At 52.3% G+C, this 226,603-nt stretch overlaps 10 protein-coding genes and 1 non-coding gene across 22 annotated transcripts; 6 read left to right on the top strand and 5 right to left on the bottom strand.

Annotated features, from left to right (window-relative positions):
* The first annotated feature begins 37,084 nt into the window (after positions 1–37,084).
* EEF2K (eukaryotic elongation factor 2 kinase) lies at positions 37,085–77,934 on the top strand. 3 transcript variants are annotated; one of them, XM_078867171.1, is made up of 21 exons: positions 37,085–37,331; positions 46,238–46,402; positions 46,690–46,816; positions 49,535–49,570; positions 52,534–52,634; positions 52,882–52,942; positions 54,178–54,215; positions 55,410–55,581; positions 63,292–63,441; positions 63,698–63,830; positions 64,424–64,551; positions 64,846–65,056; positions 66,237–66,301; positions 66,739–66,813; positions 67,251–67,307; positions 69,697–69,837; positions 70,443–70,631; positions 71,136–71,260; positions 71,516–71,694; positions 72,003–72,113; positions 73,185–77,934. In XM_078867171.1, exons 2-20 carry the CDS (start codon positions 46,278–46,280, stop codon positions 72,110–72,112), a joined length of 2,223 nt encoding a protein of 740 aa, XP_078723297.1. In that variant the 5' UTR covers positions 37,085–37,331; positions 46,238–46,277; the 3' UTR covers position 72,113; positions 73,185–77,934. The 3 variants fall into 3 exon arrangements, with proteins under 3 accessions (XP_078723297.1, XP_078723299.1, XP_078723298.1); XM_078867172.1 differs by lacking the exon at positions 37,085–37,331 and adding an exon at positions 45,008–45,084; XM_078867173.1 differs by lacking the exon at positions 49,535–49,570.
* Positions 77,935–80,654: 2,720 nt separating this feature from the next.
* TRNAL-AAG (transfer RNA leucine (anticodon AAG)) lies at positions 80,655–80,736 on the top strand. The gene has a single exon. It is a non-coding gene; the product is annotated as a tRNA-Leu (tRNA).
* A 192-nt stretch (positions 80,737–80,928) lies between these two features.
* POLR3E (RNA polymerase III subunit E) lies at positions 80,929–104,120 on the top strand. The gene is made up of 22 exons (XM_078867170.1): positions 80,929–81,020; positions 83,225–83,585; positions 83,975–84,025; positions 84,638–84,715; positions 85,186–85,310; positions 85,990–86,072; positions 86,499–86,606; positions 88,880–88,926; positions 89,464–89,583; positions 89,812–89,894; positions 90,073–90,117; positions 90,259–90,350; positions 90,786–90,906; positions 91,748–91,829; positions 92,449–92,508; positions 92,930–93,087; positions 93,783–93,850; positions 94,011–94,198; positions 94,777–95,073; positions 95,998–96,075; positions 96,466–96,591; positions 102,731–104,120. Exons 2-22 carry the CDS (start codon positions 83,541–83,543, stop codon positions 102,785–102,787), a joined length of 2,112 nt encoding a protein of 703 aa, XP_078723296.1. The 5' UTR covers positions 80,929–81,020; positions 83,225–83,540; the 3' UTR covers positions 102,788–104,120.
* Positions 104,121–110,822: 6,702 nt separating this feature from the next.
* On the top strand, positions 110,823–123,788 carry WIPI2 (WD repeat domain, phosphoinositide interacting 2). Of its 2 annotated transcripts, none has more exons than XM_078867167.1 (12): positions 110,823–111,002; positions 114,127–114,209; positions 114,690–114,859; positions 115,538–115,634; positions 116,556–116,653; positions 117,241–117,333; positions 117,873–117,943; positions 118,938–119,045; positions 119,998–120,162; positions 120,621–120,728; positions 121,609–121,733; positions 122,062–123,788. In XM_078867167.1, exons 1-12 carry the CDS (start codon positions 110,932–110,934, stop codon positions 122,238–122,240), a joined length of 1,368 nt encoding a protein of 455 aa, XP_078723293.1. In that variant the 5' UTR covers positions 110,823–110,931; the 3' UTR covers positions 122,241–123,788. The 2 variants fall into 2 exon arrangements, with proteins under 2 accessions (XP_078723293.1, XP_078723291.1); XM_078867165.1 differs by having other exon boundaries at positions 118,938–119,051.
* An 865-nt stretch (positions 123,789–124,653) lies between these two features.
* On the bottom strand, positions 124,654–131,677 carry LOC144940768 (actin-related protein 2/3 complex subunit 1A-like). 2 transcript variants are annotated; one of them, XM_078867168.1, is made up of 10 exons: positions 131,513–131,677; positions 129,300–129,399; positions 128,404–128,508; positions 127,608–127,830; positions 127,216–127,323; positions 126,587–126,796; positions 126,234–126,309; positions 125,716–125,906; positions 125,201–125,291; positions 124,654–124,959 (listed from the first exon to the last, which is right to left on the bottom strand). In XM_078867168.1, exons 2-10 carry the CDS (start codon positions 129,361–129,363, stop codon positions 124,921–124,923), a joined length of 1,107 nt encoding a protein of 368 aa, XP_078723294.1. In that variant the 5' UTR covers positions 129,364–129,399; positions 131,513–131,677; the 3' UTR covers positions 124,654–124,920. The 2 variants fall into 2 exon arrangements, with proteins under 2 accessions (XP_078723294.1, XP_078723295.1); XM_078867169.1 differs by having other exon boundaries at positions 129,300–129,396.
* Positions 131,678–133,523: 1,846 nt separating this feature from the next.
* SMCR8 (SMCR8-C9orf72 complex subunit) lies at positions 133,524–142,851 on the top strand. Its single transcript, XM_078867164.1, has 5 exons — positions 133,524–133,632; positions 134,716–136,969; positions 137,530–138,097; positions 139,670–140,042; positions 140,487–142,851. Exons 2-5 carry the CDS (start codon positions 135,338–135,340, stop codon positions 140,971–140,973), a joined length of 3,060 nt encoding a protein of 1,019 aa, XP_078723290.1. The 5' UTR covers positions 133,524–133,632; positions 134,716–135,337; the 3' UTR covers positions 140,974–142,851.
* A 498-nt stretch (positions 142,852–143,349) lies between these two features.
* On the bottom strand, positions 143,350–159,534 carry SHMT1 (serine hydroxymethyltransferase 1). Of its 3 annotated transcripts, none has more exons than XM_078867431.1 (13): positions 159,367–159,534; positions 157,508–157,622; positions 155,284–155,449; positions 153,539–153,684; positions 153,064–153,179; positions 152,472–152,632; positions 151,579–151,660; positions 150,443–150,655; positions 147,251–147,367; positions 146,299–146,421; positions 146,039–146,155; positions 145,207–145,317; positions 143,350–144,662 (listed from the first exon to the last, which is right to left on the bottom strand). In XM_078867431.1, exons 3-13 carry the CDS (start codon positions 155,404–155,406, stop codon positions 144,490–144,492), a joined length of 1,482 nt encoding a protein of 493 aa, XP_078723557.1. In that variant the 5' UTR covers positions 155,407–155,449; positions 157,508–157,622; positions 159,367–159,534; the 3' UTR covers positions 143,350–144,489. The 3 variants fall into 3 exon arrangements, with proteins under 3 accessions (XP_078723557.1, XP_078723558.1, XP_078723559.1); XM_078867432.1 differs by having other exon boundaries at positions 157,587–157,622; XM_078867433.1 differs by lacking the exon at positions 157,508–157,622.
* A 1,873-nt stretch (positions 159,535–161,407) lies between these two features.
* Positions 161,408–167,435, top strand: WHR1 (winged helix repair factor 1). Of its 2 annotated transcripts, none has more exons than XM_078867161.1 (7): positions 161,408–161,588; positions 162,559–162,690; positions 164,006–164,151; positions 164,596–164,831; positions 165,409–165,506; positions 165,840–165,987; positions 166,337–167,435. In XM_078867161.1, exons 2-7 carry the CDS (start codon positions 162,570–162,572, stop codon positions 166,380–166,382), a joined length of 795 nt encoding a protein of 264 aa, XP_078723287.1. In that variant the 5' UTR covers positions 161,408–161,588; positions 162,559–162,569; the 3' UTR covers positions 166,383–167,435. The 2 variants fall into 2 exon arrangements, with proteins under 2 accessions (XP_078723287.1, XP_078723288.1); XM_078867162.1 differs by lacking the exon at positions 161,408–161,588 and adding an exon at positions 161,610–161,690.
* XRCC6 (X-ray repair cross complementing 6) lies at positions 167,416–179,861 on the bottom strand. 5 transcript variants are annotated; one of them, XM_078867157.1, is made up of 14 exons: positions 179,770–179,861; positions 178,435–178,559; positions 177,529–177,644; positions 176,986–177,101; positions 176,059–176,194; positions 175,431–175,685; positions 174,562–174,751; positions 173,639–173,825; positions 172,450–172,618; positions 171,391–171,552; positions 170,225–170,357; positions 169,475–169,575; positions 168,605–168,721; positions 167,416–167,761 (listed from the first exon to the last, which is right to left on the bottom strand). In XM_078867157.1, the coding sequence occupies exons 3-14, from the start codon at positions 177,608–177,610 to the stop codon at positions 167,553–167,555; spliced, it is 1,857 nt and encodes a 618-aa protein (XP_078723283.1). In that variant the 5' UTR covers positions 177,611–177,644; positions 178,435–178,559; positions 179,770–179,861; the 3' UTR covers positions 167,416–167,552. The 5 variants fall into 5 exon arrangements, with proteins under 5 accessions (XP_078723283.1, XP_078723284.1, XP_078723285.1 ...); XM_078867158.1 differs by having other exon boundaries at positions 178,443–178,559; XM_078867159.1 differs by having other exon boundaries at positions 177,529–177,641; positions 178,443–178,559.
* Positions 179,862–182,712: 2,851 nt separating this feature from the next.
* Positions 182,713–195,209, bottom strand: JPT2 (Jupiter microtubule associated homolog 2). The gene is made up of 5 exons (XM_078867163.1): positions 195,054–195,209; positions 189,258–189,418; positions 187,515–187,639; positions 186,981–187,029; positions 182,713–184,166 (listed from the first exon to the last, which is right to left on the bottom strand). Exons 1-5 carry the CDS (start codon positions 195,104–195,106, stop codon positions 183,934–183,936), a joined length of 621 nt encoding a protein of 206 aa, XP_078723289.1. The 5' UTR covers positions 195,107–195,209; the 3' UTR covers positions 182,713–183,933.
* A 3,562-nt stretch (positions 195,210–198,771) lies between these two features.
* On the bottom strand, positions 198,772–224,451 carry CRAMP1 (cramped chromatin regulator 1). The gene is made up of 23 exons (XM_078867155.1): positions 224,087–224,451; positions 222,335–222,615; positions 221,732–221,937; positions 221,432–221,588; positions 218,723–218,806; positions 218,104–218,152; positions 217,498–217,583; positions 216,717–216,840; positions 216,183–216,264; positions 215,429–215,965; positions 214,822–215,026; positions 213,273–214,387; positions 211,190–211,352; positions 210,558–210,751; positions 210,021–210,092; positions 209,621–209,702; positions 208,543–208,614; positions 207,625–207,797; positions 206,668–206,760; positions 205,630–205,843; positions 204,507–204,647; positions 203,587–203,726; positions 198,772–202,449 (listed from the first exon to the last, which is right to left on the bottom strand). The coding sequence occupies exons 1-23, from the start codon at positions 224,116–224,118 to the stop codon at positions 202,333–202,335; spliced, it is 4,419 nt and encodes a 1,472-aa protein (XP_078723281.1). The 5' UTR covers positions 224,119–224,451; the 3' UTR covers positions 198,772–202,332.
* Between the last annotated feature and the right edge of the window lie 2,152 nt (positions 224,452–226,603).

Genomic DNA, 226,603 nt, shown 5'->3' with positions numbered 1-226,603 from the left:
ATGTGTATATTTGGTGTGTATTGTGTATGTGGTATGTATGTATGTATGGTGTGTATGGTGTATGTGGTGTGTATGTATGGTGTGTGTGTATGGTATATATATGTGTATGTATGGCGTGTATGGTGTGTGTGGTGTGTATGTATGGTGTGTGTGGTGAATGTGGAGTGTGTTTGCATGGGGAGCGGAAGTATAGCGGTTCGCGCGGGTTCGATTCCCGCACACGGCCAACACCCAGTGACGATTATCTGAACTGGTCCTGGGCCTTCTCTAGGTCGACTCAGCCTCAAATGAGTACCTGGTGCGATGTGTAAACATCACCAGGTAAGGTCCAACGGCGGCCACAAATGGAACTCAACGAAGTGGCTTATCACGTGGAAATGTGTCGCAGGCAAATGCTGCAAGCGAGTGTTGCCAAGATGTGGACGGACGACCCCGGAGGGCCCGGAGAAAAATCCACGCGACCACCACGGGGTGAGAGAGAGACACGCAAACTCCAAATATACAGCAGCAGGCGCCAGGGTCGGGATCGAACTCACGACCTCCTGTAGACCAGGCGAGGTAGTTAACATCTCCTAGCCACCGTGATGATGATGAGAGAGAGAGACACGCAAACTACAAATATACAGCAGCAGGCGCCAGGGTCGGGATCGAACTCAAGGCCTCCTGTATACCAGGCGAGGTAGTTAACATCTCCTAGCCACCGTGATGATGATGAGAGAGAGAGACACGCAAACTACAAATATACAGCAGCAGGCGCCAGGGTCGGGATCGAACTCAAGGCCTCCTGTATACCAGGCGAGGTAGTTAACATCTCCTAGCCACCGTGATGATGATGAGAGAAAGAGACACGCAAACTACAAATATACAGCAGCAGGCGCCAGGGTCGGGATCGAACTCACGACCTCCTGTAGACCAGGCGAGGTAGTTAACATCTCCTAGTCACCGTGATGATGATGAGAGAGAGACGCAAACTCCAAATATACAGCAACAGGCGTACGCGTCGGGATCGAACCCACGATAGTGATGGTATGTGAGTCTCGTGTTGACCGGTTGCGATTAATATTTGATATCTCAGCAAACACCGCGATGTCAGCTCTCGCATCACAACGGTGACAATGCGTGTGCGCTCTCCCCATCACCACCACCACCATCATCATCCCATCGTGCATCCTCACTCCCTCATCAGCATCATCATCATCCCATCGTACATCCTTACTCTCCCATCAACCCACCACTATTACCCATCACATAACCTCACACCCCATCACACATCCCCCCACCCCCAACATCATCATCATCACCCCATCCACACGTCCTCATTCCCAATCACCCCCCGCCGCAGTCCCTCGCCCCCGCCTTCCCTGGAATTCATCAAACGAACTTGTCCACAACAATTAAATTCACCATTATCGAGTGAATGGCCATCAGGGAGAATCACGTCACTGGCGCGGGGAGTGGTGGGAAGGGGGGAGTTGGGGAGAGGGGGGGGAGTGGTGGGAAGGGGGGAGTTGGGGGGGAGGGGTGAGTTGAGGGGGGAGTGGTGGGGGGGGGGAATGGAGAGGGGGGAGAGGTGGGTGGGGGAGTAGGGGGGGGGGAGTGGTGGGTGGGGACGTGGGGGGGGGGGAGTGGTGGGGGGGGGAGTTGGGGGGGGAGTGGGGGGAGGGGGGAGCGGAAGGCGACTCTCCCTGCGGTTTTACGGATCACGCAAAGATTCGACGTTCCGAGACGTAGTGGTGCTCAGGAGTTGACTGAGATGGCTGGCAGATGCCACTCCACCTTGTGCTCTCTTGGCTGGGGGTTGTTTTTTTATCGACCAGACGCTTCTGCTCGTTGTTGTGAACGTTCGCGCACGCCCCTTGTTTTACCCTCGATTCTTTCCGGATTCTAAAACAAACTTTTCGCCACCCCTGTAACTAAAACCAAAGGTTTAGGGTGCGTCTTATAATCCGGTGACTATGTGTGTGTTTGCGTGTCTCTGCGTGTATCATGAGACTAGATTTATTTACACTATGAGATCTCTTTTACCAGTGGCAAAATATAATGGTAGGTTTTTACCCTTTTAACTGGTACAAAACTGACACCTTTATTCAAGGCATCATGTTTGCAATGACCACAACACAAGTAGTCAATAAAGCAAACAAAAAGAAGCAACTCTGATAAGGATAATAATATGCACTGTCATTGAAGTTGATTGGCCCACACCCGAGACGGCTTTCTTTAGAGCCTAGTCCCCATTGGTGTAGGGCCAGATGACACCAGAAGGCGTACAACTCAAAAACAGTGCAATATCAGAGTATTGAGAGTTCGGGGTAAACATTTACACTATGAGATCTCTTTTACCAGTGGCAAAATATAATGGTAGGTTTTTACCCTTTTAACTGGTACAAAAAATGTTTACCCCGAACTCTCAATACTCTGATATTGCACTGTTTTTGAGTTGTACGCCTTCTGGTGTCATCTGGCCCTACACCAATGGGGACTAGGCTCTAAAGAAAGCCGTCTCGGGTGTGGGCCAATCAACTTCAATGACAGTGCATATTATTATCCTTATCAGAGTTGCTTCTTTTTGTTTGCTTTATTGACTACTTGTGTTGTGGTCATTGCAAACATGATGCCTTGAATAAAGGTGTCAGTTTTGTACCAGTTAAAAGGGTAAAAACCTACCATTACATTAGATTTATTTAATTAGATTGACACCAGGCACTAAGTTACGAGGCTGCGTCTTACTCCAGAGATTACGAAATTACATCATCATTAATAAACTCTGTTTATCCTGGGAGAATCCGATGAGCTATGAAGCTCCTTATTCACGGATGCCTAGTTGGTGATAGGGGTTGTGATATCATCATTAGCCGCGATCGACCCAGTGCTGGACGAGGGCGTTCCCAAGCCGTCGTATTATCATCGTGGCTCGTACACCACCGCCAGTATTAATCAGGGCGGGCCGCTGGATTCGAACCGTGAACATCTGCTGCAGCAGGAGACGCGGGTTAGAAGTGGTTGCAGTGTCGACCAGTGCATCTCAAGCTCCGGAGTTAGCCTCAGCCCGACGTGCGTGTGATATATTCGGAAGGTTGTTGTCATCTTCTTGGTTCTTTCGGTAAAGTCACTCCAAGCCTGGAGTGTGTCATTCAGACTCTGTCTTCTCGACAGACTTGTTATTTACCTGAGGACGGCTGCTTGCGTTGTGGCCGAAACGTCGTGAGAATTATTTTATTATGTTTTATTTTTATTATTTTATTATTTCCATTCTACGTGACTTTACCGAATGAACCAAGAAGATGAATTCCTGCAGTCATGAAAACTTTAAATCGAAATTTAAGGTTGTTGTCGTTCAAACGGCGGTCTTGCTCGTCGCAAGCGAACTCGCAGCGATCCAACAGAGCAACCACTTAAGATGACGAAGGACGGCTGACTCCCGATGCAAGAGAAGTCATCGTCCTTGGGGACGGACTGCACAACGATGATGATGGTGGTGGTGATGAGTAGACCCACGCAGACAGCCAGATGCTCGCGTAAGAGTCGGACAACACAGAGCGCGTCGATTCGTCTTGTGTATGAGCATCGGATTTCACGACCGATACTGTGCTGCTGCTGTTGTTGTTGTTATTAGTATGATTCGTAATTATGATTCGTAGTTAGTTTAAGGGGCTTCAGGATCAGGAAGCTCGTCCTCGTGAGAGCAGCGGGCTGCGTGGATTTCTTCTCCGAGTCCTCCGCATTTAGAATCAACATCGCGCGAGTCTTTGTCTGCTGCTGTCAATGTGCACGTGACGATGATGATGACGATGATGATGACGACGACGATGATGATGATGACGACGATGATGATGATGACGATGATGATGACGATGACGACGGTGATGATGATGACGATGATGATGACGACGATGATGACGATGACAATGATGATGATGATGATAATGACGACGATGATGATGACGATGATGATGACGATGATGACGATGATGATGACGACGACGATGATGACGATGATGATGACGATGATGATGACGATGATGATGATGATGTCGACGATGATGACGATGATGATGACGACGATGATGATGACGATGATGACGATGATGATGACGACGATGATGACGATGATGATGACGATGATGATGATGACGATGACGACAATGAGCCACTTCGTTGGGCTATCATTTGTGATGACCAGGTCGCTTCTTAAAAAAAATATCTACACAGTTCAGCGGGGCCTTACAGATGTCAAATTAAACCGCTCGTGTCGCGATCGAAACGTCGTAGTTTTTTTGTCATTTTCGTTGAACCTATCTACGTGACTTTACCGAAAGACCCAATAAATATTTGTTTTATAAATAGTTATAACGTCTGACGATCCTAGGGGTAACCTGCAGCGAAACAACGTGGCTCATGGAACATTGTCAAAATATCGCTTGGGCTTCAGAACATTGTTCCTTCTTTCTCGTCATCCTCATCATCATCCTCATCATCATCATCCCCCTTTCTGGCTTTGCTTGAGATGAACCAACATTCAATTGTCATATCTTTGCCCACGCACGCGACAAACGGATTCGATTGGAACCTTGTCGGCTTGGCGGAGGGTACAACCCATCTAATTGTGAGACACGGCGGCTGTGGACCAGGGGAGGGAGACCTGAAGCCATAATAATGAAGATGGTGGTTATGGCGGTGGTGGTGATGGCGGTGATGGAGGCCACGCATCAACGTTTGTTTGCAACCAATCAGTGGCGGCGCTCAGGCAAAAGCGAACCGAGCAAAGGTTCAGGAGACCCAAGTGACTGAAGGGGCCCCGACGTCATAAATCATCGGGGTGCATCCTTATGATGATGTAGCAAGCTAATCCCCATGGCAACGGTGGATGAAGCGTGATCATCTCTTGTCTAACCTCACACCTTCTCAATGTTACGTGTCTGCATCTCCGTCTCGCCAAGATGTCTCGCCTCTCGTCCCCGTTACAACTCTGTCATGTATCAACATCTTCCGCTCATCTCGCTATCGCTCTCTCTATCTCTCTTGCCGGCTACATCTCTAGCGTCACCTCAATGGGATTTTATTCGTGGGGGGGGGGGGGGCGAGGGAGGGGGGAGGCGGGGGGAGGTCTATTTTCTTCCACTTAGTGCCCAGAGTAATTCCGAACACGATTGTCGCGGCAGGAATGGAAGCGATGGCGAGGGGGTAAGCGCTGACCACTGGGGTGTCCCCACGGTGAGCCCCTTGAGCGCGAGACAGACAGACAAGGCAGGCAGGCCAGTCAAAGGTTCAACTCAGATCATGGAATCTCAAAGTCCCCCCCCCCCTCGCCATCTCCGCGTGTACGCGGTTTACACGATGGCCTACAGATTTTCTGAGCATCGCTCCTCTCTAATCGTTCTCTGGGGGGCGGGCGGGGAGGCTCCCTGGGTGAGAGAACAAAGCCCCCCCTTTGTTGTCGCCGACCCATCCCCCCTGCTCCTCTCTCTCCCCCTCCTGGCCCCAATTTTCTCCCCCCCCCCCCACACCCACCACCACCCCCACAACTCGCTCATTTATTAGCGTCCATTCACTAGCGGTGGTCACGTGACCACGGACACCACCATCCTGGGTTCACGTGAACGTTGACTGCACGTTCACGGCAGTGCTTCTCACGCGATCTCTCCCCTCGCTCTCTCCCTCTCTCCTACTTCTCTCTCTTTTTTTTACGCACTCCATTTTTCCATCGTAATTTTTCTTCATCTCTCCTATCGACGAGACCTCACCGAAAGAAGCAACAATTTCTAACAAACTAACGCCACTTTACACAATTGGAACCTCATTTGCCAGCAAAATAAATATGAGTTGTGCGCCTTTTGGCGTCATCTGGTCCAACACCATGTGAGACTAGGCTCTAAGGAAAGCTGTCTCGGGTGTGGATCAATCAACTTAAAGGACAGTGCATACATTATCAGAGTTATGTTTTTTGTTTGCATTATGGCTGCAGGTATTGTGGTCTATGCAAACATGACTCCTTGTAAAAAAGGTGTCAGTTTTGTTGCCAGATAGAAGGGTAAAAAACCAATTATCATAACGCCACTTTCTCGCCCCACTTCTCTCTCTCTCCTACTTATCTCTCTCTCGCCTCTCTCCCTGCCGCTCTCCCTCTGGGCTGTATCTCTCCCCTCCTTCACCACTCCCACCCCACCTCTCTGTGTCCTTTTTTTTTACGATCAGTGGAAACAAGAAGATGCTCGGTGTAGTCTGCACTTTGCTTCGTTCATCATCTCCCTGCCGCTCTCCCTCTGGGCTGTATCTCTCCCCTCCTTCACCACTCCCACCCCACCTCTCTGTGTCCTTTTTTTTTACGATCAGTGGAAACAAGAAGATGCTCGGTGTAGTCTGCACTTTGCTTCGTTCATCATTTCGTAATTTTTTTTTATAACTTTGCTTTATGTAAACCCCCACCTCTCGCTCACTCTCTCGCTCGCTCACTCTCTCTGTGTCCTATCTAAGTGTCTCTTTGGCTGCTTTATCTGCGTAATTGTGTTTTTTTTTTATCGAAATCATCATTTATTCATCGATTGTCTTTTGCGAGGTGTATTAGTGTCGTTCTCTACTCTAAACTCCTATCGGGTTTGTTTATTTTTGTTTGGTTCGCCTCGTTTGTTGTTGTAACTCTCTGGGCATCTGTGACAACAAGCGCTTCATAGCTCATCGGATTCCTCCCGGATAAATAAAGATTTCGATTCTGTTCCAGGTATCCCCTTTGAATGAAGACTTCTCTTCTCGATGCGCTCTTGATAATTTTTTACTGATGGGGCGTGGGGGTAGTGGGGGGCAACACCGGCTCAGATATTTTAACTCAACAATTAAAGTGTTTTTATTTTTGTTAGCAGGTAAGGCCCATTGAGCGAGCGATGTGGCTCTTTTTCAGAAGTGACCTGGCCACACCGCAAATTATATCTCAAACGAAGTGGCTCATCGCCACGTGGACGTCTGCGGCAAAGCAAGTGAGTCCAAGCGCACGCTGATTCCGCACCTTGGAGGGCAGGACGGGAGGGCCCCCCGAGGACGAATTCCACTCACGACTCACTTCAGCCGTCGCCGGGAAATGAAACTTCGGCTTCGTGTAGCGACGTGCACAATGCCGACCGCTTGCAAACTATCGCCGCTACAGCCTCCTGCGCCCCAGGAATCTGTTGGTTTTTTGAAATACTTTATATTAAGTTCACTTGCTTGCTTGCTTGCGCGCTTACGACCGTGCAAATCTTTCGGTCGTTTTTTAACCCACTTCTCGTGATCCAATCGAGCTGACATTTTGCACACAGACTCGTTGTGCGTGACAATTTATTTTCCACTTTTTAGGAAATAAAATTTCACTAACACAATCATATATTTTTCCTAAACACAGAAAATTATTCTGGATGTGTGTCAACACACTATAAAAATGAAACTCTTACTCAAGAAAAACAGAAATGAATAAAAAAAATAAAACCGATGCCACGCATATAAAGGATTTATAGTGAAAAACTTTGTTTTTACGGGTTAATTTTTTCTCTCTTTTTTTTCAGACGCGTCACGCGGTCTCGTCGCGTCACAATGAAAGAAAGCCACGTGGTGGGCGAGGCTAAAGGCGCAGCACTGCAATGTCTGGCTCGAGCCACGAGAGGGAGCTCCAGAAAGTCCCTTCACTGGGGGATTATTCGTAATCATTTTTTTTTGGCTGGGGGGGCTAGATAGAGCCGAATTGTGTCGTACACTCTCCTCCACCCGACACAGCCAAACCAATCGAGTTGCCGCGTGAGCAAAATCAAATTAAACTTAACGATTAATATCGGTTACAGGAAACCGGTTTGGGGAAAAGGCAATCTACGCGAAAATCTGACGACTGAATTACATTAATGCTCGACACGGCCACCGTGTAAATGTTTTCAACGACAATGCAGCATTGGAAGTGATACAGATTATTCTTTGTTCCCGTTAATAAACGTAATGCAACGGAATGAAACGTCATTTGCTTTGAACGACAGTAACTCCGTCTCTGGGACGTTTATCTCGTTAGACATTTGCGTCAATTATATCGCAAAACGGAAACGCTCGCGCAGCTGCAGTGGATGAATTCTCTTAGGTTTTTTCGGTAAAGTCACGTAGGTTTAAAAATATATAATAAAATAAAATTATTATAATAATAAATTAAAATAACTCAATTAGATCACGACGTTTCGGAGGCAACACAAGTCTCTGAAATTACTGTATCAAGTAAATCTAGCTGTGACGGTCCCACCTGAAGACGGAGACGTGTGTTGCCTCCGAAACGTCGTGATTTAATTGAGTTATTTCAATTTAATATTATTTTATTATTATAATTATTTTTACCTACGTGACTTTACCGAAAAAACCTAAGAGTATGAATCCTTGCAGTCACGAAAACTTCAAATCTAGAGTGGCTGCATTTTGCACAGGCGGAGAGAGCGCCTCCCTGCAGCGTTAAATGTTCGAGACCGTGAGCGTAACGACGACATTGATTAGGACAAGAGGAGCCCGCGATATTAGAATGGCCCCTAGCTGCGAACGTGTGAGACAAAATCTAATATTGGGGGCCACACGTGACCGATTGCCGCACCCCTTGAACTTATTATTTTAATGCATAATTATTATTTTTTTATCGAGGGACTGTGGGATGTCTTGGTGTGGTCTGGGACTATCTTCTTAGGTTTTTTCGGTAAAGTCACGTAGAAAGTAAAATAAAATAAAAACAAAAATCACGACGTTTCGGAGGCAACACAAGTCTCCGTCATCAGGTGGGACCGTCACAGCTAATCTGGCTGTGACGGTCCCACCTGATGACGGAGACTTGTGTTGCCTCCGAAACGTCGTGATTTTTGTTTTTATTTTATTTTACTTTCTACGTGACTTTACCGAAAAAACCTAAGAAGATGATTCCTTGCAGTCACGAAAGCTTCAAATCTAGAAGTGGTCTGGGACTGTTTTTATTTGTTTTTGCTGTCGTTTTACTGCCTTTACGAAACTTGGTAATTGATGATGCAATTTGAACTTGCATGTTATCTTCCGCGTCTGGTATCCAGGGTCGGGATCGAACCCCCGACCCTGACACCTGTACATTTGGAGTTTGCACGTCTCCCTCTCCCCGTTGGTCGCGTGGATCTTTTTTGGTTAACATCCGGGTCCTCCGGATTTCCCCTCCACATTTAGAAACACGCGTTGAGACGATTTCCATCATTTTGGTGCTGTGAATGGCCAAATGATGGGCCACTTTAAAGCGGTGTCATTTGTGGCCAGGTCGCTACTGAAAAATAAGTTAACATCTCAGTGGGCTGTGGGTGGTTTAGTTTTATGTTTATGCGTTTGAGTGATTTGTTAACTTTCCTGAACTTTGCACTACCGTCATGTTTCTGTGCTGTTTGTTGTTGTCACGTTCTTACCCCCTGCCCCTACTGGACGTATGTGAAAAAGAGCTGCATAGCTCATCGGATTCCTCCTGCAGTATCAACAAATATTCGGATTATGTGGTTACTACGCCCACTGTCACGACAGCACGGTATAAATCAACCACACAGGTATGTTGGTCCTGAATAAGGCTCGTATTCTGAAACGTCTATATATCCCCCCCCCCCACACACACACCTGATTGACGGCAAAACACACCGTGCCTGACTTGCACCGCGACTACATTGGTTGCCCCCCTGTTTCATTGAGGGAGAGGCTGTCGATTCGTGAAATGTGTCAATAATTTTCGATTTAAAGCTTTCGTGACTGCAGGGATTCATCTTCTTGGTTCTTTCGGTAAAGTCACGTAGAATGGAAATAATACAATAATACAAATAAAACATAATAAAATAATTCTCACGACGTTTCGGCCACAACGCAAGCAGCCGTCCTCAGGTGAAGAACAGGTCTGTCGAGAAGACAGAGTCTGAATGACTCTCTCATTCTACTACGCCCACTGTCACTACAGCACTCTCTCATTCAGACGCTGTCTTCTCGACAGACCTGTTCTTCACCTGAGGAAGGCTTCTTGCGTTGTGGCCGAAACGTCGTGAGAATTATTTTATCATGTTTTATTTTTATTATTTTATTATTTCCATTCTACGTGACTTTACCGAAAGAACTAAGAAGATGTGTCAATAATATTCCTTCGGTGACATCGCAGCGTGATTGGTTCCCCCCCCCCCACCACCAATTGGTGCTCGCTACGAGTAATCCGAGCAGCAGCAACAACAACAACAACAAAAAGACGTGGGGCCACAAGTTGCCCACGGAGCCCAGGAATTCATGAAACTCATTACGGGTGAACCTAACCGAATCAGCTCGCATTGAGACCCGAATGAACGCAACAATCCCGATTCGCATGCACAATCTCATGAATCTCTCTCCTTCTAGATTTGAAGCTTTCGTGACTGCAAGGATTCATACTCTTAGGATTTTCGGTAAAGTCACGTAGGTAAAAAATTAAAAATAATAGAAATAATATAATAAATCACGACGTTTCGGAGGCAACACAAGTCTCCGTCATCAGGTGGGACCGTCACAACCAGATTTACTTGAGACAGTAAATGTAGCTGTGACGGTCCCGCCTGATGACGGAGACTTGTGTTGCCTCCGAAACGTCGTGATTTATTATTTTATTTCTATTATTATTCATATTATTTTTTACCTACGTGACTTTACCGAAAAACCTAAAAGTATGAATCTCTCTCCTCCTGTCCCCACGTTGCCCCCCTATCTCCTCTCATCTCACGACATCTCCGTCTCTTGTCTGCATCTATTCTGCCATCTCACTCGGAGTTTAAATACAACAACAAAAATGCAACGGAATGAAACGTCATTTGCTTTGAACGACAGTAACTCCGTCTCTGGGACGTTTATCTCGTTAGACATTTGCGTCAATTATATCGCAAAACGGAAACGCTCGCGCAGCTGCAGTGGATGAATTCTCTTAGGTTTTTTCGGTAAAGTCACGTAGGTTTAAAAATATATAATAAAATAAAATTATTATAATAATAAATTAAAATAACTCAATTAGATCACGACGTTTCGGAGGCAACACAAGTCTCTGTCTTCAGGTGGGAAAGTCACAGCTAATTTTACTGTATCAACTAAAAAAATTACTGTATCAAGTAAATCTAGCTGTGACGGTCCCACCTGAAGACGGAGACTTGTGTTGCCTCCGAAACGTCGTGATTTAATTGAGTTATTTTAATTTATTATTTTATTATTATTATTATTATTATTATTATTTTTTACCTACGTGACTTTACCGAAAAACCTAAAAGTATGAATCTCTCTCCTCCTGTCCCCACGTTGCCCCCCTATCTCCTCTCATCTCACGACATCTCCGTCTCTTGTCTGCATCTATTCTGCCATCTCACTCGGAGTTTAAATACAACAACAACAACAAAACACGGAAATAGAGGGCCCCCAAGAATATCGGAATATTTACATATACTGGAGAAATCCGATGAGCTACAAAGCTCTTATTTCAGAGATGTGCACGGGTCAGAACGTTCCAGCAACAAACAGCACAAACACACGACATGAGCGCCAAGTATATGAAAGGTAAAAAAATTCACGTAAAAAAATTCAACAAATTAAACTGAACTATTTGGGGGTATTTTTGTAATCTTTTCCCGGGTAAAGCCCGCTTACGGTATCAAAGTCTTTGTTTTGCAGGAGCCACCTGGCCACAAATGGCAGCTCGACAGAGTGGCCCATCGTGTCCAAATTGAATAGCGACAAAACAATCGACAGACACCCCTCCACGCGTGTTTGTCGATGTGGACGGGAGAAGAAACCCACCACCCCCCCCTCGCCCCTCCCCCTTCTCCCACCAATGGGTCAGCGGCACCCCCCGGACACGGTGACCCCCCCCTCCTCCCCAGCGGTGGTGAGGGCAGCCGGGCCCGTCCGAAGGGCGAGCTGAGACGGAGCGGGGGCAGCGGCTATCACGGAGCGGGTCGCGCTTTTAGAGATTCCCTATCTCATCTCGCACCCCTCCCCCCCCCCCCCCGTGTTCGCCCGGGGGGGTCAACTCCCATTGCGGGGGATCAACCCCCGGTCGCCTCCCTTTACACCATCATCCTCGATCATAATCTTAATCTTAATACGACGACGGCGATGGTGGTGGTCATGGTGATATCGATAGTTACGTTATAATGTGCGATTTTATTGAAGGGACTCTGTTGTTGTTGTCTTGATGTGGTCTGGGCTGTTGTTGTTGTCTTGGTGCTGGTAGCGCAGCAGCAGAGGATCTGGTGATGGGTTTTTGAGGGTGATTTGTGTTTCTTGTTGGTGTCTATGAACACAGTAACACACAATGGGACTAATGTCACACGGGAAACCCGCGTTATATCTTTGATTAAAAAAGGGAGCACATAAGCATACCAAAAAAAACAACATGATGAACGAAGTAAAGTGCCGAAAGACCGAGCATCTTTCTCGTCTTATCGTTATAAAAAAATATTTAAAAAAAGGAGGGAAAGGAGGGGAGGGATGGAGGGAGGAGGGGAGGGGAAGGAGGGGAAGGAGGGAGGGGAGGGATGGAGGAGAGGGAGGGGACGGAGGGAAAGTCGCCCTTGAAGGCTGCACACGGAGTGGGCCAGCTGACCTCATAGACAATCCCCTCTCACCCCCCGGCAAGCGCGAGGACGAGGGGGGAGCATCGTGGGACATCCGATACGCGCGGGGCTGGGAATTCCGTGGCGAGGGCGGGGAAGTCGCGCGCCTCAAAGTGCCGAGGGGAGGGGAGCGGGGGGCTGTGAGAGAGCTTCCTGACGGAGCGGGTTCCCCCCACCCCCCACCCCGGTGACCAGAGGTGGGGGGGGGAGAACTCGGGGGCAGGCGGTGGGAGATACTGTGGGAGCAGGTCTACGTGTCTCTGAGGGTTTCTACGTGTGACTCTGTGGGTCTCTGTGTCAGTCTATGATTCTCTTTCTAAGTTTATGGCTCTCTCAGTGAACATGTGGGTCTGTGGATCTCTGTAGGAGTCTATGAGTCTCCGTGTGAGTCTGTGGGTCTCTATGTGAGTCTGTGGGTCTCTATGTGAGTATGTGGATCTCTGCGCGAGTCTATGAGTCTCCGTGTGAGCCTGTGGCGATCTCTGTGAGCATGTGACTCTCTCTGTGAGTCTGTGGATCTCTGCGCGAGTCTATGAGTCTCCGTGTGAGCCTGTGGCGACCTCTGTGAGCATGTGACTCTCTCTGTGAGTCTGTGGATCTCTGTGTGGTTCTATGAGTCTCCGTGTGAGTTTGTGGCCCTCTATGTGAGTCTCTATGTGAGTCTGTGGCCCTCTATGTGAGTCTGTGGGTCTCTATGTGAGTCTGTGGATCTCCGTGTGAGCCTATGAGTCTCCGTGTGATTTTTTGGCCCTCTCTGTGAGCCTGTGCAGTCTCTATGCGAGTCGGTGAGTGAATGCATGAATGAATGAGTGAATGGCCGCGTGCGTTCGTGCGTGCGGGTGAGTGCGTGGGTGAACGGATGAAGAGTCCGACCGAAGTGAATGAGCGTGCGAATGAAAGCGCGCAATGCGAACGACGAAATGAATGAGTCGGTTACACGGCCAGTTGTCAGGCCAGGGGGCGAGGCGAGTCTCGGCATGGGAGGGCCCCCCACTTTGGGTTACATAATGGGCCTCTCTTTAGCGCTGGGGCGGGTGGTGCGCGTTGCGGCAGATGCCAAAGTGGGGGTCACGGGGGTGGATGGGGGACCGGGGGGGGGGGGAGTGGAAACTCGACTTGCCAAAGCCGTGCGGCCGTGATCTTTGTACCTGGGCTGCAGGTGAGTGCAGGTGTGCGAGCGAGCCCTCTTACTCAGCCCGTGCCCAAGTCGTATAACCAGACGAGAGGAGGAGGGGGGGGACAAGACCCCCATTGTGATTGCTCTCTCAAGGGCCCCAATTGCACCACAAACCACCCCTCCGATATAGCCTTTAACAGACTGATGGGGCAATTGCTGCTTTACGCCCGACGCGACACGAGAGGGGGGGAGAGGGGGGGGAGTTGGGGGGTGTGTGGGGGGGGTGTGGGGGGGTGTGGGGGGGTGTGGGGGGGTGTGGGGGGGGTGTTTTGGGGTGGGGGGGAGGTGGGGGTTGGGAGGGGGGGGTCCCTGTTTATATGAAGACTGCCACGCTAATGGTGATTAACACCTTGTTTGCTGCAGGTGTCTCTCATTTTCAATCACCCGCCTTGCCTATTACGGGTGGACCCCATTGTATTCCCCTTCGCCACTTATTGGTGCCATGTGACAGACGTCATCACCACTTAGTGGCGAACGGCGGTTGTTGTTGTTGTTGTTGGTTGGAGGTGGTTGAGTGGATGGTCGTATTTCAGGTGTTGGTGGTTGAGTGTGATTGTTGTGGTGGTGGTGGTTGTGGTGGAACTGAGTCAGGGTTCTTTGGGGCGCCACAGTGGCTAAGAGATGTTTACTACCTCGCCTGGTATACAGGAGGTCATTGGTTCGATCTCTAACCGTGACGCCTGCTATATATTTAGAGTTTGCGTGTCTCTTTCTCATCATCATCATCACAGTGGCTAAGAGATGTTAACTACCTCACGTGGTATACAGGAGATCATTGGTTCGATCTCTAACCGTGACGCCTGCTGTATATTTTGAGTTTGCGTGTCTCTCTCTCATCATCACGGTGGCTAAGAGATGTTAACTACCTCGCCTGGTATACAGGAGATCATTAGTTTGATCTCTAACCGTGACGCGTGCTGTATATTTGGAGTTTGCGTGTCTCTCTCATCATCATCATCACGGTGGCTAAGAGATGTTAACTACCTCGCCTGGTATACAGGAGATCATTGGCTCGATCTCTAACCATGACGCCTGCTGCTGTATATTTGGAGTTTGCGTGTCTCTCTCTCTCTCTCCCCGTGGTCGCGTGGATTTGTCTCCGGGTCCTGCGGTTGTTTCCCTCCACATTTCGACTCAACGTCGCGCGGTACAGAACATTTGGCCGCTGTAACTTTCCACGCGACGATGTACAGCCACTCAGCTGAGCTATCATTCGCGGCCGGGTTGCTTCTGGAATAAAACAAAAAAAGAAGCTTTTAGCTCAGCGGAGCCTTTCCCGGTGAATTAAAACGCACGGTGCAGTTTTTAATTTTCGTCCGTGCGTCGTTACGAAAATTTTCCTAACGGCGCAAAGGCATCGCCTCCACTCACCACGCGTGGAGCCTTTGGCCGATACCATCAGAGCCCTCGGGGCAACGGGAACCTCGGCCGTGACGAGGAGGGGGGTTGTGGGGGGTGAGGGCTGGAGAAGGGGGGGCGGTGTGCGCGCCACGTGCGACACGGGCGGTGTGGGACGCGTGGGTGGGTGTGTGGGACGCGTGGGTGGGTGTGTGGGACGCGTGGGTGGGTGTGTGGGACGCGTGGGTGGGTGTGTGGGACGCGTGGGTGGGTGGGTGTGTGGGACGCGTGGGTGGGTGGGTGGGACGCGTGGGTGGGTGTGTGGGACGCGTGGGTGGGTGTGTGGGACGCGTGGGTGGGTGGGTGGGTGTGTGGGACGCGTGGGTGGGTGGGTGGGCATAAGGGCTGGTGGGTGGGTGGTTGGATACGTGGGTGGGTAGGCTGGGAGGTAAGTGAGTGGGTTGGGATGTGTGTGGTTAGGCGGATGGGTAGGGGACTGGATGGGTAGGTAGGTAGGGAGGTGAGTGTGTGGTTAGATTAGTGGGTGGGTAAGTGGGTGAGTGGGTTGGGAGGTAAGTGAGTGGGTGGGGAGGTGTGTGGTGAGGCGGATGGGTAGGGGACTGGATGGGTAGGTAGGTTGGGAGGTGAGTGTGTGGTTAGATGCGTGGGTAGGTAAGTGTGTGGGTAGGTGAATTGGGTGGGTAAGTGCGTGGGTAGGTAAGTTGGGAGGTGAATGTATGGTTAGGTGAGTGGCTAGGTAGGTAAGTGTGTGTGTGTGTGGATAGGTAAGTGCGTGGGCGTGTGTGTGGGTGGGAAGCCGACACACGTACAGGTGATTGTGCAGCCAGACGGCATAGCCACACACAAAGACAAAAGATCACCCCGTATAGCCTCGAACAAGCTATTGGGGCAAATGCCGTTAGCGGGCTACCAGCACCTATGAAGGCCGGCACGGCACACGAGGGGGTGGGTGGGTGTGTGGGGTGGCCAGCGCAACGCCCGTCCGCCTTTGTCTCCCTCGCGGCGATGTTTACACAGGCAGGCCGGCTCGCAGAGTGGCATTATGTAATCGTTGTTGGGCGGCTCCGGCGAGCGAGAAGCTGCTTCTGTCGGAGACTCCGTTGTGGGTCTCTGTTGCACGCGCTTCGAGGGTGTGGGACCACGGGTGGCTGGGATTAAGGGATTAGCTGAATGTGTCCTCCCTACCAGACTGCATGTTTGCTGTTGTTGTTCTTGCTGCTGCTGCTGCTGGTTTGCGTGGTGGTGTTTTTGTTGTTGTTTTTTTAATCGCTCGTCGTTCCGTCCCCCACCTCTCCCATTTATCCAGGAAACTTACCCCCCGAATCACTCGCCCCGTCACTCGCAGGTGCGTCTCACCCGTAGCTCGCACATCCACTCACGCGTCGCTGGGAATCAGGATATTTGTTTTATGCCGGAGAAATCCGATGAGCTGTAAAGCTCTCACGAAACCATCCCCATCCCAGCAGGCAAAGCCCACGGAGGAACGGTATTAGGTTGTTTTTCAGAAGCGACCTGGCCACAAATGGATAGCTCAACGAAGTGGCTCACCTTCGTGTGGACATTTACAGCAGTCAAATACTCTGAACGCGTGTTCCTAAACGTGGAGGGGAAAACCGGAGGACCCGGACAAGAAATCCACGCGACCACGGGGAGAGAGAGAGAGAGACACGCAAACTCCAATTACACAGCAGGCGTCAGGGTCGGAATCGAACCCCCCACCTCCTGGATACCAGGCGAGGTAGTTAACATCTCCTAGCCACCGTGATGATGAGAGCGAGAGACACGCAAACTCCAAATACACAGCAGGCGTCAGGGTCGGGATCGAACCCACGACCTCCTGTGAACCAGGCGAGGTAGTTAGGCTAGCCTACCACTCACCCATCACCCAAGCCATCACGAACCCATCACTCACACGTACATCTCACCCACAACTCACTCATCACTTACCCATCACCCAAGCCATCACTAACCCATCACTCACACGTACATATCACCCATAACTCACTCATCACTCACACGTACATCTCCCACCGCTCACCCGTCTGGAATATAAGTCGCTCTGGAAAGTCAGAGCGACTTATTACCCAGTGTCTTCCAAGCGGGTGTTGCTGTTCCTTCTTTTCTCGCGGCCAAAATCAAGATCCACGACAGATCGATGCGTTGGGCCGCGTAATTGATCGGTCCAAAAACGTTGTGTCGTTAAGACCCTCCACCATCCGACACGGCCAAACACAATTGAAGTGCCACGTGTGAAAGCGTTTATCGGGCCAATTTTGTATTGTATCAGCTCACTCGCTGGTGAGTTAAACAACGATTTTCACAGCCGTATTTAGCAATTATGCACTCTAATATGCACTTTTAAAGGACTGTATCTAATTGCTAAATTTGATGATTGTTCTTCATCGCTACCGCCGAGTGAGCTGATACAATCAGGAGCTGACGCGTCGTTAAAACGCCTGCCGACGTGACAGTCCCATTTGTTTGGCTGTGGTGGAGGGTATTGACGACACAAATTTGGTGAGATCACCCCTCCTATCACACCGATCTCACCACCCGTCCCACCCCTCGGCCATACCAACCTCACCACCCATCCCACCCATCCGGCTACACCAGCCTCACCACCCATCCCACCCATCCCACCCCTCCGGCCACACCAACCTCACCACCCATCCCACCCCTCCGGTCACACCAACCTCACCACCCATCCCACCCATCCCACCCCTCCGCCACACCAACCTCACCACCCATCCCACCCATCCCACCCCTCGGCCACACCAACCTCACCACCCATCCCACCCATCCGCCACACCAACCTCACCACCCATCCCACCTCTCCAGCTACACCAACCTCACCACCCATCCCACTCCTCCGACCACACCAACCTCACCACCCATCCCACCCATCCCACCCCTCCAGCTACACCAACCTCACCACCCATCCCACCCATCCCACCCCTCGGCCACACCAACCTCACCACCCATCCCACCCATCCCACCCCTCGGCCACACCAACCTTACCACCCATCCCACCCCTCCAGCCACACCGACCTCACCACCCATCCCACCCCTCGGCCACACCAACCTCACCACCCATCCCACCCCTCCGCCACACCAACCTCACCACCCATCCCACCCCTCCAGCTACACCAACTTCACCACCCATCCCACCCATCCCACCCATCCGGCCACACCGACCTCACCATCCATCCCACACATCCGGCCACACCAACCTCACCACCCATCCCACCCCTCCAGCCACACCAACCTCACCACCCATCCCACCCCTCCGACCACACCAACCTCACCACCCATCCCACCCATCCCACCCCTCCGCCACACCAACCTCACCACCCATCCCACCGCTCGGCCACGCAATCGTAAACGATTCGCATAAACGGCGGCGTCTACCGCACGCGACCGTCACGTATTCACGCCTCACGCGGCATTCGCCCGGCTTCACGCCCCTCTGTATTGGCGAGTAAAGTCAACGTTACGAGGCACTCGGGGAAGGCCACTTGTACACTCGGCGGGCAGTAAAGGGCTCGCGCGTCGGGGCCGACGTTAAGTTTGGGGCTATTTCGTGACCCTCGATGGCTGCTCGGGGTCGTTAAAAACGCCTCTTGGGTGTCGGGGTGAGTGTGCTGGGCGGTGGAAATGGAGCAGGAATGGAACGCCGTGGGGAGAGTGAAGATTTTTTATTTCGATTTAGAATTAATTTAAAATTCATCTTTGTTTTTTGTTGTTGTTGTTGTTCCATTAATTTATCTTATTCTTCTTAGATTTTTTTAATTTCGATTTAGAATTAATTTAAAATTAATCTTTGTTTTTTGTTGTTGTTCCATTAATTTATCTTATTCTTCTTAGATTTTTTTTATTTCGATTTAGAATTAATTAAAAATTCATCTTTGTTTTGTGTTGTTGTTGTTGTTGTTCCATTAATTTATCTTCTTCTCGGTAACTTTCCGCTATCTTGGAAGTTTCCATACGCGAGCGTGAACTCTGCCGTGTTTTGACACGAACTGCACTGGCCACGCCTCTGTATCAGCAAGGCAATACAAGAGCCAGCCAGACATTAGTATCATCACTGCACATTATGTGCATACACATAACTCAACGTCTACTTTTTTTGGGGGGTAAATTATTAAAAGGCCATAAAGCAATCACCTCCAAAACGTGGCTTTTCTCTGTACGTGCCCTATAAAACGATTTTGGGGGTCACTGGACCGCGTTCCCCGAGTGATATCGCCCCACGTCCACCCAAGGGTGTTCATGGCTTGGTGGGGTTTTGTTTTTCTGCCCATTATCGGCCACGGTCAATCCACCGCTGGATGTAGGACCTTCCCTCAAGCCGCCGCCGATTCGCGCGATTGCAACGATCCAGCTGGCACCTTGCCTCGAGCTAATCACGAGCTGAATTCGTGGCTCCAATATTTTTTGTGCAAGGAATCATGTACCGCGATTAACCACACGCAGTACTTATCGTGAACGTGCAAACGAACACGGCTCCGATAAACACATTCCTTGCGGAGGGAGCTGGTAGGAACGTTTGGTTGCTCGGTCAATTGCCAGGGTCAACGGCGGCGTGGTGAGGGCGAGCACAAGCCGGCGCGAGTAGGTTAAACGTTGAGTTTTATAAGGACACCACGGGGTGACCAGCCCCTCCACACCCAGCCCCTCCCCACCCTCCCCACCCAGCCCCTCCCCACCCTCCCCTCTCTACCCAGCCCCACCCCTCCCATTTTTGGATGCACGACGGACGGACGGACACAATAATCCCCTGTGGGCTGGTGTAACCAGGAGGTTCCTACCAGTATAATGATATAAGATGCATTGTCTTTGAAACTGATTGGCCGACGCCCTCTTTAGGGCCCCAGTCTCACCTGTGTCGGATGGGAGAACGCCAAAAGGTGAACAGCACACGGCATTTACAGCTCCGTGCTGAGCAGCAAACAGCGCGGCACCATTTGTGTTGTTGTTGCCAGCATCAAAGGTCCCATTGTCGTGTACAATCTGTGCGCGTGCCTCCTTTGCGAATTTCTTTTCGGGTTTTGTTCCAACATTTGTTCTCCCAGGACCCCACCGGGTCTGTGCACCGTTACGTCACCGACAGTAAGCAGGCAGTACTCGTCGATTGGAAACTTTGTTCACAGCGTAATAATAGCAGCAGCAGCAGCAGCATCATCATTCACTATGTAACACGATTTTTGTTCCTGGGTAGTAAGTGTTATTTTCTAATTGATCATGCCTCAAAAGTATAGAAAATGGCTCTTAATTCCCCACAAACGTTGCTTTTGTGACCAGGACTTTATGTGGACGAAAGACACAAATGCACACCACGTTTGCTCATTGAAAATAGTTACATTTCAAAATATCACTGTCCTGGTCACAAAAGCAAAGTTTGTGTGGAATAAGAGCCATTTTCTGTACTTTTGAGGCATACGCAATTAGGAAATAATACGTACTACCCAGGAACAAAAAAAAATATTTTGTTACACAGTGATTATATTATTATAATAATAATAAAACGAATCCTAAAACCAGGGAAGCCTCGTTGAGATCTCAAGACTCTTTACTCCAGAGGGAGGGTCCTGCTACAATGGGATGATTGACCAATTCCGTTCGTGGAGTTTTTTTGGGCTACGTATGTGGAGAGAACCGCTTCACTCTGAAGAGCCCCCATCGCACAAGACTTTGAGGAGGGGGGGGGTGAGGGGAGAGGAAACACTTTTGGGTTAAATCGCGTCAATATAAATGTGTCGTTAAACCCCCCAACCACTCGACGCAGCTAATTAATACGGTGTGTCACGTAAATTTTAAAAAATGCCGATGCGTTACTAGTACAGCACACCGGTTGTGTTGTTGGAGAGTGAACCACCATCGAGTGAACCTCCAACACCCACAACAAACCTCGATTCTACCATCGAACCTAAACAGACTGTTGGGGCAAGTGCTGTTAGCGAGCACCTATGAAGGCCGGCACGGCACACGAGTGGGTAGGTGGCCAACACCACGCCCGGTCGCCTTTGTCTCCCCACACCGGGCCAGGAACTCATTTGAGGCTGAGTGGACTTAGGGGAGGCCCATGACCGGTTCAGATCATCGTCACCGGGTGTTGGCCGTGAGCGGGAATCGAACTCGGGTGGCCGGGTTCGTAGCGTAGCGTAGCGCGCTAACCGCTACGCCACCGCTCCCCACACACTCACTCCCACGTACACTCCCACGCGCCCTCTCACACCCTCACACCCCCCACTCGCTCTCTCTCTCCCCGCGTCGCTCCGGTTATGCTCCTGCAATGCCCCACCTCGTAACCGTGTGCCCATCTCTCTTGACGTCAGAAGGGGGCCGTTAAAGCAGCTTTAGCGCTACTTCAGTACCCCGTGATGATGGTTATCGCCGAGTGGATGGAGCGATACGGGCTCCGAACCGTCACCCACAACGTCAACGCCCACGCCTCTGCGCGCACGCCTCTGTGCGCGCGCATAACGATTTGTGTCGACGTCCAAAAACGATCTCTGTTCACGTCAACATGCTTCACGTGCAGCCCAGGTGTCACGGCTAGGACTCGTGCGAATCGATGCAATCAAAGGCAAAAGAGATGTTAACTACCTCGCCCGGTGTGCAGGAGGTTCGTGGGTTCGATCCCGACCCCTGACAACGTCTGTTGCCTCCCCCCCCCCCCCCCCTCTCTCTCTTACCTATGTAACCTCTTGCCACGGCAGGTCTCCCGCGACTTCAGAATGTTCTTGCTGTGGTTATCCCCCCTGATGAAGTTCGCTTGTGTTGCGATCGAAACGTCGTGATGTGTTTTATTTCTACCTACGTGACTTTACCGAAAGAAAGAGTATGGATTGCTGCAGTCACGAAAGCTTCGAATCAATATTGTTATATTTGAAGTTTGCGTGTCTCTCTCTCCCCGCGGTCGCGTGGATTTTGTCTCTTCAGTTCCTCCGGTTGTTTCCCCTCCACGTTCAGAATCAACAGGTCGCTTCTGATGAAGAGCGACAGAGCTCAGTGGGGTCTGAACTGGTTAACATAAAATATAATAACCCGGCCACCCGAATTCGATTCCCGCCCACGACCAATATCTTTAACGAATATCTGAACCCGGGTCCTGAGCCTCCAGGAGGTGTACCCAGCCTTGTGCGGTGTTGAGTAAACATCGCCACGAGAGAGACAAAGACGGCCGAACGTGGTGCTGGTTACCCACCACAATGTGTTGCTGTACCATGCCGGGCTTCATGGGTGCTCGCGAAACTAAACTTATTATCTTCTTGGTTCTTTCGGTAAAGTCACGTAGAATGGAAATAATAAAATAATTCTCACGACGTTTCGGCCACAACGCAAGCAGCCGTCCTCAGGTGAAGAACAGGTCTGTCGATAAGACAAGAATTGTATTTTATTATGTTTTATTTTTATTTTTTTATTATTTCCTTCTACGTGACTTTACCGAAAGAACCAAGAAGATGAATCCCTGCAGTTACGAAAGCTTTAAATCGAAATTTAATAGTATTATTTTATTTAACTTTTATTAATTTTAATTTTTTACCTACGTGACTTTACCGAAAAAACCTAAGAATATGAATCCTTGCAGTCACGAAAGCTTCAAATCTATAATTAAACTCCTTACAAATAGTTTTTTTTTAAACAACGATTTTATAAACAACTTCGTTGAGCTCACGGTCGAGAAGTACGCTAATGGTGCGGTGCCTGCTCCCACATCAACGCTTACTTGATTAATTACGTCATAAATTAATCTTCAATGTACAACTTTTGTTTGTGTGGAGTGAGGGTGCCCGTAACTCGTTCACGCGGAGCGGGCGCGCCTGAGACACGCCGCGCCTGCTTCTTGGGCGAGGCGATTGGAGAATTTAGAGGTCGCGGCGTTTTTTGACCTCCACAAATACATCTATAAATAAAAAGGCGTCCATGTCAATTGCTTAAAAGTAGCGAATTAGTTGATTAAATGATGCCGATTTTGATACAGGCACGCATTGTCACCGGCTCTCAGTACTTGTGCAACATGTGGAATTGATTGGAAAACATGAAGGAGACAAAAATTGTGTTACAAGATTTGACCACGACAAACATGGGAGTCAAGTTCAGTAAAACCGTTGGAAGAAAAAATGGCTGATGATGCTGTCTGAGACTCGAGTGACAATCTTGAATTGGGCTATCATCTGGCCTTGCAGCGGCCGCGAGAAACCCCCGATGCGGACAACATCGCTGGCAAGCCACACGGTTTAACCCCGCATTCTCGTGACGGGGAAATTGAGATTTCAGTTCCATGTGGCTTTTGAGGGGCTCAAAAGCCAAAAACGCGTGTGTCTATTTGTTTGTGTTTCTCTCTTGTGATGATGGGACTTTGTAGGACGAACATTGAGATTTGTAAGGTGCAAAGGGTGGCCAGTAAGGTCTGAATCGGTCTGCAATAAGGTAGGGCACTGATAAGGGGGTTGACAGGTGTGGGTCAAGGTGATTAGTGCTTCAAAAGTGCCGCTAACCGTACGCATGGACCTGCACTCTACTTGCTGCGCTGCATTTAAGAAAGCAACCCTTACCCCCCCCTTACCCCCCCCCCCCAATGGCTTGGCCCGTGCTGCAACCCGAGTTCGACCCCCCCCCCCCCCCATCGCTGCCCCCACCGCCTAGAACCCGCCACCTCCAAATCCCGAAGTCCACGACTTCAAAATCCACGACCCCCCTTCACCCCCCACACTCATAACCTATCCCTCCCCTCCCCTCCCTCCACCCGAAGCGTTGTCTTCTTTCCCAGGTCATAAAGACCTCGCGTACACGGGGGGGGGGGCAGCAGGGGGGGGGGGGGCACGTGCTCACCGCCTCTGACCCACACCCCGACTCTGAGCGTGACCCTGGCTCCAGCCCGAAGCCTCACTATCACACGTGACTATCACACGTGACAATAACACCGTGACCCGAACACCAACTATGTTGTTAACGATGAGCTTCAGACCAGGCCACATTTCTTACCGCGCCTCCAATAACGGGAATTACTTTAACAATGACCCTAGCAATGAGCTTAAGACGAGCCATATTTCTTACCGCGCCTCCAATAACCAAAATTACTTTAACCATGACCCTAACAATGAGCTTAAGACCAGCCCTATTTCTTACCGCGCCTCCAATAACCGGAATTACTTTAACCACGACCCTAAAATGACCCTTAGACCAGCCCTATTTCTTACCGCGCCTCCAATAACCGGAATTACTTTAACCACGACCCTAAAAATGACCCTTAGACCAGCCCTATCTCTATGCCCCCAACACTCGTTCTATCCACGACCCTAACGTCGTCAGCTTTACCTGAACAATGCCCCTATAACCGTGCTAGTACTGGACATCTGTTTTTAAAAAAAAACGCTTCGTAGCTCATCGGATTCCTCCAGTACAAATAGATGTTTCAAATTCTGAGTACGTGTGTGTAGGCCTAGGTGTGCGTCCCAAGTACTTTCAGCCGAGTCGGGGCCAGTCGACCCTGTAGGGAAACTAGGCAAGGCGTAGGCTCCGCCAAATTGACGTCCCCTGTTGGTCGACTCCAAAGCGAGTGGAGCTGGGGCCTCGGATGAGTGGGATCTGCAGGACGCGGGGGGTCCATCAGCTTCAAATTGTTCTTCTCAAATTGCTCCGATGTTTCGTACGATCCGAACCTTTTTTTTCGATTCGAAATTGATGAGGAAACTTTAAAAAAATGGGTGGGGGGGGGGGGCGGGTGACGTCACGAACGTTCCATCACTTCCACGCTTTTCCCGCCAAAAAGCGGTGTTGCCTAGCGACGGTCGACGTCACAATCGACAGCACGTGTTGGTTTTTTTTACCCTCAACGGTCGTTAATAACAATGTGTGACCTTGAAAGAAAAACACATTTATATAATTGACGACGTTTCAGGCAATGGTCCTTTTTCATAGCACATATATGATAGTACGAAGACATTTTACATGAGCGCAACATGTAATTGTAAAAGATCCGATAAGGTATTCCAAAACACTTTAAATCTGAAACTTAACCCTAAAACTTACCGATCATCCCCGTGTCTCTTTAAAATTATCATTATCGATGTATTATGACGTGAAAGGCAGTGGAAATCGCGTGGTGGGCGATACGCAGGGGTGGCTACGAAAGTTATGTTTCACGGTATCATGTGCGGCAATATAACATCACATTTCACATCTGAAATGTGTCCCTTGAACCTTGTGAGTTGCGATGTGCATTTCATCGTTTTATTGTCGAGTTTTTTCGCGATTTTATGCACTACAATGTTACGGGTAAAGATCACACACGGGTTATTGCACCTTGGCCTACTGCACACATTTTAATCATTACACCTTTACAATCCGAGACGCTTATAACAACTAGGGCAGCTTAACCGGTAAATGACTTTCATATTGTTTTTCCGGTTGCAAAAGTGGGGAGAGATTTAGAGATTTTTCCAGCGAAACTTTAGTAATGAATGTGTCTCAGAAGTCGCTCGCTACAAATGCACCGATCGAGACGCGCAAAGCTACAGACGACAGTTTAACACGTAACCAATATCATCCATAATCATATATCATCCATAATACAGGTTTTTTTGGGGGGGTTAGATCGTTTTTTTTTGCGCGATCCAACTAAGAAAAAAACCTGCGGTACAAACCAAATTACTCGCTGCTAGCGGAAGGGCCTCCGTCAGAGCGACCTCTATGAAGGGTTGGGTTGTTTTTGGCCTACTCTTCCATGCAGACCGGGACCGCCTTGGAAGTGATCGGGAGTCGTTGCGGTGAACCCATTTCAAACCGCTGTCTAGACAGAGGCGCCACGAGGCGGCTCGAATTCGGTCACCTTGCCATGTTCGTTTGTTGTAGTACAGAGTTAGCCCGATAACTTTAATCTACATTGTCTTATGGTTGTTATTGTTTGACTTGCATTCCACTGGGATTTTTGCACACAGCGTTGATGTACGGTGCTATTTTCTGGAAGACTTTACTGTTTTTTCCTGGATTTTTCTGTTGCGCGTGTAGTCACTTTTAGATGTTTCTCGTGTTCTTGTTTGTTGCGGTTGCACCCGAGTCAAGAGCCGCGTGGCTCACAGGGTTATACCTCATCAATGAAACTGAAAACTGAAACTGAACCGATGCTTCGGACTGTCGGCACGCCGGTGGAGATGGAATCGAACCGGAGCCCTGTGGATCGCAAGCCCCGGTAGTGTGCCGCTCACGGTTACGGCGTAGCAGCTGCTGCCCTTTGTCTCTCAGCTGCAAGGGGTCACAATCAAAGACTGTACTTAATTGGCCAGACATTTCTGTATGCGCGTGAAACCGCTAACCCGGCTTTTACCGGCGTTTCACGCAGTTACCGGTAATTCGGCGGTGTCTGCTGCCTTCTTTTTTCGTGCTGTCATTTCACCGCACGTGCGTCGAAAGGTTGTCGTGTTTATCTCGAAGTAAAAATAAGCCTTCTTAATCTGACCTATTGGCGCTTATCCCAGACTCGAAGGTCTCAAGGTCTCTGGCGTGAAGGACCCCTGACGGTGCGGACCGGACTGCCAAGGGGAGTCGCAGTCGCCGCGTGATGACAGTGCCACGATAAAGACGGGGAGAGAGAGAGAAAAAAAAAACCCCCCGACACATTTCCACGTGCGGGAGGGCAGGGTTGGTGGGTCACGCGGAGATGGGCGCGCCGTGGTGGCTAGGAGATGTTAACTACCTCGCCTGGTATACAGGAGGCGGTGGGTTCGATCCCGACCCTGACGCCTGCTGCTGTATATTTGGAGTTTGCGTGTCTCTCTCTCTCTCATCATCATCATCACGGTGGCTAGGAGATGTTAACTACCTCGCCTGGTACGCAGGAGGTCGTGGGTTCGATCCCGACCCTGACGCCTGCTGCTGTATATTTGGAGTTTGCGTGTCTCTCTCTCTCTCATCATCATCATCACGGTGGCTAGGAGATGTTAACTACCTCGCCTGGTATACAGGAGTGTGTGGGTTCGATCCCGACCCTGACGCCTGCTGTATATTTGGAGTTTGCGTGTCTCTCTCTCTCTCTCTCATCATCATCATCATCACGGTGGCTAGGAGATATTAACTACCTTGCCTGGTATACAGGAGGAGGTGGGTTCGATCCTGACCCTAACGCCTGCTGCTGTATATTTGGAGTTTGCGTGCGTTCGTGTGTGTCTCTCTCACCCCGTGATCACGTGGATTTTTCTCCAGGTCCTCCGAATTCCCCCCCCCCCTCCACATTTAGACGAAAAAAGCACGCGTGGTAGAGCATTCGGCTGCCATACATTTCCACGTGGTTAGCCGCTTCGTCGAGGTACCATGTTGTGATAGCCAGGTCGCTTCTGAAAAAAAGAGCGAAACAGCTCAGTGGGCCTTACCTGGTAAGGTAAAGTAAAAAAACACACACACAATACGTAGTTTAGCATTTGTGAAGTGGCCACGCAAAAAACGAAATTCTTGCGCGAACCGCACGGCACGGCAGCTTGTCGGAGGTGGAACCACCAGCGCCAGTCGTGGTTCACGTTGCGACAACCCGCACGTGTTGTTGGGATTTTTTTTGTTTTGTTTTCATCAGTCGCAGCGATTTCACGACTACTCCGCGTTGCGCGGACGACTCCACACGTCCCCCTCCCCCTCCACCCCATCACCCACACCACCACCACCACCCTAAGTCGCTTGCGGCGGCGCGGGCTTTCACTTGCGCCATCAGAGCGCGCGCCTCGCCAGCGAATTCCACAAGCGGCAGGCTCTCACGGGGATGAGGGATGAAGCGGGCGCCGATTATGAGCGAACCCTCCTCCTCCTCCTCGTCGTTGCCGTCGTCATCGTCGTCGTCATCGTGGTCATCGTCGTCGTGATCGGCGTCGTCGTGGTCGCTGCGGTGCTGATGCTGCTGATGGTGGTGGTGTAACCCTCCACCCCCTCCCCCCCCCTCCCCCCCTTCGATGTTGCATCACGTTTATTTCCAAAGCCAGGCCGAGTCTAGAGACGTTTTACAGCCGGTTTCATTGAAGCGATTATCTGCAAGGGGGGGGGGGGGGGTTGGAGGGGGGTAGGGGCCCTTCCCTCTGCGCTCGGGGTCCTAAGCGACACCGACTCGACCTTTCGCATTTGTCACGCGCTGTCGCCAGCGTGGCTCAGATTAAACGCGCGCGCAGATAACGCGGGCGGAGATGAACCGCGCGTCCACCTGGACTCCCCCCCCCCCCCCCCCAGTCTATACTTCTATACTTGGCCAGAGGTGAGAGAGAGAGAGATAAGGGATGGTTCTCTCCGGGGAGAGGGGGGGGCACACGCGGTGCTAAATAAAGGACACGCGTGAACTTTTTTTGATGAGTCAGTCATTCACTGCGTAAAACAAACAAAAAACGAATTGATAAGAGGACACTGCTTCGCGCTTATCCGCCACATCCTCCTCCTCCTCGATGACACGGATGGAACCAGCAAACCGCGCGCGAGAACACCGACAAGCCAATGGCCCACGACTCCTTCGCTTGTGGGCAATTAAAGACGCGAACCATTGTCTCGGTGCTCATTCGATGGGGGGGGGGGGGGAGGGATTTGTCGCGTTGAATCGCAACGCCGAGCGAGGCGGACGAGACAGCGGCACCGTGCGGGACGCCGAGAGTTGAGGGGACGACGTCAGAGGTCGCAACCGGGTACCCGATACCCGTACCCTACCCGATGCCCGGCTACCCGTACCCGGCCGGGTACGGGTACGGGTACCCGTTTGCGACCCTGGTGCGGCCGGGTACGGGTAGGCCGTGAGTCACTGGTGAGTAACTGTTTGTCACTCATTTCTCAACGTCTTGTCTCTTCTCACAATTCAAGTTCCTAGAATCAACCCACCCGCGCCTGCAACATGGCTTCATCCCAGAGGTTGCAATCAGGTACCCGATACCCGTACCCTACCCGTACCCGGCCGGGTACGGGTAGGGTACTGGTACAGCCGGGTACGGGTACCCGTTTGCGGCCCTGGTGCGGCCGGGTACGGGTACCCGTTTGCGACCCTGGTGCGGCCGGGTACGGGTAAGGAATCAAACCCCGTTTGCGACCTCTGGGCGACGTTGCCAAGTTTCCAGTCGGGGTTTTGTTTGAAGGCGCAGGCGGGTGAGACCCTCGAGATGGCCACGCAGGAGAGAGTCTCGTTCACAAGAGTGACACGGGGTCGTCAGGCTGCCGGTAGAGGGGGTGGCGGCGGGGGAGAGGGGGGGGAGGATGAGGGCGATACTTTTCGCAGTTTTCATCCCAATTGAGTAATTCGCGCGGGGCAATTTGGCAATTTTCTTGGGGTACTGACGCCGTTTGGCGCACAATGGCCATGCAACGGCGAACGACGTCAAGGCTATAGGTGTAGTGTTATTGTCGTCCGTCGTGGTGGTTTAGTGACACCGCCACAATAATAATAATAAGCAGGGGCAGGCGATTGGAAGCTACTGGAGCTTTAGGAAGCCACTGGATGGGCTTTGGCACTTTTAAAATCTCGATTGAAGAACTCGTTTCTTTAGAGCCGCTTTTTGCGTCGAGTTTGTTGTCTTTCCACCCCCCTCTGGCCGCACCTCCGATGTTGGTACGGTGCGAAAGAAGTTCAATGTGCGTACGTCCACACACGAGAGGGTTGAACGATTAATCGATTTAAAATCGAAATCTCAATTTGAAACAATGCGACTAGCAAGTCGCTAAGGTTGCGATTTTTTGCGATTTGGAATTGTTTCATTTTTTTAATAACTTTATTTATTTAACTTAACAATTGTTCTATGTTCGATTGTTCTATTTCAATTAAGAATGTTAATAAATACATGTTGGAAGCAATCCATATCTTTTAAGTTCTCATCCTTGCATTAGAATATATGGATCAGTTCATATTTTGATGGTATCATATGCTAATGCTCTATATATTACACAGTGAATATTGAACTGAGGCTCTTACAAAAAAATGTAATCGCAATTAGACATTTTCCCAAAATCGTTCAGCCGTGAGCGTCTGCGACAAGCGGCGAGCGCTCTGAATCGCTCGCCGGGACGTTACGACGAGCCTGTGGCTCTCTGCTATCTCTCTCTCGAACGTCGCTCAGGCCACACGCAACAGGGAGAGCCGCTCCAGCTCTTCGCTCTTCGCCAGCTGTTTGCTGTTGAAGGGTATTTTTTGCGTGCTCATTTGATGGTGAGGAGGAGGCCAATTAAGGCGGCGGTAATCGCGTCTGGTTGTTGCCCAAAACCTCTCGCGATTGAGAGTCAATTGCATCGCGCCAATTACGCCAATTGAGACCGGGTTACGCCGCCGAGGGATATACCTATGGCACACACGCACTTATACACTTGAGTATGTGCACACACACAAGCAAGATAGAGACACCCCCCCCCCCCCCCCCGTTGACCTAGGAAGACTGTTAGGGCAAAGTTGTTAGCGCCAGTGCCGGATTATCCTCGTAGCACAAGTAGCTACATATGTAGCTATACTACATATGTAGCTACTACACATGTAGTATAGCTATGGGCCCCGCACTTTCAAGGGCCCCGCGCTAAATGCTTTCAAGCTATCAATCCCGTACTCTTTGGTTCTTTCGGTAAAGTCACGTAGGTATAAAATAAAATAAATCACGACGTTTCGGGCGCAACACAAGCGTCCGTCATTCGGTTCAGTAATTCTGCACTTGCTCTATTACTATAGTACCATACCGCCTTCAACTTTTACGAACGACTGGGTGTTTAGGGTGATCGATTTGTCGTCTTATCTGGCTGTATAGCAAACGAAAAAATACAATTACTTTACTATGCTGTTTTAAAAAAGAAAAAAATGTGTGTTGAAATATTTACGTGTCGCTGTTTAGGGCCCCTTTATAGCATCATATGCTACAGGCCCCGCACGGAGCTTCATCCGGCACTGGTTAGCGAGCACCACTCACGAATGGGCGCTTCTGTGCGGGCAGCAGTAGTGTAGCTGTCAACGCACTGCACTATTCAGCCGGCCACTCGAGTTTGACAACAGCGAGGAATGTTTGAACCGGTTCTGGGCCTCCCCTAGGGCGACTCGGCCTTAAAAGAGTACCCGGGGCGGTGAGAAAAAGGCGTGCGGGCGTGTGTGTGTGTTGTCCACCCTTCCACCTCGTGTGACGTTCCAGCCTTCGTAGGTGCTCCCTAACAGCGCTTGCTTGGCCCAACGTTCTGTGAATGGCCACGTGGCTGAATCTTTGTCTTTGTCTCCGAGTCTGCAAGGACCATCTGCTGGATCGTGGGGGGCAGCGCTCAAATCCTCGACAGAAGGCGATCTGCAGCATCAAGCCGGTGTTGCTAGTGATGGTGTTGCTAGTGGCGGTGTTGCTAGTGGCGGTGTTGCTAGTGATGGTGTTGCTAGTGGCGGTGTTGCTAGTGGCGGTGTTGCTAGTGGCGGTGTTGCTAGTGGCGGTGTTGCTAGTGATGGTGTTGCTAGTGGCGGTGTTGCTAGTGGCGGTGTTGCTAGTGGCGGTGTTGCTAGTGGCGGTGTTGCTAGTGGCGGTGTTGCTAGTGATGGTGTTGCTAGTGGCGGTGTTGCTAGTGGCGGTGTTGCTAGTGGCGGTGTTGCTAGTGGCGGTGTTGCTAGTGACGGTGCTGCTAGTGTCGGTGTTGCTAGTGATGGTGTTGCTAGTGGCGGTGTTGCTCGTGGCTGTTTTTCAGGATCCCTGCCAATCTTATCTCAGTAGGGGGGGAGGGCGATGCTGCTGCTCTATGTAAATATTAACTGATGTGATCTCACTTGAGTACACTGTTTCTGTTGCAGCAGCTAAATTATCAGCGTTGGGATGTTTTGTCCAATGCGAGTCACATTTTATGGGGGTGGGGGGGTGGGGTGCTATGGGAGTCGCGTACGGCTTAGAGAGGACGCGATCACATAGCTCGGCAATCAGTGCCTGATTAAGGTAGTGCGGGGCCTGTGGCAGATGTTATAAATGGGCCCTAAATATAAAAAAAACACATACATATTTTTTGAAAAATTTAACTTGCACAGTAAAGTAATTGTATTTTTGTATTTGCTATACAGGCCAGATAATACGACAAATCGCTAACCTTAAACACCCAGTCGTTCTTAAAAGCTAAAGGCGGTATAGTACTATAGTAATAGAGCAAGTGCAGAACCAATGAACCGGAATTGATAGCTTCAAAGCGTTTAGCGCGGGGCCCTTGAAAGTGCGGGGCCCGTAGCTCTTACTTATGTAGCTACTACATTTGTAGTAGCGACTACTTACGTAGTAGCTACTACATTTGTAGCTACTCGTGCTTCTACGATAATCCGGCATAGCTCTGCGATTACGCGCAAACTGAATGAAAACAAGCTATGGGATCAGACCGGAGTGCGTTCAAACTTCACTCGGCAAGCTGCTCGCGAGTAGCTTGCCGAGCGGCGAGGCGGCAAACACGCGGCCTCAGCGGCGCACGGTTCGAATCCAGCGGCCGCCTTGATCAATCGTGCGGCTGCAGCGACCGTGCGTCGCGGTGCGCGGACGTTAAAGATTTCCCATTGCGCGAATTCGCAACAAAAAAATTAACCCGTAAAAACAAAGTTTTTCACTATAAATCCTTTATATGCGTGGCATCGGTTTTATTTTATCATTCAATTCTGTTTTTCTTGAGTAAGAGTTTCATTTTTATCACATTGGTATTTGAAATTAAATATGAAATTTTTTTTCGAAAATCATTTTTTTTTTCTAAAATAAATTGTCACGCACAACGAGTCTGTGTGCAAAATGTCAGCTCGATTGGATCACGGGAAGTGGGTTAAAAAACGACCGAAAGATTTGCACGGTCGTAAGCGCGCAAGCAAGTGAACTTAATATAAAGGATTTTTAAAAAGTAGGTCGCCCGTGTGCCCCCCGCGTCACGCTCCAAATTTGTAAAATTATACAAAAAAAATTACCCCAGCAATTTACTCGAATTGAAATCGTACAACAACGGCAATCATCGCCCCCCCCCCACACACACCTAAGTGCGACTAATTGGCGGCAGGACACTCCTGAACAATCTTCATGGATATTCAGTTGAGGCTCTACCGGGTAAACAAAAGCGTGATTGTCACGATGTTGGCGGTGGTTTCTGGTAGTGATGTTGATGGGGGCGAATTAAGAATGCGCCACTGAGCACGGTGGTGGCGATGGCGATGACAGCGATATTGATACGAGTAGCAGTGATGATGATGATAATACTAATGAAGATGATGCTGACTCGGACAACGAATAGGGATCTCGAATTAATCGCCACGTGAAGGTGTGGGGGTAGAATAAAAAGTGATGGTGGTTGTGGTTGGGGGAGGGTTGAGAGGCAGAGCCCTCCCAGGCATACGGCGAATCGGGGCGAATGCCCCGGGCCCCGCGCTTTGGGGGACCCGGCGCTTCGACGTCACGGTGTCCGATGTAATGCTTTGAAGGTGTCGGAGGACGCCCCCCCCCTCGCCCTATCGACGGCCCTGGAGAAGAGAGTGAGTGAGGAGTTGTGGGGGTTGAGAGAGGTGAGCGAAGTGAGTGGAGTGAGTGGGCGCTGACGGTGTGGAACGGGGGAGTTGTGGATGTCGTTGAGTCCTTTTCTCTTCCCGCGCTGACACGAACGCCTCGAACGGGAGTTGCCCCACGGGAGGGCATCGTGTGGACACGGGGAGCAGAACGGAGCGAGACGAGACTCGGAGGGACTTTTGAGCGCTGGGGTAGCGTCATGGGCCCAAGCAACCCAAGCTGAACGCGTAAGGGCCCCAAGTGTGTGTGTTGAACTTCTTTCGCGCCGTACGTAGCCAACCGCGCTAATCGGAGATGGAGGCGGGCGGGGGGGAGGACAACAACACTAAAGCACAAAAAGGAGTTCTCAAGAATTTAGATTTCAACGCAGATTTTAAAGTTGCGTAGCTCCAAGCGGCTTCCTAATTAATATCGGATGGAAGAGCGTTCCAGACGGCCGCAGAAGCAGCACATCTGAAAGCGCGCGATGCAGGTGACCGTTTTTGTTGGGGGGGGGGCCGGGTTCATGAGTATATGGATGCATTAAATATCAGCTCAGATTCAGATCCTAATAAAAAAAATGTTCTGTACATTAGTGGGCGCTGTTGCGTTGCCGATTGCGCATACATCACAAATAACAAACACCCTTGCCTAACATCGTCCCATCGCACACACACACAACACAGCTCCATATCTTGTCCGCACAATTCTCTTGTCTCGCTACATTATCTGTCTCTTGTCCAGATCTCTTCTGCCATCTCACGGGAAGTTCACGAATTGAAAGGGGTGGTTGGGGTGGGTGGGTCTCGGGTGAACGGGTGGGCGGGTGGATCCCCCCCACCCCCCACCACCCACCCTCACCCCCCACCCACTCCCAAAACATATTTTCTGCCTACGGCCCTAGGTAATGAAGCCCTGGGCGGGTGGGGCAAGTAGCGCCATTGGCCGAGATGGGAAGAAATTTCTCTCTGCAGACGCCAGACGGCGCGCTCTCGCCACGGTCCAGCACCGCACCCACGTGCTGAACGGAACCATTCCGCGCCCCAATACTGATGAACGTGCGTGTGTTGAACTTATTTATCATCGTCCGCTGTTTAATATATTGCCGGACCAAGGTCTAGCAAAACCCTCGCCCGCATCTGACAATCTTACGACGTAATAATCCACCCAGCACCAGCACTCGGTAAACTGTGGGTCACAGGCAAACTCTTCTTGCAAGCGGTCTAAGCCAGGGTGGAAGATCAGGCCAACTTTCCCCTCTTAGAGGGTCCTCCCTACGTGTGGAAGGAGGCCCTTTCGCCAGCAGAGTAGCATCATGAGCACGTGGCACCGCAGGGCAGCAGCTTCACCTTCACTTGTCCAGGTCATCTTCTTGGTTCTTTCGGTAAAGTCACGTAGAAGGGAAGTAATCAAATAATACAAATAAAACATAATAAAATATTTAATTACGTTTTGTTTTTATTATTTTATTATAATAATAACATAATAATTATAATAATATAATAATAAAAATTACACTAATAAAATTATAAAAATAAAACATAATAAAATATTTTATTATGTTTTTTTTTATTTTATTACTTCCCTTCTACGTGACTTTACCGAAAGAACCAAGAAGATGAATCCCTGCAGTCACGAAAGCGTTAAATCGAAAAATTGTCCAGGTCAACCACGCAGAGTTTCGAGGCTTCGTCTCAAGGAAGGGTTTGCTGCACGTTTGGCCAATCGCATTCATGGGGAGTTTGGCTTCGTGTGGCAAAGATACCGGGGAACCAGGAGAAACCCCACCTCGTCACTAACAAGGGGGTAACAGCAAGGGCTTACAGAGACGAGTTCACGAACCCACTTGCCGTATTGCCATCTGTGTGTATGTTTAACTTCTTTCGCACCGTACGTAGCCAAACGTGCTAATCGGAGGGGGGGAAACTAACGATTCCCTTTATCCAGCAAAACTTCACTGACCCTTTTTCAGAAGGTGCTTCCACCTCTGCGTACAATGGGATGTTTGGCCTCACTCGCACTCAAAGTAAAATGATTAAATCTATATTCTTTGGGTGTTTCAGTAAAGAAAATAACAAAGAAAATAACAAAAAAACTGCGTTTCGATCACAACACAAGCGATCGTCATTAGGATGACATCAGGAGGATGACGACCGCTTGTGTTTGCGATCGTAACGTCGTAGTTTTTTGTCATTTTCTTTGAACCATCCACGTGATTTTACCGAAAGACCCAACGAATACGAATTCCTGCAGCCACGACAGCTTTTAAGTCAAGTCACATTCAAACCGCTAAGCAAAGTGGGTTTTTGGCGGAGCATTGCCTTTGGCAGAACATTCCTCGACCGCCACTCCAATAACGGCGTGGCAGCAAAGGAATGGAAGGCGCGTCGTCAGGACGGCGGCCGAGGGAGGAGACGGGAGCGATCAAATTGGCTCGCGTCGAAGGGCTGCTCGGAGTGGGGCCTTCGGGGCCCCCGGGGCAACGCGGCACGGCTCGGTGGATTGTTCACGTGGCAAGAGCGTCGAGAGATGGAGAGTTTGCCTGGGGAACAGTGCCGGATTAAGCTAAGTGCGAGGCCTGTAGCATATGATGTTATAAAGGGGTCATAAATTACACACAACAACAAAAACACGTAAATATTAAAAACGCATTTTTTTACTTGCATAGTAAATGAAATTGTATTTTTTCATTTCCTATACAGCCAGATAATACGACAAATCGCTAACCTTAAACACCCATATTCTTGGTTATTTCGGTAAAGTCACGTAGAAGGGAAATAATAAAATATTTGTAATATATTTAATTATTGTATTATTTCCCTTCTACGTGACATTACCGAAATAACCAAGAATATGTATCCCTGCAGTCACGAAAGCTTTAAATCAAAACTTAAACACCCAGTCGTTCGTAAAAGTTGAAGGCGGTATAGTACTATAGTAATAGAGCAAGTACAGAATCACTGAACCGGAATTGATAGCTTGAAAGCGTTTAGCGCGGGGCCCTTGAAAGTGCGGGGCCCGTAGCTACTCCATATGTAGCTGCTTGTGCTACTGGGATGATCCGGCACTGCTGGCGGGAGGGAGGGATGGATGCCTTCATGCAGCGGCGGATTGTCCACGGCTGGGATGTTGCTGGATTTAATCATCACGCGTGTCAATCACCGCCGAAACTTTCGACGCGACAAGCGGATTGATAAACGAGCGAGCGAGAAAGAACGTGTCCATCGCTCCTCCATCATCAACCACCATCATATTCTTGGTTCTTTCGGTAAATTACGTAAATGGAAAATAAAAATAAAATAAAAAAATTCATTAAACATCATCATCCACGTTGCGTGGCATTCACAGAGGGTCACGTGGGTCGGTGCGTGTGGAGGGGGGGGGTTGCTTGTGACGTCCCCACCAAAACAACCCGCTCGCGGCCCCCACCCCACATCCCCTGTGACGTCACCACCAGCTTTACGCGCATGCGCGGTGGAGGCTTCCGCGACCGCCTCAACCCCCTCTTTGGGTGGTTTGCAGGCGCTTTAAACTATAAAAATTTAAATCCCTTAAAACAACATTGCTTTTTAATACATAAACAGTTATTTACAGATCAGTTCCTCGTCGAAATCGCGCATGCACCGCGCGATCCGGAGTAAAAACATCGTCAAGATTTTATTTGCACTTTTCTGAGGCGCTTCGCTGGCGGCGGAAGAGGCCGATTCCGTCGGATGGAACGGCGCCTCCGCGGAGCCCCGAGCAATTAAGGTGAGACGGTAATTTGCCAAAGCTAATTGGTGGCTAATTGTTGTCATTTATGCTTCTCATCGCTCGCCTTCTTCCCCCCCCCTCTCCTCCACCCCGTCGTGGTGACCTGAGCGGTGAAGTATGGTCGATGGCCTTCCGTGGTGCAGCGAATTCGCTGCGTTCGCAGATTCTTCTATGAATGTTCGCGCGCGCTAATTAAGGTGAAGTTATGCACACAGTTAAGTAGCTTGATGAGCGAATGCATTCGCCGTCGTCGTCGTTAAGCTTCACCCAACCACCGTCTTGGTGTCACCTGAGCGGTGAAGTATGATCGATGGCCTTCCGTGGTGGAGCTGATTCGGCGCGCTTTTAAGATTCCGTTTAAAAAATTCGCGCGTGAAAATTGAGGTGACGCGTGAAATTAATTGGCTTTTAATTAGCGAATTCACCGTCAGTTTCCGCCCCCCGCCCACCCAGCGATGACCGGCGTGGCGAAGTATGGTCAGAACCATCGGGAGAGATTTCGCTCCGCTGTAGATTACGCAAACAAGAAACTTAAGTTTTTTTTTCAGGAGCAATTATTAATTTTGCCGGCGTGCAGTTGATGAGCTTCGCTATCTCAACGAGTCAATGTCATCGGCTTCACCCAATCCGCGGTGACCAGCGTGATGGTTGTTGCCCTTATCCGCTGTCAATTGTCTAGATTTGGGGTTACGGAAACGTGCACCGATGGAGATGGAGCGATGAAAAGCAGTGTTGTGTGTGTGTGTTGGAAGCTTGCTGTGTGGATCGTTAACATTTGCGGGATCGCGAGATGATGATCAGAATCAGGATTGTTATTTATCCTGGAGGAAAACCGATTAACCGTGAAGCTCTTTTTCACACGTGTCCAATCCACGACGACGATGATGTGGGTTTTGCAGATTGACACCCATGTCAATATTACAGCAGCACGGCACTTCAGCGAGGTGAAGTAGTATTGGTCGCGTTAATCTCACTGCCTCCAGCAGTGGAGTGGCCTCGTGTCTTTCGATTCAATGCGCGACAGAGCCGGGGGGAGCGGTGGCGCAGTGGTTAGTAACACGCGGCCTGGGGACCCGAGTTTAAAATAAAAAAAATCTCGCTCACGGTCAACGTTCGGTGGCGAATAATCAAACCGGTCCTGGGCCCCAAGTTCAGAATCAACCCCTGGTGCGGTGTGTAATGAATGCATCGGCACTGGGAAATCAAAGGCGATCATCGGCGTGGTGTTGGGCCCAACTCTTCCCCCCCCCCCCCGTGCCTTTCACTCCACCCCAAACGTCCGCTAAAGATATTTTTTTGTCTTTGATTAACGCATGCCCACTGTACGTCTGGAAATTGCCTCTTCGAATCGTATCGATTCCCTAGCGATTCCGCTTAGGTTGGGTTGTATTGATACGGTGATAATTGATTGGGAATCGATTCTGGAAGGGGAGGTAGATCCTGGATTTGAGAATCGATTCTTGTTTTGGCATGGCGCACGTGGTATACGAGTCGGCAGTCGCATCAATCGGCAATCGGTCTGCAGTGCGGCACGCGGGGTGAGCTCTTGTCAGTCCACTGCTGGATGAACGCATTTCGTGAATGTTGAATGGCCATACTTCACCACGCTGGTCCGTGCGCGTCGGTGAATGGTTGAATGGTGCGCCTGGGTTTGTGTGGTGTAAATCTTGTATTGCCCGGTGTTGAATCGATCGAATCTACGGTGGGAGAGCGAATCCGTAACGCAGTACTGTAGCCACGCTTATATCGGAGACGGAGTGCATTGTTGCTATGCAGTACATTACAAGCAATGCAGCAAATGCTCTGATAAGCATTGTCTTTGTACTCAACATTTACAACAAAAAATTAAAATGTTGTGGATTCACTCTTCAACACACCGGTGGGCTCAAGTAGTTAACTATTTGTCTTTTGTCAACGTGACACTTTTTTACTGATTGGCCGTGTCGGGTGGTGGAGGGTTACGACACATTTATAAATAACGCGATCTAACCCAAAAACGTTTATTATGTCTTTGTACTGTTCGCCTTTTGGTGTTCTCTGGTCTAAAACTGTTTGAGACTAGGCTCAAAGAGAGCTGTCTCTGATGTGGACCAATCAGTTCCAAAGACAATGCAATACATTACCAGATAATGTTTGCGTGTTCACACGTACTGCGTGTGGTTAATGCAGTACTTGATGCCTTGAAAAAGGTTTATTTGGTGTTTGAAAATCTTAATACAACTGTTTTATTGTCAGAAAGGGTAAAACCTATTCTTATTTTTTTCAAACAATCAACGCTGTAGTCACGTGGCATGCAAGAAAATAACATGGGTGCTTTGCTGATGTTTGGATGTACCGTTTGTTTAGCTTCTTTCGCACCAAATGTATTGGACAGTATTTCAAATCATTCATGCGTTGCCTGCGTCATTGGATACTTGAGAGGTTTCAATGACCAGCACTTGGCATGAAATGACTCTATAAACTATTAAAAACTATTTTTTATTTTACCAGTTAAGGCCCACTGAGCTAAACAGTTCTTTTTCAGAAGCGACCTGGCCACAAATGAGAGCCAAATGAAGTGGCTTATCACGTGGAAATTTATAACAGCCCATTGTGGAGGGAAACACCGGAGGACCCGGAGAAAAATCCACGCATCCACTGGGAGAACATGCACGGGATGGAACCCACGACCTCCTGTATACCAGGCGAGGTAGTTAACATATCCTAGCCACCGTGATGATGATGATGAGAGAGAGAGACACGCAAACTCCAAATACACAGCAGGCGTCAGGGTCGGGATCGAAGCCCACGGACGAACGGTATTAACTTATTTTTCAGAAGCGACCTGGCCACAAATAGATAGCTCAATGAAGTGGCTCGTCTTCGTGTGGACATTTACAGCAGTTAAATACTCTGAACGTGTGTTCCTAAACGAGGAGGGTAAAACTGGAAGACCCGGTCAAGAAATCCACGCGACCACGGGGAGAGAGAGAGACACGCAAACTCCAAATATACAGCAAGCGGCAGGGTCGGGATCTAACCCACGACCTCCTGCATACCAGGCGAGGTAGTTAACATCTCCAAGCCACCTTGACTCGGCTTGCTGAGCAAGCGGCTCGCAGTCGGTAGGTTTGCGAGTTCAAATCCTGTTTGGGGCGGTTGACTCTGCAGCCACTTTGTGGGGAGGTCAACACTGTCCTTTGAAAGAGACTTGCCCCTGCTATAGGAATGTGGATTTTACATCTCGGGGCTGTAAACAGGAGATTAGCGCCACCTCAATGCTCATCTGAGCAAGGCTCTTGACGTTTTGACTCCAGTGTTGAAGAGTGACGCCGCTGGGCTTTAACGTGCGTTTCGAACTGTATGGCAATTGTAACATAGCATAATTACACGCCAAGTAAGGTAATCTAATGCTGTCATAGCACCCCTGGCAATTAATTGCGTGAACACATCTCAAGAGTTAACATGCCTAATATTTTAATGCAAGAAGACAAATGGGTAAATAGCAGGTATATATACCTACGTGACTTTACCGAAAGAACCAAAGAGTATGGATTCGTGCAGTCACGAAAGATTCAAATCAAGATTTCAACGCATCTCACAATATAGCAACACAATTGTGTAATATCTCAAAATGACAATGGCAACAACAACAACATCAGGCATGGGAAATCTACTGCTGGATGAAGACCTCCCCAAGCAGCCATCACTTGCGATGTAACAATCGACAAGAGCGGATTTCATCACTCCGTCTCCTCCGTGGACGTTTCTCGTGGACGCGTTTCCCTGCCCAAGAAGTTTTAATTTCATTCATCAACCGTTTGAGGCGTGTCGTTAATCTGCGTTATGCGCTTTGCATGCCCTCTTTTCTGCAATCCGTGTGTTCATTCCAAGCGTGCGTCTCTGCAGAGGCGGTATTCGGTGTGTTCCATTGGTTTGGTAGGAGAGGGCAGTACAGCAAAGATGTGGACTCCACCTGTTCTGTCTATGGGATAGAACGGTTCCGCCACGCGTGGTTTCTCCTGGTGCTCCATTTTCCTCCACACGTGCAAAAACACGCATTCATTGGCCTGTAACGCCTTAACATATAGAGGACCGCAGAACTTAGCCAGTTATTGGTGCTGGCTCATTCGTGTGGCTGCCTTTCAGCTTGTCTGTGGTTACTCTCGTGCCTCTTGAGTGATTCTCTCCTAACGAGAGTGAGTGAATGGAATGGTGTACGCGTTGCAAGTTGAAATTATTATTGCAGAACCATGTCATAACAGTTGGCGTGGACTGATTGAAAATGTGACTCATTAAAGCAGATTGGTGCGTTCCTATTTAAGTTAAGCTTTACCAAAGCACTCCAACCTGCTCTCGGCACGCCTATTTACTTCATCATGTGTTACTCTGGTCTAACTTCGGTGGCTATCCGAGGTAAACCCGTCGCCTCCTAGTTTTCCTCTTCCTGCTTCAGCCGCCCGGCACTGCTCGGCATTTAAATGTCTCCCTCCCTTCGGCTCTTTGCCCATGTCATATAGCCTTGCTCGATTAAAAAAACACACACACGTTCAGTCTTATCACAGCTTTAATAGTGCTGCGGATTTGATCGTCTATCTCGCGTCCTGGTCCCTTGGCCCCGTGCTCGGTAACAGACAATAAATTGTTGCTGAGCTTAAGAGGACCCACGAAGTCAGACACGCCCTCAGAACGATTGTTTAAGGGCGCTTTATAAATTAAAATTGAATTGTTGTCGTCATACTTCTACCCGGCGTCGATAAAGTTACAAATGAGGTCACACACATACTGTACACACACACACACATATCTTTTATAAGCTGCAATACTAACGTTTGCTTTATATTTTACGATGATCAAGAGACTATTGTAATGTTGATACGGCCTCCACCCCCCCACTGTGTCGAGAGTCAAAACTGTTCAAATGAACTATTCAAACAATGTTTTACTTTACCAGGTAAGGCCCACTAAGCGTTTCATTTATCAGAAGCAACCTGGCCACAAATGAAAGCTCAACTAAGTGGCATATGTGGACATTTAGACCAACTAAATACTCATAAAAGTGTGTTTCTAAATGTGGCGGGGGGAAAAAACGGAGGAACGCGGAGAAAAATCCACGCGACCACAACGGGGAGAACACGCAAATGTAAGCTCAACTAAGTGGCATATGTGGACATTTAGACCAACTAAATACTCTTCAAAGCGTGTTTCTAAATGTGGCGGGGAAAAAAAACGGAGGAACGCGGAGAAAAATCCACGCGACCACCACGGGGAGAATACGCAAACTCCAAATATACAGCAGGCGCCAGGGTCGGGATCGAACCCACGACCTCCTGTGTATAGCAGGCGAGGTAGTTAACATCTCCTAGCCACCCGTGGCAGCAACTGGCCGAGCGGTGACCCCTAGGAGCACGCAGCTGCCCCTGAGCCGGTTGTAATTGGACCTGAGCCACAACTTGTAGACTTGTGTCTCTAAGGGTTAAGACGCTGCTGCTGCTGCTGGGACCTCGATCGATCAAGGGTATTCGTGAGGCCTTTCTCTGCCCCAACAGGTGGCTGTGTGTGTGATGTGTTTGGGCGTGGTGTGTGTGGGAAGTGTGAGCGTGCACAGCGCAGTGTGTGGGATGTGTGTCGTGTGTGTGTGTGGTGCAGACCTGAGGTCAATTGCATTGTAAACTGAAATGACGTTTACAATTTTATTGTTCTAGCAATTCGTATGTGTGTGTATGCATTGTTTGAGTTGTCTGCGGGATTTGTCTGTGTGTATGTGTATGTTTTTTTGTATGGGGAGTTGAGCTACGAACCTTGCTGTATGAGTTTGATTCCAGGTAAACATTAGTTGACCTGGAATCAAAAAGGTAAACCTTAGTTTACCTGGAATCTATCTATGTCGACGCAGCCTCAAATGAGAACTGCACCTGGTATCGTGGGTAAAGACAATTGGGCGTGGTTCTGGCAATGTCTAGTAGTTTTCCGTGTTGACCTTAAAATAGGTGCTCACGAACACCACTTGCCACAACAGTTCGGTAATGGCTATATGGGTGCTCTTTGGTGTTTGTGTGGATTGGCCTGACCTTCGCATGGCTTCCAAGTGCACCTAGTCTGGCACGAGTGCCCTGGTGACATCTCTTGTCACTTGGCAGCGAATGGCAGCGAATGGCAGCTGTTGTTATTGATGCACAGGGTGTGTGTGTGCGCTTGTGTGTCTGGTCGCACAAGTTTGTATTAGTCAATGTGTGCTCGTGTCTTTCAGTATGTCTGTGTACGTATACACGCGCGTTTCTCTGCTGTATCTCTATGTGGGTGGGTCAATATGTCCACGTGTACCTCTGTGTGTCAGTACGTCTGTGTTGTTGTACCACTGTGTGCGTGGGAGCGGTGGTGTCGCGGTTAGCACGCTGCGCTACGAACCCGGCAACCCGAGTTTGATTCCCGCTCACGGCCCACACCGGTGTCGATTATCTGAACCGGTCCTGGTCCTCTAGGTCGCCTCGGCCTTAAATTAATACCCGGTGCGGTGCATCAACATCGCTACTGGGGAGACAAAGTTGGCTGGGAGTGGTCCTGGCCACACCACCCCCCACATACTCTACCAGCACTTGCCCCCGACAGTGCTATATGGGGGATCCTTGTCTTTGGGGAGGGGTTCAGTTCTTTGACTTGCAGTGCGTGGGCTGCACCTCTGCCAAGATAAGGCCTCGCTTGCACGGAACACACCCCACTCTCATCGTCACCCTTTTGTATTTGTCTTCACTGTTTGCGTGCAAATAGACCTCCTTTGCAGGAGCACACTTGTAAGTGATGATTTGGCAGTTTGCTGCCAATGGAACAAACATGTTTACATACCCCTGCTTACTTAAGCTGGGCACGTTGGCGGTTTCGAAGCAATCTCCGGTGTCTTATCGATAATCATCAGGCACGGTGCGATAATGATCAGGCACTCTTGATACACGCATCGTATTATACATGTGAGAAACTGTAATTTATGCTCTATGCATTTGATATGCGGATGTTACTGACGTGACGATTCAGGCGAATGGAGCGAACAAAATTGCAAAATCGAGCTGATACGAACAACAGACAATACAAACGAAATGATGCTCGGTCCTCGGATTGAATCGCAACCCTCGAATGAGTCCCGACGATTACTGGAATCGCTGTGACGAGGGATTAAAATAATTCCATCCCATCGAAAATTCCCGTGACACATCTAATGACGACAATGATCGCCGATGACCTCGCAGGTGCAAACCCGGCTGTCGGTGGAGGAGTGCGACGACGATGGCGGTCGTGGTGAGCCCTGGCCCGCCGCTCAGTGAGCGGCTATATTTAGTCGACTCTTTCAGTGGAACTTGGCCTGTGCCAACGTCGCCTCGGAGTTCACCGACTGGAAGCGGCCGTGGAGCTCGCAATATTTATTTATTTTTCCCCACAAACTTGCCGCGTTGGCATTTCAGCGCTGGCATAAATAGACGGGGGGGGGGGGTAGTCTTTTTAAACGTCCCTCTAAGCCAAATACCGAACGACCCAGCGCACCATTCATCGACGCCGGGCTCTGCAAAAGTGCCTTTGGCTGCCAGCGACAGTTAGACCCCCGACGACGCGTCAGGGCGCGGCGTTTCTCGTTCTGTCCCGTGCATCTCCCAAACGTCTCGCGAGCGCCGTGGGATTCATCGGGAGGTTTGAGCTCTGCTCCAGTTTCTACGCCGAGCTCCGCTGAGCCGATCTCTCGCTGTGGAGGGCACGAGCGTTCGAGGGGGCGCGGCGTGCACAGGTGCGTGGTGCAGGGTGGCACGGCGCACGCCCAGATATAAAAACACCCGGCACTCGGCACCGTCCGGCACATGCACTCGATGAGTGAGTTGAGCATTTACCGTATTGTTCAGATTAGAAGACGCTCCGGAAATGTAAGACGCACCTCAAAACGTAATGTTTTTGGGCGGTCGTTTTGAATGAAGTTAGTTATATAATCGGCGGGAGAAGACGGCCCTACAGAGAGCCAACTTCCAGAGCAAAATGGGTGGAGAGAGAGAGATGTTTCTATAGGTGGATTTATGTTGAATGGCCGGTGGTTTCTCCTGTTGTGTCTGGGTGATTGTGTATTTGCTTTGGAGAACTGTCTTCTGGAAGTTGATTTCCGAACAACTATATTTGAACGCATCTTTTTTCAGATGAAAACGTTGTCTTTTTCCGGATTATAAGACGCATCCGAAACTTGTGTTTTAAAACGGACGGAGAAGAAGGTGCGGAGAATATGGTGATGTCGCCGACCTTTGGCCAGTTGCGCTCTCCGTCGTAGTTGCAGCTGTCTGCTGTTGTCGATGACTGCTCCACTTGACGTCGACTCTTCAGACGCCACTTAATTGATTGGACAGTTCACCGTTAAGGGAGCAAGGGGCATGGGGGGGTGTGTGTGTGGGTGTTAGGAATGTAATGGTTCCACCCCCTACCTCTTTCTTCCCAGTGATTCAATGAATCTTCACGATTAGATTTTTGCTTATTTATAGTCTCGTTCATATTGTCTGGTATGTTCCGCCTCGTCGGTATTGTCTGTCTCATCTATTTCGGCTCGCGTGCATTGTCTGTCCCGTATGTTACGTTCCGTTAGCCGACAGGTAACGTGCGTATTCTTGGCGTACATTTCGGATAAATCGTGCAGTCGATTCTGAAGCCGGGTCCGTCCACAGCTGACCGACTGGTTGCATGCAGCTGAATCTCTCCTATTTGGACGTCTCTGGGTGCACGTAAACAACCAATTAGGTTGCGCAAATTTGTAAAGAGATTTGTTTGTGCAACTGACGGCCCGGCTGTGGACTCGCCCCCCCCCCACGTGCACCACTTGATGCGTGCGTCAGAAACGTTAGAGTGGATTTTAATCGACGGACTCGTCGCCTCACCCCAACCCCCATGCCCTCACGACGGCACAGGCCCTTGCTGCTCGCGAAGACCCTGTAAACTCGAGCGAACATGTGTGACGAGGAGCTCATCTTCCACTTTGACGAGAAGGAGGGCTCGCTGAGGAAGCCGCGCGATCGCCCGCCGCAGAAACCCGCCGGGGAGAGCGATGACGAAGATGGGGACGAGTACTTCCGGTGAGTCTGCGCACTTCTGGCGAGATATCAATGTTTCAAACCCTCCTGGAGTAAAAAAAATTCCGTTTTGAGCAAGGCGAGATGAACGCAACTCCCGTTGTTGTCTGTCGCGAAGCGAGCCATCGCAGTTGATGCGCTTCGTAAAATGCATTGTTATTAAATCTAAGGAAGAATACTAGTTTGTGCCCGTGCAGTGATGATCCAAATTACCCGCTGCCATATGCGAGACCGCGTCAAATCGGTTACTCCCATCGCCCCCCCCCCCCTCCCGACGTGACCCCCTGCAGGATTTGCCCGATCACCGAGATCCAGGTCGTGGACAAGAGCTCCCCGCAGCACGTGAAGCCGGCGGCCCAGGTCTCCGCTGGCCCGGCCGCCAACTCCCCCCGGCCCAAGGTCTCCCCCCGCGTGCGGGTGAGTGCACGCGCGGGTCATCGCGTCACCAACGCCCCATCGCTTAAACACCCGCGAACGCGGGGAGAACGGCGCGACGCAGGGAGACCGTTTGTGTGTCCGCTACTGTATGAAGGCCGCCCCCCCCACCCCCCCCATCCCCATGCCTGTGCCATTAGGACTGAACTCGGTTGATTTAGGACCGGTTCAGATATCGCTCGCCGCTGATGTCGGCCACCCACCACTGGTGATATCATTCACCGGGAATAAAACTCATTTTGTTGGCTTCTGAGAGCGGTGTGCGAACCACTTTGCCACCTCGCCACCAAAATGAATGAAGCAAATCATAATGGTAACAACAAATGATTTAATTGCGGAATCGATTAGTTGTTGCACACCAAACGTCGGCTCGCTTGAGGCCCACACGGCCGAGGCGCTGGGTTCAAACCCCGGGCAGCGATCTGTTGCAACAAGACGCGTCCGTTATACGGCCACGTGCGTGGACATCCACACAGCTGCGACAGCCACATTTACAGCTGGGAAGAGTAGCGTCTGCAGCAGCCGCATCGTTTAATCTCCGAGTGCATGAGGCAATCACTTGGTTCGTCAAGACAGTTGGCGACACACGGAACGCAGTCTCGCACTCGGTCCGTCAGCCGTGCTGATCTATCGTTCGTGTACACGTCCAATCTGCTTTGTCAGTCCACTGCTTGATGAGGGCGCCTACCCACGCCTTGCGAGCCGTGAGGAATATTTGACCATACTTCACCACGCTGGTCAGTGTTGGTTGGTGAAGATGGGTGCAGAGCAACAGTCGATTTGCTGCACTGCTTCACCGCTACGCCTATCACTGCACCGGTCTTTTTTCACACGGTGGCGGTCGCCCATCCACACACTTTCCAAGCTCAACTCTTTTTGGCTCCCGTGACCTAACGAGAATCGGGTGCGTTACGGGTAAATTGGTAACAGGCGCTTAGTTATTACATTCATAAAAATCTCCGCTTCTCCTGCACTTTATGACTTTACTGCTTTTGCGTTTATTTCCCCGAGTAAAGCCCATTGACCAGCACAGCTTTTCTTCAAGGGCGACTTTGTTGTTGTTTTCATATGACCCAATCTATCGAAATATGTGCTATCACGCATTTTGCCATGGTGTTTTTTTTTAAACGAGAATATATCTCTCTCTTTTCGTTCCCTTAAATAAAGAAATAACCGTTATTAATATCCGCAACACAATCCGACCCCACCGAGCGTTCAGCCGTCGAGCTGTTCAACCGTCCCTGCCAAAGCCGCAGTTAATCAAATGAGATTGTGTGTTAACAAAACAACAAAAAAAACAATCACTCTGGAAACCTGGCTGCCTTGAGTGGCAACCGCAGCCAAGTTGATTACCTAGGGGCAGACTTCCTTCCTCAACGAGGTCTGCATCTCTGTTCCCATGGGAATTTTTTTAAAAGTTTTATTTTGTTTCAATGAATCGAAGGAAGCGCTTGATTTGAATACAATATAGATTCTTGTTGGGTGGAGCGGTGGTCCCCCGTGGTTAGCAGCCTGCGCCACGAACGAAGCCGGCTATGGTCGGAGTAAACTGTCGCGATGGATACGTGGGGTGGAGCCCCCAGTTCCTGTCTCACTCGTCTCGATAGAAGCCAAGTAAATTTTATTTTTGCTTCGATGCGTGGTGCCTACATGTGACAAATTTGCCACCCAAAAGGGGGCCATCACGTTAGTCACTTAAATTAGTCGGGGCTGATAATTGTTTTTTTACCCTTTTATCTGGCAACAAAACTGACACCTTTTTTACAAGGAGTCATGTTTGCATTGACCACAATACCTGCGGTCGGAATGCAAACAAAACACACAACTCTGATAATGTATGCACTTTCCTTGAAAGTGATTGGTCCACACCCGAGACAGCTTTTCTTAGAGCCTAGTCTCACATGGTGTTGGACCAGATGACGCCGAAAGGTGTCAGTTTTTTTTCCAGATAAAAGGGTAAAAAAAACAATTATCATACTTTGCTACTGGCAAAGGAGGTTCCAATGGTAGTCGGGGCTGATTGATGATCCAGCCACTCGCCCATTCACTCCAGTCACTCGCTCGCTCACCCAGCGGTCAATCGCCTCCTTGTGTCCTCTTCTATTGCTATAACCACGGTTACTCTTCCCGTGAGCCTCAATAATTCCTCCGCCCGTGTTGACGATTCGGCTTACCATACCGACTTGTTCCGCCTCATCCACAGTGTGTTCAACCGCCCACATTGCTGGTCACGACAATTTACGTTTGTTAACTCTCGCAAAACTTCGACCGTGACGCAGGAACACGTGTGGCGTACTGCTTTTTAAAAAAATTACTTCACTCAATCTTTGAGGACCACCATGAAGCGGACGAAGTGTTTTATTGATTGTTAATGCTCCCGGAGGTGTTCACCAGCACGGTCGTGGATCTTGAACGGCAAACCTCTGCAACGTGCGGCAAACCGTGCTGCGGCGTCACCACCACCCGCATCCTTGCCCCCCCCCCCGCCCCTCCTCCCCTCGCCCTCAACCCCCTTCTCAGCCTCCCTTGCTTCATCGCCTCGTTCCTTTCCCCAGCGTCTGGCTAATCATGTTGTTTGTGTTTATTTTTGTTTTGTGTTTTATGTCTTGCCCGATTTTGCGCGTGTCGCCTGAATGCTGCTTGTGCGTGGGGGCGCATCCCGTGTCTTGCCTGGCGTGCGGTGCGATGCTGGGTGTCAAGGATGGCATGAGAAAATCTGGTTTGCAGCAGGGCCGGGTATGTTCGTTCTCTTCTAATCAAAACTCACTCCCGGTCGCCCTCCCCCTGAAGGAAAGACGTCGCTCATAAAAACACACAAACAACTCGCGTCTCCTTGAGATGCGTTTTTATTTTATTTTAGACGCTATGCGTTTAGATGGACGGCGTGTCTGTGCGACCGTACGACATGAGTCTACGTACTCTGTGAATGCGCGAAACAAAACAGACGTTGAAGTCAGAGCAGCGTGTTCTCGCGATGTCGCTGCACTCGCCCTGTGGGATGTACGGCTGTGTGATCGCAGGTGACATCACTCGGAGGTGCTGTAATTAAATGTTCGAGAATAACTTTACATTCTTTTTTCCATTAACGAAGCTTCGAGCACGTGTAAGACAGCGCAGGCAAACCGCACGGGGTGGGTAGTTCTCTAGAACATATAATAGCTGTGAGTTTTTTTTGAGCGGCGTCTTTTTCTTTAGATCATTGTTGCTTTGTGTTTGCTTTACATTCACCAATACGTTTTTTTGTCACTGCTACAACCGAGCCACGCCGGGGGCCGTGCCGAGCCAGCCCCAACAAAGGGTTCAGCCGGAGCCAGTGTTTTTTTTGTCACTTCGTTCCCCCACTGCCGAACGCAAGCCATGCCGCTCGCTGTGCACGCAGCGAGTCGCGTCGTAACCTATAAAAAACAATAACGCCGCCCCCTGGCCCTGCTTGGCCCCCCACTCCAAGCCAAATTGAGATGTCTCGCGAGGCCAGAATTTCACGGTTTGGTTCTGGCTCGGCTCGGCAAATCGCCAGTGGGAAAACCAACCCATATCGTGAGGGCCCTCCCCCCGGTACTGGTGTGGCTCGGATGTGGCAGTGGCAAAAAGGGGGTAAGACGATCCGATCGTCATGTAGGAATGGCTGTGATTCATGACCTTTTCTGGGGGGCTGCTGTTCACCGTGACCCCCGCCGAACCATAAAGGCACGATACCGCACAATGGCTAGAGTTGCAAAACACTTAACAGGCCTCCTCGGTAGAAGCAGTTGGAAAATATTTGAGTCCCTCTCGCTCTTGTCAGTTTCGTTCAGAATTGCGCCATTGGAGTCGCGTCATAAGACGACCAATCCACGGGGCACTCTTGCAAAACAGTGCACCAGCACTTGGTAAAGAACGGTCCACAGAAGGAGATATGACAGAACTAAGTCTTTAATCTCAGCTGACCTCTTGTCCCTGCTGTATTTTCTATGTACCATGCTTTAGAGAGGTTCATTGGCATCACAAAATCATATAAAAAAAATTGTTTCTAAATTGTCAGGCGCTAGATTATTTACGACATTAATTGAATACCCACATTTTAATACGATGGATTTTTTTTCACGTGCAGTCATTTCTGTGAAAAAGAGCTTCATGGCTCATCGGATTCCTCCATTGTAATTCACTATTCTAATTTATGACCGGGCCGAAGCCATCGACCAGCTCCGTGCTCAGACCTCTGAGCCACCCCGGCCACCTCTTATGGAATATTTGATTTGTATCGAGAGAAAAAAATAATAAAATCCCAATCTGTCCTCACGGACGCTGTGAGGTGCGATGGTGGACGCCGCAGGGAGTCACGGTCAGCAACATCCCCGAGGCTTTGCCATCCGCGTGAAACATTCCATTGCCTCTCCCGTGAGCCTTGCGTCCTACCCTCCCATCTTGCCCGCACATGTGGGTCTCGCCACCGCCCTTGCAAATGAGACGGGGAGGAGGAGCGGCGTCCCTCGCCTCGCAAGTTCTCACACCTGGTTAAACTGGAACCGTGACTCCGGCTGAAGCACGTGTACAGCGTGAACATAACGCTGGTGCTCTGATCTCGAGAAATAAAATTGACCTGAGAACTTAATAGGACCTAAAGTGAAGTGATGTTACTTCTGAGAACTGCCCCGTCAGTACGGTTTACACTGTATATATTTAAAATCCGGCTCATTTGTGGAACTGGCTTTTCCACTTTTGCTCTTAATTTCAACATATATGTAGACAAAAGGGTGCAAGCCTGCCAGGATTGCTGGGTGGGCCGTGTTTGTAGAAGCGTTGAGGTCTGTGTGCTTAACTCACACGCGCTGCTGACTGCGATGAAAACACACTGTGCCTCTACCGGCGCCTGCTGGGGCTGGAGAATGGTCGGTGTTGGGTTGGCCTGAGGACAAAGTTCCCCCGTGTAGGCTACACAGGCTGTCAGGCCAAACTCTGTTCACACAGGCAGCGATGAGGGAGGCTGGTGTATGTCACGAGGGGATGTTGTGGGCCAGCGCCACGCTTGCCCGGCCGATGTTTACACACGGGGTGCTCGTTGAATGCTGAAGTCCAACCTCGGGGAAGGCCTGACCAGTCGAAATATTTTTACAGATGTGTTAACCGAATAATTGAGTTTGGGTCACCGGGATTGCAGCGCAACGCACGAGGAACCTGCAGTGTTTACGTTCGCTTGCTTACAGTTAGATTGCCGGCATGTCCTCGATTAGCCCGGGTCTTGTTTATTTGATACCTAGTAGGGTCCTCAGTCGTAGGCTGGCATAGCGTGATTGCCATGGGCTCTGCATCGACGGGTCCATGATCCCACTTGCTCATCGCGGTCTAAATGGGTTTTTGTGCAACTAATTCACGAGTGCAGTTGAAGCGGCGGTTAGCACTGCGACTGGTAGTGGTGGCGGTTGCAGTGGATGGTGATGATGACAGTGGTGCTGTTGGAAATGATGAATGTGGTGGTGCTGGTGATGACAGTGGTGGTGTTCTTTTGTGGTGGTGTTGAGTATAGCGGTGATGGTTTTGATAATGGTGGTTTGTTGTGATAACTGCTAATGGAGATGGTAGTGTTGGCGGTGATGACAGTAGACATAGGAATGAAGGTGGTGTTGTTGTTGGTGGTGTTTGTTGATGGTGTTGTTGGTGATGTTGTTCCTGATGTTGTTGGTGATGATGTTATTGGTGGTGGTGGTGGTGTGGCGGTGCAGGAGGCATGGCGGCACGCTGTGGAAAAGGCCAAGCACATGCCGGATCCCTGGGCAGAGTTCCACCTGGAGGAGATTGAGACGGAGGTGGCAACGCGATTCAGGTGGGGCGGTGCCCTTGTTGGGCTCACCTTGCACCTGCAATTAAAACAGTTAAGGTTAGAGAATAACAAACTTAAACAAACTCGTTCCGCGAGGTTCCGGGGGTGGGGGGGGGGCCCACAAATTGAACTTAAAATGGCATCGAGAGGCTGCCTGGGAGAATAAATGAAAGAGGTGATTTGAAAGTTAATTCCGCACGACCGGAGCCGTCGTGACCGTGTGTTTGTGTGTGTGTGGCGTGCAACACAGGTACAACGCGCTGACATCCAAGTGGGTGGAGGATGAAGTTTTCATGAAAATGGCAAAGCAGGTGCACGTTTATTTATATTTTTTTTTAAACAAATGCTGTTTTTCTTCTTTTGCTTTGCACTATTCCTGTGTCTTGACACACCATGGGTTCCAAAACTATTTGCACATTTCTTTTTTGCTCTTTGCTATTTAATTTTTGCTCTTTACTATTTTATTTACCAGGTAGATCCCATTGCGCTGTTCAATATTTTTCAGAGGCGACATGGCCATGATGATAGCTCGTCGAAGTGGCTTATATCATCATCACGCGTGGGAATTTATAGTCGCAGCCAAATAATCTGAACGCAGGTTTCTCAATATGGAGGGCAATACCAGAGAAACCCAGAGAAGAACATCCGACACGACCACGTTAGAGAGAGGGATCACGGGAACTCCAAATATACAAAAGGCATCGTCAGGGTCTAGGATCCAACCCATGGCCTCCTGCACACCAGGCGAAGGAGATAATATCTCTCCACAGTGGCGCCCGATTATAAATGTAGATAGAATAAGTAATAAGTAACTAGTCAACAATACCCCTGCTGGGTGAAGGCCTTCCCACGCCACGTCAGATGTGGGGGGGAGGTTTATTTGACCATACTTCACCATGCTGGTCACTGTGGGTTCATTTAAGCAATGCCGATGACTGGTACTAGCGGTGTCAAGATCGGCCTCAGTGGAGGAGGCTCGTGAAGGACGCTACTGGGCAGTTAGAGGCAGTTGCCCTCCAACAACAACGGAGGGCGGAGGAGCGACGCTCACAACAACGAGCGGAGTGCCGGGTGGCTAAAGCACAACAAGTTGGCACAGTAGGGGGCACAGGTGGTGCATCAGCCACTCATGTCAGTTATCTCAGTCAATCGACCCGTGGCACCTGTGTCTGCCCCGTGACCTCCTGCCAGCGGGCGTTCGACACTTCACGTGGCCTCAAGGTGCACATGGCCTGGCACAAGCGTCGTGGTGACGTCACCGCCACTTAGTGGCGAATGGCAGTTGTTGTTATTTAAGCAAAGGAGCAAAGGACCGGTTCAGCTTTGACTCGCCGCTGATGTTAGCCGTGTCTGGAAATCAAAACTCGGATGACTGGGGTGGTCAGAGAAGAACAGTGAATGTGCTAACCACTGCACCAGCACTCCGCCTGTGTTATGTAAACATACGCAATGTGAAATAAGTTATTGTTGTTGTTTGCTTTTGTGTGGTCACGTCGCGATGGCTCCGCACTGACACGCTCGTTTTTTCCTTTCGTGTTCCCAACAGCCATTTGGTCGCGGCGCGATGAGGGAGTGCTTTCGGACGTAAGTTCAAAACGAAACCGTATCCTCGTTTAGAATGCACAGGCTATGGTTACGAGGAGCGCAGGCTTTTTTTAGTTTGTCAGTCGTGGATTTTGACTAAGCCTCATCTTACCCTTCCACTTTAAAGCGCTAAACAATTCAAAATAAACAGTGGGGCCCTTTTTGCCAGTATCAAAATGATGAAAATACTAAGAATAGGATTTATACTCTTTGTTTTTTTTCGGTAAAGTCACGTAGGTAAAAAAGAGACTTTATCGAAAAACCCAAAGGGTATGGGCCCTTTCAGTCACGAAAACTTAAAATCTAGAATAAGCTTTACCCATTATGGCAATAAAACAGGGGGTGTAAAGATGTTCAAACACCAAAGAGATACTTATTGCAAGGCATCAAGTCTGCATCAGCCACACGTACTTGTGGCAAAACGTGCAAACAAACTTACTCTGATAATTATATAAGATGCATTGTCTTTGAAACTGATTGGCCTACACCAGAGACGGCCTTCTTTTATGACATTGTCTCATGAGTGTTAAACCAGAGAATGCTCGCAGTGGATAGACCATAGGCCCATAGTGATATGGGCCTGGTGTGTATCCATAGCCAGGTCGTTTATAGCGCCGCGACTCCTGCAGGGCCGACACAGACCGGTGGATGTTCAACGGGCCGTGTCTCACCGGAGTCGCTGGAGTAGCCCCACTTCCTCATGTTCACTTGTAAAGTATTGCAGATGTAAGACTTGCAGCAGTTCAAGAATGTGACTGACTCAGATTAGGAAGTGCGGCTTGCAATCCAAGTCAGGTGGGGAGGGAGACTTTGAGAGACGAAACGATCAAGCGTGATTGTGACATGGGGAGAAGGGTACAGAGAGCAAGGGGAGAGCTTACTGTGATCGAGATGGACCAGTAGAGAGAGAGGAGAGAGTGTCTGGGAGAGTGAGGAGTGATCGAGAGAGGAAAATAGCAATAAAGGACAACAATTGCAAGATTGAGGGAGTGAAGGAGAGAGAGAGCGATGGAGTACATGAGAGAGTGCAGCAGAGAGAGGTGGAATGAATGATGTCTTGTAATGAAAGATGAGTGAATGCATACTGAGGAAGAGTGCCGGAGAGAGATCTGTGCAAGCGAGACCTGTGCAAGCGATGCCTGAGTCGTGGCCGACCTCTGACCCTTCACTCGCTGCTGCTGTTGCGATGCACAGCAAGAAGCTGTCCAACTTCGCGCGTCACCAGCAGTGGAAGTCGGCGTCGAACTACGTGGTCAAGCGCTACATGGAGCCAGTGACGCGCGACGTCTACTTCGAGGACGTGCGGCTGCAGATGGACGCCAAGCTGTGGGGCGAGGAGTACAACCGCCACAACCCGCCCAAGAAGGTGGACCCGCGCGGGCACGCGTGTCTCGTACACGCGCACGTTTGCGTACACGTGCACGCACGCTCACATACGCTCGCATACGCACGTACGTTCACACACGCTCACGCACGCACGCTGTCGCGAGCTTGCGTGCACACGCTCGCACACGCACGCGTACGTACGCACGCTCACACATGCGCACGCTCGTGACGTTTAGGGCTACGGCCCTTCGTCGTAGCGCATGTGCAATGTTCACGAGTGTGAGTTTTTTTTTTATTGATCAATCAATGCGGCCTTGAGAAACGCACCACCTGCGGTAATGTTACCACCTGTGCTTTTTGAATGGGTCCCCATCTCCTTTGAGCCAGATTACAAGAAGACATGACCCCATAACAACATATGGCTCTTATCTTATTCTTTGAGTCTTTCGGTTTTCCTTGAATTCCTGCAATCACGAAAGCTTTAAGTCAAGGCTTGTAGATGCACACCCGTGGCTGAACTGTTCCATCTTTGCAATTCAGAAAAATGACATTAAACTTTACTTCCTTGTCTTCGGCTTACGTAGGGCAACTGTTAGAGATTCTCCTGTATGTGATTTAGCCGTTCAATCACCTTGTCTGAGAGTTGCTGACTTGACGATAAACCCACCCATTCACCTACCCACTCGCCCCACCCACCTACCCACTCGCCCCACCCACCTACGCACTCGCCCCACCCACCTACCCACTCGCCCCACCCACCTACCCACTGACCCCACCCACCTACCCACTCGCCCCACCCACCTACCCACTCGCCCCACCCACCTACCCACTCACCCCACCCACCTACCCACTCGCCCCACCCACCTACCCACTCACCCCACCCACCTACCCACTCGCCCCACCCACCTACCCACTCGCCCCACCCACCTACCCACTCACCCCACCTACCTACCCACTCGCCCCACCCACCTACCCACTCACCCCACCCACCTACCCACTGACCCCACCCACCTACCCACTCGCCCCACCCACCTACCCACTCGCCCCACCCACCTACCCACTGACCCCACCCACCTACCCACTCGCCCCACCCACCTACCCACTCACCCCACCCACCTACCCACTGACCCCACCCACCTACCCACTCACCCCACCCACCTACCCACTCGCCCCACCCACCTACCCACTCGCCCCACCCACCTACCCACTCGCCCCATCCACCTACCCACTCACCCCACCCACCTACCCACTCGCCCCACCCACCTACCCACTCGCCCCACCCACCTACCCACTCGCCCCACCCACCTACCCACTCACCCCACCCACCTACCCACTCGCCCCACCCACCTACCCACTGACCCCACCCACCTACCCACTCACCCCACCCACCTACCCACTCACCCCACCCACCTACCCACTCGCCCCACCCACCTACCCACTCGCCCCACCCACCTACCCACTCGCCCCACCCACCTACCCACTCGCCCCACCCACCTACCCACTCACCCCACCTACCTACCCACTCGCCCCACCCACCTACCCACTCACCCCACCCACCTACCCACTCGCCCCACCCACCTACCCACTCGCCCCACCCACCTACCCACTCGCCCCACCCACCTACCCACTCACCCCACCTACCTACCCACTCGCCCCACCCACCTACCCACTCACCCCACCCACCTACCCACTGACCCCACCCACCTACCCACTCGCCCCACCCACCTACCCACTCGCCCCACCCACCTACCCACTGACCCCACCCACCTACCCACTCGCCCCACCCACCTACCCACTGACCCCACCCACCTACCCACTCGCCCCACCCACCTACCCACTCACCCCACCCACCTACCCACTGACCCCACCCACCTACCCACTCACCCCACCCACCTACCCACTCGCCCCACCCACCTACCCACTCGCCCCACCCACCTACCCACTCGCCCCATCCACCTACCCACTCACCCCACCCACCTACCCACTCGCCCCACCCACCTACCCACTCGCCCCACCCACCTACCCACTCGCCCCACCCACCTACCCACTCGCCCCACCCACCTACCCACTGACCCCACCCACCTACCCACTCACCCCACCCACCTACCCACTCACCCCACCCACCTACCCACTCGCCCCACCCACCTACCCACTCGCCCCACCCACCTACCCACTCGCCCCACCCACCTACCCACTCGCCCCATCCACCTACCCACTGACCCCACCCACCTACCCACTCGCCCCACCCACCTACCCACTCACCCCACCCACCTACCCACTCGCCCCACCCACCTACCCACTCGCCCCACCCACCTACCCACTCGCCCCACCCACCTACCCACTGACCCCACCCACCTACCCACTCACCCCACCCACCTACCCACTCACCCCACCCACCTACCCACTCACCCCACCCACCTACCCACTCGCCCCACCCACCTACCCACTCGCCCCACCCACCTACCCACTCACCCCACCCACCTACCCACTCGCCCCACCCACCTACCCACTGACCCCACCCACCTACCCACTCGCCCCACCCACCTACCCACTCGCCCTACCCACCTACCCACTCGCCCCACCCACCTACCCACTGACCCCACCCACCTACCCACTCACCCCACCCACCTACCCACTCACCCCACCCACCTACCCACTCACCCCACCCACCTACCCACTCGCCCCACCCACCTACCCACTCGCCCCACCCACCTACCCACTCGCCCTACCCACTGACCCATCCACGTACTCCTCGCCGACCTCCTCACTCATCCGCTCACCCACTCACTGATCCACTCGCCACCCACCCACTGCTATCACACATAGTTACGTGGCCCATTGTTTGGAGTTCTCTGTCGCACTTGTGAGAATGTTTGAGTGTCCGCTTCTGCATTCGGTCCGTGGTTTGTTTTAAATTCACGAAGGGCCGCATCATTACAGCTTGAATCGATGCTGGTGAACTGCCAGATGATATAGGCAAGGACTCTTTCTTTAAGCTGTGGCTCCGAGGGTCAATGGGTGGTGTACAGGAGCCTGACGATACTGGCGACAGCAATCCTCTGACTTCTGCTGATGAGACACTATGTCGAAAAGCAGTCCAGAATCTGCTCATACTCAATCAATGCTGCTGAAAAGAATGATTATTCTTTTCCAGACTTCCTTTGGGGGCCAATGGGTGGTATAAAAACGACTTACATTTTTTTTACGTAGAGACAGATCTATAAATAAGACGTGTTATTATCTGCGTGTCTATTCTGTTATTTATATTCTCCATGACAACGCTCATGGTTATTTTTTGTTATCGACGGGTGGGTAATGATTACACTCACTCGCGAAGTACACACCTACATGATAGGACCTGTTCGTTTATTGGTTTTTCGTTTTATGTTCATTGGTTTACTTCACGGTGGTACCGTGGACGTGGGTGGTGCCACAGCGGGCTGCCGCCGCCCGTCATTGACAAGCGCCCCAACAGGAGATGACCGCCCGTCTGGTGACCCTGCCCTCAAGAGTAATCTCACGGTGCTGGCTCCGACACTACTGAACGATCAGGCTCTCCGATAGTTACCGGGAGAGGCACAGGGTGGAGGGGTGGGTGTTTGTGAGAGGCAGAGGGTGGAGGCGGGTGCTGGTGAGAGGGACAGGGTGGAGGGGTGGGTGTTTGTGAGAGGCAGAGGGTGGAGGTGGGTGGTGGTGAGAGGTACAGGGTGGTACAAGGTGGCACGGGGTGGTGATGATGGGTCGAGGTGGACTGTGGTTAATGACACAGTGGGAGAATGCTGCTGCTGCCAGACAGAGAAATTGTCTTGGCCTTGGCAAACATTTACTTTCATGAATAAATCACATCAGCGGCTCCTTGCGCCATTTGTAATATGTAATCTCATCTTGGAAATATTAACTGGCTACCTCATTTTACATTTTACCGTGCAATACAATAGCGCTGCAGTAAAGCAACTTGCGGGAGGAGCTGTGTGGTCAGGGGTTGGCGCGCACTGCAACCCGAGTTTGATTTCCGAGCAGGGCTGACATCAGCGGTGAGTGAAATCTAAACAAACGCCTGGAGACATACAATGACCGTGGCAGAGTGATTAGTGAACTCCGTTATGGACCCAAAGCAGCGACCTGAGTTTGAATCCTTGGCCATGGCTAATATCAGTGGCGAGCGATAGCTAAACATATTCTGGGCCCAGACACCACCCACCCCCGCCCCTCTCCAACTCCCCTTCACCAACCCGCACTAGCCAGAATGGTGAAGTATGGTCAAACAACCCGTGTGGTCGAAACGGCATTGTGAGACATTCATCCAGCAGTGGAAAGACACGGGCCGTAAATGAGCATTGTTACGATTATAACTCGCGTCCATATCTATTGTCCATATCCAGCCAACTGAACATAGCCAACTGAACATTTCCATCTGTACGGCCAACATTGCTTTGGCACGTGACTGGACCAATGTTGGTCCAGTATGCTGGCAAAACGACAGAGTGTGGTGTGGTACGTGTGCGCGTGTACGCTTGTTTTGTGTGACGTGTGGCTTAGCGGTTATTGCTGGTGCTGCATCTGTGATACCAGCGCTTGCTTTGTGACTGCCCGACATTGTGTGCTTATGCCTGCGCATGATCGCTGGTGTTTGCGTACGGTACTTGTTTGTTCACGTGTTCGTGTCTCGGTGTATGAAGACATTGTGCGCATGCTTATTTGTGCGCGCACGAGTGTGTCTGCGTGTGTGGAAGTGTGTTCAGTACCAGTACCTGCATGCATGCGTGTGTCGTTTCATTTGTGTGTGTGTGCAATGCATGTGTGCGAACACTACAATGCACGTATGTTTACGCTGCATGTGTGAGAATACCACATTGTGTATCTACACATGCACGCAAAGCCCCTTTTTATCAATCCGCCGCTGCATGCGCACGGCTCCCCGTGTCTTCTAAGTCCTTGATGGTGTTTTTTGACCGTACTTCACGTGCTGCGCGTGCACTATGTGCTGAATTTAAAGCCCCTCGTGTGACGGTCTTGGCTGTGACGACGGCCTGCACCTGTCCCGCACGCGCGCGCGTGCTGCACGTGCACGCGTCTTCGTTTGCACGCGCGCGTTTGCAGCGCGCGTGTCTGCGCATGCGCGTGCGTTGCTGTGTCTACGTGACTGCGGTCAGACTCTGGCCAGCCGCCCCCGTCTAGGGAGCGGTGTCGTGTGAGTTCACGTGGCCCTGTTTTGAATTAGCGCTGACGCACACAGCTCTTGGCAGGCCATGTGGGCGCTGCATGCATGTGCGCGAGTGTACATGATGCGTCTGTGTGTTTGTTGTTTGTTATTATTAGTCGCGGCAACGATAATATTTTCACGATCCCATAGCTCGAGAGCGGCTGTGTTGTGTGCGCTTCCACGCTCCCGTGCGCCCGTACGGCGGCTGCCCTTGGGTTGCCGGATAAGGGCTCATGGTGACCTCTGCGGCGGGTAATGCCACGGGGCCGTCGCGGTGCCTGTAAACAGCTCGAGCGCATCGGCCCAAACGCAAACAATCGCGCAGGCTGTGGCCCCGATGGGCGATCCAAAGTTTATTGTTTTTGTCCGAGTTTATAATGAGGGGGATTTGGATTATTTATTTAGGGTTGGCTCTGTGTCTACTTTTTTGTTCTGTTTACATCGGCACATTTCCTGCCTCGGTCTCAGAGCCGAATCCAGTCTGGGTGATTCCGATTATGCTTGTGTAGCAGGGTGTGGTACACAAAAGGGCAGAGAGTTTTGCCTCCCTTTGTTTGGTTGTTACGGAAAGCCGGACTGGATTGACAACTCTTGTTTTAGACAGGCGCCTCAACCTTGTCACATCCTGAAGTTTGCGATTTGATTTGTTGAATTTTTCCAGCAAGTTCCATTTGTTCGGATAAAAGCTCTTTGGATAATCAATAGGTTTTATATACATCCTTGCAAACAAATAATCCAGCCAGTGAACAGGATTAAAATGTTTACTTCCTTTCCAATATTTTTTCTGGACGCAATTAACAAATGTTTACGTGAAGTAAGGCGCATGTGACAAAGTCTGTCCAGTCACGGACCGTCTTAATCAGCTGGTCTCGGGGTTGCGTGTGGTTATCGCACCTCTTCTAAGAGGTTCCGGCCAGCGTGGAAGAGTAGGCCAAATACCTCCTAGAGGCGCTCTCTCGAGCAAATAATTGCAGATTGGCGCTCTCACCCTTTACCCTGACTTTGTGCCTCTCCCATCAAGCGCTTCTCTTTCTGCATCTCCCCGTGCATTGCTTCACTTTGGGAATTTCCTCCTCCCACCAACATCATCATCATCACCTTGTTCAGTCCAAAAACAACTTGTCAACTCTTTATCAGTTACAACCTTTGGCAGTGCTGTTTGCTGCTGCCCGATTGATATTCCGGGCCTTTTAGGGGGGGTGCCTAGGCTCAGCAACGGTGTTTTTGAAAAGAAAGTTCCTACTCATTCCTTGTACTCAAAAAGAAACACGAACTCCACCATCGTACACAGTCTTGGGGGTTCGCTCGCCTTGGGACGGCCGAATTGTGCCGTGTCTTGTTTAAGCGAAGTCGGCAAGTGAAAGGCGACCTTTAGACCGGTTGCCAATCAACGTGCCCTCCCGAACGACGGCCTTCTCCAAAACACAAACAAGTGCCGGGGCTCAAAATAGAAAACGTCAGGATGGGCACGGTTGGCTACGTACGGTGCGAAAAAAGTTTCAACACACATGCAAGATTCTGGTCGGTGACAGCTTCTGCCGCGTTAACTCAACACCCTCCCCCCCCTCCCGACACGGTCTGAAGAAACGCACAGCGTCTCTGGAACCCGCACCAATCGGACGGGAAGGAAACGGCAGTTGTTAATTTAACAAGAATGCAAATGGAAAGCCGTTATCGTTCAATAGCCGGGTGCGTTAGGCAATCACTTGGTTGGGTTAAGACAGTTGGCGAAACTTACACTAGTGGAGGAGGGGGGGGTGGAGGCAAAGCGCAGCTTCTGATACAAGTACACTGCTTTGGATATGAGCACAGTTGTCCTGAGCACAGCAAACCCTCTCATAGGGTTTGCTCATCCACAGCTTTTGCTTTCTACGGCCAACTCCATTTTAGGGAGTGTTTTGCTTCGTGTGGGAGGAAGCTGCGAGTACCTAGAGAAAGCCCACGCACATGGAAGTTCACAAAACTATTTGCTGTACTGCCATCTTCTGGCCACCTGCTTGCGGTGCAGGGGGTTTGGGAGTTTGAGGATTTCGGCGGAACTTCCCTTCTGTTTAATCGAGTTGTGCTGTCGCCGTCACATGATCACAAGACGCAGGATCCTTTCAGATGTCTTGAAGAGCAGTGCGAGCCTTCGTGTTAGAGAACGGAAGCGGATGTCACAGAGCTACCTCTGAGATTCCTTCTTCAAGTGAACTGTGGCCGACATGCGGCAGAGGGCAGCACGTCACACTCGCTGTGCGTACGAGAGTGAGGTTCATCGCGTAAACCTTTGCTTCTTAAGCACTCTCTTGCAGGTGTGCGCCGCCACACCTGATAATTAATAATCATGGAGTTTCCACCACCGGCCCAACGCCGACGTTGGAGATGAGCGCCGACTGAAAGTTGTCATAATGTGAGGAGACTTTCGACGGCAAATTGTGCAGCACGGTCTCTCGCAAGGCACACACACACACAAAAGAAAACACGTCCCTTAAGAAACACACGGTGTGGTGCTCACCTTAGTCTGGCCTACCTCCTGCCTGTGCCCCCCCCCCCGTCCCCCCTCAGGTGGACATCATGCAGGTGTGCATCCTGGAGCTGAAGAACCGAGCGGAAAAGCCGCTGTTCCACCTGGAGCACTACATCGAGGGCAAGTACCTCAAGTACAACTCCAACTCGGGCTTCGTGCGCGACGAGAACATGCGCTGCACGCCGCAGGTGACGCCCGCAGCCTTCGCACGCGCGCGCCCACATTGCCCCCACACACACGCGCGCGCGTGTGTACCCGCTCAACCGCACACGCCAAGACAGAGATCCCCCCCATGTAGCATTTACAGATATTCTTAGTTTTTTTCGGTAAAGTCACGTAGGTAAAAAATTTAAATATATTACAGACTTCGATGGTCGTGGCGTCACGTGGTGTTGACGCTGTCCCCGTGCGTGCGCGCGCTTCTGCCGTGCGCGCTCCACCCAGGCCTTCAGCCACTTCTCGTTCGAGCGTTCGGGTCATCAGCTGATCGTGGTGGATGTGCAGGGCGTGGGCGACCTTTACACCGACCCCCAGATCCACACCTACCAGGGCACCGATTACGGCGACGGCAACCTGGGTGAGCCTTCCACCTTCCACCTCTCGCCTTCGCACTCCGCCAGTCTCGCACGACAAATACTTACGTGACCAGGTCCCTCTGCTCAATCCGCGGCTGGATGAGAGTGCCTCCCGACGCCTGTGCGTGTCGTGAGGGTTGTTCGACCGGACCTCACCACGCTGGTCAGTGCATGCTGCTGTAATGTTGGTGTCAATCTGTAAAGTTTATCATCATCATCATTCACTGGACGACTGTAAGAAAGGGCTTCATAGCTCATCGGTTTCCTCCAGGATAAATAAAATATTCTGATTCTGATCAGCCTCTCGCGGTCCTGCAATGTAGCGATCCACACCAGCGCCCGCGGAGCAGGTCGCTTGCGTGACGAATTTCCCAAATGTTGACATTCGTGAGTGGCCAACAAGTTATAATCGGTCTGCGGAATGAAACTTTGACGGAGGTGGTGGTGGCGATGACAAGGGGAGCGCATCTGCGCACAGCCTGTATGTATGTACGTTGAACTGCTTCCGCACCGTACATAGCCAACCGTGCTGATCGGAGATGCCGCGCACCCCTAACCCTGGACCCCCCGTGTCTCCCTCCGCGTTCCCGTCCAGGCGTGCGTGGGATGGCCCTCTTCTTCCACTCGCACGTGTGCAACCGCATCTGCAAGAGCATGGGGCTCACCCCCTTCGACCTCTCGTCCCACGAGCGCAGCGCGCTGGAGCAGTCACTCAAGCTGCTGGTGAGCGTCGCCGCGTCGCTGCCCTTGTGCCAGAGGTCGCAACCGGGTACCCGATACCCGGCTACCCGTACCCGGCCGGGTACGGGTAGCCGTTTGCGATCCTGGTGCGGCCGGGTACGGGTAGGCCGTGAGTCACTGGTGAGTAACCGTTTGTCACTCATTTCGGGTAGGGTACGGGTACGGGTAGCGTACGGGTACCCGTACCCGGCCGGGTACGGGTACCCGTTTGCGACCCTGGTGCGGCCGGGTACGGGTAAGGAATCAAAACGCGCGCATCTACATCTGTGTCCCCAGCAATCGTCGAAGACGGTGCTGCGTGGCTGCGAGGAGGTGTGCGGGAGCCCCCGCATGCGCTCGCTGTCGGACGGGCGACCCCCGCGCCTGCCCCGCCTCTCCGAGTCGTCCATGACGCCCGAGGAATCGCCGCGCTCCTCACTGTCCTCGCTGCACGGCATGCACATGTCGTTCAGCCCCCCCGAGCACCTGCTGGGCCGCTCGCCCATGGGTGAGGCCGCCACCGCCACGAAATCGCCCATCTCACCTGCATTTAGAATGAACGTGCGTTTTAAAATTTTTAGCTGATATAAAAATGGCGATGTTAACTCCCTCGCCTGGTACGCAGGAGGTCGTGGGTTTGATCCCGACCCTGACACTTGCTGTATATTTGGAGTTTGCATGTTCTCTCTCTCCCCATGGTCATGTGGAGTTTTCTCCGGGTTCTTCGGTTTTCCTTCCACATTTAGAATCAACAACAGGCGTTTAGAGTTGAGCTTTAATTTGTGATCGCCAGGTCGCTCCGGAAAAAGAGCTAGATGGCTCAGTGGGCCTTAACTGGTTAAAATAAAAAAAAACTGTTGTTTATAGTTTCATAATAATAATAGTTATCTCTTTTATATAGCTCATTTAATATTGAAATATCTCAAAGCACTGTACGTAAAAATAATTTTACACTCGCAAGTATCGATACAATTTAAGCGAAATAGAAAGTTGATAAAAAATAATGTCAGTGACTACTTTCGAAATTCCAATTAAATGAAGAACTATGATAAAAGCGAGTAATAATAATTGTTTCGGAGGCATCCAATCTGACAAGAAAAATAGTTTTTTTAATATTAAGCCGCAGGCAAAGCCTGTACAAATCTAGGTGAGTTTTAAGACGTGATTTAAAAAGTTAGCACCCCCCCCACCCCTCCCGCAGCGAAAGGAGGGCTGCTTCGGCGCTGGTCGCTGCGATTGTCGTCGGTTTACTTGGTTTAGTTTCGTTGAACCAAGGAGGGGAGTGGAACTCAAGAGACGGAGATAGTCTCGCTTGGAGTTACTCGGCTGTAATGGACTTACACCGCGTTTGGGTCGTTGACCGGTGTCGATGATCGGTGTTATTGAAATAACGTTGAACAACGCTGATCGTTATGTAATAGTAGTTACTCACCCCCACAATAGGAATATATGGAATTTCCACGTCTGGTGAGCGTGGAAACGAGCACGACTTTTTGAGTTTGACCGTGAGTCCTGGTCAACGCCATCACCGTGATGATTGGGCAGCACGGATCCAGTTGAATAGTTGACCCAGTCCTGCCAATCGGTCCCGCGTTCATTCAGCCGGCGTGCGTCCGTGGCCTCCGCCCTCTGCTCCGGGCCCCCGCCGTACGCTTTCGTTTTTGAGTTTGGTTTTGCGTTTCGCGCAGGGTGGACCTCGGTGTTTGACGAAATCGACAACAGCCCCGATCAAGATGGAGACCGCGAGAGAAAGGTGCGGCGGCGGCGGCGCACGCAGCCCGGCCAGAGACACCACACCTGGGTTGCAAAGCGATAAATCTGCGTGAGCGGACATGTCGGAGTGTGCATTGTCGCGAGCGGTAGTGCGGCGCTTGGCGCTACGCTGCGCTACGAACCCGGCGTCCCGAGTTCGATTCCCGCTCACGGCCAACACCGGTGACGATTATCGTAACCGGTCCCGGGCCTCCCCTAGGTCGACTCAGCCTCAAATGAGTGCAGTGTGCAAACATCGCCACTCGGGAGATAAAGGCGGCCGGGCGTGGTGTTGGCCACCTTACCCCCTGGTGCGCCGTGCCGGCATTTGTAGGTGCTCACTAACAGCACTTGCCCAAACAGTCTGTTAAAAGCTATGTGGAGGGGGGGGGGGGGGTCTTTGTCTTGTTTTCACGAGCCCCAACGTCGTGTATGCAGGTGTCCGAGAACAACGGCGACAGCGGCTGCCCCAGCGAGAGGAAGAGCGAGTCGGAAGGAGACATGCACGACCAGGTGTGTGTCCCTCCGCGCATCTGCACCCACGCGCTGCACTATCAACACCTTGCGCCGGCGGTTCTCAACCCTGGTTGGGTCGTGGGGGTGGAGTGTGATGGGGCTGGGCTGGCGAAGGCTGCGGGCACGGTTGCCTTGCAGGACGAATGCACAAAGCGTCTGCGCAAAACGTCGGCGCTGTCACGGGGCGACAAAACCGCGTCGATTCACAGAGCGTGGGACTTTGATTGCCCTGCGATGTGTTTTCGCGGTTGTCCTGCCGAGCAACACGCGGCCCCATCACGTTGTCCCGTGTGAGATATTTTTATATATATATTTTTCCATTTCATAAATAAGTAATTTTTCGAAGAGGCGCCCTCGAAACTAGCAGCATCGTGGAGGTGTTCCGTAGCTGGGACTGGCTTTACTTATTTCCCCCCCCCCCCGTCTTTGCGCAGAAACCGGTGAACAGGATGAAGAGACAGAGCGAGTCGGATGAGGATTCTGTTCGGCGGGTGAGTCCCGCTCGCCGCTGCTTGCGCCCACAAATCTTCGACGTTGATTTTATTTACCTTACCATACGTAGCCAGACCAAGTTTACAGGTTGTGGTTGGGGTGGACGGACGTTTACAACTGCCCTGTGTTTTGTTAGCAGACAATCGTGTTGTGCCTTACTCATCACTCATAAAATGTATAAGCAGACGATGACACACCTCCTTCCAATACACATACACACGTGTATGTCCCTCCACATTATTTATAAAAGTGTAGATATTTTTTTACACATCCCATCTTCTACATTCAAAGTTTAAAATAATGCATTGCGTTGTGCATCTCTGAGTAAACTACTATTGACATTAATATTACACTTAACTTTGTAGTCGATGCAATCATCCCTATTTGTTTTGTGGGGTTAGGCCACGTGGTGGCTGTTTTATGCCAACATTCTGATGGGGGAGGGCTAATGACACGTGGCGAAAATATTGATTAGCAGTGCACTCGTTTACGTCGGATATAGATTCACCCACGTCTCCAGACTTTCAGGATTGTCCCCTACTGAGCGCTTCACAGCATTACGCGCAAGTACGGATCTGGACTGTAACCAGCGAGGCAGTCGATGCAGGACAAACGAGCCGGTTGAGATTACACAAAAGATAACGGATTCAGAGAATCGGTTCGAGACTTCCGACTCTTTAACGCGGGCCGCGAATTCTCCCCGCGTGCGTTGTAGCGCTGCCCTCGCTCGCGACGCCGCCGCCGCGTGGCCTTGCCGTTCTCTAAAGAGAACGCCGCTGCACGGCGAGCGATCCGCCGAGTGTGCGCGTTGGCCGCCGTGATTCACGCGATGCCCTGCGCGCGCATCTGTGTGAGCAGGAGGATAACAGCCCCTTGCCGGCCCCTCGCCACCGTGTGCCCCTCCCCACGCAGGTGGCAGTGTCGCGCGCGTCGTCCATCGCTCGTGCATGCCCCCCCCCGACTCCTCCAGTCCACCCCCCACCGCCCCCCCCCCTCCTCCACCTTGGGGCGCACTCCCCACAACCACTCCCGGCCCAGACCGGTACCCACCCATTGTGTCAGTCTTGCGCAAATATTAAATGTTAATATCGACCCAAATCGCGTTGCTGCGGGTGGCACGTTTGATCGATTCCAATGTCGACGTTCGGTCGTGCGCGATCAACCACACAGGCCCTCCCCGTCCGCGACTGATCCTCGCTCTCCTTGGGTGGGTGGCGGGGGTGGGCGGGTTTAGGAAGAGGAGTGCGCCCCACCCCCGGGTGTTGACGGATCCTCGATCGGCCTTGCGCCGGGGATGCAGGCGATCGCCGCGGGTCGCGCCGCGTGTCGCCTTCCGGCGCCTGTGCCTGACCGCAACGCACGACTGCATCTCGTCCGAGGGTGTTCCTCGACCCGTTTTTAGACGAAGGAAACGCTTAACCGACGCCGTCTTGTTCGGTCGAACGATAACATCGTGTGTGCACTGTTTTGACAAATCATCGAGGAGCTGACGATGCATCCTCCCATGCGGTGTGGTTTTTACTGCACGGTTCCCCCGTGTGATTGTTACGCCTCGGGAATTAACAAACGTTATTTTAGCTGCTCGGAGACTTGGAGTGGGTCCGCGTGCTTTGTGTTCTTCGGCAAGCCCTAGTTGGTTGCGCAGTTGCCGTCGTACGTGCGGCGTGTTGCTTGCAATCGTGTTTGTCGTGCGAGTTTTTTTGCCTGAACCGTGACTGCTCGACCCTCGCGACTCGTTCTCAGGAGCATCCTGCTCGGCATGTTTTGCGAAGTTTCCTTTGTTGCTGCGTTGACGATTGGGTTCGTTAAAACGAGTACAGGCGCAAAAAGCGCGAATTTAAATCATACATGCGGAGGTACAACAGCCTGTAGAGAACACTGATCGTACGAAGGTGACCATTTCTCGAGAATAGTTGAAGGCTCCTTGTGCCACGTTGCTCAGCGCGTTTACAGTGCGCGGGCCTACCAACGTGTCAAAGCCTTAACCAATACTAACTTAACAGATGTGGAAGTGGAGGGACACGAACATTTGCGCTGTTTTATCAGCTGACGATCGTTTTGTGGCATTCTCTCATCATTTATCAAATATGTATACACATGTCCCTCCACGTAAAAAATGACACGTCGCATCGACTACGCTGCCTTCTGGGAGTCATTTTCCATTTTGTTTTTGCAGCATTGGTTCGACACAAGCATAACTCTGGACCGGTTTCGACATCCAATGTCCCATGAGTCGAGCTTGCTTCAACCGATGCTAGAGAACTGCCAGACCTTCATGGGCAAGGGGAGGGGGGGGTGGGAAGAGGGGGGACCCCCTTTTTGGTGATCGACGTTCGTTTGACGCGTCGTCGTAAAGCCGCGTGCTGTTGCGTTGCCCGTGCCCTGCAGGACTTCCGCTGCAGCATCAAGTGGGACAACTTCCACGCGTCGCGCGCCCACTGCCACCGCCCGTCCAGCGTCTCCATGGAGGTGAACCGCCTGCAGAACCTGGAGATGCAGGGCAAGATCGGCAAGTCCGTCCTCGGCAAGGTGCGTCGTCCGGGAGCGCCGCTGCCGGGTATCCACCAGTTAGACAAATTATCGTGCGGTGAGAATGATAATAACGACGGTGGCTTCAACTGTTGGCACTGGTGGTGACACTAGTTTTGGTGCTGGTGTTGGTAGCGCTGGTGTTGGTGGTGGTTACGCTGCTGGCGGCCGTGGTTGTGGAGGCGGTTGTGGAGGTGGTTACACCAGTGGTAGTGGTGGTGCTGGCGATGGTGATGGTGGTAGCAGTGGTGCCGACTCCAGTCGTGCTGGTGGTAGTTACATTGTGGTGGCGGTGCTTGTGGCGGTGGCAGCGCCGGTGTTGGCTGATGCTGGTGGTTGTAATATTGATGCTGGCTGTAGTGCTGCTGGTGATAGTTACATTGGTGGTGGTGGTGGTGGCACAAGCGCTGTGGTTACGTCACCGCCACTTAGTGGCGAACGGCGGTTGTTGTTGTTTGTTTGTTGCTAGTGTTAGCTACGATAGTGTCGCTGGCGGTTGTAATAGTGGCAGCTGACTCTTAGCGAGTGCTGCTGCTGCTGCTCGTGGTGGTTGCGGCGGCGCCGGTGGTGCTCGTTTTGACGACGCCCCCCGTGGCGACGCCCAGGTGCACCTGGAGATGGCCAAGTGCCACGAGGCGGGGCGCTTTGGCGAGAAGGAGGCGCCGTGGGACCGTGAGGCGGCGCTCTTCCACCTGCGCCACGCGGGGCTGTGCGGCGAGATGGAGGCCATCCTGGCTCTCGCTCGCATCCACCTGCAGCTGCCGCACGACGTGCTCGTCGAGTTCACCATGGAGGTCGGTCGGCCGGGCGGTCCGCACGCTCACCTGCTCACCTGCTCGCTCGCCTGCCAGCCACCCGCGCTCACCTGCCTGCTCGCCAATCTAATCGCGTCCCCACTCACCATCCCGCTCACCTGCCTCCTCATGTGTCTTCTCACTTGCCTGCTCGCCAGTCTCAACACCGACCTGCCAGACCCCCTGTCTTGTCTGGTAGCATGCTCACCTATCCAGCTAATCGGCTCCATCACCTGTCAGCCCGCCACCTCATTCGCCTGTTCACTTGTCCACGTGCCATGAGACCCACCCGTCCATCTACCAACCACACCGACTCGGCCGCCCACCCGCTCGCTGGTCCCCTCACCCATCCGCCAGCGCCTACACTGCTGCACGGTTGGCTACGTACGGTGCGGGAGAAGTTCAACGTACCTACTTGCATGCGTACACGCACGTGCCCAGGTTGCCTCGCCAAGTCCGGCGAACGGCGTGCGTGCGTACGCGTTCCGCTTTTTCCGCGTGCAGGAGTCTGAGGAGAACACCACGCTCGGCTTCGCCTTCATGCTGGAGGCGGCCGAGGCGGGCGACCGCCACTCCATGCTGTTCGTGGCACGCGCCTACGACACCGGCACCAACCTGGGCCGCGGCAGGTAGGTAGCCGCCCCGGCGACGTGGCAAACCGACTTTCATTTATTTTTTATTATTACTATTATTATTACCATACATTGTGCGGTAGTCGTAGTTGGCGGAGCGTATTGTTGTCAGTGAAGGTAACCTGCTGCGGTATTAACCGGGGCAAGCTGCTTGGCTCGACAAATGCGCTACAAGCCCGCGGGGTGAACGCGGGTGCGATGGCCGAGCGAGGGGCCGTCCGTCATCCGTGCCGTCCGTGCGTGCGCACGCAGGAAGCAGGACTGGCACGAGGCGCTGCGCTGGTACGAGGCGGCGCTCAACATGACGGAGTACGACGAGGGCGGCGAGTACGATGGCACGAGCGACGACCCCAGCTACATTCTGCTGGCGCGCCAGGCCGAGATCTACATGGCGGGCGGGCACGGCGTCGCCTGCGACCCCCAGAAGTCGGGTGAGGGGCTCCCGCGCGCGCTGCCGGCTGCTGCCCGTGATTGATGGGACGCGCGGAGGGCGCGCTACGAAACCCGGCGGCCAGAGTTCGATTCCCGCTCGCGGCCAATACCACCGACGATTATCTGAACCGATCCCGGGCCTTCCCTTGGTTGACTCGGACTCAAATGAGCACCTGCCGCTGCATAAGGAGATAACGGCGACCGAGTGCGGTGCTGGCCACCCACCGTCTCGTGTGCCGTTCTGGCCTTTATAGGTGTTACTTGCTAAAACCACTTTGTCTGTGTCTGCCGTGGTGTGCGCGTGCAGGGGATCTGTTCACCAGCGCGGCCGAGGCAGCCATGGAGGCGATGAAGGGGCGGCTCGCGAACCGCTACTACGAGCTGGCGGAGGAGGCGTGGGCCGGCGTCGAGGAGTGACGTGAGACTCGCACTGATCAACTTCGATGTGGTTTGTGCGGTGATGCAACTGGCGGGGGAGTGGTGGCACAGCGGTCGGTGCGCACTTTTCTGCGAACCCGTCGAACTGAAATCTATTCCCAGCCTCGGCTCACGTCGTCGGTGGCGAGTGGTATCTGAACCAGTCCTGGGCCCCCCCCCCACCTCCTTCACCAACCTGCCCTGATGTGTGGTCAAGTATGGTGATCAAGTAGCCCCCCACGATTGACACGGTGGGGGTGGGGGGGGGGAGACCTTCTAGAAGTGGATTGGCAAAGAGGTGTTATCATTATCATCGTAATACTCTCCATTAAAGTTTATTTTGGTTAACCAGGTGAGACAACATGACGTCAGGATGAGCCATTACAAGAGTTACACGGGGGTGGGGGGGGGGCATTAAGTCTGCCAGTGGGGGGCAATGATTGCTGCTTTGTGTACGACGTCAGGGGGGGATCTTTAACGTCCACTGTAACGCAAACGGCGCGTAGTGTACCGTCATGGTTGTTGCACCAGCAGGAACGATCAACGCTTCCGCCCATAGTGTCGTGCTACACGGCACTGTAAACCAGTATTCGTAGTCGTTGGCTTAAGGGTTTTGTAGCTTTTATTTTTACTTGCGAGGACAGACAACATTTTTTTGTTTTTGGTTTGGCCATGTTTGTTTGTTTTAGTACGGAGTTAGAATGATGGCTTTAATCTAAGTTGTATTGTGGTTGTTGTTGTTTGACTTGCATCCCACTGGGATTTTTGCACACAGCGTTGATGTACGGTGCTTTTTCTGGAAGATTTTTTTTGCTGTTTTTTCCTGGATTTTTCTGTTTGCGCATAGTCACTTTAAGATGTTTTCTTGTTCATGTATTTGATTTTTGTTTGTTGCGGTTGCACCCGATTCAAGAGCCGAATGGCTCACAGGGATATACCAAATAAATGAAACTGAAACTGAAGACAGGCGGACGTAATATTTCACATGCGCCATGGTGAAGGTGGCGTGGGGGAGATCCATGCTGCAGACTCTGTCCATCTCATTGTTCCTCTGGTCGTGTGTCCCGTGCAGGAGTCGGAGGACGGATTTCATCCAGGGTTGACGCTGGTGCTGGCAGGCCAGCGCGACCGCTGCAGCCGGGTGGTCTGTGTGCATGTTGGGTGGTGGTGCGGTGAGCGTGTGTGTGCATGGTGAGTGGGCGGTGTGTGTGGTGAGCGGGCGGTGTGTGGTGAACGGGCGTTGTGTGTAGATGATTCGTGCGTGTGTGGTGAGCGGGTACTGTGTGTATTCAGCGGGTGGTTTGCGTGCGTGTGTTGAGTGGTGAGCAGGTGATATGTGTGTGATGAGTAGGCTGTGTGGGAGCGGATCCACGTGACTTCCCGCCCTTGACTTCACCTCTCCCCGGGACAGTTCCATGGCTGCGGGAGGATGGGCGGGCGTCGTTAATTATTTGTGAATTCCTGCTCTTGACCTTCAACGGATGGGATTTAACTTTGTCTGATGTCGACATTTTGCCTCTTTTTGATTTCGTAGCACTTACCAGAAAATGTAAATGAGGGTTTACGGTACTAATTGGCGAACGCATTTCAACCTTTCATTTGTTCAACCGCAGCATCAGCTCCGATGTTACGTTGCCGTTGACCTTGCGGCATTTGCTTTTGCTGTCGCGCCGTGATTCATCGGCATTCGGCAGGATGACTGGTTGTATTTCTTGGCGCTTAAATGAGGGTTCGACGCAGAACCGTAAACATTGCACAGTAAATTTGAAAGCACTCGTGAGTACGGTACGGTCATAATGTCGATATCACACGACGCGAAAGCCCCCCCCCCCCCCCGCGCGTTTATAAGACGCGAGAATGAGCCGCCATCCGACGCTATCGAACGTCTCAAGACCCCGTCAACGGCTTAGTTTACAAGAGCAAACGAGGACTTGGGAGGCTGAGAGAAGAGAAAAAAAATAATAATAAAATAATAGCACATTGAGAAACCCGCCAGCTTCTCAAACGTAGCCCTCCCCAGGCGTATAGGCCGCTAACTTTGACAAGGTGACCTCGACTTGTTCCACACCAGCGTCCGCCGGATGTGTGGATTCCGGTGGACTTTTTTTTTATCGAGAGAAGATTATCCGGGGTAAAAGATATACAGTGTGTACCAAATACTAAACGCATTGATGAGCTGCGATGAAAGCAGATTGGGAGAATTCCGTTTTCGGTTTCTCGTCGCGTCTGCTGTCATTAACGAAATCGCCGAATACCTGGAGAATTTGATCTGATAGTGATTTTAATGTGTTGCTGTTTGTCACGGAAGTTGTTACGTTACGTCATCGTACCGTACTTCCCGACGGCGAGAGGCCCACAGCAATCGTTTTGCTGATTGTTTTTTTTATTGGAGAAAATGGTTTACTTATCGGTCGCGACTCCTCGTAGCCGACGGCCCTCGAGAAAGTGAACCCTGGCGTCAATAACCCGAACTCGGCACGGCGGCACCCGCGGGCCGTCGTGAAATATGCAAGACTTGCCGACAATCCGAGGCGCCGAAACGTCCCCCACGCAGCGGCGAAATGGCGCCGCCCTTTGCGAGGCGTCGCTCTCGCGCCTGGGAGGAGGCGAGAGACCTCCCGCTCTCAATCGGCGTTCGCCGTCGGCCTCCCACCGAATCCCCTTCTGTCCTGCGTCTTGGAGCACCGCACGCCTCTCACCGCCGTCGCTGGCTGAGAGCGTTGGCTCGGCCGTTTCGTGACGAAAAATGTTGGTGTTTTTATTTTTTAATGGCCTGGGATTTTGGGTCGAAGTCGAGGTGATACGGAGACGAGCTAGGGCCCCACAAACGTTAACCAGTCCATTGGTTCGAATGAGGTCCGTCTAATTCGAATTTTAATGTCGTACGGTATAATGACAGCTTGCTTAACTCTGGTGGCGGTTTGTGGAGTAGGAAGGGGGTAAAGCCCCAGCGTGTGATTTTTGGCTGCTCTTTGTTGCCGATGTTGGGTTAGGTCTCACGGAGGAATGGAATATATTAGAAGTTAAACGGCGCCCTCCCTAGAGAGACTGAACGCGCTGAAACGCAATGGTGCAAACTTCTTCCGTGGGCTTTCTGATCGCAGGCCTGAGCCCTCGCTCTGTATCGCGAGTTAATAACGCAACCTCTGACTTCGTAAGTTCAAGTTTATTTTGTTTAAACAGGTGAGGAACTCAAGAGTCCAAGAGAGTATCATTTGCATGAGTGACCTGGGGCAATTAGTCTGCCAGTAGGGGGCGATGATTGCTATGTATAATCCCAATTGGAATTATCCGTGTAAACTTTCATACAAAACTAGAACTCGTTTCAGTAATTAGCCAGAAATATTCGAATTTGACAAATTTGGACCCTGATGCCGGCACACAATGGCCTTGCGAATTATTTCAGAGGAACTTTTAACGCCCACTGATTATCACCACCGCAGCGATAATCAGGGCGGCCGCTGGATTTTAACCTTGAATCTCTCCGCAACGAGCGTGCGAACACGCTACCGCTGGGCCAAGCCACCACCGCGAAATGTGATGTGTAGCAGTGCTGCTTCTCTGGGTCTGTGCGGTGGTGAAGTTATAATTATGAATGCACATGCCAACTCTGAAATATCGGCAAAAAGAAAAATTCCCCCTCAAAAAATGGAAAGGCCAAATGGAAGGAATGTTGGTTTGTGGCAGAGCATATTCGCCAACCATTGGTGTCCCTAACCAACGAGTCGACCAGTTATCACCACTGGCCATCCCACTGACCATAGCCATAACCAAATAGCCAATGAACCATTGGTACCAGCCCTGCCCCTCACCCCACCACCAGCATTCGCCAAGATCCCGTCTGACTTTTTAGTCGCTTGTCAGTGTTGGGTGTTCGCAAAGCTAAAAAGCCACCACCATGTTGGTGGGCACAGGGTGCTGTAGACCTCCCAGATGGCCGCATCGGGAGTGCGTCGTTTCTCACCGTGCACCCATTCGGTTACCATGTTGGGGTGGGGGGGGGTCAGAGTTAATTCTGCTGCCTTTGTAATTCATGCCCCCCAAGGCCCGACTCCAGCTCCTCTCAGATCGTGGGGTGTGGGTGGCGGCGGCGGGGGTGGCAGCAGCAGCAGCTCGGCTGTTGTCTGGGCCACCATGTCGGTGATAGTCCGCTCAGGAGGGTGAATCTGGGTGGGCCACGGGGACCTGTGCACCCCCCTGCTACAGGGCCTAATGCCACCCCCCCCCCCCCCACTTTCTGTCCTTCTGGTGGGCTTCGTTGTTTCTGCTGGCGTTAGAGTAGTTAGTTTTGTGTACTGTTTGTGGTTATTTTTGTTTCACCAAGGTGCTTTGCTTTGTGATTTTTTGTTTCCGCTCAAGTATGAATCCTGTGTTTGATTCTGAGCCACGGCTGACATCAGTGGCGAGTGATATCTTCCACCCATTCACCCCTCCACCCCAAACGCGTGGCGGGGGGAGTGTGTGTGTAATATCATTGTAATTAACATTGTTTTCCACGAAACTGTCAAAAGGCGTCTGCCTGGCGAGCGTAGAAGAGGCCGCCACAATCCGTGACCCTGAACAGGGGGGAACTCCCTCTCGTGGAGGGAGAAAGACGTTGCAGGGCTGCACCTTTGTTTCCCCCCCCCCCTCCTTTTCCGTGAATACTGTTGAACGTAAACACGCCTTAAGCTTCTTTTGTGCAAAACGTAAACAAATGGAAATGCCCATATACACAAAACGTGCAGACTGTTCACTGATTTTGCGTACTCGTAGTTTTAACGACTCCCCACATCCTGTGCATTTGTAGGGGTTTGTTTTTTGTTGTGCGCGCACGGTATGTTCCGAAGTGTTCATGATTCTCCAGGCCGCTATGATGTGTGCGTTTACAAACCTTACGAAGGTTTCTGTTCGTACGGCTGACCGGTATTGCCATCTCCGTGGTGGTTGGCCGCTACGAATCTCGTATCGATCTTTATTCGAGTTTTGCATGTGTGTGCACGTGTATTAGCCCATAATGATATATATAGAGAGAATATATAGAGCAATTGAATTGTTATCAAATATACAGGGTGATCCATCTATCGGATACTCCCCGTTAACATAATGTGATTTCAAATCCTCTACGACGCCTCCCACCTCAACGTGTCGTCCATCTCCACGTGTCTTCCACATCAACATGTCTTCCATCTCCACGTGTAACCTACTCTCATCTCCACGTGTCTCCCACCACGTGGCTGTCTCAGACCTCCACGTGTGTCCCACATCAGCGTATCACCCACCTCATCATGCCTCATAACCTCCACCAACCTCGACACACTTATTGAATCAATGAACAACACTTATCTTGTTCACGTAGTCAAACATCGTTTTTACAACATTCAATGGTCAGTTGAGATGAACGCCAGAGGATCATTCGTATAAATCATCATGACATATATAAACGAAAGAAAAAAATCACCCTGTATATAGCAAAATAATAACGATGATTGAAAACCAATGGACGGCAATACCAACTCACGCGTCGTTTGTGATTAGAGGGGTGACAGAACTGGGAATTTTCGTTTGTGCTGTGAACGAGTTGCAGCATCGCAGACGGCGCGCGCCTTTGCACGGTGTGAGTCGCGTGGAAGTAGTTTTCTTTTTTTACCCTCCAGCTTGTCATAAAAAATAAACAATTGACAACAGCAATTGCCCGGCATGTTGGTGAAACTTACCGTAACCTTCGATGAGCACGGTTGGGCTACGTGCGGTGCGAAAGAAGTTCAACAAAGAGTTGCAGTGCACACACACACACAGCTTCCGCGCTCTGTATATGTTACGTCGTAATAAAGTTTCACAACGTGTGGCTGGGTTTGAAACGAACGACTCCCAACGTCTCTGCTCTGCACAGAATGATTCTTGTGTGCGATTGCAATTTTTTTTAAACAAAAACATTAACGCAGCATATCCCAGAGCCCGTGACGAGCACTTTCACACGGGAACCCGTGGGGGATGTTGTCCACACTTCACCACGCTAGTGAGTGAAGGTTGGAGTGCAGAACAACGGATATGTTGCACTGCTACCCCCATACGACCGGTGTACACGGTGGTCGCCCATACGAGAAGGTAGGTAGGCTCGACGCCTGCTGACCTTCCGAGGTCTTGAGGAAGTGGGCGGGGGCATTCCGAGTGATTTTGGTCACAGGTTCTTTCAATGATGACGTTTTAATAAACATTTAGTGGTGGGGGACCGCGTGTATTTCAGAATCGGAACATTTATCCTGGAGGAATCTGATGAGCTATAAAGCGCTGTATTTGTTCCACATGTCCAGTAGTTTTCACAGATATAGAGAACGTAACCGCAGCAGGTTCATGGCATTGTTCGATCACCCTTCGGTTAGGGGTGGGGCGCTTGAGGTCAGCGCGAGGCAGAAAGGGTTCGTATCACCATGCGCCCGATGGTGAAGCACCATCACGGAGTGGCGGGCAAGGAACGCGTCCACAGAGGGAGACCGAGAACGTTATTGACCCGGACGGTGGAGATGGAGCGATGGAATTGTAGAAATAAAATGAAAATAACTCACGACGTTTCGAACGCAACACAAGCGCTCATCATCAGGTGGAAATTGGGCAAAACACAGCGAGGGAACACACAGAGGGACATCGCACACAGGGAACGGCAAACTGCACGGAGGCAAATATAACAATAAGATGGGAGACGCGAACGCAACAAACATTAGAAACATAACACGATGAAAACCAGTAGGCCAACAACACAGACACTAACCTGGTCGACGACGTATTTCAAAAGACTGCTAAATTTTGTGTTCATCTTCTGGGCTGAGCACACCAACGTGAACAGAGGACAACGATCCATACTCTACAGTAATTTTGTTTCTTGCTGTGGTTGTCCCACCTGATGACGGAAGCTTGTGTTGCTTCCGAAACGTCGTGATTTAATTGAGTTATTTCTATTTTTAATTCTTTTTTTTTATTTTCACCTACATGACTTTACCGAAATAACCAAAGATCCTTGCAGTCACGAAAACGTTAAATCTAGAATGAAGACAGACACGAGGTACAAGGTAGCAGAGATACATACACAGAGAAGACACGCAGGGAAAGTAAGTACAGGTAGTCCCCGACTTACGAGATTTTCGACTTACGATGGGGTCGTCGTAACGCATCTCCGTCGTAAGTCGGGGACTGCCTGTAATTGTTTTCATAGAAAAGCGCGGAGTTTGCGCAGGGCTCTCTGCGCGTATCCACGCGCACTTTGGCCGTGACTTTTGATACAAAAACATCACCGCATCGATTTGGTAGCCTCGATCATGATTCTGATCATAAATATAAAATGAGTTCCACTTTGCGGAAATCAACAGCGACCCCAGTAAAGATGCAACATTACATTTTTCTTATCTCAGTTAAAACTTAATTTCTATTTTTTACTCTAATTTTTACCAGGTAAGGCCCCACCCACTGAGTTATGATAGCTCTTTTTCAGAAGCGACGACCTGGCTATATCACAAATGATGACTCAACCAAGTGGGCTTATCGTCCTGTAGAAATGTACAGCAGCCAAACGCTCTGAACTCGTGACGCTGATTCTTAACGTGGACCACGGGGAGAGAGAGAAAGTCACGCAAACTCCACATCGGTAACGTTTTAGACCGCTTCAGGGTGGCGCGGTTGTTTAACTGCGCGTTCCATACAGAGAGAGACATGGGTTCGATTCCCGACTCGGCCGCCTTTCTGCGTGGAGTTTGAATTCTTCCCGCCTCCGTTCTGCGCAGCGCCGGATTAAGTGCGTAGCCTGTAGCATATGCAGCAGATACTTTTGCTACGAGGTTATAATCCGGCACCGGTTCTGCGTGGTCTTCCTCCGGGTTCCTCGGCTTCCTCCCACACTTCAAATAAAACTCAAACCTATGAACCAGGTGAGGCCCACCGAGTTATCTAGCTGTTTTTGTTTTTTTAAAGAAGCGACTTGGCCACAGATGAGAGCCCGACAAAGTTGTTTATCGTGTGGACATTTATCGCTGCCAACTACAGTAGCCCAAACGCGTGATTCTAAATGTGGAGGGGGGAAAACTGGAAGACCCGAAGAAAAATCCACACGATCACGGGGAGATAGAGAGAGACGCAAACTCCAAATATACAGTTTAACACGGAGGATTTCGCGACCAATATCATCCATAATGTGCAGGGTGCTTCAAAAAAATGTTTAACACTTCTGAGAATTTGCAACGAGGCCACAATAAATGTGCCTCCTGGGCTCTGAGACCACCTGGTGAAGATTCCAGGCACATTGTTGACAATGATGACGAACACGACTTTAAGAAGCTATTAACAGACATTTGTTATTATGTTACAGTGTATTATCCGTTGTTTTTTCATTAAAAACGATAGTCCCGTACAAGTGTTAACATTTTTTTGAAGCACCCTGTACATAAAACGTCTATGAATGAAGGAGGTTCATGGATGTCCACAATTGGCACGTGGTCGTGGTACGTGGTCGTGCCACGTGGGCTCATCCGCGGTGAGAACTTAAAGTGGCAGCGGGCGCAGGGCCTCTCCATGTGGTAGCGTGGCCGAGCGGTCTAAGGCGCTGGATTAAGGCTCCAGTCTCTTCGGAGGCGTGGGTTCAAATCCCACCGCTGCCAACTGGAATATTTTTTTAAACAAAATTTATATTCACTTTTGTATCATATATATTCTTTGGGATGATTACAGCTACATTTGTACCAACAACAAGAAATACATTAACAATCGTGCTGGTGGTTTTTTTATTTTCATTGCTGTTATTATATACACGCGCATAATATTATTTGTGTTTTAATTGCGGCGTGGTCGCGTTTAGCCACGCGGTGTCACATGGAGGCCGCGATCCGCCGCCGCCGCCGCTGCTGCTGCCCCCTCACATGGTTCAATGCAAACCCCGCACAGAGTAAGTTTCCCTTCCTGGCGCTTAGCTTTTGAACAGAAGCGCCGCCGTCGACGCTTGCCGCGTTTATTGTTGAAGTTTCGTTTACGAATTTAACCGCCTTAGCGCGACAACGCCTCGCGTCGCCGAGACTTAGGCCGCGGCGAAGCCTCGCGCTCACCTGGATGTGCTACCGGTGGAAGCGGGAGGCTCCGGGCAGGACCGGGCGACGCCCCCGGCCTGGCCGGCCTCGCAGTCACCATTCGTTACGCTTTGGTTTACATCTTTAAAACGTAGCGCCAATGCTAACGCGTTGTACGTGCGTGTTGGTGTGCGCTTGTTTTGAGTAATTGACGGTGATTTGTTTTGTAACGACGTGGGGACACGCTGAGATTCGCTTCTTGTGACTGACCAGCTGAGTTTAACCACGTGAGTTGTTTAACTCGCAAGTCGTTAGGACTTTCCCCGCCAATATCCATAATAAATGTTCTTTCTGTAAAGCCACGGAGATAAAAACAAATAAACATAATAATCTAGTAATATTATAATAATTATATTTGATCTATCTATGTGTTTTTACCGAAAGACCCAAATAATATGAATTGCTGCAGTCACGAAAGCTTTAAGTCAAGATTTAATCTATAATGTTTTTTTTTGTTTAGATCGCGTAAATATAAAAAAAGCCCTCCACCACCCGACACGGCCAATCAGTAAGGGTTGGTCACCGACACAAAACGTGCCACATTCGTTACTCGCTCTCCAACACATCGCTTGTGTGTTGTAGAGCATTTCAATTCGAGTACGACGTTTCGCCGGTAATTGCGACCAGCATCATCAGGCGGACATCCAATTGAGATTTGTTTTTCTCTCTGTTTAATCTGTCCCTCTATATTTAACCAGACAAGAACATCGCATTGAGTCTTATTCTGTTCCGGATGAGACGTCAGCCTGCATTGTTGCTATCATTATTATTATTTTGCAATCCGTGTTTTCTCTTTACAGATTGTACATTTGAGTTCACAGTGTGCACGTGCTCACGTTTCCTGCAACAGTTGTCCCCACACACACACTAGCCCCACATCACACCAGGATCCCAGCTCCAGCCTTGCTCTAGCCTTGAACCTTAACCCTGACGTGGCATCAGCTGTGTTGGCTAGCAGATGTTAACTTCCTCGCCTGGTATACAGGAGGTCGTGGGTTCAATCCCGACCCTGACGCCTGCTGCTGTATATTTGGAGTTTGCGTGTCCCTCTCTCATCATCATCACGGTGGCTAGGAGATGTTAACTTCCTCGCCTGGTATACGGGAGGTCGTGGGTTCAATCCCGACCTGATGCCTGCTGTGTATTTGGAGTTAGAATTTTCTCACCGTGGTTTGTGTGGATTTTTCTCCGGGTTTAGATTATTTGGCTGCTATTAATTTGCACATGATAAGCCACTTTGTTGAGATATCATTTATGGCCAGGTTGCTTCTGAATAATAGCTATGCGGCCACCGAATGGATGTTCCCTGTCTTCCAAGCGATGCCCGATAGCACCCATCGATTGAACCCGGCGACCAGAGTTCGATTCTCATTCACGACCAATAAACTGTGGCGAATATATGAGCCGGTCTTGCCTTAAATGAACAAAGTAGTACCTAGTGCAGTGTGTAAACATCAGCACTGGGGAGTCAAAGGCAGCCGGGCGTGGTGTTGGCCACCTACATCCTACGTGTGACGTGTCGCTAACAGCACTTGTCCCGACTGTCTGTTAAAGACGATGCAGGGGATCACCTGTATCGTCGTTTTCTCGAAGTCCGAGGTCGTAATCGTTAATCTGGTAGTACAGATTGAAGTGGAGTCTTGCCCAAAGCCTGGACGTTAACAACTTATCCGAATGCCAACGACTTATCTTGAACCCTAGCGCTTGCGTCAAACACCCGTCGGTAACCACCAGTTCCTTAACCCAACTCCGTAACGCGTACACCAGCACCGAATCTGAAGAGTGATGGATGATATACGCAAAAGGCACAATTGTGACTGGAAGATCAGTTCTCCCATCACGCCTTGTATGTCACTGACATGGCCGTGCCTTCGATTCGAAATTGTGGAGATTTAATTTAATAAATGAGCATGGCAATGAGACATCTGTATCATAGCAGTTTCATCCTTGTTAGGAATCTTCAGTACAGTAATATCCACCATCCTTAACCCTTAATCGGTGAATCTGTACGTCATCGCGTGCACAGGGGTGAAGACTCGTGACGGCGGTGAGGACCTCTGGTGAGGGTACAGCGGTGAGGGTGTGCCAGCATCGTCCACCCGGTGCCAGAAGTGGTGTCCCGCCAACGCCCACGTGGATGCTGTGACACGGACCCTGTGACGGGTGGACGCTGTGATGAGTGGGTGGCGTGACGGGTGGCTGGTATGACGTTTGGACGGTGTGGCATTTGGGCGGTGTGACGGGTGGACGGTGGTGAAATGCGGCTGGTGTGACGGGGGAACGACAGTGTGACGCGCGTCCGTTTTGACACGGGAGCGAAGGGAGCGGCAGACTGCATCACCATGGCGACCGCCACAGACGACGAGGACGACCCTATCGTCGAGGAGGTGAGGAGCGAGGACGCACGGCGCTGCTCACACACCAGAGGCTCGCGTGCACGTACAGGCAGGCGTACATGCAGCTGGCGTACAGGCAGCAGGTACCGAGCGTGTAGTAGACACGGTGCCTGCATACTCGACGCCTCTGTGCATCACGTTTCTACACCCGCTGTCTGTGTTGTCTGCTCGCCGTAATCCTTGTGCGTGTACGGCCTGGTGCCTGTACATTTGCTTGCAGCTTGTCTGCTGACTGTACACCTACTGCCTGTATGTCTGCTGCCTGTACACTCGGTGTCTTCGCCTGACACCTGTGGAGTAGCGTCTTGTGACACCGATGTGCGTGATGTATTCGAGTGTAACGGCAATGGCCTTGTTGGATGCTGTTGTGCGTGTGACAGATCGACGTGTACCTGGCGAAGGGACTCGCTGACAAGCTCTACCTCTTCCAGGTAGTTGGCAAACCTGACCCTGGGGTGGGGGGTGGTATAACGAAGTGACCGGAAAATTCCAGCTTTTCACCAACTCGCACTGATCAGCCGGGTGAAGTATGGTACGACGCTTGCCAACTAAAGTTAAAAGCAGCGTTAATTACACGAGTTATGTCCGTCTGCCTGCCTGTAACACGGGGGGCGCGGGGGGCAATAACTCTCGTCAAGTTGATCCCGTAATAAACAATATTTTTATTATAAATTTCTGTTGCTGTTCGAGGACATGCCCTGTAGAAAAACTGGCCACATTGATCAAACGGTTGCCGGACATTTGGCGGTAAAAACCAGCGCTAAATAAAATAGACTTTTCGGCCATGGCGATGACGTCGCACGCCACGCGTGTGGTGCCATCACCATGACATCACTACACGTGACGTCACCTCACGACATCGCGCGCCGTGTGACGTCGCGTGCCGCGCGCTCGGAAGGTCGCGTTATCATCGCGTTATTAAACACATTCCGGGGACAAATGAGCACGTTGGAGAGCGTTGCGGAATACGCACGCATGCACGCACGTCTTCTTTCTTGGGTTGCTTGCGGCTCTTGAGTCGGCCGTCGCGTCTCGTTTGGCAGTACCCGGTGCGGCCCGCGGGCATGACGTACGAGGGCACGCCACACCTCGCCACGCGCATCAAGCCCAAGCTGCATAAGGTGAGCGTCGAGGATTAAAGGTGGTGGTGGTGGTGGGGGTGGCGGGGCAGGGCACGGAGAGACCCTCCTCTGGCCACGGGGGGCATGGTGCAGGGAAGAGAGGCTTGGTGGTTTGGTGGCGGCACCTGCCTTGGACACTAGCCTGCCTGTGGCCGGACGCCCTTCGTGTGTGTGCGTGTGAACGAACGAGCGAACGTCCGTACATCGCAACGCAGGGAGCGCACCGCAGCCTCCGATTACGTGACCAGGTCACCTGAGTCCGTGTCGTAATTTTCAAACTCCTTGGCATCGCCTCGTCGCAGTCGGTCGCGCGCTTTGGCCTCCGGTGGGCAGCAGTCGTAGTCATCGTCACGCCCTCGATGGCATCAATCCGCTCGTCGTCACCTTTGGGCAAGCTGAAAAATAACAAACGGCCCCGTCGACGAATCGTTTTGTTGGCGATTGCGTTCTTCCCCGAACGAACGCTGCAGGTGGAGCTGGAGCTGGGCATCAACGTGACGAGTCCCAACTACTCGCGCAGCAAGGGGGAGCAGATCGCGCTCAACGTGGACGGGGCCCACGGGGACGACGGCAGCGGCTCTTGCACCTACTCCACGTAAACGCTCACCTCCACTCCCCCTCCACTCACCGTGACTCACCGTGACTCACCGTGACTCACCACTCACCATGACTCACCTCCACTCATCGTCGCTCACCTTGACTCACTTCCACTCTTCCTCCACTCACCGTCACTCACCTCCACTCACCTCCACTCACCGTCGCTCACCGTGACTCACCGTCACTCACCTTCACTCACCGTGACTCACCACTCACCGTGACTCACCTCCACTCATCGTCGATCACCTTGACTCACTTCCACTCTCCCTCCACTCCCCCTCCACTCACCGTCACTCACCTCCACTCACCGTCGCTCACCGTGACTCACCGTCACTCACCTCCACTCACCGTCGCTCACCTCCACTCACCTCCACTCACCTCCACTGACCGTCACTCACCGCGACTCACTTCCACTCTCCCTTCACTCGCCCTCCACTCACCGTCACTCGGCTCCACTCTCTTCCACTCACGGTAACTCACCGTCACTCACCTCCACTTGCCCACACTCGCTGTCACTCACCGTCACACTCATCGCCACTCACCATAACGAACTGTTACTCCCCTCCACTCACCCTCACTCACCGCCGCTCGCCTCCACTCACCTCCAGTAGAGTGACCGGGGGCTTTGCGGTGCCGCGTGAGCCGTGACTCGGGTTTCCCTTGCGCTCGCCGCGTAGGAAGCTGATGGACAAGCAGCTGCTGTGCTCCAGTCAGACGCCGGGCAGCGCGTCGCGCTACGCCATCGCCCTCTACCGCAGGGGTACGTGAACGGGGAGGGGGGGACGTGGTCTATCGCGGCCTTCTTCGTCGCAAGGCCCGACGGCCACTGGCGGCCCCTGCTGGCCTTTAATGCGGACCCTGACGTGCGGCCCCCGACAATGCACAACACGTGACAACACCACGTCGTCGTGAAACCCCGGTGGTTTAAAATGTGTGACGGCCGCCACACTGATGTCTTATCGGTGATAGTGGCCCCCCTCTGAAAATGAGTGATGCACCCCAGCCGCAACAACACGTCGTGAACGTGGCGCGGGCAAGGACGGCGCGGGCCCGAATGTGTGTCCGCGTGTGCACGCGTCTCTGAAACCCGCGCGTTCGAAAACTCGTGCGTCCTAAACCAGCGTGTCCTAAACCCGCGTGCCTGGTCCCCTTTACCCCCCACCCCCTCTCCCCCATGTGCCGGCAGGCGAGCTGCATGTGACGCCGCTCCAAGGCGTCTTGCAGCTGCGTCCCAGCTTCTCGTACCTCGACAAGGCCGACTCCAAGCACAAGGACAAGGACGCCGCCCAAGACGGTGAGCCGGGATGCCTGCCCCTCACCCCCGCCACCCCCGCCACCGTTCTCTCTCTCTCTCGCGGGGAGAGAGGCCCGTCCGTGCCGGTTAAAGTCGCGCGGTTTTCCCGCGTTGCTCCGGGCTGTCCGGTTCCGGGTGAGCTGCCCCGATGTTTGTAGGCAAGGACCCGTTCTTGTAAGACGCGGGTGACAGGAAGCGAAATTAAAGGTTTTATTCTTTCTGGCAATAAAACAGTTGCGTTGTTCGAACACCAAATAGAAACCCTTTTCAAGGAACGAAGTACTGCATTGACCACTCGCAGTACTTGTGGTGAACATGCAAACAAACATTATCTGATAATATGATTGGCCTACACCAGAGAGAGCCTTCTTTACGCAGACTTGATTCCTTGCAAAAGGTTCTCTATTTGGTGTTTGAACATCTTAACACAACAGTTTTATTGCCAGAAAGGGTAAAACCTCTCATTATTTTTAATTCTTTGATACTGGAAAAAAAGGTCCCGTGAAAGAAAGCAAGCCTGAGCCCGCTGGCGAGACGCTGGATGTCAACACAGACCCTGAGTTTTCTTGTAGCGAAGCAGTAATGCAGTGCTGCAGTGCTGCCGTGCTGCCGTGCTGCAGTGCTGCAGTGCTGCCGTGCTGCCGTGCTGCCGTGCTGCCGTGCTGCCGTGCTGCCGTGCTGCCGTGCTGCCGTGCTGCCGTGCTGCAGTGCTGCCGTGCTGCCGTGCTGCCGTGCTGCCGTGCTGCCGTGCTGCAGTGCTGCAGTGCTGCAGTGCTGCCGTGCTGCCGTGCTGCCGTGCTGCCGTGCTGCAGTGCTGCCGTGCTGCAGTGCTGCCGTGCTGCCGTGCTGCCGTGCTGCCGTGCTGCAGTGCTGCAGTGCTGCAGTGCTGCAGTGCTGCCGTGCTGCCGTGCTGCAGTGCTGCAGTGCTGCAGTGCTGCAGTGCTACCGTGCTGCAGTGCTGCCGTGCTGCCGTGCTGCAGTGCTACCGTGCTGCAGTGCTGCCGTGCTGCCGTGCTGCAGTGCTACCGTGCTGCAGTGCTGCCGTGCTGCCGTGCTGCAGTGCTGCAGTGCTGCCGTGCTGCCGTGCTGCAGTGCTGCAGTGCTGCAGTGCTGCAGTGCTGCCGTGCTGCCGTGCTGCAGTGCTGCCGTGCTGCAGTGCTGCAGTGCTGCCGTGCTGCAGTGCTGCAGTGCTGCAGTGCTGCAGTGCTGCAGTGCTGCCGTGCTGCAGTGCTGCCGTGCTGCAGTGCTGCAGTGCTGCAGTGCTGCCGTGCTGCAGTGCTGCAGTGCTGCCGTGCTGCAGTGCTGCAGTGCTGCAGTGCTGCAGTGCTGCAGTGCTGCAGTGCTGCAGTGCTGCCGTGCTGCAGTGCTGCAGTGCTGCAGTGCTGCAGTGCTGCAGTGCTGCCGTGCTGCAGTGCTGCAGTGCTGCCGTGCTGCAGTGCTGCCGTGCTGCCGTGCTGCAGTGCTGCCGTGCTGCAGTGCTGCAGTGCTGCAGTGCTGCAGTGCTGCCGTGCTGCAGTGCTGCCGTGCTGCAGTGCTGCAGTGCTGCCGTGCTGCCGTGCTGCAGTGCTGCAGTGCTGCCGTGCTGCCGTGCTGCAGTGCTGCCGTGCTGCAGTGCTGCAGTGCTGCCGTGCTGCAGTGCTGCAGTGCTGCCGTGCTGCAGTGCTGCAGTGCTGCAGTGCTGCCGTGCTGCAGTGCTGCAGTGCTGCAGTGCTGCCGTGCTGCAGTGCTGCAGTGCTGCAGTGCTGCCGTGCTGCAGTGCTGCAGTGCTGCCGTGCTGCAGTGCTGCAGTGCTGCAGTGCTGCCGTGCTGCTGGTAAAGGCCGTGGCGACCCATTGGTTGCGTGAAATATACTTGTAATATTTTATGCAGAGAGACAAGGTAGGTGTGTTTTTTATTTAGTGATTAACGTTCTCTGCAACGACACCCGCTGTTCATTTTCCGTTGTAGATTTAAGTATTAAATTATCGGTTGGATGACAAATCGGACGACACGGGAAGTGATTGGCGGGACTTGGTGACATCATCGGCATCATTGGCAGCCGTGTCGTGCTGGGCGTGGCTTGCGGGGGGGTTTCCCGCCTTCGGGAGGCAGGGGTGGCGGTGGGGGACGTGCGGCATGATCTCACGATGCCGCTTGACACGTGAAGTTACTGTCGATTGAACGCACCCCCGAGGACAAACGCACGTCGGGAACGCTTAGAGAATCCACGCGCGTGTGTGCGCGGCTTTCCTTCCTCCATGCCCTAATTGGTGCTCGTGTTGTGGAGCGCACAGGCGACTCGTCGCAGGAGGAGGCCGAGGACGATGTCAAGCAAGTGACGGTGAGCGCCGACGAGATCGCTCGCGATCACTAACTCGGGGGTCGAGTTTTACGCGCATTTCGGATTGCTCGCGTGACAGTGGTCGGTCGCAGAGGGGTTTCGCCATATACATTTTTTCAAATGATTTGACGTAATTGTGCAATCGGGGGGAAAATAAAGCAAATCTATACAAACGAGACGAAGAATCGAATTGACAGTTGAATCAAATCGCGATTCCCGAATCGTAGCAATAATCATCATCGTCATAGTAATTGGGTAGGGACGGGGCGAGTCGCTCAGTGCCGCATGACGACGCTCGCCACCATCGATGTTACGGTGGTGCACAGCGTGGCGCGGTGGTGCACAGCGTGGCGCGGTGGTGCACAGCGTGGCGCGGTGGTGCACAGCGTGGCGCAGTAACACAGCGTGGCACGCAGTGTGGTGCACAGCGTGGCGCAGTGGCGCGCAGTGTGTTACACAGCGTGACGCGGTCGTGCACAGCGTGGTGCACAGCGTGACGCAGCAATCGCTAAGAATCGGGTTGCGGCGTTGCACCAGGTGCGGTTCGCGCGACCGGAGAGCGACCGCGCCAAGCAGCGGCGGATGCAGTCGTACGAGTACATGCAGCAGAAGCAGGCGGAGGAGCCGTGGTTCAACCTCCGCCACCACGGACTCAAGGTGAGCGCCGTGCACTTCAGGGCTCTCACGCTCGCTCACAAAGACAAGGATCCCCCGTATAGCCTCAACAGACCGTTGGGGCGAGTGCTGTTAGCGAGCTCACCCACACGCACCCACACGCACCCACACGCACCCACACGCACCCACACGCACCCACGGCCACAGACGCCGGCAGCAGGGCAAGGCGGTGCACGCCAAGGTGGCGCGTCTCTCCCGTGGTGCGCGCAGGACGGGCGCGCGGACCACGAGCGACAGTACCTGCTGGCGCAGAGCGGCATGATGGAGGCGTGCGAGCTCATGAAGACGCCCAAGTGAGCGAGCCCCTAGCAACCCCGCTCCGCTCGTTAACGCGTCGGCTCGCTCTCGCGCTCGGAGAGCGTTCGTTTCGGGGGACCCGGGTCACTCTTGTAAACGAGACTCACCCTCCTCGTGAGACGAAGCCTCCGTGATCTTAACCCATCCATCGTCCCCCGTGCGCTTCGTTCGCAGGGAGTACCTCTCCATGCTGATGCCTCCCGCGAAAGAGGAGACAATGTGAGTGTGCTCCGCAACTGGCCCACCCGTGATCCTGCACCTGTTTATCCGATGCCCGCCAGTCCCCACCCCCCGCCACCACCAGCACGCACGCACGCACGCGGCATTGACGCGGGCGCGGCGCTGCCACTGTGTTCACAGCAAGGTGACGGTGGCGCCCAGCAACGTCATGTCCATGGCTCAGCTGCGCACGTTGCCGCTCGGAGACCAGGTGAAGACGCTCATGAAGAACGGTGAGCACCTTGAGGGGGGTGTGCTTGTGTGTGCGTGTGTGTGCGTGTGTGTCTGTGTGTATGTCCGTCTGGCCGTTTGTGCGTGTGTGCGCGTCTGTGTGCGTGTTTGCGTGTGTGTTTGTATACGTGTGTGTGGGTGTGTGTGGGGAGCGGTAGTGCAGCGGTTAGCGCGCTGCCTTATGAACCCGGCGACCCGGGTTCAATTCCCGCTCATGGCCAACACCAGTGACGATAATCTGAACCGGTCCTGGGCCTCCCCGAGTTCGACTCAGCCTCAAATGAGTACCTGGTGCGGTGTGTGAACATCGCCACTGGGGAGACAAAGGCGGTCAGGCGTGGTGCTGGTCACCCACCCCCTCGTGTACCGTTCTGGCCTTCATAGGTGCTCAGTGAAGGCTGTGTGTGCGTGCGCGTGCCCCCGTCCGCGCGTTGCAGTGAAAGTGCTTCAGTTCTCGCAGCTGATGTCGCTGCTGAGCCCCGGGCTCGACTCGGTGTCTGTGCTGCGCAGCGTGCAGCAGGTGGCCCTGCTGGTGCAGGGCTGCTGGGTCGTCAAGAGGTGGGTGCGCTACCAGCCTGCCCCCACATCCCATCGCACGCAGACGCACGGACTTGCACACAGAGCCATGAACATGCGTATAGACTCACGTGCAGATGCGTGGAGTTACACAGAGGGGCCCATGGGTTAATCCAGGACCCGATGGCTATCGAGTGCACAGACGGTGCGACTGCACTGCGGCCCACGGTCTGGAGGAGCCAAAGAGAATCAACTGGCTCCGCTCGAGAGCTCCATCTAACCATGGGGGGGGGGGGTGGAGGGACGCGGCTGAGTCCCGGATTCAAACCCAGGATCTTGGAGGGTGCCGGCTCCTCGCTCCGACTTCCGAGCCGCCCGACTTCTTGAGTTCTTTACTCTTTGGTTCTTTCGGTAAAGTCACGTAGGTATAAAATAAAATAGATCACGACGTTGCGGGCGCAACACAAGCGTCCGAAACATCGTGATCTATTTTATTTTATTTTTCTACCCACGTGATTTTACCGAAACAACCAAAGAGTATGGATTCCTGCAATCACGAAAGCTTCAAATCAAGATTCTTGAGTTCTATTTTGATGGCCGTTGATCCCTTGTGTGCACCCCCCCTTCCCCCCCCCCCACCGTTGGTTGTTTGACTTGCATCCCACTGGGATTTTTGCACACAGCATTGGTGTACGGTGTTTTTTTCTGCAATATTTTCTTGGATTTTCTGTTTGCACTCAGTCACATATTCACGTTAAGATGTTTTTTGTTCATGTTTTAGTTTTTTGTTTGTTGCGGTTGCACCCGATTCAAGAGCCGAATGGCTCACAGGGCTATACCTAATAAATGAACTTGAACTCCCCCCACTCCCCCCCCCCCACAGCGAGGTGCTCTACCCCAAGGACTCGCTGAGCCCTCACAGCGGGATCCCCGGCGAGCTGCTTTGCCGTGCCCGAGACTTCGTCGTGAGTCTCCCGAGCCGCGTGACGCCGCTTCCCGTTTGCGCCCCGCGGCCCTTTCGCCGTTCCGCGCCGGGGCACCGCGGCGGCGGCCGCGGCGGGGGTCGTTCTTGAGCGGAATTAACCTCTCTGGCGCCGCGCCGGTTGGCGAAAATGATCGATTCTCGCGGGGCGCGCCCGACCGCCCGCCGACGCGTGCGTCGTTGATCGCCGGGCTTGAGGATCGATACGAACGGCCGCGTCCCAACGGTGTCGGGTGCAGACACAGGAGGTAGCGGGTGTAGTCGTAGTACGGGCAGCGGGTTGTCCGCCGGGCAGCGGATGGATAGGGGGAGACCCAGGACTGGTTCAGTTGTCGCTCACCGCTCATGTCTGGCATGGCTGGGAGCGGAACTTGTGTCGTGGTGTTTGGACTTTAAACCCGACCCTACTTTTTTTTTTACATATTCCTTCTCCGTTGTCGTTTCGTTGAGCCAGGCCACCCTCTTACACATGAGACGAATCCCGGTCTCCTTGAGGTCTCGCCTGGTTGAGCAAAATCAACTCGAAACCGTTAAGTAACCCTGAGGTGTGTGTGCGTGTGTGTGCGTGTGTGTGTGTGTGCGTACGTGCGGCCGCCCGGCAGATGTGGAGGTTCACGCAGGAGAGGATGCTCCTGCGCAAGGACGTCGCCGGAATCGTCAAGGTGGGGTGCGACGCACGCAACACGCGCACGTCAACGCACACGTCACGCACGCGTCAACGCTGCTCGAGCTGCGCCGGCTGCTCAACCATCACCATCCACCACCTTTGTCGTCCGACCACCACCACCCACCGCCACCCGTCACCCACAATCACAGTCAACGATATCCCACCCACCACCATCAACTCAACCACCACTGCCACTAACAACTCCGCCACCACACTCCGCCACCACCAACTGCCACCACCAACCGCCACCACCAACCGCCACCACCAACCGCCGCCAGCCACAGCCCACACGTGCACGTGCCTGTGTGCGAGCGTCTACACCAGAGCGTGCCAGCACGCGTGCGGGATCTGCGTGAACGCGTGTGTTTCTGCGGTCTTAACCCCCCACCCCCCACCCTCTCCTCCGCTGCACGCAGCTGCCCCCCGACGACGTGCGCGAGATCTTCCAGCAGGTGGCCGTGTCGCGCATCGGCCTGGGCTGGGAGTTCATGCAGCCGCGCGACGACGACTTTGTGCGGAGGCACGCCGACGTGGTGCAGCGGCAGACCATGCTGTGGGCGGGCGTCCAGGCGCGGTGAGCTTCCAACGCCGCCGCCACTACCGAACCACGCCGCCACCCACCCGTCCACCCATCCACCCATCCACCTCCACCCCCACCCACCCCCCCAAACAATCCCGTTGCCAATGAACGCCGTGTTGTGAGCTGCGGGCGGACGGGATAAGGGTTCAGTGTTTCGAAGGAAATCATGAACGGTGATGATTTCGGCTTGTAACGCGCTGCTGCTTGCTACTACTACTACCGCCGCCGACGACGCACGGTGGAAATCGACGACGGAATTTTGTATCGACCGGATCTGGTAACGGCAAATGTTAAATGACGTTGCCCGTCGACCACCGACAAACCGGTCGTCGGCATCGCTCGTTACGCAGCCCGAATCGCCACTGCCGATCTCGTGCGAGTTGAGTATCGGCCGTGTGCGTGACGTGCGCTCATGCGTGTGTGTGTGGAGTGGTAGTGCAGTGTTACGAACCCGGCGTCCCGAGTTCGATTCCCGCTCACGGCCAACACCGGTGACGATTATCTGAACCGGTCCTGGGCTTCCCCGAGGTCGACAAATGAGTACCTGGTGCGGCGTGTAAACATCACCGGGCGTGACCACCCCCCCCCCTCCACCATGTGCCGTGCCGGCCTTCATAGGTGCTCGCTAACAGCACTTGCCCTAACAGTCTGTTAAGGCTACGTGGGGGATCTTTGTGTGTGACCGCCAGGCTGGAGAAGGCGTACGGTCTGAAGAAGGAGGACATGCTGCCCAAGAAGCCAGAGGCACCGCCACTGGGTACGCTCCGTGACAAATAATCGCGCCTCTCTGTATTTTTGCTCTCATCGTCGATGGAATGTATTCCGTAGTCGGTGACGAATGAGCAAATGAACGAACGTGCGTACGTACTTACGTATGCATGTAATTACGTATGTACGTACGTACGGACGCACTGCAGGTGCCGTGGTGACGGGGGAGGAGCGGCTCAGGCTGGCCAGGTCAAAGATCATGGAACACAAGGAGGATCTGGAACAGACCTACAAACAGCGGCATTCCCAGAATCCCACGAGGCAGACCCACAATGCCGTGCAGGAGAGCGGCGGCGTGCGCATCAAGGAGGAGCGCGCCAGCGATGCCGAGGATACGGTGAGATTTCACGCGGCTGCGTTTTTTGCCGATCCGCTGCTGGATGAAGTCCTTCTCAGGCCGCTGCTGCCGCCACAACCACCATCTCTCACAGTCCCGTCATGTTATAATCCATCGAGCGTGTGCGCTTGACCTGAATTAATCGCTCCATCTCACAGGAGGACGTCCTCTCCGACACATTCCGTTCCTCGAGTCTTTACCTTTACCGCCTTGCATTTTATCGTTATGATTAATAATAATATGATTGTTTAGAGAATAAGTTTCGCTGAGTCACGTGCCAAGTATTTGCAGGAGGGGCCGTCGATTGCAATGCATAATCCGATTGAGCAAATTTGGGGGTACATTTTCAAATTTGGACAATGACGCCGGCTCACAATGGGCCTCCTCTGGCGAATGACGTCGACCTGTAACCAACCGGGAACTCAAGAGACCGGCACGAGTCTTATTTGTGAGCTTGACTTGGATCAACCAAGTTGCCAAGAGCAACAACATAGAAAACAAAAAATAGCACCACGGTTATCGAACCCAGCTCTAACCGCGACGCCGCGATTCCGTCCCTCCCCTCCCTCCGGGCGCAGGAACCGATGGACGTGGACAGCTCCAACGGAGCGCCGGCGCTCGCCAACGGAGAGCACGGCGCCCCGGGGGAGTCGGAGTCGGAGGCGGCGGGAGCCGAGACCCAGCGGCGCGAGCTCCTGGCGTTTGTGCGAGCGCGCCTCGCCGAGCACACGGTGCTGCCGCTGCGCGAGCTGCGCCGGCTGCTCGACCGCCACCTGGCGGCGCTGGCCCCGGGCCACGTGCTCGGCGCCGGCATCTCCCCGCTCATGCTGCAGGAGGCGGCGCTGCAGAGCGGCGGCCGGCAGATACACGTGCAGGTGCGCGCGTGACTGCGTGTGTGTGACTGCGAGCGTGACTGCGCGCGTGACTGTGCGCGTGTGACTGCGCGCGTGACTGCGCGCGTGACTGCGCGCGTGTGACTGCGTGTGTGTGACTGCGCGCGTGTGACTGCGCGCGTGACTGCGCGCGTGACTGCGCGCGTGACTGCGCGCGTGACTGCGCGCGTGCGTCTAACAACACTCGCCCCCTGCAGTCTGTTAAGGCTGTACGGTGATCTTTGTAATTTTTTTTGTCTTTGCGCGCTGCGCAACGAACCCAGCGACCCGAGTTCGATTCCCGCTCACGGCCAACACCGGTGACGATTATCTGAACCGCTCCTGGGCCTCCCCTAGGTCAGGTCAGCCTAAAATGAGTACCCGGTGCGATGTGTAAACCTCGCCACTGGGCAGACAAAGGCAGTCCGGCGTGGTGCTGGCCACCCACTGACTGGTGTACCGTGCCGGCCTTCATAAAGGTGCTCGCTAACAGCACTTGCCCCAAAGGTCTGTTGAGGCTAATACGGGGGATCTTTGTCTCTGTAACTGCGTGCCTGTGTGCGACTCCATGTGTGTGACCCGTGCGTGTTTGCGCGCGGGTACGACTGCAGGCGCATGCGTGCGTACAGCCCTAATGGGTTCTCACTGTAACGGCACTTACCTCGATAATCTGCAAGGCTAAATGGGGGGGGGGGATCTTTGTTACCAAATGCAAAGATCTCTCGTTCTGTCGTAAAGTACCAGAGGCTCGAAATCCCATCAGACGGGATGCCCCACTGCGGGGACGCGAACCTGGCTCGATACTGTGGTTTCAACGGTCAGACCGTGACTCACGGTACCTATCGATCCCTTCCGGAACACCAACCGCACCGGATTGCTTTTGCCGCTGGCGCTTCACGTCACCGTCGCACTCCCTGCCGCCGCCAGATTCCGCCGCAGTTCCTCTCGGACGCCAACAACGACAAGGTGTTCGCAAACTGGAGCGTGGGGGACGCTCACGAGAAGGTTCGTTCGAATCACTGCCCCCCACCCAGCCCCCCATTCACCGCCCCCTCCCACCCAAACCCTTATTCACCACCCCCCCCACCCACCCCCCCCACTCACCACCTCCAAAACCCAGCCCCTCATTCACCCCCCCCCACCCAACCCTCCCATTCACCCCGCCCACCCCCCCATTCACCGGGCGAACGTGGATATATCCGGCCGAGATTGTGTCAATCCGCAGTGAGTTTCGTGTCCGCGCCGGTACTTGTTGCGCGGTGAAGGCGTAGGGTGCATCCCGGCGGGTGGGTTACGTCTCGGCTCGCTCCGCGTGGTTGGTGGTGGTGATGGTGGTTGATGGTGGTGATCGGGGGGTGGAGTGTCCTTCCTGACTGGCGCCTCCTCGCTGTGCAGCCCCGGCAGGTTCTCCTGGAGATGTTCAATGAGAACTACCGGCTGAAGCGCCCGGCCATCCAGTCGCGGCTCGCACTCGCCGGAGGACCCGAGCCGGACAAACCGACGCTTGACAAGCTGCTGAAGGTCGCTCACACCACCACCACCACCACCAGTGTCTCCTACTCCTCCACCGCCACCACCACCGCCACCACCAGTGTCTCCTACTCCTCCACCACCACCACCACCAGTGTCTCCTACTCCACCACCACCACCACCAGTGTCTCCTACTCCACCACCACCGCCACCACCAGTGTCTCCTACTCCACCACCACCGCCAACACCAGTGTCTCCTACTCCTCCACCACCACCACCACCACCAGTGTCTCCTACTCCACCACCACCACCACCAGTGTCTCCTACTCCTCCACCACCACCACCACCACCAGTGTCTCCTACTCCACCACCACCACCACCAGTGTCTCCTACTCCACCACCACCACCACCAGTGTCTCCTACTCCACCACCACCACCACCAGTGTCTCCTACTCCACCACCACCACCACCAGTGTCTCCTACTCCTCCACCGCCACCACCACCACCACCACCAGTGTCTCCTACTCCTCCACCACCACCACCACCAGTGTCTCCTACTCCACCACCACCACCACCAGTGTCTCCTACTCCTCCACCACCACCACCACCACCAGTGTCTCCTCCTCCACCACCACCACCACCACCAGTGTCTCCTCCTCCACCACCACCACCACCAGTGTCTCCTACTCCACCACCACCACCAGTGTCTCCTACTCCACCACCACCACCACCAGTGTCTCCTACTCCACCACCACCACCAGTGTCTCCTACTCCACCACCACCACCACCAGTGTCTCCTCCTCCACCACCACCACCACCACCAGTGTCTCCTCCTCCACCACCACCACCACCAGTGTCTCCTACTCCACCACCACCACCACCAGTGTCTCCTACTCCACCACCACCACCAGTGTCTCCTACTCCTCCACCACCACCACCAGTGTCTCCTCCTCCACCACCACCACCACCACCAGTGTCTCCTCCTCCACCACCACCACCACCAGTGTCTCCTACTCCACCACCACCACCACCACCAGTGTCTCCTACTCCACCACCACCACCACCAGTGTCTCCTACTCCACCACCACCACCACCAGTGTCTCCTACTCCACCACCACCACCAGTGTCTCCTCCTCCACCACCACCACCACCACCAGTGTCTCCTCCTCCACCACCACCACCACCAGTGTCTCCTACTCCACCACCACCACCACCACCAGTGTCTCCTACTCCACCACCACCACCACCAGTGTCTCCTACTCCACCACCACCACCACCAGTGTCTCCTCCTCCACCACCACCACCACCAGTGTCTCCTCCTCCACCACCACCACCACCACCAGTGTCTCCTACTCCACCACCACCACCACCACCACCAGTGTCTCCTCCTCCACCACCACCACCACCACCAGTGTCTCCTACTCCTCCACCACCACCACCAGTGTCTCCTACTCCACCACCACCACCACCAGTGTCTCCTACTCCACCACCACCACCACCAGTGTCTCCTACTCCTCCACCGCCACCACCACCACCACCACCAGTGTCTCCTACTCCACCACCACCACCACCACCAGTGTCTCCTACTCCACCACCACCACCACCAGTGTCTCCTACTCCACCACCACCACCACCAGTGTCTCCTACTCCTCCACCGCCACCACCACCACCACCACCAGTGTCTCCTACTCCTCCGCCACCACCACCACCACCACCACCAGTGTCTCCTACTCCACCACCACCACCACCAGTGTCTCCTACTCCACCACCACCACCACCACCACCAGTGTCTCCTACTCCACCACCACCACCACCACCAGTGTCTCCTACTCCTCCACCGCCACCACCACCACCACCACCAGTGTCTCCTACTCCTCCACCACCACCACCAGTGTCTCCTACTCCACCACCACCACCACCACCAGTGTCTCCTACTCCACCACCACCACCACCAGTGTCTCCTACTCCACCACCACCACCACCAGTGTCTCCTACTCCTCCACCACCACCACCAGTGTCTCCTACTCCACCACCACCACCACCAGTGTCTCCTACTCCACCACCGCCACCACCAGTGTCTCCTACTCCACCACCGCCACCACCAGTGTCTCCTACTCCTCCACCACCACCACCAGTGTCTCCTACTCCACCACCGCCACCACCAGTGTCTCCTACTCCACCACCGCCACCACCAGTGTCTCCTACTCCACCACCACCACCACCAGTGTCTCCTACTCCACCACCACCACCACCAGTGTCTCCTACTCCACCACCGCCACCACCAGTGTCTCCTACTCCACCACCACCACCAGTGTCTCCTACTCCACCACCACCACCACCAGTGTCTCCTACTCCACCACCACCACCACCAGTGTCTCCTACTCCACCACCGCCACCACCAGTGTCTCCTACTCCACCACCACCACCACCAGTGTCTCCTACTCCTCCACCGCCACCACCACCGCCACCACCAGTGTCTCCTACTCCACCACCACCACCACCAGTGTCTCCTACTCCACCACCGCCACCACCAGTGTCTCCTACTCCACCACCACCACCACCACCAGTGTCTCCTACTCCTCCACCACCACCACCAGTGTCTCCTACTCCACCACCACCACCACCAGTGTCTCCTACTCCACCACCACCACCACCACCAGTGTCTCCTACTCCTCCACCACCACCACCAGTGTCTCCTACTCCACCACCACCACCACCAGTGTCTCCTACTCCTCCACCACCACCACCACCAGTGTCTCCTACTCCACCACCACCGCCACCACCAGTGTCTCCTACTCCACCACCGCCACCACCAGTGTCTCCTACTCCACCACCACCACCAGTGTCTCCTACTCCTCCACCACCGCCAGTGTCTCCTCCACCACCACCACCAGTGTCTCCTACTCCACCACCACCGCCAGTGTCTCCTCCACCACCACCACCACCGCCACCACCAGTGTCTCCTACTCCACCACCGCCACCACCAGTGTCTCCTACTCCACCACCACCGCCAGTGTCTCCTCCACCACCACCACCACCACCACCACCAGTGTCTCCTACTCCACCACCACCACCAGTGTCTCCTACTCCACCACCACCGCCAGTGTCTCCTCCACCACCACCACCACCGCCACCACCAGTGTCTCCTACTCCACCACCACCACCAGTGTCTCCTCCTCCACCACCACCACCACCACCAGTGTCTCCTACTCCACCACCACCACCACCAGTGTCTCCTCCTCCACCACCACCACCACCACCAGTGTCTCCTACTCCACCACCACCACCACCACCAGTGTCTCCTACTCCTCCACCACCACCACCAGTGTCTCCTACTCCACCACCACCACCACCAGTGTCTCCTACTCCACCACCACCACCACCACCACCACCAGTGTCTCCTACTCCACCACCACCACCACCAGTGTCTCCTACTCCACCACCACCACCACCACCAGTGTCTCCTACTCCACCACCACCACCACCACCAGTGTCTCCTACTCCACCACCACCACCACCAGTGTCTCCTACTCCACCACCACCACCAGTGTCTCCTCCTCCACCACCACCACCACCACCAGTGTCTCCTACTCCACCACCACCACCACCAGTGTCTCCTACTCCACCACCACCACCACCACCAGTGTCTCCTACTCCTCCACCACCACCACCAGTGTCTCCTACTCCACCACCACCACCACCACCAGTGTCTCCTACTCCACCACCACCACCAGTGTCTCCTACTCCACCACCACCACCACCAGTGTCTCCTACTCCACCACCACCACCACCACCAGTGTCTCCTACTCCACCACCACCACCACCAGTGTCTCCTACTCCACCACCACCACCACCACCAGTGTCTCCTACTCCTCCACCACCACCACCAGTGTCTCCTACTCCACCACCACCACCACCACCAGTGTCTCCTACTCCACCACCACCACCACCAGTGTCTCCTACTCCACCACCACCACCACCAGTGTCTCCTACTCCACCACCACCACCACCACCAGTGTCTCCTACTCCACCACCACCACCAGTGTCTCCTACTCCACCACCACCACCACCACCAGTGTCTCCTACTCCACCACCACCACCACCACCAGTGTCTCCTACTCCACCACCACCACCAGTGTCTCCTACTCCTCCACCGCCACCACCACCACCACCACCACCACCAGTGTCTCCTACTCCTCCACCGCCACCACCACCACCACCACCAGTGTCTCCTACTCCACCACCACCACCACCACCAGTGTCTCCTACTCCACCACCACCACCAGTGTCTCCTACTCCACCACCACCACCACCAGTGTCTCCTACTCCACCACCGCCACCACCAGTGTCTCCTACTCCACCACCACCGCCAGTGTCTCCTCCACCACCACCACCACCACCACCAGTGTCTCCTACTCCACCACCACCACCACCACCAGTGTCTCCTACTCCTCCACCACCACCACCACCAGTGTCTCCTACTCCACCACCACCACCACCACCAGTGTCTCCTACTCCACCACCACCACCACCAGTGTCTCCTACTCCACCACCACCGCCAGTGTCTCCTCCACCACCACCACCACCACCAGTGTCTCCTACTCCACCACCACCACCACCACCAGTGTCTCCTACTCCTCCACCACCACCACCACCAGTGTCTCCTACTCCACCACCACCACCACCAGTGTCTCCTACTCCACCACCACCACCGCCACCACCAGTGTCTCCTACTCCACCACCACCACCACCACCAGTGTCTCCTACTCCACCACCACCACCACCACCAGTGTCTCCTACTCCACCACCACCGCCAGTGTCTCCTCCACCACCACCACCACCAGTGTCTCCTACTCCACCACCACCACCACCACCAGTGTCTCCTACTCCACCACCACCACCACCACCAGTGTCTCCTACTCCACCACCACCACCAGTGTCTCCTACTCCACCACCACCGCCACCACCACCGCCACCACCAGTGTCTCCTACTCCTCCACCACCACCACCACCGCCACCACCAGTGTCTCCTACTCCACCACCACCACCACCACCAGTGTCTCCTACTCCACCACCACCACCACCAGTGTCTCCTACTCCACCACCGCCACCACCAGTGTCTCCTACTCCACCACCACCGCCACCACCAGTGTCTCCTACTCCACCACCACCGCCAGTGTCTCCTCCACCACCACCACCACCACCACCACCAGTGTCTCCTACTCCACCACCACCACCACCAGTGTCTCCTACTCCACCACCACCACCACCACCAGTGTCTCCTACTCCACCACCACCACCACCAGTGTCTCCTCCACCACCACCACCACCACCACCACCACCACCACCACCACCACCACCAGTGTCTCCTACTCCACCACCACCACCACCAGTGTCTCCTACTCCACCACCACCACCACCACCAGTGTCTCCTACTCCTCCACCACCGCCACCACCAGTGTCTCCTACTCCACCACCACCACCACCAGTGTCTCCTACGCCTCCACCACCACCACCACCACCACCAGTGTCTCCTACGCCTCCACCACCACCACCACCACCAGTGTCTCCTACTCCTCCACCACCACCACCAGTGTCTCCTACGCCTCCACCACCACCACCACCAGTGTCTCCTACGCCTCCACCACCACCACCACCACCAGTGTCTCCTACGCCTCCACCACCACCACCACCACCAGTGTCTCCTACTCCACCACCACCACCACCACCACCAGTGTCTCCTACGCCTCTACCACCACCGCCACCACCAGTGTCTCCTACTCCACCACCGCCACCACCAGTGTCTCCTACTCCACCACCACCACCACCAGTGTCTCCTACTCCTCTACCACCACCGCCACCACCAGTGTCTCCTACTCCACCACCACCACCACCAGTGTCTCCTACTCCACCACCACCACCACCACCAGTGTCTCCTACTCCACCACCACCACCACCACCAGTGTCTCCTACTCCACCACCACCACCACCAGTGTCTCCTACGCCTCCACCACCACCACCACCAGTGTCTCCTACTCCACCACCACCAGTGTCTCCTACACCACCACCACCACCAGTGTCTCCTACACCACCACCACCAGTGTCTCCTACTCATCCACCACCACCACCGTGACGTTCGTCCCTGTGCGTGTCCTCACCGCTGCAATTCCCCGTTCCCCGCCGTGTGCAGGAGTGCTGCGTGAGCCGCAATGGGATGTGGTACCTGAAGGGAACGACTCCGTCGTGACAGCAGCCGTCGCCTCGGGGTGCGAGGAGGGGGCGGGGGGGGGGGAGGAGCGTGGGTGAGGAGTGCAGGTGAGTGAAGTGGTGTGGCCGTGAAACCCGGGGATTGGCCTCAGCCCAAGGCTCCGTGGTCAGGTTGCCACTTGGACATGTCCTGGTTGAAGAGAAGAATATTTCACAAGACTGGAATAGTGGAGAACTGCATGCGTATGCACTGTCTCGATGGCTGTGTTGTTATTATTATTGTTGTTGCACAGTCAACAAAATGCGCTGTGACCTTTACGGACCCGGGAAGACTTACAGATTTGCCTGGACGGCCACATCAAAAATAAAAAAGAACGATTCTGGCAAATCCAGGACAGGTGCCAACCTTACCACATGGCCTCCCTGGATTCCCAACGGCCATCGTCATCCCCGCCGCCACCTTCCTTTCTACACGAGAGGAAATGAGGCGACCTTCGAGGCCGACGGCTGAGAGGGCAGAGAGATGCCAAGGTGGGGGGGGCGGGAGGGCAGGACAGCCGGGGTCTTCTCGGCGGCCTCGCTGCTGCCCCCCCCCCACACAAGCAGTTTCAAGTGCTGCCCCCCCCCTCCCCCCTTACTACGGGGCAACCTCGCTGCCTCCGCTGCCTCCGCTTCCACCGCAAAGTCTCGCGCTGCCACGGAACGGCAGCCCTGGAGACTCAAATCACGCGGCCCTCTGCTGGGCCAAGAAAAGAAGGCGATCAATTTTTTTTTTCTCCGAAGTTTACGACTGATGTGTTTTTTTTCTCTCTCCGGCTTAAGTTTCACGTTTCTTTTTTGCCCTCCCGCCGCCCCCCCCCCCCCCCCGCTTCTCCTCACCTCTGTGATTGATGTGAGAAGGTTACGCGAGCTGTGCATATACTGTACATCTGTTGGTTATGTCCAAGTATTTTCATCGTGTGGATCGGGCTGCAAAACGGTAACGCAAACCTGTCAAGCCCTTATCAGTGCCCCACCTTATTACGGACCAATTCAGACCTTATTGGTCACCCCCGTACCCTTATCAACCTCAACGTTCATCCTACAAACTCCCATCACAAGGGAGAAACAAACAAACAGACAATTGCCCGTATTGAAATGGCTGTACGCCGTATGGACCTCAAAGCTCAACTTCCCTCTTGATTTGAATCTAAATTTGAAGCTTTCGAGACTGCAGGAATCCATACTCTTTGGTTCTTTCGGTAAAGTCACGTAGGTAGAAAAAAACCCAACTTCCCTGTACAAGAATACGGGGTAATCCGTATGGCTTGACACGGTATGGTAACGGAATCGTTTCGTTCACGGCGTGGATTGGCTCTCAAGTCCGGCAGTCAAGTGACGTGGGTGGGTGGGCGGGTGGGGTGGGTGGTCCGGGTTGTGCACGCGGATTTTCTGTCGAGGACACAGGTTGAGGCACGCACTGCGCTGAGTTTTGTAATGAGATGCTGCTTGCGGTCTTACACTTCATGAATTGCAGGTTACGTTTGCTGCCTGTCGGTCGTAATGCCAAACCCAATTGCGATAAACATTGATGCGCGTTAAAACAAATAAATACCCGTCGTGAATTTCTACCGACGACGGAGCCTGCATGTGATGCCAGGGAACGACACTGGCTGGAGGAGTCGGTACAGAGCTGCTGCTCTCCTCTCTCACAATGTCACGGTTTCCCCGTCTGTGCAGTGTTTGTTGACACTCAGTGGGTTTTTTAACGCTTGCGTATCCCATTGCTACTGGCACATCTGAGCTGCACCAGAGTTGGGGCCATCATGGTACAGGTGTTTTTTTTTTCCACTGGCTTCTTGCCAAGCCGAGCCAGAACAATACCGTGAAATTCTGGCCTTGTAGTAATTGTGAATGTGACGGGTAGCCCAGTCGGACCAGGATCAGGGGTTCGTTTACTGACGGTCGGCAGCATGGCTCTGGTCTTGCAGTGGAAAAAACCAACCTGGTGCCTCCTGAGCCGCGCTGGGCTGGGGGCGGGGGGGGATTACGTTTAATGCCATATTTTAAAGATTGCGTTTCGGTGCAGATAACGGTCACCGGCAACACTTGAAAGCGGGGTTTAGTCTCCGGTGTAGAAGTACAAAATCGAAACTTTTTACAGCGGTGAACACGCTTCATTTGAACGCTGAATTGTTGACAAGAATTCAACAAAAGAATGTTCTATTGCGATAGCTGCATTGGGAGTAATGAACAGGAACAAACGGCAAAAACAAACCCATTCACATTTGTCAACAGCACTGCCCAAAGAGGAATAATATAAAATACCGTAGACCGATAACGCCACCCCCCCCCCCCCCCGTTCACGACAGTGGTGTAAATTGACGAACGTATGTGATGTTTTATTTTTTTCTCCCCCCCCCCCCATCCTCGATGTCGCAGAGCAAGGACCGACGTGTTATTACCAGAACCGAGGTCAATTAAAATTCCAGTTGCGCAATTTGTAATGAAATGGAATCGCAATGTCAAATATAATGACTGTTTTGGCAAACAATGCTGCTGCTGCTGTATTTGAAATTATAATTGACCGGAGGTCTCGTTTTTATCATCCCTTTATTTAAAGATTCGAGTTGAATGGATTTGCTGAAGTTGTCGAGACGAAAGATATCGGAAGCTCCGTGCAGTACAACGGACATGTGCATTGTGTCGAAAGTAAACATTAAAAGGCGCAGCCCCTGCAATTCCTCTTGTCACGCCACTGCTTGCAAAGGGGCCCTCTGCAAGAGGGAGCTCCAAAAGATCATCTCGAAGATACTTGGCCTACTTTTGCAGACCGCACAGGCAGTGGCCCAGACGCCTTGGACGAGATGGGGAGTTGCCCCACGCCTTACCCCACCACACACCACAATGACTGGTGGTGGTGGTGGAGCCGTCGGCAGCGTGGGGAGCGGTGGTGCAGCGGTTAGCGCGCTGCGCTGTGAACCCGGCCGCACGGGTTCGATTCCCGCTGCGCTGTGAACCCGGCGGCACGGGTTCGATTCCCGCTCACGGCCAACACCAGTGATGATTATCTGAACCGATCCTGGGCCTCCCCTAGGTCGACTCAGCCTCAAATGAGTACCTGGTGCAATGTGTAAACATCGCCACTGGGGAGACAAAGGCGGTAGGGCGTGGTGCTGGCCACCCACCCCCTCGTGTACCGTTCTGGCCTTCATAAGTGCTCGCTAACAGCACTTGCCCCTACAGTCTGTTAAGGCTACACGGGGGATCTTTGTCTGCTGGTGTCGCCATGCATAAGCAGCGATCTTCGCTAACTCGTTTCTGCTCCTCGCTCAATACTCACCTTTTATTTCCCCCCTTAGCTCACCCCACGACCCCTTCGTAACCACGTCTACCGTTCCTCCTCCGTCTTCATAATCTCCACGGCTATCATTCATTCCCCATCCATCCAATCCATTCATCATCATTTAGTCTCATCAATTTGAGCTTTTACCAAATTCACGCATCACAGATTCGCCCAATTGCCGCCTCTCGTGTATTATGTCCACCTCATCACCACCATTACATTCATACCTACCGATCTTGATTCTCCGTAAAGCGCCTTAGTCAAGGCGCTTTATGGAGAATTGGTCAAGGCGCGGCGCTATATCAAGGTGCCACGGTGGCTAGGAGATGTTAACTACCTCGCCTGGTATGCAGGAAGCCGTGGGTTCGATACCTAAAACTGACGCTGCTGCTGCTGTATATGTGGAGTTTGCGTGTCTCTCTCTCTCCCCGTGGTCGCGTAGATTTTTCTCCGGGTCCTCCGGTTTTTCCCTGCACATTTCGAATCAACATCACCGCGCGTCTATCGAGTTATATTTGGGCTGCTCGAGGCGGCGGTGGCTTGGGAAGGCCTTAAACCAGCAGTTGATTGACCACGGCTGATGATGATGACGATGGGTTTAGGCTCTAGAACTTGAATTACAAGGTGACACCGATGAGCTACAAAATAACGGAGGCCCCATCGTGTGTACATGGAACGCCCTTCTCAACGCCGGTGACAGTTGTATAACAAGCCTGACTGCTGATGACACCCAGAGAGTCGGAGCCGATCCAGACTTTGCTTGCTGAAACAAGCGTACGTAGGCTGACGGAATAACGTTATCTCGTTAGGGGCCGTCCATAAATGACGTCACGCACCTAGGGGATGGGGGTGAGAAATGTGACGTCACATAAAAATGCGCAACTTTAAATATAGACAACACGTTCTACTTAATTAGACTTTTTAATAAATGTTTTCTCCTACAACATCAGAGTGCAGCGCCACATTAAATACGCACTACAATGACAATAGTTTAAAGCGATTTGAAGCATGTTTTATTTGGGGGGGGGGGGAGCAGATCTCTGTGACGTCATGTTTGAGGGGGGGGGGTCAAAAAATCGTCCAAAATCACGTGACGTCATTTATGGACGGCCCCTTAACTCGTGGAGACAGGATGGAGTGTCGGCGTCTTTCCAGTGCTGTGTGAACGCTTTCCCAATGTCCAGCAAGCAGCACACGTGGTTTGGCCCAATCTAAGAGGTAGAACCTCTGAGCTGACAACAACGGCGTTGAATCTCGGCCGAGAGGCGAAACCCTCTGAACTGGCATGAACCCTGGGAGGAGCCCCCCCCCGCACCCCCTCGCGTTCGTAAACACAAAACGCCACGCAACCACAGCCTTGACCAAGCCTAGCCCCGCCCTCACCCCTCAGACCACGCCCTCCTGCACCAAACCACGCCCCCTTCTCCCAGACCACGCCCATCCCCCCAGACCACACCCCTCCCCCAGACCCACGGCCCCCAAATCACGCCCCCTTCTCCCAGACCACGCCCCCCCCCCAGACCACGCCCCGCCATTCATTCTCTTAGTTCAGGGGTCGGCAACCTGCGGCTCCGGAGCCGCATGCGGCTCTTTTGAACCTTGACCGCGGCTCCGGGGCGGATGCTAGCGAGGGGAGGAGGCGCACTGTGACACCTGCTCTGGCGTTGCCGCTGCTGACAGGTCGCCGCTCCGCTCCACACTGCCCGCCCGGTGACAGGCAATAACGTTGCCGTTGCTTTGTCACATGTTTGGAAGAAGTAAAAACCTTCCTGGGCAGCAAAGAGCTCACCTTTGCTGAGCTGGAACAGCCAGAGTGGCTGGAAAAATTACATTTTATGGTAGACATGACAGCACATCTAAACACGCTAAATACAACCCTTCAGGGGAAAGGAGGCACATCCCTGCACATGCTGGAGGAGGTTTTGGCATTCGAGCGCAAGTTGACAGTGTTTGTCAAAGATTTACAGAGAGGTACACTGTCTCACTTTCCCTCTTTGAGAGAGTTCAAACAAAGTCATGATACGATAAATTTGGAATATTTCAAGTCTGCAATCACCACAATGCAAAGTTCGTTTGGGAAACGATTCTGTGAGTTCAGAGAGGAAAAAACGACATTATCCTTCCCTGTCACTCCCCTGGCGATCGATCCATCCCTATTGAATATGACTGCATTTGCAGGTGTAAGTCAACCTGATCTTGAGATGGAACTGGCCGATATAGCCGACAAAGATATATGGGTGTCCAAGTTCAAATGCTTGACCGCTACTCTTGAGGATGTTGCCCGTCAGAAGGCCATTCTGGCTCAGAATCATAAATGGAGTGATATTGAAAACCTTCCCAAACAGGACAAACTTGTATTCGAAACATGGAATGCCATCCCCAACACTTATATAAATATGAAAAAGTATGCATTTGGAGTCCTGTCGATCTTCGGCTCCACATATGTATGTGAGCAGGTCTTCTCCAACATGAACTATATTAAAAACAAACATCGATCACGCCTCACAGATGACAGCTTGCAAGCCTGTGTGAAAATGAAGGTGACGTCTTACAGCCCTGATGTGCAGACACTGTGCACTGAGGTTCAGGAGCAAAAATCCCATTAACCAGGTAATTTAGCTATTAATTTGCAAAAATATATTTTACATTGTTAAGTGAAAAAGTCCTTTTTTTATTCATATTGACAGCTGACTGCACGATCCTGTATATAGCAATAAGGTAAGAAACAATATATGCAGTGTTATATTTGTTTTAAATGTTGCAATGGTTTTGCGGCTCCCAGTTTATTTTTTCCTTCGGAAACGGGTCCAAGTGGCTCTTTATGTCTTAAAGGTTGCAGACCCCTGTCTTAGTTCTTTCGGTAAAGTCACCATGTAGGTAAAAAATGAAATTCAAATTAAAAAAAATAAAAACAATAAAATCACGACGTTTCGGAGGCAACACAAGCTTCCGTCTTCAACGTGAAACTGTCACAGCAAAAAATCTGTATCAAGTGGAGAGAAGTCCCAAGAGGTACGACCTTATATACTGGTTAAGTGGGGAGGAGTTGTGAGATGGTCAGTACTGCTGCTGGAACTGAGCCTTTGTAATGTAGATGCATATGTAGATAAGCCAGCTAGGATTAAGTCGCCTTTTGTTATGCTGCTGGGTGGGTAAATTAATTAAATACGAAAAAGGCGAGTACTGTTAAACGCTGGGGATGTTAACACTCGGTAGAGTAAAATAGTGCCTGTCAGATAAGATGGTCCAAAAATGTGTAGTTAAATCTTTTTTGCATGGTTGATAACCATGCAAAAAAGATTTTTGCTGTGACAGTTTCACCTGAAGACGGAAGCTTGTGTTGCCTCCGAAACGTCGTGATTTTTTTTTATTAATTATAATTTCATTTTTTACCTACGTGACTTTACCGAAAGAACTTAAAGAGTATATGAATCCTTGCAGTCACGAAAGCTTCAAATCTAGGAATTTGCATAGACCACGCCCCCTGTGAGACCACGCCTCCTCTGTGGCACCGCCTCTTCTCTCGGCTCCACCCCTCCACGTCCTCCCCATCTCCGTGGTCTGAACGCTAATAACCATTTGTTTTGACCACGGCAATAAGAGCATATTTTCGATGGTTATCTGGCTAATAATGATGAGAATGCATTTTATTTGTACAGTGCTTTTCCCACGCTCAAAGCACTGAACAGTTAAAAGTATTCAATATTATAAAAAAACGATTACATGCAAAAAAACAATGGCATAGTACATTAAACATAACAGCAGCATCGAGATGTTTTTTCAAGGGACGGAATATACGAAATGGGAAAGTGCAGGAGGGAAATTAAAGCCAGATTATAAGACTTCTTGTACGGATGAGTTTTTAATTGAGAGTTGAACGTGCAGATTGACTGGGCAGATGTGATGGGCAGTGTTGTTCCATAGCCTCAACACTACAGCAGCAACAACATAACACGCGATAACACGATTTAATTGTGTGCTATGAATAAGGGCAATTGCCCGAAACGTCACCGATTATATATATATTTAATGCCACGATGTTATACTGGCAAAAGTGTTGAGTTTTGTTATTTGATTACACTGATGTGGTGAACAGGCACACGTAATAACACACATAGGCGACGTTTCGGGCAATGCCCCTTGTTCACAGCACACACACAGAGAGGCCCAGAGAGACGGCGTAGATAAGCCGACGTGTGTGTGAGCAGCCAACACAGTATCACCCAACTGTTGTTCATACTAAAGGGTTGTTTTGGGGTGATGTCGCGTAAATGTGTCGTTAAACCCGCCACCACCCGACACAGCCAATCAGCAAGGGTTGTCACGTCAACAGCACGTGGCAATTCGTGACTCGTACAGCAACACCGGTGTGTTGGATGGGTGGGGGGCCCGGTGGGGGGGCCCGGTGGGTGGAGCTCCCATTGGGGGGGGGGGAGTCGGTTGGTGAGTGGGGGGGCCCGGTGGGGGGCTCCCGGTGGGGGGGGCAGGTGGGTGGGGGGCGGTGTGGGGGGGGGCGGTGGGGGGGGGCGATGGGTGGAGGGGGGGCGATGGGGGAGGGGCCTCGGTGGGTGGGGCCGGTTGGTGGGGGCCCCGGTGGGTGGGGCCGGTTGGTTGAGGGCCCCGGTGGGGGGGGGCTTGTGGGTGGGGCCGGTTGGTGGGGGGCCCCGGTGGGGGGGGGGGCGGTGGGTGGGCCCCGGTGGGTGGGGCCTGGTGGGTGGGTGGGGGAGGCCCGGCCCTCGCTCGCGTCCCCTCCCCACAGTCCCCGCCCCGCTCTTTGTCGCCGCTCGGCCTCCTGCTCCCCGCTCCCCGCGCCTGCCCACCCGGTGTCGATGTCGATGGTTTGAGTCCGGGCGGGCGCCATGAACCTCGCGAGCCAGAGCGGGGAGACGTCCTCGGGATTACTCTTCGCCAACTTCAACCAGGACTACACGTAAGGGCGTGCGGGTGACGAGGGTTACTCCTCAACCACCTCGGCTCCAGCAAACTCCGACCCCCCCCCCCCTGACATACCCCACCCCCGGGGCTTGGCCCGGCTCTCCCCGCCGACCAGGGCGCGCCTCCAGCGGGCGGGCGCATCTATCCGAGCGCCCGTCCACCCCGTGGATTTCGGTGCGGCCTAGCAGCTGCTACTGCTGCTGCTGTTGTTGTTGTGTGTGGATCTCTGTGAGCGGAGAGGCGCGGCGGTTGTTGTTGTTGTTGTTATCTCCCACACCTCGGTGAGGAGGAGGAGGACGAGAGAGGGGAAAGTTTGAGTCGGTATCCCCGTGCTAAACAATGGCGCAGCTGCTCGTTGCCTTGCGCCGCCGGGCGCCGAGATCGCGACGGAGGGGGCAGGAGGAGAGGGAATGGTGGTGGTGGATTTCGTTAAATCGTCAATTAACAAACTGCGTGAGGTAATTAACAACGATTGTCACGGCCACTTAACGGTGTAAGGATTAAGGCGGAGGCGGCGGGAGGTGAGGAAGGAGGAGGTTTGGCGGGTGGGGTGTGTGGGGGAAGTCCCGTTAGTCCAGATACATGGCGAGCACATCGCGGATCTCGGCATAACAAGTCCATCACCATCACCACCATCATCACCATCCTCCTCCTCACAATAACATCGTCCACGTAACACCGTCGGTTATGATCGCGTCACTCTCGTAACGTCGTCGCCGTGCCCGTCACCGTAATAGCATCTTCATTGTATCGGATTTGTAAATCGTGTTGTCATCAATGTCGTCATACCCCACCCACCCACCATAGTCAACAACACGGGGAGGGATGGGGAGGGATGGAGGCTGGGTTGGCTGGCCTGCCTGGGTTGGCTGGCCTGCCTGGGCTGGCTGGCCTGCCTGGGCTGGCTGGCCTGCCTGGGCTGGCTGACCTGTATGGGCTGAGTGCCTGTCTGGGCTGGCTGGCCTGCCTGGGCTGGCCTGTCTGGGCTGACTGACCTGTCTGGGCTGGCTGGCCTGTCTGGGCTGGCTGGCCTGTCTGGGCTGGCTGGCCTGCCTGCCTGGGCTGGCTGGCCTGTCTGGGCTGACTGACCTGTCTGGGCTGGCTGGCCTGTCTGGGCTGGCTGGCCTGCCTGCCTGGGCTGGGAACCTGCCTGGGCTGGCTGGCCTGTCTGGGCTGACTGACCTGTCTGGGCTGACTGGCCTGCCTGGGCTGACTGGCTGGGCCTGGCTGGCTGGGCCTGGCTGGCTCCATGCCTCTGGCATGTGACCGAGTCTGATGGACATTATTCCGCCGCAACTGTTATTGGTAGAATCGGCACCGCTGTTGCGTTGCGTAAGTGCCCCCGCGTTCGGTAACGGGTCAGAGCGGCGTCTTCGTGCCCGGCACAACGAAGCTCGTTGTGTCGCGCCGTGTTGTGTTCTACGGACACGCTGTTCCGTCCCATCATAGGAATGTGTAATTGCCGCCACCACCACCGCCGCCGCTCGCTTATTACACGTGGCCTGATGTTTTTCTCATCTTTTTCGTCGCCCGCTTTGGTTTTGTGCCTAGCCGGGCGTCTTGCGATGTTTGTCCGCTGTGCCCCCCATGGCTCTTCCACGCTGCCTCCTGCTGGGCACCCCTTTCTCGGAGGAGCTCTGTGTGCGTTTGCTTTATCTCGGGATGTGCCGCGGGTGTTTCTCATCATCCCCCCCCTCTCTCTCGCTCTCGCTCTGTTCCTTGACCTGACCTCCTCCACGCCACCCACATTCGCGTCCTGATGTTTAAGAAATCAACATCACGCGTTTTGTCAATTATTTGGCTGTTGTAAATGGCCACGTGATGCTTACGCCTCACTTTGTTTTGCGATTTCGTCTGTGATGGCCGAGTCACTGCTGAAAAAGAGCTACATAGAGCTGAGTGGGGCTTTCCTCGTGAAATACAAAATAGTTTACAGTTTAGAAACAGAATAAATAAGCAAGACGATATGCCTCCTTCCCATACGTGTTGTGTTATTGTATGATATAATTAGGCGTCGAACATGTAACAGGGAGCAGTCCTTGCCAAATAAATCTGGCAGTTCACCAGCATTAGATGAGGCAAGCCGATCTCGGCTCATGAGACACCTAATGTTAAAAACGGTCTCGTGTTTGCTTGTGTTGAGCCCAAAATGCTTTTTTGACCGATGCGACGTGCACAATATATCAACGAAAATACTTTTATTTTGGTTGTGGACAGACGTGTGAATGGGATGGCGTATTTCCAAGTCTTATCCCACTGTGGTCAATTTGTAAATCGCCTTTCAGATGCACGTGCATTTAGACGGCAAATCATTTAAACTTACCCTAATATCAGTTTCTGTCAGTGGCTTCATTAACGCAGAAGAAGACTTGTAAACCTCAGCCACCACACCTGGTTTGGGTGACCACACTGCCCCCCCCCCCCCACGGGTCCCCCCCAACTATGTAGTGTGCCAGCATTTAGTGGTGATGCGCTAGCGACGCAGTCGTGGTGTAAACAAGCGACAGGTGTCGTGGCGCGAGATGAGATCGGTTTGATGATGGGGCGGCAGGCGGCAGCGGCGTTCGTGTTGACGCACGGGGGGGGGAGGGGACTGAGACTCTGACCCATCGCTTGCTTCCTCTTTTTGCTCGTCTCAGCCCAGCCGATGCTCAACGCGGAATGGCTTAGCGGTAAGCGCCGAGATTAGAGTCAGAACTGGCTTCATGGGTGTGGTTGCTGTTAGGATGAGGGTCGGGAACGGTGTTCGAGTCGGGGTTGGTGATAGGGTCAGAGTTGGTGTCAAGATTAGGATCGGAACTGGCGTTTGGGGTTAGGTTTATAGCCAGGGTTGGTTTTAAGGTTACGGTCGGCTAGTGGTGGTGTTAGGGTCAGGGTTAGTGTTGGGTCTGGGGTTGGTGTTAGGGTTAGTGTTAGGATTAGGATTAGGGCTACGTGTTAGAGTGCGGGTCGGTATTACGGTTATGGTCAGGACCAGGGTAGGTTTAAGATCCATAGCTTCGTCACCACCGAACCTGATTCTAACTCAGTTCGTCCGCTTGTCGCGATCATTTCGCCTTCTCTGTTAAACTCGGTCAAATATTGATCTAACTCGACCTCGCCTTCGGCTGCGTGTGCAGGTCCCTGGCCGTGGGCTCCAAGTCAGGTTACAAGCTCTTCTCTCTCAACTCCGTGGACAAGCTCGAGCAGATTTACGAGAGCAGTAAGTAGTGGAGGTCGTGGTGCGGGTGTGTGTGGTGTGGTGGATGGGGAGCGGTGGTGTAGCGGTTAGCGCTACACCGCGCTATGAACCCGGCGACCCGAGTTCCCGCTCACGGCCAACACTGGTGACGGTTATCTGAACCGGTCCTGGGCCTCCACTAGGTCTACTCGGCCTGAAATGAGTACCTGGTACGGCGTGGTGTTGGCCACCCACCCCCTTCGTGTGGTGTGCCGGCCTCCATAGGTGCTCGCTAACAGCACTTGCCCCAACAGTCTGTTACAGGCTGTGCGGGGCGTCTTTGTCTTCGTGGTGGATGATAGTTGGATCGGGAGTGCGGGAGAGAGGTTTTTTTTTGGGGGGGGGGACTCGGCGGTGAGAGCGATAGAATGTTCGGTTCCCCGCCCCGCTCGTCTGTCGGCGTGCGGCCGTTCGCATGTCGACGCGCTCGTGCGTGCGTGCGTGCGTTGTCCCGCCGTGCAGCCGACACGGAGGATGTGTGCATCGTGGAGCGCCTCTTCTCCAGCAGCCTTGTGGCCATCGTGAGCCTGTCGGCGCCGCGCAAGCTCAAGGTGTGCCACTTCAAGAAGGGCACGGAGATCTGCAACTACAGCTACTCCAACACCATCCTCGCCGTGAAGCTCAACCGGCAGGTGTGGCGCGCGGACGGGGGGGGAGACGGGGGTGGGGGGCACACACGTGTGCATGTGTATGTACGGGAAGGACAACAAGCTAAACGCAAGAAGCAGTTCTAGAGAAATGAGTTTCCAATCTAGATTTACAAGTGCATAGCTCACACTGACACAGAACAGTGCTCACGCGCACACACACTAACAAACATGTCCTCAAAAAGACAACAATCCCCCATATAGCCTTTAACAGACTGTTGGGGCAAGTGCTTTTAGTGAGTATCTATGAAGGCCGGCACAGCACACGAGGGGGTTGTTCACCAACACCAAGCCTGGCCGCCCTTGTCTTCCATCGCTGATGTTTACACCCTGCACCAGGTCCTCGTTTAAGGCTGAGTCGACTTAGGGCAGGCCCAGTGCCAGTCCAGATAATCGTCACTTGTGTTGGCCGTGGGCGGAAATCAAGCTCGCGATGCCGAGTTCGTAGCGCGACACGCTAACCGCTACACTACCGCTCCCCACACGGAGACAAACACACAAACACGCGCACACACGCACACACGCGCTCCTTGGTGTAAGCAACAGTGGCCCCGAGACATGTGGTGGAGAAGCTGATGGGATGCTCCCCCCCCCCCCACCTTGTGTGTGCGTGCGTGTTCATGTGCCTTTGCACGTGCGCACGCGTCTGCGTGTGTGAAACAGCGACTCATCGTGTGCCTGGAGGAAAGCCTCTACATCCACAATATCCGTGACATGAAGGTGTTGCACACGATCCGCGACACGCCAGCAAACCCCGCTGGTGAGCCCCCCCCCTCCCCGCCTGTCTCATCCCGACCTTTACCCTTACACCAGCCCCCGGGCGTCGCTCCTTGACGATTGCCCCACTGTGACCTCCGACCCCCACCTCCCCCTGCATCTCGCTCCTCTCTACTTCTCGACTCACGACTTAAGACGTTCACCGAAATTGATACGTCTAATTTCGCATGAATATTAATAAGTACTGCATTCGGAAGTTGCTGCTTCAGCCGCGATGCTCGTAGGACGGTATTGCTCCTTCCTTACGCTCAAAGAAACCATCGCTCCCTTTCTCAGTTTTTATTTGGCTACTAGATTCCCTGTGATGGGGAGCGGTGGCACAGTGGTTAGCACACTCCACTATGAACCTGACAGCTTGAGGTTGACTCTCAATGAGGTTGACCTCTCAAGTGTTTTTGAGCTCACCCTCCCTCTCGTACGGTTGTTAGTCATTCATCGTTTTTCATTGCAATCTTCTTTCTCCACCCTGTGTTGCCACGTTGCTATGGGGTCGTTTCCACAGGTTTTCCTCCTCCACTCATGTCAAAGGCCCCCCCCCCCACGTCCCCCCTGCCCTCCCCCCTCGTCACCCCAGCCACATCCATCTTCCCTGTGCGTGTTATCCTTCCTTCTTATCTTCGCTTTCCCTCTTAGCTCTCATCTAAAAAAGCTGTTTGCCTCCTCGCAACCTCACCACACGGCCATGCCATCTCGGTCTTGCTGCCCTTGTCAATCCCATTCGGGTGACTTTAGTTTAAGTTGTTGGTGATGCCCGTGTGACGTCCGTACCCTCTGCTACCGTTCTTTTCACGCTTGGGTTTCCCCTTGTAAAGAACAAGAGGCTCTAGCTCTCAATGGGCTCTCACCCGGTATTCAAATGAACGATTCCTACAGAAAAAACTCTCCGCTTCCGCTTGTCGGCCAGGTCTGTGCGCCCTGTCCATCAGCAACGACAACTGCTACCTGGCCTACCCTGGCAGCGCCACCATCGGCGAGGCCCAAGTCTTCGACACGATTAACCTGGTCAGCGGGGCCTCTCTGCGGTCATGGTTTGATTGATTTGCACTGTGCATACGTGCGTGCGTGCACGTGTGTGCGCGTGTGTCCGCATGTGTGTAATTAAGTTTTGGGGAGAAAGAGTGGTGGCGCAGTGGTTGGAACATTTGCATGTGTTTATGTTCGTGCGTGTGTATCTGCATGTACTTGTGTGTGTGTGTATATATATCTGTAGTGGGAGCGGTGGCGTAGTGGTTAGCGTGCTGCACTACAAATCTGGCGATCCGAGTTCGATTCCCGCTCACGGCCAACAGCAGTAACGATTATTTGAACCAGTCCTGGCCCTCCCCTAGGTCTACTCCGCTTAAAATGAGTACCTGGTGCGGTGTGTAAACATCGCCACTTGGGAGACAAATGCGGCCGGGCGTGGTGCTGGCCACCCACCCCCTCGTGTGCAGTGATGGCCTTCATAGGTGCTGCTCGCTAACAGCACTAGCCCCAACAATCTGTTAAGGCTGTACGTGGGGGGGGGGGGGATCTGTCTTTGTTGTTGCATCTGCATGTGTGTGTGTGTGTATATCTGTTGCGTGCGTGCGTGTGTCGCGGGCAAGCAGCGCGCCGTCACGATGATCCCCGCGCACGACAGCCCGCTCGCCGCCATGGCCTTCGACTGCACGGGCACCAAACTCGCGACCGCCTCCGAGAAGGTGGCGGCCAGCACAGCGCAGAGACACTGCGCACACTCACACACGCACGTGGACACAATCACACGTACACACGTACACACACACGTGCTAAACAAAGACAAGACAATGCTGTGAGTGAGCACCTATGAAGGCTGGCACGGCACACCAGCACCACGCCAGGCTGCCTTTATCTCCCTACCGGTGATATTAACTCATCGCACCAGGTACTCATTTGAGACTGCGTCGACCTAAGGGAAGCCCATAACCGGTTCAGATGAACGTCACTGGTGTCGGCCATGAGCGGGAATCGAACTCGGGCCGCCGGGGTTCGTAGCGCAGCGCGCAAAACTGCTACACCGCCACATGCACAGACAATTGAACGTGCAGATAATAATACACAAAGGAGTCGCACACACAAAATCGCGCGCACATACAACAGCAACAACAGCTGCCATTGGTCAGCCGCTCGGTGATGGTGACGTCGCCCACAGCGCTTGCACTGCGTGGCACACGCCACACGCGCAGTGATGTCATGGCAGCCGCCACTCGCTTGTCCCCAGGGCACGGTGATCCGAGTCTTCAACATCCCCGACGGGCAGAAGATATTCGAGTTCCGCCGGGGAGTGAAACGGTACGGTGCTCCCCCCTCCCTCCCCTCCCTCCTCCCAGCTGTCGGCCCTCCCTTCGTTGCAAACGCTTAACTCCAAACCATTGTTCCTGCTGCACTCCATGATAATGTCACATAAGGATGGCAACTCCACACATTTCTTCCCATCATACTTGTTCAATTATATTCTTTGCCACGATGGTGAGATGTTAACTACTTCGCCCGGTGTGCAGGAGTTCGTGGGTTCGATCCCGACCCTGACGTCTGTATATTTGGAGTTTGGATGTTCTCCCCGTGGTCGCGTGGATTTTTCTCTGGGTCCTTTGGTTTTTGCCTCCACATTCGAAGAAGCTTGGTTTCCATTCCTGTGCAAAAGCCCTTTGTCTTTAACTCGGAGCAATGATTACAAAAATATAAAAATCCTAATTCGGCGGAAGGTGGAGGAGTAACACTCGCCATGACCTCGATCGGGGGGGGAAGCACTCGGTTCCTAACCTCACTGTGCTCGACAACGTTAACGCGATGCAGCCGGGGTGGTCGCTGGTCCGGCACTCGCCCATTCACTCCCGTCACCCCACCCGGCGATCAGTCGTCCCCTTGTCGCACGGCTATCGCTGCCAACCGTGTTTTTTTTTGCCATGAATATCACTCGTTGATTCTTCCACCGGTTGCTGAACACTCGCTCTGCCATCAGACCGACTCTCTCAGCTCATCCATTCGGCGTTCAACCACTAAAACACCTCGCTTTATGCGGCTTCCCATGCACTGCTCGACTTGGGAAATTCCCTGCCCCCATCATCTCTTCTCCACCCCCCCACAAGTTCTCATAACCTTTGTCAATCCAAGAACAACCTAACTCTCTCTTACCTATTACACCTTGAAGAACTGCTGCTTTTTACCGGCCGTTTGGCATTTTGGGCCTGTGCTCCCGCCACCTTGATATAAAATGCTTCGTAAACGATTATGAGAGACCTGATTGACGGTACCACCCTCCACGTGGTGTTGCACCCCCCCCCAGGTGCGTCACGATCTGCTCACTCGCCTTCTCGACGGACTCCGTCTTCCTGTCGGCGTCGAGCAACACGGAGACGGTGCACATCTTCAAGCTGGAGAGCCCCAAGGAGAAGTCCGGGTCACGCACGCACGCACCCACACACACACCCACCCACACACACATGCACCCACACACACACACACGCACCCACACACGCACCCACACACATGCACCCACACACACACACACGCACCCACACACACACGCACCCACACACACATGCACCCACACATGCACGCACACATGCACCCACACACCCACACACACACGCACCCACACACACACCCACACACACGCACCCACACACACACGCACACACACACGCACACACACACACGCACCCACATACGCACGCACCCACATACGCACGCACCCACACACGCACCCACACACAAATGCACCCACACACAAATGCACCCACACAAACACGCACCCACACAAACACGCACCCACACACACATGCACCCACACACAAATGCACGCACACACAAATACAAAGTTTCCCATGCTTAGCGTTGACAGACGGTTGGGGCAAGTGCTCTTTGCGAGCGCCTGCTGCCGATGTGGCCGGCAGCACACCCGGCCACCTTTGGTCTCCTCATTCCCGACGTTTGAACTCAATTAAGGACGAATCGACCTTGGGGGGGGGGAGGCGCAGGAGCGGTTCAGACATCAGGCGCTGCCGTCGATGGCCACGGCCGGGAGTCGAGCGTGGGCGGCCGCGTTCGTAGCGTGGGCGGCCGCGTTCGTAGCGTAGGCGGCCGCGTTCGTAGCGCGGCGCGCTCAACCAGCAGTGGCGACGGTTCTCCACGCGCGCGAGCGGGAAAACCGGCGATAGAAACTTTCAGCTGCCTGATCCGTAGCTCGTACAACAGGCTCTCCGAATCGGACAAATACAGTCTTTCCCTTGTGCAAGATCTCATCAACGTGAAAACCGCATCGTCGGTCGGAGAGTGAAGTGGTGGTGGTGGGAGGGTTGGAGGGAGGGAGGGAAATGCTTTGTCGTGCGCCCGCCCACCCACAGGCCGCCCGAAGAGCCGACAACGTGGTCTGGCTACCTGGGCAAGGTGCTCATGGCCTCCACGACGTACCTGCCGGCCCAGGTGTCCGAGATGTTCAACCAGGGCCGCGCCTTCGCCACTGTACGGCTGCCCTTCTCGGGACACAAGAACGTCTGCTCGCTCGCCACGTAAATACCGCTCTCCACCTCACGCACACACCGCACGCACCGCACGCGAGTACACTCACGTGCACACAAAGACCCCCGATGGCCCGTAACAGACTGTTGCGACAAGTGGGATTAGCGAGCGCCTATGAATTCTGACGCGGCACACGAGGGGGTGGGTGGCCAGCACCTCCCCGGTGCTGATGTTTACACAGCACCGCACCAGGTACTCACCTCGGGGAGGCCTGCGACGGATTCACATATTTGCCAATAATTGTTGGTGAGCTGAATCGGGTTGCCCGGTTCATCGTGCGGTGCGCGAACCACTGCACTGCAGCACAAAGCCTTCTCCACCCGCACCCTAAATTGGTAGTTCTCAACCTGTTTGGTCTGTACCTCGTGTGTCACACGTGCCACGTGCCACGTGCCCGCGCGTGTTTGACCGTGTGCGTTGGGGCGTCCCCCACGCGCGCCGGTCGCAGGGTGCAGAAGCTGCCGCGGCTGCTGGTGGCGTCATCGGACGGCTACCTCTACATCTACAACGTTGACCCGCAGGACGGCGGCGAGTGCACGCTCATGAAGCAGCACAAGTAAGCGCGCACGCACGCGCGCCCATGCCTACTCGTGTTTGTGTGCGTATGTGCGCGTGTGTTTAGTGTGCGCTGCGCTACGAACCCGGCCACCCGAGTTCGAATCCCGCTCACAGCCAACACCGGTGACGTTTATCTGAACCGGTCCTGGGCCTCGCCTAGGTCGACTCGGCCTCAAACGAGTACCTGGTGCGGCGTGTGGTAAACATCGCCACTCGGGAGACAACGGCGACCAGGCGTGGTGTTGGCCACCCACCCCCTTCGTGTGCCGTGCCGGCCTCCATAGGTGCTCGCTAACAGCACTTGCCCCAACAGTCTGTTACAGGCTCTGCGGGGCGTCTTTGTCTTCGTGGTGGATGATGGGCCTCTCCTGGGAGCACTCGGCGTGAAACGAGTGCCCGGTGCGGTGTTTAAACGCCACCAAGAGGGAGATACACGCTGCTCGGAATAATGCTGGCCACCCATGCCCTTGTCTGCCGTGCCAGCCAGCACTTGCCCCAAATGTCTGTTCAAGTTATACGGGGGATCTTTGTCTTTGCAAGTCCACGTGTGCATGTATGTGAATGCATCCGCTTGCATATGCTTGTGCTCTGTGCTTGGTGTCATGTGCTCATATACAGCTGTGAGGGTACATGCCTGCCTGTACGTGCGTATGCTGACTTGTGTGTGTACGCGTGTTTGTCGCAAATGCCTTGTCTATCCTTAATCCAACTGCATCGTCTTTCTCTCTCTCGCTGTGGCACTCTGCGCGTTCACGCATCTCCTTCTCGTCTCTCCCCGCCTCTCTCCACTTGTAACGCGTCTCTCTGTGTCTCCCCCCCCCCCCACGTGTCTCCCCCCCCCCCCCTTCACTTGCGCGTGGCGCCGTGGTCCCCCCTAGGCTGGACGGCGGCGTCGAGGGCTCTGGGAGCGACATCCTGGAGCCCCCGGACAAGGCGACGACGCCGCAGTCGTACGCGGCCACCGTGTCCAAGCCGTCCTCCTCCAGCTCGCCCGCGCGCCAAGGTGCGTCTCCCCTGCGCCCACCGAGTGAGTCGCTCCCTCGTAGGTGCGAGCGCGGAGTCGCTGAACGATGCCGCGTCGCCCAGGAACGTGCGTCCCCCCGGGGCTGCCCGACACGAACGAGCTGCAGAGCTCCGTGAATGAGAAGAACGTAGAGCAACTACACGCCTGTCTGGACTCGTCGCACGTCGTGGTGTCTTGTTAGGAGGCGAGGCTTGTGCGTGGCGTGCGACATCGCCTTGGCCCAGAGAGCGTTTGACGCCAATTTATTCTCACCGCCTAAATTTTGGGCAAACTTTGGTGATCGATGTGGCCGGTTTGCCGTGCGCAGGCTCCGCCGGTTCCACCGGTTCGGGTGGCTTTGGCGGCGGTGCCGGCGCCGGCATCTACGTGGAGGAGCACGGGGCGGTGGGCGGCTCGTGCACCATGCCGGAGGAGGAGCTGGCGCACGACAACCTCAATCTGGACGACGACAGCGAGTTCCCGCCCATCGTGCAGCAGAGCGACTGAGGGCCGTGACCCGCGCTACTACTCGCTCACGGCCACCGCCGCCGCCGCCCGGCACAGGCGGTTGTGGCACCGACGCACCACCCCCTCACTCCCTCGATCCCTACCCCCCCACCCCCTCGATCCCTACCCCCCCGCCCCCTCCGTGTTTACCGCCCGCCGCCGTCGTCGGTTTGAAGGTCTCGCCGACCCTCGGCGAGGCCACAAGTTACGGCGGCGAGCAGCGTTGAGGATGTTTTGAACGCAGGTGGTGGCCACGTGCTGCGTGCTTACGCCACGTGGCGCGTGTTTGCACGCCACGTGGCAGTGGTGAACCCCGTCAAGCTGTGGCGGTCGCGTGGGAAGAGAGGGAGGGGGGAGGGGGGCGAAGGCTGTTCGAACCCCACATTTCTCTTCCAGCCCATCTAAGTTCAGGACGACTGCTGTAGGGCAGTGGGATTACGGCTTCCACTGCAGTGGCCACCGGGGGGACGTACACTACAGCCGCCACCGCCACGCACGACTTCGATATAGAGGAGTGTGTATATTACTATAATACGTCAGTCGTATCCTGTGTTGTGCGTTACCTCCTCACTCTGTGCACGTGATCGAGTCCCCTTTTGTTGCTCTCTCCCCTGCTGCTCTCGTTGCTCTAATTGAGCCGGGGGGGGGGGGGGGGGTGTTGGTGGTCATTGGGGTCGGGCGGTCCGGTCCTGGTTTTCCAGGTGCCGCACGCTTTCTTACGTAGCACAATCCCGCTCGGTGTCGGGAAAACGGTAGCACACCTACCCCCCCCTTCCCCACGTGGTGTGGCTGTCCAGAATACCCGGGCTGGACAAGTGTACAGATACTGTCGGTTGTAAGGCGACCGCCACAGACGATGTCACCCCTCGAATTGGAGGTGTATTTGTGCGGATTTAAACAATAACACAAAAAACTAAAACTGGTCGCATCCTCTCGCAGGAGGGGTTCTTTTAGGGGATGACGCGTCGCTCGTTGGCGTCGAGAAGGGTCCACGGCGTCGATCTTCTGAGAATCAAGCGGAGTGAGACTCTTCCCCCGCCCCTCCCCCCCCCTTAGTTCGCGCACGTGCTCTGCCCCCCCCCATCTCCGCTGCCGTGCATGTTCGTGTTGTAATTTTACTCTCGCGTTTCCCTGCAGGAACCGGCAGGGAAAGATCAGGTTGCGTTCGGTAACAGCCTTTGGTGGGGGGGAGGATGTGGTTTGTTACAGTTACAGGCAGTCCACATCTCTACTCCGCAGACATTGGCTGTCGGCGGAATAGAAGCAATCATAATTTTGCTGTGTTTTAAAAATAGAAATTTTACAACGACAAAAAGTATCAAATAGTTTCGAGAGTATCCTCGTTTTTTTTTTTTACGGCTCAGGCCGTTACTCGTGTAAAGCCCCCGCGCGCGCGTGTTTTTTTGTGTACATTTGTGTATGATGTACCGCATTTCGTTTGCCAAATTATGAAAAAGGAGGCATCTTTCTGTTTCTTGATGGGGGAGGGGGGGGGGGTTGGAATGTCTGCGTTTGTACGGCTGCGAAATAAATATATATACATATGAAGAATAAAAACTAGACACAAACTGACGTAGCCTGAGCTTTGTGAACACACTGCAGGCAGTCGTGGTAGTGGGGGGGGGAGATGGGATTGCGTGTGAGTGTGGTGTTCAGTGACAGGCCGTGGACCTTGCTTGACAAACCTCAAACATTGTCGAAGAGATTCTACAGAGGTCCCGAATATATACAAAATCATTTTACAGGTAGGAACAAGTTCCACACTGCCCACCAGGGATTATTTGTCTGTCGTGTATAGCCATGCCCTCGATTTGTATTTCATAGAGCGCTTTGGGCGGGCTCAGCACCACGTGACGCGCCACCCCACGCAGCTTGTGGCACGGATCGCACGAATGCGCTGTCCAACCAAGTTCCTACCTGCCCACTCTGAAGGAACGTGTTTTGATGGAGTAGCAGCACCGCACTTATTTGCCAAGCTACCAACACATCTGGGGAACTTAAATCTGCAAGTGTAAGCTTTCTGATCAATATTGCCAGGAGTTTAAGGCAGCCTGGTCTCATTTGTACTCTGTTTCTTTTGGTAAAATCGCGTAGGTAGAAAGATAAAATAAAAAAAATATTTTTGACGAAATGCATATTCAAATAAAAAATAATCTTTATTTAATTTTTCTACCTACTTGACTTTACCGAAAGAGCCAAAGAGTATGGATTCTAGAGTCATGAAAGCTTAAAATTAAGATCGGTCTCAATAGCTTCAATTACACGGCTCCATGAGGCCGAGTCCTCAGTGGTCAAGCCCCAGCAGCGTTACCCCAGGGCCCAGGGCCCAGCGCCTCTTCTTCGTCTGGACAATGACTACTGCTGCCCACTCTCACCCCCCCCCCCCGTCCCAATTACACCACGGATCACCAGAAGCTGTAAAAATGCGTTTTAATTTGGCACAGGTTACATTTACACGGGAGGGTTCACGTACGCAGGATTTTCTCACTTGGACCCTGTGGCGTTCGTTACTCTCCGATGTTTTATACGTTTAAGCTGGGGGGGGGGGGGGGCTTGATTTTCATTTTTTTTGTTACATTAAAAAAATGTCGATTATTAAGCGTGGCAGCATGCGTGCGCCGGAATGACTTAAGAAAAGGGAATTTCATTCCGTTTCTCCTCCGAGAGCGACGGACGCTCTTCAGGCGATGCGGAGCCCTTGAATGGACGACTCCAGGCTCTGAAAAACAACAAAGACACCCTCGGTGTCATCAAAAACCGCTCGGTTTGGGAAAGACGATCAAGCCCACCCCCCCGCCCGAGCCGAGCCAGCGCGGGGGGCCCCCGTGGTAACGGCCGGTGAATTCCAATCGCAGCGTTCTCAACGTCGGTCCTCTCCGTTGTGATGCGCGGCGGGTGAAACTGAATCGGCAATCACGATGACCAAAGTTTTGCGCCGCACCACGCCGCCCCTCGCTCACCTTGCACTCCCAGATGGTCATGGCCCCGTCCATGCCGGTGCTGCAGAACTTGCTGCAGCTCTTCTTGTCGCCCGCAACGATGGACAGCTGCCTGCTCGCACAGAGACAAAGACCCCGCCGCCCGTATAGACTTAGCAGAGGTTTGGGGCAAGAGCACCTATGAAGGCTGGCACGGCACACGAGGGGGGTAGGTGACCAACACCACGCCTGGCTGCCTTCGTCTCCCCAGTGGCGATGTTTAGACACCACACCGTGTACTCATTTGAGGCCGACTCGACCTAGGGGAGAGGCCCATTACCGGTTCAGATAATCGTCACCGTTGTGGGCCGTGAGCGGGAATCCGACATCGGGTCGCCGGGTTCGAAGCGCAGCGGCGCTAACCGCTACACCACCGGTCCCCGCACGCACACACGCACGCACACACACACGTACAAAGTGCATAGGCGCAAACACGTCCACACAGGTGCGGTGCCGGTGGGGATGGGGAGGCGGGGGTGGTGGGTGCGGGACGCTACGTGATGCTGTTCTGGTGCAGCGTGTCCAGCGCCGCTTTGCCCTCGTCGGCCGCTGCGCGCTTGTCCATGTTGCGGAAGCGCTCCATGGCCGAGAGGCTGCGCTGGGAGCTCTGCTTGGGCACGTCCAGGCGGCCGCCCTGCGCCAGCGCGCTGCCGTTGTACGTGAAGAGCAGCGGGCAGCAGTCGTGGCCCTGCCGGGGCGGTGCACAAAGACAAAGATCCCCCGTATAGCCTCAAGACTGTTGTGGCAAGTGCTGTTCGCACCGCTGAAGTCCGGAACGGCACACGAGGGGGGATGGGTGGGCCAGCACCAGGCCCAACCGCCTTGCCGCAGTGCTGTCCGTGCTGTCCGTGCTGTCCGTGCTTGCGTGTATGTGGAGCTGCTGGTGATGGTGGTAGCAATGCTGATGGTGCTCATGGTGGTGGTGCTGGTGGTAGCGCTGATGGTGGTGGTGGTGCTGATGGTGGTGATGCCGGTGACTGCAAGTGCTCAGCAGGGGATGATGCGAGAGACTCACAGCAGCCACCAGGCTGTTCTCGGTGATGAACATCAGCGCCAGCAGCGGCAGATACTCCGTCTTCAGCTCAGTCACGCTGCACAAACGCACAGGGGCACACAGACACGCATACAGGGTCGTACTGTACACTGTTGAGCATGATGTCCAACGTTTCGCTTCACGAGCTGGGAGCTTCAGTTCAGTCTCCAGTACGACCTGAACGCACGTCGCTTAGAGCTACAGCCGCCACAGGGCAGCGAATTTCATTTAGGAATCGCAAACCGGCCACACGGCGGTGAGACGTGACAGGTAGGCTGGGTGGGTGGGTGAGAGGGTGGTGGGTTGGGGGGGGGGGGATGGGGGGCGGCACTCACGCCATGTTCTTTGCCGCGTCGGACACGAAGACGGTGCTGTCGTGGCTGACCCAGGCCAGCCGCTCCCCACTGGCCGAGAAGTTCACGCTGTGAACCCAGCCGCCAGCGCCAGAGCCAAACTCTGCCATCACCTGGCCGAAGGTCATCTTGGTGCCCCAGGACGTGGGCGAGGGCTTAGCGTCCACCTCCTTGATGTACCCCGAGAAGATGCTGCCCACCCCGGATGCATACGAGGGGCGGACGCACAGGAAGAGAGACCAGGTCATCGTCGCCGTCGCAACCGATCTCGTCAAGAAGCAGAAACCATTGCGCAAACTCAGGGCATCCTCGCAGCGGCAGCTTTAGGCTTTCAGATCCGCTTGTGCGGCCGTCTGGAACGCTCTTCCTTCCCATCTAAGGAAGCCACTGGGACCAGAGCAACCAAAATCAAAGCGTGTTTAGGCATCGTGGCTTCAAAACACAAACGCAATGCACTTTCATTAATCTGAACAGCACTAACTGCACTTGCCCCGACACCTTAAAGAGTCTACTACATACAAGGGGAGAGGGAGCTTTGTCTGTGTGTGTGCTCGTGCGCGTGCGTGCGCCCGTGTGTGCGTGCGTGCGTGCGTATGTGCGCGCCCCCTCACCGACACTTGAAGTCACAGGAGCCGGCCGCCAGCAGCACGTTGTTGGGGTGCCAATCCAGGCTGAGCACGGTGGAGCGGATGGGCTTCTTGATGTGCTTGCTCACCCACCTTCGCACACCCGCACACACACACACACCGACAATTAGCACGGTTGGTTACCATATTCCTAACCCTTATCCACCACGTTCTCCCACCAACGCTCACGTCGTGCCCCCCGCCGTTCGCGCGTCGCAAACCCGCGGCGGCCGCGAGCCTCCCCCAAACAAACTTTTCCGATTGGCCGTCGCGGCAGGGCCAGGGCGACGGGCGGCAGCAACGGCAACGGAACATTTAAAATAAAAACAGGCGGCAACTTCGCTGGGTCGGCCGGCGGCCTTCCCCGCCCTCCTCACCAGTCGTTCTCCTCCTCGAAGTAGCAGATGGAGATGAGGCGGGCGCCGCTGCCCACGGCGAACTTGTTCTCCTGCGGCGACCACTTGACGGCGGTGGCGGCTCGGTTGATGCGCAGGATCACCAGCGTCGGCTTCCAGGCGCCGTCCTTGAGCGTCCACACGTACGCGTTGCGGTCGGCGCCGCACGTCACAATGCGGTTGCTCTGCGCCGCCCAGTCGATGCCTGAGGCGGGGAGGGTGGAGGCAGGAGGAGGTGGGAGGGCGGAAGGAGGTGGAGGTGGGGGGGAAGGAGGTCGGGGTTCATGGGTGGAGGCAGGAGGAGGTGGGAGGGCGGGGGGGTTGGGGGGGTCAAGGTAGGAGCAGGTGGGAGACGGGAGGAGGTGGGGGTGGGGGGGGAAGGAGAGAGGTCGGAGTTCATGGGTGGAGGAAGGAGGAGGTGGGAGGGCGGGGGGGTTGGGGGGGTCAAGGTAGGAGCAGGTGGGAGACGGGAGGGGGTGGAGGTGGGGGGGAAGGAGAGAGGTCGGGGTTCATGGGTGGAGGGTGGAGGAGGTGGTGCACAAAAGGGAACAGGAAGTCGGGTACGTGGGAGAGGTTTAGAGCTCGCGCTTGGTTAGCAATAAGGTAAGGGCTAAGGTAAGGCATAGGGGTTAGGGTAACACTTTGGGATAGATGTTGGGATATATGTTGGGGCAGAATTACGGCGAGTGCAGGCTAGAGTTACGGTTATGGCTGTCGTTATGCCGAGGGCTGGAGAGTGATGGCGAGGGCTGGGGCTATGCCGAGGGCTGGTACTGACCGGTGATGCGCCCATTGTGCTCCTTGAGCTCGTGCAGCTTGTTCCACTGGGTACCACTCTTCTGGTAGATGTGCACCTCGTGGTTGTTGGGGCTCAGCGCCAACTCTGCGACCGAGCGGCAGAGAGAAGCATGACAGAGGAGGAAGGTTCGGGTGCGGAGAGGGACATGGACGGAGATGCAACCGGAGAGATTAAAACGCGCGGTCAGGTCGGATCACGTCGCGGCTGGAACCCCGAGTCACATGTTCGCTTCTCTCATTTCAGCTCGAGTAGCGACGCCTGCGGACACGCTGGCGCACACGGCGATGAGTGGAGCGATTCGCAAGGTTCACGAGATTTCAGGGTCTCGTTCGACCAATCAATTATGTTTTTGTCTTGTTTGTGCCACCTCCATTGATACTGTTGGTCTCGCTGCTCTTGCACCGTCCACCTCGTTAGTTCCGCAGACTTAAGTTAAACATCTTCACTTCGTGCGAGTAAGTCGCAGGGGATTCTGAAGCGCACAATTCAAGTCCTGCGAGTATTAGAACAACGCGAATCTATTGATTGTTATGCACCTACAACAAACCCACCATCGGCGATTCCGCAAAACACACAAAATAACAACCATGCCGTCTCGCCAAGCCGCGCACAATTTCGTGAACTCGTTAATTGTGACGCTGGAGTCGGAATTTCCCGCTCCTTTTGAGCGGCACGGGTTCAGCGACAAATGTGCGTTTGGAACTCATCATCAACTGCTTTTGCAATAAGATGCCACGTGATCTGCAAACGGTGTTGTCGGCGCGGGAGGCTACGCACGCCGGGCGGCGGTTTCCGAACGGAGCGGCAGCGGCGGTGCCGAGCGGTGGGTGGCGCTGGCCGCGGCGAGCTGGCGCCGAGGCCGTGAGCCGACTCACGTGTGCGGTCTTTATTCCACGAGTGGCAGGAGATGGGCTCCAGCAGGAAGCTGTACTGAGACATGGTGCACGTTGGACGGAGTCGGGTTTCCACTCGCTGCTGTGCACGACACAAAGGCACAGACAAAGGGAATGGGAGAGGAGGGCAGGGCGACAGCGGTGGTCACGGTGGGCCCAGCTCACGTAACAGGCGAGTGACGGCGATACGTCGATTCGAAGGCGGCCGGGTGCACAATGGGGCGGTAAGTCGTGCAACTTAGTTGCGCGCAACTGCTGACGTCGCTTCAACGCGCAACCAGTTGCTTCTACGCGCAACCAGTTGCACGCAACTGACGTCGCATCTACGTGCAACCAGTTGCGCGCAACCAGTTGCACGACAACAAGACCAAAGAAACAAAGACAACACAGACTGCTTGGGGCAAGTGCCGTTAGCGAGCACCTATGAAGGCCGGCACGGCACACGAGGGGGTGGGGTGGCCAACACCACGCCCGGCCGCCTTTGTCTTCCCCAGTGGCGATGTTTACACAAACCCGCACCAGGTACTCATTTGAGGCCGAGTCGACCTTGGGGAGGGCCAGAAACCGGTTCAGATAATAATCGTCACTGGTGTTGGCCGTGAGCGGGAATCGGTGTAGTGGTTAGCGCTACATGGGGGAGCGGTGGTGTAGTGGTTAGCGCTACATGGGGAGCGGTGGTGTAGTGGTTAGCGCTACATGGGGAGCGGTGGTGTAGTGGTTAGCGCTACATGGGGAGCGGTGGTGTAGTGGTTAGCGCTACATGGGGGGGAGCGGTGGTGTAGTGGTTAGCGCTACATGGGGGGGAGCGGTGGTGTAGTGGTTAGCGCTACACGGGGGAGCGGTGGTGTAGTGGTTAGCGCTACATGGGGGAGCGGTGGTGTAGTGGTTAGCGCTACGCCACCGCTACTCCCCCACAGCACCGTAGCGACATTCACAACGTCGGATCGAATGAATCGAATCTTGAATCGGAAAGCTGGCGCTAACTCGCGACGAGGAATCGAATCGAACGGGCCACTTCCCCTATCGTCGTATTAGCCGCCTAAAAGTTTATTACTTTTTTTATATTTAAGCCGCGCTCGGAGACAAACACATACCCATGTAACCCCTTACCAGTGCCCTACCTTAGCACAGACCAATTCAGACCTTATTGGTCACCCCGTGCCCCCCTATAAATCTCCACGTTTATCCCACAAAGTATGATGACATGGGAGAAACACAAACAAATAGACAATCATAATGTTTTGCCCGCATTGAAACGGCTTGTACGCCCCGTATGGACCTGCAAATCAAAATTCTCTGCTACAACAACACGGGGGGGCTACGCCTCGTGGGTTTACAACGGGAGTGCAAACACCACGCAAGAAGAGGTGCACCACGGCCTGCGGCTCAATCCCAAAAACAATCATTGATTATGATGATGACGGCAGATGACCATCGCCGTCTTCACGACCACCACCACCACCACCCGTTGTATCCGCCATGACCCAGCAACTGCTGGCCGTACGTGAGGGCCGGCACGATGATCCGCCATCTCCCCGCGACGTAACGACGATGCAAAGACAAAAGGTCTCAACCCTGTGGGGCAAAGTGCTGTGGGGCGATCAGAACCCACGAAGGCCGAGGTGGGGTGGGTGAGTGGGGTGGCCGACACCCACGAAGGCCGAGGTGGGTGGGGTGGCCAGTACCCACGAAGGCCGAGGTGGGGTGGGTGGGGTGGCCGACACCCACGAAGGCCGAGGTGGGTGGGGTGGCCGACACCCACGAAGGCCGAGGTGGGTGGGGTGGGGTGGGTGGGGTGGCCGACACCCACGAAGGCCGAGGTCGGTGGGGTGTGGTGGGGTGACCAGGACCCATGAAGGCCGGGTGAGTGGGGTGGGTGGGGTGACCAGAATCCACGGCGGGGTACGGGTAACCGTTTGCGACCCTGGTGCGGCCGGGTACGGACGGGTAAGGAAACAAAACCCGTTTGCGACCTCTGGTCTCTGGTCTCGGGCGCCAAGAGGGATAATTGTGTTTCTCGCAATGATACAAAGGTGGCTGTGGTGGGGGGTTAAATCGACGGCGGCGGCGGCCCGGGCCAACGCCCCCCCCCCCCCCCTAGACAGTCGACGCCGTTTCCGCGTTCGACTTCAATAACGAAGCCGTCGTCGTTGGCTCCTGAATTGGAGGGCCCAACACGTTTAAAGACCTCTTACCGGGAACGCTTCGAGCTTGTTTGTTGTTGATGGTGGTGATGTTGTTGATGCTGCTGTTGTTGTTGTTGGTGGTGAATTGCGAGCGATTCGCGGACTCTGGGCAGTCGACGCGAACCCCGCCCGGCAATGGCTGTGGAAGTGGCGGTAAGTGGCGGAAGGCGGCGAACTGTCAATCTCGTGACGTCACCGCGGCCGGCAGCCAATCACGAAGAGGCCGCGGGGAGGGGGGCGTGGCGTAAAGTCCCGCCCTCTAATCTACCGACGTGTCAATCAACCGCACCGCCATACGATAATTAGGCGTTATACTCTATGGAAACAGAACAAGGAGGTATTTAGGTGTTGAAACACCAAAGAGAAACCTTTTGCAAGGAATCATGTCTGCATTAAGCACGCATTACTTTGTGGTGAACATGCTAACAAAAAAACATGCTCTGGTAATTTTATCACAATATATTACCATCTTTGGTGTTTTAACATCTCAAAATCTCCTGTTTAATTGCCAGAAAAGGTAAAACCTGTTCTTATATTTTGATACTGGCAAGAACCCCCCCCCCCCACCGCAGGTAACACAGAGCTTGAAGTGTCTAGAAGTAATTTGACATCTCTGTGCTGTTAAGGCGGCTCATTGCCCGAAACGTCGCCTCGTATAATTTTAATTGTAAGGCAGTTTTATTGGCACATGTGTGGGGTGTTGCTGTGTTTTTTTTAACAAGGCTATTAAGAACAAGGCTGTCTATCTGGTGTAGGTCAATCAGTGTCAAAGGCAATGCATCATCACACTTCATCAGAGCCACGTCTGTTTGCATGTTCACCACAACGACTCTGTGTGGTTAATTCAGGACTTCACTCCTTGCAAAAAGATGCCATTTGGTGTTTGAACATCGTAACACGACTCCAGTTTTATTGGCAGAACGGGTAAACTTTACCGAAAGAACCAAAGAGTAATTTTTCATATTTTGATATTGGCCAAAAAGTTCCCATTACGCCTTTTGGCGTTGTCCTCTGCTCTGACACTGGCGGTGAGACTGGGCCCTAAAGAATGCTGCTGGAGTAGGACAATCACTCGCAAAGGCAATGCATCATTCTAGATTTGAAGCTTTCGTGACTGCAAGGATTCATACTCTTATGTTTTTTCGGTAAAGTCACGTAGGTAAAAAATAAAAGAAAACATTTAATAAAAGTAACAATAGAAATAAAATAATAAATCACGACGTTTCGGAGGCAACACAAGTCTCCGTCATCAGGTGGGACCGTCACAGCCAGATTTACTGTATCACGTGAGGCAAAATTCCAAGATACGTATCTTGGAATCTTGTGTTGCCTCCGAAACGTCGTGATTTATTATTTTATTTTAATTATTACTTTTATTAATTTTTAATAAAAAAAATTTCCTACGTGACTTTACCGAAAAAACCTAAGAGTAGCAATGCATCATACTTCATCAGAGCCGTGTTTGTTTGCATATTCACCACAAGTGCTGTGCGTGTGGTTAATGGCAGTACTAGATTACTTGCAAAAAAACGTATCTATTTGATGTTTGAACATCTTAACACGATTCCTGTTTTAATGGCAACAGAAAGTGTATAAACCAGCTTATTTTTCCTCTTTGTTTTTTTCGGTAAAGTCACGTAGGTAGAAAAAATAATAGATCGCGACGTTTAGATCGCCGCACAAGCAATCGTCTTCTATTATTTTATTTCTACCTACGGGACTTTACCGAAAAAAACAAAGAGTGTGAATCCCTGCAGTCACGAAAGCTTCAAATCGAGATTCAGCTTTTTCCTATTTTGCATACGGACGGGATCTTGTGACGTCACGGCAAAGAGCCACACCCCCCTCCCCCGCAGCTGATTTGTCAACGTCACTGCATCGCGGTAGACGTCGGCCATCTTACGTAGGGGCGACGGGGTGGTTGCGTAACTCGCGGTCAATGAGAATCCCGCGTCGCAATTTGATGACGTATACGATCACAGCCCTCCCCTCCCCCACGCCGAGGTCACGTGGAGAGAGGGGGGAGTCTCCCTACGTAAGATGGCGGCGGCGGGCGTCTTCCTCACCTCTCTCGTCTAGCGGCGCGCTCGGCAGTGAGAGACGCGGTGAGGGAGGATGATGGTGATGAGGTGATGGTGGCGTGTTCTCTGTTCAACGGCAACATCATCAACATCACCACCAACATTATCATTACTAACATCGCCACCATCACTACTTCTAGCATCATCACCATCGGCAACCATCAATCACTACTGTTTACAGCAACATCACCACTACTAACATCACAATCAACAATCACTACTGTTTACATCACCATCACCACTACTAACATCACAATCAACAATCACTACTGCTTACGCAATCATCACGACTACGAACATCATAACCATCAACAACCATCGTCACTACTGCTTACACCATCATCGCCACCATCACTACTACTAACATCATCACAGCCATCATCACTACTACTTACATTATCATCACCACCACCACCACTGCGAACACGATCATCATCACGACTAACATTACGACCGAACACCACCATCACGGATTAGTATCATCAACATCACCGCTCACGTCGCTACCAACATCATCACCATCGCCAAAATCAACATCTCCTATTACAAGGACGCTCATCAACGCCATTCACATCAACATCGCTGACCTGTTTTTTTATTGTCCTTCGACCGCACCTCCGATTGGCACAGTTTGCTTCGTACGGTGCGAAAGAAGTTCAACATACGAACATCACGAACATCGTCATTAACACAATCATCAACATAACAAACATCAACAACCGCCGCTGACGACAACACCATCATCAAACATCATCACCATTACCCACATCCATCGTGATCGTCATACACCATCAACGCTTGTTACTAATCATAAGCAGCAGTTAAAGCGAGTGGATCTTTCTCTTAAACTAATTATGAGATTTCGGGCCAAGGATGTGTGTGTGTGTATTTGTCGCTTTATTAAATGCCCCCCCCCCAACATCTCAAAGCTGCTTGCTTGTATCGCTCTCAATCATCTCAATCATTGCCGTAGTTTTGTTTACTATTTAAGTATCTGCTGTACATAAGCATTACTTTATCCGGGCGTGTTTTCGCAAACAGCTGAACGAATCTTCCCACCCCTCTCGGTGGCGACCGCGCTTCATTAAGAATCCTCTGCCCCCCGGTGGCTTTTCTCTCTTTCGTCTTCAGAGTGGAGGAGGGGAGATCGGCGACCATGCTCGCCCCAGCCCCGGGAGCAGACGGAGGTCACCGCCGCCTCCACGCCGGTAAGACGAGCCGCTCCGATCGGACCTGCCGCCGCTGGTGACGACGACGACGAGGACGGTGATGGAGGAGATGATGAGGATGATGAGGATGGCGGCGACGGTGATGGAGGACGTAACGATGGAGACGACAGAGGGCACCCCCGTGTTCACGAAGCCCATCTGGGTGGCGCACGTATCCACGCGTGGTCTCCACGAATAAGAGGCTATTTCTTTTGTTTGTTATTTTCTGTCGTTCTACACGTTGCCAGCCGACGCGGTTCCCGTGGTGGATCTAAGACCGTTTTATTGCAAGAAAAACGCAAAGCGCCCGCGGCCACATCGCGTAAAGAGCCCGGTCTGGTCGTCCGTTCAACAAATCGCGATTAAACTTCGAGGTCAAATTTCCGATAAAGCCCCGCGGGCGCCACGTGTGGCATCAGACAAAGGAGAGAGAAGAACCGCGTCTCGTGTTTCCCGCTTCGGAGATTTATTTTTAAACCAAAAAACAAACAGTTAACCCCGTCTCCCCCCTCCCGGCTGCACGGTGCTGCAATGAATTGACGACAATGTTCGCTGCTCCAGAGGTCACCGCCCACATCTTCGGAGACGGCGTCGGCCCCTTCGGCGACGATGGCCTCGGCATGGACCGGTGCAGGGGAGAGGACTTCGGCGGCTACTACTACGATGACGGTTACGGCGACTACTACGACGACGACGACGATGACGGCGCCAGTCGCTACCAGGAGCGCGTGGCCTCGGCCTCCCTGGAGTCGTCGCTGCCGGGTTGCTTCGCCAGCCTCCCCGTGCCCGTCCTCGACTCGCTCTGGGAGGCCCCCGGCAGTTTCAACGGCGACTTCGTGCTGGTCACCGAATTCTGCGAGGTGGTGGGACCCAAGCCCGTGCTCACTGTGCCCGACGGCGCTGGCGGGGACTTCGACCAGAACCACTTCGCTCTGCGGGTCATGTCCGTGGACTACCAGCTCGGCAGCAGCATCTCCGTGAGCGTCGGTGCCGATTGCGACTCCCCGGACGGCGGCGGTGGCGGCGGTGCTCCCCCGCTCAATATGGCGCGCGACAGCAAGCACCTGCTGCGCGACTTCAAGCAAGGTGCCTCGGCATACGTCCACCACTTCACCTTCTACGACCTGGAGGCGCGCGGCTTCGTGCGGCCCTACTGCATGTCGTACGTGACGGCCGACGAGCACAAGCTGCTGCCCGCCTACGAGCGCCTTGCCGCCGACTTCGAGCGCGCCTCCGAGTGCTTCAAGCAGGGGAACCGCCGCGAGTTCTCGCGCTCCGTCTCCGAGCTCCTGGAGGATCTCGAGTTCACCAAGGCCGAGCTGCTGCGCAGGGATGACCCGAAGCAGCAGCAGCAGCAGCAACAACAGCAGCAACAGCAGCAGCAACAACAGCAGCAGCAACAACAGCAGCGACGTGGAGGAGCTGCGAACGCGGCGACCGCAACGGCAGCAGCGATGGGGCCACCGGCCCAGCGCCTGCCCGTGTGCACCGCGGCCGCCGTGGAGCAGTCCAACGAGCTGGGCAACGTGGAGCGGCTGCTCTTTGACCACAGGCAGCTGCTGAACCGGGTGCGTGGCGCCTCGTGTGCGGTGGGCGACGCGGCGCCGACGGCCAACGGTGGCGCTGCGTACACACCCAAGTACTACCGCCAGAGGAGCTGCAAGGGCGCGGAGAAGACGCTGAAGAGCATGCGCGAGCTGTGCGGCAGCCTGCACTTCGAGCGGGGCGTGGAGCTGCTGAGCGAGCTGCAGCGGCGCTACCGGGCTGACACGGCCCAGCTGGCCTTTGTCCACTCCGACCTGTGGCTTCACGCCTTCGCGGCAAGCGACTGCGAGCGCCTGTTCCCCGAATTGGGTGCAGGGAGCCCCGGGGAAGAGGAGCCAGATGAAGATGATGGCGCCGACGGTAACGACGACGGTGACGTGGCGAAGGGGTGCGTCGACAGTTGGCACCACCGGCGCACGTCGGCAGTCGCGGCGTGCAGCCTGGAGTCGTACGCGTCGTGCGTGGAGAGCGTGCCCATCAGCGTCACGCGGGGGGGGACCTCCACCGCGCTTGGGCCTCCTCCGTCGCCGACGCCGCCTCCGCCGCTGCTGCCCCAGAACGAGGGTGTGGGCAGTGCGGGCAGCGGCGACAGCATCGAGGTGCTGAGGACGGAGTGGCCGCAGGACGCAGGGGTACGAACCCACGGCCACGCTGACCAACACCAGGCCACGTCGTTACAGTGCACAAGAATGATTAAACTCGAGTAATCAAGCGGAGTGAGTTGGTGTCAGCCCAATGATCGCAAAAAAACACTTACATTTGGTTTTAACTTAATTCGGCACATTCTAGCTCTGAGAATTACACATCAGATTAGCTCGTGGTGAACATGTCTTGCAGGGAATATAAGGTGTGTGTCCCTGGTTTGATGAGGGGCTCGGGGAAGGAGCTCCAGAATTAGTTGTGATTCCATATACTGGGGCCCTTCAACAAGGCGATGCGCCGCTCACATCGTGAGCTCCGAATCACAAGTTGGTTGCGATAGCACAAGTGTAATGTACTGTCATTTTAAATTTACTAACCCCCATGATCAGGGTGAAAATTTGTTTCAACAATGCGTGTTACAATCTGCAGACTGTAACACGCATCGCATTCAACACCTCACCACTACACTGACAGCAGTCACAGAAGGCAGGAACAAAACACCAAGTATGCGAGTCTGTACATTGTACGTGCGTGCGTCTCTGATGCGTAGGTGGTGGCAGCAGCCACAGAGGAGGAGCAGGACGAAGAGGGTGAAGAGGACCGGGATGAGGGGCGTGAGCAGGAGGTAGCGGCGGAGGAGGAGGCGGTGGAGGCATTGGTACCGGTGTCGGGCCCCAGCGGTCCCGATTGGGCCCCTCGGCTGTACGAGCTACGGCGCTCGCACTCCGTGCACAGGAATGTGAGCGAGGACAGCATCGAGGTGCTCGGCTCCACCGCGTTTGCGCTGTCACCGGCGCCGTCCTACGTCATGGAGGCGCCGCCCGACTCCATCGCAGAGGAGACGGTGGGCGAGGCGGGGGTCTGCAGCGTCGAGGGTGACGAACCCTCCTCCCTCATCTTCTACTCGTGCGACGGCTACATGGATAACGACGGTGGCTGCGGTGATGACGACGGAAGAAACAACGGCAACATCGTCATCGGTACCCTCGCTGAGGAGGCGGAGAACGTGGAGCTGGGCTGGTGCCCAGACGCTGGTGCGAACGAAGGCGGCGGGAAAGAACTGCGGGTGCACGAGCGGGAGCCGCCGAACGGGGAGGAGCTCTCGCTCTCCCTGCAGGGTGAGTCCGCAGCTCGCGTTTTAAACCTCCGGAAGGGCGGCTCCATGATTTGGAGACGCCTGCAAAATGCGGGAGATCGTGAAAGTGGCCTTCGACTTTGGCCTTTGCACAGTGGTCAGCAACCTGCGGCCACAGAGCCGCATGCGGCTGTTTACAGACTGCTTCGTGACGTAATGTATGCGTGTATTCACATCCATTGCGGCTCTTGAAATACTGAGCTTTGTGCCGAATTAGGAAAAAAAAATGGCCCTTCTTATGTTTGTTGCTGACCCCTGGCCTAGCATGTAAATCAATTAGACCAGAAATTCGGATGGAGGTCAGTTGACCAGATTTCTTTCAGTGGAAATTATTGGAGAATACCACAGTGTTCGATGTACTCGGACCCACTGACTTTTTCATTCATGCTGGGATGGTGCTGGTGCATGCTTCTTCACTTTGTGTCAAACCACATTTTCTAAAACCTTCAAAATTACACCCCATGTGTCGTATTAAGATGCGTTTTTTAAATATTGACTGAAGTTGCTGGATACATGGAACTGCCCATACACAGGAAAGGGCACATTCAAATTACTAGTCTGTCATGGGAGACTTATCATACAAAAGTTTATACCGAAGCACAGAATTATCAAAGCATGTACAGGAACAGTAAAAACGTTATAAAAATTTATAACTGCCATAAAAAAACTTTAAATTGAGATAGCAGTTAAGTGCTTTACAACAGAAACTTAACCAAACTTTTATTGAAGCAAAACATACTAAGTGTCGAAATAGATGGCAATGAAAAACTAAAAAAACATTGCATTAATAACTTTAAAGTAACTATTTGATCGATCATAGAAGCTGTGAGGAAACAGTTGTTAAATGTTGTTTGCTGTTGTAACTCCCCCGCCCCTACTGGGCATTTGTGAAAAAGATCTTCATAGCTCATCGGATTTCTCCAGGATAAATAAAGATTCTGAGTTGTTTAGAGAGATAGATTGGATCAGAAACATGTACACTTGAGGATGAAACAAAAGCTTTCAAGGGTGTTAACAAGCAGGGAAAGATGCATGCTGGAAATTACACTGAAAAAGAAAGACAAGCGAATGGATTGGGGAACATATCAAGCAGACTTGGGCATGACATGTCACAAGATAAACAAAAAAATGTATCCGTAAAAACAAAGTTTTTCACTATAAATCCTTTATATGCGTGGCGGCTAGAGTCCTCTCGTCCTCTGGCTTGAGATGGCTGCCACCTATGGGTCAGATGATTGCCTGCCACCATTAAGCAATTGGTAATTAAATATAATTTATTTTTTCCTAAAAAGTGTAACATTTTGGAGAAAAAAAAATTCACGAAAATACATTGTCACGCACAACGAGTCTGTGTGCAAAATGTCAGCTCGATTGGATCACGGGAAGTGGGTTAAAAAACGACCGAAAGATTTGCACGGTCGTAAGCGCGCAAGCAAGCAAGTGAACTTAATATAAAGGATTTAAAAATCGTTACGTGCTCAAATAACCAGCATGTTGACTTGTTCCGTTTGTCCACTCTCCCTCTCTGTCGGTCCGCCGCTGCTGGCGCATTCAGACACATTCTCGGACAGCAGCAGCAGTCACTTGAGCCGCGGGCTAGAGACCCCGGCACCTGCGGCCGACGGCTTCGACGCGCTGCAGCTGGCCAGGCGGCTCGGCAAGCCCGTGACGCACGTGCTGTTCGCGCTGCTCAGCGGGCGCACGCTGGCCGTGCTGGCCGAGGGGGAGGCGCAGGCGCGCCGCACCGTCGACGCGCTGCTTCCCTTCGTGCCGGCCGGTGGGAGAGGGCACGGGCGTGGTGGCGGTGGTGGCGGTGGTGGCGGTGGTGGGCACGGCCATCGTCGCAGTCGTCCCGCCGTAGAGCCGTGGCGCACGGATGCCCTGCGCATCAGCGACATCGCCGCCGTCAAACTCGTCGGCATGAAGAGGTGACCACTTGCGACTTGGAACTGATGTTTAAATCTCCACCCGTTGTTTGACTTGTGTGAAACGTCGGTCATGTTGTTATAGAAACAGGGGAGTTTGGTGGCAATGACCAGTTTTTTCGTGATGGCAGGACACTTGATGTTAGTGAAAGTGAAATAATGCATAGGGATTAGAAGTTTTAAACTGTATATGGGGCTCAGGTCGAGCGCTGCAATGCAGTTTTGGTAGCGAGGGGCTCCTGTAAACGTGACAATCTGAGCGGTGTCCCACTTAAGACCTGGGGTCAATTATAATTAGATCTACAGCAGTATTGTCAGCTAAAATTACAATTGCCCTGCGAATGTAATTCATTACAAGTGACAATTACAGCTGTAATTGACCTCGGGTCTGGCTCCACTTGTGTATCACAAAGCCTCACCAAACCCTCCCTCCCCCCCCCCCCCCAGCTCGCAGGCGGTGCATGACGCCCTCCTGCGCTACCGCCGTTACGTGTCGGTGCTGGACACGGCGAGCGGCACGCTCACGACTCCGCTGTACCAGGGCACCGCGCTCGCCAACCTCTCCGGCCTGCACGGACGTTCCCTCGCCGGTAACCGGGCGTACCTGGCGCGTGCGGGCGCCATCGTCGCCGAGCTCTCGTCCAAGGCCTTTGTGCTGCGCTCGCACCTGTGGGGTTGCTGCCGCCCCGCGGGCAGCGGGGCCGCCGATGAAGCGGAGGCCCTGCCGCGCGGCGCCATCGCCGAGTGGTGCGGCTCCCGCCTGGGTCTCCTCCCGGACGACGCGCACATCGTGAGACACTTGGCCGAGCTGATGGCCGAGCGGGGGGCGATGGGGCGGCCCGCATGCCCGCCCGCCCTGAGGGTCGACTACGTGAGCAGCTCCACCTTCCGGTTCCAGCCTTTCAGGGCCACGGACATGGTGGTGGACAGCTAACGCCCTGACGGGCACACGTGTCCTCCGTTTAAGAGGATCGCCATGGCTGGCTGGCTCGCTTGCTGCTGCCTCCGTTTTTTAAAGGGGAACCGATACGTAACCATTTCCTTCAAATTCAGTGTTTTTTTTATTCATTTAAAAATTTAAAGTGAAGCACCAGGGGCCTGCACATGTTGATCAAAAAACTAAAATGTTGCAGTGTGTTAAAATGCATGTCGTAATTTTAAAAGTTAGTGGAAGGATACATGTGCTCGAAATACTGCGCTACTCTCAGCTTCCCCACAGCTGCAGGGCTGAACGGTTAGCGAGAGCCATGCAGATTAAAACTGCACATTATCATTGCTGCATGGATAAACATGTGCAGTGCTCCGTAATTTTGAGTTGAGGTGCACAGGCCTGTCAAAGCTTGGTGCTAGGATACTTGTGTTGAAGGCAGTCAGCATGTTAAACAGCCGGAGTGAATGTGTGCCAATTTCTTTTTCTGGAGACAATGGCAATTTTCTGCATGCTAGTGAGTTGATGGTGCTGCTAAACAAACCCCGAATACTGCGTGCCAAACCCCGTCTTCCCTCCCGAGCATGCCTTGCCTGAAACGCGCCTTTGCCTGCAATGTTAGCCGTCGTGTTTTTTTGTATTCTGTACAGAGCGGCACCTTGCTGAGTTTTTAAAACTTGATTTTGAGTTGTAAACTGTCATGCCATACGCTAACCGCAGCGTTTCCACGGGTTTGTTTTTAAATCTTGAAGGTTACCCGCAGTGCACTAATTTTAAAGGAGAGTATTTTTTCAAGAATATCTATTTACTGCCGGCGGCTTCTAATGTTACATTAATGTTACCGTGAACCTACATGCTAACAAAAAAAGAAAACGGTTTTATTTTCAAATGTCACGGTTTGTATGTTGTTATGAATGTTCTGGATAGTTATCGTGGGAATGTTTTAAACGATACCATTTGCAGAAGTGTTAAGGAGAGGCGGAGGAAGTAACCAATGTTACTCATGCCTACATGCCGTTTTACCACGTGGGCCGACCTGATTACAGCAACGACAGGACAAGCCAACCATGCCCTTTAGCCTCTGTTGGATTCGTCCACAGCGTTTGCACACGATGGGACATGGATAATGGATGCAGATGTCCACTGCCAGTACTCGCCCATGCTAATCCACTGGTCCCCTCCAATCCTTGAGGACAGTGTCTTGGCTTAAGGGGAATAAAACAAAATAAGGATGCGAAACCAAATGTAGTTTGGATCCACTTTAGGTCTGTCATTCTCATACTTTGAACTTCTCTTGCAAGTGGGGAGCCGATCTTAAGTTCCTCAGTTTACACATGGTGCCCGTCAATAAGTTACCCCTTACTAAAATTCACAATTGTCGTTGTAACCCAGAAAACGTCCCAAATGGGGAAAACATGCAGAGCTGTGTCGCACAAAATACTGAGGACCAAAGTTGTTGCAAATCTTAACGTTATAGGAACCGTAAAAAGACCCTGCCCCTCCATCTTCAATGTCAGTACACTCTCGTGCTTCAGATTAAGGCGAGAAAAATAATGCATTAACATGAATACATGTTTTAAACCGGCAATTCACGTTGCGAAAAGCAAATCAGATAAGTGAACATTAATGCCTTGCACAATGCTACATGCAGAAATGTCCTCACTAACTTTAACAGCATGGTTGGAAACATTTGGGTCTCTGTAAAAGTACAACACTGCATTAAATTGGGCAGACTGCAGAGCCGGCCAAGATTTTGTGGTCGGGGTTGTTTACGTGCTCGAATGTGGTGTCTGGAAGAATGGTTGGTTATGAAGGGACAAAGGAGCCACCACCAGTGGGCTGATGCGTCTGGCTCAAATAAAGCTTTACGGGTATCGTATCACAGCTGTGTTGCTTGATTCTGTTGGAGGGTGGGGGATTGCCTTTAAACCTGAATCCAAGTTTAGTACGAGAAAGCAGAGTTGGGTGGGCATTATTCTCTTCAGGACCCCCAATTATGCACCCTCGTGGAGTTTCATTTCCTTTCGGTGTCTACAGCACCATCTACAGTTAGAGGTTACACATGCCTTTGCTCACCCAGCACTGCCACCTTCCCAGGAAACTCACCGCTCCCCAGTAGCACACCCTCACCAGGAGGTGGTGATGCATTGGAGGCGAGGGTTGATGGATGGCACAGGAAAAAAGGTTGCAAGACTCCCTTCCCATAGGCAGGGAGGTGCAATACCCTGGCTTCCCAGCAGAATGCAGTACAGAAAAGTGCAGACTGATGCATAGGTATTTTACAATAGATCCTTTCCTCCCACATGTACAAACACTAAATTGGCCGATACTTTAATGTAGAGAACTGCAGAGCAATTGTTGGCAACAGCACACCACCCGGGCAGCCTTTCACAGCTTGTCTTGATTGTGAGATACAATATTCATGAACGCTACATAAAATTAACTGTCAGATTAACTAGATTTCTTATGCACAAACCGTCATTTTAATCCTTTAAACATCTACATTGGTAACAGGAAGGGGAATAAATGATTTCTTTAAAAAGGGCTGTGTTGTAAGGCACTTGTTTATTTGGCAAAGCCACGTGTCAGTTTTCAGGTCCCCAAGACATGGGTGGTTCAGTGGTCCGCAAAAGTTATTCTCATTGACCATGGGCTCGCTGCCACACTGGACAAAGCTTCCATTTTACGATTAATTGCCTCTTAAAATTCTTGAAATAAAGTGGATGAATAACCATTACAATTGCAAAAGTACATTTAAAAGGTAATATATTATAAATCAGCTTAAACGTTACCAACAAATTGGTTGGCATGTGCCAAGGCACCATATTTCATGGCTGGGGTGGGTCACAGTGATTAGCGGGAGCCAACGAAGTCAGCTGGGTGTTCATATCCACAGGGACTGGTAAGTTATGCCCGATTTTTACAGTACAACATTGCACACCATGCACGAACCACTGTTGTAGACTGTTAATGACTATAGCTTGGATCATTCGAGAATAATAACATGTATCAGTGTCAAATCCTATATACCTAATTATTTTTACAGTGCATGTACCAGCTTGGCTTCAGAGTACTTTTTTTCTCATAATTGTGCTATTTATGTAAAGAAACAGTTTCCATTCGGAGCTTTATAAGACTGCTACATTAACAGCACCCCCCATATTGGAGAATGACCTGTGGAAGAGGACTACTTCCAAGGTCCCTAATCCATGCTGGGCAACAGTGCAGAACACACCCGTCCCCCTGTATAAGTGGTTATCGCATGGCCAATCAAGCCAGATATTTTTTTTTAGTCTGGAGACTGGATAAAAGGCCAACCTGAGTTTTTTTTTTTAAGCCAGCCTGATCGCTACAACTCAAGCAAGCTGTTGGTGCAAGAAAGGTGTCCCTCGCTATAGCAGAATATTTAATTCGAATTTCTCACATCGGGCCCTGAAGCACGTGCAAAGGCGATTGAGTGTAGGTGTGGCGTTAGCTCCGGGTCAAGGGTTGGAGGTGTGCGAGGCAAAGGCGGCGCTCGCCTCACAGCACAGGCATGCCGGGCAGCGGAAACTTCTCAGCAAACGCCTCGACGGCGTCACGCAGCTCGGTCAGCTTGGGGACGAAGGCCGTGTCCGCCAACTTCTCTTTGAACTCCTTGATGGTGGCCGCTTTGCCTCCTGCGGCTGCCTGCACTTCCAGAGTCAACTGGATGCCTGCGGGGGTGGGTCCGTGGTGGAGACACGTACACAGGGTCAGAACACCAGTGTGAGGGCGGTGTGCATTCAGTAGATTCGCGTTAGGTTTGGGGCGAGGTGTTCCGACTAGCCAAAAATGACATCCGTCAAAAATAGCTTAATTGCTCATCGGATTCCTTCTGAATAAATAAAGATTCTGATAATAGTACCCTTTCGTTTCTATACTCCAAGGGTGTAAAGAACAAGTGAACTATATCGAAGAATTGATGCTGGAAAAGTGACAACTGTGATTGTGATCATTGATGTACGAAAGCCTATGAATACTCTCTGGTTCTTTCGGTCAAGTCACGTCGACAAACCTCCTCCCCCCCCCCTTCCCCTGCCTCTATAAAGCCACAACAGCAGATAATTTTCTCACCTGATGACGGACGCTTGTGTTGCGACCGAAACGTCGTTATTATTTATTTATATCTACGTGACTTTACCGAAAGAACCACAGAGTATGGATTCCTGCAGTCACGAAAGCTTCAAATCAAGCCTGTGAATATTTATTGAACCGTACCTCGGTGAATGAAGTCAGCAATGACTTTAAAGTCCTGCTCCATGAGTCCCCGCGATGTGAGCGCCGGTGAGCCCAAGCGCAGACCACTCGGACGCAGTGCACTCTTATCGCCTGGCAATGCAAACGCAGCCATCAGAAAATGTGTCATTTAATATGAAGTCGTTTTTATATAAATGTATATTACTGTCATGTCGTTTGATAAAAACATTTCAATTCAAAACTGTTCCAGCAAACAGTGCAACATCAGTGTCAGAAGTGTCCCGAAAGATGACACTACAATACCACTTCTGAAATCAATTCAGTCGGCCTTTTTATTCACACTTGGGGTCCATTTTGAATGTGTTGGAGCTGTCTCAACCGGTTAACCATTGGTTAAAAATGAATAAAAACTATCTTTGAGACGTTTATGAGTGCAGTACACCGTTAAAAGGTGAAATTTGCATCAGCTATCGGCCATGCCGAATGCGAATCGTTAAAGAATCACCTCATTAGGCTGCTCAAACTCTCAAAGTTGAAACTGGTTCAGGATTTTCCTGCCTGAACAAATGCTGCTCGAAACCAATGATCCATAAGTCCCATAAGGGTGATGGAAATGGGTTTACAAGCTTCCTTTTTAAAATGTATTACCCACAATCCACCATTACAGCACATGCAAAGTTTTGTGCAATCTCAAAAATGCACGTAATGAGGGTGGACAATGAGTCTTGTGCATCTCATTCATTCGCCTTCATTTTCGACTCAAGGGTGTTGGCCAAGTCCCCTCAAATCAGAATATATGAAGGGAAAAAAAACTCTACGGGCCGCCACGGCAGAGGGGAGGGGGGGCTCTCACCGGGGCAGGTGTTCTTGTTGCAGGCAATCGATACCACCTCCAGGACCTTCTCGGCACGCGAACCATCGGTGTCCACTGTGCGCAGGTCCACCAGGAGCAGGTGGTTGTCAGAGCCGCCTGGTTGCAACAGCACCCATTCACGGCGGCAAACGGTCAACAACGAATGGGAGAGGGGGCTCTCCGCCCCAGCAACAGCACGCACGACAGCGATGGTAATGGAGGGGAAGGGGAGAAGGGACAGCCAAGGTGCAGGCGCTCACCCGTGACGATATTGTAGCCGTGGTGGCCGAGGCGAGCTGCCAACGACTGGCAGTTCTTGACCACCTGCTGCTGGTACATTTTGAACTCCGGCGTCATGGCTTGCTTCAGCGCAACGGCTACACCTGAGGTCAGAGAGGTCGGGAAAAGGAAACGCGTTGCACAGCTTGATACACACACACCTTGTGACATTTCTCAATGTCAATTGGCACACAGGTGACAATGCTCTGTGGTTGAGATGTAACAATTCACCAGTTAAAAGCAATTGTACACTTGTGATGTGCATTACATCATGTGTATGATTATTTCCGATTCAACAATAAGCATATGTGAGCAGACAAACGTCACTTTTTTTTTTACGCAAGTGTAAACTTTTTTTTCGATACAAATATAAATTCTGTACATTTTCACCATTGTATATATTATGCCAATTATTTACCCAGTTAAGTTTCAATGAATGTCAATGCTTGCTTCTCATGGAAGGTTTTGCAATAGGATATTTGGCCAATATTATTAAATAAGCATTTGGCACGTGGGAAGAAATCAGAGTACTTCAAGAAATTCAATTTATACATGGGCCACACCACCCAGCCCCCCCATGTCTAAAATCACCTAGAAAACTCTGGTGGTTACTCAGGTCCATGCACCTGATTAGCATCTGAAATCTGAGATCTGGAATGTATTATGGAAAACTTAGTTTTCGGGTTTGTTTTCGTGATTTGGTCATAGGCAGAGGTATAGATTACTACCACTGCAGATGATATTGATTCACTCACTCTACTGGATTCACATTACACCGTTTATAGAGTAATTCCACCGCCAATACTGCACGAACCAACACTACTGGAAATTCTACAAGAGTCACACCAATATAGCTTCTAACGGCACCACAAGATTTACAGACTATTTGACAATTTACATCTCCGAGACGGAGGCCAATGGCAGGGTACTGACCGGCGATGGCGTGATTGTGGGGGCCGCCCTGCAGTCCCGGGAACACCGCCTGGTTGATGAGGCTCTCCAGATTGTACATGGTTTCCTTGCCGGTCTTGGCATCCACACTGCGCACACCTGCACAGGAAAAAAAAAACGGCATGAATATTAGATTCTAGATTTGAAGCTTTCGTGACTGCAATGATTCATATTCTCAGGTTTTTTCGGTAAAGTCACGTAGGTAAAAACATTAAAATTAATGAAAGTAAAATAAAACAAAACAAAATAAAATTCACGACGTTTCGGAGGCAACACAAGTCTCCGTCATCAGGTGGGACCGTCACAGCCGAATTAGCTGCATCAAGTGAAGCAATGATTCAAGATGTAATCCCTTATAAGCAAGTTGAAGGGAGGTGGAGAGGGGGGGGGGAGAGCTTATCAGGCTGTGGTAGCCAATGAATGGAAACGTATCGGGAGGGAGGAGGAGCGGTGATCAAAGACTGCACGCAGTGCTCAACACAATGAATGGAGACGTGTCGGGACGGAGGGCGAGCGGCGATCAAAGACTGCACGCAGTGCTCAACACAATGAATGGAGACGCGCCGGGACGGAGGGCGAGCGGTGATCAAAGACATCACGTAGTGCTCAACACAATGAATGGAAACGTGGCGAGCGGTGATCAAAGAACAATGAAGAGATTACTGTTAAACACTGTGGATGTTAACACTCGGTGAAGTAAATTAAAATAGTGCCTGTCAGATAAGATGGTCCAAAAAGTGTAATTAAGTCTTTTTTGCGTGGTTAATAACATCTTTCCAGTGATTACTGAGTTTGTACCCATCATCACGGTTGAAATTATGTCTGTGTTTGTATATTTGTATGGCTTCGTGTACAAACCTTTGATGGTAGCCCGGAGGTTTGCAGAGAACCTTGGTCTCGGAAAAGACAATTTCATGAGAGCCCGCCGAGTTGTAGCAATGATCGGCAACGGCCGAAGAATCAGTTCTGCCGTGTTTCAGATCTGACTTGTGCTCGCGGACACGATCAGCAACATGACGTTTTGTTTCTCCAATGTAGCAATCACCACAAATGCAACTCAATTTGTAGACTCCAGGATACTGTAAGTCAGGAACGACATCCTTCACAGATGGAATCAGATCACGGATTTTATGCACTGTACTGAATCAGTGCATAAAATCCGTGATCTGATTCCATCTGTGAAGGATGTCGTTCCTGACTTACAGTATCCTGGAGTCTACAAATTGAGTTGCATTTGTGGTGATTGCTACATTGGAGAAACAAAACGTCATGTTGCTGATCGTGTCCGCGAGCACAAGTCAGATCTGAAACACGGCAGAACTGATTCTTCGGCCGTTGCCGATCATTGCTACAACTCGGCGGGCTCTCATGAAATTGTCTTTTCCGAGACCAAGGTTCTCTGCAAACCTCCGGGCTACCATCAAAGGTTTGTACACGAAGCCATACAAATATACAAACACAGACATAATTTCAACCGTGATGATGGGTACAAACTCAGTAATCACTGGAAAGATGTTATTAACCACGCAAAAAAGACTTAATTACACTTTTTGGACCATCTTATCTGACAGGCACTATTTTAATTTACTTCACCGAGTGTTAACATCCACAGTGTTTAACAGTAATCTCTTCATTGTTCTTTGATCACCGCTCGCCACGTTTCCATTCATTGTGTTGAGCACTACGTGATGTCTTTGATCACCGCTCGCCCTCCGTCCCGGCGCGTCTCCATTCATTGTGTTGAGCACTGCGTGCAGTCTTTGATCGCCGCTCGCCCTCCGTCCCGACACGTCTCCATTCATTGTGTTGAGCACTGCGTGCAGTCTTTGATCACCGCTCCTCCTCCCTCCCGATACGTTTCCATTCATTGGCTACCACAGCCTGATAAGCTCTCCCCCCCCCCTCTCCACCTCCCTTCAACTTGCTTATAAGGGATTACATCTTGAATCATTGCTTCACTTGATGCAGCTAATTCGGCTGTGACGGTCCCACCTGATGACGGAGACTTGTGTTGCCTCCGAAACGTCGTGAATTTTATTTTGTTTTGTTTTATTTTACTTTCATTAATTTTAATGTTTTTACCTACGTGACTTTACCGAAAAAACCTGAGAATATGAATATTAGACTTTACAAACCAGAGTGTCACCGGTTTGATCCCCCTTACGCAGCAGTTGAAACAATGCCCAAGTTAAATTTCGATTTAAAGCTTTCGTGACTGCAGGGATTAATCTTCTTGGTTCTTTCGGTAAAGTCACGTAGAATGGAAATAATAAAATAATAAAAATAAAACATAATAAAATAATTCTCTCTCGGCCACAACGCAAGCTGCTTGGCCACAACGCAAGCTGCTTGCGTTGTGGCCGAAACGTCGTGAGAATTATTTTATTATGTAATATTTTTATTATTTTATTATTTCCATTCTACGTGACTATTCCGAAAGAACCAAGTAAATGCCCAAGTTTATAAAAACCTAACGCCTCACACCCTCTTTCCACACAGCAATATAAATGGGTAATTACAGTTGTTGGTCCATGAGCAAGTGTTGTGTGTTAAAATAAAGTGTGGGAAACTCCCACTTTTTCCCAAGACGTCTGGCCACCAGAACACTTCTGTATGTCCAAGCACTTGACAGGGGGGTTTTTTAAGACTTTTAACTTGTTAAGAAAGCCACCAACTCGTGTTGGACAGCTCTGGATATACAGCCTATGCACTAATCTAAAACACACGAACTCCCTGTCTCTTAGGTTTGTGCCTTCCTGTGAGATTGTAAATTGCCAGGGGATTAGTGGCGATAATAATGGGTAAGGTACTCAGCATTTAACAGTGCATTGATGAAAATGCTTGTGCTCACAAAAATAAATTGTGCATGCAATTCATTTTTAATTTGTATGTTGCATGCAATTGGTTTATGTGATCCCAACAACCACTAGACTCCATCCAGCACAAATGTAAAAATTTAATATATTTTTTACTCTAATCCTAACCTTTATTTGTAACAATTAATATTATCACGCGGCAGGGAGTGAGAAGGGGAGCGAATCGTTGCATACCGATAAGAAGCAGTATCAAAATTTTACTATGGATACGAAGACGATAACAAAACCACCAGAAACAAAACACCACCACACGACGCGCTTCTTACACAGACGCACGAACGAACGCACGGACACCCACCCTTGCGGTAGAAGATGAGGCCGGCGCGGCACCCGCGCAGCGTCTTGTGGGTGGTGGTGGTGACGACGTGGCAGTGCGGAAAAGGCGAGGGCACCACGCCGGCGGCCACCAGCCCACTGATGTGCGCCATGTCCGCCATGAGGATGGCGCCATTCTCATCCGCGATTGAGCGCATGCGCGAGTAGTCCAGGTTGCGCGAGTAGCAGCTGATGCCTGCATTCACGTGTTCAGTTTTACAATGCACCAGGCTTCAAATTTAAAAGGTTGTTTTTAGAAATATATTTTGGCAAGTTGTAAACCGTTACTATTTGTTTCTTATATATTCCAGTCTTTGTTTTTCTCAATATTTTTACCCTTTTTAACATGTATATTGCATTGTATTTGTACCGCAGGCCTACCTTGAACAAGACTTTCAATTGTCAAGGTTAAAATGGTTTCCCAATCAAGGGCATAGGGATTAAATCTTCTGTTTACAACCCTGAGCCGGGGGTACAAATTCCACACTCCAATGAAGAAGGCCAGTGAATCCACAAGATAACCAATTCTATGCTAGTTATTTATTTACAATCTAGTCTTTCTTGACTTAAAGCTTTCGTGACTGCAGGAATTCATACTCTTTGGGTCTTTTGGTAAAGCCACGTAGATAGAAATAATAAAAAATATCACGACGTTTCTATCGTAACAAAAAAATACAGCAGAACTGCAGCAGTTCTCCTGCTGTGTTTTTCACCTGATGACGATTGCTTGTGTTGCCATCGAAACGTCGTGATATTGTCTTTATTTTTTTTCTATCTACATGGCTTTACCGAAAAACCCAAAGAGTATAATCCAGTCTTTGTTCAACTGTGGTCAGGTGAATGACTGAGGTGACCTCCTAGACTGGTATTTGATCCACTTGCAATTGCGAGCTGAATACACCAAGTTTTTCACCATCCAGCAGGATGTTACATTACAAATAAAAACGGTTCACCTTCTTATTAACAATGCCTTATACAAGTAAAAATAAAATATGAGCTCATGTTTTGGGGAATGGTCCCTCTGATTAACCATATTTTTACAGTTAAACAAGGACAACAAAACTAAACAAACGCTCATTCACGGCAAACGGTTCGTGAAACCGAAGGGATTACGCTCACCGGCTATGATGAGTTTTGGGTGGAAGAGTCGGGCGTTCTCCTGCAGGCGATCGTAGTTGATGAGCCCCGTGACCGGGTCCACCTAACGCCCACGCGGTTCATCATTGTCACCATCACCATCATCATCCAACCATAATCATCCAATCGTCATGACTTGCCAAATCCTCATCATCATCATCCATCGTCATCACCACCAACGGCGCTGTTAACCACCTTCATCATTCGCAAATCCGTCTTATAATCATCTTTGTCATCACGATCATCATCTTCACAATCATGGCCGCTCGTGAAAACGGTCATTAGCAATGAGTTAATAAGGACTATCAGCGATTACTTTGTACCAAACTTTCCAAACTGAATTATCCACATCTGTGAGTGCAAGGGCCAAAAAATAGTCTGTCTTAAAGGCAGCCTTTGAGCCAAAAGGATTGGTCGGAACCACCTAGGGTGCCAAATGCTACCCGTAAACACCATTTGCAGAAAGCTTATCGTATGTATACTGTGTTTTATAGACAGACTTAATTTGTATTGTTATATCCACAACGCTATTTTGTCAAGCAGACTAAGATAATCTCGATTTAAAGCTTTCGTGACTGCAGGGATTCATATTCTTGGTTCTTTCGGTAAAGTCACGTAGAAGGGAAATAATAAAACCCAGCTTAAATATACGCTGCCAAGCTTGGTGGTGTTCATTCAGACGCTGTCTTTCCGACAGCCCTCTTCTTCACCTGAGGACGGCTGCTTGCATTGTGGCCGAAACGTCGTGAGAATTGTATTTTATTATGTTTTATTGTTATTATTTTATTATTTCCATTCTACGTGACTTTACCGAAAGAACCAAGAAGATGAATCCCTGCAGTCACGAAAGCTTTAAATCGAAATTTAGCCAGCACCTTGTATGGCATGGACTCAAAGAAGATGGAGGTTGCCGAGATCTTCTTCTTGTCAGTCATGAAGCCGTGCGTGAGGTGGCCACCATCCGGCAGGTCCAGCCCCATGATGCGGCCGTGCGGCTCCACGAGCGCCGTGTACACCGCGAAGTTTGCTGGGGAGCCTGCGCCCACAAGGCGCAAGCACAGTCCCCAGCTTCTCAGTCCATGGGTCAGAGCAGAATTCGGTACCACTCGAGGTAGCAGATATTAAATGATACTCGTTTCCATATCTGGCTAATAGTTTTTCAATATGGCTAATAATACGTAAATATTTCCCAAACAATTTATTTAAAATAATTATCACACAACTCATCTTTATTGGCCACAGTAAGACAATTGTAACAAAAATAGTGAGGCCACCTCAGCTCGTACTGACGACTGAAATTGTCTGGGCTCAGGGACCATCAGCGAGGCCTTTCTCGTGTACATAAAATTTGTATTCTAGTTATTTAACCATTAGGTCAATGTCAAGTGCTCGTGAGCGCTGTGCGGGCTCGAGAGGCGTTGCAAGCGATAGCGCTCGAGCGGTGAGTACGAGAGTGACGGTGCCCACCTGAGTAGGGTTGCACATTGATGCCCCAGGCCTGGGGGTCGAGGCCATACAGCTGCAGCGCTCGCTTCTGACACAGCCGCTCCAGCATGTCCACATATTCGTTGCCGCCGTAATACCTGCGGTCAAGAAACAGTAAAAAAAGAATGTATCAATCATTTACCACACACCGGGGTGGTAAGGAGATAGCAGTACAGCAATTAGGCTCATGAACAATTGTGTGTAAAAACCTTTGTTGGGTGCCATCTCCTCGTTACAAATTAAGAACCCATGTTGTGAACAAACAACGGCCTCCCTTCACAGGTCATAGTTCACCGGATTATAATGTGGGCTGTTATGTTCTTTTGGTTCCCATTAAGGCAGTGATATTGACGGATGTGTTGAGCTTTTGATAATTGTCCTGCAAATACAGTATCACATTTTTTTATAAATAAAAAAAACAGAGTGCTCGTGTGTGTACACAGAGCTGTGCACGCACCTCAAGCCCGGGTAGCCCTCCGAGTACTTGTTGTTCATGCAGGAACCCAGCGCCTCCAGTACGGCGCAACTCGCAAAGTTCTCCGAGGCGATGAGCTCCAGGCCGCGCCGCTGGCGCCGCTTCTCCTGCACGATGATGTCAAACACCTGCACAACCCGAGGACCAGGGGAAGCAGCGGACACATGGTCAGATAATAATAATAATACTAGATAGCATTTATACTATTGCTTTCATCAGAAACTACTCCACAGTGCTTCTAATGCACGTGTTTCAGGTAATCAACGGACTAATGGACATGACTGCCACATATATATACACACATGCATATACATATACGCTAAATACACTATATACACACACACACACACAAAGATCCCCCCCTACAGCTGTAAAGAATGTTGGGGTTAGTGCTGTTAGTTTTCACCTATGAAGGTTAGGACGGCGCACAAGGGAGTGGTGTGGTTTGCACGACGCTCGGCCGCCTTAGTCTCTCCACCGCTAATATTTACACACCGCAACAGGTACTCATTTAAGGCCGAGCCGACCAAGCGGAAGCCCAGGACAAGTTTGGATCATCACCACTGAGGTGTGGCCGGGTATCAAACCTGGGACACTGGGTACAGAGCGGATTGTGCTAACCGCAACGCTACTACTTCCCACAAATAATATATACAGAAACATCTGAATATACCATATATACCATAGACACATCTTTTACACTATACTTGACACAACTGCCATTCATATACATTTACCCAGGGGCTTCCATTCAACAAGTGGCCACAAACTCCTCTCATAACAGAGTGTAAAGATGGTGGGATGAAATTTCAACTTACGCAGCAGTTCATAATCTCATTGATCTTGTTTTTGTGAACATAATATTTGCACATTAATGTGCAAAACCAAATATGCCTCACAGCAGTGGACCTGACTGGCGGGTATCTGATAAAAGTGACCGATAAATGGGATGACTGGAGCCAAGAGCCAATGGCAGTGCAGGCACAGATCCCCACCCTCAGCACATTGCGACCTTTAACTCCTCTCCACATGCAACCCCCCTCCTCACCCAAGGTAAGCTAGACAAATACAACCACGTGTTTATGTCTGTTCCACTGTGGATCAGCAGACTTTGGTCACTTTAATCAGGTCAGATACCCACCTCCCACTATCCTAAAGTAAATGGTGCCAACATATAACAGCAAACTAAAAACATATGCAGATAGGCAAAGTAAATGCTCTGATTAAGTAAGTGGCACGGCTTGGGGTACCAGACAGCAAAAGTGCAAACAAGTTAGTGAGACAAGTGTATGGGTGAAAGTGGGCAACTGTGAGCAAATGCATAGGTCAGTGTGAGCGTGACTAAATGCACAGTTGGGTGTAGTCCAAAGTGATTGAATGTGATCAACTTCAGAAGAACGTGGGCAACTGCAGAGGTGTTTGGCAGAATAACTGGGTGAATGTGATTTGCTGGCTCAGTGTGGTAATGATGAAATCGTTATCCAATCAGTGAACGGGTGAATGTAGGTGACCGTGGATGAGTGCGAGCGTCTGGGGATTCTTTGGCAGTATGGGCAAATATGCAATCTACTTGGTTGTCTGTGAATTAGTGTGTTTGACAGTCAGTGAGTGTAGTTGCCAGTAGGCAAGAGTGTACAACTGTGGGTGACTGATCAACTCTGGGCAAGTGTGATTGTGGGAGAGCACGATTGACTGTGGGCAAGCGTGGTGAAATGTGGGTGACCCGCCTCGGTATCATTGCTGCTCAGGGGCTCCAGCATCATGGAGTTATGAGAGGCCCAGAGCTCGGCATCGCCATTCTTCACGCCACTGGCCACATCCCCATTCCAGGATACAGAGTGTGACTCCATGAATAACTTGGGTGACTCAACCAAAAAGAACTAAAGGCAGTCTCTGTGAAAAAACAATGACCCAGGCACACAGAACACACATTGCAGAGATCACAGAGTAATCATGAATCAGACATACAGGATACACTCAAACACACACAGCAGACGCACAGTACACAGCAGAAACATAACTATACACAATATACAAGACAGCAGACATACACGGCAAGCAACCAGTACACAGAGGAAACAGTGCAGAGCGAAAGCTGTTTAGCAAATTATTGGCAGCATGGACACTATACGCCAACTTTGGCCCTGTGAACCCATAAGCTTGCTGTTTAAATGTTTTATGAGCAGCATAGGGAATATAAAGTCTAGATCGTATCAGATGATTTGGCGATGCTGCTTTGGCAATGGTGCACAAGCACAATTAACAAAAAAAAAACGTTTAAATACATTCATCAGTAACACTGCCTTACAGGGAAAACATATACAGTACATTATATATATTAGGTGACATTTGGTCAATGACCCTTCTTCCATGAACATGCTAATAAGGGCCATATATTTTATTTTAAGGCCAGTGTTATTGACAAATGTGTAAAAATATATATATTAGGAGAAATGTATTTTATTATGAACTTTCCACTTGTGCAAGAAAAACTAAAATCTAACGCTAAAATGTTAAGAAAGCAGAATGAAACACCATATGCAATGTGTACAATTTCAAATTGATTTTGAGCGAATCTGTATTAGTTCTGATTGTCAACATGACAGACCGATGAAGTTATTTAGTTAACCATTAACAACCCATTATACGTGTTCGTGCATAATTATTTTGTTAAATCTTTTGACAGTCTAAGAATACACTGACAGACCGCCTAACTCAGGGGTCGGCAACCTACGGCTCCGGAGCCGCATGCGGCTCTTTACGGGCTGCTTCTTGACGATATATACGTATGTACAGTATATGTACATAGATGCATTGCGGCTCTTGAAATACTGAATTTTGTACCGAATTGGAAAGAAATGGCTCTTCTTGTTATTTTGGTTGCCGACCCCTGGCCTAACTGAATTAAAACACATAAGGCTGAAAAAAATAAACTAATAATCGGGGTAGCTGAGGCTGCACGGTTAAAATCTTCTGTATGGGCATGCAAGCTCATGTGACTACAATTCAAAAAATGGCTATGCCATGCCTAGAGACCCATTTACACTTCAGCCTGGGGCTACTAAAGCTTTTTTTTTTATATCAGACAACAGCAGTGATTATTACGACTCGAATGTGTCTATATAAAAATCACCGTACTGTTGCCAAACGGATAACATTGGCAACCAAAGGAGAAAATACACCCCAGAGGAGACATCAGCGACGAGATCAGCTCGTGTAGAAATGAGATGGATCGTGCAGAGTAGCCGTCATTCTGAAGTGGATTGGCCTCGGCGATGGTGATTATGAAACCAAGTGCTGTTTATTCATTTGGGGTTAGTGGTGTACTGGGTTAGCGATTCGCTTTCCATCAAAGCTCCAACGTTATTTCTGGACCAGAGGGCATGCTGTCTCTGCTGCGGAGTTCACGTGAAAGACCCCGTGACCAAGATTGCCAATAGCAAGGCATATGGGTTTTTAAGAGAAGTGTAACAGTTCTATAAATAAAAGGGTGCTTTGGCTACTCCTGTCCCTGCAGACGCAGAGTAAGAAACCGCGTGGTCTCTGCTGCAGATTAACAAGATTCATATTATATTCTTGGTTCTTTCGGTAAAGTCACGTAGAAGGGATTTCACACCTGATGATGATTGCTTGTGTTGCAGTAGAAACGTCGCGAGAATGTTATTGTTTTATATTTTTATTTTTTTATTATTTCCCTTCTCTTCTACGTGACTTTACCGAAAGAACCAAGAATATGAATCCCGGCAGTCACGAAAGCTTTAAATCTAAATTTTAAGATTCATATTATCATGCAGTCATGAACCAAGTAATAACAATGACAAAAAAATACTAATATCTTGATTTGAAGCTTTCGTGACTGCAGGAATTCATACGCTCTGGTTCTTTCGGTAAAGCCACGTAGATAGACTTTACCGAAAGAACCAGAGTATAATAACATATACCAACACGTACATCGGCCTATTATGAACCTCCTGGGGGTCAGTGTATTTTCTTCACAGTCACAACATCGTCAGCATAATGTGACCGACACCTGGCGATTGTGGTCGACGGGTTGGCTTCCAAAGTTCTGTGGATACACATCACACGGTATGGTACCAGAATTTAAGACCAATTCATGTCAAAGCGTCTTAAAACAAATATTTATTCCCGGGCACATTAAAGGATTCACTTCGTTTTATGCCCATTCGGTGCGTGTGCGTAGTTGGAACGCAACAACCACATAAAGCGAGGGGCAAACCTCTCTAAGGGACGGTATCGATCCTAGCTTCTCTTTCTATTCATTCGCCGAATGCTCCACTTTATTAATTCCCTAGCAAACGTCTCGCTACCGAAGTTAATATAATTATAATAACTCTTTGCTCAATTCATGAAAGGAATTCGCTGTTGTTTTGCTGCCTGGCACAAGCTTGGGAAATTGGTGCATTAACGCAATTTGAACTGATGTACTTTATTTTATGTATTTTTAGTGATTTGATTACCTTTCCTATCCTTTTGCACTCCTATCGGGGTTTTTTTTGTAGTTTGTTGTTATTGTAGTAACTTTCTTACCCGCCCCTACCGGACACATGAGCACAAAGCAGCTTCATAGCTCAATCGGATTTCTCAAGTTTACATCAATATTACAATTCTGAATTTACGCTCATTTAAACAACACCAAAACAAGTAACAACTTTAAAAAGCATTTACACCATTGGAACCTCCTTTGCCAGTAGCAAAATATGATAATTGTTTTTTTACCCTTTTATCTGGCAACAAAACTGACACCTTTTTTTACAAGGAGTCATGTTTGCATAGACCACAATACCTGCGGTCGGAATGCAAAAAAACTAAACTCTGATGATGTTTGCACTGTCCTTTAAGTTCATTGGTCCACACCCGAAACAGCTTTTCTTAGAGCCTAGTCTCACATGGTGTTGGACCAGATGACACCAAAAGGTACACAACTCAAAGACAATGCACCATCAGAGTATGAGAGCTCGGGGAAAGCATTTACACCATTGGAACCTCCTTTGCCAGTAGCAAAATATGATAATTGTGTTTTTACACTTTTATCTGCCAACAAAACTGACACTTTTTTTTACAAGGAGTCATGTTTGCATTGACCACAATACCTGCGGTCGGAATGCAAACAAAAAACATAACTCTGATAATCTTCTTTGTTGTTTCGGTAAAGTGACGTGGAAGGGAAGTAATAAAAAAGAAAACATAATAATTATTTAAATAAAACATAATAATTATTTTATTATGTTTTATTTTTATTATTTTATTACTTCCCTTCTACGTGACTTTACCGAAACAACCAAGAAGATTATCAGAGAAGATGAATCCCTGCAGTCACGAAAGCTTTAAATCGAAACTCTGATGATGTTTGCACTGTCCTTGAAATTGATTGATCCACACACGAGACTTTTAAACGTGCTGTTTGTTGCCGTCCGCTCGGCGCTTTGGGGTCTCGCTATTGCTCAGAGCGGGCATCGAAACCCAAGAACCGCGGACAGCTCTTCGGGGTTGCGAGCGTCCAATGTTGTTAATGCAGATTTGTTAAGTGACACTTACACTGTTAGTATTAAAGCGCTTAGTGTAGCGACTGTTACAAAGATAAAATCGGCGCCCAATACACAAACTACGACTCGTACGCACGACCACGTTTGACCGCCAGGCATTTTTGAACCGACACTAAAAGTCTTTGAACTTTACACCGAATACAAGTTATACATTTGGCCGTTGTGTTCGTAGTAATCACATTCTTAAACTGTTCACGTATTTTACTTTTTCTTTTAAAACAAAAGCGCCAATATTTGTGTTTTTACCTCAGGGTTCTCGCGGCGGCGGCGGCGGCAGCTACGGCTCAGAGCACTAGGGACATGTGGCGGGGGGGGGGGCACCCCGAGATAAAAGCGCGGGAAACCGAGGAACTTAACACAGCGATGCCAGCGAGCGGTGAGACGCCGGGAAGTGAACGCGCGCCGCCTTTTAAGAGCGTGCTCAGCCAATCGGCGCGCGCTCAACCAATCGGCGCGCGCTAAGCCAATCGGCGCGCGCTAAGCCAATCGGCGCGCGCTAAGCCAATCGGCGCGCGCTAAGCCAATCGGCGCGCGCTAAGCCAATCGGCGCGCGCTAAGCCAATCGGCGCGCGCTAAGCCAATCGGCGCGCGCTAAGCCAATCGGCGCGCGCCGCCGCAGCAGCAGCCACGGCTCTCAGCCAATCAGAGAGAGGTAGGGGCAGAGAGGGCAGGGAAGGAGAGGGGAGAAGCAGGGAGAGTGGGGGGAGGCAGTGGGGACAGGTTGGGGGGGCGCAGGCAGTGAGGGGGGAGAGGCAGGGAGGGGGGGCTCGGCTCTCTTTGTCCGGAGAGGTAGACGGACCCCCGGAACTTGGTGTGCCCCAGGGTGTTAAAAAAATATCGCAATCCGCTCAGTGGCCTCTCGTGCCAAGCTAAGTGCACTTCGACCAGATGACGCCAAAAGGCACACAACTCAAAGAGGTGTCAGTTTTGTTGCCAGATAGAAGGGTAAAAAACAATTATTATATTTGAGTTGTGCGCCTTTTGGTGTCATCTGGTCTAACCCATGTGAGACTAGGCTCTAAGGAAATCTGTCTCGGGTGTGGACCAATCAACTTCAAGGACAGTGCACATACATTATCAGCGTTGTTTTTTGTTTGCATTATGACTGCAGGTATTGTGGTGTATGCAAACATGACTCCTTGTAAAAAAAAGGTGTCAGTTTTATTGCCAGATAGAAGGGTAAAAAAACAATTATAATCTTCATACCTGTCAACCCCTTATCAGTGCCCTACCTTATTACAGACCAATTCAGACCTTATTGGTCACCCCGTGCACCTTATAAATCTCAACGTTTATCCTACAAAGTCCCGTCACAAGGTAGAAACACAAATAGACACATTTTTTTGTGTCCGTGACAGTTCCTATGATCACTGTTTCATTGCTTTCATGGCTTTATTTTGGTGATTTCGAAAAGTGTATTGGTTTAGCCATGTTTGTTTGTTGTAGTACAGAGTTAGACTGATGGCCTTAATCTAAGTTGTCTTGTGGTTGTTGTTGGTTGTTTGACTTGCATCCCACTGGGATTTTTGCACACAGTGTTGCTGTACGGTGTTTTTTCTGCAATATTTTGCTGTCTTTAATTGGATTTTCTGTTTGCACTCAGTCACATAGTCACTTTAAGATGTTTTTTTGTTCATGTTTTTGTTTGTTGCGGTTGCACCCGATTCGAGAGCCGAATGGCTCACAGGGCTATACCTAATACATGAACTTGAACTTGAAACGGCTGTACGCCGTATGGACCTGAAAACTCAATTTCGCTGTACAAGAATACGGGGTAAACCGTATGGGTTGATAGCCGTGCATTTTGTTTGGCACCAATCTCTTAATGAAGTCGTGGTGAAGCCGTTCTCTCGTTACTTCCATTTTTCCCAACAACAACAACAATTTTTAATTCTCCTGATGTTGTTGTCCATCCCTAAACACGTGTCCAAATAGTGCCAGTCTCCTTATCATCGCTGCCTGCACACCATCACCATCGTCATCATCATCACCACCTTGTCGTCTAAATCTTCTGCCACGTGCCAATCTCTCACTTCTCTGATGCGACAACGCAGCAGCGGCAACACTGATCGTCCCCTACTCTACTGCAGTGACAGGGGGGTGGGGGGGAATCGACAAAATTGTATTAATTAATTTTATTACCACTCGGTGAAAATAAATTGAACAAATTCACACAAGCACTCGATAAATTGACTTTTAAATAAAAAAAAATGACCTTTAAAATAAAAATGTTTTCTCTCGTCGCCGTGGTTACCTTGCGTCACGTGGCAGGAAGTGGCGCGAGAGGCGGAAGTGGTTGACGCGTGGCCGAGTGGCGGACGAGGCGACGTCTCGCCTCGTCTCCTCCTCCTCGCTCGCTCGCCCCCTTTCTTCCTCCTCCTCCTCCTCCTCCTCATTAAGCCCAAACTAGAGTCGACAAACTCCCGTCACGCGCAGCCGAGCCACTGACTAACAACGCCGCCACCGCGGTGAGCCTCGCGGCGCCTGTGGAGTGCGGGGAGGAGGCCTTGAGTGGTGCACGCGGGTGGCCCGGGCCAAAGTTGCGTTTTGGCTGCAGTTTGACGGTCAACGTAAGCTGGTCTGGCGGCACCCACCGGCCGATTTAATGAGCTTGATCGACGTTATTAACTTAAATGTGTGCCGGGGAACGCGTTGCTGCCCTCACTCGGTTCAACTTCGCTGCGTTCATCGCTGCGCGTGACACAAAATCCTGTAGCGCGCCGGAGATTCGGGGTCGGAGCTGATTTACGGTATAGTGGGGTTTATAAGACCCATTCGAAACGTAAGACGCACTCCAAACTTGTTGCCGGCTTTAATAAAGATTTGCATAATCTTGTCACGTACACCTATCCGATTATAAGACGCACCCCCCCCCCCCCCCAAAACCATTTGATTTAAAATAAGGGAGGGGAAATCGCCAATTTTTTTTTTAAGTTCGCGGTGATTAGTTTGGACGCATCATTTAGTACCGTCCTGCAGCAGTCATCATCGCAGGGTGGCGGTAAGCGTTGTTGAAGTGTGGAATTAAAAGCATTGTTTAGATCTTATTAGGACGATGCAGTTCAGCGATGGATGATGGGACGATAATATTCGTGGGGGAGGGGATTGAGGTCGGGCTACCGAAGACTGAACCCCAGAGGTCGACTACAAAGGGGAAAATCTCGGGTGGCGATGATGACGATGTAGAGACTAACAGCGGCCCATGACAATCGCTTGTTCGTCCGTGCCACAGCTTCAAGATTGCGTAGAACCAAAGGCGATGTGTGTGTGTGTGGTGGTGGTTGGTTGGTTGGCGGTGACGTCACAGTAAATAGTGATGACCCTCACGTTGGTCTCGGAACAATGGCGACTCTGCCGTAAGTGCAACGTTCGCCACGAGGCTGAGTTGTTGTTGGTGTGACCGCTGTCACGAACGTGCGTGTTTGCGGTTGGAGGCAGGCGGCGATCCCATGAGCCGCAAGCGGACCACGCTGCCGGACGCCTTCCGCGCTAAGAGGTCGCGCCCGGCGGTCGAGAGTAGCGGGGACGCTGAGCTGTGGGGAGCCGACGGCGCGGACCTTCCCATCGATGGTACGTACGTACTCGTGTCTACAGGATGTTGAAACTGCTTTCGCGCACCGTACGTATCCAACCGTGCTAATCGGAGGTGCCGGGGCAGGGGGAAGAGAGAAATAGCGCTGCAATCGGCAGGGTAGGACGATTCCTACCCCTAAACACATTCTCTAACCGCAGCCCCTTTCCCTCTTCTTGAAGCCTATCACTGGCTCACCGACCTCGAGGTGATCAAGTAAACGTTACCGATCAATTTCCCACGATATGAAAGAAAACAGAAAAGTCCTATTTACATTCCAAACGACCAAACCATATTTGTACCCTTGGGGAAATGTTTGACCATATTTTACCACGCTCGTCAGAGTGGGGTTACGTTTGGGGATGCGGGGACCGGTTTACGACTTGCACTGACCATCCTGGTGAAGTATGGTCAAAAACAACTCAAATGACTGACACAGCATGGGAAGACCTCGATTCAACAGTGGACTGTCAAAGGGCTGCAAGTTAAATTTATCTCTTAACTTCGCACGATCACAAATACAATGCTGAACAGTGCAGGCTGGTGAAAAGTGGGTCCAGGACTGGTCCAGGTATCACCGCTGGTATTCGCATGTTTGGGATTCAAACTCACATCGGCAGGTTCTTTGCGCAGTGTACTAACCAATCTGCCACTGCTTTCCACCCCAGTTTCTTTTTCTGGTCAATAATAATTATGGGTTAATCTTTTCACGCGAGTCAATTGTCACAATATTTTTTTTTATTCAGCAAAAACACCGCTAAGTTTTACCACCTCGTGTGGTTACTGTATCAACGAGTGAAATAAGATGCACCGGGCCCACGGACTGTCTCCACTTTCCTGCTTCCATAATTGGCGCCGCCGCTTTTAGTCGGAGGCGTCTTCCAACGGACATGGACAGCTGTTGCTGATACAAGAGGCAGCGCGCGATTGTCAGTGGATTGATTCACTCGAGACCTCTGTTGGTGATCAGTTCGCCTTGCGGATGACTTGTAGCTCTGCGACCATCGCTAATGGCAATGCTTTCGATATGCTGGCTGGCTCATTTGCTAAGCATTTAGCAATTCACTCTGCTCGATTCTGATGAAGTGTCACGGTTTGGGATCACGAGTTAAAATTCTTTCCCGCCTCGTGCATTCCGTGGGCCAAAAGGAGACATGTGGATACGATTTAGGTAAATCGTTAATACTTCTTCCACGAACAATTAAGCAACATAATTAAAAGTCACGTGCACTCATTCGAGAGAAAATAACAAGAAAGCCAAAACATTTACATAACCGCCCAACTGTGGTGGCCTCGCTGTGGTGCCGCCGACAGAGGTGCCAAACGACACCGAGGCTGCGCTGCGCTACCTGGCCGATCTGTTCCCGCGCAAGCTGTTCGAGGACCGGCTGCCACCCATCGTGCTCCAGCACCAGCTCTACAGTGTGCTGAGCGACCGCACGGCCGCCGACCGCCAGCTGGTGAGACAGACTTCCACTGTGGGAGAATGTGTGACTGTGCTTCACCACGCTCGTCAGTGTAGGGTTGGTGAAAGTCTCTGACATGGGGAATGCACCCCCTGATATGGAAAGGAGGTTGTTCAGCGACACAAAAATACACAATGTGCACCGTTTGCAAAAGGTACACCGTCTTTTTGTTTGTTCGGCTAAGAGGCTGTCCTGTGAAATGCACGTTTCCCACGAAGCTGGTTTAGTGATTGACGGGAGCTCGGACTCTAAATGTACATTTCACAAGCACTCGGACACGACCATTGTGGGCTCACCGAGTCGCTCGGCCAGACCGACATTCACTTGATAAAACAGCAAAAGCAGGACCCACACGTATCCATCCCTCTCTCCCCCCACCCCCTCATCCTTCATCTCCCCCAATCTCTTCCTCACGCCACTCCACTCCCTCCCTGACAGAACGAGCTGCGCGAGCGCGGGAAGGTTTGCGTGTTTGCGCTGGGCGTGGGCGAGCAGACGTCGGCCGTCGTTTTCCGCGCCGACTTCGAGGAGCGCGTGCGAGCGGCGGCACGAGGACGCCCGTGGGAGGTGGTGGTGGTGCGCTTCCTGGACGAGGTGGTGGGCGCCGCGCAAGGCCCCGCCGTGTCCCGCGCTCGCCTGCTTCACGACCTCTCCTTCCGCGATGCCGACATCACGTGAGCGGTCGTTTTGTCCATTGCGGAATTAAGTGACGAGAGTTTTCGTCAGTTAAAGGTTTTTATTTTTTTTTGGTCAACGGTGACTACGAGCGGACGAATATCATGTGAAGCATGATGACCGGACTATCCAACAAAGTGTGATTATTAGAGGATATGAACTTGTCTGAATGAAGACGCAGACTAAAATAATTTAGTAAACTTATTAGACATTAGCATGCCGAGGATGCCCAAAAATGTTAATTGGCTATGTATGTATATCAACAAGGTTAACGGAGTTCACCAATTGGCTGTTCTATTTATTGGGGGGGGGGGGTGTGGAGGGTTACTGCCCCTTCTACATTAAATAACAGCGAATTACTTCAGTCAATTGGACTAAGAGAATTACTAAATAAATCAAAACTGAGACTGGACAAAAAATTCCACAGGTTGTCATCAGCCGATTAAATGAACCCTACATCAACAAAGTGCAGACGATCCGCTGCTCACGAACACAAAGGGGGGTGGTGGGATGCCAGGATTCCTATGACCCCCCCCACTCAGTACTTCACCGTGCCCGTCCCTTTCTCCCCTGCAGGCGGCTCGTGAATGCCGGGCTGCTCACGGTGCGAGATGTGGGCAGCTGGTGGCTTTCCATCCCTGGCCTCGGCAAGTTCATCAAACATCTCACCAGAGGTCAGCACTGGCTCCGCTCGCAAGCCACACGACCCACAACAGCGAAGTCAAGCACAGCCGCTAGGCCAGCTACATCAGCCACAACAGCTGTATGGGCTGTATCAGCTTTACCAGCCACAGTGGCGACAACGGTTACATCAGCCACAGCAGCTGCATTGGCCACAGCAGCTGCATCAGCCACACTGCTTTTTGTGTTTAGTTTGTCTTTCACCGCACCTCCGATTAGCACGGTTGGCTACGTACAGTGCGACAAAAGTTCAACATACATACAGCCACAGAAAGCTACAGCAGCCACAGCCCCGTGTCACTCTGTGCGGTATGGGCGGTGGGCAGGCCGCAAGGCGGTGCTGGCTGCAATCCGCAAGTCACGCTGCGGTGAGCTGCTGCAAGCGGACCTGGAGGCGCGCACCATGCGCACGGCCGGGCAGCTCGGCCTCCCCTACCTCGTGCACGACGCCGTGGGTGCGCAGGCCGTCAAGCGGTCAGTGAGCACCACCATTGACGGTGATCCCTGCCCCATGAACGCTACCCCTTGCCCCCGGCGAGTGACCACTGCACTCCAATATTGTTAAATGCACTGGTTCAACCTGTCAAACACTGGTAGTAGTTTTGTTTTTTCTCTAACCCTTAACCGTGCGACCCCTAACCCGACCACGAACGCTAAACCCTAGCCCCATCCATTCTCCACGTGCATAATTACACTGCCCATCGGCTACAGCAGCCACACAGGTGATGCTACCTGCAGACTTTACCGTACAATTAAAGGCACGACGCGTATGAAACACGATTTAAGAGAGGGAATTTGCTACTGGTTCCTGTGGCGCGCGCAGGATTGAGACGACGACAGGAGCTCTGCTGCGCGTGGAGAACGAGTGAGGCCGCTGGCGCGTTCCGACACGGTGACCGTCGTCTCGTCGCTCTGCTACAGCTTGGCTCGTGGGAGATGTCGGGGAAAATTCTACGCTTGATTTTGCACAATAACCGCAGAGCCAAGTCGAGAGGAGCACTTAAAACATTCGCGATGTCGGGAATCCTCAAAGGAGCTCCACTGGGTTGGCCGGTGCACAGCTTTTTGCGTCTTGGGCTGTGACGCAGCTACCGCCAGAGGCGACACCACGCAACGAGCGTCGTCTGCTTGGGTCTTGGCGCTAACAGTGCAGCGCCGTTATTTTTTTGCCACTTACTCGTGCGCGAGTGAAGCCAAACGGACAGGGAATGAGACACGTGTCTCTCCGGAAAGCACTTTAATGGAGGTGACGGGTCACAATGGCTCCGGGCAATAAAACGTTTGGACGCAACGCAAATGTCCCGAGTCAGGTGCGATTGTTGCGGGCCGCCAAACGAACGGACGCACGATCGCGACGCGCAAAACGCCTGCAGTCGTTTTACCATCACAACACGGGAATGAGGCTGAACATGTTTATTTTTTTAAGTAGAAATGCAAAAATTTAATGACGGACACAGGGACTGGACATGCTGCACAGAACCCCAACCAGGGGGTAACAAGAGTTCCGACCGAGTGTAACTGGATGGGAAAAAAAGGCTAAACCACATTCAGTGAAAAATGAATGTTTGTAGAAATGTTTATCGTCCGTGCACTAATTTGGCAAACACTGGAAATTTAAACAACACGTTTGTTTACCCAAGTGTTCAACAAAGACAACACAAACTACACACGAGTTAACCGCTATCCGAGAAACCTATCCCATCTCAAACGCCCTCCAACATTATCCCTTCAACTCCGGTCCCCAACCACCAACACAAATCCCAAACCCCCAACACGACCCCTTAACTCCAATCATTGACACGAATCCCTAACCCCCAACACAACCCCTTAACGCCCAATCCCTAACCCCTAACACTACCCCCCTTAACTCCGAATCCCTAACCCCCAACACGACCCCTTAACGCCGAATCCCTAACCCCCAACACTACCCCCCTTAACTCCGAATCCCTAACCCCAAGCGCCAAGTGCACAGGTTACACGATGCCCACCTCGCCTTGTCACCGATCCGCGACGGGACAACCCCACGTGTCACCGTGAGCTTAGATCGGCTCGGTCTTGCTGAAGTAGTTGGTGATGGAGTCGATGAGGTCCTGCTTCTTGCTGCCCGGGTGGCGCAGCTGGAAGCGCTTGCAGATGTCCCGCAGGGTTGCCACGGTGTGGCGCACCAGCGAGCCGTCCAGCACCATCGCCCGCACGTCCTCGTTGCTCAGCACCAGCTCCACCTTGGGCTTATCCGTTTTTCTCACCGCTGGTACAAATTGTATACAAATTTAAATTAGCAGAGGTCATTTGGCACCGAGGGGTGGTTGGCGAGTCAGCACGAGCCCATCGGTTCAAATCAATCCGTACGCTCGCGACGCGGGCGTCGAATCGCGTACGTGAGAAATTTTGATGGGTTTATCCAAATTACATGCTAATGGTGCATTTGGGCTAATGGGGTGAACAAGACTGAACACATAAGAACAAAACAAAAAATAATAAATTCTTTAATTGCGACTCAACATTTGAGGGGGTGGGGCGACTCATCACATGCCTAAGTGGTGTCATTTGACGCCTGCATCACCGATTTATGTAGCAGGCTGCCTTTTGCCGAGGAGTCAAATCGGCAACACGCGGATGAAAATCATCATCACCGTCGTCGTCACTCTCCATGTCCAGGCTTCAACCAAATCGCTTGACAGACAACGTCTCATCTCCATGTTTTCTGTCTTGCCATTCTCTCTGCCTCTGTCCCTCTCCGGGTCCTTTCCTCCCTGTCCCATCGCCTCCATGAGACTGTCGCTCCACAATAAACCTCGCTCAATCGATCGAGTTTTTCACTCGTCCGGCCGCAGACAGCTCTCGTAGGCCGCATACGTGTTGGACCAGGCTGCGTCACGTGCACAGGAAACGTGGGTCGATGCCACGAAGCCTTTGCAACTCGGATATCGTTTACGCTGGGATTTCTTTCGTCTCGGGCTCTCTGCGCATTTATCCCAAGTGATGGAGGATTCCTGACTAGAAACCCAGGACCAGGCTAAACGGGGTGCTGGAAGGCAGCAGGGGGGCAGGGGAGGAGAGAGGTGGGAGGGGGGCGGTTGGCCGGCCTCACCTGACTTGCGCTTGACGCCGCTGGGCTGTCCCGCTTCGTAGCCCGGGGGAAACACGAGCTCCTTGAACTCGCTGATGAGGGTGCCGGCTCGCTCCTCGATTCGCTCCACGGGGGGCCCTGTGGCGCACACACAGACGCATGCACACACAGACGCATGCACACACAGACGAATGCACACACAGACGCATGCAAACACAGACGCATGCACACACAGACGCATGCACACACAGACGCATGCACACACAGACGAATGCACACACAGACGAATGTACACGCAGATGCATGCACACGCAGACGCATGCACACACAGGACCACATACAGACACGAAGAATACAGGAAAAATGGTCAGATGCACAAATATGCAGGCACAGGTGCACGCGCTCACATGGATGCGTGCACAGATGCGCACGCACAAGCAGGTGCACTCACACACAGATGCACGCACAAGCACACAGACAAGACATGGGGGCAGAAAGCACAGATACACAGCCGCGCAAACGCACACACGCAGACGGTTGGTTTAGTGGGAAAGCTGGTGAATGGGTGATGGATGAACAAGATATCCGGTGAATGGTTGAGCGGGCAAATGAGTAAACGGGCAAATAAGTAAACGGGTGAGTGGTTGAGTGTGTGAGCAAGTTGACGGGTGAGCAGCTAGGCGGGTGATTGGTTGAGCAAGTGAATAGGTAAGCAAATGAGTGGGTAGGTAAGTGGGAGAGTGAGCGGGTGGGTGGACGAGCGAGCGAAAGAGTGAGCCGGTAAGCGGGTGACCATGCAAGTGGGTGAGCTTGCAAGCGAGTGAGAAGATAAGTGGGTGAGTGGTTGAGCAAGGAAATTTAATGAGTGAGCGAGCGAGTGGGTGCCCGCACGTGTGTAGTCCACTATGGCCTCTGGCATCTCCAGGTCGAGCGCCATCGCCTCCAGGTTGCGGTAGTGCTGCTGCACTGAGGGGTTCTCAAAGCTCTCGCTCCTGCCGCCGTGGGGGAAACACAGACAAAAATATAGATGGGGCAGCGCTTCTCGGAGGAGAGGGGACACCAGGTACGTGACAAACGGCCAAGGAAACACTACATAACGATTCTGGAGGAACGGAGTTCAGAATAGGGATCTAAGAGTTAGCTATGATGCACGTTTTAACCGTTTCAACTTATCGCATTCGTAGAATTTGGTAAAGTGGTCTAGACATTCTCCACACAAAGAAACATACATATAGAACGGTCGCTTATTATATGGCCCATGAATAATTAATCTTTACTTTTTACACGCTGAATCAGATGCACGGGCTATTTTATGAGTTCAATTCTAATTAAATTGCTACGCTCACAACACTTACAGACCAATGGTGACGCAAATGTCACCTTTGGACCCTCTGCCCATTCAGGACCAGGGCCCAAGACCTTCCTTTTTTCCTCTGCTTATGACGGACTGCCTCTTCCTCTTTCTACAAAATAAAAAAAATGCACTACCGTTTTCCGTGCAGCGTCTTTGAGATACACTTGCATTTAAAACGCTAACAAAATCCACATCGTCTTGCGCGGTGTCGCAAATACACAAATAAACCCTCTGAGGGCAGCTGGGTATGGATTCGACTCACCCCCTGCCCCCGTGACCCGCCTCACCTGTACGTGAACTTGAGCCTCTCCACGATGGCCTTCATCTTGTCCACCTGCTCGCGACTGGCCCAGCCAACGCCCTCCAGCTTCGGCACATTGCGCACGTCGTCGGCGAACGGCAGGAACAGAATGTGGAAGCCTGCGCTCGGCATCGTGCGCGCCAGCGGGGGGGGGTAGGGGCACCGCGGTGGTGAGATGTTTACTCCTTCGCCTGGTATGCAGGGCATCGTGGGTTCCATCCCGACCCTGCTGTATATTTTGGAGTTTGCGTGTCTCTCTCCCTGTGGCCGTGAGGATTTTTCTCCGGGTCCTCTGGTTTTTCCTTCCATATTTAGAATCAACATGTGTTTAGAGTATTTGGCTGCTATCAATTTGATAAGCCACTTCATTGAGCTACCATTTGTGGTCAGGTCACTTCTTAAAAAGAACGGTATAGCTCAGTGGGGTTTACCTGGTAAAATAAAAAAAATTTGATTTTAGTAGTTTTAATATTAAATCGGGGTTGCTGAGCACACGCCCAAAGCCCCCAACTGGCCGTCAACAAAAATAATTATATTCTGCCTTTTAAATATTTTTCTGACTTTCTGGATATTGTGCTGAAGATGCTTTGTAAAGTTCCAAGCGAAAGATCGTGTCTAATTGCTGAATTGGGTTGTGGGAATTGTTATTCAAATTATCAGTGAGCTGAACCAAAAATAGTTTGCACGTCAAATCGCTATTACAAGTGACAATTTCATTAGTTTGGCTTGGTCAGGTGTGGGGGGGTGGGAGTTTACAACAGATATGGCCAAATCAATACGTGACCTAACCCGACAATAATTTAAGAATCAACGCTACTAAAGTTGAAATAGGTGCAGACAATCGGGTGAAAGTCGAGCGCGGTGGTTATTTAACAATATGACGATTTATAAACGTAAACATTATTTTCGATCACATTTGCCGAGTACAGGTCCACAGACCTAAAATGCCAAGCGCTGCTAGCAGCAGCAGCAGCACAACAGAGGGTGTACTCGATAAGAAGTTACTCAATTTCTTGACGTGAACAAGGTTACATGAACAGAACAAACAAGACAACACAATAAGGAACTCCTGAATTGAATGGCGCCGAACGCAGCTGCTGCAGGAGCGGCTGTCGCGATCACACGAGCGCGACGGCGAGCGGCGGCTCTCACCGGGTGGCGTGACCTGAGCGCCGTTTTCCTCCTTCACCTCGTCCTGTGGCAGCAGCCCCACCAAGCGCGGCTGCGCATTGCGGCGCGGCGTGTAGTGGCACAGCGCCCACACGCCGCGCTTCAGGCACTGTGTGAGCAGCGCCGTGAACAGACGCGCGCTCCCTACACAAAGAAGACAAAGATCCCCCCCCCCCGTGTAGCCTTTAGCAGATTTTTGGGGCAAGAGTGCTGTTGGCGAGCACACGAGGAAGGGGGCGGGTGGCCAACACCACGCGCCGACCGCCTTTGTCTCCCCAGTGGCGACGTTTACACATCGCACCAGGTACTCATTTGAGGCCGAGACAACCTAGGGCAGGAGGCCCAGGACCGGTTCAGATAATCGTCACTGGTGTTGGCCATGAGCGGGAATTGAATTCGGGTTGTTGGGATACCAGCGCAGCGCGCTGACCGCTACATTACCCCTCCCCACCTGCCACCACACAACACACACGCACGTGCGTCCGCACACACCCACGCCGAGTGCACATGCGTACACAATCATACACCCACACCTCAACTCGCACACTTATACGTGTACACACAACAAGCTGCCATTCGCAACTAAGTGACGGTGATGTCACCACAGCACTTGTGGCAGGCACAAGCACACACGGCCAAAAGAAAGATTTCCCTGTAAAGCCTTTCACAGACTAAGGGCAAGTTCTGTTAGCGAGTGCCTATTAAGGCCAGCGCAGCAAACAAGGGGGAGGGTTGTCAGTACCATGCCCAGCTGCCTTTAACTGATGTTTTACACACCGCAAAAAAGTACTAATGTGAGGTTCAGTCTACCTAGGAGCCCAGGAGTAGTTCAGATATTTGTCACTGATGTTAGCCGTGAGTGGGAATCAAACTCCGGTCACATGGTTCGTGAAGCAGTGCGCAAATCAGTACACTACTGCTCCCAAAACAAGCACGCACGCACACAAGCACCAATGCACATGAACATGTACACACACAAACACAATCCTGGAAAATGTCCTCCTCCCGTGTATCCCGGCCGTCAGGGTTAGGGTTGGACACCTGTGAAGAGGCTCTCTTCGGGGTAGATGTACTGCGTGGGACGCAGGTGGTGATGCTTCTTGAGATACTCCATGGGCTTGAAGCCAACGAGCACCAGCCCCGGATCAAAGAACTTCTTAACCTCCTGGACCTCCTCGTTCTCCAGCACGATCTGTCTGTAGCCGTACACCTGATGTTGCACCGCACAAAAACAAAATATCCCCCTTGTAGCCCTAACAGCCTGCTGCGGGGGCGAGTGCTGCTAGCGAGCGGCTACGAGCCCGATATGGTACACAAAGGAGGTTTTGGTGGCCAGCACCACCCCCGGCCGCCTTTGTCTCCCCGAGTGGTGATGTTTACTCCTTTATCAAGTTCAAGTTCATTTATCAGGTAAGCCCTGTGACCCATTCGGCTCTTGAATCGGGTACAACCGCAACAAACAAAAAACAAAAACATGAACAAAAAACATCTTAAAGTGAATATGTGACTAAGTGCAAACAGAAAATCCAAGAAAAGACAGCAAAATATTGCAGAAAAAGCACCGTACACCAGTGGCGGCTCCTGCAAAATCTCTCAGGGGGGGGCAAATGTCTGGATGATTTATAAGGATAAGGTCCACCCATGCAAAGGATAAATTAACAGCTTAAGCATGTAAAGGCAACTTCACTTCTTTAATATTAATGAAAAATAAAGTGACTCTTACAATACATCTTGTTTGTTTCTATACTCACTATTAATACAATCCACTCAAGTTTCTTTTATTAAAGATTCCACTTGGTGGCGCAAATAATATTGTTGGATGAAACGTGCTTACGTATGATGACGTAAGCACGTTAGTGCGAGCCCTCCCGGAAGCCATAGAGAATGCATTGCAGCGCCCCCGTTCGAAAAAAAACATCTTTGAATGTAAGTCTATGGGACCACTCGGGGCGATTCTCAGCCGAAGTGAAATCGCCCAAAAAGAGGCGGTACTCCACAGAACGTGACATGATGCTGATTGGACTATATCCAGAGGCACAGTGACGGTTAGCGTGACTCTGTGGTTGAATGACATTGGTGGTGCGTCGCCCAATCGCCCTAATGAAGAAACCGCCCCTGCCGTACACCAACGCTGTGAACATCATCACGGGATCTTTAACCTCCGACGTGAAGAGACGGCGCGGTGGTTTACGGTTAATACGACCTACCTTCGCCACGCCTGCCCTCTCACCTGTGACTTCTTGGTGTCACTGGGCAGCAGCAGGCGGCCCGTCTTGGCGTGGAAGGTTTGCTTCTTGGCCTTGACGGGCTCGTTAGTCTCGCGGTATAGCTTTACGGGGAAGGACTTGTGGGCAGTGCGCGTGAGCGTGTACACGGCGACGCCCAGGCTCAAGCCCTCGCCCAGCTTCAGCGGCAGCCTGGTTCACGCACGCGTGAACAAGAAGGAGGACAGACGTAGCTGAAACAAACTGTTGGGGCAAGTGCTGGAATGGCACACGAAGGGGTGGGTGGCCAGTAACACGCCCGGCCGACCTGTCTCCCTCGTGTTGAAGTTTGCACATCGCACCGGGTACTCGTTTGAGGTTGAGTCGACCTAAGGGAGGCCCAGGGCAAGTTCAGCGATAGTCATCACTGGTGTTCGCCGTGAGCGGAAATCATATTGAGGGTCGCTGGGTTCCAAGCGCAGCGCCCTACCACTACAAACACAAAGACCTCCATATAGCCTTGAACAGACTGCTGGGGCAAGTGCTGTTAGCGAGCAGCAACCATGAAGACCAATACGGCACACGAGGAGGTGTGTGGCCAGCACCATGCCTGGTCGCCTTTGTGTCAATATTTACACATCACACTAGGTTTTGAGGCTGAGTCGACCTAGGGGAGGCCCACTTCAGATAATTGTCACCGATGGTGGCCGTGAGCAGGAATCGAACTGGGGTCACTGGGTTCACAGCGCAGCGAACTAACCGCTGCACCACCGCTCCCCACTACACTACCACTCCCCATTCGTGCGTACACACGTATGTACGTAGAACGTATTTAGCACCGTACGTAGCCAACCGTGCTCGTCGGAGGTGCGGGGGGAGGGACAACGAAACGAAACACGAAATAGAATAGCAATCACACACGCTCATCCCCTGGCGCATGGGAACCCACCGAGCCATCGCCCTCTTCGGATAATCCTTGGTGCGCACCACCTGCAGGAGCTCGCCAAGTCGGCACGCCGGGTCGCGCGACGCTCCGGGGTCCCCGCCCCCCCCCTCCTCCTCGCTGACGATGTCGCGGTAGAAGGCGTCCATGCGAAACCCGCCGGCTTTGCCCAGCGGCAGCACCTCCAACGTCACGCCTGGCCACGATCGCGGGGCGCAAAAACGTCAGCGCCGCACGGCGCGGGAGGGCTCGGGGCAAACGCGACCTCACGCCACCCCCCGCAACGACTCGCGATGTGACTCCTGAGGCTTGTGTGTGAATAATGGAGAGCGGCAACGGTGACCCGCGTGTGTTATAATTGATCCCCATCCGTCCGTGTATCAATGAACTGTCACGATTCAAAGTTACGGATCAATGATGTTTTTTCGTCTCGGTTGTACTTTGTCTTCGGTTTGTGCTTTTGTGTCTCCATTTCTTCCGTGTCGTTCACTCTAAAACTAAACTATAAAACTATAGATATTTTTGTATTACCAGATAAAGCCCACTGAGCTGCATAGCTCTTTTTCAGATGTGACCTGGCCACAAATGATAGCTCAACAAAGTGGCTTATCACGTGGGAATTTATAGCAGCCAAATACTCTAAATGCATGTTTCTAAATGTGGAGGGAAAAACTGGAGGACCCGGAGAAAAATCCACACGACCACGGGGAGAACATGCAAACTCCAAATATACAGGCATCAGGGTTTGGATTGAACCCACCATCTCCTGCATACCAGGCGAGATAATTACCATCTCGCCACGCTCGAACAACGAGCGTAGTGGAAAAACATGCCTAATCGATTAATCGGCACGTCCACGGTGGCAGTCGACTCACCGATGCCGCGCAGGTCAGCGGCCTTGGTGCGCGCCAGCTTGGCTCGCTCCGCATTGTCGGCATGCGGCTCGTCCTGGTTCGTGAGCAGCAACACACGCCGGTGGCTCAGCCGGTCCTTGGAGGCGCTGAAGAGCTGTGAGCAGGTGAAGAATGCGTCGCGCAGCGAGAAGTCGGTCGAGTGACCAAGCAGCGACTCCACCTTGGACCGCACGTCGCAGCTCGTCAGCCGGGCCAGCTCCTGGATGCGGCTTGCGCCTAGCACGCACAAACACAAAGATAAAGATCCCCCGGAAATAGCATTTTCAGGATGTTAGGGCAAGTGCTGTTAAAGAGCACCTATTAAAATCAGAATCTTTGTATAGACTGGAGGAATCCGATGAGATATGAAGCTCTTTTTCACAGGTGTCCAGTATGGGCGGGTCGGCACGGCACACGAGGGGGTGGGTGACCAGCACCACGCCCGACCGCCTTGGTCTCCCCAGCGCTGATATTTACACAATGAACACGCAGCACAAACCCTGAAAGCACATCAAAGAGATACGCAGCAACAACCGCGAAAATCGACGTATTAGTGATCAAAGTGCCGACGACGACTGTGACGATGGCGGGTGCAGCTCCAGCAGCTCACCGGGAATGTCGAGGCTGTGGTAAACGTACACGTGCTTGAACAGCTCGTTGGTGTGCTTCTCTGTGCCGAAGAACACGAGCCCCAGGAGGTCACGCTCCCTGCTGATCACCCTGGAGAGGTACACGCTGTGCACGCACTGCGCGGTGGGGCCAGGGAGTCAAGGGGGATCGAGTTAACGTGAAGTTGTTACGGGCAGGCAGGGACCCTGATGCGGTGGCGTTGAACTGCTTTGGCAATGTGCAAGTTTCGAATATAAATTTCTTCGCCTCGTTAACATCATTCCGATATCACAATTGCAACAACGGACAATAGGGGCAACAAAAACATTGATGAAAAATGCCCCTTTATAATGATCTATATTTTTCGGATGTCCAAGATAACTTTAAACCAGGCATGGGAGAACCGTTGGCCCGCGGCCGGATATGGAAAGCGTGCCACCTGGTTTAATTGAACCAATCATTCTGCCGCTGCTGCTGCGTTTGTAGCGGTGCGCAACCAACAACAAAACTCAACATTCGACAATTATACCGTGGCCTAAATAGGGGACGTTTTGGGCAATTGCCCTTGTTCAGCTCGGCCATGGCACCTGCAAAAGACAGAAAAACTAAGCAATTTTTATTTTACTAGGTAAGGCCCACTGAGCTCTATAGCTCTGTTTCAGAAGCAACCTGGCCAAAAATGATAGCTCAACGAAGTGGCTTATCACGTGGAAATGTATAGCAGCCAAATACTCTAAACGCACATTGTTTCTAAATGTGGAGGGAAAAACCGGAGGACACGGAGAAAAATCCACACGACCACAGGGAGAGAGAAAACATGCAAACTCCAAATATACCGCAGGCATCAGGGTCAGGATCAAACCCGTGACCTCCTGTATACCAGGCGAGGGAGTTAACATCTCGCCACCGTGGCACCAGATCCGCTCACCTTGATGCTCATCTCAAAGGGGCTGTGCTCGGAGTCCTCCTCCTTGATGAACATCGCCTCTGACGCGTCCACCAGGAACACGAGGCTGTCTCGGCTGACCGAGGGGCCCCCATTACCTGCACCGACCCAAGATAAAAAGACACAAAAAAAGTTGCAGTCTTGCAATTGCTTAAACTATTTGTATTTTACCAGGTAAGGCCCACTGAGCGAAATCAGAAATCACCTGGCCACAATGATAGTCCATTTAAGTGGCTTATCGTGTGGAAATGTATAGCAGCCAATTACTCAAAACGCATGTTTCTAAATGTGGAGGGAAAAACTGGAGGACTTGGAGAAAAATCCACGCGACTACGGGGAGAAACATGAAAACTCAAAATATACAGTTGTCAGGAGTCGGCATCGAACCCACGACCTCTTACATACCAGGGCGAGGAAGCCGCACTACAGAGGCCCTTCTAGAGGGTATTTGGCCTACTCTTCCATGCTGGCCAGACATCTTGGAAGAGGTGAAAGAAGCCACACTTTACACAAAAAATTACGCACCCTGCCCCTCCGCCGCCTCTTCTTCCTCCTCGTCCACATCCTTCTCCGCAAATTCCTTCCAATCGTGGGCAGGGAAGCTCATCTTGCTGGGAGTGTGCGGGCAGGCGGTTCAGCTGCTACAAACACAGACAGGCGTGTTCACGTCAGCCTGGGGGCGCACCACCCCCTAACCCAGGGGTCGACAAACCCACGGCTCAGGAGCCGCATGCGGCTCTGTAAGGACCTCTTCGTAACGTTGTTTATTGAGGACCGCCATCTCGTATTCATCGCGTGCATTGCGGCTCTTGAAATATTGAGGTTTTTGTGTTTTTCTTTTACCGAATTCGAAAAAAAATTCCGTTCTAGTTGCCGCCCCATGACCTTAACCCATTCGCTCTGTCCACGGGCATGCATCACACCACGCCCCACCATCACGACTACGGAACACTAGCTCAACCAGTATATATACAAATACTGTTTCTTGGAATTTCTCTCACTTGATACAGCTATCGTGCTGTGACGGTTCCACCTGAAGACGGAAGCTTGTGTTGCCTCCGAAACGTCGTGATTTTTATTTTATTTTACTTTCATAAATTTTAATTTTTACCTACGTGACTTTACCGAAAAAACCTAAGAATATGAATCCTTGCAGTCACGAAAGCTTCAAATCTAGAACTTTAGCTCAGCCCCACCACGTCTTTTGCAGCACTCCACCTGCATACACACCGTGTGCCCTGTCTTCATACTCGGCCATCACACATACACCAAAGATGAAGACAAACATCCCCCAGTAGAGCTGTCACAGACTGTTGGGGCAAGTGCTGTTAGCGAGCGCCTATGAAGGCCAGCATATATAACAACAACACCCGCCATTCGCCACTAAGTGGCGGTGACGTCACCACGACGCTTGTGCCAGGCCATGTGCACCTTGAGGCCACGTGAAGTGTCGAACGCCCGCTGGCAGGAGGTCACGGGGCAGACCCAGCAGGTGCCACGGGTCGACTGACTGAGATGACCGAGATGACTGGCTGATGCACCACCTGTGCCCCCAACTGTGCCATCGCGCACACACACACCACCATTACATACACACATATGACTATCACACTCAATGTACTGACATTATACCACCCCTAATAGCACACAAAACATAAAAAAACATTAAACACCCCCTCACCCAACACTCACCATCCAACTTCCTCGCTCTAAACTCACCCTCCACCCTCACCATCCCCACAGCCTGACTCAACTCCCACACTCACCACCACCACACCGCACTCGCGACACCACGACCTCACCCTCACACAACCACCCAACACCCTCACCACCGCACACCTCACCTCACAGCCTCACCACACTACGCTCGCCCTGACCACCGCACACCTCACCTCACACTCACCTCACTACGCTCGCCCTCATCACAATGCACACACCTCACACTCACCACACAACCTCACCAACCTACTATCGCCCTCACCACCATGCATACCCCTCACACTCACCACACAACCTCACCATCCTAAGCTCGCCCTCATCACAATGCACACACCTCACACTCACCACACAACCTCACCACCGTGCACACACCTCACACTCACCTAACCCCACAGCCTCACCACCCTAAGCTCGCCCTGACCACCATGCACACACCTCACACTCACCACACAACCTCACCAACGTGCACACACCTCACACTCACCTAACCCCACAGCCTCACCACCCTAAGCTCGCCCTCACCACCATGCACACACCTCACACTCACCACACAACCTCACCACCGTGCACACACCTCACCCCACAGCCTCACCACCCTAAGCTCGCCCTCACCACCATGCACACACCTCACACTCACCACACACTCCCCCCACAGCCTCACCACCTCTACGCTCACCCTCAACCAAACTTTCCCGCACCTCCGATTAGCACGGTTTGGCTACGTACGGTGCGAAAGAAGTTCAACATTCAATACACACCACAGCCTCACCACCATGCACACACCTCGCACACCACCCTACCTCACCACCTCACACACAGCTTCACCACCCTACCCTCACCACCCTACACACACCTCACTCACCACAGCCTCACCACCTCACCACTCCATCCTCACTCAACACGACAGCCCCCTGCCCTGCCCGCCCGCTCGCCTCTTCACGACGACTCCGCCACCGACCCTCGGTCGTTAAAACAGCCCGCTCGGTACAAGAACAAACAACGGCAGATGAACACCCGCCAAAACAACCACAAACCACAACCACAAACCGGATAATCGACAGCAAGACGCGAGGCGGCGACGGTCAAACAACGACGACGACGACACACGGAGCCTCCCGCCACTCGCTCGCCTTCGCCCCTCCCCCTTTCAAGCCCCTCCCCCTTTCAAGCCCCTCCCCCTTTCAAGCCCCTCCCCCTTTCAAGCCCCTCCCCCTTTCAAGCCCCTCCCCCTTTCAAGCCCCTCCCCCTTTCAAGCCCCTCCCCCTTTCAAACCACGCTCACTCAAGCCCCGCCCCTACTCAAGCCCCGCCCCCACTCAACCCCTACCTTATTACAGACCAATTCAGACCTTACTGGTCACCCCCGTGCATCTTATACATCTCAACGTTCGTCCTACAAAGTCCCATGACAAGGGAAGAAACACAAACAAATAGACACATTATTTAATTTGTTGCCCGTATTGAAACGGCTGTACGCCGTATGGACCTGGACACACAATCTAGATTTAAAGTTTTCGTGACTGCAGGAATCCATACTCTTTGGTTCTTACAAGAAAGTCACGTGGGTAGAAATAAAATAAAACAAATCGCATCACACGCGGTCGAAACGTCGTGATTTGTTTGCTTTCATTTCTAACTACGTGACTTTACTGAAAGAACAAAAGAGTGCTGGAAACTAAATTTCCCTGCACAAGAATACGGGGTAAACAGTGACATGTCCACTAGGTGGGGCTGTTGTGAGTGACCTCTGAGAAGACAGTGTTCTAATTAAGAAAAACCTCGTCATGTGATAATGGCCTTCCTGTGAAAGTGATGGAACTCCCTTATCTACCAACAAAGCACTCAAATGCTGTCCCCATGCACCTCCAAGTCCACACCACACAACCCCTTTGACACTGCCGAAGGCCGTGTGACCTGCTACATCTACACAGTGCAACCTCGCGTCGTGGCATTGTCTCATTTGGACATCGTCTCGTTATGTAGTTGCCTGTTCGGACCGAGATTCGTAAGTTCAACCGCCGCGCAATAGATGGTGGCGGTGGCATGATATCTGCAGAACGTGAAGAACCGGTGGCATCTACATCTGCAGAACGTGAAGAATCGGTGGCATCTACATCTGCAGAACGTGAAGAACCAGTGGCATCTACATCTGCAGAACGTGAAGAACCGGTGGCATCTACATCTGCAGAACGTGAAGAATCGGTGGCATCTACATCTGCAGAACGTGAAGAACCAGTGGCATCTACATCTGCAGAACGTGAAGAACCGGTGGCATCTACGTCTGCAGAACGTGAAGAACCAGTGGCATGTACGTCTGCAGAACGTGAAGAAACAGTGGCATCTACATCTGCAGAATGTGAAGAACCAGTGGAATCTACGTCTGCAGAACGTGAAGAACCAGTCACATTTACATCTGCAGAACGTGAAGAACCAGTGGCATCTACATCTGCAGAACGTGAAAAACCAGTGACATCTACATCTGCAGAACGTGAAGAATCAGTGGCATCTACATCTGCAGAACGTGAAGAACCAGTGACATCTACATCTGCAGAACGTGAAGAACCAGTGGCATCTACATCTGCAGAACGTGAAGAACCAGTGACATCTACATCTGCAGAACGTGAATAACCAGTGGCATCTATATCTGCAGAACGTGAAGAACCAGTGACATCTACATCTGCAGAACATGAAGAACCAGTGGCATCTACATCTGCAGAACGTGAAGAACCAGTGGCATCTACATCTACAGGAATTTAAAAGCCATTCCCTATGTTTCGTGTACATGCCGTACATCATGTTTGGAATCGGCAGGTGTAAAAGTTGGACTTACGAACAAATCGACTTATAAACAGATCTCTGGGACCTAACTCGTGTGTAAGTAGAGTCGTCCCTGTATGTTGTCATCACGTTGTACGTTCTTTTCGCCATCCGCTCAACAAGTGGACGTCACAGATCTCGCGATGTTACATATCAAGAGTGTAGGCAGATTTGTAGCAGCGTCACGGTAGAAATTTGAAAAATTGCTTAAATTGGAGACACCAGATAACAACATCACCCCTTGACTTGCAGACGATACCACGGTGGCGAGATGTCAAACTACCTCGCCTGGTATGCAGGAGGTCGTGGGTTCGATACCGACCTTGACGCCTGCTGCTGTATATTTGGAGTTTGCATGTCTCTCCCCCCGTGGATGTTTCTATGGGGTTTCCCTCGACATTAAGAAACGTGCATTTAGAGAATTTGGCTGCTATAAATTCCCACGCAATAAGCCACTTCGTTGAGTTATCATGTGGCCAGGTCGCTTTTGAACAAGAGTTACATAGCTCAGTGGGCCTTACCTGTCAAGATAACAAAATTAAGGGAAATATAGCAAATGGTGTGGATGTAAAGTTATTATAATTATATTAAATCATGTGTGCTTCACCCTGAAGAGGCTGCGTCTTCCTGGGAGGACTCATCGACACTTGCGAACTTGACACAGGTGGTGACAATTCTACGTCCTGGTGGAAAACAATCTCCCTGAATAAACGACCAACTACAAAATTGTCCAAACCAGCACACATTCTAAACGAACAGGCCTTTCGCTGTAAATTCATGATCAATCCTTGATCAACTCACTGCGGGATGGAGGCATCCCACCACAGTTGCTACCACCTTTCGCGATCTTTCAATGTAATAATCCACCCGGCACCTGTATACGGCCCAATTTCGTTGCTCCATCTCCTGTTGACGTCTGCTCGAACGTTTCATTTTTGGCCTCCACTCCCACTGTTCGTCTCGACCACTGGCCACCATCCCTTCTAGCGACGCGTCCTGTCCAAGTTCATTTCCTTACCCGTTGAATCGTCGAACCAGCGTACGTTCTGTAAATCCACGTGCTCCTCTTTCTGCCTCTATTTAAAAAAAAAAGTTTTTTTTTTTTTAAATAGGAGGCAGAAAAAAAAACACTTTTTTAATTTGTAAAAACAGAAAATAGACCAACACAAACCGACACAATGACATTTTGCAGTAAATGCAGCAGCTTTATTTGGTAGCAAGACACAAGCAAAGGTGCGGCCATCAAAAGCAAGCAAGCAATGGGCAGCAGCAAAGTAGCGGCGACGGCACAGGAACAGGCACAGCAAAGCGTTGAGAGCGCAAGAGGTGTGCGGCGAGTTTGGCCAAACGTAGCGAGGGCAGCAGCGGGGGGGGGGGGGGGCAGTGAGAGAACGCGGTGCCGCATACGTGCGCGAGCTTTACGTTTGCCAGGAGAGAAGAAGCGTCACATTTTTTTCTAATGTAAACAAACGCAGGAGAATATCAGCACCAAGCCGAGCGAACCTCGGCCTGCTCAGTTTATTTTCCTTTTTCCGTCACCTCTTAAATTCTACAAAGTATTCTCTTTCACCAAATCTTTCAAAAGGTTCAGTTGTGGTCCCGTTGGCGCAACGCTTCAACTTCGCAGATAGAATTTTAAAAAATAAAAGTACAAAAACCAAAGCACGTACAAATGGCTGCCGATTAATATGAATGAATTTAATACCGTCACAGAGTTCGATCCCATTAAAATTTGTCATGTTTTTAATTGGAAATATGACAAAGGCAAACCCGTCACAGAACAGCCGCGTGGGTTTAAGGCACCAGGCAGCGTGGCGTGTAGGAAGCTTTGGGCACAGAGATCCAGCCGAGGACTGAACGATTGCCAGCGCATTAATGGATAAGCCTTTTTTACGGCCAAAACGTCAACAAAAACAGTAACCAGACTTTACATCAATTATTAACGTCATGTTCGAAGCGCTTTTCATACGCCTGACAGTTTCTGTCAAGGCCAATTTGTTTAAATCCAATTACTTGGGGTTGCATCAGGGCAGAAGGGACAGATGGATCTCCTTGGCAACGACGACGGTTTGGTTGCCAGGGTGGGCCGGTACACTCCGCTACGCGACTGGCCCCAGCGCCGTCACCTTGCGATCGATGGCCACGTGCCGATCTCGGGCGCAGCTGGTTCTAGAACACCCCTTTTCACTTTAAACACCTCCCAAAATAATTCTTAACGTGTACCCTGTCAAACTGCGATCGTGAATTTTACCTCAATCGTCTATTATTTTACCTATCGTAGCAGTGGTGCAGCCTAACACACATCCCCCCGGTAACCAAACCACCGGTCTTGGGGTCAGGTGTGACCCGAATAAACAACGACGTGACCCCAACCGGCCCCGCGTCTGCTACGCGTTCAGCAAAAGAAGATGCTCGATTTCCCGCCGGGCGGCTGGCTGATGCGAGTCTGCGCCCTGGGCGGGGGTCCCAGCCGGGGCTCGTGGGTGTCCACGGGTTCCTTCACCACGTCAGTCTCTGTCGTCTTGGGTTTTGTTTCGTCGTCGTCAGCTGCTGCTGCCGCCGCCGCCACCTCCTGCTGCTGCTGCTCCTTCTCGGTGCTACTGCCTTGGCCATTCTCACCATCCACTCCTGGGTCACGGACATGACATCCGGCAGTTATTTGTGAAGCCTTCTTAAACCGACAATGTTTACACACAAAAAAAAAACACGTTTTAAATGTTATTATTTCCATTCTAATTCTCTTCTTGGAAAAGGCAGCTGCGGTCACAGAATATGGGCGCTCCCACTTGTTTGGCTGCAAATTACAAAACGTAAAATTATGGCCGTTAACAGCAACAATTAAATCCCAACTCAGATTATTATTTTAGATTTTGAAGTTTATAATATCAAAAAAGTACCTTCCAAGAAGAGCAGAAGAGGTACTTTTAAGTGCAAAATAAAGGACTTTCAATGCTGAATGCGGCACAGCAAGCCAATGAGTTGATGCTATGAATGGGCACGCTTCTCCCCCATTGCCGGCCCTCCGATCTCGGCCGAAAACATGACCCTGACCGCAAACGATCGGAGCGGGCTCTGCGCACCGCGGCATCAGCAGTCACCGATCACCGAGGGGCTTCTCGCGGTGATGGATGGCGCACCGCCCGCCAGCACAGCCAGGCAAACCTCAACGATGAATTTAACTCAGGCAGCCGACCAGCCTTGCAACAAGAGCTGAAATGTCAGCCGGCATGCATACACACAACGCCTCCTCCTCCACCATCATCATCATCCCACCACCCTCGGCAAGCAACTCGTACCACATGCGCGGCAAGGGGCAAAGTTTACAACGCCAGCCGAGGGCTTGATTGGGCAGACCTGGCGCAAGCAACAAATATGTGAGCTAGCGTCAGGACCCCAGCCCCACGAGCACATCCGATCCAAGCCAGCGCTGGGTACTGCACGGTATGGGTGGGTTTTCCACTGGCTATTTATCATGCCAATCCAGAACCGAACAGCAAAAGGACGGTCTCACAAGACATCCGAATATTGCTCAATGCCAAGCTGCGCCAAGGGGCAGGGCTAATGACGCATTCATTACGTGCGATTGAGTGACGCATGCGGCACAGCTCGGCTTTTGCAGTGGCAAAACAACCTGGCCGCGCCAGGCTGGCTTGGCATGGCTCAGATGTACAGTGGAAAAAGAGGTATCGTTAATACCTCTTTCGCCACTGGAGGGGTGCGATTGACAGCAAGCCACCAGGTGGACCGTGTAAACTTTCTCTTTGCCTTCAGCAGCAAGCACACCCGTGCGGACGCACGTGTGCGCTACGCGGCACGGTGGACGCATGCAGCTGTTACATGGGTCAAATGGAGGGTATGACGAAAGCAAGGGAATGCCGACGATTCGTACAAAATGCGTGTCAACAAAAACTAAGAAAAACACAAATCCGACGTCTACGGCCATGCTGGATGAGCAGTCGTTCTGCGCGACCAGGGGAGGAGGGGGGGGCAGGCGGGCGGGCGGACGGGGAGAGGAATGCGTGCAGAGTCTACGAGAGAGGCCGTGCGCGTAATAATTACCTTCACGCGTCTACTTACGAGCCAACTAGAACAAAAAAGGGGGGGCAAAAATAAACAGTCGTGACGCCACAGTCCATTGCAAAAATAAACGTGGGAATCAAAAGTGGCACCACCACAGCAGGACCGAGTGCTCAACCCGCAGTACGTAAAGCCGTGACTCGTAGCCAAGCCTCCGCAGCCCCCCCCCCACCACGCTCAGCCCTCAACCCTATCCCCACGATCGTGCGGTTTGGAATGTTAAATTCCGCACTTCCGTTTGCATCGCCGCATCTCGTGCCGATAGTTTAAAACCGCGTCGGCGTTTTGGTATTTTAATCTCCGCATGGAGGGCGACTTCCACCGCGCCACCTACAAAATCGGTTCGCTCTCACGATGACGGACAGTCGGCAACTGTGGAACGAGTTTAGTGCCAAATTAGTGACCGTGGTTGGCTCAACGGCCGATTAAATGGGTTATTAATGTCTTTAAAAATAATTTGACTTTTCATCCAGTCACTATGTGGTTTAATTTTTTCAGAAAGGTTAAATTTGGCAAAGCAGATTGAAAATTTTAATAAAACTACCACCCATAATGAAGGTTTTTGGGTTAGATCGCGTTATTTATAAATGTGTCGCAACCCTCCACCACCCGACACGGCCAATCAGTAAAAAATGTGTCACGTTGACAAAAGACGAATAGTTCACTGCTTTAGGGTGGCGGAGGGTTGTGACACATTTATAAATAACGCGATCAAACCCAAAAACCTTTATTTGAATAATACCGGTCGTGAAAGCCTACGTGTTAAAACTACCACCCACTACTATTGACTTTTCTCCCTTGCCCACACTACACCACGACCATCCAATGGAGCCCAATTTGTAGACCTGGCTCAGCTCAGGCTTGAGCCGCTCAGTTGCATTCAAAGACTGCACTGAGTGAGCGGTTCAGCAGTCGCTTGGCACAAAGTTTGGTTCGTGGAATCCCGCGCATGGCCGAGACGACAGTCAGAGTCGTCTCAAGTTGAGCAACGCTTTGCGTCGGGCTCAATTGAGCCAGAAGACGAAGCCTGAGCCACAACTAAGAATACAGGCCGAACTATGCAAACTTATCTGAAAAGGGACTAACAGGAGCTCGCATTTATTTATTTAAAAAAATACGAATTGTATCGCCACAACATAACCTGAGAAAAACATGGGGGGGTTGCTTGGGCCAGCAAGCAATCGTGTGACCTTCAGCCAAAGCGGGACGGGAGCCCCTCCCAGCCCTCGCCCCCCGGGTGAGGCCCCGTCCGCGAGTGTGGGCGCCGCCAGAGCGCGACGCAAGCAAACCGCCGGTGCGCGGGCGCACGCGCATCAAAGAAAAACTCAAAAGCGGGTGGCGCCACCAACAGCCGAGGAGTCTCACCGGGGCCCTGTCCAGCCCTGGAGCCACCGCCGCCGCCGTCCTGCGCATCCTGCGAGACACACGATGACGACGCGGCGTTACCACCGCGGCACGTGAACATTAAGGCTCTGCAACCCGCCCACCTGTTACACACCTCGCGATCTGACGAACTGTCACGATTCAGAGTTGCGATGCAAACCCACGTTTGTAGCCACTGGAGACTAATGAACACGAGTTGACAGGAGTCACCTCGTGAATGTGTGCACTATCCGCACCTGAAATTGGGAATCTTGACGACCTCAGTTAATGCTCTCGGTGTTCCCAATGGCTGTTTTTGTGTGAACTCGATGTTCACGCCATTGCCCGATCTGTGTTGTTAAAGTACTGATAAAGCAGACTAATAATTGCGTGCACGATTCAACGTGCGTACGATGGGTGCGAGAATCTATTTATATCGATGCGTCGTTACACTCCCAAGTATGACGGCCGTAACATACGTGATGCTAGCGACGTAACATATGTATGTGACGGTGCGCCGACGAGCTGGCGACGCACCCTGGCCTTCCCGGCCGCCTGGGATTCGCCAAAGATGCCGCTGCATTTGCCACCGGGCGGGTTGCTGCGCTGCTGTTGCTTCTGCGCCGGCTCGGGGTCACCGAAGATGCCACTGCTCTTGCCACCTGCGCTCGCACGCACACACACACACACACACGCACGCACGCACAAATTTGAACAGCTGTCAGGGGCAGCTGTTTCTCCGACGTGCAAATAAACAAAAAAGCACAGGCTCGAAGCGGCTGGGTGGCTTAGAGGCCTTGTACTGCGGTCAGAGTACAGAGCCGGCACCGCTGAAAGCCCAGGTTTGAACCCCTATTAAACCGCCCTTTCTCAATTGGAGCTAGTTGACGATCGCGGATCGGTCGGCAATGAGAGCTTTGAAAATAAAAGTGCTCAGGTTGCACCGACACGTGACAAACGCCCTCCAAAAAGGGCAAGTACAAAGCGAGTGGCCCTAGCGTTGGTAACGAAGTGACTTCAGCAGTGCTTCTGTGACGTTATCTCTCCGGGTGGCGAGATGTTACCTCACTGCAAGAGCCCCCATGGGGAAATGTCTCCGTCTCAAACAACCCAAATTAAATATCTATCATCATGATCAATCAACTGCTGGATGACGACCTCCCCAAGGTGTCACCAACTCTCACAAGCCTTCGATATAACGGTGCAGCCGTGACTTGTCTAACTTGTGGAGACATTGGCGGAAGGGCATTAGCTGCACGTCGCTCTGCAAGGTGTTTTGGTCTACTCTTCCACTCTGGCAGGAGGTATCGGAAGAGGTGGGCGTACCCACTCATGACTAATGTTGGTGTGACCATTTGCTTATACTACTCCCACGCCGTCGGGGGATCGAACCGGTGACTTTGGGGTCGCAAGCCGCATGTGCCAACCAATTACACGGCGGCAGCACTCCCGACCCTAATACCGCCGGCGTCTTTTTGTCAAATTCTACTTTCAAGAGTGCAGGTTGAAATGCGCGCCGCTTCCGCACGCGGCGGGCACGTATTTACCCGCGTTCTTGATATAGATAATAAGGAAAGGACGCTCACGGGGGTATTAGCTTTTATTTTTTTACTGCCTGGACCCCCGTGACCCGTGGTTTTGCCATCGCATCACCGAGTTTCAGCTCCTTGGCTAAAGTTCACACGCCGTGTCACGCACGTACGCGGTCGCTTCGGCGGAGGGCGGGCGCCTATATAAAAAAAGGCAAAGCCCAAGGGGCAAAACACGGCAATAAAATCTGGCAAACGCACGCACGCTTTTGGTGCGCTCATGCCCGGGCCCTCTTGGCCTTTGTCACGAAGCCACTGTACGCTTCCGGAAATAAAACGCCAAAAAAAAGAGAAAAACGGGAAGAGCATCGGGAGGAGCATGAGCAACGCGTTAGACGACTCCCGTGCGCTCGCGAGCAGGCCCAGGGCGTTGCCTAGGAGGTTCAACCGAATTTAGACGTACAGCCTCGTTTCATTTTTGTCCCTTGAATTGTCAGAATTATCTTGTTACAAACACACAAGCCGACTCGATGAAACTCAAAAAATGGCCGATTCAACCAGTGACGGAAATCGCGCCTTTCCTTTTTAGTGACAAGGGAACGCTACAGAAGGTTAAGAGAGGAGAGATCGGGTCTGGGGATTAGGCTCAGGACGGCGGGTTCGACTTTGAGTCAAGGGTCAGGGTTGGGGGGGGCGGGGTCAAGTTGAGGGCTCAGGGGCCAGGACAGTTGGGGGGGGGGGGGGGCAGCACCTGGGGGGTTGCTACGGCGCTGCATGGGCTGGCTCTCCTCGGCGCCCGAGAACACGCTGCTCGAGTACGTCTTCTTGGGTTTCTGAGCGCCTGACGGCGCCGCTGCATCATCCACCGGTCCAAAGATGTTGCTAGAGACCCCGCCAGGTGGCTTCAGCACCCTGGGACGCGCGGCAGAAATGCAGGTCGCGGCAACGCAAACGGCAAACAATGAGAAATATGCACACGCACGCGCGTCTGCATGCAAACGCACAAGACGCTTCACGGAGAGGCAAGCTCATTACACGAAATATACACAAAGACAAAGATCCCCCCATATAGCCTTGAAACAGACTGTTAGTGAAAGTGCTGTTCGCGAACACCTATGAAGGCCGGCACGGCATACGAGGGGGTGGGCGGCCAACACCACGCCCAGCACCCTTTGTCTCCCTCGTGGCAATGTTTACGCATTGGACCAGGTACTGAATTGAGGCCGAGTCGACCTAGGGGAGGGCCAGGACCAGTTCAGATAATCGTCACTGGTGTTGGCCGTGAGCGGGAATTGAACCCGGGTTGCCGGGTCCGTAGTGCAGTGCGCAAACCACTACACTACCGCTCACACACACACACAGAAACACACGAAAACAAATACACACAACGAGATGCACACACGCAGGCGCGAAGGCGAGCCTGCATAAAATTGTACTCGCACACGTGTATCGGCATATACACACACACAGACGCATCAACAACAAAAAACCCTTCGGAAAATGATGCTTAAATTCCTGCTTTAAGAGGAAAAGGTATACAATGGGTGACGTTTCGGGCAATGGATTGAAGACTGCACCTTTTTTTTTAATACCATGGGGCCTGGCACCCCCATGCGCCGTGGAGAAGAGCCATCGCAGAAAACGTCACCTGTGAAATACTTTTCGTTTCAAGGCAACGCTCAGTGTTACCAGACGAACGTGTCGAGTGTTTTGTTGTTGCCGTTTGTTATATTGTGCTTGTGCACCACTGCCAACGCAGCAGCAAATCAGAAATTCCTGGTCCCGGTGTTATTCTGACATACGCGAATTGTGCCAATGGTTTGCACTCGAATTAATTATTTATGTTAGGGCGGTTGGTGAGCAGACATAACAATGTCGATCGACAAAGATACGGTGACACGGACACACGGGCTTCACTTCATGGAGGCTGACAAAGTCAAAGATCTCCCATGTAGCCGCAACAGATTGTTGGGGCAAGTGCCATTAGCGAGAACCTATGAAGGCCGATACGGCACACGAGGGGGTTGGTGGGTGGCCAGCACCACACCTTGCCGCCTTTGTCTCCCCAGTGGCGATGTTCACTCATCGCACCAGGTACTCATTTGAGGCAGTATCAGCCTGGAGGAGGCCCAGGACTGAATAAGATAATCGTCATTGGCGTTGGCCATGAGTGGGAATCGAACTCGGGCTCGTTGGGTTCGTGGTGCAGCGCGCCAACCCGCTGTGCAACCGCTCCCATCACGGAGATGGGAGGCAGACACACAAAAAAGTTTAACCATTTTAAAACTGCCTTGGCGACTGCTATGATCGTCTCCGCTTTGCCGTTGCCGGTAACGTTTACCGCACCTTGCCCATTTCCAGCTCGGTTAAGATCGCGAGCGATCGCCGGCTGACCACACCGCGTGGGTGTGGAGGTCGAGATTAGGGGTCTGTTTCCGCGCACCTGTGTTCCCCTCAGGCAAAGCCACCAATGAAAATGGCCACCGTCAGCATTGCAGTGCAACTTGGTTTAGTTGAAAACAAGCCAAACCAATGATGATGATGATGATACAATACAAGAGGACACATCACAGCACACCACAACACATTACACTCCATCTAGGAGATAGCCCATTGATTTCTAAAAAATACTCTTTCAAAAAAATCTTCTCAACAGGCGATTGGATATTAGCAAACCCCATTCTTCTAGATCGTGGATATCTTGTTGGAAGATATACGGAGGTGAGAGACATGCAGAAGTGGGAAACCTGCGGAGGCTTTGAAATAAAAGAGATTTTCTTTAGAACGTCTCCATTTTTAATTGGCAGGGCATCTAGCAATGCATTACCCTATATTACCAGTTTCTTTAGGATAACAAAATAACATATATATACCCCGTTGAGTGTGTACGTGTGGAATGCCGAGGCAGCCGAAACATTAACATTTGCTTTGTGTCATTCGAGGAGAGTTGGGGGCAGCTCGTCAGCCTGTGCACGAATTACAATCCAGCAAATGGAGCCCCCCCCCCCTCCTCGCGCCACTCTCAGCCACAAAATCCCTGGCGTTTGGTGGGGGGCGGAGAGCGAGCGGCGGGGGGGGGGGGCAACCGGCTGACTCGGTAAATGTTTAAACAAAAGATGAGCCGAGTGAAATAGGGCACGGCGCTGCTGATGATGAGAGGCAAGATTTTGGGGGGGGGGTTCAAGGAATAAGCGTTAAAAGGAAGTCAGTGGTTTCACGTTCCATGTTGAAGTCAGAATGTTTCTTGCACACGTTAATGTTCGTCGTCGTCGTTATTATTTATGGCAGATACCGCACGGAACATCTCTGGGCGCCAGAACAAAGGGGTGTAGGGACCCGCTCAGTACGGTAGTGACCGCAAACCAAACACAACGTTGACAAACAATACAGCAAGACAATATTACACAACAAAATGGGAATACACAACAATGAAATGCCGATTTGTACTCGAGACAAAATCTATTTTTGTCTACAGCAGCCAGGGCAAGGCAGCCCCAGGTGACACAATGCAACTACTACTTGTGCATTGTTATTTATTGGGCAGGATAACCCGGAGCAAATCAGCACCCCCGTGAGGACTGGCAAATGGGGTGGGAGGCGGGGGACAAAAAGAGGCCTTCACCCAGCAGTGGAGAGACCATGGCTGATGACGATAAACGCAACACGGTACCAGAGGTCACAAACAAATCGCGCGTGCAATAAAAACAAATTACTTCACACAACACCCTTAATGACATAGAATTGTTAAATAGCAAGTATACATCATTTAAAAATATATATATACTGCACACGCCACCGTCCGTGGCAAGTTACACCCCAATTAGGCATCAGTATGTGACAAAGGCCACTGCAGAAAATTGCACGGAGCAGCGAATGCGCAACACCACCACCAGGTCCACGAACGCCACGGAACAATTACCCCCAAACAAAAAAACAACGACCACAGCGAATCGCAAAGGCAGCAGGCAACAATAGTGGAACAACAACGGGCGAGAAGACACAACGAGAGAGAGAAATACAGCATGGTGTGTGGCGGGCGGGCGGGCGAGACAGACACGCATCTGTGTGTGTGTGGAGAGTCGGGCACGTGGGGATGGAGCCGTGCCTGGAGTGTTAACGGGGAGGAGGAGGGCGCGGCACGGTGCAGGGATGTGTCACCGGAACAGGCAATCACCACAACCAAAAGGCCTCTTTCTTCTTCTTCTTCCTCCTCCTCCTCTCATTCTCCCACCCCACCCCCTCCCCAATCATCCGGCACAACTTATTCACCATTATCAAGCCATTAATCGCACAGCAACCCCATTCATCCCGCCAATAACGCTCGACTATTGCGTAAAAAAAAAGAGAGAAAATGGTAGTACATCATTTTCAACACCCGTTAATCCCCCCCCACACACAAAAAACACGGAATCATCGAATTAAATTATTAGATCGTTCCGTAATTCCTTCTCTCAAAAGCGAATGGCCATCAAATATTGAGCGAGCCATTCCTTCATTCGGTTCCTCAAAACGCAGGAAAATTTCATCAAACGTTCAATCATTCAACATTCGTGTAAATCAGACCTTTAAATACACACGTGCACTCTCATCCATTAGCGTAATCATTCATTCGGACGTCGAATCGTTCAATTTACCACACCGATTTGCCATTTAAATGCTCCCAGCCTAACGTAAACGCACGACTATTTATACATCTTAACCCACAGTGCCTGCGTATTTGAATGCGCCGTTTTAGCTCTTTGTCAATCCACTGCTGGATGAAGGCCACCACACACCGAACTCGGTCATGGGTGTGGTGGGGGTTTGTTTGACCATACTTCACCACGCTGGTGAGTGTGGATTGATGGTGTTGGTGGGAACCGATGTGTCCAGCATCGCTTCAGATGCCCCCCGATGTTAGAGCCGTAGTCGGGAATCGAACCGGGGTCACGCGAGTTCAAAGCGACGTTTAATTTGATGGCGAAGTTACCGTCTGAAATTGTAACGCGTTTGTGGAGATGTTATTGAAATAAAAAATGTGCTTTAATTGTATTTCTCAAATAAAAACCACACGATCGTCCGGGCGTCCATCAATGACCACTCAAAATGTAATTGTTTAACAAAATGAAGGCATACCAGTAGTAGGTCGTTTTACTAATCCCATCAGTGGCACGGCCACGGACTTTGGTTCAACACTAGCGGGGTCTCAACAGCAGGGTCGAGCTTTGCTTACGAAGGCACGGGCCGACAGCGAAATTGTGCTCAAGACGTAACCAGTGGACATTGGTTTATCACTGTAATATTTTATGGATATGGGTCGCGAAAGCCTACACGTGGTCATTGTATCACACTAAACGCGTGGGAATGAGACAAAACCGTGCCAACCTACACTCTTGACCCCGCATTCTTGTACAGGGAAATGGAGTTCTCAGGTCCATACGGCGTACGGCCGTTTCACAATTCGGGCAACAATAAAACCGAACGCGTCTATTTGTGTTTCTCTCTTGTAGATGGGGCTTTGTGGGGCTTTGTGGGATGACCAATAAGGTCTTAATTGGTCTGTAATAAGCCAAGGGCACTGATAAGGGGGTTGACGGACGGGGTATGGCGAGATGATACTGATTAAGATGGGGGGGGGGGTCATCATCCAGCAGTGGAGTGATCACTGCTGCCGTCATTTGACAACCCCAGGGCTCTTTCATTTTTAACGCGGGAAGGAGTCGTGTGACGATTCCGTTACACGCGTGAACAAGGGAATCGATCCACAACGGCCTCGTTATAAATACATTTTAAATCCCCATCGCGCGTCTTGCGCAAACTCTACAGAGACCCGAACGCAGACACGAGGTCAACGGGGTGGGGGGGTTTGACCCGAACAACAACAAAAGCCACCGATTTACCGCTTTTAAAGAGTAAATTTCAACGTTGGGAATCGATTCGACGAGCGGGTCTGCGGAATCGATGTAGCGGACGGGCGGGGGCACCCATTGGGTTGGCGCGTACCACCACGGTGGTGTGGGGGTGGTGGGGTGTAGGTGGGGTGGGGGTGGTGTGTGTGGGGGTGGTGTGGGGGTGGTGTAGGTGGGGTGGGGGTGGTGTGTGTGGGGGTGGTGTGTGTGGGGGTGGTGTAGGTGGGGTGGGGGTGGTGTGGCTGTGGGTGGTGGTGTGGCTGAGGGTGGTGTGGTGTGGCTATGGTGGTGGTGTGATTGGTGTGTGGTTGTAGGTGGTGTGGCTATGGTGGTGTGGTTGGTGTGGCTATGGTGGTGTCGGGGTGGTGTGGCTATGGTGGTGGTGTGGTTGTTGTGTGGCTGTAGGTGGTGGTGTGGTTGTGGTGTGGCTATGGTGGTGGTGCTGTGGCTGTAGGTGCGAGGGGGGTCCCGCCGGGGTGGCCGCGCCCCGTCTCGCAACCATCGGCCCCTGCGGGCTCCGCAGCGGCATCAGGACCCCCCCCTCTCCCTCACCCGCCGCGAATTGTTGCGACCCCAACATCAACGTGGAGGATGACGACGACGACGACGGCGGCGATGGAGGTGTACGAGGAGTTGTGTGCGTGTGAGGTTTGGCCGACCTGGAGCTTGGCTTGGCCTCGTCGAGTCCCGTGAAGGTGGTGGTGGTCGTCATCTTGCAGCTCTCTCTCTTTCTCGCGCGCGCGCGATCTCAACACGACTCCCCGTGACGTCACCGCGAGCCGGCTGCCCGGCGCCGAGACTTATAACGGGGGGGGGGGGGCTGCGCTGTTACGTCACCGCCTCACAGCGCGGTGACGTCATCGCGCGATCCCGCGAGGTAACGGTTCGTGACGTCACCGCGCAGCCACGCTCGCGTCACGGCGCGGTGAAGTCACCACGCGGCTGACGCAAACCTGCGACTTCACGACGAGTTGACGTCGCCGCAGATACGTCACCACGCAGCCTGCGATTTTACGGCTCGCGACGTCACCACGCAGCTGACGCAGCCCGTGACTTAAGGTTCGTGACGTCACCGCGCTCTCGACCGCCTTTGCAACCTACAGTACGGTACAGTAATTGCCCATGACGTCACCACGCACGGCTGCGTTACGGTTCCCGACGTCACCACGCAGTCTGCGCCTTTGTCTGCTCGTGACGTCACCTCAGTCTGCGAAATCTGATCGTGACGTCACCACGCACGGCTGCGTTTCGGGCCCCGACGTCACCACGCCCCCGTCATCTGCTCGTGACGTCACCACGCTCCCCGTCTGCACGACAAACTTTTTAAAAAATCCTTTATATTAAGTTCGCTTGCTTGCTTAGGACCGTGCAAATCTTTCGGTCGTTTTTTAACACACTTCCCGTGATCCAATCGTGCTGACATTTTCCACACAGACTCGTTGTGCGTAACAATTAATGTTCGTGAAAAAAAATTCAAAAATTTTACACTTTTTAGGACAAAAATATTCTATTTAATTATCAATTGCTTAATGGTGCAATGCAATCATCTGACCCATAGGTGGCAGCCATCTCAAGCCAGATGACGAGAGGACTCTAGCCGCCACGCATATAAAGGATTTATAGTGAAAAACTTTGTTTTTACGGGTTAATGTTTTATCTCACCCCACTAAGCTGTGTAGTTATTTTTACACGCTTTCATTTAACTCACTCTGTCTGCTGTTGTCGTTGATGTTGTATCCTCAAATCTTGTAACTAAATTTTAACCCACTTCCCAATGTGGTATCGACTGCAAACTTGGTATACTTATGTCATACTGATGACAATACTATATTCTATCATAAAAAAATAAAATATTTGTAAACCATCTTTTTTACATGTTATGTTTCGGCTTTGCTCTAATTGTCCACGGTCAACTGACGTTGGCTGTAATTGACCACGGCCCCTTACGTTATGTGACAAGCTTCGGGGCCACTTCCTGGAGTCGTGGAGTTCTTCCATTACTAGGACAGTTCATAAAAGCGTGTTTAAAAAAAAGTTTGTTTTTAATGTTACTTATTTCAGAAGCGACCTGGCCACAAATGAAAGTGGCTTCTCTCATCATGCAGGTGGACATTATACTGGTAGGAACCTCCTGGTTACAGCAGCCCACAGGGGATTATTGTGTCCGTCGTGCAGGGAGGGGCTGGGTGGGGAGGGTGGGGCTGGGTGGGGGGTGGGAGGGGCGGGGCTGGGTGGGGAGGGGCTGGTCACCCCGTGGTGCCCTTATAAAACTCAATGTTCAACCTACTCACGCCGGCTTGTGCCCGCCCTCACAGTCGGGCATATTTGCGGAATACACCACGCTGCCGTTGACCCTGGCCATTCACCGAGCAACCCAACGTTCCTACCAGCTTTTAATTCTAGATTTGAAGCTTTCGTGACTGCAAGGAATCATCTTCTTAGGTTTTTTTTCGGTAAAGTCACGTAGAAAGTAAAATAAAATAAAAACAAAAATCACGACGTTTCGGAGGCAACACAAGTCTCCGTCATCAGGTGGGACCGTCACAGCCAGATTAGCTGTATCAAGTGAGGCAATGATTCAAGATGTAATCCCTTAAAAGCGAGTTGAGGGGGGAGGGAGAGGGAGGGGGGAGCTCATCAGACTATGGTAGCCAATGAAAGGAACGTATCGGGAGGGAGGGGGGGCGAGGCCAAAAGGGTGGGCGACGGACGTGGAAGCGCTTGTGCGCAAGCGGCCAATTACTGCACACGCCAACACAATCAGCTCCCTCCGCAGGAATGTGTTTTTATATCAGCCAAATACTCTGAAACTCCCTGGCTCTGCTCGAGATGTCATCCTGCCGCGTTGTCCACCTCTTCCTTTAAGTGGGAGTTTGCTCATCGTCTTCTGCTACCAACATTTTCTGGAACTCTCCCCCCAGCAATCCGTGCTGTCAACTCTCGTGCCCCCCATTTAAATCAGACTTTGCTCTTTTCCACTCTGCCAGTCACCGACTTCTTTTAGAAAAAAAAGTTTTGCCGTCTGGAAGTCATGCGCCGCCCATCGCGCAGAGGGCACGCAGGGGAGGCCCAGGACCGGTTCAAATAGAATCGTCACCATCACTTGGTGTTGGTGGCCTTGAGCGGGAATCGAACTCGGGTGTCCGGGTTCGTGGCCGAGCGCACTCACCGCTACGATACCGCTCTAGAACCATAGCCACGAGCAGCACTGGCGGACACGGGGAGGGGAGACCGTGGCCCAACCTCGGCCCCACGAGTTGCCCCCTACAGCTACCACATTAATACAAGTGAAAAAAAGATCCCGAAGCTTTCCATTTAAATCAGTGTCGCTTAATGGTGATGTTCGCGGAAGGAGTTTCATGCAATTGCCCACTGCCTCCACTTCAACATCACCCCGCGTGTAAACCAACCAATGCCTGAAAAATAATAGGTTTTACCATATCTGGCAATACAAAAATGTATTAAGATGTTCAAACACCACATAGAAACCTTTTTACAAGCAATATCAAGTCTGCTGTAACCACATGTACTTGTGGTGAACATGCAAAATGGCTGTGCTATTATATGTAGTCTTTAATACTGATTGGCCTGCACTAGAGACAGCCTTCTTTAGGGTCCAGCCTCACCGATGTCAGGACTAGAGAACGCCAATGCCTCTATGCAAACCGGGCACCCTCTCCTTGTCACACACTCCGATCTCGCATTTGATGTATTTGTTTTCTCCATTCGCCAAGCACAGGCCTCAAACTGAAAGCAGCCAGCAACAGCACCATACTATCAAGGGCGTCCAGTGATAGATGCGAGTGCGAAACACTTTTTGATTTGAGCGTGGCGATGATACGAGCTTGGGTTTGGAACTTGAAGACGATGATTGGGAGGGCAGTCCCATTGCTGTCAACCCATGCGGTTTATCCGTATTCTTGTGCAGGGAAGTTGAGTTTTCAGGTCCATACGGCGTACACCCGTTTCAATACGGGCAACATTTGTTTTGTCTATTTGTTTGTGTTTCTCGCTCGTGGTGGGTCTTTGTAGGGTGAACGTTGAGGTTTGTAAGGGGCTAAATTGCTCTGGAATAAGGTAGGCAATGATAAGCGGTTCACAGGAATAGATTCCAATACACAGTGGAGCAATGCGTGAGGAAAATCAGGCAGTGTTGTGACCTGCAGTGTGGTTGGTGGTGGTTGAACACTGTGGAGGAGATGAAACGGCCAGTGGTCTGGTCGACCGAGTCCTCAACGTGAGTGTTAGGAATCAATGAGTGAAGTGTCATGATAACGGTAACTGTGGTTAAAGCGGTAGTAGAGTGATAAGGGGGGGGGGGGGGCACCCAGCGAGTGAGTGACTGGAGCTGAATTAGCGAGACACACACACAAACTCAAGGATTGAATTAAACCCTTTAATAGTTAAACTGAACGCGCCTACGTGCATGAGGGATTGTAGTGTTAAGAATCCACAAGGGCACCCTTCCCCTCCCAAGGTGACATTTTCCCAACATTGCCATCCCGTTCCCCAGCCCGCTCCCCAATCTCCTTCAATGCAAAACAAACAAAAAAAGCGAAACTCGTAAAGTGTCAAGAACGAATCGTCGTACAAATGCTATTCCTTACAAAACTGTACATCTGTCGAGAAGCCAACGCAAATAAATTAAAACCGACAGAACGGCACGCGACCTTGTGTTGAACTTTTAAGAGGTGGTGATGGTGGAAGTCTTCGAGGGGGGGATATAATAAATACCGGACGCATTTCGGGGCCTTACGGCACCCAAGCGCAGCTGACAGGGCAGCTCATTCGCGTTTTCCAGAATAAGTTAAAAAATAAACACATTTTTTACTGAAAATATTAAGGAAGACGACGATTAACTTAGTACGACCCCTCTACATGTGATTCACTGCAACGGGCATCATCAGGAAAGCGTGGGGTACATAAATTATAACCTCGTAACGGTGCCCACATTGATCTTCTTGCACACCTATCTCGCTGCACGTGTTTCTAATGTGGCTGAGGAACGTGGGTTCAGTTGTGGCTTGATGTAACCCTCCACCCCCGCAATGGGAAGAGTTAAACCTGCAGCCAGATGTCACGGGGGGCAATATCGCACCGACGATTCCTATTCAGTGAAACCTGCACTCGCTTTTGGCGAGTGGCTTTTCTGCAATGAAAGTTGAGAAGGCCACATCCTCGGCTTTGTATTGCTGTGACCACTAACTGCTCACCGCCTAACCCACTAATAACCCCATCGAACCACCCCCCCCCCCCCCCCCTCTACAAGTAATCCCTGCAGCACTATCTGCCAACTGCCCATCGAGGAACCCCGGTGCTCGGTTAAGCTAAACTCACATTACATGCATCGTCCTCAACAACATCTTCCCGACACAGTGAAATCTCGTCATAACGTCCATCGCATTAAGGTGATTTCCACATTAACGTACGGCAGATTTACGACACGCCAAACTATTCCGGAATAATGTATTTCACATTAACATGCATTTCGGACGAAAGGTTGCCGTTTCGAAGTTGTGGTAATTCGTAGTTAAATTCGTGGCAGCAGCAGCATGATATATGATGGACCGTGCTCGCTTTGCAATTATTTGGCTATGACAGCGCCATGCAAACTGTTGCCAGCCAAGACTGGAGCGGCCAGGTCACTGAAGCGGGCACGTCACTTTGTAAATCAATGTAAAAAATGTTTTATCGTGCGTTGGTCAAGCCAAGGCAAACAATCCACCAATTTCTTTAGTCAGTAGGTTTGAGAATGTTACAAAACATTTCGACAACTGTAACTGGTGACATGCGGAGTTGTCCACGATCTTTTCTTGTCATTTCAGATTAAAGTTCAATACAAGTTAAGAAAATACCCAGTCCCCGCACGAATATTAACGAGATTTCACTGTATTTGCACCAAGAACCTAACATAATACAAAAAACCCGATTCTATATGTAGGAGCAGAAGCCCTTAATGCTTTTGTACCAGCACGAAGATAATGAATAGAGTGCTTGTTAATACTGATTACTCAGGATGGCGGCCCTGGCTCGCAACTCTCAGCGAGTAGCTTGCTTCACATTCTCTTGAGGAAACGCGACTCTCTTGAAACCAAAGTGACATTTTCACAGACACACGTACCCGCGCGCGCATCGGGTGGCCCGACGGAAGAGGGGGGGGGGACGCTTTGTACTCTGGCCCCCAATTCTCACTTGCTGACGGCGCGACCACCTCATGCACGAGGCCGCGGGCCAGGCCGGGCCAGGCCGAGCCGGGCCGGTGCAGCCACAGGAGTCGGTCGCCACCTCCGCCATATGACGTCTTAATATCATCGCATTTACAAACGACTCGGTGCCCAACAGTTTTCTAAGAGTCACCGAGAGACGCAACCCGAAACAAATGACTTTAATTTGACTTCCAAGAGCGACGTAGCGATGCAGTGACGTATTAAAGAGTTCAGCTGGCACGCCACAGTGACGAGGTGGTCATTAAAGCCATCTTCAAAGCCTTCCTTCCCATTAGCATGTCTTCGAAGTCGTGTCGGGCAGGCCAGGATGCACGGCCGAAGTGGGTATCTACAAAGAGCTTTGGTGCTTGGCTTGCATCTCTCTTTAAGGTGTTTGACAGAACCAGTTGCAGAGATATGGCTTTGATTAAGCCACCAGTATGGCGTGGCTGAGGCTCACGTTCGCGTAACGAGGTGGTTTTTGGCTGCTCGCCGAATGTTGAAGTGAAAGTCCAGCCTTGTCCAACAAGTGTTCAGGCGAATTCTCGAATGCCGCTCACCCATTTAAAACAACCCGAGCAACCTGACTTTATGAAAATGTCTAACGAAATAACCTTTCTCCAAGATAAAATAACCCACTCCGGACTGAAGAGCAGAGGCCACTAATTATTTTTACTCCCCATGATGACACCGTCTCATACCCCAGCTCCACAAGTCCGGACGCATCACTCCTCCCTAAGGGGCCATCCATTTAGTACGTACGCATGGAGGGGGGAGGGGAGGTTAACCCAAATGTGTACGCTTGCATATGGGGGGGGGTCTACTGACAATTTATGTACGCATAGGAAATGGGGGGGGTGTGAAGCTTCAATAATAATTATTTGTCTACATTGGCCTTCAAATGACCCACAGTTCAGTTTCTTCAGCTGTGGGGGGTGTAAAAAGTACGTGTGCGTATAGGGAGGGGGGGAGGGGTCAAGTTGAGATTTTTTCGTACGTACGAAATGGATGGCCCCTAACCCAACGCTTCCCAGAAGGAGAGGACCCTCCCTGCCCAGCTCAGACGCCATCGCCGCTCTTCAAGCAGGAACTTACTGATTGTTGGTGTCGAGTTGATACACACGGTGGGGCAAGTGCAAAAGTAGCATGTGAAAAATGTAGGGTCCCTCGAGCCTGGAGGTGAAGAGGACGGAAACAAAAGTGCCACTTGGCTAAGAACTTGTGCCACCATGAGACTGGCTTGCCCAGGTTGTAACTGCTTCACCACGAGATGCGGCACAGCTGGGAAGGAGGCGTGCAGGGATACTCCACATTGTACATCTGCCCCTTACTTGGGCGACCCACTCAACGAAGTTTAAATTCACATTCTAAGTTAACTCAGAGGTGAAAGATACACAATTATCCGGAGAGACGTGATAGAACATGGGGACGCCCCGGCCGCCCCCTCCTCACCGACCACGTGCCCCCTCGGATCATCGATCGCAGCGGAGGGAGCCGTGGAGGCGACGGCCTTCAAAGCGGCGCCGCTCATGACCGCCACCGATCCGCCCTCCTTCCACTGATGTATCGACGACAAGACAGCGCCCGAGACACTTGATCAACGCCCTCCAACGCCAGCCGCCCACCACCGCTGCGAAGCTCGCCGTCGGCGGCTGTGGCTGCATCACCGTGGCATCGACTGAACGGGAAGGTTCCAGTGGGCATGTCCCTTCGCTCGAGCAGGAGCCCGGTGTCAAGAGTGCGTGGGGGCGAACGGCTCAGAGTTGGAGACCTCCTTGGCCAGGTCGCTGAAACGGGCAATGTAGTCCACGCCGCTCTCGCAGATGATGCTGGCGAGCGGCGAGTCCGCCTGTGCACAGCGACACACGCAGATGCGCGTGACAACACACACGCACATTGCAAAGTAAACAAAAAGGTAAAGCTGTAGAGTCCTGCAGTTGCTTGCTTACACCACTGCTGGCAGAAGGGCCTTCACGAGAGGGAGCTCTAGAAATCCCTTGAGAGGGTATTTTGGCCTACTCTTCCATGGTCGCCAGATATCTTGAAAGGGGTGAGAGTAGTCACATTTTACCCAACCACACGGGGACCTGCCGATCAACTGTGGTACAGACACTATGGGCTGTATTCTTAATGAAAGCTCAGCTCTGGTTTGGCCTCGAACAAGGCTCAGTTCAAGCTTGAGCCGTTCAGTTGCTTTTAAAGATGCTTCAGTGGCTCAGCCATGGATTGGCTCAGGTCATGGAAATCCGGAGAATGGCTGGGACCATGTTCAGAGCTGGCTCAAGTTGAGTGTGGACTTTATGCCGGTTCAGTTGAGCAAGTGTCAAGCCTGGGATGAGTCACAACTACGGGCCTAATACTGCCGAGTGGACAAAGGTCGGGGGGATTTAATAAACCTGCCCATTGTTTCACCTACTGCATACGTGCGATGATGTTACATTTGGTCTGACAAGAGCATACAAAACTGTATAAACGACACAGGAAGACATGGGAAACTATATAAAAGACAAGAGAGTAATATGACAAAATAAATGATTGCTTCTTGAATCGAACTACAACTCCCAAATTGCAACAATTCATCAAATTGCTGTGGGGTCAATAAATATATGCCTATTCAAAATGCACTTGCATGAGCCAATAAGCCGTGCCATTCAGAGTTGAACAAAAAATACAATCTGTAAAAAAAACTTATCCCGAGTATTCTCGACTTTCAGGGTCCTGCGTGGGGGATTTTTGGTCAATTCCATTTTGGAAGTATTTCCACGTGCTGGAGACAATGCGGGGGGGGGGGGGAGGGGGGGTAACTTGAAAGAAAACGTTAGCTGCTTGGAGCACTAAGTGTTTGCTTATGCCTCGCGCCCGCCACATAGCCCAGCTCTTGACTAACTCTCGACTAAACACACGAAGGAGATTACAGCCAACATTACTACCATTGGCAAGGAACGCAGCCCAAGGCCCCCGCCCCCCCGCTGACCCGAGCCCTCACCTCCGTCACGTGGGGTCGTGGCGCGTACGAGTCGTGGACGTTCCCCTCCAGGAGCGAAGAGGCCACGAGGTCGGGATTGGCAGCGCAGTGGTTGAGCAGCTGGATCGCTCGCTGGCTCTTGTCAGGCGAGCAGAAGTTCGCTGTGGTGGGAGGGATGCCGTCGTCACCGCCATTAGCATCTGTGCGCACGTCACCGAGCCTGGCTCTAAAACTCAATTAGTTGACTTTAAATTTCGATTTAAAGCTTTCGTGACTGCAGGGATTCATCTTCTTGGTTCTTTCGGTAAAGTCACGTAGAATGGAATAAAATAATAAAAATAAAACATAATAAAATAATTATCACGACGTTTCCGCCACAACGCAAGCAGCCGTCCTCAGGTGGAGAACAGGTCTGTCGAGAAGACAGAGTTCGAATGATAATTATTTAATTGTTTTATTATTATTTTCTTATTTCCATTCTACGTGACTTTACCGAAAGAACCAAGTAGTTGACTTTACCTTGTTCTCCGGACTATTGATGCTCCGCTAAGTAACACGTACCCCAAAACTAGGTGCCGCCTGATGTCAATATTATTAATTTATACAAATCAGCTCGCACACACTTTGTGGATTTAAAAATGCAACCCCAACCTCTGCTTGCAATTCACGAGAAACATGTGCGTCTTGTAAATCAAGAACATAAGGTACCGCTTGACATTGCTCACAACGCAGTAAAACCACACTTAGAGAGCCGCTGCTGCTTCTGGCAATGGTGACGGACGACGATGAGCAAGTGCCGATTTTTCTGCTGTGGATGGCAATGACGATGCTGACGATAAGGCTATTGCGGATAACGTTACTGCTGTTGCCGATGATGTATTGGACTGCATAGATTTTTTGTTGAGAGAAAGCGAAAGTTGAAAAGGAGACTGGTCACGCACACAGCAGGCCGCCGAGGCACACGTCCCCCACGTCCCCCACGTCGCTGCCGAACCACTGCGGCTCGTGCGACGGCGAGCCCATCCAGTTGCGGGGCGACGCAAGCGGCTTGTCCCCGTCCATGCCATTCAGCTTCCCGTCACCTGCTCCGCACCATCGCAACAAAACGAGACAGAACAAATGAGGCGGTACAACCAAGAAAGCGGATTCAAGAGGCACAGACAACATATGAGACGGACAACGTACATCATTAAACCTCCTTTGCCAGTACCAAAATATAATAATAGGGTTGTTCCCCCTTTTTCTGGCAACAAAACTGAAACCTTTTTACAAGGATCCATGTCTGCATTAACCACAATACTTGCAGTCAAAATGAAAACAAAAAAACACTCTGATAATATATGCATTGTCCTTGAAACTGATTGGTCCACACCAGAGACAGCTTTCTTTTGAGCCTCGTCTCAATTGGTGCTCGATCAGTCGAGGCTCAAAAGAAAGCTGTCCCTGGTGTGGACCAATCAGTTTCAAGGACAATGCATATATTATCAGTGTGTTTTTTGTTTGCATTTTGACTGCAAGTATTGTGGTTTATGCAGACATGAATCCTTGTAAAAAGGTTTCAGTTTTGTTGCCAGAAAAAAGGGGAACAACCCTATTATTACGGACAATGTAATTGAGGAACATGCGAAACAGACGGCACAAACGAGCCAGTAGAAAGGAGACAGACGTGACTTCCTAGTGTCACGCTGGCTGGCCCAGGGGCCGACAACCAAAATAACAAGAGACATTTTATTCAAATTCGGTCATATAAACTCAATATTTCGAGAGCCGCAATGCATGTGCATTCAAGACGCTACTGAATTAATAACGTCAAATCATATTTTTTGTCATCGCTATTTTAAGAAACAGCACACGGACAATGATCTGTAAAGCCGCAATGCTAATCATTGTTGGGCTTTTATACGTTCACCGTTTATTGAAAATAATTAGGAGAGTTTTTTTACTTTGCAACTGTAGCGTCGGGGGCCACGAAGCAGTTCTCAAAGAGCCGCAAGTTTGCCGACCCTTGGGCCAGCCCCTGACCGCCTTTCGCCGTGACTTTGGGAGGCCTGGCGTTTGCCGCACCTGTCATGTAGCGCTGCGAGCCGATGGCGAGCTCGATGATGGAGTCCCCGATGTGGGAGTGGGGCCCGCCCTGTGACAGCGAGTCGTCTGGTGGGCCGGGCAGCGAGATCTCAAGCAGCAACGGCACGTGCGGCGGCGACGGCAGCAGAGGCCCCTCCACGTGCGGCATCGGCGGAGGCCCCACCATAGCCAACGTGCCAGCGTCCTCAAAGTTCTGCCACGCGTGCGACACGTCCGGGGCGCGTGATTTAACTTCTCAAGAGATTACAAAAGCGCACAAAGAGTCGCGCACCTTTGTCAAAATCCTAAACCCACTGGGCTGTGTGAGGGTTTGCAAAGACATCCATGTGCACTTTAGAGAGTATCTATCTCTAAAATGCATGATGAGTGTTTGTGTTCGCATATTCCAGTTTACTCTAACACAAAGCCAACTACTCTGTATTAATGTTCCTGGCCAAACATCCCCAATGTAGGATCCTCCTGAGAAGATGTGAGAATCAGTCAGGCATTCCCTGCTTGAAAATCAATAAACAAGTATAACCCGTAAAAACAAAGTTTTTCACTATAAATCCTTTATATGCGTGGCGGCTAGAGTCCTCTCGTCCTCTGGCTTGAGATGGCTGCCACCTATGGGTCAGATGATTGCATTGCACCATTAAGCAATTGGTAATTAAATATAATATTTTTGTCCTAAAAAGTGTAAAATTTAGGAAATTTTTTTTCACAAACATTAATTGTCACGCACAACGAGTCTGTGTGGAAAATGTCAGCTCGATTGGATCACGGGAAGTGGGTTAAACAACGACCGAAAGATTTGCACGGTCGTAAGCGCGCAAGCGAACCTAATATAAAGGATTTAAAAAGGAGACAAGGCCAGTGGCTGACAGTCTCGCGGCGAGTTGACGCAGTGCACTGGACATTGCAATAGAGGGGGTTACAGGTTCCACCTCTCAGTGCGGCCAATGAGACAATGGTGCACGTTTCTTAAATCATCATTATTGTTATTATTACTTCTACTGCGTGTGGTTAAATCCTCACCAGACAGTGCCCGCCAGGCGTGATGTTGTGCCCTTCAGACGGCGTGGACAGGGTGACAAACGGCACCCGGCGACTGCCGCCACTTCCCGTGTCCTGTGGTCAGGGTCCATGGGTCAACAAAACTGAAACACTTCGAATAGACGCACGTATCAAATGGGCGCGTGAGTCAAAGCTGCTCCAAAAGTAACAGTATTATTTCATACGAACTTTTGAAAATCAACCATCGACAACTATGAATGTTGAGCTTGGAAAGCCATTAGATAGCATCTTGGGTTGCCAGATGGATTCCATTTGGACCTCACGCAAAAGTGCGTTGGGCTGCGACCGGCGATGCGAGTGAGGGACGGCACTTCAGTCATAATTAGGCAACTCCTTAAATTCCCTGGGAATTCTGCTATACGGTCATGATTAGCACACAAGACTTTCTGTGCAAGTGTATTATAATCCCTCCCACCTCTGTGCACGCAGCAGTATAAATAGAGGTTCACCAGTGAGTAGATTGGCAGGTCGAGTGTGGCTACACCCACCGCTTCTAAATCATCTTGCTGGTGAGGAAGAGTAGGCCAATATACCCTCAAAGGGGGGTTCCCCTGAGCTCCGTCTAGCGGAGGCGATTCTGCCAGCAGTGACATGAGCAAGCAATTTCCAGTTTGCACCTCGACCTTAATGCCGGACTTATGGAGAAGACCTGCGTACTCAGGTAGCAACCCGTAGACTCAAGTAGATCCACGATAAAGTTCGCTCGGCCGACCGATTTGACGTTGAACAACAAAGATCACTTCGAGCGCCGCGGAAGCTGCCCAAGTTTGGCACAAATTCTCTCCGCGGTGGCCAAGGCTGGCACCGGCACTGCCCAATAACCCAGATAAACTGTGAGTGATGGGACTACACTTAACCGCAGCCATTGAGAAAATGGGGGTGGGGGGGTTGGCCTCTTAGTGACGTCACCGCCCTCACCTGGAGGCAGCCAGGCAGCTCGATCCCGCCGCTCTGGCCCCCGTACTGGCCCGCCCCGTCCGAACCCGGCAAGGCCGCCGAGGAAAGCTCAGGCCCCGTCACCGCGCTCAGGCCCTCGCGGATGGGGCTGCCTGGGATGATCCCCGCCGATTTGGCGGCCAGGTCGATGGCAGCTGGTGAGAGAGAAGGGGGACAGCCGACAGGGAGGCAGCAAGAATGGGGAAGGTAGGTGGGGGGCGGGGGGGACAAGAGATTAATTAGTACGTTACATAGCGAGTGGGCAGCTGCCGTGATTTAATGGGTAGCACACCAGATTTGCGATCCAGAGATCACTGCTTCGATCTCCCGGCACGGCAGTTGCAAAAAGGGGGCGAGTCTATTATACCCCCATCCTCCCCACCTCTGTCCACTCAGCAGTAAATGGGTACAAGCACAGTCAGTCGGTCTGCGGGTCGGGTGTGGTGGGGCAAAGTGTGGGTACACTCCCATAGCTTCCAAGACGTCTGGCCTGCATGAAAGAGTAGGCCTGAACACCCATTGGAGGGGCTCTCTCTAGAGCTCCCTCCAGCGGGGGGCCCATCTCCTCGAGCAGTGTTATGAGTCCACCCTTATCTACGCCACACTCCACCTGCGCGTCCTGCTGCGTATTGGGGTGGACTGAGTGAGTGAGTGGCTGAGTGGGTGACTGAGTGAGTGTCTCACCCCGTGTAGTCCACCCATGTCTACGCAATCGCAAGGCTGCGCCTTTATTCGGCGAACAGCAATGCAACCGATCGGCGTCACCGGGTTTGTCATCTTCACCACACATTCTTGTGCGCACATAATGGGATTGTGAATTAAAATATCGCCTAGTCGACAACAAACAGCGGCAACAATGTCCACGTCAGGAATTAGGGGACAGCGGTAAGGGATACGCACTCGACAAGTTGCTGGCCTTCGGGTCATTGGGAGGGTGTGTCAGGGGCGGTAACGGTGAGAACATCCCCGTGCCTGCACACGCACACACAAGCGTGAGCACGCACACACAAGTGTACCACATGTATAAAAACAAGCGTGTGTCAAAACGTTCCGAGGGTAATTCTGCTTAAAGGCTGTAACTAGATGTTGGTTGGTGTCAATGTATGCACCATTGCATGTAAATGCATACATGTGAGTGGTTGCTACATTAACTCCAACAGCAGAATATCTCTGGGCTGTGCGTCACCTGATTTCTCCAGCATAAATAAAGCTTCCGATTCTCCAAAGATTCTGACCTGGGCTGTGCATCACCTAGATTTTGCCTCACCTAGGCTCTGTGTCATCTGGGTTGTGTGTCATATCTAGGCTATGTCACACGCATGTGAGGCTTGGTCTGTACGAAAATAAACTATGAAGGTTCCTGTCAGGCGTGACGGCCATAACGCCCAAACACATTCCTGTGGAGGGAGCTGCTGGTGGGAACGTTGGGTTGCTCGGTCAATGGCCAGGGTCAATGGCGGCGTGGTGTATTCCGCAAATATGCCCGACTGTGAGGGCGGGCACAAGCCGGCATGAGTAGGTTAAACGTTGAGTTTTATAAGGGCACCACGGGGTGACCAGCCCCTCCCCACCCAGCCCCTCCCCACCCAGCCCCTCCCCACCCAGCCCCTCCCCACCCAGCCCCTCCCCACCCAGCCCCTCCCCACCCAGCCCCTCCCCACCCAGCCCCTCCCTGCACGACGGACACAATGTGAGAAATTTTACACTTAAATGGAAGATTAAAAAAATATATCTTTTTTAAGTGTCGAGTTGCCTGGTGTGGTGCAGAGGGACCCATCTATGTTGATTCAATGGAAGATGTCTTATACCAGGGAAACATGATAAAATAACTAGGAGGCGAAAAATCTAGGGGGAGTTTATTTATTTCTCTTCACAAATTTTGTCGAGAAAAAGGCCACCACTCATTTGGTTTTGGGTTGCGTCTTCGTTCAGCTGTTTTGCGCAACTGACGTCAACGCGAACCAATGGCGCAGCGTACCTGCGACCGAAGAGCTGGGCACGATGGCGAGAGAATACATGTGACGCAGCGAGTGTCCCGCCGGGCGCGGCATGAGGGATCTCTGCACGGCACGCGCAAACGCCACGTCTCGGCATCCCGTACATCACCATCATCATCACCACCACTGCCGCCATTAACGTTACCACCATCACCACCACCATTACAAAGCACTCCAATCAACAGCTCCCATAAATATTACCACGAGCATCATCACCACCACCATTAATCACAAACACCCACTCCAAACAACAACACCATCAACCACTCAAATTACCACTACCTGCCAATTCAAACACGACCACTACCATCATCATCACCATCATTATTAGTATCAGTTCAACCATTGCAATTGTTGTGGCTGCTTGGGAATAGCTGTTACCTGGACAACCAGCGGCTTGCGCAGCATGCGGGTTCGCAGCTTCCGATGCTGGGGCAGGAAGATCTCAGCTTGCTGTACGGAGAAAAACACAAAACCAATATGACCGTTCGAATCCAGCTCACTGCAGGGTTGTCGTCGGCGCAGGGCGGGAGGAGTAGAGGGAGATGGCTAGGGTGAGGTAGGAGGATGCGGTGGAAGGGGATGCGAAGAGGACGGTGGACGTGTGACGAGAGAAGAGAGGCACAGAAAACAATGTGGAGGAAGAAACTCAGAGCAGCCGACCACAGCAACAATGGAACTTTTGGATGAGAATAACGAGGAAAGAAAAGACGCAGGAGAAATCCGTGGAGGTGTTTGCCCCTCGATTTGTGTCTTCGATGTCCAGGTGTAGCTGAACAAAAAACAGTTTTAACATTAAAACTAAATTAAGTAATACTGCACACGACTCTTTTTCACCATAATTTCCGCAGATTACCAAACCGGTCACGCCGTGGCTGCCACAGATTTCTCCCGACATTGCCGGGGTGTGTGGCTCACGTTGATGGAGTCGAGCTGCTGCCGGAACGTGATCTCCGCCTCCTTGCTGGGCGACAGGGGGCGGCCGTACCGGCTGGCAGGGGGCAGCGCCGATGGGACTCGGAACAGATCGTCGTCCGAGCGCCCGGTCGTCTTCGCGGCCTCCGGCTCCGTGCAGGATGCTGCCGTGGCCGGTTTAGCCACGTTCCTCGCACCTGCAGCATAAACCAAGGGACAGGTGATGCAACGGAGAGAAGTGTGAATGGGGCACAATGTGGGTTTTACTACGTAGTCAGTGTTTCCAGTTCGGCTGTATAGTTCTCCGATTTGTGTTTTCTGGTTGTACCCAGAGTATTGTTTTGCTGCACGTCCTTAGAGCTTTCTTCAAGAACTGAATGTTTCTGAAGAGCTGCATGTTGCTTAACAAGACAACAGCATTCTCCTGTGCCATCCTGTTATCAGGTAATCCACCAGCTTCTCCACCTGCGAACTCCGTTGACGCCAATGCTGAGCGCAAAGCTCTGGCTAATCTGCAGTAGCAATGTTACTGCAAATAAACGGTCATGTACATCGAATCTGCGCCTGGTAAATTATTTTTTATTTGGCTTTGCACAAACCATCACCACTATCATCATCATCATCACCACACTCACCGGTGCCACCGCCAGCTGACCCACGCGCACCGCGTGCCGGATGAGCCCGCGCCGATCCGGGGCTCTTGGTGCTGCCGCCGGTGCCTCCGCCGCCACCCGCCTCCGCGCCGCCGGCCTTGCTAGGCGACAAGTGAAGCCCATCGGGTGATTGCACGCGATGAACCTGCAACAAAAATACCACCCCGAAAGTCACCTCGATTGCGCTGGCCAACGACGAACCCGGGTCGCAGGAAATCACGGGCGCAAGCGAATCGGCCTCCGATCGATTCAACTGCTGGCGGGTTTCCAGGTCACGGTTAAGTTTAAAAAAAACGTTCATTTTCGTGTTGTTCGCATTACCTCACTGTTAAGTATGTATGTACGTTGAACTTCTCGTACATCGCACAATACAAAGCGTAAATATTGAGTCGGTACGACACAATGCACAGATCAAAATCTATTGTTATGCTGAAGATGCACGCAACACATCACCATGATGAAGGTCCTTTATAATTGTGAGGAAAGCACGAAGAGTAACCCAAATCCCTGGCCTATGAACAAGGCAGGCCCCATAAAAATTCCATCCTACACCTCTGCAGTAGCAGTTGGATCATGTGTGCATGATGTGATGTTCATGCTAATTGTATGCCAACATTTCAGCACATATGGAGAACACAAAGATACATGTACACCAGACAAATACACAATGGGATGACAAAAGCTTGGCAAGTAAGAATCAATGAGTGAACTGAATTGTGACAATCGAATTGCTGTGGAGGTGGGGTGAATCATTACACGCCTAACTGTGAGTGCAGAAACAGATTTGTAAGGTAAAACACTGACTTGCAATACAAAAGAACTCAGCACATTTGTCAATACCACTGTGGCCATAAAGAGGAATAGGTCCGTAAACGAGTTAAATCCACGATGGATTGTAGGGCAGGTCAGCCTGAATGTTTCAAACCGGCGCAGATGTTCCTTCAAAGGGATCCATGTTTCGCAAGCAGAGAGAAAGGAGGGCGTAACTGTGGCCGAGAAGACATGGAGCATAGTATATAGTGATAGCCCAGATAGCTTCCACAAACTGATGCTGGTCACAACTGACCAGGTATGGACATTTGCCCACTGTCTACAATTGCCTCATCACTCATGGGGAGTTGAAGGGGTGGAATATTTAATGCTTTGTTTTTATAAGGCTGAGGATAAGGCCCCATCTCTTAGTAACGTGCTCTAGGTTCAGCAGTAGCGTCTCCAACTTCTTCTCAAAGTGAGCAGCAATTACCAGATCATACGCATGCATAACATGGTTTATCAACAGGCAGCCATCCCTTAACCGCAGCCAGGCATCGATCAGCCTCCCATTGCATCTGGACCAGATGCAAAATTCCTCTAGTACAGCCATAGAAAGCGTCTCAAACTACGTGGTCAAGGAACATGTTAAATATTGTCGGGACCAGCTGACTTCCCTGTTGCACTCCAAGGTGAACACGTAATGGCGAAGGCTTGCAGCCACGCAGCTCTACCCAGGCTTAGCCACCATTATGAAGGTCCTTTATCATTTTGAGGAAAGCACGAAGAGTAAACCAAATCCCTGGCCTACGAACAAGGCAGGCCACATAAAAATTCCATCCTACACCTCTGCTGTAGCAGTTGGACAATGAATATGGCACCTGTGCAGGACCACCCTGGTCTGAAGCCACAATGGGGCTCCGTAAACCTTCTAGATTTGAAGCTTTCGTGACTGCAAGGATTCATACTCTTAGGTTTTTTTCGGTAAAGTCACGTAGGTAAAAAAAAAATAATACAAATATTAGAAATAATAATAGAAATAAAATAATAATTCGCAATGTTTCGGTGGGACAACCACAGCAAGAAACAAATGCTGAAGTGGGCTCTCCTCAGCGTGCCTGGTAAGGCGATGTTGAATAATCCTTCCCAGGACCCATCATGGCACAGAGGGAGATGTCCAGGTAGCTGTTACAGTGAGGACCCACCAGGGCATGTGCACAGAAACACACGCGTACAATCGCGCGCACGCACACACACACACACACTCGTGTACACACTTGCACACGCTGCGGCCCACAGCACCCTCGCGACTCACCTTGGGGTTGGCCTCCAGCACCACGAGCTGCAGGAGCCGCTTCAGCATGCGCTGCATGTGCACAACAGGCGGCTGCTTCTTCACTTCTGTCGATTCCGTCTTCACCATGGTCTCTGTTGGCGTTGGCGCCGGCACCACCGCCGCCGTCGCCGCCACCACCGCCTCTGTCTGGGCCACGGGGCCCGTGGCCGCACCGTTGCTGGCTACCGCCGCTGTCGCCGCCGTCTCCGGTGCCCGTGCCTCATCTGCGGTCGTGGGTTTGTCGGCCAGCGTAGATGGAGGCGGCTGCGGCAGCTGAGGCATAACCCAATCGTACTCGAGGAGCAGCTTCTCGGGCTTGCCGAGCGTCACGTACACCTCGGCGAGGGTGAGCGTCTTGGAGCCGCCCCAGCCCTCCCGCCACACCCTCTCGGCGAAGGCGGCAGACTCCTCTTTGCGAGGGTCGGGCTTGGAACGCGGCCGCGCGGCCTCCGCCCCGCGCTTGCTGCCGCCGCCGCCACGAGGCTCCGGAAGCTGTTTGTGTTCGGCCGCCGGAGTTACTGCCGGAGTCCCACAGTCCCTCTTACCGTCGTTATCGTCCGTGGCGGCGCCGCCACTTTCTAGCGCCTGTGCCGCCACCTCCGCGACACTACTGGCGGTGGCCTCGGCGGGAGAGGCCGGTTTCGGCGAGTGCCCGCCAGCAATTGCGTCGGCGCCGTTCTCAGCCGATCCGTCAGCAACTCCGGGCAAAGATTCCTCCACCCCATTGAGCGTTGCCGTGGCCGCGAGCGCCTCCGGAGCGAGGTCGGCGTCGATGCCGGCGCCAGCGCCGTGCTGCACCGAGCACTCCTCGTCAGGCAGCCGGTCCAATGCCGGCTCTGCAGGCGCGCCCCGCTCGTCCTCGTCGCTGGGGATAACGAGGCTCCGGCAGCTCTTGAGGTAGCGTGGGACGGGGTCCATCAGAGAGTATTCCTCGTAGTTCGTCACCGGGCTTAGCACCAGCTGCAAGCGGGTGCTGACTTCTGGTTTTGATTCCGGTTCCGTGCTCGATACGTCCGGCTCCGAGTCGGCGGGATCGCGTGGAGCGGTGTAGCCACCGCTTGGATCCTTTTCACAAACCTCCATCGGTGCTGCTGCTGAACCCACACGCATGCGCCAGAGCACCGAATCAGCAAAACTAAACACCCATACTTCAAAGCCATGTTTCAGCCACAGCAATTGAACACGTTTCTCAAGTGAAAAAGCAAATAAAAACTACCACATTTTTACATAATTTGACTCAAAATTCCAACTGAAAAATAAATATCTGTTTGACTTCCATACGACAAAGATTTATCTGTTGCATAGTGTGGTGTAAGAGCAGTGCCCCATAGTGTGTAACTGATAAAAGTCACTTCAATGAATCTCAGCAGTTCTGTGAAATCTATCGGCCATTCTCTAACACGGGCAATGCATTGCTCTGCGAGAGTTGCCAATGGATACTTGGTTTGGTAAGCCAATCACGAACCACTGAAACCGCTTAAGTTGGTGCGGGTCGTTTGCTCGCGCCAGACGGCAGGGCGGTGCTCACCTTGCGTGGTCGCGCTCGACGCTTCCACCGTCGCTGTCTGCGTCATCCCGGACGCCTCCTTCTCCACGCAGGGCCCCGCCGGCTCAGCCATGCTGACCTCCCGCATGCGAGCTGCTGCCCCCCCTCCCTCCTGCCCCGATGCCCCAGCACGGGACCCCCGCTGCCCCTTCCCCGTCGTACCAGCAGGACCAGGGACCGGCCTGTTCTGTGACAAGACAACGGCGCTTGTTAGGTCTGGGGCGAGGACACGGCTGCGCTGAAGTCTGGGTGTCACACGGAGAAAAAGACGTCTCCACAGACAACATTACCACCAACATGAACACCATCTTCAATACCAGAGATAACATTATCGCCATCATCAGCATCATAACAGTCAACATCACCATCTCATTCCAACCACGAACACCACAACCGACACTTTCACGACCATTATTAGCATTAATGAATTGGGTGCCCTAGGCTAGACTGCCGCAGGGCAATAGAAACTTTGAGATGAGGCGTGGTGTCGGGCGACCAGAAATGCTGAAGCATTGATGGCGGCCTATAAATGCAAATCATTATCTCTTGGCAGGCCAGCCCGCACAAGTTGCCGTGTCAGCGCATTCACCTTGGCAACGGATGTGGACACCACAACCGCCGCTGCTGGCGGCAGTGGCGTCGGCTGCGGAATTGAAGCGGCGAGGAGCTGCGGCCTCGAACGCATCAGCTGCGCTTGCGGCGGCACGTAGGGCTCGCGCACACGGCTCTGCTCCTGCCAATGCACCGTGCACATCGTGCGGCTGTGCCGCACCCGCGCTACGCATGGCAGCGGCGACACCACCACCCCCTCTGGAGGGAACAGCCGCAGCTGAGGACGCTCGTCGGGCGGCGACGATTCCACAGGTGGGGGGCAACCCGCAACCGTCGGTGTCGCTGCCGCCGTCGAGGACGTTGACGGCGATGACGTAGTCGTCGTCGTCGAGCGCGATGACGTCGTTGAGGACGAAATTGTCGAAGACGTCGTCGTAGAGGACGATGACGTCACCATTGAGGAGGATGAAGTCGTTGTCGAGGTCGACGTCATTGTGGAAGAAGATGTCGTAGGTGCCTTTGCTTCGCCTGACTGTTGTTGTTGCTGCTGCTGCTGCTGCAGCAAGGAGATGCGCTGAGTGGGCAGGGGTGATCGCGGGGTCAAGGAGAAGTTGTGCTCAATGTCGACTCAAAATCGATCTTGGCAAATTTAGGACGTAAAAAAGCTGAATATTCATAGTGCTCCGAGTAGAAGATTGTGAGAAGAGTGTGAAAATGACAGATGTGTCTTTATTTTCCGTTGCAGAACAACAAGTTCTCTCCTCGTAACAATAATCATACTTTAAGGATACAACTCTTGACTCCTTGGGCGCCCACTTCTCCTTCAGGAACTCGATGAGGTGGGAGACCTTCCTGTGGAGCTCCACCATCATCCTATGCCGTCAGCAGCACCAGGTTATTATTACAGCCAACAGCATCATGCACGTTCTCATCATCACCAGTGATAGCAGCACCAGCAGTAACAGCATTATCAACATCATTGCTATCGGTAATATAACACCTATTGCTAAAGTCAACATTCATAATCTTCATCACCTACACTGCAATCGACACCATCACAGCCAACGCCATCGCAATTACTTTCACTATCATCACAAATATAATAATTATTCACTCCAATCAGCATTCTCACCACAACCTGATATCATGTACATATCACTATCAACACCAGCACCACCACCACCTTCACCGACATCACTATCAAGCCCGAACACCATTGGCAGCACCATCAGCACTACCAACATCACCACCATCGCCGCCACCACCAAGCAACACAACCACTATCACAGTAGGCCGTGTAGGGGGCAGGACGGTGTGGAACCCACCGGAGGCGAGGGTTGTGCGCCACGCTCTGCACGCGCGTCCAGGCGCTGTTGGTGCGCGGCTGCAGCTCCACGCAAACCTTGGTGGGCAACTTGAGCCTCTTCTGCTCTATCTCGTCACTCATGCCTGCGTCAACAACAACAATGCTGCGTTTATAGGGCAGTGCCTGTCAGAACAACAACGGTCTTGCAGAGCACTCGAAGATCAAACGCAATGCATGGTACCGATGAAACCCAAGACAAACGTGAGATAAACACACGCAGATAAATACTCATTGCTCATTAAGGAAACATCAGTAAAGATTTCATTATGATCATCGCGGTCATCGTCATCCACAATCAATCCACCGATGGATGAAGGCCTTCGTAAGCCAACAACCACCTCACAATTCTACGATGCAATAATCCACCAAGCACCTGCACACATCTCCTCGGTGAACATTGTCTGGGACAAGTTCCATTCGTTGACTGCCGCCCCATTTCTTTATTATTTTCGACCATCGTCCATCGTCGTTTCGAGCAACGTGTCTTGCCCAGGCCGAATTACTTTTCTCAACAGTTTTTATGGTGCCATTAACCTGCGTATCTTCTCCAATCCACGTGTTCATAATCCACGTGCAAGCTTTATTGAACAAATACTTCTTCAGGCGTGATTTCAAAATGGACACTGAATCGGCAGATTTTACCGAAAGGGTGGATAAGGAGTTACAAAAGTTACGAGTGTAACTCCGTCCACCTGACAGCAATGTGCCATGCAGGTCGTACTCAGCGGTCGTCTACTCACCGTAAGGGTCGCAGATCTTCTTGAGCGCCCGGCACATGGGGGCCTTGATGCGCAGCTTTCTTCCATTGTGGCGCAGCGTAGTGACACTGCCAGCGCAACACGGGACGGCACAACCGATCACAGTTCGCCCATGCTCATCAAACGCTCGTCACAATGCAACAAAACTCAAAACGATCAAAATATTTCATAAATATAACTACGTCAGGTGCTGCCGTGGTGTATTGGTCAACACACTGGACTAGCAATCCAGAGTCCGCTGGTTTGACCTCCTGGTGCGGCAGTTAAAACAATGGGTTAAGCTTGATACAATCCCCCTGGCTTGAGTCCACACCAAGCAAGTATAAACGGTTATGCCACAGTTAGTCGATCGGCAGGTCGCGTGCAGTTGGTGTAAAGTGTGGGTACTTTGGCCTCTTCCAAGCGTGGTAGAGTAGGCCAAAATACCCATCAGAGGGGGCTCTCCAGAGCTTCCTCTCTGGCGGAGGTCCTTGCACCAGCAGCGGTGGCGTGGGCAAGGAGTTTCAGTCCTGCGCCAATGACCTCTCACTATTATTACTATTTTAGAACGTGCGAGTGCATTCGGCATCGTGGCGCCGTCAAACTCACCCGAGCTGAATGAGCTCGTTCAGCTTCGCCGAGTTCCTGTCGTGCATACCTGCGTGGGCGACAAGGGGTGTGAGCGTGACAAAGGAACACCTTCAAAGGCCCACGACAGTAGGCACCCAGAGCAACCGCTGCTCGGGATGTATTCAAATGGAGAAGAAAAAAACAACCAGGGAAAACCCTCGCGAGAGGAACCATACCTTTTTTTCAATACTCTTCCTCCCGCTGCGATTTAATTAATTCTGACGATTCTAATTCGCTCATCGGGAAATTGCATGGCGTCGTCGGTCTCCACGTTTGCCTTTGGCCCTTATTCATTACGTTGGCCCAAACGGTACCGCTTGCATATATTTTGAACATGGTGAAAATTGTCCATTCTTAATTGGACAATTTGACGCATTACCGTAAGCATAACAAGACATTTTTATCGATGCATAATTCAATGTTATATTTTACATCCCACACCATAACTTTACATGTAAAAGGCAACGGCTTGGGTAATACTTCATCCAGCAGTGGACAGAGCAGGGAATTATGATCATGGTCTCACTGTTTTTGAAATCTTCAGCGCAGCACACTGTAGGGGTTTCCTTACTTTCACCGATTACTGCGCAGTACTCACATCCACCCATCTTCTTGCGCAGTTCGCCGTAACAAATGAGCCCGTAGAGCTCTTGGGAAGACTTCGCCATCCCACGGCAGAAAACTGCCGAGCAGAGGACGGATAACGCAATCACAACCGGCACACAGGAGTATAAGCGACCTCCTGCTGAGTGAAAGCTGAACAGAGTCGCTGGAGAGCAGAGGGCAAGGGAGAAGTAGAAGATTGCATGGAGACAAGTAGTAGTGTAAGACCGAGGTGAGATGTCGGAAGAGTGTGTGGAAATAAAAGGGCCGTCACTCTTCAAAACGAGGGCAGTTTTCCATTTTCCTTCTCAGCCTGCCAATTCCAAACGCGACGCAAGAAATACATCTCAGCAGCACTCCTGTGATATTACATTACATGGGGTTTTCTCCAACATAGGGAAATGTAAAAACTATTTTTACGTGCAATAAACATGGGAATGATTGTTTCATGAAATACCAATGCCACAATCAGAATTTAATCGAGGAATAAACAAATTATGTAATCAAATACATTTTGCAGATAAACCGCTATTTCTCCCGACACTTTATATTGGACACAAAGAGGCCTCAGTTTACGTAAGAGACACTCACTGCGCTATGGGACAGCTGCCACTGACGATGGAACTCTCCAGCCCGACTCTCACACCCGGGCCATGGACACTCACCGACCCCCCACCACAGAGACTGACCGACCCCACCACAAAAAACTCACCAACTCCTGCCATGGACACACAAACCCCCACCACGGACACTGACCGACAGACACTCACCGACCCCCGCCACAGACACTCACTAACCCCCGCCACAGACACTCACCAACACCCACCACGGATATTCACCAACCCTCGCCACAGACACTGACCAACCCCCATAGACACTCACCAACCCCCACCACAGACACTCACTAACCTCCACGACACTCACCGACCCCCGCCACCAACACTCACCGACCCCCACCACCGACACTCACCGACCCCCACCACGGACACTCACCGACCCCCACCGACCCCCACCACGGACACTCACCGACCCCCACCACGGACACTCACCGACCCCCACCACGGACACTCACCGACCCCCACCATGGACACTCACCGACCCCCGCCACCGACACCCACCACGGACACTCACCGACCCCCGCCACCAACACTCACCGACCCTCACCACGGACACTCACCAACCTCCGCCACCAACACTCACCGACCCCCGCCACGGACACTCACCGACCCCCGCCACGGACACTCACCGACCCCCACCACGGACACTCACCGACCCCCGCCACGGACACTCACCGACCCCCACCACGGACACTCACCGACCCCCGCCACCGACACTCACCGACCACCAACACGGACATTCACCGACGCCCAACACTGACCCTCACCGACCCCCGCCACGGACACTCACCCACCCCCACCACGGACACTCACCGACCCCCACCACTGACCCTCACCGACCCCCGCCACCGACACTCACCCACCCCCACCACGGACACTCACCGACCCCCACCACTGACCCTCACCGACCCCCGCCACGGACACTCACTCACCCCCACCACGGACACTCACCGACCCCCACCACTGACCCTCACCGACCCCCGCCACGGACACTCACCCACCCCCACCACGGACACTCACCGACCCCCACCACTGACCCTCACCGACCCCCGCCACCGACACTCACCCACCCCCACCACGGACACTCACCGACCCCCACCACTGACCCTCACCGACCCCCGCCACCGACACTCACCGATCCCCACCACCGACACTCACCGACCCCCAACACGGACACTCACCGACCCCCGCCACGGACACTCACCGACCCCCGCCAACGACACTCACCGACCCCCGCCACCGACACTCACCGACCCCCGCCACGGACACTCACCGACCCCCGCCACCGACACTCACCGTCCCCCGCCACCGACACTCACCGACCCCCGCCACCGACACTCACCGACCCCCGCCACCGACACTCACCGACCCCCGCCACCGACACTCACCGTCCCCCACCACGGACACTCACCGACCCCCGCCACGGACCCTCACCGACCCCCGCCACCAACACTCACCGATCCCCACCACCGACACTCACCGACCCCCAACACGGACACTCACCGACCCCCGCCAACGACACTCACCGACCCCCGCCACCGACACTCACCGACCCCCGCCACGGACACTCACCGACCCCCACCACCGACACTCACCGACCCCCGCCACCGACACTCACCGACCCCCGCCACCGACACTCACCGTTCCCCGCCACCGACACTCACCGACCCCCGCTACCGACACTCACCGACCCCCACGGACACTCACCGACCCCCACCACGGACACTGACGGACCCCCACCACCGACACTCACCGACCCCCGCCACGGACACTCACCAAGCCCCACGGACACTCACCAACCCCCACGGACACTCACCGACCCCCACCACTGACACTCACCGACCCCGTTACGGACACTCACCGAGCTCCACGACAGACACTCACCAACCCCCACCACGGACACTCACCGACCCCCACCATGGACACTCACCGACCCCCACGGACACTCACCGACCCCCACCACTGACACTCACCAACCCCGTTACGGACACTCACCGAGCTCCACGACAGACACACACCGACCCCCACCATGGACAATCATTGACCTCCACCATGGACACTCACCAACCCCCACAACAGACACTCACCATTCTCGAAGTCTATGTGCTTGGAGATGCTGTGCCACGTGCGGTAGTAGAAGTGGCGGACCTGTTCCTTGTTTTTCACTGCACCCGCGGCAGGGTGGCCTTTCTTCATGTAGCGCTTCGCGATGTCATTCTGGATCGCCTCGAAATCCTTGCCGTGCTGCAGTGAGAGGAGGTGCAGGTAGCAAAGAGGGCGGCGGGGAGGGCGCGAGTACCATTAGGCGCCGTGCCGGTTCCCTATCGCGGCACCGGCTACGCTCGGTGAGTGTTCATTGGACACCCCCCCCGGCCCAGGCCTCGTACCTCGAAGAGGCTCTGGAAGAAGGTGTTCTTATCCTCGGCACTCCACAGCTCCCACTGCCGCCTCGGCTTCTTCTGCGTTGCGTCTGGCCCCTCTGTGGTCCCGCGGCCGCCCCCACTATCCACAGGCAACGGCCCGGGGCCTGTCTTGGCCCCAGAGCCCTTGACGGTGCCGACGCCGTTGCTCACCGCGGGGCTCCCCTCGCCACCTGCAGCAAACAAAACGAGAGAAAGCGCAGAAATAGAAATGGGTACACCGATTCGTATGCGGGGGGTGGACCGTTGGCATAGTGGTTAGTGCGCCGCGGTAATAACACAGCAGCCAAAGTTTTCGGTTCCCAGCCATGGCTAACGTCAATGACAAGTGATATCTGAAACGGTTTATATTGAAAAACCGCATATAACCATGAACGAATAAACACGACTGAGAAACTATGCAAATTAGACAAAATGGATTTAATTTATGAAACAAATAGATTGCAACTTTGTTGGAAGCGTAAAAAAAAGGTCATATTCCTACTATTAACCAAGAAGCTCGCAGCATTAACGCGAATAGGTGAGGTCTACTGTAATCACGGCGATGGTCAACACAGGCTGTCACCTCACCTTTGACCTTGGGCCCATGCTGCTGCGGTTCTTTTCGAGCTCTTTTGACCGGCGGGCGGGAAGCGCCACGAAGCCGAGGGCCGCTTCTTCTGGTGTCGGCAGCAGCAAGGTTTGCATGCTGCTGCTGCCCGAGAAGGGATGAAGGAAGCGAGGCCTCCCCGCCTTGCTGTGACGGCGGCCGTGGCTGCTTCTGCTGCTGCTGCCCTGCTGCCGGAGTTCGCTTGCTTCCCTTGCGTTGCCCGGCTGGAGTTGCGTGCGTGTCGCCGGTGCTGCCTGGCATTCTGCGGGAGAAGCAAAAGCACGGGCAGCGGAAGAAAGCATTCAAAAGGGAGTTAAATTCGTGGTGGCGCAAGTCATCGTCATCATCTTATCAAGGTGGCGTCCTCCTTGAGCTGCCCGTGCTACTGAGGGTCCTCCTTGGTTAGACTGCAGCAGCAGGGCACAGGAATTGTTGAGATGAAAAGTGCGCTTTGAGTTGCGAAGGTATTTTTACAAGCGCTCTATCGATGAAATGTTTTATTTCATCATCGGTAGGAGCGTGCTATTTGAAATGTCCACAGAGACACCAGCAGCAACATCAGCAAAACCGTTAAAAGCAGCCAACAGAAATTGCACCGTTAGACGTAACAGCATTAAGAAGCAATAACAACAGCAGCAGCAGCAGCAATATTAAAAGGATAGAACAAATCAAAATAAGCGATTGTTAGCAGCTACAGCATCGCTCAGCAGCATCGGTAGTAGCAACAGCATCACCCGTGGCCACACCATTAGAATCAGCAAACACAACCAGCAGTAACAGCATGAGCAGTCGCACGACAATTCGATGCTAAAGCAGTCGTAGAAACAACATCGATAAGAACAGCATCGACATGATTAGAAGCAGCAACAGCATCGTTCGAATCGTGAACCTGGAAAGCAGTGACACCAACAACACCAAAAACCACAATCGCGGCACCGCGTTAACAGTGGCGAAAGTAATAGCGACAACATTAAATTCGCATCGGCAACCGTAGATCGATCGTCGTCACCACGAACCACCTCATCTAAAAAAAACATCGCAAAACGTGACGAGCCGTGGCTACAAAAGTTAAACTTTTATGAGTCCAAGTCGCTGTGGAAGACGGCGCACACAACACCACATCGCACGCAGCCAAACACAGCAAGCGGCGTGCGTCTTGTTACACGCGGCAAGCAACAGCGGCGATGTTGATAATGACGCTGCTGCTGCTGCCCACGACGATGATGTTGCGATGTCATCTGATGAAAACGAGATCGATGTTGACGACGTCCCCGTCTGCTGAAAAGGAGAGATGAAAAGTTGGAAGCGATTTCTCCTTCTTCTCAACATGGCTGCCGCGGCCGTTCCAAAGCAGCCCGGCGCGTGTCTTCCTCTCAAACCTTCCTCACCACCACCACCAAGCTCACTCGCTCTCACCTCGCCAAACACCGGCGACATCAGCCAAGACCGACTTAGACGCGAGCCCAACACGAACATAAACAACCCTCAGCGAGCAGAGCCGAGCCGAGCAAAGCGGCCAAAAACGACGACATCGCGTCTCTCCACTCCGCGCAAAAACAACGACGCGGCCGCCAATTTCCCCTTCCTCAATCAAACCCCGCGCGACGATAACGCAGAGAGAGATGCACTCCCCTCCCTCCCTACACACACACACGACACCACCCCGAGTGGGACACTCTATTAGAGACGTGTTTTAATGTCCCGTGTGTGGTTTTTGTTGATAATCTGCTCACCCGCTCGGAGTCGCCTTACGGGCGCGGCCCATGGCTGGCGATGGCGCGGGACGCTTCCGAGCCAACGCAACGCGACCGACGTTCCCCTCCAACAACCAAACAACAACAACAAACTCCGTGGGGTTTTGCACATCCGTCTCGTTCGCATGCGTGGCCCCAAGTGTTGCTGTTGTTGTTGTTGTTGAAGTGGTGGTGGTGATGGTGGTGGTGTTGTTGTTAGAGGCTGAACGTCGCGCTGTGAGTAGTCGGAGCGGCTCTCTCCCAATACGTCATCACGCAGGCGTCGATCGCTTTTGTCTTGGTTACACCACAACCACTCGCTTCTTTTACTCCCTCGTGGTCTCGCTCTCTCGATTAATTAACGACGATGATTATTAGCGAACGTTTGAGGCGATAAGCGAGGGGTTTGTTGGGTTGGTGGACGAGGCAACACGCGGGTCGCCGCTTGCGCTGCGGAGGAGAGAGGCGGCGTTCGTGAAGGGGGCGTGCGGCCAGGGACGAGGATGGAGATCAGACACACATCAATGTCTCTCTGTCTCTCTAACTCTATAACTCTATCTTGCCTGCCCGTGTCTCTTCTTCCTGTCGCTTACAATCTCCCTAGAGGTTTGTTCGTCGACTAGCCGCTCACCGGCACCGACTGACGTTGTTTGAAGTCAGCCACCCACCCCGAGCTCATGCAACTGAAGCGGGTGTTTATTGACGCCTGAGTGTTGTGTGTTATTAATATGGCTCATACACACACCCACCACCACCACTAACTACACACACTTTAAAATGCAACAAACTAAAATAAACACACAATAGCAGAGTGATAATAACAACACCGACCCCCCCCCCCGCCACCATGAGACATTGCCTCCAACACCTGCGTTGCGTCCCGTGCCACGGAGACATGGACCCCCCCTCTTCCCACAGCCCAATCTGACCCGCAATATTTCAGAGTTTAATTCACGATTTAAATCTCTCGTGACGAAGACTTCTGCGATTGAACACAGCTCCTTGACAGCGGTGAGAACGGCGACGCGTCGGAGCAAACAAAAAGTAAACAAACAAAAAGTAAACAAACGACAGCGATGACACGTGGTGGTGGTCTTGCCAGGTCCGACTTAACATGTTTAAAATACCCAACTCAATACCCTAAATAAAGCTGTTCTCTCAAGAGACGTGGCCTATATATACTTGACCGAACACACGATAAACCCGTGTTAACAAGACCCGGAATATAACAAGAAGCCGAATCAACAAGAGCCGATCGGACACTCACAAACCAGGGCTCCTCAACAGACCCGGCGTATTGGATCTAACACGAGTAGCCGGGACCCGCCACACCACCAGTCTATTTAAATTAAACTACAACATCAACACACCTCGTGTGTGTGTGGTGCCAGCGGTGCCACCACTCTCAACTGCATTCAAGACGACTTCTATCAGGGCCAGCACCATCAACATCGCCATATACACAAGCGCTAACAATCATCACTATCACCACCACCAACAACATCACCAACATTACATCACCAACCACAACAACCACCACCCTCAAGCGTCATCGCCACACCACCATTATATCACCAACCACAACAACCATCACTATCATCACCACCACCACCACCCTCAAGCGTCATTGCCACACCACCTCAATCACCACCGAGCTCGCAGTCCCCGCCGAACCGGCACTGCAGCTGCTCGGCTCCGGCAGAGACCACGGCCGTCACAGCAGCCGTCATTCAGATACCCCTGACTCACCCCCCACCCCACCCCCTGGTTCTCCCGGCAAACCCCGAGGATCACCACCACCACTACCAGCACCACCACCACCACAACTACCACAACTACCAGCACCACCACCACCAGCATCAGCATCACTACCACCACCACCACCAGCATCAGCACCACTACCAGCACCACTACCAGCACCACCCCCAGCACCACCACCACTACCACCACCAGCACCACTACCACCAGCACCACCACCAGCACCACCACGGAGTTCGCTCACCCCGAGTCGGCTCGGCCCCAACGCTGCTGCCCCAGCAACTCCGCGTGGTGGCGGGAAAAGCCGCGCAGCTCGGCCGCCCCGCTCCCATTGGTCGGCAACGCGGCACGTGACGGAAGGCACGTCACGTGGTAGTGGGGGGAGTGTTGTGGGGGGAGGAGCGGTGGCGGTGCGGTTCGCGCGCTTTGCAGACGGCGTCCCGAGTTCGATTCCCCCGCCGGTGACAGATTAATTGATTATTGGAGGCGATCCTGGGACTCGCCTAGGTCGGCTCAGCCTCGAACGAGTACTTGGTGCGAAGTGTAACAACATCGCCGCTGGGGAGACAAAATGCGGCCTGTGGTGGTGTGTTGGTCACCCCCCCTATTCGTTGTGCCACAGTGCCGGCCTTCATAGAGTTGCTACTCGCTAGCAGCACTTGCCCCAGCAGCCTGTCAAGGCTATACGGGGGATCTTTATCACTTGACGTTGCGACAGCCCCCCCCCCCCACAGTGTCACGTGACGGCGGTGAAGCACA

The sequence above is a fragment of the Lampetra fluviatilis genome, chromosome 23 (assembly GCF_964198595.1).
Source record: "Lampetra fluviatilis chromosome 23, kcLamFluv1.1, whole genome shotgun sequence".
Lineage (NCBI taxonomy): Eukaryota > Metazoa > Chordata > Hyperoartia > Petromyzontiformes > Petromyzontidae > Lampetra > Lampetra fluviatilis.
Note: the sequence above shows the minus strand (reverse complement) of the source record. Positions and strands in the feature narration are given on the sequence as shown.

What these genes read in the sequence shown, in the direction of transcription:
- EEF2K (XM_078867171.1), top strand. Translation starts at nt 46,278, where the DNA reads ATGTGTGACGAGGAGCTCATCTTCCACTTTGACGAGAAGGAGGGCTCG. An exon ending in GATGGGGACGAGTACTTCCG is followed by an intron (nt 46,403 to 46,689) that starts GTGAGTCTGCGC and finishes GACCCCCTGCAG; the next exon opens with GATTTGCCCGATCACCGAGA. An exon ending in ATGGAGACCGCGAGAGAAAG is followed by an intron (nt 66,302 to 66,738) that starts GTGCGGCGGCGG and finishes TCGTGTATGCAG; the next exon opens with GTGTCCGAGAACAACGGCGA.
- POLR3E (XM_078867170.1), top strand. Translation starts at nt 83,541, where the DNA reads ATGGCGACCGCCACAGACGACGAGGACGACCCTATCGTCGAGGAG. An exon ending in TCAAGCCCAAGCTGCATAAG is followed by an intron (nt 84,716 to 85,185) that starts GTGAGCGTCGAG and finishes CGAACGCTGCAG; the next exon opens with GTGGAGCTGGAGCTGGGCAT. An exon ending in TCCGCCACCACGGACTCAAG is followed by an intron (nt 89,584 to 89,811) that starts GTGAGCGCCGTG and finishes TGGTGCGCGCAG; the next exon opens with GACGGGCGCGCGGACCACGA.
- WIPI2 (XM_078867165.1), top strand. Translation starts at nt 110,932, where the DNA reads ATGAACCTCGCGAGCCAGAGCGGGGAGACGTCCTCGGGATTACTCTTC. An exon ending in TCGCGACCGCCTCCGAGAAG is followed by an intron (nt 117,334 to 117,872) that starts GTGGCGGCCAGC and finishes GCTTGTCCCCAG; the next exon opens with GGCACGGTGATCCGAGTCTT. An exon ending in CAGCTCGCCCGCGCGCCAAG is followed by an intron (nt 121,734 to 122,061) that starts GTGCGTCTCCCC and finishes TGCCGTGCGCAG; the next exon opens with GCTCCGCCGGTTCCACCGGT.
- LOC144940768 (XM_078867168.1), bottom strand. Translation starts at nt 129,363, where the DNA reads ATGTCTCAGTACAGCTTCCTGCTGGAGCCCATCTCCTGCCACTCGTGG. An exon ending in GACGCGGCAAAGAACATGGC is followed by an intron (nt 126,310 to 126,586) that starts GTGAGTGCCGCC and finishes GCGTTTGTGCAG; the next exon opens with CGTGACTGAGCTGAAGACGG. An exon ending in TGACCATCTGGGAGTGCAAG is followed by an intron (nt 124,960 to 125,200) that starts GTGAGCGAGGGG and finishes GTTGTTTTTCAG; the next exon opens with AGCCTGGAGTCGTCCATTCA.
- SMCR8 (XM_078867164.1), top strand. Translation starts at nt 135,338, where the DNA reads ATGTTCGCTGCTCCAGAGGTCACCGCCCACATCTTCGGAGACGGCGTC. An exon ending in GCTCTCGCTCTCCCTGCAGG is followed by an intron (nt 138,098 to 139,669) that starts GTGAGTCCGCAG and finishes TGGCGCATTCAG; the next exon opens with ACACATTCTCGGACAGCAGC. An exon ending in AAACTCGTCGGCATGAAGAG is followed by an intron (nt 140,043 to 140,486) that starts GTGACCACTTGC and finishes CCCCCCCCCCAG; the next exon opens with CTCGCAGGCGGTGCATGACG.
- SHMT1 (XM_078867431.1), bottom strand. Translation starts at nt 155,406, where the DNA reads ATGGAGTCACACTCTGTATCCTGGAATGGGGATGTGGCCAGTGGCGTG. An exon ending in CCCAAAACTCATCATAGCCG is followed by an intron (nt 150,656 to 151,578) that starts GTGAGCGTAATC and finishes ACGTGAATGCAG; the next exon opens with GCATCAGCTGCTACTCGCGC. An exon ending in CCTCATCTTCTACCGCAAGG is followed by an intron (nt 147,368 to 150,442) that starts GTGGGTGTCCGT and finishes TTTCCTGTGCAG; the next exon opens with GTGTGCGCAGTGTGGATGCC.
- WHR1 (XM_078867161.1), top strand. Translation starts at nt 162,570, where the DNA reads ATGAGCCGCAAGCGGACCACGCTGCCGGACGCCTTCCGCGCTAAGAGG. An exon ending in CGGCCGCCGACCGCCAGCTG is followed by an intron (nt 164,152 to 164,595) that starts GTGAGACAGACT and finishes CCTCCCTGACAG; the next exon opens with AACGAGCTGCGCGAGCGCGG. An exon ending in TTCCGCGATGCCGACATCAC is followed by an intron (nt 164,832 to 165,408) that starts GTGAGCGGTCGT and finishes TCTCCCCTGCAG; the next exon opens with GCGGCTCGTGAATGCCGGGC.
- XRCC6 (XM_078867157.1), bottom strand. Translation starts at nt 177,610, where the DNA reads ATGAGCTTCCCTGCCCACGATTGGAAGGAATTTGCGGAGAAGGATGTG. An exon ending in AGGCTCAAGTTCACGTACAG is followed by an intron (nt 169,576 to 170,224) that starts GTGAGGCGGGTC and finishes CCACGGCGGCAG; the next exon opens with GAGCGAGAGCTTTGAGAACC. An exon ending in GGCCATAGTGGACTACACAC is followed by an intron (nt 168,722 to 169,474) that starts GTGCGGGCACCC and finishes TGTGCGCCACAG; the next exon opens with GGCCCCCCGTGGAGCGAATC.
- JPT2 (XM_078867163.1), bottom strand. Translation starts at nt 195,106, where the DNA reads ATGACGACCACCACCACCTTCACGGGACTCGACGAGGCCAAGCCAAGC. An exon ending in GCGCCGTAGCAACCCCCCAG is followed by an intron (nt 187,640 to 189,257) that starts GTGCTGCCCCCC and finishes GTGCGAGCGCAG; the next exon opens with GTGGCAAGAGCAGTGGCATC. An exon ending in AGGCGGCCGGGAAGGCCAGG is followed by an intron (nt 187,030 to 187,514) that starts GTGCGTCGCCAG and finishes TGTGTCTCGCAG; the next exon opens with GATGCGCAGGACGGCGGCGG.
- CRAMP1 (XM_078867155.1), bottom strand. Translation starts at nt 224,118, where the DNA reads ATGGGCCGCGCCCGTAAGGCGACTCCGAGCGG. An exon ending in CGCCCAAGGAGTCAAGAGTT is followed by an intron (nt 215,966 to 216,182) that starts GTATCCTTAAAG and finishes CTGCCCACTCAG; the next exon opens with CGCATCTCCTTGCTGCAGCA. An exon ending in CTCGCAGCGCTACATGACAG is followed by an intron (nt 204,648 to 205,629) that starts GTGCGGCAAACG and finishes GGTGCGGAGCAG; the next exon opens with GTGACGGGAAGCTGAATGGC.